Here is a 288,358-nt window from a genome sequence, read left to right as displayed (position 1 = left end):
CCGTGCTCTAGATGAAGTTCTGCAGGTGCTCCCTGAAGAGACTGCAGAAGGCAGGAGGATGTGCGCTCAGTTTCCTGTGATGTGGTGGGGGCGGGTGGAGCTTCAGTGCCCAGAGGCTGGAGGGAGCTCCTTAGGTGGCCCAGCTGATGCAGGAGCCTGGGCTTTCACTCAGTTTCAGACAGAGAGAGACAACCTAGAAAACTTTATTTTAACCCTGGGAGTGGCTGAGTGCCTTGTTCTTGGCTATGTTCCTGCATGATCTACACATAGCTACCCAGTATATCTGTCTGTCTTCATTTTTGTTCCTTCAGAAGCCAACCCTGAAATAACATCCTAGTGCAGGCAGCAAATTTGGGAAGTTATTTCCAGGAGCACTGTCTCTACAGACAGGACAGGGAAGGTGACAATAAAACTAGCTGCTCCCGTGGACAACTAGAGCCTACTCCCTCTTGGAAACTCCAGGTCCCAGTTCCATGAGGGGAGGTAGCTGAAGTGTGTGAGCCACACCCATAGACCCTGGTGGAATACTGCTGGGTGCAGGTAGGGCATTATTTCTCTGGCATTCCAACCTGCTGAATCTTTGGGAAAATCAGGTTCTAATGGCCAGAAAAGATGCTGGAGGGTGCCAGTTTAAAGGAGCGCACCTTCTCAGTAGTAGGGTGGGGCTAGGAGCTGAAGGGCTTGCGCACAGCACTTGCTACAATATCCAAGATTTTATTTTCAAGGAGTGCTTTCTGAAAGCTTAGAGTTGAGCCTTATGTCATGGGAGATAGGAACAGAAAAACCCTGATTACAGTCAGAAGTTGTTTTCAAGGTTAATTCAAACGGTCACTTCTATTCATGTTCAAAATCCCAGCCGCGTGTATCTTTACACACAGTAGATGCTCAGATCAACCACCTAGGTATCCCAGGTATGTGGCCCCTCAGAGGCCTGTCCTTGAGACCAGTAAGTTACTGCCCTGTACATTACACCCGTATGATGCTGTCATTATTAATCACCTTCAACTATGTCATTTAGGTTGTATCAGGATGGTGCTGTAGATCATGCTGGCTGATTTTATTTTCCAAGGACAATGATGTCAGTATAAGCCATCCCACAAGCTCTCTATGTCGTGTGACGCTCACCTTCTCTCAAGAGGTGGGATCTATGTTCCCTCCTGTTATGGGCTAAACTGTGTTCCCCAAAAATGCGTATGTTGAAGCCCTAACCCCCAGTACCTCAGAATGTGACTGCCTTTGGAGACAGCATCTCTCAAGAGAAAATTAAGGCTAAATATGGTCCTTTAGGGTAGGCCCTAACCCAATATGACAGTGTCCTTATCACAAGAGGAGATCAGGATCAGAACACTGACAGACACGGAGGGATGACCACGTGAAGCCACAAGGAGAAGACATCATCTACAAGCCAAGGAGAGAGGCCTCAGGAGAAACCAAGCCTGTTGACAACTTTACCTCAGGCTTCTACCCTCAAAACTGTAAGAAAATAAATTTCTGTTGTATACGCCATCCTGTCGGTAGTACTTTGTCATGGCAGCCCTAGCAGACTATTATACCTCTCCCTTGTGCCTGGGCAGAACTTTGTAACTATCTTAACCAATAGAATGCAGTGGGGATGATACTGTATGATTTCCAAAGCAAATGGGGGGTTGTGGGAAAGCCACGGAGTTTACACCTGGCTTTCTGTCTCTCATGGGTGCTTGCTGGAACCCCAGCTAGCTGACATGGAGTGGCAGCATGGGGAAGAACTGAGGCCTTCCAGCCAACAGCCAGCTCCAATCACGACACATACATAAGTGAGGCTGCAGGATATGCCAGCCCCCGACCTCAGTGTCTTTCAGCTGAATTCCCATCTGAATTCCCAACCTACTGAATTTATGCACATAAAACACAGTTGTTGCATGCCACCATGTTTTTGGGTGATTTGTCATGCAGTTATAGTAACCGGAGCAGTCTTAGACAGGAAATAGTACACTCTTGAATTTTCCAATGAGAAAACTGAGACAAAGAGAAACTCAATGATCTTCCAAGGCTACACAACTAGAAAGTGGCAAAGCAAAAGTAATTTTTCTATAATGAATAATGATTAAATGCAAATTACAAGGAAGGTAACACACTAAGTCACTGGGAACATGAAGATGATCTTGGGGGAAGCCATCTGGCCTATACAACGATGATACCCACATGCCACAAGCCTTTCCTCCTAAGAACTATGTAAGTTCTTTTTGGATAAGTTCCAAAAAGTGATTTTTTTTAAACTTTTTTAGATAGTGTCTCATCTTCCTCCAAAGAGATGCCAATAATTTATACTCCACTCATAGCGTCTGTGAATGCTTGCTTCAGTAGAGAGTTGACAATGTTATGGGTTGTAGGTGTCTTTCCTTTCAGGTAATTGGAAAAGCTTTTCATTCTTTCACAAGTTTATATATTTATGTATTTATTTATTCATTTATTTATTTTGTGACGGGGTCTCTCTCTGTCATCCAGGCTGGAGTGCAGTGGTGCAATCTTGGCTCACTGCAACCTCTGCTTCCCAGGTTCAAGCAATTCTCCTGCTTCAGCCTCCCAAGAAGCTGGGATTACAAGCGTGTGCCATCCGCCTAGCTAATTTTTGTATTTCTGGTAGATACAGGGTTTCATCGTGTTGGCCAGGCTGGTCGCAAACTCCTGATCTCAAGTGATTCACCTGCCTCAGCCTCCCAAAGGGCTGGGATTACAGGCATGAGTATAAATGGAAGGGGCCCCGGGACTGGAGGTGGGGAGGGAGGTTTATACTCCCTGTAAACTCCACCCTACAGTTGGAACTTTTCATTTCCATGTTCAAGCATTTCTTCTTACACACAAAAAACCTAGTTAATATAAAAGGAGTTTCTTATAAAAACAAAAGTTTGAGCATCCCTGCTCTACACCCTTAGGCTTTTGCACAAAAATGGGTTCAGGATCCCTTCATCCAGAGCTTGAACTAGGCAACCCATAAAAAGACAGAGCTGTGCTCAGCATCACCAGGTGCGTTAGAAACTTCAGTCCGACAACCAGAGATAAATGGAAGCAGCTTAGGTCTGTAATGCAGTCTAGAGATGCCAGACAATGCTCCCATTCAGAACCCCTGGCAAGAATACCTGAAAGAACTGTGACCTTACAGGTCCCTGACTACTTAGTACCCTTTCCCTAAACCCTCTCTCCTCCTCCCTTCCCTCCAGCACCACTTCCCACCCCAGCTGCACCAGCTTATGCAGATCATGTCCACTTCTCCCGTCACCTGTCCTGGATCCTGGACAACAGAGGCGGGCCAAGAGCAAGCGGAAATCCTGCCTCTTCTTGCAGTGGGGATCTCAGTAGACTGTAAACATGGACAAGTTACTTTGACGGGTGCCACAGTTTCCTTTCTGCTTTTTGTGCTGTTCCTTCTCCTACAGCAAGAATGGCTTTGCTCAATGCTCTCCTGGGGAAAATCATTTAATTGTTTCAATTGTGCCAATTATCTACTTAAGGGTCAGTGTTTGCTTCCTATAAAATAGCAACTTAAATTAATTAAAAAGATTTACCTTGGGTAGAAAAGAGTCCGTATTTATGCAAATTACATGAAGCAATGACTTGCACACAGGGACGAGGTGTCCTGCCCTGCAAAGGCTTACAGAGGCTGGCAGGAGTCCAGGGTACCCTGACTGCACGTTACCACCCTCGGGGGTGTCTAGAACCCAAGGCAACCACAACAGAGCCTTGGGAGGTGGGGCAGGATGCCAGAATTTTCCACAGCTCCCCAGGGGACCCCAGCAAGTGGGGGGGGAGGCGAGACTAGAATATATGGCCTTTGGTTGGTAATCAGAGGCTTTTTTCTTCCCAAAGGGAATTTTCTAGAGGGAAATTTAGGCCAAATCAAACTCACACATGCCTTTCACTCACAGGTGCTAACAAATAGTAAAAAAATCAGAGGAAGAAAGAATCTTACTTGGGAAGAGCCCTCAAAAATATGCTTTTTTCTCCCTTACTGAAGTAGTCCTCAACTTTAACTATTTCTGGACTTGCCCTGGGAGCATGAAGAAATCAGCAGGTCTGGGACTCCACCCCAGAGGCCCTCATTTAAAGAGTTTAGGTGAGGCCTGGACCCTCTCAAATGATCTGTGCAGAACCACAGCTTCCATACCTTCACGCTGACCCACGGACACAGAGGCACGTCTGGGGGCTGAGCTGATTCTGATGGCCCCACTGCCCCTTGGACTATTAGGATGATCAAAGTGCCTGCATGTCCCTGTTATGATCTGACCTGATGGTAGGAACCACGTGTCACCTGGTGTCATCTCAGGCAGGGTCATGGACTCACTCAGCATGATTGCAGTTGCGGTTATCAGTGTGCCAGCCGAGCTCTTTGGGGTCTCCTGCCTCAGGTGACTGGGCTCTGCCCCGTTACTTCCCCTACCTCCTCCCTCATGGATGTCAATGCCTGAGTCTCTGTGTTGTTGGTAACCTATCACCACCACATGCATTTTAGGGTCTGAGGGTAGCTTGTCACTTGATTTGGCTGCCCATTGTTGGCCATTATCGGTTTTTGGTGTTGCTCTCTAGGTGCTCAGTTTTTCAGCGCGTGTGTGTCAGGGGAGCATCCTGGGCAGAGCAGATCCCACCTTGGAGAGAAACCTTCTCGGAGGAGTCCGCTCTGTGTTTCCCAGAGCCCACCCTGAGCCACAAGACTGGATGCTCATCACGCATCTCTTCTGGGAAAAAGTGCTAAGTCATTAAGAAAAAGGTCAAGTTGTTTTCAGAAAATGCTTTTTAAAAAGAGAAGAAAAGTATGATACGGTTTATAAACATTTGTTTCAAAACCGCTTAATTTCTAAATAAAATTTAACGCCACCTGGAACTTTAATGTATGCAGAACAACTCAGTCTTTGATAAATCTGTATAAATGTAGGTATGGAAGTATGCATGTGTCTCTGGCTTTCTGTAACTCAAATGCAGGGTTTAAGGTTTGGTTTTTTTGAGAATGTTGCAAACATACCTCAGAGATATTTCAGGTTTGGCTCTAGATAACTGCAATAAAGCAAATAGCAGAATATGGCTAGTTGCACTAATATTTTGGTTTTCCAATGCATACAAACATTATGTTTACACTGTACTATACTCTATTAAGCATGCAATAGTATTATGTCTAAAAAACATTGTACATACCTTAATTTAAAAATACTTTATTTCTTAAAAAAATGCTAACAATCATCTGAGCCTTCAGCAAGCCATAATCTCCATGTTGCTAACGAAGGGTCTTGCCTTGATGTTGATGATTGCTGAAGGCTGGGGTCGATGTGGCAATTTCTTAAAATAAGACAACAATGAAGTTTGCCACGCTGATTGACGTTTCCTTTCACAAAGCCTTCTGTATAGCACGTGATGCTGTTTGACAGCCTTTTACCTACCGTAGGGCTTCTTTCAAAATTGCAGTCAGTCCTCTCAAACCCTGCTGCTGCTTTATCAACTACATTTACATATTATTCTAAGTCCTTTCTTGTCATTTCCACAATGTTCACAGCATCTTCACCAGGAGTAGAATCCATTTCAAGAAACCATTTTCTTTGCTCATCCATAAGAAGCAACTCCTCATCCATTCAAATTTGATCATGAGATTTCAGCAATTCAGTCACCTCTTCAGGTTCCAATTCTCATTCTAGTTCTCCTGCTGTTTCCACCACATGTGCCGTGACTTCTTCCACTGAAGTATTAAACCTTTCAAAGTCATTTGTGAGGGTTGGAACCAACTTCTTCTACACTTTTGTGACTGTCAATATCTTGACTGCCTTTTATAAATCACAAATGTTCTTAATGGCATCTATAATGGTTGATCCCTTCCAGAAGGTTTTCAATTTACTTTGCCCAGACACATCAGAGGAATCACTAGCTATGACAGCTGTGGTCTTACCTAATGTATTTCTTAAACAATAAGGCTTGAAAGTTGAAATTATATTTTGATCCATGGGCTGCAGAATGGTGATTGTGCAAACTAGGTGTTGAAGAAATGTACATCAAAATAATATGGGCAAACATCATAAGAAAGAATGATGTTTGCAGCAAAAGAAGAGAGTAAACAGAAAACATACAAATTGAAATAAAAAATAATAACAGCCAACATTGTACTGAATGGGTGAAAGCTGGAAACATTCTTGTTGAGAACTGGAACAAGACAAGGATGTCCACTTTCACCATGCCTATTCAACATAGTACTGGAACTCCTAGCCTAAGCAATCAGGTAAGAGAAAGAAATAAAAGACATCTAAACAGGAAGAGAGAAAGTCCAACTATCTCTCTTTGGAGACAACATAATTCTATACCCAAAAACACCATCCTCTCTGTGCAAAGTCTCCTAAATCTGATTTTTAAAAAAACAAAAAAAAAAAACAAAAACAAAACTTCAGCAAAGTTTTAGGGTACAAAAACAGTGTCCAAACACCAGTAGCATTTATATATGCCAATAACATCCAAGCTGAGAGCTAAATCAAGGATACAATACAATTTACAGTAGCCACAAAAAGAATAAAATACCTAAGAATATAGCCTATCAGAGAGGTGAAAGATTTCTACAATGAGAATTACAAAACGCTGCTGCAAGAAATCAACGATGACACAAACAAATGGAAAAGTATTCCATGCTCATGGATAGAAACAATTAATATTGTTAAAATGGCCATACTACCTAAAGCAATCTGCCAATTCAATTCTATTCCTATCATACTACCAATGATTTTTTTTCACAGAATTAGAAAAAACTACTCTAAAACTAATTTAGAACCAAAAAAAGAGCTTGAATAGCCACACCAATCCTAAGCAAAAATAACAAAGCTGGAGGCATCACACTACTCAACTTCAAACTGTACTACAAGGCCGCAGTAACTAAAGCAGCATGGTACTGGTACAGAAACAGATACATAGACTGATGGAACAGGTTAGAGAGCCCAGAAAGAAAGCCCTGCAATTGCAACCATCTGATCTTCAACAAAAATGATAATAACAAGCACTGGAGAAAGGACGCCCTATTCAGTTAATAATGCTGGGATAACTGGTAAGCTATATGCAGAAGATCCCTACCTTTCACTATATAAGAAAATCAACTCACAATGGATTAAAGACTTAAATGTAAACCTGAAAACTATAAAAACCCTACTAGAAAGCCTATTAAATACCATTCTGGTCATCAACCCTGACAAAAACTTCATGATGAAGATTCTAAAAGCAATTGCAAAAATAACAACAAAAATTAACAAGTGGGGCCTAATTAAAGAGTTTCTGCACAGCAAAGGAAACCATTGACAGAGAAAACAGACAACCTACAGAATAAGGAAAAAGTATTTGCAAACTATGTATCCAACAAAGGTCTAATATCCAGAATCTATAAGGTACTTAAACAAATCAATAAGCAAATACGGGCAAAGGATATGAACAGACACTTCTCAAAAGAAAAATGCACATGGCCAAAAAGCATATGAAGAAAGCCCAATATCACTGATCATTAGGGAAATGCAAATCAAAACCAGAATGAGATACCATCTCATAGCAGTCAGAATGGCTATTACTAAAAGTCAAACAATAACAGATACCGGCATGGTTGTAGAAAAAAGGGAATACATACACTGTTGGTGGAATGTAAATTAGTTCAGCCACTGTGGAAAGCAGTATGGAGATCTCTCAAATAACTTAGAATTATCATTCAACCCAGCAATCCCATTACTGAATGTATACCCAAAGGAATATAGGTCATTCTGCCATAAAGCACATACACACATATGTTCATCACAGCATTATTTGCAATAGCAAAGACATGGAATTAACCCAGGTGCCCATCAATGGTGGAATGGATAAACAAAATGTGATACATATACACCATGGAATACTATGCAGCCATAAAAAAGAATAAAATCATATCTTTAGCAGCAACATGGATGTAGCTAGAGGCCATCATCCTAAGCAATTTAATGTAGGAACAGAAAACCAAATACCATGTGCTCTCACTTACAAGTGGGAGCTAAATATTGAGTACACATAGACACAAAGAAGGGACCAATAGACACCAGGGCCTACTTGAGGGTAGAGAGTGGGAGAAGGGTAAAGATTTTTAAACTATCTATTGGCTATTATGACAATTACCTGAGTGACAAAATTATCTGTACACCAAACCCCTGCGACATGCAATTTATCCATGTAATGAACCTGCACATGTACCCCTTGAACCTAAAAGCTGAAAAGGAAAAAAAATAGTGGTTGTATTAGCAGGCATGAAAACATTAATCTCCTTGTCACTCTCTGTGAGAGCTCTTGGGTGACTGGGTTCATTGTCAATGAGTGGTAATATTTTCAAAAAACTCTTTTTTTTTTTTCCTGAGCAGTAGGTCTAAACAGTGGTTTTAAAATATTCAACTAACCATGGTGTAAAACAGACATGCTGTCATCCAGATGTTGTTGTTCCATTTACAGAGGACAGGCAGAGTTGATTTACCATAGTTCTTAAGGACTCTGGGACTTTGAGAATGGTAAATGAGCATTGGCTTCAACTTAAAGTCACCACCTTCGCTAGTCCCTAACAAGAGAGTCAGCCTGTCCTTTGAAACTTTGAATCCATGCACTGAATTCTCCTTTCTAGCTAAGAAGATCCTAGATGGCATCTTCTTACAATGAAAGACTGTTTTGTCAACACTGAAAATCTGTTGCTTAGAACTGCCACCTTCATCAGTAATCCTAGCTAGATCTTCTGGATAATTTGCTGCAGCTTCTCCATCAGCACTTGCTACTTCACTTTGCACTTTTATGTTATGAAGATGGCTTTTTTCCTTAATCCTCATGAACTAACCTTTGCTAGCTTCCAACTTTTCTTCTGCAGTTTCCTCACCTCCTTCAGGCTTCTAACTCTACAATTAAAGAGAATCGGGGCCTTCCTCTGGATTAGGCTTTGGCTTAAGGGAATATTTTGCCTTGTTTGACCTTCTATCCAGATCACTAAAACTTTCTCCACATCAGCAATAAGACTGTTTCATTTTCTTATCATTTGTGTGTTCACTAAAGTAGCACTTTAAATTTCCTTCAAGAACTTTCCCTTTGCATTTACAATTTGGCTAACCATGTGGTGTAAGAGGCCTCACTTTCAGCCTATCTCGGTTTTAGACATGCCTTCCTCAGTAAGCATAATCATTTTTAGCTTTTGATTTAAAGTGAGAAATGTGGGACTCTTCCTTTTATTTGAGCACTTCGAGACTATTGTAGAATTATTAATTGGACTAATTTTACTATTCCTTTGTCTCAGGGAATAAGGAGTTCTGAGGAGAAGGAAAAAGATGGGGGAATGGCCAGTCTGTGAAACAACCTGAGCACACACAGCATATATTGATTAAGTTCGCTATCTCACATTGGTGCAGTTTATGGTGCCTCCAAAACAATCATAACAGCGAATTCAAAGATCACTTCTTACAGATCATCATAACAGATAGAATAATGAAAAGGCTTGAAATATTGTGAGAATTACCAAGTGTGACGCAAAATGAGCATACGCTGTCAGAAAAACGGTGCTGATCGATAAACCTGCTCGATGCAGGGTTGTCACAAAACAAGCCTTCAATGTATAAAAAATGCCATATCTACAAAGTGCAATAAAGCAGGATATCCCTGTACTTATCAAGTATTAAATTCTGTTGTGACTTCTTTCTTTCCTTGACTGTCAGTCAGGCCAGAGGCAGATTTTGGATTCATGTGTGTGCAGGCTGCTCAGTGTCCATGCTTGTCAGGGGTGTTGGCATTGGAACGAGAAGCAGCATCTGCTCTGTCCTAACTCACGGGCTTCCTCTGGTAGAGCACAGGGACCAGAGCTCCAGGTTAGGCTTCAGGTGAGGAGTGCGTTAGTTCAGAACAAAAGCAGGTACTGTGTTTCATTTTTGTTTTGTTTTGTTATGATTTCCTTGCTTCTCTTTCCTGGTGAGGCTGCATCTTACCTGTCCTTGGGCAGTCCCTTCCCAAACATTTCTGGCAATGAGCTTTGTTAGCTGAATTAAATAATGCCACATTCCCACAAAAGCTTTGTAAGTGAAAAGGGATTGACTCCAAGCATCTGGGAAAGGAGAATAAGACACGGCTCCAAAGCCCTCTGTGAAAAGGAAGGGGAAAAAGACTGCAGAGGAGGCACCAACAGCGCTGCGGGAAAGCCAAGCAAATGGTGTTCTGGAAGCCAAAGAAGGAAGAAGTGGCTGGTCATGAGGAGCCCCGCCTGGGACTGAGCAAGATAGAGGGTGGGAAACCCCACCGTTTTGACAGCATGAATCCGTGTGGCCTTATCAATGATGTGCCCAGCAGTCCAACTGGCGAAGGCTGTGGCAAGAACGGGAGTAGACAGAAAATGTACGCAGCAAGTGTAGATGGCTCTTGAGAGAAGTTGGCCTGATAATGGAGGGAGACGGGCAGCAACGGCAGGAGAACCCAGGTCGAGGGAGGATTCGTTGAGATGGGACAGAACTGAGCACATCTAAATGCTTACTGCAAGAATGCTACTGGAATGGAGAGCCGAATCCACAAAAGAGAGAAAATAATAAACGATGTGAAATCCGGGGAAGTGAGTGAGGTTGGGGTACAGACACCAGGAGAGGTGGGGAGGGACAATAGGGCAATTATAAGTAGAAATCAGTAAAATAGTACAATTGTGAGCTTGGCAGTGAGGAGTGGCCGTCTGTGTAAATGCTGCTGTCCATTTATGGGGGAAGTGGGATATAGACTTCTATGTGCTCAGAACCCAAAGGATATTAGATTCTGGGTCCCATGGTTCTACAAATGTTGTGAGGAAGGTGGATTGGGCCCAATATTTACAAAGCAAGAGCTGAAGGGGTATTCAGGATGTAAACAGGGTTACGTAGCACAGACCCGAGTCTGGCCGTGTTAGCCCTGAAGTCCCGTCTGCTGGGCTTGTAGACGAACAGCTGAACCGCCAGTGCACTTCTGCCATTTTGAGCCATGTGACCTTGGGCCAGTTAACTCAGCCTCTTGGAACTCAGTCTTCGCACCTCCCTGCTTCTTCAAATAGGGTTAATACGAAGAACCAATTACAGAATGCAACCTTGCGTGTGTTCACTTTAACAAACACTGATTTGTCTATTCACACTGTAAATACGTTCTGCCATGATTTGGATGCTTGTCCCCTCCAAATGTCACGTAGCAAATGATCCCCATTGTTAGAAGAGGGCCCAGTAGGAGGAGTTTGGGCCATGGGGCACATCCCTAGTGAAAAGATAAATGCCCTCTCTCCAGGTGTTAGTGACTTCTTACTCTGTTAGTTCCCACAAAAGATGATTGTTTAAGAAAAAAACAAAACAAAACTCTGGCATCTCCACCATCCCCCTGCCAGCCCCGCCTGCTTCCTCTCTCGCCACATGATCTCTGCACACAGGGGCTCCTCTTTGCCTTCCACCATGAGTGGAAGCAGCTCGAGGCCCACACCGGATGCAGATGCCCAATCTTGAACCTCTCAGCCATCAGAATGGTGACCTCAATAAACGTTTTCTCGTTATAAATCACCCAGCCTCAGGGATTACTTTAGAGCAACACAAACTAAGACATTTTCCAAGGGCTCCAAAAGCTGAGCCAAGGGTCTGACACAAAAGCACCCATCCCAGAAACCCAAAAAGCCCAGCCCCTGCCGCAAAGATTCTAGCTCAGTGAGGGACAGACACACATACACAACATGTGTTCCAGAAGGGGGTCGGTGGCTGAGGGCTGCCAAGGGTGTCTGGAGGCCAGAAAGGTCACCTGGCCGGCCAGGAGACTGGAGGAATAGGAAGGAGAATCTTTCAGTTAGCTACACACGCAGCAAAGCACGCCGACACGTAGTGGCTTAAATCAATGATGTATTTCTTCCACCAATGCTGATTGTGTTATTCTCATTGACTGTGCTCAGCTAAGTGGGTCTTGTTTGGGCCGCGCAGTTGCACCACGAGGAGGCTGAGGCTGGACTCATTCACAAGCCTCCCTCACTCATCTCTCTGTGGTCAATGCCTGCTGTTAAATGGGACAGCCACTGGGACAGTTACCCAGACCACCTCTTCACAGCTTCACCATGAGGCCTTGGCACCCTTGTGGCATGGTGCTGGACTCCAAGAGCACACATTGCAGGTGCCGTGGTTTCAATGTTTGCTCCTCCAAAATGCATGGTGAAATTTAATCGCCATTGTAACAGTATGAAGAGGTTGGCACTTTGAGAGGTGATTAGGTAATGAGAACTCCACCTTCATGGGTGGAATTGGTATTCTCTCTCTCTCTCTCTCTCTCTCTCTCTCTCTCCCTCCCTCCCTCAAAGCAAGAAGGCCCTCACAAAATGCCAGCATCCTGATATTGGACTTCTCAGCCTCTCTCTCTCTCTCTCTCTCTCTCTCTCTCTCTCTCTCTCTCTCTCTCTCTTTCTCCATATATACATATATATATAAAACCTGCCTGTTCCCAAGGTTCCCAGGAGGGTGACACACACACACAGTCTCAGGTATTCTACTATAGCAGCACAAAATGAACTAAGACAGGAGACAAGAAGTAGACTGTATCTTGGCAGCAACATAATGTCACTTTCAATGTCTCCATTTGGTGGCCAAGACTCAAGCGGACAGACACATACCTCACTATTTGAGGAGAGAAGGGTTAACATTATATTACAGGAAGAGCACTGGAATGGAATAGAGTGTGAAGGCCATTCTTGGAAGACACAATCTCCCACAGGTAGGATGGCAGATCAGGTGTCATGTTAGCCAGAAGATGGCCCTGGTAGGCAGTGGGGAATGAGTAGGCATCTCCATAAAGAGAGAACCACATGAGCACGGCCCGAGGGCAACTGGACAGCAGGTGTATTGAGGAAACCAAAGAGACCCCACATTGATGGAGTCCAAAGGGCTGGAAGCAAAGATTCAGAGATGCTTCTAGCCCGTAGACACTTTGCAAATCATCGATATTCATAGCGCTGGACCACATGCATGTCTGTGTATCACTCTCTGGGGACATGCATGATTAGCAGTAATGCCCATTGTTGCAAAGGAAGTGGAGTGCCAGCAGGAGAATGCACAAGTCATCCCATGTGTCCTCAATGCTATCTCACCTCGGGAGGCATTGAGGTGGCTCATGGCTGGCTTAAAATAGGGGTTCTGTCCCCTCTGTGACAGCGTGAAGACAGTTAGCTCTGCTGACCAGGGAGTCAACGGCTTTTGCAAATGCCCTCAGCCCCTCCCCTGTAGAAAGTGAGATGTCCTGTATGTCGTCAGCCCTTCACTACATACCTTCCGTTTTCTCGATCTTTCTCAATAGGTCCTAACACTTAAGCCCTGCAGTGCACAATATACAGCCACTAGCCACAGGTGGCTCGAGGCACTTGAAATGTGGCTGGTCAGAATTAAGATGTGTGCTACGTGTAAAATGCATATCAGAGTTGGAAGATTTTGTATGAAAAGAAAATGTAAAATATCTCATTAATAATCTTTTATATTGATAACATGTTAAAATGATATTCTGAATTCAGTTAAATATAATATTTAATAGTCATAAAAATTCCCTTCACCTGTTTCATCTTTTTGACACGTTTAGTGAAAACCTGTAAGGTATATATGTGGCTCACATTACACGTCCGCTCCCCACCGCTCTTGTGGCAGACTTGCCAGACACCAAGCTCTCTCCCCGCTCCCCACCCGCTCCCCTCCCCGTGTGTTTTAGGGACTATTTCCCGAGGGAATATTCTCCTCTACTCTCTGGCGCAGACAATTCTGCAGCTTCCCAAAAGTCCAGCCCAGTCTTCTCCACTCAAACCAAATTGAGTACTGCCAGCTTTGTTTTCTGATAACTCACTCACATCTGGGGACCAGTGTGTCTCCTAGATGTGACCCTGCCTCAGGTTTATAATAACATCGTTGAATCAGCCAAGATGAAGTTAAGACCCTTGGTTTCCGCTGGCCTCTTCCTCCAAAGAAATCAGATTCTGTGCAATGATAAACCAGGCAGCTGATAGGTACACAGCTTTGTGGCTTCTGCAGAGCCGTGTGCACTTGTAAACATTCATAATTCAAACCCTGGGAAATGTTAAAACAGCATCATATCACACAGTGCATTTCCCATTTCAAAGCATCTGAAAATGACAGGAAGATGGTTCCCAGAGTGCCCCGAATCCCCTCTCCCAGAGACCACAGCAACTGGTTACTAGAAAGAATACGGATTATGTTTCTCAGTTCCCACAGCTTATAACACCAGCACACAGATATCAGATGTGTAAAAGCCTGACCCACAACTTCCTTACAATATAAACACACCATCTCGATCCTATTTCTTTTCCTGGACTGGTGTCTGTTGCGGAGGACGTACCCTTCCACCACCAATAAAGAGGATTCGTTTTCTGCTCCTTTTTTTTTTTTTTTTTTGGTCTGTGATGTTACTTATTTCTTAAGTAGCATTTGTGTTGACATTTCTCTTGCTAGCTCAGAGCCTAGAAATGACTTATTTTGGGAAAACTTAAAAAGATATTCATTCAGCCTTTTTCCCCCAGTGGGAAATACGACAGAGGAGAAAGACAATTGGACGTACTTCACGCACTCAAAATTGTCAAGAATTCAAACCATCTCCACCAGGCATGGAAAGTACTCCACAGTAAGCGGCATGGTCAGGAAAAAACAGATCTAAATACATGTGACACAGTACAGAGGGGACGAGGGGTGTGTAAGGCAGATACACACAGATACTCAGTATAAATAGATTTAATAAATAAATAGACTTAAGCCTAAGTCGTTTAAATATATTTGGCCAACAGACACATGCGGGATTATGGGCACCACTATTTGAAATTCACAATGCACCAAGGCTGGCTAGACTACCATTTCTACCTTTCCCATCCAAGAGCTGCTTCAGGTGGAGAGAGGGAAGCCAGAGAAAACTGATGGTGATGGTACATCTGCTGCGGCCGGTGGTGCTTGTTATGAACACACCAACCCCCGTGCTAAGTGCCTGGCATTTGTTAAGGCTTCATTTAGCCCCACAATTCTTGTGAGTTGGGTGTGATGCCAGGTGGACAAATGAAGGTGGGAAGGTACAAAGGGGCTATGTAATGTGCCCAAGGTCAATGACAGGGCTGAGATCTAAACAGCTTCACGCAGCTCTCAGCATGTGTGCTGACCATGGAGTGCAGTCGGCCCGCCAGATCTGTGGGGTCAGCCTCCCTGGAGTCAACCAACTGGGATTCAGAAATACTACAAAGAAAAAATGGTTCCATCTGTACTGAACATGTATAGACCTTTTTCTTGCATGATTCCCTAAACAATGCAATACCACAAGTATTTATATAGTGTTAGGTAGTATAGATAGTCTAGAGCTGATTTAAAGTATAAGGGAGTATGTGCATATACTATATACGAATGGGACTTGAACATCTGTGGATTTTGGTATCCACTGAGTTGAGAATGGGAGGCCCAAGAACAATCCTCTATGGATACAGAGGGATGACTGTGTATTACCTTTCAAGGGAAAATCAAGAAGGAAATTCATTCATTCATTCATCGATTTCTTTTGCAAGTATTCATTGAATGTACAATGGTGGAGACTCCCTATTCATCCCTGATAAAATATTAACTGTAGAACCCTATGTAGGCCTTCTTGGAAAACAAAGTGGTCATTGAAGATTCCTACCCCCCGTCAATCCCGAACACACCTGGAGAATCTCAGAACCCTCCAGCCTCCTTTTCTTCTCTCTAGAATTAAAGAGCTGCCTGCTCCTGGGAAAGACTATTTACTGTCTGGACGGCAACAGGGCATTGGGGCAACCAAGGCAGGTTTTAATCAAGGCCAAAGCCAATTTTCTTCTGCAGAGAATAACACAAAACCTCCAAACTGTTGAGCAAGGATGTGCTAAAAACCTTAATAATAAGTACTGATATTTGTTGAAGATTTACTTTTTGTCAGGCTCTGAGCTGAGCACATTTAATTTTCAGAACCCCTCACAATAGGGACTGTCATCATTGCCTGTTTTAGAGCTGAGGAAATTAGGGCTTAGAGCGTTAACGTGCCTGGGTCACACAAACAAATGCCAGTGTTTGAACATAGGTCTTTCTGATTGAATCCACCCTCAGTGGCAATGCTAAACACTTTTCCAAAGTCTGAAGTGCTGCACAGACAGGCAGAAGCAATGATGGCCCCATGCAACACGAATCATGGCATGGCTCTATTATTTCTAAGCCACAGGCTATGACCCACTTACTTCAATGCATATTAAATGCCTGGAATATTTATAACCATCAAAAAAAAGTGCAAGATTTTCAGCCTATTAAGATTTATCTTAACAATGCGAAGCTAGAGTCCTCAACCAAAACTCATTTATGTTGTTTCCATAGTAAATATTACTTTCTGCTGCAGAAAAGCTCCGTAAGAAAAGAGAAGGCAGTCCGGACATGGTGGTTCATGCCTGTAATCCCAGCACTTTGGGAGGCCGAGGTGGGTGGATGGCCTGAGATCAGGAGTTCGAGACCAGTCTGGCCAACATGGTGAAACCCCGGCTCTACTAAAAAGACAAAAAAAATTAGCCAGGCCTGGTGGCGGGCACCTGTAATCCCAGCTACTCAGGAGGCTGAGGCAGGAGAATTGCTTGAACCTGGGAGGCAGAGGTTGCAGTGCCATTGCACTCCAGCCTGGGCAAGAAGGGCGAGACTTTGTCTCAAAAAAAAAAAAAAAAAAAAAAAAAAAAAAAAAAAAAAAAAGAATCGTTTTTAAAAAAAAAGAAAGAAAAGGCACATAGTCATGTCAACATCCTCCCCTGAAGCAGTGGCTCACCTCCTGGATCCATTCCAGAAAACTGAAGTGTCACTTCCTGGGTGGTCCAGGTTTTGAAAGGAGAGGATGGGGAGGGGGACTCAGGCTGGGGTTAAATCCTGAGGTGGCACCAAGAGAGACTGAATTTCAAATGTCACCTGCAGGAGATGTCCCCAGTTAGAGAAAGGGGTGTGTGTGAGGCTGGTGTCTGCATCTTTTCACTCGTGCAATATCTAAATGCATTTGATGAAAAGAGCTTTTGAGAAAATGCTTCAGTTGATGATTTTGTAGAATGTGCCCCTGACACTGTCTGTAAAGCTTTGAGGACAGAGATAGGCAAGAAGGAAACGCTCAAAAACATTAGCTGTGGCTGCTGCTTGCTGTTTTTCAGCTGGCGAAGAAACACACTTTGGCTGTGTGCCCGGTGGACCAGCCCCTGGGATACTAGTTTGGAGTGTCAATTCTTGGAAACCCTGCTCCAAAAAGCCACGAGTTCGATAGGAACTTTGCTCACCCTTCACCCTGAAGCCAGGCTCTTCTAGGCGTGGAATGAATTTGTCTCTCACTCAGTCCTGGGCAGCCAGGATTAATCTCCTGGGTGATAGAAAATACATTTAGGAGAGGAGTTGAAGAGGGAGACAGTGTGGAGGGAACCAAGGTATGGAAGGACAGCTTATGACGATGTCGCTTCTTCATCAGTAGGAGACTAGGGACTGCAGGTGAGACCACAAGGGATAAGGAAAGCCTGATTTCCCTAATGAGCGCATTCTGTGCACCCTGCCTTCCCATTCTGTGCTTCCCACCCATTGAGGATGTGTGCTCAGAAAACTGAAGACTCGGGAAGAGAAGTGTCTGAGTCCGTCTGTGCTGCTGTAATAAAATACCTGAGACAGGTAATGTATGAAGAACTCGAGTCTCTTTCTCACACTTCTGGAGGCTGGGAAACCCAAGACCCAGGCGCTGCAGGCTCCCTGTCTGGAAGTCTGCTTCCCGGGGCCCTCCAACCTGTGTCCTTGCAGGTGGGAGGTGAAACAGTAATGGGGCGAACACCATGGGAAGCCTCTATGAAGGCCTTCCTCCCATTCACCAGGGCTTGCGCTTAGGACTCAATCACCCCTAAGGGTCCACTTTTTTATTTATTTATTTATTTATTTATTTATTTATTTTGAGACAGGGTTTCATTTTGTCGCCCAGGCTGGAATGCAGTGGTGCCAACACAGCTCACTGCAGCCTCGACCCCCCGGGCGCAAGTGATCCTCCCATCTCAGTCCCCAATATAACTGGGACTATAGGTGCCGACACCATGCCTAGCCAATTTTTGTATTTTTGTGAGACAGGATCTCACAAAGTTGCCCAGGCTGGTCTCAAACTCTTGAGGTCAAATGATCCTCCTGCCCCGGCTCCCCCTACAGTGCTGAGTCTTAATACTACTCATTTGCGAGTAAGTTTCAACGTCAACGTACGATCTGAGGGGACAGTGAGACGGTAGCAAGAGGCGAAGCCTACCCCGCTGGTCTGCACCGTGAGCCGCCCGCCCCTTCCCCTGCGTGTGCGGGGAAGCCCCTCTGGCCGCGGCCTGCGGTGCGCGCGGAGAATGTGAGCGGCAGGGAGGCGCGTTCACCCATCCAAGCGGCATTTACCGCCAGCACCAAGAAGCCGGGGCCCGGGCCGCTGCTGGAAGGGGCTCCTGCCTCCCGGGGGACGCGCTCAGGACAACCCTGCCGGGGTGCTCGCCATGCGAGTGTCGGGCTGGGCCGGGGCCAACCGGGCAGGAGGAGCAGGGCTCCCGGCCGCACCCCCGCGAGCTCCCCCTGCCCCGGCAGCCATCCTGCCATCCTCCCTGCGAGCCAGAGCCTTTCCTCTGCCATGCGGCCCATCTGTCGTGGGTCTAACGGGCCCAGTCCCCGGTGAAACACCCCCAACCGAAGACACGACGGCGAAGGCGCCAGCCTCCACCCAGCTCGGTTTGCTCATCTGGTGCCCGGGCGCCTGCCTCGTGTTTGGATGAGAGGAAGGTCGTTTAGTCATTTTACCGTAACTCTCTGAGGTTCCCAAGGGTCCTCCTCGCCTCTCAGAGGGCACGGCATTGCTCTGCTTAGCCCGACATACCGTCTGCCCTTTCCAAAAGGCCGCTAAAAATGGCCTGCGAGTGTGGACGGCTCTGACGTTGCAAAACCGCTCAGGAAACAAGGGCCGCAGGTGGTGTCGAGGGGGACCGAGACCCTCCCCACCCAGAGCGGGCAGCCGGGCAAGGGCTGTTGCTTCTTATTTAAATTCTTGTTTTTTTTTTTTATCCTATTTCGAGGTCCTCTCTGGGATTTTAGGAATGCGGAGACGTGCCAGGAGTGACACCGAGCCAGGAGCGGGTCAGGCTGGCCGGAGGCGAAGTGCTCAGGGACACGTCCCCACGGGGGGCGCGCCTGGGGACTTGGAACAGAGGCTGGGAGGGGTGAGGGCGGGGTAGGGTGGCTGGGAGATGGCTGGCTCCGGGCTGTTCAGGGAACGTTCTTGAGACTCCGGAGCAACTTTAGAATGCAGGGGAAAGTCAGCCTTTTAAATGAGGTTAAGTACCCCGAGAGTGATGGTAAATAGAACAGGCAGCTCTTTAAGTGGAAATAAAGTGCTTTCGGTACCGTCATAAAGCTGCAAAATGCAGCTTAGCTGGGAGAAGTGGATTTCATGTGGGAGAGAGAGCAAATTAGAATGCAGGCTCAAGAGTGATGAAAGAGGGCCCCTTCAACCAGGAAAAGAAAGGGAGAGGGAGAAGGGAGGGAGGAGAGAGAGAGAGAGAGAGAGAGAGAGAGAGAGAGAGAGAGAGAGAGAGGCTGATTGATTGATTATGGCCAACTGTGAGAAGCAGAATTCCACATTGAGGTCTGGCAGCACCCTAGCATTCGCTTCTGCACTCCCCCACAATTTGCCCACCCCACCTCTTGCAGCCGAGCAATGCAACATCAATAGAAAAACAGTCTGACTTCAGCGCAATTTCACGGCTAAGGATTTTCCACACATTTAAAGATGCTTTGCATATTTTTTCTGAAATTCCCCATGAGGCTCTGCAGTATGTTCCTAAATTCTTTTTAACCTCTTAACTTATCAAAAGAGCATTTCAAACTCTAGATCTCAGGGGGCGCTGCCAGGCATTTTCAAGTTTGATTTTTGGGGGAAGACATCAACAAGTTGAAACTGAATTGAGCAACAAAGTAAGTGTCATTTGTGTTTTCTTGGGTTAAGGCAGACAATGAAGCCTGGCTTGATATGTTAACAACATTCCCAGTTTACTTGGTCAGGACCCAAACCCCAAAGAGGCTGAATTGAAGTTACATCGCATCTCCGGCTGCAGGAGGTGACGCGCGTTATCAGTTTTGTCTTCCATGTCTGCTTCATCCTGCTGTTTGCTCCAGGGCTCTTGACACGATGGAGACGAGGGAAGAGCTTCCACATCCACATTCAGATAGTCTGCCAGAACTCCCTCGGGCAAGTAAGAGATAGTTTCTCTTCAAGAGATTTGCATGTTGATGAGACAATGAGTCAGGAAGAGATTGGATTGAACTTGCTTGAATATAAATGTGATTTTCAAATTGGAGTCTGGTACTCTTTCTATGGAAAAAGTCACTGGCTTGTGACTACTCAGAGCATGAATTTCCATGTTACTAGAGTTTCTTTGATCTTTAGAGAGAAAGTGTGAAATAGTTAAAGGCTTAAAAGTGGCCAGAAAATTCATAAACATGCATTTAAAAATACTTTCATTCCATTCGAAAATTAGAAATGGAAAAAGTCAAGGGAATCAAAACAAGTTGTTAAAATCAGTATTCACATTGGATCAAATCTTCGTTTGTTTCAAATTCATTTTATCGATTGTTGAAAAGCCCTGGGAAGAGGTGGCTCATACTATTCCCCCGGAACATGGTGGCAAACCGTGTCCCTGAGAAAGGATGACTCTCCCAAAACATAGGGCATGTAGCGGAGAAGGGGCCCGGGCCTCAGAGCCTTGTCCCTTGTCAGAATGCAAACTTAGATTCTGGGAACGTAAATTGTCTGGATGATGATATCATGCTTTGGCTGTTGGGAGAAAAAGCATTCAGGAAACGTGCCTCAGGCATATTTAGTTTGTTGAAAAACTAAGAATGTCACATATACAATTTGGCCACCTACTTCACGGTGGTAACTTAATATAGCATTGTTGTTTTTCTATACAACCAGAATGCTAAATTTGATAGTTGAACAGTTACTGGATTTGTTTTGGAAGGAAACATTTAGATTCTATGCTGAGCAGCTCTGTAAAGAAACAACAGAAACAGAATATTTTTCTAGAAGGCATAGAATTTGGCTAGGGCACTTTAAAAGTCTATTAATAGTTCATTATGCCAGAGATTCAATAACATATTAGTGTCCTGAGCAAATTGTACAAGGCATTGTGCCTGGCCCACCCTTCTGCCCCACTGGGCCTGGGTTAACAGCCCAGCATGTATAGGCTGGGCACTGGTGTGTCTAGATGCACTGACTTTTTTCTTATGGAAACACACTTACATTTTACATGTACACGGTCTTCTTTGTGCTGCCTTCACTTAGCCGTGGATCTGAGTGTTTGCTATATTTGATAGCTATCTTTTTCCTTAAATGGACGGAATACAATTATTTAACATATCTTTTTCCTTAAGTAGATGGAATGCAATTTATTTAACAACTTTTTAAATTGTTTCTAATCCAATGGCCAAAAACACAAACAAATGAGCCCTGGTTTGAATTTGCAATTTCCTGAGACACAGACATTTTTATATATGTTTATTAGCCATCTATATTTCATTTTCTGTAAATAGCCTATTTATTTTGTCAATTTTCTCTTTCACTGTTTGCATCGTTCTTATGGTTTTATAGATGCTCATTATACATTCTGGATACTATTTATTTGTTTGCTAAAATCTCTGTCTCTGTTACTTGTCTTCTCCAAACGTTTCAGAGCAGCTATTCTTGTGCGCTTTCCTTTGCATATAAACTTGACATTCAGTCTGACAATTCCAACTGAAAAAAAGAAGTCTTATTTGGATTTTTATTGTGATTGAAATGAGTTTATATTATTTGGGAAGAATTGAAATCTTTATGATATTAGGACATCCTTTCAGGAAAATGATAGGTCCATTTGTTCAAAATTATATATGTTCTTTAAAGTTCAACTGTAGCTTTCCAATAGATGGCCTCTATTAGGTTGAGGAAATACTCTCTATTAATAAGTGAATAAGGATTTTTTTTCTTAATTAGGAAAAAATATTGAATGTTTTAAAATACTTTTATATCCATTGAGAGAATATGTAGTTTTTCTCCTTTGTCCATGAAGGGGATAAATTATGTCAATAGATTTTCTGATATTAAACCATTCTTACATTCGAGATGTAAGTCCTGATTGTTTGTAATGTTTTACTTCTTTAATATAAAACTAAAATCAGTGAGCTAAAATGTGCTTAGGATTTTCATATTTATGTTCACAAATTATATGAGTCTGTGATTTTTTTTTTTTTCTTGTACTCTTAGCTAGTTTGGGATAAGGATTATATGAACTTTATACAAAGAGTTGAGTTGGGACATGTTGCTATGGTTTGGCTGTGTCCCCAGCCAAATCTCATCTTGAATTTTAGCTCTCATAATCCCCAGGTGCCCTGGAAGGGACATGGTGGGAGGTAATTGAATCATAGGGGTGAGTCTTTCCTGTGCTGTTCTTGTGATAGCGAATAAGTCTCACAAGATCTGACAGTTTGATAAAGCGGAGTCCCCAGCACACATCCTTTTTCTGCTGCCATGTAAGACATCCCTTTGCTCTTCCTTTGTCTTCTGCCATGATTATGAGGCCTCCCCAGCCATGTGGAACTGTGAGTCCATTAAACCTCTTTCCTTTATAAAAGACCCAGTCTTGGGTCTGTCTTTATTAGCGGCATGAGAACAGACAACTACATGTCTTAATCCATTTCCTTTTGCTATAATAGAATACCAAAGACTGGGTAATTTATAAAGTAAATTTATTTGGCTCATGGTTCTGAAGGCTGGTAAGTCCAGGAGCGTGATGTTAGCCTCCAGCAAGGGTTATTCCATGGCAGAGGATAGAAGCAAGCTGGGTGGGTGGGGGGGGGGCAGTCCACGATATCCACTCCTGAGATAACAGCATCAACCCACTCATGGAACCCCCATGACACAGTTAATTCTCAAAGGCCCCACTTCTTAATACTTTTACAATGGTAATGAAATTTCATTATGAATTTCAAAGGGCTCAAACATTCAAATCATAGCAGAACACATGTCTCATTTTTACTTACTGAAAAAACATACATAAGATCAGGAATACTTACTCCTTGAAAATTTGGTAAAACCTACCTATACCCTCTGAGTCTGGGGCTTTTTCAGGGACAAGATAAAGTGCTTTTGAAGGGAGGATTCTCACAACACGCTGGATACTTTGGTAGGCCTATAGGTTGCTTTCTGCTGTAATTCTACCCTCTGCTTCCATGATTTAAGGTGAAGGCTTACCAGCTTTCATCTGTGTTTGCTCTCAAATCTATTTATAAGTGTACCTGTTATAATTAGTTAATTTAATTTAATACTATATAGACCAATGGAATAAATGCCAAAAAAAAGAGTTTTCATTTTCACAAAGACTAAGTTGAATACTTTATGAGGACTAGTTAGAATTGAGTCACTTAGATAAATGATTTATACTTAAATGTTCTAATACAACTGAAAACCATGGGTGAAGGCAGAAATTTATATCCCTGTTACTCAAAGTGTGCCCCATGCACCAATATCGCCTGGAAGCCTGTTAGAAATGCCGAATTTCAGAACTCCATCCACAGCTACTGAGTCAGACTCTGCATTTTAACAAGATCCCCAAAACATTTGTGTACACGTTAAAGTTTGAGAAGCTCTGATTTTCAGGAATTCTACAATCAGATTCCAATAGTCTCTCCCTTTACCTGACGTTTCCCCTTCCTCAGTTTCCGTTACCTAAAGTCAACCATGGTCCAAAAATATTAAATGGAAAATTCCAGAAGTAAAAAATTTATAAATTTTAAATTGCAGACTGTTCTAAGTAGTGTGATGAATTCTCTTGCTGTCCCACTCTATCCTGCCCATGATTTAAATCATCTTTTATCCAGCTGTAAACACTCCACACCTGTTGGTCACCTAGCAGCCATCTTGGTTAGCAGATTGACTGTCATGGTATCAGTATCACAGTACCCTGTGTTTAAGTCACTCTTATTTTAACAGTGACCCCAAAGGGCAAAAGTAGTGATACTGACAACTCAAATATGCCAAACAGACCAAGTGTGGTGGCTCACGCCTGTAATCCCAGCACTTTGGGAGGCTGAGGTGGGCAGATTACAAAGTCAAGAGATCGAGACCATCCTGGCCAACATGGTGAAACCCCGTCTCTACTAAAAATACAAAAAACTTTGCGGGGTGTGGTGGCACCGCCTGTTGTCCCAGCTACTCGAGAGGCTGAGGCAAGAGAATCGCTTGAACCTGGGAGGCGGAGGTTTCAGTGAGCCGAGGTCTTGCCACTGCACTCCAGCCTGGAGCCTGGTGATGGAGTGAGACTCTGTCTCAAAAAAAAAAAAATATATATATATATATATATATATATATATATATACACGTATATATACGTATATATACGTATATATGTATATATATATGTATATACGTATATATACGTATATATATATGTGTATATATATATATATATATATGCCAAATAGAAGCCATAAAGTGCTTCTTTTAAGTGAAAAGGTGAAAGTTCTCGACTTCATGAGGGGAACAAATATTATGCTTATGTTGCTAAGATCTATGGTAAGAATGAACCTGCTATCTATAAAATCGTAAAGAGGGAAAAATAAATTTGTGCTAGTTTTGCTGTCATACCTCCAGCTGCAAAAGTTACGGCCACACTGTTGATAAGTATTTAGTTAAGATAGTTGTGGACGGAAGACTTAACCAAAAACATGTTCCGATTGACAGCAATCATGTTTGGTATCTGTGGTTTCAGGCATCCACTAGAGGTCCTAAAACATATCCCACATGGGTATAGGGGGATTACTGAACAGTGTATGTCTTAAAATTTTCCTTCTGTTTCAAAAATCAAAATTGTCAAAAAGTGACTGTAAGTGTTTATGTAAGAAAAATAACATAGAAATCCAATCATCAGTCTCCTTTTAAAGAGAGGGCATTAACCCTGCATAAAACATTGGTGAGTGAATATATGTTTTTATGGTTTAAATTAAAGTAAATGTTTAAGATCCACAATAACATTTCGTTTTATAATTCTTCACTTTAAAAACTTTTTTCACTTAACCGACTGACTATAGTCCTGGACTGTTTTGGATAAGAGGGATTCTACTATAATTTATATTTTCCTGGATTAGTATTACTTTCATCTAAAGTCCCAAAATTATTGACATAAAATTGTATTCAGTTCTAATCTTTTTTTTTTTTTTTTTTTTTTTTTTTTTGAGACAAAGTTTCCCTCTTGTTGCCGGGGCTGGAGTGCAATGGGGCCATCTTGGTTCATGGCAGCCTCCGCCTCCTGGGTTCAAGTGATTCTCCTGCCTCAGTTTCCTTAGTAGCTGAGATTACAAGCATGCGCCACCATGCCTGGCTAATTTTGTACTTTTAGAAAAGACAGGGTTTCTTCATGTTGGTCAGGCTGATCTCAAACTCCCAACTTCAGGTGATCGCCCACCTCCGCCTCCCAAAGTGCTGGGATTACAGGTGTAAGCAACCTAACCCGGCCTCCAATCTTTTTATAACTTCAGTCTTTGGACACTTTTTCACTTCGAATGCTTTCGTTTATGCCTGGCTGCTGCTTACTGTTTTTGTTTTTTTACTTGCTCAGAATGACCAGAAATCTATTTAAATTATTTTTTTATTTTCAAAGCACTACCATTCTGTTTGTTTATACTCTCTTCCATTGATGTTTACTTTTATTGTTTTAATTTTCTTACTTTCACTATCTTTGTGTTTATTTTGTTTTTTCTCCTTCTCTTGTTTTCTAGCACCAGGATTGAAAGTTACAAATTTTCCTCTGATGACTGCTTTGTCCATGTCACTCATGACGTGGTACTCTTGTGGACATTCATTTCTCAAGCCATAACTAACTCTAGTTATTTAGGTTGTTTTTTTTTTCTTTTTTATCATAAAGGGTGTTTTAAAATCTTAAAATAGAACCATCTTGCCAGGCTTTTGTTATTAATGCTTACTTTTTCTGCAGTCTGTTCAGAAAAATGTGGCTCATCTGATTTTTTCATTTTGGAATTTCTTAAGATGTTCTCTGTGTTCTACCTTAGCAATAATTTTTGTGGATATTCTGTTTGTGTTTGAAAAGAGGGTATGGTCTTTGTTGGCATAAGAGAAATGTGTCTGTGTGTACAGACTTTTATACATTTATAGTTAAGCTTGTTAATTATGCTATTTCACTCTTCTACATCCCTTTTTTTTTTTTGTTTTCGTCTCCCGTGTCAAACTGCTCACCCAGCAGTTACTCCACTCCATTTCTATTTGCCCATATGCCCTGATTTTTTTTTCCAGGGAAGCAGTATGCCTATGCTAGCAGACAAATGATGATGAAATCTAAGTCAGCATTTCTTAACAGACGCCTTGCTGACATTTTGCTCCTGCATAGGATGCTGATATAAGAGCATAAGGTCTAGATCTATGGCAGCCATCTTGCAATCACTAGGCATGTTTACTCATTTTCAAATTTATTTGCTCACCACTTCCGATGTAGCCTTCATGTTTTCTTTGTATTTATTTTTGTTTTGCGCATATCTTTTTTTTTTAGATGGAGTTTCACTCTGTCACCTAGACTGGAGTGCAGTGGTGTGATTTCGGTTCACTGAAACCTCCATCTCCTGGGTTCGAGCAATTCTCCTGTCTCAGCCTCCCAAGTAGCTGGGATTACAGACGCCCGCCACCACGCCCAACTAATTTTTGTATTTTTAGTAGATACGGGGTTTCACCATGTTGGCCAGGCTGGTCTCAAACTCCTGACCTCATGTGATCCAGCCAACTTCAGCCTCCCAAAGTGTCGGGATTACAAGTTTGAGCCACCACACCTGGCCTGCACATTTCTTTTTAAAAAAAATCCGTCATAGGCAGTCCAGCAGTGATACCTTTTCTGAGTCCTTGGTGCCTAACGATGTCTCGTTTTCTGCTATAGTTTTGCATTTCACTGAAACTGGAAATGCCTCCATCTCCTGCCTCGCGGTGTCTTCTCCTGTATTCATTTTACTCTGGCTTTGTTTTTTATGGGAGCTGATCAGAAACTGTTCAAGATCTTCTTACCCCATGACATTCTTACTTTCCTGCATCACTAAGGATTTTATTCTTTTAAAATTTTCTTTTCTTGTCATTTTTGTGGGAATTGAGGCTGAAATGATGGTAGATACATGAGTTCAGTCAATCATCACAATTCCATGTAAAACTTTTTCTAACAGAAAAATCAATAATTCACTCTTTAGTAACGTATAGCGCAGTAACAGCTTTCAAGTGATTCCATCTGGGCTTAAGAATAGGCTGATTCCTGTTCTGTGAGTTTTTTCTCCCCTGGCTATGTTTTATGTTCTCTGTTGGACCCTTTTCTGGTACCGTTTAAAATATGCACTTTCTTCTAAGCAGATTCCCAGCCTAAACGGAGGGCAAAGCACAAATATACATCACATTGGAGACAGGCCAGGCTTGGCATCCAGTAGCCCTTCAATTTAGGTTTGCCATGCTATCCAAAGAGGGTACCCATAAGACCCGGCACAGTGGCTCATGCCTGTAATTCCAACACTTTGGGAAGCCAAGATTACCTGAGGCCAGGAGTTAAAGAGGCCAGCCTGGCCAACATGGTGAAATCCCATCTCTACTAAAATATAAAACTTAGCTGAGAGTGGTGACGTGCACCTATCGTCTCAGCTACTTGGGAGGCTGAGGCAAGAGAATCACTTGAACCTGGGAGGTGGAGGTTGTAATTAGCCTGGATTGTGCCACTGCATACAGCCTGGGCGACAGAGCCAGACTTTGTCTGAAAACAAATGAACAAAAAAACACCACAGAACATACACAAAGCAGTCACCCTTTATTCCACTGAATGACCTTGCCCCAATTTCCAGGTAATATTTTCCTCAAGTAAAAATGTGGTCTCCCAGGTACATCCCAGGCAGCTCTTGTTTAGAGAACTTACCAAAGTAAATGATAGAACCAGAGGCCCTTGTTCCTGTGGCTCAGGCCCCGTGGGAACTGAAGCCTGTTTATGGGCTTTAAGCAGAAAGCCCCAGGTTCTAAGGGGTGGGGGTACCAAGGTGGCCTGGATAAGTGGATTGGGAGTTCAGAGCCAATGTCCACTCTCCATGTGTAACCCAGGGCAAACTATTGAGACGCTGCAGACTGCATGTCCTTCACCATGAGTTCGTGAAGTAGCCACGTCTGCTTTGTGGTTCCGTTGTAACAAGTAAATCACATGTGTGGTGCTCAGGGCTGGGACTGGCACTCCGTGAACACTCTGCGGGCTGCAGCCACTGCACTCACTGCAACCCCTGAGGTGCCCACCCTCAACTGCCAGCCACACATTCCAGGGTAGAGTTTGGATGCTTCCATCATCAGGAGTCACAGGGAAAAGCCTGAGTACTGAAATAAACATAAATCTTAAAATGCTGCTGTCTACAGATACAACAAATACAGGCACCCAGGTCAGACCAGGCAATGTGGTGGGTGTGCTCATGCTTTACATGTGTGGAGTCATGTGCTGCATAGTGACGGCTGGGTCAACACTGGACCACATAGACACCAGTGGTCCCTTAGGTTATAGTGCAGCTGAAAAATTCCTATCATCGAGTGACCAATGCATTGCTCACACAAATCTGTAATGAGAAGAACAAACCATTCATCTTGGACATGTTTCTGAAAAGCATGGCGTCTCCTCAAGAAGAACCTCAGGCAGGTCCTGAAGGAGGGATTCCAGAAGAAGACATTGTTACCACAGGTGACAGCGCCATGCATGTTCCTGCCCCTGAAGACCTTCCAGTGGGACAAGATGTGGACATGGAAGACAGTGATACGGATGATCTTGACCCTGTGGAGGCCTCAGCTAATGTATGTTTGTGTCTTGTCTTTTGTTTTTACAAAACAATTCCAAAAGTTTTAAAAATTAAACATTTTAAAATAGAAAAAATGTTATAGAATTAAGGATAAAAAGAAAATATTTTTTGTCCAGCTATACAGTGTGTTTGTGTTATAAGCAAAGTATTGTCACGAAAGAGCAACAATTTTTTTTTTAATTTAGGTTTATACAGTAAAAATGTTATAGTCAGCTAATGATAATTTATTATTGAAGAAAGAAATGTTTTAATAAACTTAGTGTCGTCTAAGTGTACAATATTTTTGACGTCTACTTTAGTGTACAGTCATTACACGCTTGTAACCCCAGCACGTTGGGAGGCTGAAGTGGGTGGATCACATAAGATCAGGAGTTTGAGACCAGCCTGGCCAACAGGGTGAAACCCCATCTCTACTAAAAAAAAAATACAAAAATTAGCCGGGCGTGGTAGAGGGCATCTGTAATGACCTAGGCCTTCACATTCACTCACCACTCACTGACTCACCCAGAGCAACTTCCAGTCCTGCCAGCTTCGTTCATGGTGAGTGTCCTATAAAGGGGTACCATTTTTTATTTTTTCTACTGTATTTTTACTGTACCTTTTCTATGTTTACATAGTTTCCATATAGAAATACTTGCCATTGTATTACATTTGCCGACAATTTTCAATACAGTTACATGCTGAACAGGTTTACACTCTATGAGCAATAGGCTGTAACAGGCAACCTAGGTGTGTAGGCAGCTAGGTTTGTGTGGGTACACGATGATGTTCGCACAAGGACACCATCACCTAATGATGCATTTCTTAAGCAGATCCACATCATTAAGGATGTGACTATATATATGTGTGTGTGCATGTACATGTTTGTGGGTATATATCTGTATGTATTTAAGTGTGGACGTATATACATCTGCACATTCATGTATTACATGTCTATATGCGTGTGTGTATGCATACATGAATTGTGTATGTCTTTGTTTATGTAAGGGTGTATGCAAATGTGCATAATTGTGTGTGTTTATATATGTTTTGGGGGATAACACATGATGTCAGAGAGTAGATCTATGCATCTCATTCCTTCAGCCCTACCCAGGTCTCACAAAGTTTCTCGGTTTATAAAAATCACTGCCAAGTACAGCTATGCTGATACTCATTCACACAGTGTACAAAGGGATGTTCCAACTGTCTTTATGACATTTGCATTAGCATAAATATTACATTAGTGGGACCGTTTAGAATGGGCTTCTCTCTCAAGAGACTCTGCAGCACGATTCTTAAAACACTCAAGTCTGACAACTGTGGATCACATTTAAATAAAATATTGAGATAACTCAGTTAAGTGATGGACAGCCGGAGGGAGAGCAAGGCACAGATAATAATTTCTTTTTAAAGAAAAATTTTATTACTAAAATATTTGTGGATCTGTTTCTTAAATTACTTTGTAATCTATAGAGGCAATTGCCCTTTAAACAACTTCCATAATATTTATGTCCTTTTAAAGCGATAATCAACTTTCTTTCATGTATTTCATTCATTTTCCAGGTTGGCATGAGTTATGGACTCTTCCCTGAGCTCTTGTTTCCTCCAAAATTATTGTAAAATCCAATTATGACCTAATATTCAGTACTCTCTGGAACTGGAGAATCTGCCTATGGAAAGTCAGACAGAAATTTGAGTACTACACTGATTATCTGTTTAGTGACATGATTTCATCAGCAAAGGAGGCATATTTTCATTGTAAATGGAAACAAGATCATCATCCAAAATAAGCAGGTCCACCTGCAACGCCATTGTCTTGTCGGTATTTTAATGTAACTGTACACCTCGTATGCAGATATGTAGTTAATGCCAATAGAAGGTTTCAAGTCCATCGTGGCCTGTCTGTGCTCACTTGCAAAGTACAGAACTCACTCGAGCCACTCAAGTCAGCAAGGATGTATGACAGGGTATTAAAAGCTTGACAGGGCTCAGAAGCAAGCTGTGTAACTATGCCTGCCAGGGAAGTAATGCTTCTCCCCACCCTCTGCCATGAAGCAAGTGCCCAGACGAGGTGACTCTCACCAGTATTGCCATCGAAAACCAAACTCTTCTATGCCAGCCACAAAAACTACAGCCTACCTCACTCACTCTGCCTTCCAGATGCTGCCAGAGAGCCTCTGGAAACCCAGGTGCCTGGGCACGGAGGCAGTGTGTGTGTGTCAGCCTCCTAACACCACCCAGCGGGGTGCATGACGAAAGTTGGTTGGCTGGAGGTCACAGAATGATCACATCAGCAGAGACTGCCCATTGGGAGACCACACACTCCTATGTGGATGCTGGTGTGACTTATAAGAGGTCATGTTCATTTGAGGTAATCTAAAATCATGGTGTTAAATATGGTAGCCACAAGCCACATGTGGCTACTGTTCACTTGAATTGGAGAAAGTCTAAATTAAAATGTGTTCTAGGTATAAAATACACATCGGACTCCACGTGCTTAGTCTGAACAAAGAACATAGAACATTTCATTAATAATTTTTACACTGATTACATGTTAAAATTATAAGATGTGAAGTTTATGAGATTAAATACAATATATTATTAAAATCGATTTCATATCAACAGAAGACCGAATAAAACAAAATGTGGTATATACATCCATTGGAATATTATTCAGCCTTAAAAAGGAAGGAAAATCCGCCACGTGCTGCAGCATGGGTGAACCTTGAGGGTGTTATACTAAGTGGAATCAGCCAGTCATAAAAAGATAAATGTAATGTATGATTCCACCCATGTGAAGTACCTAGAGTATCCCAGGAGCTTATGGTCACATAGGGCAGATATGTGCATATATGCATGTATGCCTGTGATATTAAATGTTCATGAACAAACTAGAGTTAACAATATAAAACATCAAATAGCAGGTGTCTGCCTCACTGGGCAGGGGACACCCTGAGAGAAGAGACTCACCTTGCATCCCTCCACCAGCCCCAGCATGGGCTCCAACACCTGAGAGATGCTCCACCCATGTGTGTGTGCAGGGAAGGCCAGAGGAGTGCCCCAGGTGGATGGGCTCAGTAAACATGGGAGGAGAGAAGACATCAGGAAGAAGAGAACTCCATCAGCCAGGTGGCAATAATGATCCTAGCAGAATTAGCAGCTACTGGCACTGGGCACCAGCCATGTGCCAGGAGCTCTTGTAAGTACCTTGTAGGCAACAATGCCCATTCAGTCTCACGACACCCCAGGCAGTAGATCATACTGTGCTTCCCATCTTACAGAGGAGGAAGTCAAGGCACCAGGGGAGAGGCACTCACCAGCTTGACCCCAGAACTCACCTGCGAACTAGGACCCAGGACCACAGCACAGGGCGGTGAGCAGGGCCAAGCTCGCTTTTCACTTTGTCTGTGTTCCCAGTTATTTTCCGCTCAGAAAGTGCCTTCCAAACCCACTTGTTCCTTTCAGGGCTTTCCGAATCCCCCCAGCATCAAGTCCAGTTATGCATTTACTTTCCCGTGACCTCAGATCTTTTAGGTTAATGGGATATAATCATATATGTTAAAATACCCCCGTTATGATATGGAGTTTCTCACAATTTTAAAGCTATTTTGATTTTGAAAGTAAGTTCTGCATTTTCATCACAATGAGATGTGTCACTATAAAACCTTACAAAAATGCCATTTACATATTCTGTCTCCTACACACACACACACACACACACACACACACACACACACACAATTGAAGATAGTCCATAAATCTTTTACTTAAACTTGTCACAAGATGTCTTTGTCACATAGAAAAAAATAAGTCTCTTGAGTCCATATGAATAGAATAAATAACAGAATAAAATGGGCAAATAATGGGGGTGGAGAGAGAGGTCACACAGAAGAAGAATTATACTAACAAATGCAGAAAGAAAAAGGAAAATACAAAATCATCATTAGGCGAACAGCACAGCAATGATGGTTGCAGGGAAGATCTGCCAAATGTGTGTGGATAAAAGGGGTATTTACCTAGTGCCAAAGTATCTCCCCCAACATGTCTATTACTCAGAGTGAAAAGTACAGATGTCTGTTACTACAAAGGGAAAAATTCATGCAAAAGGAAAACTAGTTCTTATCTATGTTTACTTTATACTTTCTTATTGTATTTCTTATGTCTTACATTTCTTACTGGTATTCACTACTTGTGAACTAAACAATCAAGCAGACACTTAACCCAATGGTCAAGGCTAACAAAACCAGCAATGACACGTACGACACCACGTGCCCCTGCTGCAATGCACTGACAGAGGCACTTCTGAGGTCTTCTTCCCTAAAATTCATACTCTCCATCAAATCATAAGAAAACATCAGACAAACCCAGATTGAGAGACATTCTTCAAAGTAACTGACCAGTGCCTTTCAAAAGTGTCAAGGGCAAGAGAAACAAGGAAATACTGAGAAGCCAACCCAGATTGGAGGACATTGAGGAGCAAGAGCTCAGTGCCATGTGGGCTCTGGATTGGATCCTGGGACAGACAGATGATGTTGCAGGAACATGGGAAAATCTAAACGAAGTCTATAGTCAATAGCATTACACCAATATTGCCCCCTGATTTTGACAGATGGAGGTTATATAGTCACTCTGATATTTTTTGGCAACCTTTCTGTGAGTCTAAAAGTATACCAAAATTAAAAGTTACTACAGAAAAAGACATCTGGGTCAGGCAAGCTCAGGTATGCTCTCTCATCACCAGGACAGAACCGGAATCTTCCTTCTCCACATTCCCCCTGAACAATCCCCCAGGCTCTTTCCCAGTGCCAGCAGAGTCGGAGAACATTAAACCACTTCAGTCCCACTCTTGGAAGAACACAGGCTTTTTATTTGTTTGGAGGGCTTTGCAGAGAAGCTGTTGCCGGATTTTATGAAATGATGAAAGTAGTACGTGCTCATTGTAACAAATCAAAGGAAGAACATGTATAAAAGAAACAGCAATAAATGACTCATCCTGCCGCAGCTCATCCCCTCCCCACTGACTGCACTGGCACACTCACCACGCGCACACAGGCCACGGAGGGCTGTGGTTCTCTCTCCTACACATACAGAGAAATGGAAGCAGATCACAAATACTAGTCGTATTCTGAAACTTGCTTTTTCATTTAACAATTCATCATGGGTATTTCTTAGATACAGAGATGTGTAATTCTACCTAATGTTTAGAGAGCTGCATTCTATCTCAATATTCTATAGCATGATTGTATTCTGGTTTAGTCAATCTTTTTTTGATGAATATTTGTCTCATTTCCACTTTTTGCCATTATAAGCAATAACTATATTTTTACCTATTGGCATTTTTGTTCCTGAAGAGCAGGCCCTAAAGGGAAAGGATTGCTATAATGGAGAGAAACATTCTTATTTTAATAAATACTCTCATATTACTTTCTGTAACTATTTTAACAATCACATTCCCACTGGTAATGCATGGAGAGCCTTTTTTTCCCTCAAACTCTCACAAGCTTTCATTCATTCAGCAAGAGTTTTTTGCAAAGTCCACGGTGTCCAGGCTTTTATTCATTCAGCAAGGTTTTTTTTTGTTTTGTTTTGTTTTGTTTTTGCAAAGCCCACAGTATCCCATCCAATTAAAATATTGATTTTAATATATGTTAAATTTCTGGCCAGGTGAAGCAACTCAAACTTGTAATCCCAGCACTTTGGGAAGCCAAGGCGGGTGGATCACCTGAGGCCAGGAGTTCAAGACCAGCCTGGCCAACATCGCAAAACCCCATCTCTACTGAAAATATAAAAATTAGCCAGGCATGGTGGCGTGCACCTGTAGTCCCTGCTACTCAGGAGGCTGAGGCACAGAAAAACTTGAACCCAGGAGGCGGGAGTTGCAGTGTGCCGAGATTACACCACTGCGCTCCAGCTTGGTTGATAGAGTGAAAGTGTGTCAAGAAAAGAAAGGAAGGAAGGAGGAGTGAGGAAGGAAGGAAAGAAGGAGAGGGAGGGAGGAGAAGGGAAAAGGGAAGAAAAAGAGAAGAAGGGAAGGAAATGGAAGGAAGGAAGGAAAAAGAAAAAAGGAAAGAAAAGAAGAGAGGGAAGGAGGGAGGGAGGGAGGGAGGGAGGAAGGGAGGAAGATACATTAAATTCCTGTATATAGTTGGACCTACTGACCTATTTCTAGTCTATGGATCACTTTCATTTTTTTCCTACCCATTCTACTCTGTCTGATTAAGTAGCTTTAGATTATAATAAGTTTCACTATTACGTAGAGTAGGCTGCCTAACACCACGTTTCTTTTCTAAAGTTTTCTTGGAAATTGTTATCATTTATTTTTCTTTAGAAAATCTAAAATACTTTCTGTTCGATTCAAATACATTTTATTGGCATTATGTTTCAAACTGTATCATGTATAAAATAAATATACATAATTTACTAATGTTTTCAGCATGTTAAATATCTTAAAAATGTATAAATACAAACTTTAGTTTTATATTATATATATATATATATATATATATATATACACACACACATATATTTTTCAACAATTCACATTTTTAAGATTTAAATATTCCTCTCCAAACGTATGAAATTGCTCTTCATCTATTCAAAAATTGATCTACATTCTACAAATAGATTTATACTTTTCTCTGAGTATGTTTTGAACCTTTGTGGTAAAATTTATTTTCTAGGGATTTTAGGTTTGGGGAGATGTTTTAATCTCATTCCCATGAGAAAACTAGTTGCTACTAAAAAAGAGAAGATACTGTTGATTTTCTTTCCAGCTACCTCTTAAAACATTCCAATTCTATTATTTATTTTGGCAAAAGCTTTTAGGTTTTCTAAATATGTAATCACATCATCTACAAGTAGAAAATCAAATTTTCTGTTATTTCTGATGTTTGGTTCTCTACATATAGGGCTTCATAAAGGGAAAATTTTTTGTTTGGTTTTTCAATATTATATCTTAAGCTTAGCACAGAGTGATATGGTTTGGCTGTGTCCCCACCCGAATCTCATCTTGAATTGTAGCTCCCATAATTCCTACACGTTGTGGAAGGGACCCAGTGGCAGATAATTAAATCATGTGAGCAGCTTTCCCCCATACTGTTCTCCTGGTAGTGAATAAGTCTCACAAGATCTGATGGTTTTTATAAGGGGTTTCCCTTTCACTTAGTTCTCATTCTCTCTTACCTGCCACCATGTAAGACGTGTCTTTTGCCTTCTGCCGTGATTGTAAGGCCTCTCCAGCCACATGGAACTGACAGTCCATTAAACTTCTTTTTCTTTATAAATTACCCAGTCATGAGTATGTCATTTTCAGCAGCATGAAGATGGACTAATACACACAGTAAACTCTCAGTAAGTATTTGTAATACTCAGTAAGTATTATTCATAAGGGAGGGAACAAGGGAGGGAAGGAGGGAGGAAGGATTTTTTTGCCAAATGTAACACTTGCTATTGGGTTTTAACAAATTGTCTTAATCACATATAGATAGTTTATTATGGAGCCATCTCTGCTTCATGACCTTTGACATCTAACCTGGATTAAAGAGCTTCATGACTGCCTGTGGCATCTGGGCCATTTCTTTTTAACAAAATAGGTTTCTGCCTGTCAGTTCCCAGGCCTGCATCTCTTCTACTCTGGAATAAGATAGAAAAAGAGCTAGCATTTGCAGAGTGCCTGCTCTGTGCCAAGTGCTGTGCTAGGTGAATTTTCTGAAACTTTCATTCTAGTCTCCTAAAAGCCCCTGAGGGAGATGTTATTCTGGTTCTTAAGTCTTTCTTACTCTTGCCTCTGGTGAACATTCGTATTGGAATTATTAGTCCCTACAGAGTAAATATTGCTCACTTAACTGGAAGTACTTCACACACAAAAAAAGTAAATCTCACATTTAGGTGTTTGCCACAGATCAACTCTTAAAGTCACCCTCTACATTATTCACCAAATTTGCTTTTGAATGACAATTTTATTGTTTTAAAAAGAAAAATTGTCAGTCTCTAAATGACAAAAATTTCTCCTCTTGTGCGTAGTCAAAAGAAAATACTACCTGCTCTGAGCATGTTTTTTAAAGTCGCATTTTAAAGCTGTGTGAACATTTCTCAAAACATTAAACATAGAATTCTCATATGATCCAGCAATGCTACTTCTGGGTGTATTTCCCAAAAATTGAAAGCAGAACTTGAGCTGATATTTCTACACCAATGTTCACAGCAGCATTATTCACAAGAAGCAAAATGTGGAACAAACAAAAGAGTTCATCAATGGACGAATGGACACACAAAATGTGGTGTGTGTGTGTGTGTGTGTGTATGTGTACATACAATATATACATTGTGTATTTATGTTTATATATATATTATGGAATTTTACTCAGCCTTAAAAAGGAATGAAGTGCGGACACATGCTATAACATGCCCTGAGGACATGATGTTAACTGAAATAAGCCAGTCGCAGTAGGACAAGTGCTGTATGAGCCCACTTATATAAAATCCCTACAGTAGTTAGACTCACAGAGACATAAAGTAGAGAGGGCTTGCCAGAGGCTGGGAGAGGGTGAGGAGTTAGTGTTTAATGGGGACAGAGTTTCAATTTGAGAAGATGAAAAGTTGTGGAGCTGGATGATGGCAGATAGTTACACAACAGTGTGAATGTACTTAATGCCACCGATTAGTACACTTAAAATTATTAAAATCGGAGAGGATGTGAAGAAATAGGAACACTTTTACACTGTTGTTGGGAGTGTAAATTAGTTCCAACATTGTGGAGGACAGTGTGGCGATTCCTCAAGGACCTAGAAATAGAGATTCCATTTGACCCAGCAGTCCCATTACTGGGTATATATCCAAAGGATTATAAATCGTTCTACTATAAGGACATGTGCACACGAATGTTCATTACAACACTGTTTACAATAGCAAAGACCTGGAACCAACCCAAATGCCCATCAATGATAGACTGGACAGGGAAAATGTGGCACATATACACCATGGAATATTATGCAGCCATCAAAAATGATGAGTTCATGTCCTTTGTAGGGACATCGATGAACCTGGAAACCATCATTCTTGGCAAACTGACACAAGAGCAGAAAATCAAACACTGCACGTTCTCACTCATAGGCGGGTGTCAAACAATGAGAACACACTGACACAGAGAGGGGAGCATCACACACTGGGGTCTGTTGGAGGGAAATAGGGAAGGGACAGTGGGGAGTGGGGAATTGGGGAGAGATAGCATTGGGAGAAATGCAAGACTTAGGTGAAGGGGAGGAAGGCAGCAAATCATGTTGCCATGTGTGTACCTATGCAACAATCTTGCATGTTCTTCACATGTACCCCAAAACCTAAAATGCAATTTAAAAAATTTGAAAATTTTTTTTAAAATTATTAAAATCATAGGTGTCAGGTTAGGTATATTTTACCACAATGAGAAAAGGTGTTTAACTCTTTGAGTGGGAGCACTGTGCTTTTCCTCTCACCATGCTGCCTGCAGGTGGGTATTAGTTTATTGGAAAATATGTAACAACAACATAGAGTGTGGAGTCAGACAGACGGGCTTCCAGGTCTGGCTCTGTGGTGTCTCAGCTGTGGGACCTGAGGGCAGTCACCTCACCCTGAGCCCTGGGTGATTATGTGGAATTTATACATCAGGTTTATCACCCATGCACAGCACAGAGCCTGCCCCATGGAGGCTGCTGGTATGAAAACACAGACAGTAACCCACTTGTGTTAGTTTATTTTCACAGTGCTGATAAAGACATACCTGAGACTAGACAATTTACAGAAGAAACAGGTTTAATTGGACTTACAGTTCCACGTAGCTGGGGAACCCTCACAAACATGGCAGAAGGCAAGAAGGAGCAAGTCACATTTTACATGGATAACGGCAGGCAAAGAGAGAGAGCTTGTGCAGGGAAACTCCTCTTTTTACAACCATCGATCTCGTGAGACTTATTCACTATCCCAAGAACAGCACAAAAAAGACTGGCCCCATGATTCAATCACTTCCCTCCAGATCCCTCCCACGACATGTGGGAATTCAAGATGAGAGTTGAGCAGGGACACAGCCAAACCATATCACCACTGAATCTCAAATCCTTGGGAATTATTGCTGCTTAATTCTCTAAATGTAAGAAACATGCTCATTTGATTGTTCCATATCTTTTTTTTTTAAACTATAGCCAAAACTTCAATCACCAAAACAAATCTTTGACAGTTCATAACTTAGTAAAACAAACTAACCAAGAAAGCATGTGCTGGCATAAAGATAGTGATATCATTTAGCAGAACAGAATCGAGAGTCCAGAAATGAACCCTACATTTATGGTCAATTGGTTTTCAACAAGGGCATCAAGACAACTCAATGGGGGAAAGAATAGTCTTTTCAACAAATGGTGCTGAAACAACTAGGTAACCCCATTGAAAAGAATGAAGTTGGACTTTCTACTTCACAACACTTATAAAAATTAACTCAAAATGGATCATGGACACAAATGTAAGTGCTAAACCATAAGACTCTAAAGAAAATATAGGAGTAAGTCTTCTGGACCTTGGGTTAGGTAGTAGTTTCTTAGATATGACACCAAAAGTAAAGATAAATTGAACTTAATCTATTAACAACTTTTGTGCTGCAAGCAATACTATCAAGGAAATAAAAAGACAACCCACAACCCACAGAATGGGACATGATCCTATATTGGAGAAACACATATAATTTGTATCTAGAATATATGTATATAAAAAAACCTACAACTCAACAATAAACAAAACATCCAATGTAAAAATGAGCAAAAGATTTGGGTAGATGTTTGTCTAAAGAAGGTATATAAATGTCCAATAAACTCATGAAAAGATGCTTAACATCATTAGTCATTGGGGAAATGCAATTCAGAAACACAATGAAATACCACTTCCCACCCACTAGGATGGCTGTAACAAAAATAACAAATGTTGGCAAGGGTGTGAAGAACTTAGAATCTTCATCTATTGCTCGGAGGAATGTAAAATGGTGCAGCCCCATTGGAAAATCACTTGGCAGTTCCTCCAAATGTTAATTGTAGAGTTGCTGTATGACCTAGACATTTTACTCCTAGGTATCTACTCAAGAGAAAAACAAATATATGTCTACACAGAAACTTGTAAGCAAATGTCCATGGCAGTGTATCCATAATAGCTAAAAAGTAGAAACAATTCAAATCTCCAACTGGTAGGTTCTTAAAATGTGATATATCCATTCAATGAGTATTACTTGGTAATAAAATGAAGTATTGACACATGCTAAACACGAACGTACTTTGAAAACAGACGCTAAATGAAAAAGTCAGACACAGAGGGCACATGCTGTATGATTTGTCTCTATGAACTGCCCAGAAGACAAATTTATAGAGCCAAAAATCCACACTAGCAGTTGCATAGGCCTTGGGGTGAGATGGAAAATGCTAATGAAACAGATAGGAAGTTTCTTTCCGAAGGGAAAAAAAAACGTAAGTTAGATTGTAGTAATGGTTGCACCAGCTTGTGAATATACTGAAAAAACAATGAATTGTACACTTTAAGCAGGTAAACTGGATGGTATGTTAACTGTATCGCAATAAAGCTGTTTAAAATGATAAGACACATAGTAGAAAAAATCTTTGAGCTGCAAATTCTTCAAAATGTTTCACATAGTTTCTATGCTCTTAAAGAGGATACTCCCTGCTGAATCTCCGCCTCGCGGCTCCCCTGCCTTTGTCTTGCTCGGGTCCTTGATGGGGTCTTCTCACCCCTGCACCACCCTTTGTTATTTATCCTCTGAGAGGTTTCCTTTTCTTTGCCGCCTTTGTCTCTGTCCCTTCCTGCCATGTTCTCAGTACGGCCAAGGATAGAACACAGACGTTAGTGACGCTGACTTGGTGGCTCAAAAAGCCTTTTTGGATTCCTGCTCACTTTGGGATAATTAATTTTTATTTCTGAGTCAATCCTGGGCAAGTGAATCATGTGTTTGCTTCACCAGCAATGGTGAACGGTCCCATTGTAGACGTGAAGTTCTGCACTTGCTTTTACGGCTAGTGTGAACTCATTTGCCTTTTAAACCTGTCAGCACGTGCCCTTCTAGTAAAGCTCTTGAAACTCTCCGCCCAAGTCGTGCGCGCGTGTGCGTGAGCACACCACTTCTGACCCTCCAGCTGGAGCACTCTGTTGCTCTTGATTAATTGTTACCAAGTCCCAGATATTTTTTTCAAGGAGTTGTTTTTTCCCTACATATTTACATAGTTTTTACTTTAAAATTACCAAGCCCTGGAAAAATCATTCCCCAGATGATTTTTCCAGTGCTTGGTAATTTTAAAGTAAAAACTATGCCAGTGGAGTTAGGACAGCCTCTCCATTTTTTTTTAAGTTATAAAAACATGCTGCAGTCATAGCTCCCAAGTCATAGCTCTGCCCTAATTTTGCTTTCTGCAGTGTGTAACATGTGGAATTTGCTTTTGCAACATTCATCTACAATGGTCAGATCCTCATTTATGTCAGACTATTAGGAAGTTTAAACTAATGAATAACCTTTCCCCAAAAGAAAAGATTCATGGCTGGGTGCTGTGGCTCAGGCCTATAATCCCAGCACTCTGGGAGGCCAAGGCAGGCAGACACCTGAGGTCAGGAGTTTGAGACCAGCCTGGCAAACATGGTGAAACCCTGTCTCTACTAAAAATATACAAAAGAAAGTTAGCTAGAGGCGGTGGTGCACACCACTAGGCTGTACCCCTAAGTGCAGGGACAGCTTCGTGTTGTCCCTCCTGCTGAGATCCTCAGGATGTCCTGTTTCACCTGCACCAGTGCCCCTCAAGTGTGCCTGAGCTCATAGCACTTTGCTGCCATGAGCCCACCCCAAATCCACATGGAGAGCCTGTCCTAACTCCAAATCCTGGGGTGGGGGGGTCTCCCTGTCCATAAGAGCCCTGGCTCCCTTTTACATCTCAATAGCATCTGCCTAGGCCCAGGCACCAGCTCAAGGCTGGGAAAGGAGGCAGCTTTGACAACCTCACTACAGAAAAAACAAAAACAAACAAAAGAAGCCTGAGTATTCCCTAAACTCAGGCAAAGTGGCCTCCAGAGCATCCGTTCACATCGCCACAAGGAAGGCTTAGCTGCTTCTTTGCAACTGCCTTTCTGGGTTCGTTCTGGTTGTTTTAAATCTCAATGAGCATTTATGAGGAATTAACCACAGTCCTGTGCTCTATCAGTTGAGCTATTGGAGGGACATCATTGAACTTTTAAATGATCCGTAAGAAAGTTTTGAAGAAATTGAAGAGCAGCACATAAACTTACATACTGGCCAACATGTAAATGCAGTGGAAATGAGAACAAGCAATTGGGGAACATACTTCAGCAACCCTTCTACCAGGTACAGAATTGCTCACCACGCAAAAGATGAATCATTAAGAATCAGATACTATCCCTTACAGTTTTCCGTTAAACTTTCTTGCACTCTCTGCACTCTGCGAAGGTAAATGTTTTCAAGTTTACATGTGAAAGCATTCACGGGGTATCTGGGATGTTTCAGTAAAATAGCAAAAATCTGCTCTCTCTGTCTCTGTCTCTCTCTCTCTCTCTCTCTCTCTCTCTCTCTCTCTCTCTCTCTTCTTGGGTTCATTCAGGAAGGAACAATTGAAACAACTAAAAGAAACTAAGGAAGGCTTCCTGGAGAAAGAGGCATTTAGGTTGAGATTTGGAGAATCATCTTCAAATGGGGAAAGGTTTTGAGTAAACATGAGAAGATAGGAAGGCTCAAGACTTTTTTGGGAAGACTGAAGAGTCCGGGGGGAATTACAGAGTACGGTCTTGAGTCGTGTGTGCTGGTTGGGTAGGAAGGTGATGAAGCTGGAATAGAGATGATGCTTCCATCTGCAGGGAGTGAGGAGGAACAGGAGGAGCAGCTGAGGGTTTTCCCAAAAGGCGGTAACATGATCCAGTGTACTATAGAAACAGTCAGGTTTGTGGCTGGCACTAAGGTGGGAGAACCTGAGTTTGGGAAGTCAAGGCTTGTAAAACAATGCAGATCACAGCAAAGGGGCCCTTCCTTGCCAGGGGAAGATCCTTATTTATGAGGAGGGCCCCTGCCTGTGCCTGAAGCCCCTCAGCCCTTTAAACGCTGTCCCCAGGGGTACCCCTTTACCAGAGAAGTGGCTTAGAACACCTGGAGAACAGAGAAGGGAACCAGCACACACAGAAAATAAGGTCCCCATATGACCCCAGCAAAACATGGTGTCAGAAAGACCATTGCATCTGAGAGTAATTGTCTTGGAGCATTTCTGTTTCCTGTATCCAGGCACAAAAGTAATGAATGAGGGGAAGCAGGCAAAGGAGACGAGTGTTCCCACCACTAAATCCTTGCACTTCAGTACTTTTGTTAACCTTGGTTGGAGTAGTGCTCAACAAAAAATAACACAACTCATCTATTTTTACTTTAGTAGCTATAACATTTTCATTTCAAACAATAAATTCTGCTCTTTGGTTTAAACACAAGGATTGCATACACTAATGTTTCCTTAAAATCAAATACCAAAGAGTGACATTACATCTCTCGCTCCCCTGGGGTATGTGTCTCCAAAGATGGTCCCAAGAACCCCAAATCCTTGTAACTGCCCTTCTGCAGTAATCTGAAGGGAGTCAGAGCATGCCACAGCAAAATATACCACTTTGACATGAGGATTATTTTGAGCTGAAGGCAAATGAGAAACCGCAGAAGAGGAAAATCTCTCTATTCTCTCTCATCTGTATAAAGAAGGCTGTAAATCTCCCTCTGTGAAGAGGTCCCTCCTCTGCCAGGAAGAGGAGACAATACTTATCCCCTGACATGGGACTAGGTTCAATCTACATAAACAAACTAACTAAATAACCCTTACCCTCTATTAGTTTTTCCCACGTATTTGACATTCCGCGGTTTATCACTGCTAGAATCCCAAATCCTTTTCCTTTTTCTTGCCATTTTGTCACAAATTTATAGTCGTTGTTAAAATGGTATATGAGTTCTCAACCAAAACTCTTTCTTTGGGTTTTCACTTTCTGCAAGATACCTGTATACATGTAAAAATTTAAATTAAAAAAATTTTTTTTTTGATACAGATTCTTGCTATTTCGCCCAGGCTTGGAGCGCAGTGGGTGAGATCTTGGCTCACTGCAACCTTCACCTCCTGGGTTCAAGTGATTCTCCTCTCTCAGCCTCCTGAGTAGCTGGGTTTACAGGCGTGCACCACCATAACCAGCTAATTTTTATATTTTCAGTAGATACAGGGTTACACCATGTTGCCCAGGTTGATCTCAAACTCCTGGCCTTAAGTGATCTGTTCACCTTGGCTTCCCAAAGTGCTGGGATTGAGCCACCATGCCCAGCCCCAAAATTAAGATATTAACAATTTGTATACATTTTCTCCTGTCAGTCTGTCCTTCATTAGTTTAATTTGCAAGCCATAGACACTAAACCAAAGAGGGCAGAAGAAGCATTCTTTCTTTGCTGCTTTCCAACATTGTGCCTGGGACCCACTTTAGTCCACAGTGTAGCAGGCAACTCTGTGCCTGTTCTGGGCCTAACTTGTAGAGCTTGGCAATGTTTGTTCTTGTGCTCTTGGGAGTCCTGAACTACTATGTAAGACAGGAGTTGGCAAACTATGACCCATGGGTCAAATCCAGCCCACTGTCTATTTTGTAAATAAAGTTTATTGTGTCAGAGCCATGCTCATCTGTTTATGGACATTTATGGCTACCTTTGCATTACAATGGTAGAGTTGAGTACTTGTGACATAGACTACATGGTCAAAGAGCCTGTGTGGTCATGTACAGAAAAGTTTACTAGCCCCTGATTTTAAAAGACCATCTACCTGCTGGAGAGACTACATGGAGAAGTCCTGAGACCACAGGGAGACAGAGAGAGGCTGAGCTGTCCCATGTTCCATTTCCTAGTCCCAGGGCCAGGTGATTCAGCCCCATTACCATTCATTGCCAACAGAAGAGATTCCAAGGGAGACCAGCAGAAGAACCATCCTGCTGATCCCAGGCAATCTGAAGAACTGGAATAATAAAATAGTAGCTCTATGCCACTACATTTTGGATAGCTTACTACACAGCAGCAGATATGTGGAAGCCACTGCCTCCCCACCTTCAAAAAAAAATTATTGGGCTGTGACTGTGAAAATGGACCAAAAACAAACAAACAAACAAAAAACAAGCACCATTGAAGATGAGATACAAAACCATGGCTGAATTAGTTCCCAAAGCTGTCTAACAGCACAACATAACTGCTTGCAGAGTTTTTCTGAAGAAATATCATAACTCATCACGAAACCAGCTATTAAACCACAAGACTTCTGTTTCCTTCACCTTGTACGTCACCCCTACTCTCTGCAACAGTTTGACCACATTTTAGTTTGTGGGTTTTTGCCTTTTAAATGAATCTTATCATTACGAACACTGAGAACCCAAATAGTCCTCCAGGGCAGGAACTTCTCATCTCCCTTAACACACAATGTCCACTGTGTATTCTTTCAGATGCAGGGTCTTCTTGCCGTGAATTTCTCAAATGTATTCATAAAGAAACATACTTGTCATTTCAAAGTATCTCAGTTTTTTGAGAGACAAGGAGCACTATGAATCCAGCTCATGGTGTTAATGGCTTTCTCATCATAAGTCCATCAGATATATTAGTTCTTTAGAGAAAGTAAAAATCAGAACAAGTTCTATTTGTCACATTTCCTTAACCACATCTGGCAAGAAGGTTCAAGTGAGTAAATCCAACATATTATTGTGATTTTGGAAGCACTATTGTTTCTGTTTTCATGAAGTTGTCTCTAAGAAATTATTTAAAGAATGAGTTAATTCTTTCAGGAAAAAAAAAAAATAGTGCCCCTCCCACCCCACGCCTGGGTCTGCACACCCACTACTCCTGGAAATGTTGCCTGCCCATATTTTTACCAGCTCACCAAGCTATTCCCTATTCTAGAAGTTTCCACTCTCCCTTGAGCATAAAAGCTTCAACACTGGTTCAGTGGGTGGTAGCTGCACCATGGTCTGGGGAAATCAGCACTTTTCTGTGGGTGTTGCTGCCCAGGGACCAAAAGGGACTTCAGAATAAGCAAGCCAGCTCTGCAAGTCTCCAACCACACAAAGGGGCTGAGCCCCCACCACACCCCTCAACCTCCCACTACCATCCTGCTCTCCACTCCCTTCTTCCCACGCAGCTCAGCTGCCCTTTGCTGCCCCTTGCAGTCCTCAGCAAGCCTCCTCCATCCACTCCACTGCCTCTTCTCCCTCCTTTCCTCCCCTCTGCCACCCCAAGAGCTCAGGCAAAGCACAGGACAACACGGAGTGAGGAAAGGGAGGTACTCACCTGGCTAACCATCCCTGCCCACCACATGTGAACTAGACATGCTTCTCCAGACACAGAGCTAACAGAGTATGTACACAGGAAGAAATTTATTTGAGGAATTGGCTCACACAATTATGGAGGCTGACAAGTCCTGAGATCTGCCATCTACAAACTGGAGAACCAAGAAAGCCAGTGTTATAATTCACTCTCATCCCAACAGCCTGAGAACCAGCAGGGCAGATGATGTAAATCCCAATCCCAGGGCAGAGGAAGAAGAAATGAAATGTCCCCGCTCAAGCAGGGAAGTAAGGAGGGAAGAGTCCCTCTTTCTGTGCCTTTTGTTTTGTGCAGGCCTTCAAGGAGTTGGATGAGGCCCATCTACATTGAGAAGAGAATCTGATTCACTCATTCTGTTGGCTCAAATGCTAATCCCATCAGAAAACCTTCATAGACACACCCAAAATAATGTTTCATCTGGGCACCTCGTGGTCCACTCAAATTGACTCATAAAATAAGCCATCACATGGGTGAAAACACTCCCTGGATGGCAAGTTTTCTGTCTCCCTAACTTGCATGCGCAAAGAGCTGTCTGGGTAGATCTGATTCCTGTCTTTCACCTACAAACATTTGCCCACAGCCTTGCCCAAAAAACACTGAGCTCCAGGCTGTATGTGCATTATTTCTAATCTTTACAATGGCTGCAAGGAGTTCCTGAGTCCTGGAGGAAACTGAGGTAAAAGTGTGATCACCTGATGGGTTCTTCCTTCACACTGCACAAAATCCATCCCCTGAGACCAGAGCATTGCAACAGAGAAAGAGTTTAACTGAAGTAAGGCTGGCCCATGCAGGAGAACTGAAGTTATCACTCAAATATTTGGTGGGCCTGGGGACTAGGGAATGGGTGCTGCCGATTGGTCAGGGATGAAATCATAAAGGTGTGGAAAACAATCCTTGTGCACTCAGTCTACCTCTGGGTGGAACCACAGGACCAGCTGAGTCATGAGTTAGGAATCCAGGTAAAGTCAGTCTGAAAAAAATTCAGGTAAAACTAATCTTAGGTTCTATAATAGTGATATATCTATAGAAGCAATTAGGGAAGTCACAAATCTTGTCACCTCACATGATCCCTGAGCAGTAAGGGATTATAGAAATTATACCACCAATTAGGCACAATTCAGGCCCCTTCCACAATTCTAATCTTGTGGTCTTTCATGAGTCTTACAAAGGCAGTTTTTGGTCCCTGAGCAAGGAGGGGGTTAGTTTTAGGGAGAGACTTACTTTTACCCTTGCTTTTAAGTTAAACTATAAACTATATTCCTCCTAATGTTACCTTGGCCCATGCTTCCTTGATCAAGGACAGCTTGGAGGTCAGAAGCAATATGGAATCAGCTATGTCAGATTTCTCTCACTGTCATAATTTTGCAAATGCAATTTCAGAGGGAGTGAGTAGGGAGAGCTGGAGGGCCCCTTGTAGGTTATTTGCTGAAGACCACAAAGCTAATGGGTGCAGTCAACACAGGCTTTATTTTTTAAAAACTCTTTTACTTTATTTACCAATACATAATCATGAAAACAAATCAACCCACACAATAAAGCACCAACAGGAAAGACAAATTAATCACTAAAATTGTAGTACCTCAAAGCACAGTCGACCCTGGACCAATGCAGGGGTTAGGGGCACCAACTCCCATGCAGTCAAAAATCCTCGTATAACTTCTGACTCCACCCCAAAACTTAACAGTAATAGCTTACTGTTGACCAGAGGCCTTGCCAAGAACATAAAAAGCCAATTAACACATGTTTTGTACATTATATATGTCATATATTGTATTCTTAAAGTAAGCTAGAGAGAAGAAAATGTAATTAAGGAAATCATTAAAGAGAAAATATACTTATATTCATCAAATGGGGATGGATCATCATAGAGGTCTTCATCCTTGACTTCAAGTGGAGTAGGTTGAGAAGGACGAAGAAGGATTGGTCTCACTGTCCCAGGGATGGCACAGGCAAAAGAAAAGCTGCATTTAAGTGGACCCTTACAGTTCAAACCTATGTTGTTAAAGGGCCCACTGTGCATCCAGTCCTTGTGTCAAACTGAAGGCTCAGCTTTGTTCTAATGCTATTGTCTCTAAGATATTCCCTTACATACTCACATCACCGCTCCACTGCAGTGCACTGCTAAGATGTCTATACCTTGTCTCTGGGGGCTATGTCACCGAGCCCTCCTAGTTAAGGAGTTTACCAATGACCGAAGCCCTGGCCCCGGGATGCTCTCATGGGTGCTAGTGACTCCCAGCATCCTCTCTTGGGCATAGTGTGAGGTCTAGAGATCCATTCTGCCTAACAGTGGCTGTCAGATAAGGTCTGTTTGGCAGATGCCTGCAGAGCTGGGTGCCTGCCAACAGAAGTCCTCTGGCTTCCGTTCCAACCTTCCCACTGTGAGGAGTCAGTGGTGGTGTTTAGCTGACCACAAGGAACGAGGCAGAAAAGTCCCCTAAGGCTACTGCACCTCTGGGGTGTGGCTGGGCGGGATGTGCCGCAGGTGTTTGGTGGGGAGGGAAGGTGGACACCCTGAAGGCCCCTGATCCTACCCGAGGCCAAGGGTGAGTGAAAAAGTGTAGCATGAATGGTAGCTGGGGGAGCACAGAGCCCAGGGTCTACCCTGACTTCAGGGGGCCTCAGCCAGTCAGACTTTGAACAACACCGGTTACACTAGGGTCCCAATTTCCATGGCCCGCTGCCATGACTAACAAGGCCCGTCAGTCAGGATGAACCAGATCTGACACAGGAACAAGTAGCCCACCAAACTCAGGGGCTCTGCCCAATCACAGTCACTTAGCACTGAGGCATCTCAGTACTTCTCCACATGTGGGCTCGTTGGGCTTCCTTAAAGCATGGTGGCCATGCCCAACCAGGGCAGTCAGACTGCTTCCATGGTGACCCAGAAGTATTCCATAGAGCCAGCGGGAAGCTGTCACCTTTCATGACTTGGCCTTGAAAGTTGTATAGCATCACTCTACCATAACTACGGTGGACAGGGCACTAAGGCAGGCCCAGAATCAAGGGAACCAACATTGACTCCACTTCTCGGTGGGTAGAGCTGTAAAGCCACCTCATAGGAGCGTCATGTTATTTATGAGCTAATGTCTGTAAAGTGCTGAGCACTATTCCTCACAAGAAAACATTTTATACACGTGTTTCTTTCTTTCTTTCTTTCTTTCTTTTTGACAAGAATGAGACTTTTATCAGTTTTAAGTGGACTTTATAACACTAAGAGATAAAGGGTTGTTAACAAACACAATAACAAATGGACATCTGATTGGTATAAGGCATTATCTTGTGTACACCATATTGGTATTTTTGTGTATCCTCAGTGCATAGCATTTACACACAGAGCCACTGCTGCACAGCACGAGAGTATCTGAAAAGGCTGAATCAGAACAAGGCTGTTTAACAGACTGAGATTTTTTAGTATATATATTCTATATGAAAACAGGTTGAACTTTTGAACTGGCAGGTAGAAGGCAACTCTGCCAAACGCTACAGTTAAAGCCCCCACGTTAGCGCACAGTTCCACCCCTTCCATCTGCATGCATGACACATTAACAGTACTTAAAGGTGAACGAGGCTCTTTGTGGCAACCACAGCCATCGTTATGAAAATATTGCACAAAATTTCTAGAACTAAACATTTAACTTGTACCCTACTTTTATTTTTTAAAAGCTGAAACATTTGATGCTGCCAGTAAACTCCACTTAAGTTTATAACCTGTGCCACAGCAAAGAATGGTGATGCTATTTATTCAACTATCCTTTCAAAAGTATGGCAAGCATGTTCAAGAGGAGCTACAAAGGACCTGGCATGGTACAGGGCCCAACTGTAAGCTTTCTTAAAAGTGATGCCTTCAAGTAACTTCAGATATGTAAGCTGCTACACATCCAAAAAGTCTGAGAAAACATTCCAGAAACTTAGAGATTACCTACAGCATGCATAAACACGTGTTTCTTAAAGAAAGCATACTGCTCATGGGTTTGAAAATCATGTCTCAATAAGCCAGCTCTCTGTTTGATATCCAGAACATTCCTACATCCCCCAGGGGGGGAAGCACCAAACCCTGCTGCTCTTTCACTGCCGTGCAAGCTTCTGGCCACAGGAACTGGAGTCAGAATCCATCTCACACCTTCTGGAGGTTCAGAGAATCCAGAGAGGACTCAATCTCTACCCTCCCAAGCAGAGAGAACAAAACAGTGGGCTTCAGCAGCCTGACTCGGGAACAAAATCCAGGATGACTCTACCTGGGCCATGAAACACTGGGGCTCATGGCTGTGACACTCAGAGCAAAAACAAGGCCAGTGTGGCCTGAGGCTCTCACCCTCCGGGGTCACCACCTGGAGACTCTCAGATGGCTCCATGCCTGGCCTTGAAGCCCATCCCTGAAGTGGGATCTGGGCTTCAGAATTCTGAAACCTCCCGAGTGATTTCAAGACACACTGAAGCCTGAAAGCAACTGAAGAGTGATCTTTCCGATGTTTCTGTTCTTATGAGTTGCTTGGGGACCCTGTTAAGATACAGACTCTGACTCAACGGGGCAGGCTGAAATTCTGCATCGCTGGCAAGCTCCTGGCAATGTCAATGCCTGTGGTCTGTGGACCATGCTTTAAGTAGCAGAAAAATAGAGCGCATTTTTCAGTCTTGTCTTGTGTTTTCAACTCTATGCTTCCCACTGATTAACATACAAATCCCATGCCTTCTTTTAATGTTATTTGAAAACTGCAGAGTAAATTAAATATTGCAACTAAAACCAAGTGTCAATTTGAGGGGACGAAATTCTGCAATGTTTACACAACTGACTGCTGGGCCTTCTCATCCCACCGACACCCACAATCTGGGAAAACACCCTGGTGAAAAACAAGCGGGGGCAGCACCCAGAGACCAAGGTTTCCACTGGCTCCTTCACCCAGCACCTAAAGGACCCACCACCCACCCCCTACCGGGGTCTTGCTTCACCCATTCACAAGCAAGATAATGTCAGGTGGCCTCAAAGGGTCTTTCCAACGTCACTGGGGACTTTTGATCTTAAATCATCTGTTAATCTTTTCCATCCCCAGGATCCTCAGCCTCCTTTGTGACTTCCCGGAAAGAAGCAGGCCTACAACAGCATTTTCTACCATGGGCACTTGTGCCGAGGGACTTTCCTGACAAGGACATGAACAGGCACATCAGGGTTGGGGACCACACCATAAGATGCTGGCAGGAACAAGGCCTAAGGCCAGAGGTTGAGCAAACTGTCTATAAGGGCTGGATGGTCTCTCAGGCTCTGCTGCCATGAGCTTCCGCTCACAGCTCTTCAGCTCCACCCTGAAGCACAAACAGCCACGGATGGTATGTGAACAAAGGGTGTGACTGCGTTCCAGTAAAACTCACTTCACAAAAACAAGCGTTGGGCTGGATGGGCTGTAGTTAGCGGAGAGCAGTGCTTCTCAAACTTTAATGGCACAGAGATCACTTGGGATCTTGTTAAAAATGCAGATTCTGAGAATGTGGATTTGTGTGCAGCACTGTCCAAAGAAATATAATGGGGCCAGGTAAGGTGGCTCATGCCTATAATCCCAACACTTTGGGCAGCTAAGGCAGGAGGATCGATTGAGCCCAGGAGTTCAAGACCACTTGAAGCAATATGGTGAGACACCATCTCCTAAAAAAAAAAAAAAAAAAAAAAATTAAATTTAAATTTTGCCAAGGCGGTGGATCACCTAAAGTCAAGAGTTCAAGACCAGCCTGGCCAACATGATGAAATCCTGTCTCTACTAAAAATACGAAAATTAGCCGGGCATGATGGCACGTGCCTGTAATCCCAGCTACTCGGGAGGCTGAGATGGGAGAATTGCTTGAGTTAAGGAGGTGGAGGTTGCAGTGAGCCAAGATCACACCACTGTACTCCAGCATGAGCAGCTAAACGAGACTCCATCTCAAAAAAAAAAAAAATTTAACTGGTACCACAGTCCTGAAGTCCCAGCTACTCAGGAGGCTAAGGTGGGAGGATCACTGGAGCCCAGGAGATCAAAGCTGCCGTGAGCTAAGACGGGAAGATCCTGGAGCCCAAGAGGTCAAGGCTGCTAAGGTTTGCACCATTGCATTCCAGCCTGAGTGACAGAACAAGACCCTGTCTCAAAAAAGAAAGAAATGTAATGGAAGTCACATATGAAGTTTAAAATTTCCCGGTGCAGACTTTCAGTTTTAAAAAAGTGAAATTAATATTAATAAGAGATTTTATTTAACCAAATCATACCCAAAAGCATATGATTTCATCATGTGGCACTAACCGCATTTCAAGCACTCAGCAGCCACGCGTGGCCAGTTCTCATAGTCACGGGTGCACAGGAGCAGGCCTGAGAGCCTGCATTTCAAACAAGCTCCCAGGTGACAAGAATGCTGCCAGCCCGGGGGCCTCACTTTATAGCAAGGGCCCAGAGAATGCTATCTTCTACCTGGACTGGTGAGACAGTTGTACAGCTTCTACACAATTTTCTACAGGAAACTTGGCAAACTGAGTATGTATCCTAAGACAGGAATGCTTGAAGCCACATCTTAGGGAACAGTCAGCTCATTGAGACCATCCTTGTGCGTGATTATCAAGTAACATTTCTCAAACCCTCTCCCCTGGTGTTTCACCCAAAACCCAGTAAATGGAGGCCCCGTCTCCTCCATATCACATAAAGGAAATGACATGCATGGATACAAAATGACGGGACACGTGTGTGCTGGCAACATCCCATGGCCTTTATATGGGCATCTCCAAGAAGTTCACAGTCCTATGAGCGAGGCTTGGGAATTCCCATTTCACGGGGGAGGAACCAACGTCCAATCTTAAGAAGCTGCAGCTAGAAATGGGCAACCCTGTGCCTGAGGCCCAAGTCCATCCATTTCCAAAGGCAAGGCTCATAACCCAAGGAGGCCACGAAAAAGATGCTGCCAGGCATGCCTCCCAGGCATTTCTATTTCAACATTTTTAATAGAGCATCTCTAGCTTATCACACTCGTGATAGGTCACAGACAAAATTGCTCACATTGAGCTGAGGATTATTTTAGAGTCTGTTTACATTTTATTTATTTATTTTTTAAGCCAAGAACTTCCCGTTTTTATTTTATAACATTACTTAACAAGAAAAACATTCACCCATATTTTTTAAATTAGGTTTGATTAATTTACAATATACTAACCAACTTAAAATATCAGCCCTTTTCTTTTAAGCCAAGGATGCTATTTAAACAGCAGAATTGCACCATTGATACTTTTACCTATATTTGATGGCACAGATAAGTAAAAGTCATCTGACTTCCCCTGACACCCTCTCTTCCCTCCCAAGTAGCATTCAGATAATTTATCTTAGGTCAGTTGCAAGTTATGTTTAAGAAATTGTTAAGTGGCCTTGGACTGGTTGGTGGCCCGTGCCTGTAATCCCGGCACTTTGGGAGGCCTGGTTGGGGGGGTTGGGTGGGGGGAATTGCTTTGAGCCCAGGAGGTCAAGGCTGCAGTGAGCTATGATTGTCCCACTGTACTCCAGCCTGGGCACCAGTGCGAGACCCTCTCTATAAAAGGGAAAGGGAAGGGGCAGGGGCAGGGAGGGGAAGAAAGGAGAGAGAGAGAAAAGAGAAAGGGAAGGAGGAAGGGAGGGAGGGAAGAAGGAAGAAAGGGAAGGAGGGAAGGAAGGAAGGAAGGGAGAGAAGGAGAGAGGAGAGAGAGGAAAGAGAGGAGGGAGGGAAGGAAGGAGGGGAAGAGGGAGGGAGGGAAGGAGGGGAAGAGGGAGGGAGGGAAAGAGGAAGGGAAGAAGAAAGGGAGGAAGGGAGGAAGGAAGGGAGGGAGGGGAGAGAGGAAGGAGGGAAGGAGAGAGGAACAGAGGGAGGGAGGAGAAAGAGGAAAGAGGGAAAGAATGAAGGAGGGAGGGAAGGCAGGCAGGCAGGAAGGAAGTTAAGCAGTATAACCCTGTGGCAACATTTGTAGAAGACAGAAAACTCTTCTGTGAGAGGCTGGTGTCCCCAGCAATTGGCCAGGCCTGCTGAGAATCACAGGAGTAAGTGTCATGGTCACGCGGCCCCATTCTCTGGCTGAGCTCCGGATTTCCATAGCCGGATTGTCTGCTGGACGGTCCTCCCTGGCGCGTCTCACAGGTAACCCCTTCCAAAGTCCATTTTAGGGCCCCCCTCCCACTGCGCCCGGCCGCCCCCTGCTCTCCGGCCGCCCCCTGCTCTCCGGCCTCCGGAATGGTCCCCTCCCAGCCAGTTTCTGACACCAGCCGCTGTCCTGGGCCTCGCCCCGCCTTCCCACCCCGACCCAAACGCGTCCTCTCGCCCCGGCCCGCACCCGCCCTGCCTGGGCTCCTGCTCCATTGCTGCCCGCAGCCCACGTCCCTCACGACTGGACCCTGAGTCCGTCACGCGTCCGCGGCGCCCGGGAGGGGCCAAGCACCCCCGCCCCTCCCCAGGGTGCCGACCTGGCTTCCGCCGCCCGTCCCGCCGGGCCCATCCCACCCCCACCCTGCAGCGCCCCTTGGTCCTGCTTCCTGGTCCCCGGCCCCCACTTTACATCCGCCCCTGATTTGTAGCCCCCAGTGACTAACGCAGCCCCCACCTGCTGGCCTGTTCACGAGGGTCCGCAGGGGTGCGCTGACTGTGCGGGGATCCCCGCGGCCAACCTAGCCCCGGAAGCGCGGGGAGCACGCGGCATATGGTGGGGGAACAATCCCAAAGCCATTGCAGCAAGAGCGGGGCATCCAATCCCGTCCACCAGCCCCCAAAGGCCGCGGTCCCGCCTGGAGAACCGAGCAGAGCCAGGCAAGCTTCCGTGGTAAAGAAAAGTGTCTGACCCGCTCCAGCTCCATCCGAAGCTGCGGGTCTGGGCCAGAGGCCTGCGGGGTCGTGTCCGGGGCCACGGGGGTGAGGGGAGCACGTGCAGGCCCTGGAGCCCCTCAGAAGAGGCCTGCCCCGAGGCGCCTTGACTCTGCCCAGCTCTGCCCACGCCACCCCACCCCACTACACTGCACCCCATGGGCTTCTATCCTTCCTCTTCTTCCCCCGCACCCGCCCAAATCGCCCCCAGGGCTCTGCTGAGGCGTCCCTGCGGGGCTGGCAGGGGCTGTGGGTTCCGCAGGAGCAGGCCCTGAGATGCGCACGCGGGGCTGATACTGACGAGGGGGCTCCAGGGGATACTGAGGACGGCGGGTCAGAGCAGGGCCCAGAGGGGAGGGGCAGGCAGGGCACAATTTCCGGCCTGTTCCGAGGCGGGGCAGGTGGAACCTGACCCCTGGGGGAACTCGGAGCCTGCTTCCACTCTGGTCCTCGTGGCCCAGGGTATGACGAAGGGAAGATGGAGGTGGAGATCAAAACCCGTGGGTCCTTCCCGCCTCTGTGCCTGCCAGCAAAACTGCTCCATGAGTCCACGGGCAGCCCAAGGGCAGCTCAAGGGCAGGCCACGGAAGCCACGGGTCCTGGCCATGCAGCAAAAGCATACAGAAGCCAGGGCCGAGCAGACACAGCAGTGGGACAGAAGGGCCCGGCAGCGCACCAATGCCAGGGCTCTCTCAGGGCCCGCAATACGGTGTCCTGCGTGGACTGGGGTCTCGGTTAAATAACGAAGGGATATCTGACTCACGCGGGCTTTTCCCTGCAGTCCCTGCCCTTGGTGGCGCCTGCCCACCCCCCGTGCCCTCCTCCTGGCCTCACTCAGACCCCAGGAGCCATCATACACTCAGCATCCCCAGGCAGCCCCAGCACCAAAGCCCCTCATCCCACAGCCTCCTCCACCTCGCTCAGAGTGAGCTCCACTTATCTTCAAACATGTCTCCATCTCAGCAAAGGAATCGAAAACTCTCCTCCTGCCATCCAAGGGAATGCAGCTGTCACCAAAAGGAGGAGAAAACGTGGTGGGTGTGGGTGGGCACGGGTGGCCCCTGGCCAGGCTCTTTCCCTCAGTAGGGGGACAGAGGCTGGTTGGAAGAGCACCTCCTTCCCAAGGCTCCAGGACAGGGCTTTCCCTGACACCTGCGCCTGGGCTGGGCTTCTGCACCCTCAGCCTCAAGTAGCCTCGGACCACTGCAGCCGCTGTTGAGGGTTAGCCATTGAGTTTTTTCTGCACTTTGGGTCTCCTTCCCCATCTGCAGCAGGACTAGGGGTCTTGGGTTGCCAGGGAGGCTTCTGTGAAGTGAGCTGAAGGGGCTGAGGGCTCTTCCGTTCTCAGGGACCCTGCCACGTTTATAAGTGAATACCCACTGTGATGGGGATCCTTCTGCCATTCCCCAAGACCCCAGGATTGATGAGAGGCATTCAGAACTGCAAGAGGCGTGAGGGGGCTGCCGTGTCCTTGCCTGGGTAGCCTCCTAGGCTCAAATTGCTGCCCGAGAACAGGTGGCAGACCATTCCTGAATATTTAACCCTTGTCTCCCAAGAGTGCAGAGACGATAGTTCGTGACTAAGGAAAAGATCCCATGTCGCTCACACCTCACTTAGGACAACTTGTGTTTTACAGAAACTTAGTAATGTTAAAGAATGATGTGTGGTTTCTTTGTTCAAATACACGAAACTGACTTTTCTCAAAAACGAACCCTCCCTACAAATTTGCACCGTTGAGATTATTTCAGCAAACAAGAAAGTGATGGTTGCCCATCACACCACACTGCCTGCAACTCAGACATCACTCACAGGCAAAGAAGGGTGTTCTCCTTTCACTCTCAGTTACTAATTCTCTGTAAATGACCATTTGATGGCCTGGCCGGTGAGGATTCAGTTCAGGGATGACGTCACCATTGCCACAAGGTATGGTTCTGGGAAGGACAGCCCCAGGGCCGTGAAGGTTCAGGAAAAGTGTCTTCTCATTTGAAGTCCAGTATTTCCTTGGCCCCATTTTTCTATTAAAACAATCCCTTTTCCTTGGAGATTGCTGAAGCTTAGCTCCAGGGCCAGCCTAAGCTCCAGCAGAACGGGGAGTGTCTCTTGTATCTCCATAGCTCCGTTCCCTCCTGCTTTCCTACTGTGGAAGGAGAAACAGCGTGTAATTTCATTTCTTTTCTCCTCACTTGCCACTGTGTTCTCTGCCTGGGCCTGTGTCTCCTTGCAGAGGCTGTGGACGGGGCACTGAGAGCCACTTCCTGGAGCATGCTTCCCACCCCCGCAGCCTGTGGCTTTGGCCTGTGCTTCTGCAGGCAGCAGTAGAGGAAGTCAGAACTGTCCTGACCTGAACACCTACCTCCAAGTCCTCTGTCGCCACAGAGACCCAGCAGTGCAAGTGAGTCCTGTTTGACCTCGTCAACCATCGCAGACTGTAAAGGTGACTCTGATGCTCAAGAAACAAGCATGCCCAGAGTAGGCCCCAGACTTCCCACAGGCCCGGGTCCTCCTGGGTGCACAGAGCCCTACCAGGCAAAGGTCCGGCTGCAGTGGTGCTGCATTGGTGTTGTGAGATGCCTGTGTCAGAAGACACTGAGTTTCCCACTCACCTCCTATCACGCCAATGACCACAGGAGAAAGAGCAGGGCACATGTGCGCCAGTGTGCTGAAGGGAGGGCAAAACCCATGCTCAAAAACCACAGGCCCTGTTCTAGGAGCAGGAGCTATATTTAGCCAAGCAGGATCTTTCTGGTAAACCAACAATTTGCTGTAAATAAAATTTTGCAAACTCGGGACTTTAACTGAGGATTGCAGAAGCTTACTTTGCCTGCGTGGTGGCAAGAGAGCCATTTTCCCAATACAAGCTCACCATGACCCTCATTCAGAGATGCCCTTGACGCTGAGGGTGTGGGTGCCTTTCATTAAAAGGTGCTGTCAGGGGATTGAGTAGGAGCCTGAAGAGCTAGGGGTATCTTCTCCCTGCATGGACCAGCAGGCAGACCCTGTCCCTTCACACTACAGTGGCATGTGATGGGCCCCACTGCCCACCTGATTCTGGTGTCCAGGCTAAAGTCTTCTTGTGACACTCCAAACTGTTCTGGCAAGGAGGGGTCACAGGTTCTGACCCGGATTCTGAAACTGACCAGCAATGATCAGCTCTGCATGGACTTCAGCCGTCATTGCGTACATAAGAAATACGTAATGCACACAGGGTGCTTCTCTCCATCCACAGGTTTGCCTCTCTCCGACTTTTGCTGAAACAGGTTTCTACTCCATCAGTCCCACGTATGTGTGCACAGGCCCGGCACTGAGTGTGGTGCTGGGGAAGACATGTGCTTGGAGGCAGCCCTACGAGATGGCACAGCCTGGGGAGGAGCTGCGACGGGCAGGACCCCAGCCATGCATGACAGAGGAAGCGTGGCCACACAGGCTTTGCCGTCCCTGCCGCGGCGTGCCGCTGCTGTAAGTCTCCTCCTTCTGAGTCTGCGCGAACTTATGTGACCCATTAGACCCAACAGAAATGCAACATATGTGATGTGTGAAAGTTCCAGACCCGGCCACAGAGAGCTCCATGGCTTTGGCTGTATTTCCTAGAGCACTTGCTCCCAGGACACCCTCTGGCAGAGCCCAGGCACCGTGTCCTGAGAGAACCCCAGCCACAGAGACAAGCCAGGTGTAGGTGCTTTCATCAAAGCTCCGCCTGTGCTTCCAACCAGCAGTGCCAGGGCGCCACTCGGACAGGCAGCGCCAGCCTCCAGGGGAGGCTTCAGAGGACAGCATCAGGCAGCATCCACACAGGAGACCTGGACTGGAAAACGCCTAGCCAAGCACCGCCCAGATCCCTGGCCTGTGCAATTATGAGCACAGCAATTCAATGTGGGGTGGTTTTATGCTGCAATAGGTGGCCAAAGCGCTATGGAAGTGAGTATCAGGAGCCCCTCACTGGGGTGTCAGGAGAAGACATTCAAGGAAGGCTTCCTGGAAGAATTCGTACCTCCGTTGGTACAGGAGAAGGCGAGATGGAGAGAAAGCAGGCCCAATCTGCAGACCTAGAGGTGAGAGAGGGTCCCACTCCCCTGGGGATGTGTCTTCTGTGGTGGGGTGCAGCCCAGGTGAGCTGGAAGCAGAGGATGCTCGGACAAGCTGCACTCTGAATCCCGCTGCGGTGACCGCAGCACTTGCTGAAGAAGCCGCCTGGCCATGCCCGAGCCCTGCAGAGGGAAGGACTTTGAGGGCAGGGCTCAGAGGCCTCGGGCAGCCACAGTGCACATGCTTGTCTCTGACTCACTGAAACAATGTGGCCCGTGCTGCGGCAGCTGCTGGCAAGCCTCACACCCCATTCTCTCCGGAGGATTTTTTAAATACACAAAGCTGGGAGCGAGGGGGCATTTAATTCCCCTACAAATGCATGAAGAGCGCAGCTGGAGCAGCCAGCCCCGCTGCAGCTGGGAAGAGGCGCTGCCTCGAGGTGCAGGCACTGCTCACTGCCACCTGTGAGCACAGGTCCTGAGGACGAAAGGTCCCTGGTATCTGGCCAGAGTGTTAGGCTCTGAAGAGTAAGAAGTCCCCCACGTGGTATAGAAGGTCTAGCCAGGCTCCAGACTGGTTTCACAGAGGTAATGCTTTTTGGTTTGAAATCCACAAGAGCACGCTGCAATTTCACCGCAAGCTCGAACACTTGCTTCTCAAACTTTCATAAGCACCCAGATCATCAGGGGGCACGAGGCAGTGGGTTGCTTACTGAAATGAAGACTCTGCATCACGAGGTCTGAGATGGGGCCATGATTCTGTGTTTCTAACAGGTTCCTGGTGAGGCTGAAGCCACTGATCCATGGAGCACATTTTGAATAGCAAGAATGTGGAGGAACTGTCCCAAGATAAGGCGTGATTTATTTGAACTCTCACAGGGGTTTAGACAATGGACACCTTGTCCACAACTAAAAAATAAAAATAAAATCGAATCACACTCATTATTCCAGGAAACAGCAATAAAATTGGAAATAAATCAAAGAGTTTGTTACTGAGATTGTATTATCAGAATACATATTAGTTTTTTCCTTTTTCTTTCTTTTTTCTTTTTTTGAGACAGGGTTTCTCACTCTGTCACCCAGGCTGGAGCACAGTGGCATGGTCACAGCTCGCTGCAGCCTTTACTTTCTGGGCTCAGATGATCCTCCCATCTTAGCCTCCCAAGTAGCTGGGACTTGAAGCATGCACCACAACGCCCAGCTAATTTTTAGTACTTTTAGTAGAGATGAGTTCTTGCCATGTTGTCCAAGCTAGTCTCAAACTCCTAGGCTCAAGTGATTCTCCCACCTCAGTCTTACACCTCAGGAGTAAGCTATACCATCCCCTGCCTGCCGGTATATTCATTTTCTATAACTGTGTAGCAAATAATAAATTTCTATTCCCATATAACACACTTAACAGGTTAAAACCTCACCCATTCATGATCTCATAATTCTACAGGTCAGAAGTCCAGGCAGGTTCAGTGAGGTTTTCTACTTAGAGTCTTACAAGGTCAATGTCAAGGGCTCCTATCTGGAGGCTTGGGGGAAAAAATCTACCTCCAAACTCAATCCAGTTGTTGAGCAAATTCAGTTCTTTGCAGTCCCCTGAAATCCTCATTTTCTTGCTGGCCGTCAGCCAGGGGTTGCTCATAGTAACAGGGACCTTCTAGGGCCTTCTCCATCTCAAAGCCAGAAACAGAGAATCCACCCTGGGGTCAAATCTAGCTCCTGCTCTGCTACCAGCAAGAGAAAACTCTGCTTTTAAAGAACCTGGCCGGGCGAGGTGGCTCACACCTGTAATCCCAGCACTTTGGGAGGATGAGGCGGGTGGATCACCTGAGATCAAGACTTCAAGACCAGGCCGGCCAACATGGTGAAACCCCGTCTCTACTAAAAATTAGCCAGGCACAGTGGCAGGTACCCGTAATCCTAACTACTTAGGAGGCTGAGGCAGGAGAATTGCTTGAACCTGTGAGGCAGAGGTTGCAGCGAGCCGAGATTGTGCCACTGCTCTCCAGCCTTGGCAACAGAGGCAGACTCTGTCTCAAAGAAATAAATAAGAACTCATATTTAGCTTAGGCCCCACCCCAGATAATCTTCCAATTTTTAGATCAAACAGTTAGTGACCCTAATTATATCTGAAAGTGCCTTTTGCCATACAAGGTAACATGATTGTGCGAATAACACCAGGTGGCTCAGTACTGGCTCCCGGGCTACCTTAGACTTCTGCCCTCCAGAAGTGGGGAAATGGGTGCTTAGGCAAAAACTGCCCGATGAGAATGTAACAACCGTTAAACAACTAAAGCGGGTGATCTTCAGTGACGTAATCAGAAAAGAACCTGAGATCAATTTCTCACTCAACAGAATTTATGGAGAGAAGCCAACAAGTAGGGCCTCAGCTTAGCAAACTGAACTAAAAGCCAAGTTTACTTTGCATTCTTTAGAATGCCTGGGGTGGGTCAATCTCTCCCATTAGAGTGCCTGAGGTCACCCAGGTGTCTGTATCGTTAGACTGCCTGGGGTCCTCCAGAAGATTCCTAGAACACACTGGGCCATGCAAAACAACAACGACAACAACATTTCTAGAAACATTTATTTTATGTTCCCTGAAAATCCTTCATTTTAGCAGCAACTTCAATAAATTACTTAGTCTTTTGCACCTGAAGGCAAAATTTCATAAACAAACAGGTGGCATTTCTGAGAAAAAGAACCGTTTATAGTTAGCATTATTTTCTTTCTCTCGCACCAGTTTCCTAGAGGGTAAAGTTTACCTGCAAAGCTAGAAGGGGCTCAATGCCAACATTCCCTGATGCGCCCAGTGACAACGTGAAGAGATGTGGATTTCCTCTCCTTCCCTTATTAATTGGTTGGTGATATTTTGAGCAAATTTGATGCCTAAAACTCTAATTCAAAAGAAAATGAGTTTTTACTTTACCAAAAGGGTAGATCTTTTTGTGAAATTTCCAGGAATTATCCTCAGCCTAAAACAGCGACATACAGTGTATACGGTTTCTGTTTATTGAGGTTTGAAATGTACACACATCGTAGCACAGTGGGTGAAATGACTGATCTGCCCGTGTACAGACCCACGTGAGTGTCACTCAGCTTCCCCAGATTTCCTTGCTATCCATCCTCGTCTATAATTACCCCCAACCAGAGGCAAGGCAGCTAGTTGTAAACTTGATTGGGGGTATGATTTATATCCAGTAAACTGTGTGGTCCACTTCAAGTTTACAGTCCAGTGAGTTTGACTACGTGCACATTGGGGTCACAAACCAAGGTCCCGCAATCAGGAGGCAGCACACTTGCATAACCCACAAGGAATACCTTGGGCGCCTCTGTCTCCCCTCCCACCTCCCTGGACCCCAGGGCACCGCACATCTATTTTTTAAATCACTGTAGATTCATTTGGGTTGTTAAATTTGTGCGTAAGAGAAATCATGAAGGACACGCTCTTTCCCAGCTAGCCTTTCTCACTCGGCACAGTGATTTGGAGATTGCTTGATGCTGTAGTGAGTATAAAGAGTTCATTCCCTTTCATTGCTGAGTAGTATTTGATTGTACGGATATACAACAGTGATTCTCCATTCACCTGTTGATAGACATGTGGTATTTTTTCCAGTATGGGGCTACTGTGATTAAAGCTGGTGTGAGCATTCACCCACAGATCTTTGTGTGAACGTATGTTTTATTTATTCTGGGAAAATTCCCCAAAGTGGAAAAACTAGGTCATAGAAGAAGCATATGCTTAAGAAATTGTCCAACAGTTTTCTTTCTCTTTTTTTATTTATTTTTTTTTTTTTTTGAGACAAAGTCTCACTCTGTCACCTAGGCTGGAATACAGTGGAGCAATCTCAGCTCACTGCAAATCTCCGCCTCCCAGATTCAAGTGAGTCTCCTGCCTCAACCTCCTGAGTAGCTGGGACTACAAGTGTGTGCCATCATGCCCAACTAATATTTTGTACTTTTAGCAGAGACGGTGTTTCACTGTGTTAGCCAGGACTGTCTCCATCTCCTGACATTGTGATCCACCTGCCTTGGCCTCTCAAGGTGCTGGGATTACAGGAGTGAGCCACCATGCCCAGCCCTGTCCAACAGTTTTCTGAAGTGTTTGCATCACTTACACTCCCACCAAGACTGATTTGGTATTGTCATCCTGTAATTTTAGCACTCCCAGTAGACATGTAGTGTCTCTCATGGCAGTTTTGTTTGCAATTCCCAGACAATTGATGATGTTGAACATCTTTCCATGGTTTTTTTTTTTGCCCATTTATATATCTTATATTTGTTGGTTATCTACTTATCTGTTCAAATAATTTGCTCATGTATATATTGTAGTCTTGTCCTTTTACTATTTTTGATGTTATTTAATATTTATTTTATAATCATAAACTTAACTCTGCAATCCAGCTAGACCTGGAGGGGATATAAGGAAAATATGGAACCCAAAGAATGCATGGGCTGGGTGTGGTGGCTCACGCCTATAATCCCAGCACTTTGGAAGGCTGAGGCAGGTGGATCACGAGGTCAGGAGTTTGAGACCAACCTGACCAATATGGTGAAACCCTGTCACTATTAAAAATACAAAAAATAGCCAGGTATGGTGGCGTACACCTGTAGTCCCAGCTACTCAGGAGGCTGAGGCAGGAGAATTGCTTGAAGCCAGGAGGCAGACATTGCAGTGAGCCTGGATTGTGCTACCACACTCCAGCCCAGGCAATAGCGACTCCATCTCAAAAATAAAATAAAAACATCAATAGCAAAAGATGATAGGATGCTATGAGCAAATGGGGTGGAGGGGTGCTCTCCAGGCTACAGAAGGAGTACTCTGCTGGTTAAAATAAAGCATGAGTCAAATGTATTAGACTGGTCCAGAGTCAGCAGTGGTGATCTTGCTGGTCTTCTTATACCTGAACCCAAAGGGCTGCATGGCCTCCACGATATTCATGCTTTCTTTCACCTTGCCAAAGACCATGTTTGCCATCTAACCACTCAATCTTGGCAGGGCAGATGAAAAACTGGAAACAGTTTGTGGTGGGTCGGTGTTTGCCATGGTAAGATGCAGGACCTGTGTGCTTCGGGATGAAGTTTTCACCGTCAAATTTCTCTCCATGAATGGACTTGCCACCAGTGCCATTATGGCCTCTGAAGTCACCATCCTGCCACATAAACCCTGGAATAATTCTTGGAAAGCAGGAATCCTTATAACCAAATATTTTCTCTCAAATGCTCAGAGTGCAGTTTTCTGCTATTTTGGGCACTTTGTCTACAAACAACTCGAAGGAGACACAACCCAAGGGCTCACCATTATTGGTGATGTCCATCATGGCTGATGGCAGGGGGCCCTGGGTGGTGGCAGCATCTGCAAAAATGCCTGTCCTTTTACTATTTTGAGGTTCTTATTCTTTTTCTTTCCTGGAGACACAGTCTCACTCTGTTGCCCAAGCTGAAATACAATGGCGTGATTATAGCTCACTGCAGCCTTGAGCTCCTGGGTTTAAGTGATCCCCCTACCTTAGCCTCCTGAGTAGCTGAGACTACAGGCGTGCACCACCACTTCTGACTACATTTAAAATTTTTCTGTAGAGATGGGTTCTTGTTCTGTTGCCTAGGTTGGTCTCAAATCCCTGGGGTGATTTTTCCACCTTGGCTTCCCAGAGCACTGGGATTACAGATGTGAGTCACTATACCCAGCTTTAATATTGAGATTTAAGTACAACTTATGTACTTAAATATTAATATATATCCCAAAGCAATCCCAAGCAAAAAGAACAAAGCTGGAACCATCATATTATCTGACTTCAAATTATACTATAAGACTATAGTAACCAAAACAGCATGGAACTGGCATAAACACATAAATCAATGGAGCACAGTAGAGAACCCATAAATACAAGCATATATTTATAGCCAACTGATCTTTGATAAAGTCAGCAAGAACATACACTAGGGAAAGGACATTCTTTTCAGTAAACTGGGCTGGAAAAACTGAATTGTAATTTGTGATTACAAGTTATTCATCAGACATACGTATTATTAATATTTCCTCTTATTCTGTGACTTGCCTTTATTTATTAATGGTGCCTTTAAAGAGCAAAAGCTGTACATTTTGATAAGTCCAGTTTCTCAATCTTTATGTGTGTTTTTTGTACTTTATGTGAAAAGCATCTGCCACTCAAGGTGGCAAGGATTTTCTCCTATGTTTTCTTCTAGGAGTTTTATGTGTGTGGTCAGTTCAAGTGAATTTTGTATACAGAGCAAGTTGGTATTAATTTTTTCCTTATGCTTACACTCAGTTGTTGAAAAAAAATTCTTTCTCCATTGATTTGAGTGGGTACCTTTGTTGAAAATTGATTATCTATGGCTATCTTTGCTCATCTATGACTACCCCTCTTATGTTCAAGGGCTCTATATATGTATCCTTTCAGTATTACCATGCTACTTCGTTACAATAGTTTTGTAGGAAGTCTTAAAATCAGGTGGTGTCAGCCCCCCAACTTTTTAAAAATGTCTTTGACTAATGTCAATCCTTTACATTTTCAAGTAAATTTTAGAATTAGTTTCTCAACTTCTACAAAAAATTCTTTGCTAAAATTTTGATTAGGATTGCATTGAATCCATAGGTCAATGAGAACTGATGAAGTGGATTTTACCTGAGGAATGCAAGAATGGTTTAACATACATAAAGCAATGGATGTGATACATCACTTAACAGAATTGAGAACAAAAATTGTATGAACATCTCAACAGATACAGAAAAAGGATTTTATAAAATTCAGCATACCTTAAAAGATAAATTGATAACCTCAACAAACTAGGCACAGAAGGAACATACCTCAAAATAAAAAAGCCCATATTCATCAGCACCATACTAAATAGGGAAAAGTCTAAAGAATTCCCTGTAAGGACTGAAACAAGGCAAGGATGCCCACTTTTACCACCCATATTCAGCATAGTACTGGAGGTCCTAGTTAGAGTAATAAGGCAAAAGAAAAAAAATAAAAGGCATCCAAACTGGAAAAGAGTAAGTCAAATTATCCCTGTTCACTGATGATACACTCTTGCATCTAGAAAACCCTAAAGATTCCATCAAAAACTCTTCAATTCGATAAATAAATTTAGGAAAAGTTTAGGATACAAAATCAATCTACTAAAATTAGCAGCATTTTTATACATCAGTAATGATCTAGCTGAAACCAAATCAAGAAGGCAATCCCATCCACAATACCTACCAAAAAAATAAAACATCGAGGAATTTTAACCAAGAAGATGAAAGAACTCAATCAAGAAAGCTACAAAACACTGATGAAAGAAATTGTAGATAACACAAATGGAAAAACATTCCGTGCTAATTGACCAAAATTAATATTATTAAAGTGTTCATAGTGCCAAAAACAATTTATAAATTTAATGCAATCCCTACCAAAATACTAACATCATTTTTCACAGATTTAGAAAAAAAATAGTCTTAAAATTCATGTGGAACTAAAAAAGAGCCCAAATAGCCAAAGCAATCCAAAGCCAAAAGAACAAAGCTGGAGCCACCATATTATTTGACTTCAAATTATACTACAAGGCTACAGTAACCAAAACAGCATGGAACTGGTATAAACACATAAATCAATGGAGCAAAGTAGAGAATCCAAAAATATAAATAAAAAAGCACATATTTATAGCCAACTGATCTTTGATAAAGTCAACAAGAATGTACACTGAGGAAAGGACATGCTTTTCAGTAAGTTGTGCTGGGAAAACTGAATTGTCATCTGCAGAAGAACGAAACTAGACCCTACCCTCTCACCATATAAAAAATCAACTCAAGAAGAATTAAATGTAAGATCTGAAACTATAAAAATACTAAAAGAAAACCTAAGGAAAACTTCTCAACATTGGTCTAGGCAAAAAATTCATCACCGAGACCTCAAAAGCACAGGCAACAAAAACAAAAACAGACAAATGGGATTTAATTAAACTAAAAAGCTTCTGTACAGCAAAAGTAATAATCATCTGAGTGAGCAAACAACTAACAAAATGGAAGACAATATTTGCAAACTATGCATCTGATAGAGACTGACAATCAGAATTTATAAGAAACTCAAACAACTCAACAACAACAAAATAATCCCATTAAAAAGTGGGCAAAGAACATGAGTACACATTTTTCAAAAGAAGACATACAAATAGCCAACAAGCATAAGAAAGAATGCTCAAAATCATTAATCATCAGAGAAATGCAAATTAAAAACACAATGAGACATAATCTTACACCAGACAGAATGGCTATTACTAAAAAGACAAAAAAATAACAGATGTTAGCAAGGACGCAGAGAAAAGGGAATTGATATACTACTGGTGGGAAGGTGAATTAGTATGTGCTCTAAGAAAAATAGTATGGACATTTCTCAAAGAATGAAAAATAGAACTACCATTCAATCCAGTAATCCTAGTACTGGGATCTACTCAAAGGAAAAGAAATCATTATATCAAAAATACACCTGCAGTCACGTTTCTCTCAGCACTGTTCACAAAAGCAAAGATGTGGAATCAACCTAAGTGTCCATCGGTAGATGACTAGATAAAGAAAACTGTCATATATATGCGTATATATATGTATATATGTGAATACATATACGTATATATGTCATATATACACATACATACACACATATGTATATATGTCATACATACATACATATATACACACATATATGTGTGTAATATGTGTGTATATATCATATATCTATATATACATATATGTCATATATGTGACAGTTTTATATATATATACATATATATATGCAGCCTTGAGCTCCTGGGTTTGAGTGATCCTCCTACCTTAGCCTCCTGAGTAGCTGAGACTATAGGTGTACACCATCACTCCTGACTACATTTTAAATTTTTCTGTAGAGATGAGGTCTTGCTATAATTACATATATAATTACCTGTATTATATGTATATATAACTGAATACTATTCAGCCATAAAATAATGAAATCATATCTTTTCCAGCAACATTGATGGAGCTGGAGGCCATTACCTTAAATAAAATAAGTCAGACACAGACAAGTATCACATGTTCTCACTTACAAGTGAGAGCTAAATAATGTGCACACATGGACACAGAATGTGGAATGATAGACAACAAACTTGGAAGCGTGAGGGGGTGGGAGGGGATGGATGCGAAAAAATTACTTACTGGGTATAATGTATGTTATTTAGATGATAGATTCCCTAAAAGCTTTGACCTCACCACTTCACAATCTATGCATATAATAAAATTACACTTGTACCCCATAAATTTATTTTTAAAAGTTAATAATAAGGAGAATTGATAGCATTAATGAGTCTTCTTATCCAATTGAGATATACATATATATCTATTGGTTTTGTATCCTGTGGAATTATACTAGTGCTTCTATAGGTTGCTTGAGGTTTTCTGTGTAAAAAATCAGGCTGGGCACAGTGGCTAATGCCTGTAATCTCAGCACTTTGGGAGGCCAAGGCAGGTGGATCACGAGGTCAGGAGTTCAAGACCAGCCTGGCCAACATGGTGAAACCCCATCTCTGCTAAAAATACAAAAATTAGCTGGGTATGGTGGTGAGCTCCTGTAATCCCAGCTATCTGGGAGGCTGAGGCAGGAGAATTGCTTGAACCAGGACCCAGAAGGCAGAGACTGTAGTGAGCCGAAATTGCATCACTGCACTCCAGCCTGGGCTACAGAGCAAGACTCCGTCAAGAAAAAAAAAAAAAATCATGTCATGTTCAAATAGATACTTTTACTTATTTCCCATCAATATTTATGCCTTTACGTGTTTTTCTTGTTTCATTGCCATAGCTAGGTTCTCAGTGCAATTAACTAGAAGTAATGAGAGAAAGAGTGTGAGAGAGAGAGAGAAAGGGAGAGAGATAGAGCGAGAGAAAAAGAGAGAGAGCGAGAAAGAGAGAGAGAGAATGAATGTACTGAATTCCTTATCTTGCTCATCCTAGGGAGAAAATACTCAATATTTCAACAGCAAGTATTGTATTATGTTAGCGCCAGGTTTTTCACATATGCCCTTTATCAGGTAAAAGAAGTCCCTTTCTCTGCTTAGTTTGCTGGAGAAATAAACAATTCCACAATCATAGTAAGAGACTCAACACCTCTCTTTCATCGGCTTATTGATCAATTATAAAAATGTCAGTAAACTGTAGAGGAAGTGAACATTATCATCAGTTACCTTTACCTAATTGCTATTTCTTTATCATTACACATTCTTTTCAAGTACACACAGAAAATTCACTAAGACGAACTATATGCTGGGCCATAATACAAGTCCCCAAAATTTTAAAAATATTAGAAATAGCACAAAGTAGTTTCTCTGACCACAGCAGAATTAAATTAGAAACAATAGTAGATCTAGGAAACAGCCAATGTTTGGAAATTAACCTGTACGCTTCGAAATAATGCACGTTTAAAAAAAAAAATCCCAAAGAATTTTAAAAATATTTCTAATTGACTGATATGTAAAAATACAATAAATATATAAAAATGTATGGAATGCAGCTAAAGCAGTGTGAGGAGGAAAATGGACACTTTTAAAGGCTTATGTTAGAAAAGAGGAAACGTGAACTCAAGGACGGAACACTCTACCTCAAAAAGCTAAAAAAAGAAAAGCAAAATAAACTCAAAGAAGACGGAAAGAGTAGAAATCAACAAAAGAGAAAACAAATGTTAGAAAAAGACTACACAGCTTCCCTCGCTGTGATCTATTGAAAATCAGCCCTCAACACAGGAGTTTGTGAAGAAACAAAGTGAAAAATAAAATCTTTTTTAAAAAAGAAAAAGATTACAAAGTTAAATTGCAGTTCTTTAAATGCAACAAAATAGTCATAACTAGTTAATAAGAAAAAATTAGTAATACAGCACAAACGACAAATATTGTAAGTGAAACACTGGTTACCATTTCAGATATTAAAATAATCAGAAGCTGATTTTGTGAACAACTTTCTAGCAGTCAATTTGGCAACTTAATGAACTGAACAAATTTCTTGAGAAGTGCGATTTCCTGAGAAGTGCCAAAATTTACAAATATGAAAAGGAAAATACAAATAATCCTGTATCTATGAAAGAAATTGAATTTTCACCATTAACCTTCCCACCAAGGACGCCAGCCCAGATGGTTTCACAAGTGAATTTTATCAAACTTTGAAAGACTAGCATCAGCTATTATGAGACCAGCCTGGACAACATAGTGAAACCCCATCTCTATACAACTTAGCTGGGCATGGTGGCGCACGCCTGTAATCCCAGCTACTCAGGAGGCTGAGGCAGAATTGCTTGAACCCGAGAGGCAAAAGTTGCAGTGAGCGGAGATTGTGCCGCTGCACTCCAACCTGGGTGACAGAGCAAGACTCTGTCTCAAACAGAAAGAACATTAAGAAGGTTGTTCATGGCTGAAACAGGAATGCACAGAGAATCCGGGGTGTGGGGCTGCCAGCACTCTCCCAGGAGAGTCCATGGACCAGGTCACTTGTGAGCTGCTCTTCTCTACTCCATGAGGGGGTAACAGAGTGCAAGGGAGTAGACGCGTGCGGAACTCTCACAGGACTTTGACAGGACTGTGGCATCAAAGTGTGTGCCTGTGTTGCAATAATCCATGTCCTCTCTGTTTTACAAAAGCGTTGGCCCAAGACAAATTGGAGGAAAACTACAAAAAATTGCTCCTTCCCCGCAGACCGTTCCAGGACAGCAGCTCTGGTGAGTGGCTTGGCAATCGGTTCTGGGTGAAGCTGCAGGCAGTTAGCCACAGAGCCACAGATGATACTTAGGGTCTCAAACCTCGCAGTGTTGATGCTTAAAACATGTTAATGACTTCAGAGTTGTCCCTAAGCTTATCTGATTCACACCTTCTCATTTCTAGTGTGTTTTTAGGGGCAAAAGAAAGGGTTTTTGGTCAGTGTGCCAGGAGATCCAAAATCCAGGGCATCCCTGGGTAGCCTGACCTGCTGGGTCAATGAAAAGGTAGAGAAAGGACTCCAGGAAATGACCATGAGGAAGCAGGGCTCCCACAGCACACTGGATGTGATCTTGCTGCAGAACCAGGAGGCTCCTTGCAGCGATGAATGTGGTGGCAGTGCCTGGCAGGCCTGCTGAGGGCACAGGGATTCATCTCGCTTGGCTCAGTTCTTACAAGAGTTCTTGAAGCTTCGTCTTTCTGAGTCACCTCCTAGCTTCACTTAAACGCGGTTACTTACAGATGCAAACTGAAAACGAGGCACTGTTTCTTCTTTTGCAATTGCTACGGTGAGCAGGCAGGAGCTGCCAGCCAGAATCCTGTGGTCACACACCCACTGGTGGTCAGGTACATTTTCTGTTTCCCAGAAGGTTTTCTTTCACAAAATTAACAGACTGTGGCCTGCTTCCATCGCTCTGAGACACGCCAACTCCACTTTCCCCACCTTTGTGAGGATGATCAAAGACCCAGAGAAGTGCAGTGTGAGATTTGATTCATGATCAGCCCATCTTGTGGCAAGTTGAGTCTGGCTCTGGAAGCTGTGTTTGCCAGGAAACAAGCTGTGTATCATTTCTGTGGTTTGGCTGGGGAAACTCTGAGCTGGATGGATTTGGGAACGGGGGAAACATAGCTCAGGCCATGAGAAGTCTGGATGAACAGGAAAACAGAGTCCTGGGTATTGCACAGCTCACAGAGGCAATGCCCGTGTCAGCACTCAGCAGCCAACAGGAGCATGTTCAGCACTGGGGTCTGGCTGGAAACAGGACACTACCCACATGGCCCCAGTGCCAAGCCCTGAACCCCCATCCTCTCCAGCTCTGGGCTAAACACCCCCAGGATGGGAAGGGTTGGGCTGTCCAGGGCATGGAATGGGCAGAGGGGCACAGGGAGCCTGCCTATGAGGGCCTGTGTTGGTGAGGACCCACGTGGGAACATGCCCCACCTGACACCAGGACTTGCCTGTGAGCCTCCCTCATTCCCAGCAGCCCTTGCTGGGACTCCTGTTTGGGGCTCAGTCCCGCTGTGGGGACATTTCAAGAGAGGCAGGTGAGTTCCTGCTGCTCCCGGGGCCAGCCCAAGGGGACTTCATCTGTGACAGAGGATACCTCGTTTGTGACAGAGCCCAAGGCCTAGAGAGCAAGATGGGGTTGTGTCTGAGTTGCCTTGAAACCAGCATTTTGTATGTAAAGTTACTGAGGTTTGTCAAGTTGCACAGCGTGGAGTAAGCCAGAGTGGCGAACCGGAGGTCATTCTGTGGCTCCCGGGCATCTCATACTGCCTGGTGCCATCTGGAAACAACTGCCCTGAGTGTTCACCTGCAGTGGGAAGAGCTCGCCTCCCTGTCTCAAAGCAGCCGGCCCCTTCATCTGCCATCTGGAGGTGGCACAGGGCTATGGGGCTGCAGGGAGTCATCAGGGAGAGCAAATTGGTGCACTCATGCAGATGTGGGCCGAGCTGAGGAGGGGAAAGACCTCCCTGCAGATGACCATACAATGAGCAGGAAGGAAAGAGGATCGGAAGGCCTGGGCTGACCCCACAGCTGGCTGAGGAGCCGATGCACGTGTTTCAGGGGGATCCAGGGTTACGCTGGTGGCTCTTATGCTCCTAACGTCAGCTCCATTCGCCTGCGTCTCTGTTCATTCTGCCTCTACCGAGATCACCTGCACCCCCTCAGGCCATCCTCCCCATCCCCTATGCCCCTATGCCCCACAGCACCCCCACGCTGTGTGCCCAAGTTCTGCACAGTTAGGTGGGGACACCCTTGCAGCACACAGGTCAGCCTTCCCATCCCCACCATTGCTGCCTGCCCTGTGTCCCTGGCTCCTGCCAGCCTGGCGGGTTTGCATTTCCCTACAGGGACCTACACTGCCTGGAGAGAGCGGCCATGCTCGGACCTACCGAGGGCAGAGCTGGGCCAGGCTGGAAACAGGTCAGGGCTGACTCACTGGCCCAGAGAGGCCCACGGGTGCCAGGCACTGCTCTCTCTGCCTGTAACCCTCATCTTTGACACCCCTGCCCAGAGAAACATTCTGTGTCTCTCCACGAGACAGGATGATAGTGGCCCCCAAATATGCTCACAACCCTGATCCCCGGAACCCATGACTGTGACTGTACATGGCAAACAGGACTCCGCAGGGGTGGTGAAGCGCTCCCAGAATTACCCAGGGGAGGCAGGTGACGTAGTTACACGGCTCCTCCTGAGACAGTCCGACCAGGGAAGAGCAGGAGGTGACGCGCTGATGGACGCAGACGCTGCAGTGATGAGCTTTGAAGATGGAGGAAGGAGTCAAGAGCCGAGGAATGCAGGTGGCCCCTAGAAGCGGAAAGAACAGCAAAGAAATGGATTCTCCCCTAGGGCCTCCATAAAGAACCAGCCCTGCCCACCCTTGACTTTAGCCCAGTGAGATTGATCCTAGACGTCTAGCATCCAGAACAGTAAAAGAGCAAAGCTGTGTTGTTTTAAGCCACCAAATCAGTGGTGACTTGTTATTCAGACATCACCCATCAGCACCCTGGGGAGGTGTGCCTCGTTCTCCAGGATGGCCCTATGCCCATGTTGGGCCTGTGTCTGAAACCCCCTAGCTGCACAGCCCTGGTGCCAGGTCCATGAGGCTGGGGTGTCCTTATGGGGTGGCCCCATCACTCACTCAGCCCTGCAAATGGCCACTACACACTAGTGCTGTGGACACTCATGGTTTGGTTCCATTTCAGAGAAAAGCCCCTGAGGATTTGGGGAATGTTTTCCTCCCTCAGCCTTGCTGTTCCGCGACCCCACTGGTGACCTGTGTAGGCTGAGCCCCTGAATGTGCTAGCCCAGTGATAGCTGCCACTCCCCTTGGCCAGCTGCTTGGTCCAGAGGCAAGAGTCTCCGCCAAGGACGAAGCACCACAGTCCTTTCCTGGCATATTTCAAATAGGAACTGGAAATTAAGGGCCTGTCCCAGTAACTTGAGTAAGAGGCAGACACCAGCTGGCACAGAGCGGGTCCCACTGCCTGGGCCCTTCCTGCAGCTCCGCTCGCTGCTCTGCCCCAGCCCAGGCTCAGCAGGGACCGGCCTGGAGACCATCCCCAGAGCGGGACCTCAGTGTGTGGGTGCCAGGGAACAGTGGGGGTCTGACAGGGCTCCTCAGACCTTCCCTTGGAGGAAGGCAGGAAGCTGGGCTTCTCGGGCACCGTGGGCAGGCAGGTACCCTTGGGCTTCCTTTCTCCCATCTGTGTAAGGAACAGCTCCAGGGCCATGAGGCAGTCTCTGCTGATCCTGTCTCATGGCCCCAGAGACACTGTCTGCCCACCGGCCCTGTGTGGCCTTGGTCACAGCTGCAGCGGGACACCAAGTGGGTCCGTGGCCATTATGGACTCCCACACGCAGCGGCCACCATATGCCATGGGGTCCTCATCTCAGGTGTCCACATTCAGAAAGGATTTGGGATAGACCATGAATTCCACAAGGACAGGGATTTTTAAAAGTTTGTGTTTACTGATGCAACACATAATCCCCCAAACGGTATGAGCCTGACACAGACAGGTGCTCAGGAAACACTTTTTGAATGAATGACTAAATGCTGAATTATTTGCTTGGTAGGATGAGGATGTGCGCTTCCAACAACTGGAAACGGTGCTCTGCGTTCAGAATCTTCTTCACCTGATGGCGCTAATTCGGCACATTACCGGGCTGAGTGAACGTGGGTGGCCTGCACAGTAGCTGTTTGTAAAAAAGCTAGGAAACAAACTGTGCAGGCCAAGAACAGACTGACATTGCTCACGATGGTGCTTACAGGCTGCACAAGGTAAATTAGAAGGCTTCCCTAAATAATAATTACAGAAATGCAAATTAATAAGACAGCATTTCTCAATGATCAGATTGGTAGAGTCCAGCATCCACATGCACTCCTGACCAGGACGTGGAGAGAGTGTGCCGGGAAACAGTGGGGGCCTCACAGGGCTCCTTCAACCTTCCTTTGGAGGAAGGCAGGAAGGTGGGCTTCTCAGCAAAACGCAAAGTGGCATGGATTTGGGACAGCGATGTGACGGTATCTGAGAAAGTTAAAACTCTGCATCCCCCAGCCAGGTGTGGTGGCTCACGCCTGTAATCCCAACACTTTGGGAGGCTGAGGTGGGCAGATCACCTGAGGTCGGGAGTTCAAGACCAGCCTGACCAACACGGAGAAATTCCGTCTCTACTAAAAATACAAAAATAGCTGGGTGTGGTGGTGTGTGCCTGTAATCCCAGCTACTAGGGAGGCTGAGGCAGGAGAATTGCTTAAACTCGGGAGGCAGAGTTTGCAGTGAGCCAAGATCATGCCATCGCACTCCAGCCTGGGCAAAAAGCGTGAAACTCCGTCAAAGAAAAAACAAAACTCTGCCTTCCCAAAACACAGCAAGCCCTGCAGCAGTTAAGTCTGTCACAGTGAAGGCTCAGAGCAACGCCAATGTCCATCCAGGGACACTGGAGCAGCTAATAAGAATGGCACCCTTCCTGGAAAGTGTACAATTGCTGACTGGGAAAAATATCCATTACATGTCATCATGTGTTTGCAAGCCACAAACCTCTACAAGTATGTAGAGTATGTTATTGTTTGTGGGAAAAAAATGTGTGTGTTCATACTTATGTACATGTTAGTGTGTGTGCAAATGAGCACATGCAGGGACTTGTTGGAATGTGTGTGCACAGTGCGTGTGTTTGTGTTTGTGTCTGTGCATGTGTGTGTGAGCATGTGTCTTTCGTAAGTACAGGAAGAAGTCAGGAGTAGTCATGGTAGTGATGATAGCAGTATTGTGTCCTACCTGGTCCAGGCATGGCACCTTACAGATACTGTAGTCATGCATTTAAACCTCAAGTGGGTTACCACTGTTATCTCCATTTCACAGATCAGGAAACTGAGGCACGTGACCTACCTAAGTTGAATTCTGAAGTCAGGCAAATTGTATCCAGAGTCCACGACCAACACCTTTCTGTTCTGCAGTCATGCTCAAAATAAGAAAGGCCAGGTGAGGTGTGCTGTTAAGCATTTTTTAAGTGGTGGGCACTATGAGTGTTGTTTACTTTTTTTTCTTCTATTTTTATCTTTAAAGCTATTATTTTAAAATATGAAATAAATTGCATCTTTTCCTTAAGGGCAAGATGGTGCTGTGGGCATTCCTCTCTCCTGATGAGATGTGCGAATTGGCTCAATGGAGAAACGCCACTGGTGTAACAATGCAGTTATGCAACCCGGCGCATGACACATCAATTACAGCGCACCTGAGATCCTGATGAAATCCTGGGAGCCTGGAGCTGTCAAACATGGTTTTAAAAAATAAAGGGAATACACCCAGCCCACACCCTGACTTTACAACCTTTAATTAATTAGGGAGAAGAAAGAGAGATCTGTCTGGTTTCATGACTTCAACTTTCCACCTGGAATAGGAAGCTCCAAGAATTCCATTTAGCTGCTCTTCCCACCCCCTTTCTTCTCTCTCTCTCAGGTTTTTTTTTTTTTTTTTTCTATTTTCAGTTCTGTCACGAAAAAGAGATTGCAAATATATTCTGCATAATTCCTAGGCTATACTATAAATGTTGGAGTGCTACTACTTGTAACATAGTCACAAATGAACTCACGAGGGGGCACAGACCCCCGCTCTGCCTTCCTCCTGCTCCTGCACCAGCCAATAGTGTCTGAAGTCAGACCCACCCCATCTTCCTGTCCCGCTGTTTAGTCTCAAATTGTACATTTGTTTCATTAATAGAGCAGTCTACGACGTTTGTCTCATGTGCTGAACAAAGGGCATCTTTTTCTCTTGGGAGACTGGCTGGTTTGTGGGTGGAAAGGCAGGGCTGAGGGGTCGTTGGCGTTTAACTTAAGCCTCCTGCACTTTCACATTCTGGAACCCAGAACCTTTCTTGTCTATAGTTAGGTTTTTGAAAAGTGCTATCTGATTAAAATTGAAGGCCAGACACAATGGCTCACACATGTAATTCCAGCCCTTTAGGAAGCTGTGGTGGGCAGATCACCTGGGTGGGGAGTTCGAGACCAGCCTGACCAACATGGACAAAACTCATCTCGACTAAAAATACAAAATTAGCTGGACGTGGTGGCACATGTCTGTAATCTTAGCAGGAGGCTGATCTTGGGAGGCTGAGGCAGGAGAATCATTTGAACCTGGGAGGTGGAGGTTATGGTGAACCAATATCATACCATTGCACTCCAGCCTGGGCAACAAGAGCAAAACTCTATCTCAAAAAAAAAAAAAAAAATTAAACACACTTTCGTTCACTGACTCAACAATTCTTATCAGTCATGGTCAATAGCTGTATCATGACAATCACTTGGGGAGTTTAAAAAATACCCACACTTGGATCCGACACCTAGGACTGGTTGAAGTGGCCTGGATGGAGCTTTGGCAGAAGGATTTTCAGGTGATCGTAATATGTAGTCAGAGTTGAGGCTTTCTACACAAGGAGTTCCTTGAACAAACCTCCTGTCCCTTCAAAACTGCGTCTGACAGGCTGTTTCCTCCATCTCTGCACCAGGAGTATTAGCTAATGACTAAACGGGCACAACAATGCAAACAGCTATTATGTACAGGATATTTACTAATGCCAGACATATCCACACAGCAATATATTTAATTCCTATTCTGGTCCGTGAGGCCTAGAGTCTCCTTCCTCTCCTCTTTGGCTTATAGAACGTAACCTTCTGGACCTTTCAAGCTCAACATTCTCCCGATTAGAGCCTGGCCATCAAGCTGCAAGGAAGGCAAGCTAGACCCTTGGACAAGCCAAGGCCATCTGGAGGAGGCCCTGGAGGATGGAGGCCAGCTTGGATGTCCCAGCCAGCTCGAGCTCCCAGCTGAAAGCAGCCATAGGAGCAGCTGCAGCCCACACCAAGTAGATAGAGTAGAAGAGCTGCCCAGCTGAGCCCTGTCCAAATTCCCACCCACAGAATTATGAGAAAGAAAAAGCTGTGGGCTGGGTGTGGTGGCTCACACCTGTAATCTCAACACTTTGGAAGGCCAAGATTGGTGAATCACCTGAGGTCAGGAGTTCGAGACCAGCCTGGCCGATATGGCAAAACCCCATCTCTACCAAAAATACAAAAATTAGCTGGGCATGGTGGCATGTGCCTATAGTTTCAGCTACTTGGGAGGCTGAGGCAGGAGAATCACTTGAACCCAGAGGGTGGAGGATGCAGCAAGCCAAGATTGCACCACTGCACCCCAGCTGAGTGAGACTCCATCTAAAAAAAAGAAAAAAGAAAGAAAAAGTTGTATTGCTGGATGCATCATATTTAGGGATGTTGGGTTACACAGCAGTAACTGGAATGCCACGAGGTTCTTCTGTGTCTATAGGGGCTCTGCTGACCCTGGGCACCCAGAGAAACAGACACACATATCCATAACAGAGTGTTTCCAGTGGCTTCCACCCTGATGATAACAGTACACTCACATCACTAATGAGGTGCTCCTGGCAATGCCCCAGAGAGCTCAGGATGAGCGCACAAAGATGGCAGTTGAGGGGCAGCTTCTAGAGGGGTGGGCTGCTGGTCTTCATGACGAAATTACAGGAAACAAATCCTACCTCTTGATAAGACACTGAAGCTCAAAAACAATTTTGCTCAACTCAAACTAGGGTAGAAATAAAAATCCAGAGATATTTAGATAATCCAGAATTTTACAGATACCATTTCAAAAGTTCCTCAACAAAAAGCAAACCCCAAAATGCAATTCACAACGCCACTTTAAAAATACGATCACCTGCTGTCTTCAACGCCGCACACAGCAACCTTGGTTATACACAAGCCCCTGTGCCTGACGAGCGGCTGGTCCCTCGGTCTCGGCAGTCCTCATGCTGGCCAAAGCCCACAGCTCCCTCATGCTGGCCGAAGCCCACAGCTCCCTCGCTCTTCTGCCAGACATCCTAGATGCCCGGGAAGCCGCTTTGCTTATTACATTCACCATGCAAGTGCTAAAGATTCAGGTCACAGATGCCGGCAAAAGCCTTCCACCAAGAACAAAGTGTTGGCCCAGAGACGAGGCCCATCAGGCCCCTCTCAGAGCAAACACAGGTTTGCGCTTCTCCACCAACTGAGAGAAATGGCCACATGCCCAGCAAGCCAGAGAAAACAAAGCTCCTTGCTTCTTTGCCTAAAGCCCTCATCTGGTCCAGCAACTTCCTATTTATTAATAGTTATTTGATGTTTGCAAAGCCTGGAGTATCTCCAGGAAAAGTCATTCCTTCCCTGTAAAGAGAGGGCTTTCTATTATTAAGAGTTTGAAATGAATTTAGGAGCAGTCTTGCAACCCCACTCCCAGAGGAATCAAACAGGGAATAGTGTTCCACAGATTATGTGAGAAATGGGAAGACACAGCTTTGGCTGCAAAGATGACCCTGGCACATCGTCGATGTCCCAGCTCCTGCAGAGGAGCTCCGTACAGCCAAACACTGAACTTCGTTGCCTGAAACCCTTTAGATGACAAGCCCTTCAGCTGCCTTCACTGAGGTATCCACGAGGGAGGCAACAGGTGTCTGCTCCAGGTAAGAAGCCTGAGGACTAGACTCGGGTTCGGGGGAGAAGCCGGCTGGCCCTTGATGCTGGTTGTGCTGTTCTCTGCCTGCCCTGCCCCTTGACCCATTTTCTGTCTGGCCACCATAAGCTGATCACCTGGGCTCCCGTGCCCTCTGCCTCCAGCCAGGTCAGTGAGGGGATCAGCAGGAAACTGGTGGGGCAGGGGAGTTCCCTGTTTTGGCCGCACCATCCAGGGAGTGGCTACTTACTTAGGGGTGCTGGAAACCACCTAGGTTCTCCTTTGGGGACAAAGGATTTCTTCCCCAGGATGGGGAGGTTGTTAGCCTCCACTCAGATAAGCACGTGTCCCGTGACTGAGTCCTTCCTGGGAACCTTTGCCTCCAGTGACTGACTGATGTGGAGCCTGAAGCCCCTTGCCCCAGCTCAGGAATCCTCTGCAGGGCCATCCAGCTTGGAGTTCCCTGTGGGGTCAGCTAAGGCCACTGTTGTGACTGCACCCCAGCTCCCACTCCTTCCAGGAGGATGTGAGCCAGTTCCCATGCTCACTGCAGCCATGAATCATCTATGACCACCTTTTAAATTTGTAACAAATAAATCAAAATCCAGAGAGTCAAGAGACTAAGTCATCCACTGGCAAATGGGAGACGCAGGTTGAATTCCCATCTGCCCGACTGCACAGTCCACGTTATATCGTGCATATTTGACTGTAAAGAGAATCATGTGCCCTTCTTAGCTGTCAACTGGGGGGTAGAGTTGTAGATATTTGAGGTAAAGTTCATTTCTAAAACTTAGAGGAATTGGAAAATAATTGTAAAATCTTCCTTTCAACTTATTAGAAATGCATGTCTTCTCTCACGTGAGTAGGGGACACGGGAGGGATAAAAAGTGAACACAGTCTCTGGGAGGGCTGGAGAGATACAGTCCCTGGGAGGGTGCAGGGAGGGAAGAATGAAGCCCCCAGGGGAGTGCGGGGCACTGAGCTTTCTAGATCTTCCAAACTCAACTCGCCTTCCAGGAAAGATGGGTGCAGACAAAACCTTCCGCCCCAAATCTTACAAAGTACATATCCACAGAAGAGCAACAACAGAAAAACAAAATGCCAGCCGCACTCACAGTGAGAAAGGGGATCAGCCTAACACCATAAAGCTGGAGACAGCCAGTGAGAAGATCCCCAGGGCTCCTCCCTGAAGGACACGCCCTGCCCACCAGAAACAGAGGCCGCCTAGGAAGAGACTCCAACTCCGACCAAGAGTGGAAGGCCCCTTCTCTCCAGGGGCAGAACAACCGCCAGGACCCCTGCTTGACTGTCTTTGGTGGAAAGCATGGCTAGAGATGGCCACTCAAGGTTATTTACATTAAGCACAAAGAAATTTACCACAGGAGAAAGTAATCAATGCCCGAGCCCTGGGGACCAAGCTAAGCATCTTGTTCTGAGAGCCTCTTCTCCCACAGATGAGCCATTTCTGGGCTAACACCCATATGGTTTTGTCCTTTGCCTCCCAGAGGCTGGGAAGGAAGTGGGAGTGGTGGACAACCTCAACCCAGTCTGGAATACGGTTGGGCCTAGGGAATCCCAGACAGGGTCCTCGGCAGCATGACGGTATTACTTGTCGACGGCAACAATCTTAGTGGCTTAGAATGAGCGTTCTTCACAGAACTGTTGTGGGAAGAGGGCTCAATTATTCCTAGACTTCTTATCAGCAACATTTAATACCGGTAGAATAGATCTTCAGGATGATTGGAGGAGAAAAAATTGTGCCCAAGAATCTGATACCCAGGTAAGTCATAATTACTCTAGTCAAAGGCAATAGGACATGTATTTTCAAAATTGCCGGAATTCAAGAAATATAGAACACTTAAGAAAAACAAAAGTAAAATAAAATTGCCTAATTAATCAACAACATAGAAATGGAAAAGCTATGATATGAAATGAATGAGATTGGATGAATGTAAATTTAGAACTGATGCTGAGAATTATGGGAATTATGGTTACAGAAATAAACGTGAATATTAAAGCTGGAATGAAAATTGATCCAAAATGATTAGAGCTCTCTGGCTTTCCTAGCTCTTCCTGGCTAATTAAAATGAATACCTGTATATTGTTGTGGTAAGCAGAACACTGGCCACCAAAGACATCCATGCCTGTATTAGTCTGTTTTGCCTGCCATAAAGAAATACCTGAGGCTGGGTAATTTATAAAGAAAAGAGGGTTATTTGGCTCATAGTTCTGCAGGCTGTACAGGAAGCATGGCACCAGCATCTGCTCAACTTCTGGTGAGGCCTCAGGAAGCTTACAATCATGGCAGAAGGCAAAGGGGAGGCAGGTGTGTCACATGGCAAGAGAAAGAACAAGAGAGAGCGGGGAGGTCCCAGACTCTCAAACAACTCCATCTCACGTGAAATAACACAGCAAGAACTCACTCATTACTATGGGGAGGCACAAGTCCCTCATGAGGAGTCCTCCCACCAGACCCTCCCTCCCTTGGGGATCACATTTCAGCATGGATGTGGAGGGGACACATATTCGCACCACAGCAATGCCCTAATCCCTGGACCATGTGAATGTGAGGTTGTGTGGCACAGGGGAGTCAAGGTGGCAGACGGAATTCGGGTTGAAAATCAGCCGACCCTGAGGTAGGGAGAGAACCTTGGATCACCCAGGTGTGTCCCGTGTGACCACAGGGTCCTCAGCTGTGGATCAGGAGGCAGGCGGTCTGGCGTGGTGCGGGAAGAACTTGACCTCCTGCTGCTACTTGGAGGTAGAGCTGAGGACCATGAGACGGTGGCCGAGGGCAGCCGGAGGCATGAGGGGAGGATTCTCCCACAGCCTCTGCGAGGAACGCAGCCTGTCCACACTCACATTGGTCAGTGAGAACCATCTACTTCTGAACTACAGAACTGTTAATGATACATGCGTGTTGTTTGAAATCACTAAGTTAGTGGTAATTTGTTAAATAGGAGCAATAAAAAATGAACACAATGGTAGAAAAAATAGAATACATGCATGTATTATATTTATAACATGAAAATATGATTATACTGTGCCTACCAAACTGTAACCTGCTTTTTCTTTTCTTTTTCTTTTTTTCTTTCTTCTTCTTTTTTTTTTTTTTTTTTTGTATTTTTAGTAGAGACAAGGTTTCTCCATGTTGGTCAGGTTGGTCTCAAACTCTCAACCTCAGGTGATCTGCCCGCCTCGGCCTCCGAAAGTGCTGGGATTACAGGCATGAGCCACCGGCTCCCAGCCTGCTTTTTCAATATAACAGCATGTTGTAAATAAACATTTTCCTATGATAACGATACGGACACTCTCACAGCAGGATCCTCATTGCTGCATAGAGTGCATGGACTTTAATATATTTATCCCATCTTTCCAATTGGTGAAGGCTTCCCTAACTCCCAGATGAACATTCTCTACGTACATCCCGCGTTACACCAAATTCCTAGAATTTGAATTGCTTTGTCAAAACATAGATACTTTCTAGTAATGTATGACATTTGACATACAGCATAATTGACACATAACCCTTCCTGCAAAGGGCCAGGGGCTGATGTCTGGAATCCTCAGACACCGTCATCATCCCCATTCATTTCTTTTATGGATCTCAGCATGATTGTATCTTCTGAGACAGGTTCTTTTCCCATGCCTCTCTCCATTGCTGGGCACTTTCTTTCCAGAACCACACCCTAGTCCCCACACAGGTGGTGAGCTGGGGTGTGGGGCCACAGCGAGCAGCCCAAGGCTCAGCCTGTTCTGCCCCTGCCAAGACAGTCATTCTTTTAAGAGTTAAAAGACCACCAAAGCTTCATTGGTCTGTTCCATTTAATTTTTGAAGCATCATGTCTCCCCCCAGCCCTGCCTTTTTTCCCTTTTGAGACAAGGTCTCACTCTGTCACCCAGGTTGGAATGCAACAATGCCATCGTAACTCACTGAAGTCTCGACCTCCTGGGTTGAAGTCCTCCTGCCTCAACTTCCCAAGTAGCCAGGATAGCAGGCATGAGCCACTGTGCCCAGACACTGTGTATGTGCTTTTTATTCCTTTAAAAAATGTCATTTTCTCTTAAGATGATGCATATAGGAACTGGACTTATTGATGGCATCTTTTAAAATTATTTTGCCATATTTAAAAAAACTCTGATTCATTGATGTGCTTTTGGCCTGAAGAAGAGGCTGTGAGATTCATCTCGCTGAGTCAGAAACCCACGAGGCAGCTCCCCGCTGTCACCCCCAGTGTCACCCACTGGAAGCAGGTCTCCAGACCACACTGCAGCTTCCTCGGGAACCTGGGCTTTTCTTGGCAATAAGTAGTGGCATCTGCCTTTAAAAATAATGTGCATGGGCATGGGTTGGGGGGCGGGGGGGGCTTCACTCCCAAATCAGCACTTGAGAAAAGTAATGAACATAATTCCCCCCACCTCCCTGTCCCTTTTACAAACAGGTCACGTTAAGCTACTTTACCGGCTAACACAAGACCTGATGGCCAGGCGGTTTCCCATGGGACTGAAAAGGCGGGTGCTGCCAACACTTTGTCTAGGCCCCTCCGTGCCCCAGCGACATCTGCCCAGACCTCGCAGGCACCTCGGCTTCGTCCTTTTTGATGACGGGGGAGAGTTGGTGGTTCCTAGATCCCAAAGTGGCTGTAACCCTCTGAGATACTGATTGGCTCCGGAAGCCCTCCCATCCCCTGGGCAGCTCTCTTCTCCCTTTTTGTCCTCAGATATGTCACCATCCCCAACCCAGAAGAAATCACTCTTCTCCACACACACACACACATACACACACACACATCTGTGCCTGTTGGGAAGTAGAAACCAGGATTTGTTTCCATTCTTTTGAGACAGCATGGGAAGGTTAAAATACAGCAAATGCTGACTGAAGAAAGTTTCTATGCCCCAGAATCCCACATCCTATTGGTGGCCAGTCTGGTTTGTCGGGGCAAATTGTTTTAAAGAGCTGTTTAGAGTCGAGGCGTGCCTGCGAAATTAAACACGCAGCAGGTGAGAAAGGCTTTCTTGGGGCGGATCTGCAGGACTTGATTTTGCTGAGTTTAATGCCACTCATTTCACTTTGTTTCCCCTGCTTGAACGTATAGAACCTTGCTGGGGGCCAGGCGAGGTCTCTGGATGGGATGGGAAGCCCCCCGGGGCCAGTCTGGGCTTGCTCTGGTCTAGACTTTCGACCTCCCAGAGTCTAGGGACCGCTCTGCGCACTATCCTCCATCTAGAGAGGGGCCATTTCCATCCTCATTCAGTTTCCCATATTCAGGGGAACTCCTGTCCAAGATGAAACAAGGGCTCAGTTCCATTTCTGACTTTTCTCTAGGTCGGCATGTGTGATCATTTCACAGAAAAAATGGTGTGGTTGTGCCAGACTGGGGACAAAGGCCCTCTCTTCTCCCCATCACGTATAGTTTCCTGCCACAAAGGCTATACCAAGTACCTTCTAAAGAAGGCTGAACACGTAATGGATTTAATCAAAACCCAGCGCTCTGGGCTACTGTGACCCCAGTTACCAACAGGTGTTGAGACTCACCAGAGGCCCCACCAGAACTGGCTGGGCTTTCCTCTCCACCTCGGTGACACCTGTGTCTCCAAGCCCATGCTCCCCAGCATCTCTCAATCACTCCCCCTACAAGACCCCAGGGTATGGGTAACGGGGGGCTGCCAGGGCCTGGACCCGCCCACTACTGCCATGATATTGGAAACCAACGGGACTTATCCCCCCTCCAAAGCTAACATCCAAAGGGCAAATGATAGCACCCCCCGCCACCCCAGCAGTGAGCAGCACGCCAGTCTCACCAATTTGAGAGTCTCTAGAAAAACAGATGGTAATTTGTTGACACAAAGATTTAAGGGGACTCAATTACAGTCCCACTTAAAAAGCTCTCTCTAAAATAAGAAAGTATACGGATTCCTCAGCTCGCAGAAATTGCTGACAGCTTTGTTTTCAACCCTGCAGGAGTAAAAAGAAGCTGACAACTTATTTTTGCAGGTTATGCTCATTCAAGTCTATTTTTAGATCTTTTTCCTAAATAAGTACACCAGAATAGCACTCAGATTGAAAATCACCATCTGTTCAGAGCAACGAGCTTGGCCTCACTGGGCTGGGCATACCTGGTCACGGCAAAGTGGCAGTCCCCTTGTGGACTTAACCAAGGGGACAGTTTCAGGTGTTTCGAGAATGCACTAAAAACAGTCACAGGCAGTCGGCATTTTAAATGCCAGTTAAACAACTATTAATATACTTTATTTGTAAGCTGAGAACCACACACCACAAAAATGCCCTTGGCTTTTTAAAAAGAAGTTCAAATAATCCCTTGTATTTAAATAGATTTCTTATAAAAAGGCGATCCAGACTAAGTGGGGTAGTTAAGATAAAAATTAACCTATGGAAAAGAAAGCCAGCTCAGAACACTATAAAAAGGTCCCTTCCCCCACCTCTTTCTTCCGGTGTTTGGTGGCCCTTCCCTCCCTCTGCAGCCACTTGGTAGTGACTCACGCTTTTCTTTGGAAATGCAGTTGCTGCGCGAAACACAACGTGAGAATGGGAATCTGACATATGAGTAACCCGGCCGAGAGGCACCTCTTGGAAATGACACTGGGCCTTGGCTAGAATTACGCACAGACCCTGGGAGGGCTGCGGCTCGCAGGCCCGGAGTGGGGCAGGGTGAGGGCGGAGGTCCTGGGGCCCCCAGGCCTGACCCGCCAGCACCGCTGGGCTATTTTTAGCTTCCAGTAAACTTAGCCGACTCCACCCTCTTGAATAACCCAGATCTTAAATACTATTTTTCTCCAACAGGTCAAAAGAATTCTGCGAGTTAGAGCGTAGATTAAGTCGCCAGCGACTGGCACTGAAGGTTTTAGAACCGAGAAAAGGAGCCGGCGGCGGGGAGCGCGTTCTCAGCGGCCGGCCCGGCAGGGGGTTCGGGCACTCCGGGGCGCGCGGTGGTCGTGGCCGCGTCTCAGCGGGACCCCGTGCGCGGGAGAGCTCGGGGCCGCCAGGCGCGCAGCAAGGAGGCCTCTGGCTTGTCTATTTTTGGCCTCGGAACGTTTTCCAAAATAATTACCAAAAGGAAATACACACGCACACACGCACCAAACACACCAAACGTCCTTCTGCGGGAACTTCGGACTAGGAAAGAAACACAGATCCCAAGTGAAATGATGACGCAGGGTTTTGCAACCGCGCGCTTCTGAAACCCGAGCCCAGCGGCGGCTTCTTATCTGCGCCGCGTTCCGGGAAGCAGTCGGCGTTTCGGCCGCTCAGGGGCAGCTGCCGCACGTGGGCAGCGCCCCCCGGCCCGGGACCCGCTGGAACGCGAGGGGGCAGGCAGATCGCCGGAGGAGCAGGGGTCAGAAGTCGGCGTGAACCCACTCCCCGGTTTTCGGTGGAGCCGGAACGTGAACAGCGAGGCCGGGGCGGGGGCGTTGGGGTCGCACGCGCTGGCCCGAAGCCCCCGGGCTCAGCCGAGCGCGGGCACAGCCCTCTCCCTGCAGCGCAGAGTCGCGTGGCTTAGGGACGTACCCCGAATTTCGCCGCACCTGCCGCTGCGCCATTGACAACCCCCGCCCCGCCGCTGCTGTCACGAAGCGATCGAGAGTATCCAGAAAACAAGGTTGTCGCAAAGTCTGTTTGTTCTTCGAAGGAAAGAATTGGAATCGAGGCAGGAAGTTGGTCGGGCGCCGCTTCCTCCCTCCTGTTTAACTTCTCTCCAGAACGTGGGGCAGCGCCGCGGGTTAACTCACCTTACGTAACTTCGGGGTCGTGTTCGCGCTTCAGGAGAAAGAAAAACAAGCCTTGTCTTCTCTAGAAGCTGTATTTAGAAGCAGGTTTTGTTGTTCAGGACGGATCCACTTGTGTTACCTGATCACTTGCGGTAGAAAATTGTAGAACACCTCAAGCAACCTGAACCGGGGGCTCCCATACCTTCAAAATAGCTCGGGGGGGCCCAACATGAGAGCAACTGGACAAGTGTCTTCCTCTGAGAACACGAAGTGACAAATAACCAACATGAATCACATGATGATTTGGTATTTCATTAAACACGACTCTTAACAGCACTGGGAAGATAGTGGCCCATCTGTGCCATGCGTATTTACTCAGTTGGTGACAACAGGGATTTGGAGAATTTTGCAATAACTCAGTGGTTTGCTGGGGTCCACAGGCCACATGTCGGGTGTCTGGCCACCCTGCGTGTCCACAGGTGAACAAAGAAATGCGCTAATAACCTAGAGACACAAGGACAAGGACAGGCACAGCAATACCCATGTGGCCGCCTGCTGGGATTGAAAACCAGGTGTGGTGGGCGTCTACCACCCCCGCCACCCCCAGTCACGATGTCCTAATAAGGGCTACCAATTACTGCACCTCCCCACTGGCCTAGGGCCTACATCCTCTCAAACATCTCCAAGTAGAGTGGCCATTAAGAGCACCCTGCTGGCCGGGTGCAGTGGCTCACACCTGTGATCCCAGCACCTTGAGAGGCCAAGGCGGGTGAACTACCTGAGGTAGGGAGTTCAAGACCAGCCTGACCAACATGGAGAAACCCCATCTCTACTAAAAATGTAAGATTAGCCGGGTGTGGTGGCGCATGCCCGTAATCCCAGCTACTAGGGAGGCTGAGGCAGGAGAATCGCTTGAACCTGGGAAGGGAGGTTGTGGTGAGCCGAGATCGTGCCATTGCACTCCAGTCAGGGCAACAAGAAGAAAACTCAGTCTCAAAAAAAATATATATATCACCCTGCTCTGTGGTGGGGAGCCTGAGAGCTGCCAGGGACCATGTCCTCCTACCACAGGGGAAGCTGGATAGGCAGAGGAGAAGGCGAGACGGGAAAAGAAACACTGAGTTCCCAGAACCCGTCTTGGAAGCTGGCTGAGCAGAGGGAGTCCCTTTTCCTGACTCATTCAGTTTAAGCCGGGTCTGTTACTTGCCTCCAGAAGAGTTCTGACACAGGTGTCGGCACCTTCTCAATGCCCTGTGTCTGTGGTTGATCCACTTCCCTGACAGGGGCTTGAACTCCTCTCCTAATCTGGCTGGTCCAGGCCCTTGCTGGTGGGGGCCATGTGCTGGAGTAAACCAGAAGCCCCTTCTTGCAAGCCCTACTTCATGTGGCTCTGAAACAGATGCCATGCTGCTGACGTCTGGAGGGAGGGTGGAATCTCGGGGCATCCTGCTGAGACAGGCCTTTGATTCCACCCAGTGCAGACTCAAAAACTAACTTGACAAGAATCGTGTTGCTGGTTATTAGACTATGGGCGCCCTCCCCACATTAAATCTGTGTAAGGCCAAGTAAGGTTTAATGAGTCTGTTTTCTGTCCCTGACAACCTCCAGGCCTCTCTAAGACTGCACAAACAAAAATGAAGTAGTAAATGGACCAATGAGGTGCTAAGACCCCAGTGGAAAAATGTTCTCCAATATTCCTCTAGGAGAGTCCTAACAGCAAGAGCATTGGTCACCAGATTGGCCAAGGGATCAACTGATTGTCAGGAAAATGACAGTCCTTGTCTAGTCCCTTCCCATTATATGAAGTGCGGTGTGGGCTAGAGCCCTCGCATGCTTCGCCTCCATCTGTAGGTGGCTGCCTCTCGAACTGGGCACTGAGACCATAGGCCACTTTGTCCTGCAGAGGCAAGCCTGGCCTCACGAGGAATGGACATGATCTAGAGATCTGGACTCAAACTGGGCAGAACCCCGGGGTGGTGCTTACTGAGCAGGATGCCAGGTTTGTGGCTGTGTCTAAGAGCGGACTTGGGGCATGTAGGGGTCATCTCGGGGAGAGGATGGTTGAGTGAGTCAGATGGCTGCTTTGTTTTCGGGTCCAGGATAGCAGCCCTCTCTTCTGAAGAGATCCTCCTCCTCCAATCATAGTACCCCACTACCCTGGCCACAGGGAGGCCATATGATCTGAGCTAGGCCTATCTGAGGCCTCTCCTGGGAGTTCCTGAGTTGGAAGTGAGTGAAGAGCGTGCCCCTCTTTCCTTCTGGGGAGGCATGCAGCTGGGAGCTGCCATCGGGTGGAGCTGGTCTACGGGGACAGGCCCAAAGGATGGAGCTGCACACCAGAGACTGCAAGCACATGGTGGGGAGTGGAGTGTCCTGACAGCCCTGAGACCCCAGCTCCCCTGACCTTCCACAGGTTGGGGCTGAGAGCCAATGAAGTTTCCTTTCGCCTAAGCTACTTCAATTGACTTTTCTGCCACCACAATGAAGTCTTCATGCTCCCAGCATTTCAGACTGCCCTCAGCCAGTAAGATTCAAAGTTGAACAAAATGCACAATTTTAGTTACATGGACTCAAAAACAAGCATCACCGTAACTTTCCATTGTGTGTGGCAATATGAGAGTCATGTCTCTGTGGCTCCAGGAATGTTTCACAAAAGCCACTGGTATATTCAATATTTAGCTCATAAGACAGAACACTGTAAAATAGTTCTGACATCTTCAACAGCAAACTCGAGCAAAGGTAAAATTAAAATATGGTCTATAGAAGAGTGTTCATGCATGAACCAATCTTACATGAAACCCGACTCCTAAAGAACAGGCAACTCCCAAATAGGTGTCTCAGTTTCAATCCAGTGGCTTTAAAATCGTTGTTAATTGTGTACCCATTAAGAAGCCAAAACTCATTGTTATTTCTGAAGCGTATTATTTTGAAGTTCTGTTTAAATCTTCCACATTTGTGTGATGAAAGTTATGTCACCAAGTTAATCATTCCCAGGATGCTTACAGTAGGGAGAATGAAAAACTTCTTGTGCAAGCAGCCATTAATCAGCAGTGTAACATTGCATAACGTGCTCCGAAGCACGTGTCACAGGATCAGAATACACGGCTGGATAATGCAGGCCAGTGTTTGTGCCTCCTGCTGACCTTTTCCGATGCAGAACTGGAACCAGGTGATGCCTGCTTCTTGCCAAGTCACTTATTGCCAATGATTAAGTTGGATGATATGGAGAAACATAAATTTCTTTCTTTTTTCTTTTCTTTTTTTTTTTTTTTTTGGAGTTCTAAAAGGAAGACTCTTTGAAGTCCCTGGCTTCTGGCACAGTGTTGTTGCTGGCTTGGTTGCATTACTCTTGGTCATTATAAAAAACTCTCCATTAAAACTGAAATCAAATATTTTGCTCAAGTGGTTCCTGGCATCTGCATTAGAAACAATAGACATAGCCCCCACAAAAAGAAGAGTATTTTAGACATAAGCCATGCAAAAAGGTCAAAGAGGCTGGAAGCCAGGACATACATACATCAAATCCCAATCCGTCATGTTTGATGTTCTTGAGCAATAATGTTAGCGAGAAACTATTACTTAATCTTGCTAGTATTATCCAAAGAGAACACTTGCGAAACACTTAGGACAAACATGCTGTAATTATTACATGAATAAAGAGCTTGTGTAGCATAAACTGTTTTTGTAGCATCAACACAAATTCTGCTGGAGCAGGCTAATAATTAGCCATGGTAACAACAATGACCACTGTGTTTGAGAAGCTCTGAAAGGTAGCAGTGCTGGCTGAGGTGAGATGACTCACGAGTGTCTTCTACCCTCAAAGTGGCCTTGGTGTAGAGGGGCCGTTTTCAATAACATCTTAACCTAGAAAGTCTTCTGAAATTTCACCAAGGGCTCATTATACATTCTAGTACTAACTAGAATATATCTGGTTCCCTAACATACATTGGAAATGAAATTTCATCTTATCTTCACTTTTTTTTTTTTTTTTTTAAGGAGAGGACTCTTGGAAATTACTAGCAAACTCTTACTGTACATGAAATCCTGTTCAAGGTCTGAAAGCTCAAATTAATAAATGATATTGTCATCATCATCTAAATATTCAACAGTGGAATATGAATTTAACAGTGTGGAAGAAAAGTTGTCCTAAAACACCTATATATGCTGGGATTCCAATACTTTTTATTTTTACTACTTGAATGCTGCATGTATGCACTGCTTTTGCTTTGGTTTATGGCTGTTAGTTTAGCCGCTAAGGGCTGAATGAACACAGATCCCTCACAGATCATCCAATCTCATGACCAGGCAGGGGAGCCTCAGCCAGAGCAGCCCGTTTCTATTTCCTGGGCCTGGACGCAGAGCACACATTTAAAAGACAATACAGCAGCAAATCCTATCCTACCTTGACTACAACTAAACTTGATATTTGGGAAGTGAGGTATAGTCTAGTTGATAGTTCGAGCTGTAATAATAATTCAATAAATATCAGTTTTGATGTACCAGAAGTCAGAAAGCTACCTTGTATACCTTGCTAATAATGGCCTATGGTATACATGATTGCATTAGAATCAGCTGGGGATGGGAAAGGGCTGTCAGTGGGAATTAGTGCAGTAAGAACCTCCAAAAAATCTGCTCCTTCATATAAACAGTGAGAACATCAACAAAGATTGGGAAAAAAAACATTGTGAAAACTTTTTCAGAACCCCAGAAATTAGCCAAAAGCTTGCAATATTCTGAGAGGCATTTATTGAAGAAAAATGACTGAATCTCAGTAAGAACGAGCTTTGTGGCATTTTATTTGTTCTTTGTTTTTGAGATGGAGTTTCGCTCTTGTTGTCCAGGTTGGAGTGCAATGGCACAATCTTGGCTCACTACAACCTCCGCCCCCCGGGTTCAAGTGATTCTCCTGTCTCAGCCTCCTGAGCAGCTGGGATTACAGGAACCTGCCACAACGCCTGCCTTGTTTTTGGTATTTTTAGTAGAGACGGGATTTCACCATCTTGGCCAACCTGGTCTTAAACTTCTGACCTTGTGATCCACCTGCCTTGGCCTCCCAAAGTGTTAGGATTACAGGTGTAAGCCACTGTGCCTGGCCAAATCCATAGTTTTTTTTTTTTTTTTTTAAAGAGTTAATAAAGGTAACTATGTATGTAAGAGACAGTGTAGGTATATTTTTCATTTGTAACTTTCATTTCATTTGTAACTTTTTTTTCTCCGATTAAAAGACAGCTTCATAAGGCAATAATTATAAACTGTTCTGATGAACTCATAATGCATAAAGATTTCATATGTATGACAAAAGCACAGGAGATGGCGAAGACGCAATGCTGCACAGAAGCAAAGAATTCATATACTGTTGAAATTAACCTGGTATTACTCCATAATAGACTTTATAAGTCAAGATGGTAATTGTGATTTCTAGAAAAGCTATTAACAAGTCAAAAATGCATAGCAAAATAAATGACAAAGGAATTAAAATGGTAGTTGAGCACACAGGAAAATATCCATCAAGCACAAAGAAGGTAGCAATGGAGAAAGAGAGAAACAAAAAGACATGGCATGTAGAAAACAAACAGCAAAATGGCAAATAAAAACCCTACCTCATCAGTAGTTATATTAAACGTAAATGGTTAAACACTATAATCAAAAGGCAGAATGGCCCTTTACATTTAAAAACATGACTCAATGTTATGCAGGCTACAGGAGATAACTTTAGAGTCAAAGACCCAAATAGGCTGCAAGTAAAAATATGGGAAAATATACTATGCAAAAAGTGACCAAAAGAGAGCTGAAGTGTCTATACTAATATTAGACAAAATGGACTTTAAAATGATTACTACAGAAAAAGCATATTTCATAATAAAGCACTCAATCCATCAAGAAGACATAATAATTATAATCATATATGTGTCTAACAGCAAAGCCTCAAAATACATGAAGCAAATACTAATTACAGAGATAAATAATAAATGATTATGGCTGAATAATAAGTCAACAATAATATGCCTGCTTCAGTAGCCCACTTTAAAAAATGGATAGAACTAGACAGAAGATGAATGAGGAATGAAAGAATGAAACCACAAAACCAAGAAGACCTAACACACATCTATTGAGCACTCCAACAACAGCAGACTACGCGCTCTTCCCAAGTGCACATGGAACCTTCTCCAGGATGGACCATATGTTATGCCATAAAACAAGTCTCAATAAAATAAAAAAGGCTGAAGTTTACACAAAGTATGTTTGCCAACTGTAATGAAATGAAATTTGCAATCAGTGAAAAAGGAAATTTGGAAATTCACCAGTATGTGGATTAAAGAACACACTCCTAAAATAAGGGGAGTCAAAGAAAAAAAAATCACAAGGGAAATTTAAAAATACTTTAAGATGAATGAAAACAAAATCACATGTGTCAGAAGTTCAGTAATTTATTAGTTAGACTCACTAGCTATTATTTATTATAGCAAAAGAATACAAAGTAAAAACATCAAAGGGAAAAAATGCAGGGGTGAAGAGGGGGGAGACCTGTTGAAAGCTTCCAAGGGTCCTCTCCTAGTGGAGTCCCTAGGATATATTTAATTGTCCAGCAACAAATTATTAGTATAACAGCACATGAAATTTGTGAAATGTTGCCAATATCTCATTAGAGACTGAAAGCCCAGAGTTTTTGCTGGGGGTTAGCCATGTAGGCATACTCCACCTGGCAAATACCCAAATTCCGTCTTCCTAAAAAGAAAGCATGTGTTTCGTGTAAGTCATATGGTTTGTACAGTTTAGATATAACTCTTCTCAGGTCTAGAAATGCTGATAAGCTCCCCAAAGACAGCCAAGGACCAACCTTGTGATAGCCATTCAGGGCTGCTGCATTAACTCTTTTCTATATACAACATAACAAAACTTATAAGATGCTGCTAAAGCAGTCCTTAGAGGGAAATGTATAGCTACAAATGTCTATATTAAAAGGAATAAAGATCTCAAATCAGTAACTTAATGTCCCATGTTAAGAAATTAGAAAAATGAAAGCAAGCTAAACCTAAAGCAAGCAGAAGGAAGGATATAATAAAGTTTAAAATGCAAATAAATGAATTAGGGAATAAGAAAAAACATCAAGAAAAATCAATTATATAAGAAGTTGGTTTTTTTGAAAAGATCAATAAAATTGATAAACCTAGCTAGACTGACCAAGAAAAAAAGATGGAATACCGAAACATTAAAACCAGGAATGGAAAGTAGGGGTTGGGTGTGGTGGGGTGGGGGGGGGAATTATTATTGACCTTATAGAAATAGAAAAGTTTATAAAGGAATACTACAAATAAGTATATGTAAGCAAATTAGATAACCTAGATGAAATAGAAAAATTCTTAAAAATGCACAAACGAGTCAAAGTTTTTCAAAAAGAAATAAAACTAAGTATAGAGCTGTAACAAATAAAGAGACTGAGCTGGCAAGCAAAGCTTCCAATAAAGAAAAGATCTGTTCCACATGATTTCACTGGTGAATTCTATCAATTGTTTAAAATAGAATTAGCACAATCCTATACAAACTCTTCTAAAAATAGAGAAAAAAAACCACTTTCTAAATCATTCTGTGAGGTCAGTATTACCCAGAGACCCAACCCGTGATAAGCATCACTAGGAAACTGCAGTCTAATATTTCTTATGAAGATAGACAAAAAAATTCTGAACCAAATGCTAGCAAGCCACACCCAGCAACATAAGAAAGGACTGTACACCATGACCAACGGATTTATCTAAGAAATGCAAGTCAGTGCAATATCTGGAAATTAATCAATGTGATAACAATATCAACAGAAGACAAAACCACCACAACACGGTCATTTCAATAGATGCAGATAAGGCATTTTTACAAAATCCAACACCCATTCTTGATTAGAAAAAAAAAAAAAAAACAAAGTACAAAAAGAAAGGAATTTTCTCAACCTGATGGAGGGCCTCTATTAAAAAAATCCACCATTCACATCATAAGTAATAGTGAAAGACTGAAGGTCAGAAATAAGACAAGATGTCTGCTCTTGCCACTCCTATTCAACATTACACTGGAGGTTTTAGCCAGGGAAATAACACAAGAAAAAAATATAAAAGGCACCCAGATTGGAAAGAAAGAAATAAAACTATCTCTTTGCAAATGAGAGGATCCTATAGAAACTCCTATGGAACCTCCCACCCCCCCAAAAAAAGTAGAACTAATAAATTAGTTCAGAGCAAATAACTCTACTTCTGCCAGATATCAAGATATACAAATCTATTGTAATTCTATGAACTAGCAATGAACAATCAAACAATGAAATCAAGGGAACAATCCCATTTACAATAGCATCAAAAAGAATAAAATACTCTGGCCGGGCACAGTGGCTCATATCTCTAATCCCAGCACTTTGGGAGGTCACTTGAGGCCAGGAGTTCAAGACCAGTCTGGCCAACATGGTGAAACCCCATCTCTACTAAAAATACAAAAATTAGCTGGGTGTGGTAGCATGTGCCTGTAGTCCCAGTTGCTTGGGAGGCTGAGGCAGGAGAATTTCTTGAACCAGGGAGGCAGAGGTTACAGTGAACAGAGATTGTGCCACTGTACTTCAGCCTGGGTGACAGAGAGAGACTTTATCTCAAAAAAAAAAAAAATCCTCTGGAATAAATTTAACAAAAGAAGTTGAAGACATACATAGGCAACTACAAAACACAGATGAAAGAAATTAAATAGAAAAAAAATCTCACGTTCATAGATTAGAAGATAATATTGTTAAGGGTACATCTGTCCTCACATTGATCTACAGATTTAACACAATGCCTTTCAAAATCCTAGATGCCTTTTTGGAGGTATAAATTGACAAGTGAATCCTATAATTCATATGAAAATGCAAGGGAACCAGAATAGCCAAAATACTCTTGAAAAAGTTGACAGACTCTCACTTTCTAACTTCAGAACTTACTGCAAAGCTCTGGTAATCAAGATAGTGTGGTACTGGATTGCACAGACAGAAGATCAATGGAGTAAAATTGAGAGTTTGGAAATAAACCATTACATTTATAATTAACTTTTTTCTGATAAGGGTACCAAGACAATAAATGGGGAAAAACAGTCTTTTCAACAAATGGTGCTGGAATAGCTCAATAGCAATGTGCAGAAGAGTAAAGCTGGATGCTTTCCTCATACCATGTATAAAAATTAATCTGAAATTTATCAAAAACCTAAATGTAGAAGTTAAAATAGAAAAACTCTTTGATGAAAACATAACTTTTTATCACCTTGGATCAGGCACTGGTTTTTTAGGTACGACACCAAAAGTACAAGCAATGAAGGAAACAATAATCTGGACTCCACCAGAATTAAAAACTTTTATAAGAATACCAACAAGAACACGAAGAGACAACCTACAGAATAGAAAAGATTTGTAAATCATATATCTGTTAAGGGGCTTGTATACAGTATACATAAAGAACATTTACAACTCAATGTCTGTCTATTTTGCTCAATTAAAATGGGCAAAATAGACATATCTCTAAAAACCATACAAATGGCCAACAAGCATATGAACATCATTAGGGAATGGTTCGACATCATTAGAGAACTGCAAATCAAAACCAGAATCACAATAAGATACCAATTCACACTCACTAGTATGGCTGTAATTGAAAAGATCAATAACAAGTGTTGATGAAGATGTGGAGAAGTTAGAACCCTCATTCATTGCTGGTGAGATTAGAAAACGATTCAGCTGGTTAGTTTTGTAGTTTCTCAAAAAGTTAAACATAAAGTTGTCCTATGATCCAGTAGCTCAATTTGTAGCTATGATACCAAGAGAAATGATAACATATACCCACACAAATACTTGTACACACATGTTCATAACAGCATTATTTGTAACAGCCAAAGTGGAAACAAGTGTTCATTAACTGATGAGGAGATAACAGAATGTAACATACAGCGAAATATTTTCAGTGATAAAAAGGAAAGAAGTACTGAGACATGCTACACTGTGGACAGATCTTGAAAATTTTTATGCTAAATGAAGAAAACAGACATAAAAGGCTACATATTATATAATTCCCTTCATATGAATGTCTAGAATAGGCAAATCTAGAGAGATAGAAAGTAGATTAGTGGTTGTCAGGGGCTGGGGTGGGGGAGATGGGTAAGGGAGTAACTGCTAATGAGTATTAGGCTTGTCTGGAGGCAAAGAAAGTATTCTGAATTAGCTAGTGGTCATGGTTATGCAACTCTGAGTATACTGAAAAAAAAAAAAACACCCCACTGAATTGTACAATTTAAATGGTGACTTTTATGGTATGTGAATTATATCTAGAAAAATAAAATCACCAATATATCTCCTTCAACACTGATTCTAGAGTTCCAAACCCAGAATCCTGAAGGGAGATTATGGAATGGAGCTGAAGAATGCAACACCTCTTTCAGGTGCCAGCAGTTTTGGGAATCCCTGCTCTTGGGTCTAAGGAAAAGACAAGATGAGGTCCCACTCACAGACGTGGCCCTCACTCCACCTCTGATGCAGGTGACAGAGCAAGAGAGGTAGGGCTGGACCAGAGCCGAGACCAGTTTTCTCTGGTACCATAATCCTTATGCTGCTCATCATGTTTACATTCACAGACTAGTTTATCCCCAGAGGAAACTCAATACAATTTCAAATGTTAGGTATGTCAAGTTCTTCAGGACAGTCAGCATATATCTTCATATCTACACATGCAAGCCTTTTTAATACACATGAAACACATGTGGGTGTACATCAACTGCAAGTCTAGGGAACTAAAGCAAGCTCAGAGAGCCCGGAGTTTTGAGGTTACCGAGCCATTCTGAGCCTGGACTAATGAGATCACCCCATAATTGAACTCAGAAGTACCAGTGCCAGGAATGGTCTGGAATAAACACCCTCTGTCAGTCCTCTCAGAAGAGTGGTTTAGCAATCTCGACTCATACCACACCTTCCCACAAAGACCAGAGGAAAAGAAAGGAACTTTTCAATGTCATTTGCCTGCCAGTACTGGTCTAACACCAGCAAGCATATGACAGAGCCACCTGTAGGTATTAAGAACAAATATTCCAATCACATCTTCCAATAATTAGAGTTTCTTTCCACCAAGTTGGATGTGAGCTGTCATTTCCTGTCTCTGTGGCATGTGACACATTCCTTGTACTTATATTTTTAAAGAACTCAAATCACAGTGACTCTTACACAAGTTCTAGGCATCATAAAAAGCATGTTTCAGAAAAGTGATAATAGACAACTCAAAAGAAACATTACTCAGTGCAGCTGAGGCTAGCAGGAGTCTGAACTTCTCTCTCTTGCCAAACAGTTCTTCACTTTCCGTAAAGTGCACAAAGGTTTCATTCTACACAGTTTGGAGGCTGAAAGTGAAAGTGCCTCTATTTTCGGAAAGGTCAAGAGAGCGCCCTTGCCAATTTTCAAATTTCTCAAACCTTTCCCTGTGAACATCACCACCAAAGCTACATTGTCCCCGAGCTGCAACTTGATGATGTGAGGATTTTCCTGTTTCTCTCGGAAGGTTCAGGTCCACACTGTGCAGGGGGTTCATGGTGGACTTTGTTCAGACAGCACTTTACGCATCAGTCTGTTTAAATGCTTCAGGGGACCGAAACGTTTAAAGATATCTTGGCAGCAAAATGGGCGAATGAACTGAAGCCTAGGCAGGAAGCCTGGCCCACCCTTGGGCTGACCACAGCCCACTGCAGGGCTGGAGTCCCCCACTGTCTCCTGAGGTGGGGAGGCAGGTGGCTTCCCCATGAAAACCAACTGGATGATGAGAAAATGGGCTGATTTGCTCAGGGCAATCTTCCCACTCTGGCCCCCCAAATTGGTACCATAAACATGGCACTCAAACATGATAATGATTTCTTAAAATGTTAGAGGAACTAAAACTCCTTAAGCTGTAGATTACCTCAAGGGCCAACACAGTTAACCAGGCGCATCTTAGGCGGATACCTGTTTTCTCTGTCTCTCAAGGCCCTGCTCACTAGTGACCAATATTTGTCAAGAGAACCATCTTTCTCATCTGCTAAGTCAGCGCCAGTGTTAAGAGGCCTGCACCAGTTAGTCTGCGCCAGTGTTAGAGGCCCACAGTCCGCTCCCACTTCACAAAGACTGTCTTAAGTTGGAAGACCTGTCCTCTCGTGCCTCTTAACTCCCCACGGCCATGGCACTGCCTATGCCTGCCCGCTTTCTGCTCTAACACTCCAGAGGCAGGGGGGCAGCTTTTGGACCTAGGAGGGTGTTAAGTAGCTTCCCCACCTACACTTCAGGCCACATCTCTTGTCTCTGGACAAGCGCAGAGCAATGAGCAGAAGCAGGGAGGTGGGGAGACCTGCATGGCTTCCTCTCGCCCAGGAAGCATCTGAGGACCTGTTTCTCACTGCAGTTTACTGGAGCCAGCTACCAGGTTTCCCTAGACTTCTCTTTTCCTGAGTGAACAGCCCAGGTTCTTGTACATGCCCCCAAACCAGCCATGGTTGAGACCCACCTCCCATCCCAACTCATCTCTTCTGAAATATGAAACAAATAAAACACGACCACCACACAAAGCACTTTTATAGAGATCACATCCAATGTAACTGGGTCTGCGTAACCATCATGAACAACTACTCGATTCTTTTACAAACGAGGAAATGGGCTGAGGGGGGATGAGGCGCTTTGTTCGTGGTCTCATTGCTGGCTTCAGTGGAGCTGAAAGTTGGCCAAAGGGCTCCCACGTGCTTCACAGGAAACTACAGTCAATCTATGACCACCGGAAGTTGCAATGCTGAGTACTGAATACAACCCTCTAGGTGACTCTGACCAGAGCCAAACAGAGCGCCACACCTGTCACCCTTCTCTAAAGATGGCTGGGACACTCTTGACCCACAGAGAGCGTATCTTGCCCTCTTTTTGACAAGCATTGCTATCAAACCATGAGTCCTCACACCTACACTCCAGTAGCTGATGTGAGGGGGAACTGAGCTGTGAGGTCAGACACCAATCACTAGCATCCTGACAGATCCATGCATCACTCACGTCTACCAAGGCTGGCTCCATGCCCTTGATGGTGTAGCCATTAAACATTGGGGCCCAGAACACACAACGCCCAGCATGAATCCTCCTTCCTCAGTTTCTTAAACTATAAATTAGGAAACCCACTTCATGAGGTTTTGCTATCAGGTGTGAAAATTCACAGAAAGTCCCTGGTGACGAGGTGCTGAGTGTGCATTGCCTCTAATTGTTACATTACTTGCCTGTGCCATCAGATCAGGTGATAAGCACACTTTTGGTATCTTTGCAAGTCATGAGAAAATTGTAGACCAAATCAGAGCAAAGGACACTACTCCCTCTAGGTTGACAAAAACACACCTATCAGCAGTCTTAAAGTGTTCAGCTGCTTTCAAGCTCAACAGTGACAAAAGGGCCAGTCGCCCTGGGTGTAATTCCTGACTCCAGCATGCACCTGCCATAGGGCTGTGGCTAAGTGATCCCTCTATGGTTTATGAGTCTCTTCCTCTGTGCCACAGGAATGATCAAAGTGCCTGTCCTTTTGGGGATGTAGTGTCTGCAAAGCACCTGGTACGTATTAATGGCTTCATAAATGTTACTGATTTTTACCATAATACCAGCTCTTATTCACTCATTTTAGAGGTTATTTTCAGTGATCTTGTCAAAATGTTTTTCCTTTAATCAAAACACCACACAGTACTGTGTTCCTAGATCAGGTCTTTAAAAAGAAACTTACATGTTGGTTCCTAGGAGCTCACTTTGGGGCCCAAGGGAACTGTCAGCTCCCAGAGGAGGGGCCGTCTCCACCTCTCGCCACACTGGCGCATCTCCAGGGCTGCTCCTGAGCCACGCGAGGTACATGTCCTGGTCTGTCCTTGACATCCTTTATTTTCCCCACCAGGTCTCCCATTCTCTCATGCTGCCCTGAGAAGTATTTTGGAAAACAAACTGTGCACACCAAGTTGCTTATTAGGTGCTATCCCTCTAAGGAGTGGCTGAATTTTTGGAGGTCCCAAAGAAGACTGTGAAAATCCAAGGGCCAGCATTTGGAACAGAGGTATTTTTTGGAGCCTGAAACACCAATATATTTGAACAGAGGATCTGAGCACCTTCCACCTCCCCAAATACCCCAAATCACAATCTGTATCCTGCTTCACGTACGTAGAAAAGTACTTCTTATATTGTGTTACCAAAATTTTTTTTTCCAGCTTCAATATTTCCAGCTGACGTGTTACCAGAATATTAACTACTAACTTTAAAATGTTTTTTTTGTGAAAAATGTGGACAGTTATTAACATACTATGAGAAAATATCTTCTATTGCTATTCTGATAAAGTTCAATACATACTGACATATGTATTAGTTAATATTTTACTAGATCAGTAGACAAATAATAGCATGATTTACTATTTCTGAATGTCTGTGTGCCAGGATCTTTGAGAGTCCAAATAAGAGCAAATGTGGGTTATATTACCAGAGGTAGAAGTTCAGGTCAAGTGAGGAAAAGGGCCAATGGCTGGCCGGCCACCCATCATGTGCAAGTATGCACTTTTTCTAAGTGCTGATCCACGAATTGACACTCTATTAAATAGTTTGGCCCATTCACAAAGCACTTAGAAAACTGCTACCAGAAAAGTAGCACTTGGTGACGAACCAATTTTTGATTGCTAGAACAACAACAAAAAGATGACTTGATTGACAGGAAAACCAGATCCATTATTACTGAGAACAAACCAAACTTGAAAAGATCCCTTAAGTTACAAAAATCAAGCTCAGAAAATCTCTTATTTTGGCCATTACTGGAAGTTTTCTCTTGCCTCAGAACATCAGAAATTTGAGACCCATTTTCCTTTCCTCTCCTTTCACAGACAAGTTAGAAATTAACCAGCACTAACTTACTTCAAAACCAGTAGGCCTCGTGCTCCGAGACAACGGAAATTTTTTCTTTATTTGGCTTTCATCCTCTGAATTCTCTCTGTGCTTGATCACGCATCCTCCTTTTCTGAGAGCCTTCTCTAACCTAGTGTGAATACATGGATATGTCTATTGCATTTCCAGCTGTGTGCACCAACAGGCGGTGTGCCGGAGAGAGGAACAGCCCATGCACGGGGCCTTCCCCAGCTAGCACGGCTCCGCCCAGAGTCCCCTGAGCTTGACCTGAGGGAGGATCAGGACTACTTAGCAGCAAGACCAATACTGAAAGGAAAAATCAAGAGAAAGGCAAACATTTATTCAGAGAATTGGACACTTTCCTCTGCTATAATACATGATGTCTGCAATATCTTAAGTCACTAAAGGACTTTGCTTTTAGATACATTCCAGTGACTTCATCAGAAATTGTTAGAAACTTAGATGGTGCTCGATCAGTGACAGGAGACTATGAATCCAAGTACAGAGAAATGAATTGGACAGCACACTTTTAATAATTTTTTCCTAATAATTATTTCTTGCTCAGTTAAACAGAAAGTGGTATTTAGCATGTTGCGGAGAGTATAAACTGGCTCTGAAACCTTTAAATGACTATGAAAACAGCAGCAGCATTTTAGGTGCAAATTATCATGCACAAAATGAATAGCTCAGCAAGTATAACAGTAAACAAGTATGCATGCCTCCCCGCCATACAACCACCAGAGAGAGCCATTATGTGAATTTTAACAAGCTCCCTTTATGATGATCAGCTGAGCAGTCATCATAAATCTGCAGAGCTGGACAGGCACGGTGGCTCACGCCTGTAATTCCAGCACTTCGGGAGGCCGAGGTGGGTGGATCACCTGAAGTCAGAAATTCGAGACCAGCCTGGGCAGCGTGGTGAAACCTCATCTCTACTAAAAATACAAAAATTAGCCGGGTGTGGCGGCATGTCCCTGTAATCCCAGCTACCTGGAAGGCTGAGGCAGGTGAATCGCTTCAACCTGGGAGGTGGAGATTGTGGTGAGCCGAAATTGCGCCACTGCACTCCAGCCTAGGCAAAACTCCGTCTCAAAAAACAAAAAATCTGCAGAGCTTCAGCACCTAAGGTGATAAGGAAAAACAGTGCTCACCTTAGCGTCCAATCATTAGTGAAGACACTGCCTGCCTTTGTCAGGACAGAACATCAGCAGATGGCCAGTCTACATTTGCCTCTTACAGGAATTTTATAATTAAGGTTTTTAAATTCCCAAGACAAAAAATATGTTTCAGGACTTACAAAATAAAGTCTACATGCTTTCAAACAGCAATGAAGTCGCCACAATGAGGAAGAAAATCCACAGTGAAATAGGTCATCTGGTATATAGAAACGTGAAAGGACACCTTAGGGACACAGCGGGCTGCACCACGGTGAAGCTTGCTGCAGTGTTCAGTGGGCAAGGGGCACTCCCAGGAAGGCAGTGTGGTTTAATCAGATGAATGACGTAGCGCTATCTTAAATTATTTAAGGGCATCAGAATGTTCTTCCTTTTTCCACAGTGAATTCTACCACACACCTCCTACCTATGCCTGGTCCCCAGGTGTGGCTACTCAGCCATGCACCCCGGAGGCCCTCCCTTTATAGCTTCTTGGCCTGGCCTGGGTAGGAAGGCATGATGTGTTTGTTAGAGAGGAGAAAAGGGTTCTTATGCTTACCTCTTTCCCTTACAGAAACTGGATGCAAACAGCTGAGGGTAAGGAAGCAGAGAATAGTCTCCACTTTAATCCGCGACCCCCTCATTTCCATGCTCCAATCCTGGCTGCCCCATTTTCTTCCCTCCTTTGTGTACAAACATGGCCTTTCCTAGGTCAGGTGGCCAGGCAGCCAGGCCACTTGCTGGGAGAAGGTCCTGGAAGTCCCACTGCACCAGGACTCCCGTCCGTTTCAGTTCTTTGGCTCCAGTCTTTGGATTAATTCTTCACCTTTGATACTAAATTACAGGACTGACTATGTAAAGAGGTTGCCTGATAGAAGCAGCGAGGAAGGGTTGTTTCTTTTAAAATCCAGCATGCAAATGATCTAATCAATTCAAAAAGAATGGGATAAGAGAAAAATTCCCACATTTTCTTTTCACTAGTTTTATTTATATTAGGTAGTTTTCACTCAGAATATCAATTCATTTTTCGGGTTTAGATGTATGTATATGTATCTGTTCATATGCATCAATCACTTAGAAACTTTATTTGGTATAACTTCACATTTTTGGTATATAGAAATAATTTTATTTTCTTAATGCAGCACAGTAGACATATAATCAATATTATTTCCTAGTGTGCAATATATAAATTATTCACATTAAAAAATTAGGAACACAAAGCCTCTTATGCAGGAAATATTTAAAAATGTAGATCTAACTTTGCCTGTTTTCTGACAATATACACTACCAGCTTTATAAATCTGAATGCATATGACATTTACATATTTGAATGAAGTACACGGATGGGTCCATTCCGGATGCTAATTACACTATATGAATAATTTGCTCTTCACTTTGGTCACTGAGATTCCATGTGCTCAGGCATATAGTGGATCCGAAAGACACTTCCAGAAGTACATTTATTACATTGGCATCTTAAGAATTTCTATTCCTTCTATTCTCCTTTATAGCGAGGGGGCCTTTTCTCTTTAAAAGCAAGAAGACCTTCAAGTCTGTCTTTCGTTGGAATGGTCTAAGAAAAACAAAACGTTAAATATATAAAAAATGTTCAAACAACTGTAAAAGTTTATCAAGCACTATCTGAGAAAACTACCTAGAACCACATTCTTAAATTTTGAAATCTATCAGTCACTTGAACAATTCTAATTATGTAACCAAACTCATAATTCTTATTCCAAGTGGTCCTCTACCCCATTTTGCTCTTCTTTTTGCTGTTTCCTAATAAGGTAGAAGGTTATTATTGAGTTATCTCTTTTCTCTTTTCTAATATATACATCCAATGCTATTTCTATCGCACGGCTTTCAATATATCCCACAAACTTCGAGAAGTTGTATTTTCACTTTAATTCAAAACATTTTATAATTCCTCAATACATCTTTGACATATAACATTATTTAGAAGGGTGTTGTTTAATTGCTCAATATTTTGGGCTTTTCCAGCTACCTTTCTTTTATTGATTTCCAGTTTAATTCTATTGTGGTCTAGAGAATACCCTGTATGATTTCTGGTTTCTGCATTTAGTAAGTTGTAATTTACGGCCAAATGTGTTTTCAAAATTTTTCTTTGGGCTCTGAGGCTGTCCATTTCTAAGATGTCTGTAATTCACTTTCCTCATGCACGCGCGCATCAATGACAGGTGGTGGCTGACCTACACAGGATGGGCACAGAGTCACACTCTAGATACTGTTTCTTTAACCGAGGGCTCATGCAGTTTCCAACTCTCAGGAAAGGCAGAACGAAACTTTTTTTTGCTATTTCAGATGCCCTAAAACAAAGTTCTATCTTTCAGAGAAAGACGAAAAAGGGAAAACATTTTTTCCCTCTAAAGGAAGACCTACTAATTTACATGCGGTCCTCCCTCAGTATCTGCAGGGGACTGGTTACAGGACCTCCTGCAGATACCAAAATCGGTAGATCCTCAAGTGCCTTATACATTAATCAAACGGCATAGTATCATATTACCTATGCATATCCTTCTGTATACTTCAAGTCATCTCTAGACTATTTATAATACCTAGTATAATGTAAATGCCATGTACACAGCTGTTACACTGTACTGTTTAGGGAATAATGATAAGGAGAAAAGTCAGTACATGCTCAGTACAGATGCAACCGTCCTTTTTTTTTTCCTGAATATTTTCAATTTACACTTGGTTGAATCCACAAACGCAAAACTTACAGATGAAAAGGGCTGAGGAAAAAATAAAACTATAATTTCATTAGTGAACCTTCAGTGGGCAGGACAGAAGGCTCAGAACTTCAGGAAAAGCCAAGGAGAATCACCCCCAGGTTGCATGGCAGGCACACGCTCATCGCCACTCTCCTCGACCTCTCTGCACTGGAGTGGGAGGCCAGGTCCACACCCGCGAAAGCAGGCATAAGCCTAAGAGACAGCTACTGCACACACAGGACTGATTCAGTTACTCTAAGAGTTTTCGAGATTATACAGGCAAGAGACATGCCTGTGGAACACAATCTATCAGAAGAGCTAGTAACAAACAGCAGAAACAACTAATTTCAACCCATTTGTATGACTTTGGAATGGGCACAAGGGTAATCTTGCTCAGTGAAATTCATTTGAATTTTACAGAAGGTAAATATTCTTTGTAAGGGTCATTCTCATTGAATTTGTGATTGTATTACATACCTGAGCATAACAAGCTTCTTCTATGGCTAACCCTGTTACTAAATCGACCTGAGAATAAAAACATAATCCATTTTAGCAGAAGTAACTTTGTAAAATATGGTATATTCAATACAAATTCAAACTGAATAACCCTATCCCCAAAGCACAGAATCCTTTGATATACTACAGCAGATCAGAGTGTGACCAACATGAGAGACACAGAACCAGGCTTCCTGGTTCATGCTGACTCCACCACTTGGAAGCTGAGTTACCTTGGGGAAGTTATTTAACCTCTCTGTGCTTCAAAGAAGCATGTCTGAACAAGGGGCTAATTGTAATGCTCACCAAATAGGGGTACTGTGAAGATTAAATGAGTTAATCCAGGCGAGGCCTTTATATAGGACCACACACACACAAACACACACACAAACTCACACACACGTGTGATAAGGGCCATATAAGTTATTTGTTATTAGTGTTGTTACCATTATGTTAAAATTTAAATAAACCAATCAAATACTTTTACAAATTTATGAAACCGTATTTACTGCTAACAAAGTCAATCTCTTTTTACTGCTACACAGCCTAGGAAGACCCAGTGGTTCCATAGTCTATAAGAAGGAAGCACTTCTCTTTAAAATACCCATAATTTAACCAGAATATAACAACTACCATGAAAAATCAAATAAACGGGTATGTGCAGCACCCCCTCCTCCCTGGCCTAGAGCCTCCCCTCCCTTGCAGTCATCTCCCTGGGGTACCCCGAGGACACACAATGGATCTGCCTTGCATTGTGTGTGTGTCCCTGCAGAGAGCACATTGAAGCTAAAGGTGGAGAGAGCCAGGAGTTCTCCTTGGAATGTTTTGCATAATATAAAACCGATGGTAACGATACACGGAATGCCCTGTTCTTTCGGTTTTCTATGAACTACTAGACAATAAATCTGTTAACTTGATGGCAAAAATAATGAGCATGTCGTAAGCTTCCGGGCACTGGTAAAATTACTGAATTCTGCGATTATGATATTGAAATTAGCAATAACTGTAAGAATGAAATCAATGACGTAGCTGCAAGGAACTTCAGTAGCTTTCAGTAACAGTAGCATTTAAACAACCATATTTTAGAACTTTAAAAAAAAATGTAGAAGTCTAAACATGATTCATTTAATTTAAATCTCTACTCTCCAAGCCAAAAACAAACTGAAGCATTAAGGAACTTACCTCCATCCCTTGATTAATTGCTAATTTTGCCACTCTCACTGCAACAGGTCCCTAAAATTCAAATTAAAGAAGCAGACTTTATTATTTATGCAAATTATGTTGTATATCTCAGTAAGATTCAGAAATTCCCACCACTGGATCCATGGCACAGCCAACAATGGCTGTCAGACACTAGATGGAAAACTGCCATCAGCACATTATTTAGATTTCACACTGTTCTGCTATGCTGCAAACTCCAGATCCTTAAAGGTCAGCAGGTAGTGCACGTCCAGCTGTGAGCTTGCTCTTCTTCAGCAACATTTCCTAGAAGTTAAGAAGAGGAAGGAAAAGAAGGCAAAGTCTTTTGCCTCAATACCGTAAGAGGTTTTGACAGAAGCTCAGGCTGGGGATGAGGCTGCTGCTATTGATTAAGGTAGGGCTCTGATATCATCTGTTTCAGACACTGGCTCTCTATCTTTCCTCCATTAGCTTGATAGCTAACAGCAATGACGGTAGATTAATCAAGAGTGTCCCCTAGGCAGTGTTCCCACAGCACAAATAAATTTGAAGTTTACATAAGTCTTTCAGGATGTAGAAGAGTCACAGAGGAATGAACTAGGTATCTGCTGTGAGAAGAAAAACATACCTGTGTCTTGCAGAAGCCTTCTCTTACCAAGCTAGCCTACAGAAAACCCAGAATCTCTCAGATGGAATTTTGTTATTTGATCACATTTTAAAGTCTTAAAATAATGTTTATGGGTGATGAATGTGAATTCATCACAAGGTAGGCCCTAAACAACAGGCACAGCAAAGGACTCTTGGATGTGACGTGGATGAGTGCATGAAAAGATATGTTTTCCTATCAAGGAGTTTCTATTATTAAATTTGACCTATCTAAATTTTCTTCCCCATCATGTTGACAGATCTTTTTCAAAGGCCACAATTTCCAAGGCTATAGTTGTTAGACAAGTATCTTATTGATAAGATATTCTTCCCATTGTGATGTGCATGTGTGGCAGACACCAACACCATTTTTTTCATGATCATCAGTCCATTTTATTAAACAGTGTGCTCCTCTAATTTTTCAATTTTCATCGCCTACTGACCAAGAAAAGGTGGCTGTCAAATCCTAGATGCACACAAATCCCTATCTCCGTTGTTAAAATGCAGATGTGGACTCTGTGGGTCTGAGACGGGCCTGAAATTCTGCAAATCTAACAAGCTGCCAGGAGATGCCCACACTGCTGGTCCACACACCACACTTTGGGAAGTAAGACTTAGAAAACCATGAGAAAAACAGGAAAATTCAAATGCTATTAGAGATAGTATTTGATTTAATTTGTTTCCCCTTTAAAACATAAAACCAGTGCCTTTTCTTCTTTACAAGCCTTTTCTTCTCAGATAAATGGAAGTAATATATAATACAGATATCACCTAGAAATACTAACTTTACAGACGCTTTCAGTTACTTGGAAGACTAATCATTTGGCAACAAAGTAACAAACATAAAAAGAAAGATGATTCCACTCAAACTTCATTTGGTAACTTGCGCATACAATTTTGCTGTCACGTATTTTCTGAAGTAACTCAACATCTGCTTATACGTTTGTTTGACATGGGGTAAAATTAATTTTAACAATCAATGTTCTCAAGGTGACAGAGGCACACACACAGGGACCATGATGACAGCTGGGTGACCACACAATGGGATGCGGCTCGACATGCTGGAAGTGGAAGAAGGGAGCGGGGTGGAGGGAGCGCACAACAGTGCCCACATTCTTGGGCAGGGCGGTGTGTGAACAGTGGTGGCACTTGCTGCATGGTGCTCACAGGAGCATCAAGGTAGACAGAGCAAGTCAGGCCCTGAGGGCTAATAAGCTGCCTATGGGGAGTTCTGAAGCAGAGAGCTGAACGTCTGCATCAAGAGGCCAGGAGTGGGTGCTGCAGATCATCAGAACTGGAATTCTGCCATAACCTTTCTTAAACACACCCCTTTCTTTCAACTGAGATGTCTTGGTCATAAAGTTTTAAGCCAATGCAACTTATAACACCAATATTCAGTCAAATTACTACTCTCCTGATCCTTGGACCATAAATCTCTCTTTAGGTAGAGATTTCTCTAATATTTGGCGAGAATAAGTTTGTAGTGGGTCTTTCTTTTAAGGCAAAAATTTTTTTTTATTTGCTGTCCTGTCTCTCCATCAATCCAACAAATACTTATTGAGCATCTACTGAGTGTATAGGTCTCCATTACCTTTTATGGGAATAAATTATATAACGGTCCTTCTCTTAAAGAGCTAACAGCTACAAAGTTAATTAAGAAGGACCAGAAGCATCAACACCAGACAGTGTGGTTTTAAAAACTGATTCAGCAGGTGCATACCAGCAGAGTGGGGCCTGGTTTGTCAGCAAAGGCTCCTGTGCTGAATGCCAAGAACACTTTCTGAAATGGAATGCAAAACTCTGAACAAATGTGAGCATTCAAGCATTTTTCAAAAGAGATCTCACAGCATTCCCAAAAAGATCCACAGTCCACAAAAACGTTATGAATCCTATTTGAGTTAAGCAATCCTGAGTTAGAGAGAAAATTATCTTGACTCTAGAAATGGTTAAGGGGTTATAAAACTTCACAGTTCACTAGAAATAAAGAAATGTCACTACTGTTTACAAAGCAAAATAAGACTCTTTCACTTAATTTAAAGCCCTTTAATCTTGTGATTTCAGACCAAAGGCACATTTGAAAAATATATTTGAACAAGTGACAAAAAGAATCACTTAAAACAGGACTGTCAGTGCATGGCCACTGATAACACTCATGAGTCAGCCATACAAGACGTGTTCTAGATTTTGAAAGTATACTTGGGAGGAAGCACAAAGGAGTTATAACAATGCCTATACCACCATGAGCACACACGCAGAAAGACAACAGCTGCTGCTTTTCAAGCAGGCTTTTCACTTTTCAAGTGAAGCCACTGCAGCAAAAGCCCACTCTGGCACAACAGACTATAGTCCCTTACTAGAAAACAGCATATTTCAAGGTATTTTGATTTGGGGTGGCCCAGTGTGACAGCCAGCCTTATCACTCTTTCTCCATGGCCACGCCTTCCGTTAGAGCGCTCAGCTGGTGAGCAAATTAAAACACCTTGCTAGGAAGTCGTGTGCACGTGATAAGTGTTGTTCAAGGGATATTTTATCAAAGTGTGGCTACGGTAAGACCCTTGGAGCATCTTCAAAGCCTCACCCGAACTCCACAGGATCGTAATGTTTAGCTCGTGTTAACAGCTCTAGTTTCACAGAGCCCATGCGTCCCTTTACTTGGATGCAAGCCAGGGCTTCTTCGGTACGCAAGATGACTGCTGTTTTAGTCAAAGCGTTAGAAAGTTTCCTAAAATAAGACAAAATAAACTCTAATGAGAAATACCTGAGGTAAAAACTCTCTCGCCAGGTCCAGGGCCTTTCTGTAGGCAGCGTCTCCCTCCTGGTTCTGTTCCAGAACATGGCTGATTAAGCCCACTGCTTTGGCTTCCTGGCCATCGAGGACTCGCGCAGAGAATATGAGCTCCTTGGCCAGGGACATTCCAATGGCACGTGGCAATCGCTGTGTTCCCCCTGAAGGGTGAAGGAGAGAGAAAAGGCAATGATTTGATACCTTTCAGTTTGAACACTTTGGTGTTTCATAGCTTCATTTATAAAAATAGATCAGGGCCAGAAGTTTACCTGTTAAAATGAGTAGCTGGAAAACTACTTCAGAACAGAATCTAATTTCTTAATTCACTTGTAAAACTAATAACACCAAAAAAGGACTCGAGAGCCTTACATCCTTATTAAGTGATTTTGGCACTGCGTATAACCTGCAACCTTTCTGGCATACCCTGAGTCCAATCCACGGTCATCACTGTGTCAGTAACCATAGGGTGAACAGCAGTGGACAGGCAGTACCAGCCAGTAAGTCCACTGACCAGAAAGGCAGAGTTTCATCAAGCTCGGCATTCTTCTTTCAGCTTAAATAAAACTTAAATTCTGAGACATTCAACTCATATTCTTTTAAAGAATCCTTTATGGTAAATAAATTGTAAACACATTTTAATTTAAAAATAAAACCAGATAATTATTCATGAAAACAGGCTTTGCCCTGGTGGTAGTTATTTCTCAGTGCCAGTCCTGGTCATCTACTCTCCTGGATATGCTCTCTCCCACAAACCCACCCCTCTTCCAGCTGGTGAGAAAAATCCACTCTGTGTGGAGTAAGAGCCATGCCTTTGGTTTTGACATTACCACTTAGTACTTTAGGGACTTCGGGAGTTGATTAACTCTTCAACTCCAAGGGAACACAGTGGGTATATTAGCATGATTTAGGGTAAACGGGGTCAGAACAGTTCTGCAGCAAGAGATGCCTATTTTGTTGAAGATGGTCGAACTTCTAGATCCGTCTACATATTCACTACAGTATCTTCCAGTGATGAGGATGGGATCTCATCAAATACAAAGTTGGGCAAAAGCAGGTAACACAGGTCTAGCCTCAATGTCTACCAAGAAGAATACAAAAACAGCTGCAACATCAGTGTTCGCCTAAGTCTCACCCTTACAATGTCTGTGCCAGGAGGCAGAGGAGCCGCTGAGTGCCCCCTTTCAGAGCAGGAAAAGCAAACTGACACTCACCATCTTACACAAGCTCACTGGGTTTCACTTGGCGCACAAAATATAAAACTTGTTCTTTCTGCATTAGCTACCAACGTTTAGAACTAGATGGGTGATTGTATCTTAAATACCAATTTCCACCCGTATCAACTGCAGCTGTGCCTTTTAGACACAATGTTCCTTTCATGTGCTGGTCTCCACTACTCTCCGTTACTGCAATACCCCATAAAGGATTACACCAGTTCTTTTCTTTAAAGGAAAGCAAAATAATTTTTATTCACATCTCTATGAAAAGTAGAAAAAATTAAAGACCACAAAAGGCACATGTTTAACAAAGTATGCCTCAATTGGAAGAACAGAGCTTAAGATGCCTTATTAAGCAAACTGCATTAAGAACCATTAACTAACATTTAGAAAACAGATCATATTTAGAAAAAGAAACCCTGAATGAACTGTAAAAGGACTAATATTTTCAATACAGATTGTTTTCAAACAAATACAATGATAATGCTACTGCAAAATGCAGTTATTACATGTTAAAGCTGCCCAAGCAGTTACAGACTGCGAGTTTATGCAAGTGTTGACTCGATACGGCGGAAAATATGTGTCTGAAGACAATGAAGCACTGACAAATTTAAATGTAACTGTTGACAATGATGTTGCTCAATGTAGTAAAGATAGGTCTGAGAACTTATGGGATATGCTGCATGGAAAAGACAAGCTATTTATGGTGCTTCCAACAGCAGCTGATTAGAACACAGATATAAATATAACTCAGATAACTATATTTACTCACGGAGTTGATGAGAATTTTGATGAGACTGAAGAACTTAACGAATATATTATTCATGATAGGCACATTAGGAAATGGTTCTTTTTTGTGTTCTGTGAAAAGTTTAATGTAGACTGGTCAAAATTAACTAATGTGACCCACATTGTTAATGTTGCACTTTTTATTCAACAGAAACAACACTTTGCAAGTCCCTGAAGCTCACATTCATTCATCACATTGTTCCATTTATATTATAACTCTCCAGGTATGAGGATTTTTGCAGAAACTTAACAAAGTAACGGTCATTTAGGTGGTAACTAATACTATGAAAAGACTCAATCCCTTAAGCTGAGGGGGCACACAGCAGGATACTTTGTTCCATAAGTTGGATGCACAACACAATAGACTGCTGGCAGGCCTGCCGTGGAGGCTACAGGTATGGTGCCCAAGAGAGCTAACTTTCTGACCCACAGAAAACAATGAATCACAGGAACCACGGGAAAACCCATGGTGGCTCACCCACCAACACTGCATCTAGGACTTGACCTTTTTGGATGACATTACAAGTCATCTACTTTAGTGCCTCATATAAATGGAATCATTCAGTATTGCCTTTTTGTGATTCACCTGTTTCACTTAGCATAATATCCTCAAGATTCACCTGTGTTGTAGCATGTGTCAGATATCCATTCCTTTTTAAGGCTAAATAACATTCCATTGTATGTATATACCACATTTTGCTTACCCATTCATCCATGGAAGGCTACCTGGGTTACTCTACCTTTTAGCTATTGTGAATAATGCTGTTATGAACATGGATACACAAATATCTCTTCAAGACTATGCTTTCAATTCTGCTTTCAATATACACAGAACGGGACTGCTGGATCGTACAGAAATTTTAGTTTAATTTTCTGAGAAATTGCCATAATGTTTTCCAGAGTCACCAAGCCATTTTACATTCCTACCAACAGAAAACAAAAATTCCAGTTTCTCTCCACTGTCACCAACACTTAAATATTTTTGGTTTTTTTTGATAGTAGCCATCCTAATGGGTGTGCAGTAGCATTTTGACACCTGCCCAGTAGTCCCATAGACAGTTCTTTTGGATAAACACAGAAATTGACCCTTCTGCTGTTAAGCTTGAAACCTTTATCTGTTTTGAGTTTCTTTCTCAGAAAAGGACCTTCAGGCCTTCCAAAAAAAGTATCAAAGGACTTTGATCACACCAGATGACTCCTTGCCCCTGCCTAGTTGTTGATTTCTTATACAGTTGCATTTCTTCCCTGCTTTATAAACCTCTAGTTTTAGTGGGTCAGGGAGATGAATTTGATGCTGAGCTCCCATCTCAGCAGCAGCAACCCATTAAAGCCTTCTTTCTTGGCAAAACTTGTCGTGACAGTGATTGGCTTTCTGTGCAGTGAGCAAGAGGACCTAGACTGAACCCCTGGTGTTTTGGTAACAATTTCATTGTGACTAGAGATGCTGAGAGTCTCTTCCCTAATGACTAGTGACAAAGAGCAAGTTTTCACGTGCTTACTGGCCAACCACATATTTTCTTTGGAGAAATGTCTATTTAAAGTCCTTTGCCTATTTTTAATTTGCGTCTTGAGTTGTTTTATTTGTTGAGTTATAGGAATTCTTTATATATTCTGGATATTAATCCTTTATCAGACATAGATTTGCAAATTATTTTCTCCCATCCCATGGGTTGCCTTTTCACTCTGTTGATAGTGTCTGATGCATAAAATTTTTAATTTTGGTGAAGTCCAATTTACCTCTTTATTCTCTTGTTACCTGTGTTACTGGTGTCATATCCAAGAAATTACTGCCAAATCCAATGTCATAAAGCTTTTTCTTCACGCTTTCTTCTAAGAGTTGTACACGTTTAGCTCTCATGCTACGGTCTTTGATCAATTTTGTGTGAATTTTTGCATAGGGTATAAAGTATTCCCAACACTACTTCTTAAAAGGGACATTTTTAAATGATTACACAAATACATGATTTCAGTCACTCATTCCTAATGAAATTTTAACTTTTAGAACATTTGTTTGGCAAGAAAGTATCTTAGTTTGCAGAAATCTAAGACTGATGGCCTGAACTATATTTTTACATGTGTGCAACTGAAAGCAACATGTCCCCTCCACCCATTAGGCATACAAAATTCATGATGTAAGATTTTTAAAAATACTATAACCTGTTCAGTTTGCCTTTCTTAATTACTAATGATACTATGAGCAAACAAATGGAAGTTTCAGTGCAATACTGGACAACTAAACATGACAGATATGGAATCTAAGATTTTTACAAATACCTCAGGAATACTTACCCCAAATGACAAAACTTTTTATGCCAACATTCATTTCCAGCTCTAAAGTACTTAAATTTATTAAAAGGCGTTTTCTATAATTAAACTAAATGAAACTCAGTACTCTTGCTAGTTAAGGAAGTCAAGGTTTATTGCAAAACTACGTCTCAATCCACAAGCTGAGATATGGCACTGAAATCTCGGTGCAATTATAGCTCACTGTAGCATCCACCTCCTAGGCTCAAATGATTCTTCTATCTCAGCCTCCTTGGTTAGCATGCCATGCCTGCCAGCAGACAGTAAACTCCAAATATAAAGAGAAAAACTAGAAAAAAAAGTACTTCAATCCACGTTTTCTTAATTCTGAATGTCAAACTCCAATATTAATTTAGAGTTAGGTAAGAGGGAAGGTAGTGTATCCTATTTCTGTCAGTTGATTGTTTCACACAAGGTTTGCTTTACTAGATTAGATCATATAATCTGCTAGTTCCCTTAGGAATCTGAATTCAGGATTCCTAAAGTGCCATTTCTAAACAGTCTTAGTGATTGATGAAATTAAGCAGTGGAATTAAAAAATAGAATTTTCCTTGGTGAAATTACAATAGTTTCAGTCTGACAAGCAGCCCTAATGCATTTAAGATGACATTTAAGCAGTCTACAAAACTATTCAAACTCACATTGTCCATCCCAACTGCTTGCAATGCAGAGCCCTGACTCCTGGCCAGGATCTGCTCTGAGGCTCCCTGGGCTGTAGCCATATACTCAGGGATTAAGACATCAGCAAGTAACACATTCTCAGGACACTCCTGCAAGTACTCCATTGTATGAGGAGAAATGTGAAGCTAAGCTGGTAATTCCAGGATAACTCACAAGGTTTTCACTAAAGAACAAAAAACTCACAGCAATCACAGTTAATAATAGTATGTACTGTATGATTTTTGAACATTCTCACCAGATGAAAAAAAGATAAGTTGGTGAAGCAGTGGATATGCTAATTAGTGTGACTGACTCTTTCCACAATGTTTACATAGATCAATACACCATGGTTAGGTGCAGTGGTGGCTCACACCTGTAATCCCAGCACTTTGGGAGTCTGGGGCAGGGGGATAGCTTGAGCCCAGTAGTTTGAGACCAGCCTGGCCAACATAACAAGACTCTGTCTCTACCATACACAGAGATATAAAATCAGCAAGGCATGGTATGCTAACCAGGGAGGCTGAGGCAGGAGGATCATTTGAGCCTAGCGGGTGGATGATCTATGAGCTATGATGTCACCAATGCAGTCCAGCCTGGGTGACAGAGCAAGATCTATCTCTAAAAATATAAAAACAAAAAGAATTTATCACATTGTGCCCATAAATATACAATTATTTGTCAGTTAAAAATAAATTTTAAGAAACAAGTGCCTCAAACCTTCCTAGGGGTGGTGAATTTACTGTACTTTTCCTTCTACAGAAAAGCAACTGTAATATTTGTCATTTCAACACCCCGCCAGCGAAAGGTACTATGCGAAGTTAGGTGTACCTACATGATAGTACGTCCAGATCGGCAAGTGGAACCTGAGTTCCAAAGTTGCATTATGATGCTATGAAGAACGCAGGTGCGTTGGCCAATGCCCTTCCCTTTCTAATGTGTGAATTCTTAGAAAACACAAGGGGATTTCTAAGGCTTTCTGCCTTGGCTGTGTCAACTTGGGAGATTCTGATTCAGTGGGTCTGAGGTGAACCTAAGGTTCTGCATTTCTAACAGGCTCCAACGTTCAGCTCAAAGAGGCAGCAGGATCTACTAACCCACTGCTCTAAAACAGGAGGTGGGGAGATAATTCTCTTCAATTAAAGCAACAGAACTTACATAACCAAATAAGTAATTGCAATGATCACCTCACATGCTGTCTACTTGTTGTTTAGGACCATTTTGGAATTCCTCCTTTAAAACTAATTTCACAGATGACAACCCATTTGTTCACTCACTGAAGCCTCACTATGGAGGGACCCTGTTCTAGGTACATGGATACATCCATGAACAAAACAAAGCTCCTGGTCCCTGGTGTTCAATACTCTTATGGGAAGCCCTGCAATAAGTATACAGACAGTAAGAGAGCAGGTGGAGATGGAGTCGGGGTGGGCACAGTTACGACAGGATGGACAGGGAAGGGGCTCTGAGCAGGCGACACTGGAGCTGAGGCAGGATGAAGCAAGGATTCCCACCCAGGTCTGGGGAATGCATCTCCAGGAGGAACATGTGGGGCACAGGTCTTGTAGGAATTGCAACTGATTCACTTGTGGAGCACAAGGAGGTCCAGTGTGGCTGAAGTGCATAGCAGAGCCAGATCCTGTGGGTCCTGTGGGTCCTAAAGGACCTGGAGTTTACTGTTTACTCTGAGGGGGACTAGAAGCCACTGGGCATCTGAGAGCATCTTCTGGAAAGTGGTATAGGACTGTCATTCTCTAATGAAGATTTGAGCTTGTCAACCAAAATAAAAAACAGAGGGAGGGTCCCTGAAAGAAATCTGGGAATAAAGCATTGCAATGGGAATACGTATGCCGTGGCAAACTATGTGCATATTCAGGGAGATAAAGGAAGACAAAGGTTTTCAAAGAAAAAAATGAGGAAGATTACATAACTGTTTTGAAATAATTATCTTTGGCTACAAAGATCAATAACAAGTGACACCAGCCTGAGATTGGACAGGCAGTTGAACAGACATCCTTGCAGAAGTGTCTTTTGTGTAAGGTTGCAATGGCTTTTATGTAAGGTTCTGGTTTTTTCAGAGTGTTCTGTGATGGCATGAGAACCCTCTTTTCACAGCCTTCTCAGTTGTATTTGTCAGGGTAATTATTATTTTTAACACCAGTGACTCCATTTTGATTCCTCCCAGATTTGAGGGAGAATTACGGTCATGAACTAAGAAGATGAAGGAGGTAGGTAGATGTTTGTACTATTTGTGGTGGAACTCCAAGCTCAGAGAGAACCTTCAAAACAAGTTCCCCAAATGCTTTCAGTGTTGGCCATGCTTTGGCTGCTCGACATCCACTGCCTCTGTTAAAATCCTGGTCTTGCTTTTGGAGACCCCTTTGGCCACTCCTCTCCCCACTGTATCAGCCTTGGTCAGTAAAGGAGCCCTGCAACTTAAGCCCAGGAGCCAGAGCTGCCTTCTCTGCCCCAACACAGTTGGACAAGCATCTACATCAGGTCTGGCCTGCTGGATGCTGTTTCCCAGGACTGAAAGTCTGAATGGGCAACCTCATGGCATGGAGACTGGCCAAGCTCACAAAGATCGCAGAGTAGTGATGTGCAGACCTGCCACCGTGTAGACTGTCTAGCTCTGGGGCTCTTGGATTCCGGTTTGTGCTCTAGGCTTCAATATCTATCCATCTATTGATTTCAGAAGTCTTACAATAAATTGCTTTTTCACTTCAGGTAGCCAGAGCCAATTTCCATTACTTACGCTCCAAAAAGATGAATGATGCAGTAACAGTGCTACTAGTTTTCTCTTTTAAAAAGTCAGATGAAACTGGGAGTTTATCTATTTTACTCTTTGCAAATAAAACTTAAGTAAATTCAATAAATAAAGTATTGATTGAGTAACCTAACAAGTGCTAGGCACTGTCCTAGGTGCTGAACCCACAGGCTGAGCAAGATAGACCATCTCTGACATAAACTTAATCATTCTGCAGGAGGGGAGCAAAGACAAATGCCAAGAAGCAAGCACGCAGGCCAGAGAGAAGCGACTGTGACGAGTGTTACAGACAGAATTTCAGGCAGGGAGAAGACTTCTGAGACAGCACACTAGATGACTAATTTAGATTGGGTGATTGGAGACGGCCTGCTTGATAAAGGTGAGGCCAATGTCTGGATGATAACCACACATCCAAATGAAGATCAGAAAGAACACCCAGTGATGAGCTTAGCTGGTACAAAGAGGCAAAGGTAAGGCAGCATATGGCTCGCTGAAGAGGAAGGAGACTACTGTGGCTCAGAGGAAAGGATATGAGGAGTAGCAAGACAGGAGCTTGGGTAGGCAGAGTAGAAGTTTACATTTCATCCTAGGCAAAGTGACACAAAGGCACTGGTGGGTTTTGAGCAGCAAGTGGCATAATTTGATCTGCACTTTAAAAAGATCATTTATAAGACTGGGGGAGAAGAGATAATAGGGGCAAAATCAGAGCAAGGTGCCGAGTAGGCAGCCACTGCTGTCACCCAAGTGTAACAGGATGGCAGTTTGGAATGAGATAGGGCAATGGAGGGAGGACTTGGAATAAGCATTGTCTGGAACTGCTAGTGAAATGGATGTCAGGGGATAGGAAAATCAATTTAATGGTAGATTTTTAGCCAGAGTGTGTGAGTGTCGCATATTATGAACACTGACAAGAATGGAGGGGAGGGAGAAGCTGAGCTCTGGCCATGGTAAGGATAAGGTATATCTTTTACACGTAAGAGTGGAGACTGTTTAGACAAACGTCAGCAAGACCTGGACAGGTGCTCAATGAGGCTCAGCTTCTCAGCTGCAGCCAACCACGTTTTATAAGCCACTTTTCCTATCACCATTCACCCTACCCATCCTTCAATAAAGCTGCCTGCCAGGAGTCATCTAGGAAAGGTATTTTTCACTGAAATAAAGACATTCAGTAATCCACAGGTCTTCTTCCAGGATGCTGTCACCTCTACATGTGATACTTGGAGCTATGGAAGCCACCGTGATGGAAGGTGGCAAGGGCAAAGTCTCCAAACTAAAGATGGCACAGCAGAAAGATAGCACTAGGCTGCTGACCTTACCACTCCTCAAGATGTCTTACTTTGTGACTGCTTGTGATAATACAGGTCTTATGGTTTAAGCCAGCTGAAATAGGATTTCCTGTTATCTGTACCAAGAACATCAGGAAGTACGGATGAATGGAGGAAAGTGATTTGAACACACATTTCAGAAAGTGGAAAAGCAAATATTCTAGGGAAGTATGGCAGTGTTGCTGGGCAAAATTAACTACAAATTTGAGACATGTGATCAGGAGATGAGTTAGCATGATTATCTTCCATCCTCAGCAACTTCTAGCTACTTGGTGGTGGGGTAGGAGGAGAGAGACTGGAACTTTGTCAGACAAGTACAAGAAGACAGGAGAGAACTAAGTAATACCAACAGCTGACACTGCTAAACAGATACTACATGATAACACTATGTAAACCCTCCCAAGTACTCCAAGAGTATTCACTCATTTAATCCTTACAATTCCCTATGAGGTTAGTGGGAAGGTAGCTAAGGTCATTTGTAAGAAAGTGATTATCACAAAGAACCAGGAAATCTAAGCTGTGTAAGGAGAAAAGAGAGGAAAAGAGGATAATGATAGAGAGTGAAAGTGTTCCCAGACCTGAAGTCTTAGTGAGATCTGGGCAGAACTGGAAGGTTAGGATGCTGCAGAGTGAGAGGCAGGAAATCGAGATTCAGAACAGAGCAGGTGTGCATGATTGGAGGTCATGGGGTGACTGGGCTGAATGGGAAGGAGAAAGAGATCCCTGCAGGTGCAGTCACAGACGTAAAATTCAGTTCGTGGACAGTATGAGACAATGTATAGAAAATGCTCGTCATGGTTTCTGGAATAAATTTTCTGTGTTTTAAAAGCCACTGAAAAGCAAATATTTGAATATTGAGAACCTATCATTTTTAAATGGGAAAAATAATAATTTACTCTTAGCTAGCTCATCCAAAAGCTGCAACCAATTTCCCCACAAATTAATAAAATGGCTGGGAAAAATCATAAACTGCTATGTAACAGTCTACCACAATTTCTATGTAAATATTTAGCATTTTAAATGCCGATTACCTACTTATTGAATGCTTAATGAATTCTTTCAGGGATATGTTATATGTGGAGAAAATAGTATCAGGTATGTATGTTTCCTTCTTTGTGGCATTAAACAGATAATGTGATGAAAACAAACAATAAGCTATATTATAGGTAAATGATGAATGTCAATAATGCTTAGAAAAATTAACAAAGAATTTCAAAACGGTCTACTTATCTAGTAAAAAGTCTGGTGGTGCAGGAGGGGGAGAGAGAGGCAAGAGTCACTGTTGCTCCTGTGTGCTGTGGTAAAGCTGCGTGCCAGGGCACGAGTGAGAACTGTAAATATTTGTACTCTGTTCGCATTCAAACCAATTTCTTTCTTTGGTACTCAAGATTCTGGAAGTGGATGCCTTTGACTCACTGTCTGAAGCCACAGACAAAATAAGAGGATGAAAACACTCAAAATGGATATCTTTCGTTGGCTTGTGATCTGTAAATAATATAAAAATGAGTTTCTAGTTTATAAGTGATTGATTCTTTTCATTTATTCACTAGATTTCAAAATCACAAGGTGGTTGCCTAGCATCCTCTAACACTGAACAGTAAGTTTTTAATCTTTGAAAATCATAATTAACTTAGAGATTTTTACCTAGTCGATGCACGACAACCCACTGAAATTAAGATCTTTATTGATGCTCAAATGACCCCATCTTTGACCAGTGAGGACTTGCTTAGATTGGCTCTGAAGTCCTTCTGACGTGACCTAAAATAGTCATTGATAACTTCCTGTTATCTGGTGTCACAAAATGTTCCAAGCTCATTGTGTACATTTCCTCCTTAGACTTCAATTCCTTTTAGTGGAGCTACATTTTAAAATGTAATGCTTTTGCTCATATCATGATCAAGTTTATTTACAATAGCAATGATTTCATATGATATGTTCTGAATTCTTTTAAAAAGAAAATGTGGCAGATATACACCATGGAATACTACGCAGCCATAAAAAATGATAAGTTCATGTTCTTTGTAGGGACTTGGATGAATCTGGAAACCATCATTCTCAGCAAACTGACACAAGAACAGAAAACCAAACACCACATGTTCTCACTCACAGGCGGGTGCTGGACAATGAGAACATGGGGACTCAGGGAGAGAAGCATCACACACTGGGGGCAGCTGGGAGGAGGCTAGGGGAGGGACAGTGCGGGGTGGGAAGGGTGGGGAGGGATAACATGGGGAGAAATGCCAGCTATAGTATGCACCTATGCAACAACCCTGCATGACCTGCACATGTACCCCAGAACCTAAAGTAAAATAAAAATAAAAATAAAAAAAGATTTTGCATTGAGGTTCAAGGCTTCTCTTTTCTAACAAATGATGAGCACTAAGTATGAGCATTACCAAGTGAATGTGGGGAATGAGTTTTTTGGTAGTCAGTACTTTACTACATGATGCTACTGGATCACCAGCCTTTTCAGTGTACACTTTATACTAATTTTATTGCTTTGATTTAACTACTTCCTTGAAAGCTTGGAAGTCGACAATAACATTTTGGAAACAGTTTTTTCAGGGTTGCATAAAGATCACAAGTGATCACTGTCAGAAACCACGTTCCCTCAGTGTTTCTCACTGGCTGCCTTCAGGTTACACCTTCTATCCTTCAGATTACCTCATGGTCCAAAAAGGCAGCAAAAGATTGCTGCCTTGCAATCAGGTCTGCAAACCAAATAATAGGAAGGGGAAAAGGGGGAATGGGAAGAGGGTGCTCCATTTTCAAAGCCACTGATTAAGTACTGGATAACAGTATCCGTTGACATCTTACTGGCTAGAGCTTGGCTGTGTGTAGCTGGAGGAGGCTGGGAAATGTACATTCCTGGCTGAGTGCTTTGCCATAGCATAGAGAATAAAATTAGGGCTCCTTCACTAAAAGAAAATAAAAATGGGCAGGCAATTAGCAGACACTACTACAAGTGGCAAAACTGTTTTCATCATGCAACAAAATGTCTTCACGATTATCTATCACTTGGATAGAATAAATATATACCGAAATGTAATATTACTGTTTATAACTTTTCATCATTTAATCTTTTTGAGAAAACATCAAGCATTTTTCTCCCTAGGTAATAATATCCTGAGATTATACTACTTAAAACACAACTTACTTTGAAGTAGCAACCTGTATTAGCAGAAGCTTAAAGCGCAGCAAGCTTTTGCCAAAGAAGGCAAGAAGTAAAATGTTTAAAATAACTGGTTATCTCCTGTATTCCCTGCTGCCTCTTGGGAGCCATGAGAACCCTCAATGCCACGGGAAGACGCTGGCAGCAATCTGAGACGACTGTCCCCTTTCCTCCAAGACCAAAAAACCTAAATTCAAAGTACAAAATAATACAAAATACAGATGTTACTCCTCCCTTTTTATATTTACAGGTATTAAAATAATCAAAAGCAAGCTTTATTTGACATTTCACAATCAATTACAATGTAATGTGTAAAGTACTGACCGTACCTTATGATTTGGATTATAAAGTATGTTTTAGTAACATTTAACAGTGGAAAATCCAAGATTTTTGTTCCTTTTTTTTTTGTCTTCATCTTTTCCCTTCTCAAGACTGCACAAAGAAAGAAGTCATACTGATGAAGGGGGATGCTCATAACAAATACTTCCAAGTTAAAAGTTATGTGGGTACTGAATTGAGGGCATTTACTGATATGATTAGAAGCGATCTCTGACTTGTGGGCGGAAACACTGCAGTACAATGCTAGCTTTGGATTACAAAGCCCACTGCAAATTGATTCCTGTGGAACTCTGTGTCACACAGCTTAGGCAAGAGATTTCTTCATATATCAGGGCTTGATGCTTACAAAATTGACTTCCTCTCACTTTACAATGAAAGCATCGGCACCAGGGTCAGAGAGGATTGGGCTATGTGAACAAACATGGCATGTTTACTAATCTGAGATTGTGTCACAATCATACAGAAACCATAAAAATACTTAACTTTCTATTTATGACCAATGTTTGAAGTGTTGTAACACTTCCTATTCCCTGAGGCCTGTTGCAAAGCAATAAAAACACACATGCACACGCACAACAAGACAGAGGGATATGTAAGGAGAAAAAGCGAATTGGCTCAACTCCAGCAGACCTGGCCTGAAGTATATTAGTTTGGGCTCTTTGTGGATTACGGTAAAGAAGCTGTAGCAATCAGGACTGGGATGGGGAAGGAAGGCTGGACATCAGAAATGTTTTGCCAGAGCAAATTAAGCAAACTGGCCACAATTAAACACCTTTGTGATACAGCTTTCGTTAATATTTATTACAGAAAGCTTTTTCAACTATTATTATGAGAAACAAACTAAAGTCTTATTCATTAAAAACAAAATTATGCTTATTTTTCCATGTTTACATGCACATTTAAAAACAACTATTTGCTAATACATTGTGCAATATTTTCTTAAAAAATCTTTTGAAAGATATATTGTTACCTACCAGAGGAACACAAAATCTTGCTTTCAAATCTTTTTTAAAGACTGCCATGGTGTGCATGTATCCATTCTTACCCAGCTCCCACTAACAGCACCGTGCACCCCTCTGCCCTTGAGTGCTGTCTTGAGGCTGTGAACTCAGGTGCTTGTCCTAGTGGCTCTGAGGGTCCTCTGGAGGCTTCTCCTGTCCAACCCTCTCTCACACCCAATATGGCCAAGATGTGATCACATGACTTAAGCCAGACCAATCAACTCTCTCTCCTTTTCAGTGTGCATCGAACAGAGCAATGGAAACAATGGCTGGGTTGGTAAATTGGAGTGAAGGCCTCTAGGTAAGGCTATCTGGAGGTGTACTTCCAGGGAGAAGTTTCTGTGATGGTGGAAAGGGTTTGAATCTGTACTATATAATACAGAAGTCACTAGCCACATGTGGCTACTGAACAGTTGAAATGTGACTAGAATGACTCAAGTTCCACATTTCTAATTTTTAGTTCATTCTGATCAATTTAAATTTAAATTGTCACATGTGGTTAGTGGCTACAGTACTAGACAGCACAGGTGTAGAGTCTCCCACCACTGAGAGAGTCTCTGGTGGCCCTTTAGCCTCCCATGAGCTCCCTTTTGGTGGCAACATTGGTTTCTGTTCAAAACCAAAGAAACTTGGTATGACCTACAGTTCATTTCAACATGCCCAATGTCTTAGTCAATGATACAACTGAGTTAAGAAGGTCTACACAACATCCCTACAAGTCCATGGCCAGGGTAGGAGGATGCAGTACAGCACAAAGTGGGAAAACAGCCAGCTGATGCCTAGTAATAAGTGTGCTTTGTGGTCTAGACAACCTGGGTCACGTGAAAGTGACCCAAGATGGAAGGCATTCATAATCTAAATGATATTCTTATAATATAGCTGCCCATCATATAAAAGAGAAGTGGTATTGGCCAAACTGAGATCTTCCCAACAGCCTTCTCAACATAACATCTACCCCGGGGGTACACGAAAACTGTCCAGAGAAATGAAACTAATAGAAAGAAGGGATCCAATGGACTCTTCTGTAGCAGCAGACATGTATCAGATCACTCACTAGGGCTGCAGTAAGAAATCTACCTACCTACAGTAAAAATATCATGCCATAACATGCCTCAACAACTGTGTCTTACATGTGTCACACTTTTTCATTCTAATCCCTAGTTATTTATATAGACAATATGCAATATATTATATATAAGCATATGCAATTGATTTAAAATCATATTCATTCAAGGGTGGATAGCTTTTCCTTTTTGAGATTTTGTGGTAGGTTTTCCTTTATTAGGTTTTGTAGTAGGTATATAATATGTATTACGTATGTATAATACATATATACTTGTGTCAAATGAACATGAATACATAAACCAGCCCTAAAGTCTTGATTGTATTACTTTGATACAGTAATATTTTCCAGAGATATGTTTCATATTTACCTTACTAGACAAATCATGTAACTATTGAGATGAAATATCAAAATTAATACCTCGATAATCTACAGATTCTACCCCTTAAGGGTTATATTTAACATTCTATACTTAAAAAAAAAAAATCAAACTCTCTTAAATGGTAAAAGCAAATCAGTTATGTATTATTTCCCAGGCCAACTGGACACTGAACATGGTAAAGCATAAACCATGTAATTTGTTTAACAAGGAAAGTAGTGTCATCATGTCTAATAATTTAAAAATAATGAGAACGACAGTATTTATTGTGCACTACAAATTACTCTAAAGCTTAATGGTTTAAAACACACACTTATTCTTCATAGGTTCTAAGGGGTCAGGAACCCAGGAAGAGCTTGGCTGGCTCTCCTGCTCCCAGGCTCCCTTCCCCATGGCTGGCAGGCCTTCTTGGTCCTGCACACGTAAGCCACATGGCAGGGCATTGCCAGGGCGAGTGACTCAAGGAAACCATAGTCTTTTTACAATCTGTCTGAGAGGTGACATCCCATTGCTTTCCAGTCAACACGGTCAGCCTCACTCCACAGGCGACATTACACTGTGTGAACACCAGGCAGACAAGTTAGAGGCTGCCTACCACAAGGACAAAGATTGATCAAGCAGCACACACTGTAAGGAGCATCTTTTCTTCTACCCATCTTTCTTTTACCAAAAAACAGTATTTTTCTAGACAACATTCAGAGGATATTTCCCAAAAGTTTGAAATCGTCCCTCATTCTTTCCAAATCAAGGAGGACATAAAAAGAACATGAGAACCACTTATCTGTAAAAAATAAGTCGGGCGCAGTGGCTCATGCCTGTGATCCCAGCACTTTGGGAGGCCGATGGGAGTGGATCACCTAAGGTCAGGAATTTGAGACCAGCCTGGCCAACATGGTGAAACCCTGTCTCTACTAAAATTAAAAAAAAAATTAGTCAGACGTGGTGGCTCATGCCCGTAATCCCAGCTACTCGGGAGGCTGAGGCAGGAGAATCACTTGAATCTGGGAGGCAGAGGTTGCAGTGAGCTGAGACCTCACCATTGCACTCCAGCCTGGACCACAAGAACAAAACTCTGTCTCCTAAAATAATTAATTAATTAAATAACAGAGGAGGAAAAGTAGGGAGAGAATACTATGGAAAACATTCCTTCTGGAAAGCTCGACACATGAAAAACACACCATACTTGCCAACTACAGTCAGAAGTGAAGAAAGTGACACCCTCGCATCAACTGTTTTTCTTGCCTTTCTGAACTAACTGTAATAACTGTAACAATAAAGAGTGAACACTCCATTTCATAAAAACTGGACTTCCACGTTTTCATTAAATGAGGGTTCTAAAAAAAGACTTAAGATGTAAGTGGGAAATCCTTACTATCTGCCTGTTAGACAAAACACAAAACATCTGGCTAAGTTTACCAGGTATCAGACAGATAGTAAAATATCAGGAATAAAAGAAATAATATGTAAAAATATTTAATGTTACATAGAAATGACCAAAGAATGGAGTGGACATGAAGACAAGAATGTTTCCGATATTCTTTATCAAAAGTAGGGCACACGATGAAAATTTAAAGATTCTGGGCATAGCAACACCATTATTAGCAGATTAAATAACTACTAATTATTGAGAACTTATTACGTACTATGTAACATGTAATAGAATACATTATTCCTATAATGTTTGAAAGAATCCTATGAGGTCACTATCATTATTATCTTCATTTGACAAATCTGCAAACTGAAGGCTCAGAGCGGTAAGGTGGCCACCTCATCCATGTGCACTCGTAAATCAGTGGTGGATTAGCCATGTCTCATTCTGTGGGTCACCTGCTTTTCCCAAAGGCCAGCTACCTTTAGGAGACCAGAGACCAGAAACCTGAGACCCATGGCTCCTTATAGCTACCCTTGACAGGGCTGAGCCTCAGCAAGACTTAATCAGCATAAGAATACAACTGGGCAAGTAGAACAAAAGGAAAAATGAATTATTACCTATCTCATCTGGTATCAGAGGCAGTGACAATGGCAGAAAGCTTCAAAACAAAATCACACAGCGGTCAGCTCCCATTGGGCAAGGGTTGCTGGAGAGAAATGAACTACACGGCAAGGCCCACGTGATGGAAAAGTGCGAAACGCTCTGCCTCACTGACACTCTGCTGCAGATCTTCCTTTTCACACTCTGCTCTCTGTGCTGGCCCATCTCAACCCAATCTTATCTTACGGTTTTTGGGGCTAGTGAGACATGAAAGATGTGGAACTGACCACAAGGCACAGAACCTGGGTAGAGGGGCCTGAGGCCATGTGTCATGTGTCCCACCCTGTACTTTCTGGGGTCTCCTTCGGGAGATCGGCCAGGGTGGAGCAGCCTCCCCGCTACCTTTTTTTTTTTTCTTTGTAGCTTTTAACAGAAGACAAGCAGCAAAATGAGCGAATTCAACCAAGCAGAATATCTGACTGTAATTAAAGCTATAAAGGTGAACTAGATGGCCTTAGTTATAGTCAGATATTCTGCTGGTGATGGAGTGAGACTCTGTCTCAAAAAAAAAAAAAAATTATTTAAACACTGAAAACAAAATATGCATTGACTACAAATTTAAATTTAAAATACATACTACAGATTTTTCTATTTAGCTAGCTCATAATTAAAAGAGTGTCTAGGGACGCTCTTTTTGAACTCAGAAAAAGCAACAACAGTTAGTTGAATAACCAGTGAGGCAAGGGATGAGAGATGGGGATGAAAGAGCAATGAAAGAGGAAGTGGCACACTCACACCACGTAAGCGTGACGTCCAGGACTGGGAGCACACGCGAGAGATTTCAAGTGTGGGCCCAGCAGGTGGGAACTGGAACCATGGCCCTGCCCTGGAGTCCCAATGGGGAAGCATGGCCCACCCCAGGCACAGAGTTGGCAAATGGGCAGAATTGTGAAAAGTATGGGACTATCACATCCTCTTCCCATGGGAAGACAAAAGGGTGTGATGGCAGCCAACGAAAAGTTTAAAAATCAGAACATTTTTGAGAAACAAGGCCCCACTTCCAGCAGGAAGCCCCACAGCAGACAGCCATTTTGGTTTTTACTTGATAAGAGGAAAGCTCGGGAAAGAAGAAAAATATCAAAATCACCTAATCACTAATCACCTCCAACAATTAAGAAAGGGTTTAGTAAAAAGTAAGGCAAAAGTGAAAATAAATCAAAGATCAGTGGGACCAAGAAAACTGAGTAGGAAGTGAGTAAGAAGTCTATGAGGAATCAATGACTAGAGCTGACATATGCTGAGAGCAGCAAACTGGTGCCAAGTGACTTATGGGCATTATGCACTCATGGACTGTGCCCATCCTTCTTGTCTAAAGCTGGCAAGATATGAGGGGGATGGGGACAGGACCAGAGCCCGTAAACACCAGAGACCTACTGTCCTAAAATTCCAGACCCCTGTCTTGAGCTGGAAAAGCAGGTCAAGCAAAGGGTGTGTCTCACAGCAAACAGATACGAGCAGATTCGGTGGAGGGAGCCCTGGGGAAGAGGCATTTACAAAGCTGAATAATGGCCTCCTGCCCTGCTGGGTGAGTCCTGCCTACTCTCCTCCCATTCTCACAGACAACCAGGAAAAGCAAGCAAGCAAACAAACAAAAAAGCAATAATTCCGAGCCCTCAACCCGAATCAACCCGAAGCCCACTCACTGTGTAACAGAAGAACAATCCTGATAGAGGTACACCCCAAAGACAGTATGTGGGAGATTAACAAAAGACATGGCATAGTAACTGGACATGCCATGCCAGCCTCCACACTCCTCAAAGCAAACCAAACCAAACAAGGCCTTACGGAGGACAGCAAAAGCACACATACGGCATCCTAAAGCCACAGTCCTTTATTTAACAAAGTTCCCAGAAGTGCTTACTATGAAGTAATTTAGAGATGACATAAAATCAATGTATGAGACTCAAAGAGGCAATGATAAATGAACACACTGAAATGAAAAACAAGATTTCAGAGCCAGTCAAAACACCAGGGACCAAAATAACATAAATACAGAGCTAATAAATGAATTAGAAATAGCATGCTAGAAGAAATAAGGCTAAAGTCAGAAATCATGCCAAAGGCGAACACTTGTTTAAAAGGCGGTATGTGCACACAACGAAGTTAGTTACAGTTAGAAGGTGAGCAAATAAACAGAAGACAGTAGGCATAAAGGATTAATGACTATTTAACAAGGAAAGCTGTGTTTCTAAAGTACCAAATCCTAGAGCTAGGAACTGAAGACAAGGCTATGGCTGAAAAGCCACATGAAGAGGACAGCGAAACAGCAAGCTGGAAAATCTGGTAGTTCCCATCATCCCTAAGCAGTGGAGCCAGGCCAGCAATGCCTTCCCCAGACTTCTTATGAAAAGACACCAAGGCCTTGGTAAGCCACAGTCCGCTGAGTCTTCTGCTACCTGCCTCCTCTCCCCAACAATCCTTCAGCCTAATCACACTCACTTCCCTTCCATCCAGCCTCCTCCCACTGCCGCAACAGCTCAGCCATTCTTCACGGTGAAACTTTCCTCTTGCACCGTACATGGCTGGCAAACTCTCCTCTGTATAGTCCATCACCCTTTTAACCTTTTCTGAGCCTACATCTGGACAGAGCAACACTGCTGCAGAAAACCACCAACTTCATCAGATAGCGCTACTCTGCAAGAGGGTAAGGGGGGCAGCTAACTCTCGCTCCCCATAAAGGTGGTTCCCACAGTACCACTCCCCTTCCCTGCCTCAGCCCTCAGCCAGTCACACTCATGCAGACCAACTCTCCTGTCTCCCCATCCCTCACTGGTTTATTTGTCTCACTCTCACAGCTGTGTGCCTGCAATATCTCAATTCCCAGCCTCTCCGTTTCCTTGGATCAGATCTCATCCTGTGTGCTTCCTCCTCCCTGACACCTGGGGCTCTGGTAGGAGGAGTATCTTATCCTATTTAAAACAAATCCCATTGTATCCTCTAGGACTGAAATCCTTCAGCCACCAGACCGTTAGTATTCTCTCTGTATCAGTGACCAATAATGCTAGCATTAGTCAAAGTTCCAAATGCTCTACATCCTTGCCAACATTTATGACAGTCTTTATTTTAGTCATTGTGTAGGTGTTCAGTATTGCCTCATTGTGGCTGTAATCTGTATTTCCCTAAAGACTACTGATGTTGAGCATTTTTTACGTGCATATTTGCCATGCTTATATTTTCTTTAGTGAAGCGTCTGCTCAAATCTCTTGACCATGTTTTAATTAAGTTGCTTTGTTTACTTACTATTGAGTTTAGAGAATTCTCTACAAATTTTGGATACAAGTTCTTTATCAAAAATATGATTTACACATATCTTCTTCTATTCTGGAGCTTTTATTTCCATTCTTTAACAGTATCTTCACAGAAGACATTCTTAACTTAAGCCTGGTATTTCTTTTTTTTCTCATGTGGATCATGTTCTTAGTGTCTTATCTAAGAAACCTTAGATTTCTAACTCGAAATGGGAAAGACATTTTACCCAAAATTTTTTGTAGGCATTTCTGTTTTTAGGTTTTAGATTTTAAGTCTGTGATCCATTTTTATCAATTTTTACATATTGTGACGACTATTGATTGAAGTTCATTCTTTTGCATATGGACAACCAGTAGGTGAAAAGCCTGTTCCTTCCTTGATGAACTAACTGCCTTTGCACCAGGCTTTACATTTAAATGTTCAAGTCTGTATTATATATTATTTTTGTCTCTAAGGAGTCTACTAGAAACATCTCAAGATGAAGGACATAACTTTTCCCTAAAAATTCCCACAACTGTTAGAATTATAAAGAAGAAAAATAAGAGCGTAAGTTCCTGACAACATTGGCTTTTGGACAAAGAAAGCACAACCTAAAAGGCGTGATACAAAGGAAGCCTGAGGGAAGCGGGAGTGCCCCCAGGGGTAGTAGGAAGCCAGTGGGAAGCAGGAGTGCCCCCAGGGATAGCAGGAAGCCTGTGGGAATCGGGAGTACCCCAGGAATGTGGCCGAGGTACACAGATGAGCTCTGACGTGGGACACAGAAACTTCAATAACTGGCAAGTAAATCTTGAACTTATAATACCAGTTTCTGTCCTCACTGTTTCACATAAAAATGTACTTATATATGTACAGTAAGTCCTCACATAACAGTGTTGGTTCCTGGAAACTGGGATTTCAAGTGAAACAACATATAACAAAAGCAACAACGTTATAAAACAACAATGTTGAACAAAAGGGTGTGATTTCAGGAACTGCTGTACATCATTTTGCTTAATGTTGCAGTTTCCAAGAACCTATGTCGATATTAAACAAGGATTTACTGTTACTATTAGCAGGCTAGCACAATGGCATTTTTGGATCACAGTTGCTCATGGTCACTGTGACACTGTGACTAGGCTTCTATGTTTCCAGTGGATACCTCCATGTAAGTTATGAAAAACAGAAATGAATAAAGAATACAACATTTCTGGGCCAGGCACAGTGGCTTACACCTATTATGCCAGCACTTTGGGAAGCTGAGGTGGGCAGATCACTTGAGTCCAAGAGTTTGAGACAAGCCTGGGAAACATGGCAAAACCCTTGGGTGGCTAAGGCAGGAGGATCGCCTGAGCAGGGAAGGTAAGGCTGCAGCGAGCCGTGATTGCACCACTGCACTCTTGCCTAGGCAACAGACTCTGTCTCAAAAGGAAAAAAAAAAAAAGAACATGATTTTTCTGAACAGTGACCTGGAATTCTGTAACAAAACACTAGAGCCACGTGGCTCTATGACATACCAAAGAAACAGTATCTCACGCTTCATCTTGTACAGTCCGCTTTTCCTATAACCTCACCCTTGTGGCTGTTCTTTGAGTTGATTACACAAAAGTTGTTAGTTTGGTAGATTTTTTTTTTTTTTGGCAGCACTAACATATAATCAGCAGTATGAGAGATACTTTAAAAGTATACTTCTCAAATATCTTCTATACCTTTGTTCACGATTATGAATATAACAGGTAAAAGTACACTTAAAGACCATGTTCAAAAAGGTATTCATCAACGATTGTGTTCATTTTAAACAAAAATTAGGGGTTCCAGTTGTATTCTCTACTAAACTCTTCTTTTGGAAAGAAGGGGAAAAATGAAAAACTTATAAATTATCTCCAGGCAGGAGGACAGAGGAGCTGTCAAGAACCTGACCCCACCTGCCAGGGCAGGCCTGGAGTCTGGGAGCTCTGAGGCTGCACCTGCTGCCCAGCACACAGTGACCCACCCAGTGCACACCCACCTCACCCACTCCTCACAACTTACCCATTCCAGCTTGTCATGGTGTGCAAGTTTACCACAGCCATAACAAACCACTCTGTAAAGGGCCCTAAAGGCCACTGCATCACTCAGTAAACACAATGTTTATTTACTACATGTTCTTATTCTCTGCATGTCCTAAGTGAGGATCAGTTACAGCAGGAGAACCTGCCTTTTAAACACAGGGAGGCAGGTGAGTCTCTTGAATCCCCAGGGAGCTGTCAGATGTCTGACCTATTAGCTTAAGCAGTATTTTTGCAAGTATATGATTCTAAATCACTACAGAGTATTTTTCATCACTACTACATATCTGCAGCAACTATGTAATCTGCATATCCATACTTTATTGCTCAAGCAACTAAAAACCTAAGAAAATGTCGAGGACATACTCATTATATTTTCTTCTCTCTGGAATACAGTACCCATCATTTAAAGCTCAGTCAACAGAAACCTCAAGTTTCCAGTATTCAATGAATAGCTGATGTCCTCTGTCTTTTGATGGCAGAGTCACCCCCAAGCGAAGCCTCTATCCGACTGTGGATGACCAAGTGTGAGCTCCTTGTTTCCTTCAACTTAGAGAGGGATACAGAATTCTGCTCTAGGGAACTTCTATTATTAAACATCAGCACATCCCCTGGGGGTTGTAGAGGTAAGTAAGTACCTGATAAAGAGAAGAAATCACTCGTGGGTGGAGTGGCAACTTCCCTTAGCACATGGGTGAGCTGTGAGTCCACCACATGCTGCTGCAGCAGAAGAGAAAGGGCAGCAGCATAAGGGTGCAGACAAGGGGTTACTAGGGTACCACAGAGATGCATTTTACCTTTGGGAATCTTATTTCTATCACCTCTTAGGCAAGGTAGACAGGATGGGCTTGCCATTACGAACATTCTGGGAGATCACCATGTCCTCTCCTTGCAGGTCCCTCTAGGTGCAGCAGCAGTGCTCCAAGGCCCCACAACACTGACATGGTTGAGGTGCTGGGCTCTTATTAAGACATGAAAATGAGTTCTTCTCTCCTAAGCTGAAACTAATCTTTCTCCAGTAAAGACGTCTCAGCTCCTCTCACCCAGGGTGGAGTGCAGTGGCGAGACCTTGGCTCACTGCAACCTCTGTCTCCCAGATGCAAGTGATTCTCTTGCCTCAGCGTCCCAGGTAGCTGGACTACAGGCATGCGCCACCAAGCCCAGCTAATTTTTTGGTATTTTAGTAGAGATGGGGTTTCACCACGTTAGCCAGGATGGTCTTGATCTCCTGATCTCATGATTTGTCCGCCTCTGACTCCCAAAGTGCTGGGATTACAGGCATGAGCCACTGTGCCCAGTAGGTCTTTCTATAATGCAGAGGCTACCAAGGTGAAACTTATGCCTGTGCTGTGTGTTTTCAGAGTGTGAATACTCATAGGAGAATTACTCATGATGGGTCTTTACTACTTACAAAGTAGCTGGATTTCTGAGAGGAGTCACTGGAAATACAAGTCAATCACTGGCTGATCATGTATTCATTATAAAAGCCAGAAGCTGTGGTTTCCACTGATATAAGCTCCCAAAGAGCCTGTAAAAGAAAAAGGGAAAGGGAGCCAAATGTCGAGTGAATGCCAGGACAGAGTAAACTTTCCATTTACTCCTGCTGCTCCTGAGCATTCTCTTTTTTTCCCTCATAACCCAAGAGCCCTCACATATTCTAGCAACTCTTCAGACAAATTCTCATACTGATCAAACAAAGAATAATTCACACTGTCCCTCTAAGTGCTGTGATGACGTAATTATAATGCGGTAAGAGGTTGAGAAGTATTTCCTGCAATCCAGTACCTTCAGTCTACTCTACTGTTGAAACGTCCAAGTCTAACTGAGCTCCCCATGCTGCTGAGAAAATCTATCCATCTACTGGTCAATCTTTTTATTTTTTTTAACCTCTTTTTACCTTTCAGGAAAAAAGTAGTAGGCATTTAAAAATTAAAACTTTTACATACAGTCAAGGAAGAGCTATATGTTAATATGATGCCTTGGAAAAAAGCATCAAATAGCAGCAGGGTACACGTATCTAGTGCTTATTATGTGCCAGACCCTGTCCTAGTCACTTTATCAACTTTTGATTTTCACATCAATTCTCTGAGGTGGTGTCATCACCCCCATTTTGCGGAACCCCCAAGAGGCTATCACTGGCAATGTGACCACATCCATCACTACGGCACCTCTTCTGTCTCTCATGACAACACAGAGTTGTGTGTGGCTATCTTCACCGACTCCCAACTCTACCTGGCTGGAGTAGCACAAAAGGCAGGGTGCAACTGGATTACCAAGGAGGCAAGATATTAGAAATAGACAGCAAAAGAATACATGAAGTGCAACACTATTAAGGTATCAGTGGATGTGGATATAATACATATTTTGACAAAACTGGATTAAAATCTATCATAAAAGCCTTAAGACAAAGAAACAAAGGCAGTAACATTGACCTTTTGACATGGAGGTACCAAAACAATCTCTTAATTTTTACATTTTTACTGCTGGACCATAATCACATATGATATAGCTGTATATGTAATGAGAACAGGCAAACTTTTTGCTTCTACAATAGTTGTTATTACCAGTGGTTTTTTGTTTGTTTTTATCTTTTTCTTTACATCCAATGTATAGTTTAAAATTCTTCAAAGTACAGTAGGGTCTATTATGCTTCAGAGAATAATCTATTATATAATTTCTTAAAGAAATTTCTTTCATAATTTGAAATGATTAAGTTTACCAAGATTCTACAGCAATCTTTCATAACTACAGAATGAAAAGTAAGTTTGTACCTAATAAACATTTCAACCTCAGACTACATATGATAAATTACTTGTTACTCAAGGGAAATCTGAAAAAAATTAATTTAGTAGTTACCATTCGAATGCTTAACAGATGCACAGATTAGGGCTTTCTCTATGGTATAATATGAAGTGAGCAAATAACTGGAACTCTGGGAATTTATCAGATATTCTGATTTCAGAGACTCGTATTTATGAGAAAATCATGACTTAGAGCCTAAAAACTAAACCTGTAAATAATATTTTTCTTTGTATTATGTTATTATAAAACATCCTACCAAAACTCTGTGAAAGCAGAAAATAAATTATGGGGTATAATTTAAAGAAACTCAAGAAGAGGTAAACCTACAGTATTATTTAATGGGCCTAAAGCTGTAATGCATGCTTTTCAGAGTAAGCCTCCTAGCCTCCTAGCTTCCTGTGCTTGTCAAGCGTAGTAAGGAGCTGACTTTTAGGGTTTGTGGCTCTTCTCTGATCCCTTATCTTGGTATCTAGAGAGCTAAGGAGGACTGCAGTCATCAATAGCCCTGCAATCAGCTCACTGAAGCAGTTTGGCTCTGTGTGAATTAACACCCAGCACCTCCTTTCATATTAGTCTGTCAAGGTTATCTAAATATATCACTATGTGGTGGATAATCTTTGTATACTGCAAACTGTTAATACAAGTAATTCTTCTCTATACAAACTGTATTTTAATGGTATGAAATATAGCACAATTTAAGGAAAAAAATGTAAGAAAAAAATTAATGTAAGTCAAGTAAATAAGCTAAGTACAGAGCGAAAATAATTATATTTCCAACTAAATAAAATGGGAATAAAACCAATGTCCTTTCTACCATACTTAAAGATCCATCCATAAGCAAATTGGCAGAAAGAATGTTAACAAAGTAAATCTGAATTGTCTTCAGTGCACAGGCCTCTACCAGAAAGCAGACAGAGCAAAAGACTGCGCATCTGTGAAGAAGGTATCTCTGGACGGTGTGCACAAACTTCCTTGGCTGATCTGAATTTCTCAGACTTTGTGACTTGGGTACTCTAAGAGAAGTAAGTGAAGGGTTATGGGAGGAAGCTGGGCAGTCTTCCCTGAGCACTGGGGACAAGAAGGCCTCCCTCAACAATAGCAGGGGCCTCAAATAGCTGAGACGGGGCACAGATGGGATGGGAAGGGCAAGGCTGAGAAACAAAAATAAAGTCTTCAATGCCAGGATGAGCTTATGCTTTCTTGAGTAAGCAATGTGAACCACTGGTTTTGATGTAAAGCTCATTTAGCAATCATGGACATAAACATATGAAGGACAGTATTCCAGAGTCTAATTGTAAAATGCTAGATTAGCTCTGAGGGCAGGTAACAGAAGTCTAAATTAAGAGGGTGATAGTAGAAACGAATTCTAAACATAAGAGATGGGTAATCTAAAATAGCAAGCTGTCTATATTTCTTCAGTTAATAAAACAAGTCAAGAACTGCCTATATTGGCAACCATTTGTATGACATCAATGCAATAATATGTTTACACTGAAGATTTTTTTCCCTAATATCACAGCACATCTCTTAATTAACAAAATCCTAAATAGCAGAATGGGGCAATCAATGTATCCTTAATTACCTATGTAACCTCAGAAAAGGTTATAAGACTCAGTTTCCATATTTTTGACATGAGAGTCACCTACCTTTTACGCTTGACATAAAAATAAGAGACAATGGAATAGTTCCTACCCCAGGACTTGATTATATAGCACAAACTCAAAGGAAAACTGAATCTGGATTTATGGCCTTGAACTGAAAATGTTTCAAACTGTCACGTCGAAGCTGGAATAAAGTGTAAGTTTAGATTTATAAAAGGGTTTATATATTTTAAAAGTTCCCATTTGGGCCAGAGGTTTGGAATTGTAGATTCCTAATAAGCTTATAAAGTCATTAAATATATACACTAGTATGTATATATTACTCAGTATCAGAGCAAACTAATTAAATGTTGGCACTATATTAACCATTAGATGAGTAAATAGATGAGTCACAGTTAAACCCAGCATAAGAAGTTTCATGTTCAAAAACTCTAAGAGCGACTATCCATACACTGACTATATCTTTTGTTAACATTTTTTAAAACGTGTAATGCTTTCATTTTGTATTGTCCTGAAAGCGTGGTTTCTGTTACACTATCATGAAATGTAGTGACATCAAGTATTTCATCTAATTCTACTGTTTACGTGCTTTTAATCTGCTGTCCAAGTGTGTAACGTGAGTGATGGCAGCACTACAAAAGAATGGAGTTTTTAAAAGAAAAAACTTTGTCCAGCTGCTTGTAATAAAATAACCAAACCTCACAGCAAGGGCTGATTACGATAAAGATAAATATAGTAACAAATGCATACATCTGAAATAGATCTGAGAAAAACTGTTACAGGAGGATATTTCAATGGCTCTCCTGATAAGCAATTTTTAGTGATTAAATATGCCTGTGCATATATATTTTTTCATATAAAAGTTACTTAGAATGCCTCCTTACAAATTAATAGTCATAAAATCATTTTCATTTTCGACTATCAAGTGCTAACTTGGTACAGAGTTAGGTTATCATTTAGAAATGACATTTATTATTTAAAATTAAAAGTATAATGTGAATTAACTTGGAAACTCATCTTTTTTCTTTCTTTCATTTTCAAAAAACAAGCTAGTTGCTCATGAATTGAGCAGCTCTTTAAGTTATGCAGCTCTATTTTAAAAATAGATAATTAAAAAATAAGCTCTAAGTTCTGGCATTTTATCTTGCATTTTATAGGAATTAAATATAATTAAATTTAAATAATATCATTTTATTTCAGTTTCATCTTATCTTAGAAACAACAAAGATTGATCATTTGCAATAAATGGAAGTATTTAAAATTGCTTTTGGCTACTCTATTAAATCAGTTAGTGAGGCTTATACTGTAAAACAAATATGTTTCTACCCAGACTATAGCAATTAAGCTTATGATTTATTTAGTGGCATAAAATAACAGTTCATGAAATCTGTCCTAAAATAACATTTGTTAATAAAACCATCAACAAGATTATTCTGAAATATGACATCTTGTAATGAGATAAGAAGTGGGACTGCCCTGCTACCCACAACCTGGAGACTGAGATCCAACCTGAGGGCAAAGACTATCGAGAACCCCAGAATTCTAAAGACAGTGACAAACTTGAGACTGCCCCTCCTTTGGTGTACATGAAGAGCACCTGGCATGGCACCAGCATGGCTACTGGCATCACCACCCAGCCACTTCCAGCTAAGCATTATGGATGGGGAGAAGCGAAGTCATTGTAGTCTTAACAAGAAGGGCTGGGACTTTGCCTCTCTTTGCTCCTTCCCCACCTTTGTGGGTCCGGAGAGTCCAAGGGAGGAGGTCGAAGAGACTGGGGTGCCTGCAAGAACAGGAGATCAGCACTGCAGTGACAGCTGTCCCTGTGCTCAGGCGGCAGACTTACTGCACAGCCCCTCCTTCTACTGAACCAATGAAAAGAAAAGTAGGTGAGAGGGTAGGGAGGAGAACATTGGTGGCAATCTGCACACCTGCTGTCTGGTGTGGTGAGGATATGACAGTCTCTTCTTAACACCGTGGAAGGTACTGGGGCCATAGCTACCTTGCCAGACCCTTACACAGGGAGACAGCCTATGAGCCAAAGACATGAGTTACAATTATTCAGCTGACAAAATAACACTGGCTTTAAAAAGACCAAAGCTTCTCTCTCCTTTAAAAATATCCCAAACTTGTAGGCATTCTTGGGTTATCTCCTGTGTTGTTCTGCCACCCCCTGGGTGTGATCCCCTCTGTGAGGCTGATGAGAATGTTCTCTAGTTCACACTGCAGCCATCTATGTTTCTTATAAGGCCATCTCCAAGGTATATGAGAGGTTAAAATGGTTATGTAGAGCTAAAATGGTTATGTTGAGCTAGCTGGATCTGAACCAGGGTAGCAGTACTATTACTAAAAGGAAAAAAGAAAGATCCATCTGTTATTTGGAAACAGCTAGCAGTCTCTGACACAGAGGGCCAGAGCGCACTGGCAGTGCAAGACAGGGATCTGTAGTCAGACCTCCTACCTCAGGAGCAGTGGCATTAAGAGAAACCACAGGAGAGCCAGCACTGGACACATGCTACCCAGGGAACAGGAGCAGCAGCAGTGCGAGGAGCCTCTTGATCCAGCCTCCTCTCAGCCCCAACACAGAGAAGGAGTTAAGATCTAGAATGGGGGTGAGGTGGGTCCTGGGATGGACTGCCACTCCCCCAAAAGTGAAGGAGCAGAGTAACAAACAAATTTTGCCCCCAATGGGTCCCTCATCATATATGTGCAGGTCTATTCCTGGAATTTCTATTTTGTTCCATGGTTCTGTTATGTCTGTTCTCACACCAGTATCTGGTATATTGATTTCTGTACCTTTATATAGTAAGTCTTGAAATCAGGCAGTGTTTAATCTATCAACTTCAGTTCTTTGCATTTCCAACAAAATTTTAGAACCACGTTGCCTATGCATACAAAAAAAAAAAAGCTATATTATCTACATTGAATCTACACATTAGTTCAAAGAGAAAGGTATCTTCAAAATATTTCATCTTCTGATCCATGAACATGTTATATCTCCAATTATTTAAGTCTTCTTTCATTTTTGTTCAACCATGTTTGGTAGTTTTGAGTGTACAGATCTTGCATATGTTGTGTTAAATTTATTCTAAATACTTCATGGTTTTTAATGCTATTGTAAATGTTAGTGATTTCTGAAAATTTACTTGGCAATGACCGTTGCTAGTACATACAAATACAATTAATTTTATATTCTGAACTTGTGTCCAATGACCCTGCTCAATTCACTTACTAATTTTAACAGTGTTTTTAGTAGACTCTTTAAAAATTTTATCTGAACGTATCATGACACGTGTGAAGAGACTGTTTTAATTCCTCTTTCCATTCTGTATGTCTTTTTTTTTTTTTTGAGATGGAGTTTTGCTCTTCTGCTCTTGTAGCTCAGCATGGAGTGCAATGGCACCATCTCAGCTCACTGCAACTTCTGCCTTCTGGGTTAACTGATTCTCCTGCCTCACCCTCCTGAGTAGCTGGTATTACGGGCACGCACCACTATACCTGGCTAATTTTGGTATCCGTAGTAGAGATGGGGTTTCACCATGTTAGCCAGGCTGGTCTCGAACTCCTGACATCAGGTGATCCACCCATCCTGGCCTCCCAAAGTGCTGAGATTACAGGTGTCAGCCACCGTGCCCAGCCTCTGTCTTTTTATTTCTTTTGCTCACGTATTGCACTGGTAAGAATCTACAGGACAATGTTGGACCAGAGTGATAACAGTGGACAGGCTTGCTTTGTTTCCCCTTTCAACAGAAAAGCGCATGGTTTTTCGACGCTAAATATGCTAACTGTGAATGTTTTGCAAAGGCCCTTTTTCAGATTCAGGAAGTGTCCTTCTGTTTCTATTTTATGAAATTTTTAATAAATCATGAGTCCATATTAAATTCCATCCATGGAATTTACAGCTTTTTCTCTGAACACTGAGATGACTACATAATTCCTTGTTGTTTCTGTTAAAATTGTGAATTGTATTAATTTATAAATGAGATAAATCCTGCCTGGTTATGATGTATTATCTTTTTAGGAATTACTGAATTTTATATGCTAAAATTCTGTTAGGACCTTTACACCTGTTTCCATGAGGGATGTTTGTCTGTATATATCTTTCATTAAATATTTTTGTGTTTGGTAGGAAGGTAATGGTGGCCTCAAAACATGAGTCTGGAAGCTATTTTCTGAAAGAGCTGGAGTAGAAATGATAATATTTCTTCCTTAAATGGCTGACTGAACTCACTAGTGAAGCCATCTGGGTTCAGAGATTTCTTTGTGGAAAAACTATTAACTACAAATTCAATTTCTTAAAAAAGTACAGAGGTATTCAAATTCCCTATTCTCATGTCATGCTTTGGTAACTGTCTTGCAAGTTGGTGAACGTGCTTGCATAATGTTGCTCATAATATTCTATTGTTTAAATGTCTGCAGAATTTGCAGTGATGACCCGAGCTTTCAATCCTGACTTTGGTCATTTGTGACCTCTCTCCTTCAGACCTCACCTCCAACCTACCACCTTTCATTTTTTTCATCAGGTTGGTTAGCAGTGTCACACTTTATTTTTTTTTTTTAAACATTTTCAAAGAATCAACTTTGGTTTTACTGATTGTTCTCTACTTAGGTATAATCTGTATCACTAGTTTTCACTTTTAAGGTAAAAGTTTAGATAACTGATTTTAGACCTTTCTTTTTTCCTAACGTAAGATTTTAAAGTTACAATTTCCTTCAAGCATTGTTTGAGCTATATTCCACAAAATTTAATATTTTTATTTTCACTAAATTCAAAATATATTCGAATTTCTCTTTTGATTTCTTATTTGACTCATGGACTACTTAAAGATATATGCTCTTATTTTCCAATTATCTGGGGATTTTAAATGTTATTTATTTCTAATTTAATTCTACTGGGGTCAGATAATATATTCGTATTTCAGTTTTTAAATTTGAGGTTTGTCTTATGGTCCATCATTTTATTCTGATAAATATTCCATGTGCATCTTGAATGTGAATTCTGTTCTACGGAGTTCTCTGAAAATGCTAGGTCAAGTTGTTTCCTAATAGAGCTAAAGTTTCCTATATTCTCACTGATTTTCTTTTTACTTGCTCTATCAATTATAGAATCTCCAACCAAAGCAGTGGATTTATTTTTCCTTTTAGTTCTGGCAATTTTCACTTTATGTATTTTGAAGTTCTGTTATTATGAAACATCCCTCCTTAACTTAGGTAATATTTCTTGTCTTGAAGCCTAGTTTGTCTGGTGCTAACGAAACTGCTCCAGTTTTCTGTTCTATTGTTAACATGGCATATCTCCTTCTATCCTTTTAGTTTTTAATTTATACTATATCTTTATAGTTGAAGTTTGTCTTTTACAAAAAGCAAGTTAATCTACTTGTTTAATCTGACAATCTCTTCCCTCTAACTGTACTGTTTATAAAACTTACATTTAATGTAACTATCCCCATGGTTGAGTTTAAAGTTACCATCTTGGTATTTGTTTTCCATTTTTATCACCTGTTCTGTTACTTGCTCTTTCTTTGTCTGTCTTCCTTGGAATGAGTGTTTTTAGTATTCCATGCTATCTTCACTACTGGCTTACTAGTTAATTTCTTTCCATTTTTAATGGTTGATCAACAGTAGCCTTTTTCAGCTAGGGTTTTATGAGAGAATACAGCTAAAAGGAAATAATATGAATGAGTACTTTAAAATATCCCAATAATGGTACATATACCTCTTAGAGACACAGGATGGAAGTTAATTCATTATGTACAATAGATGTCTTGAAGCAGGAAAAAATAATTTTGACTGAATTTGGGGAAGTTTTGGCCATTACTCCTACTGTTACTGTTGGAACTCCAATTATATCCATTAGACCACTTGATATGTGTATACACAACAGACCCAGGTCACTGAGGCTCTGTTCATTACAGTTTTTAGGCCTTTTTTGTGTAATCTGGTTTTCACGGTGTCTATTTCTGTCTTCGGATTCACTAACCTTTTCTTCGGCTGTACCTAATCTGCTATTACTTCCAAAATTTACAATTTCTGCAATGAAATAAATGCAACAAAATTTTTACTTCAGAGATTGTAAATTTTACCCCTAGACATCCCACAGAGCTGTTTTATATCCTCCATTTCTCTTACTAGTTTTTTTTTTTTCTTTTAAATCCTTGCGTATAAATCTAGTCATGGCTTTGAAGTCCTTTTCTGCCAATTACATCATCTCTGTTTCTACTGACTGCTTTTTCTCCTGGCTCATATTTTCCTGCTTCATCATATCTACTACTTTTTTATTGGTTGCTAGACACTATGTGATTTTGTTGTATGCTGGATTATGCTGTGTTCCTTAAAAGCATACTGAACATTGTACCAAAGACAGTTAAATTCTTTGCCAAGCAGGTAGATCCTTTTGGGGCTTGTTTTTAAGCTTTGTTAAGACAGGCCTAGAGAATTCTTCATTTTAAGGATAGTTTGGCCCTACCAAAGCATAGTGCTTTTGGGTTTCTATTTTCTTCAGCGTGCCTTACAAAGCCTCTTTAATCTGCTATTCAGAATTTTAAATTTTTCCAGTTCACTTCCGTGTGAACTCTGGGAATTAGTCTGCTTACAGTTCTCTTTCTCTGGTAGTTCCTTGAGTGGCTTTGTTGAGTTTTGTCATATGAAAGCACATCTTGGCATTCTCCAACAAACTCAAGGTCACCCTTGTGCAAATTTCTGTTCTTCTGTGTACCTACTTCCTATCCTGTGTTGTATCCCACATATTAATCCACTTCAGCCTCCTTAGAATTCCTAGATGCCTCTTTCTTTCACTGTAAACTGGAAAATGCCTCTAGGCAGAAAGCAGCAATGATTTCAGGACTTCCCTTAGATTATTTTCTCTCAGGATCATGGATCTGGGCCGTCTGTAATCCAATGTACGAAAACGGCTGTTTCATATATTTGCCCAATTCTCCAGTGGTTTAAGGTAAAAAGACAAATTTGGTCTCTGTTACTGTTACTTTCTATTTCTCTAGAAATAGAAAAAGGTACACTTTTAAATTTGAGATTGAAGTTTCAAACTGAGCCAAACTAGGCAGGCATCTTTCTCTTGAATAACCAAAAATGACTAGAAAGTTACTCAGTCAACAACACACAAACCAATGGGAAATAAAGATTTTTAAAAGTTCAGTTGAAGGTGATAACTGGGGAAAAAAACAAGCATTTCCTACTTATATTCCACTTAGTTCGTATTGTTCAACAAACTGTTTTGTTCTTTAAATATCATTTTTGAAAAACGCCATCAAGATAAATTAGAGTTAGCTAACAACATTAAAGAGCAGTTCATACACCCATTACTTGCCAACCTTAAAATTTACATCAGTTAGATTTACATCAATTATGTTTCCGTAAAACTTAGTGTACCTGAGATAATTTTGAATTAAATCTGCTTTCTAATAGAATATTTTTATGTAGTGTTGCATTCCTAACATGAAAAGGTTATCCAAGGATGACAGAATCATCTGCAAGAGGTAGCAAAGACCCGGATCAGCTGCTATGGTCTCTCCTCTCCACTCCAACACAGTTAATCAGACATCGTCATTTCCACTGAACATGAATATGCCCCCAAACACTCTGACCAGGCTGAGTCAGCATATGAGAGTAAACTTAGCCATTTGTATCCTACTTCAATAATAGCTTTACAAAACTTAAAAGAGTAGTTGCTATGAGGCTATGGGGCAGGCACTATTCTCAAGCAGTTTATATACGCCATTCAATCCTCACAAAACTCTATGGCATTGACATATCCATTATCTTCATACTGAAGGTTAGAAAACTAAGTCCCACAATTGGAATGGGGTGGGGATGGGGGATGGGGACAATATTCATGCCTAGGTGATCTAGTTCAAAACTCCCTAAGTACTCCATTAAAGGCTGGCAAACTATGGGCATTGAACCAGCTGCCTGTTTTGTGAATAAGAAGTTGTTTCTGCCAGATTGGAAAGTCATAGAACTTTTAGATACAGTCATATAATAGAAATTTGCTTGGCGAGGGATAAATATAAATTATCGATCTCATTTAAAGGCCACAAAAGTTATGAGTGGCCATGGCAACAGGTTCCCTTCTTGAGTGTTGGAGACACTTTTGTTTTGCTGCAGTTACTGCAGTGTTTCTGTGTTCTGAGACAGTACTTAACATATTCTCCCTAGGTCACTCTAACATAGAAATAGTTCTATTCAAGAAATTGTTCTATTCAAGTAGAAATAGAACAGTACCAAGAATGTAAACTAGATCTTCATTTTTGAGTCAACTCCAAATGACCAAATGTCTACCTGATGCTTGGAATACAGTAAGCCCCAGCCTCCCTTCTACAATGTGATTTGTCACAGGGTAACACTTGTGTCATTAATGACTTAGTCTACCAGATTCAGGGTTGAATTTCACACTTACTAAAAGTGAGCTGCATTCACTTTAGTACAAAAGCACAAATGCTTTCAGGAAAAAGTGTTAGGTTTAATAATGGGAAAAACCATTGTCATGTGACTTTTTGTTGTTGTTATCCAAAATAACTGAGTTTTAAAAGCCAAGTGTAAAGAAAAAGTTTTCATATTATTTTATTTCTTAAGGCTAGTATCAAAGAGTTCAGACAATTATTTGAACTAACTCTTTAACAAAACTTCATTAAAGGTCTAGATCAGTGAAACACTAAATTAGAAAATATTTTAAGTGTTATGTTTTCTCAAAATATGTAAATGTAGAATAAATCTAATTAAACTAGAGAATTCGTGTTTCCACGCTCCCTCCCTACACCATGACCCATTCCTCAGGATAAATTTTCTGACTATTCGTTATTTTTCATTCTTCTGGTAGTCATCTCGACATCCCCAAGTAGTAAACTTGTATCTAGGTCTCTGAACTTAATAATTTTACATAATGTCTACTGATTCTCCTAAATTTAAAAATTAGAATTTAGCTCATCTACACTATCTTCAACTACCTCTCCCAATGTTTAGCCCTTCTACTAGCTGTGATTATAAGTATTATAATATAATCACATTCCCTGTTTCACCAAGGCCACCACATATAGTAATTTCTCACTGATACTGGAGCCACAATACATTTTTTCTCTGAGCTACCACAACCCGCTTTAGGTAAGCTTCACTTTTCCTATAATATCAAGATTATAACCACTAATAAGACTTTTTATCACAGACTAGTTCTAAGTGTTAAAAATCAATAATCAGTGTCTATAGCATTATATATATACACACATAATTGTGTTGTGTGTGTGTGTGTATATATGTGTGTATGTCTACCTGATGTGTATACACACACACACACACACACACACACACAAAATTTAATGCCAGGCCAAGAAGTATACTAAAATTATATTTCATTCTTTACAAATCTAATGTCATAATCTGACCACTCCAAGAAATTTTTAAAAATTAGTTTTTAGATTAAATGGACCCACTTTTCTTTTTCTTTCTTTCTTTTTTTTAAATTGTATTTGGGCTCTGAGGTACATGTGAATGTCCTGCATCCTGCAGGACATGCTGCATAAGTACATACATGCCATGGTGGTTTGCTGTCTCCATCCCCCCCAAACCCTGTTGCCTATATCAGGCATTTCTCCTGATGTTATCCCTCCCCGACCCCCTACTGCTGTCCTCCGTCCGCTCCCCTCCACCCCCCCACCTAGCCCTGTGAGTGTTGTTCCCTTCCCTGTGCCCAGTGTTCTCATTGTTCATCACCCGCCTATGAGTGAGAACATGCGGTGTTTGATTTTCTGTTCTTGTGTCAGTTTGCTGAGAATGATGGTTTCCAGGTTCATCCATGTCTCTACAAAGGACACAAACTCAACATTTTTTATGGCTGCATAGTATTCCATGGTGTGTATGTGCCACATTTTTTTGTGTGTGTCCAGTCTATAATCAATGGGCATTTAGGTTGGTTCCAGTTCTTTGCTATCGTAAACAGTGCCGCAATGAACCTACGTGTGCATGTATCTTTATGACAGAACGATTTATAATCCTCTGGGTATATACCCAGTAATGGGATTGCTGGGAAATGGACCCGCTTTTCTTGCTGATTGCTTAAAAGCCTGGCCTTCCCCTACAAACTGAGGCATGTGTGGAGGTTTTCCTAGGGTTTGTAATTGTTTTTTTTCTGGAGGCATAAGGTTGAATTGGAGACAGATATTATCCCCAGGTTGTCAACCACTGTTTTGCTTTAAGAGTCCTTTGTACTCCTGTTCCAATTTGGAATGGCTGTTTTCTGGACTATTTTATAGCCATTATTACCTCAAAGACCTGCTTTGACTGTGCAATTATGTTGGTTCCTCTGAAGGCCAAGTCTTTCTTGATTATTACTTTCTTTTACTGGAGTAGATACTCAACTATCTTTCTGACAAATATATTTGGGAGGCTAGGCACGATGGTTTACGACTGTAATCTTGGGAAAACTGGTTGAGCCCAGGAGTTTGAGACTGAGACCAGCTTGGGCAACATAGTGGGACCCTGTTTCTAAAAAACAAAAGGAGGTATTTCGGAAGCTAACTTCTACGCCTTGCACATCTGAAAACGTCTTGTCTTTGCTATCTTATATATATCTATATACACCTCAGGTACAGAATTCTAGGTTAAAAAGTGTATTTACCTATAGTATCCACGTTGCTGATGAAACAAGCGATGCCAGCTTAACACTTCTTCACACACAGGCAACTTGTTTTTCTTCCTCTCTGAAATCTTTTATGATCTTCTCTTAATCCTCGGAGCACTGAAATTTCACAAATACACACCCACAGTGACTCTTTTTCATTAATTGTTTTGGCTTTCAGTGGGCCTTTTTTAATATAAAGATATGTGTCTTTTCCATCTCTGGGAATTATCCTCCCTCATTATTTTGGTAATTTCCTCTCCTCTCTCCTTTTCTCTAGTTTCATTAAGTCAAATGTCAAACCTCATAGGTTAATTCCCCACATATTTGCTCTTGCATTTTTTTGGTCTTTGCTCTACATTTTAGAAGGTTACTTCAACTTTATTTTCTCACATTTCAACTCAAATTTTCATTTCAGCAATCCTTTTTAAAAAAATAAGCCTAATCGCTCCTTTTTGTAATGTCATTGTTTCTGTATCAGCTGTTTCCTTAAGGCTCAGTTTTTTTCTTTCCCACTGTCAATTCTCCTCATGTACCCCATGACCTCCTGGTCACATGTTCATTAAAATGGTAATACCAGGAGAGCAAGAACTATTCTCCTCCACTCTTGTGTCAGTTGGTGTATTTTGGGGAGGTCCTCCTCCCTTAAGTGGGAATTCTGAACTCTGCTTGCCCCAATAGGGAGGCTTTCTTTGATATGAACAGAAAACAGTCTGACTATTGAGCAGTAGACTCCACAGAATGAGGAGGATTTTATGCTGTGGCATCAAAATCTGTATCAGATGTCTCAGATTTCTGAATTTAGTTTCGTGTCTAAAGAAGTCAGTTTTTCTGAAGACTTGCACATCTTCAGAAACTTCTTTGCAGTACATTTAGGCTAGGGCTTTCCAACCCTCTGATCTGTAAAATCAATCCTCTCCTCCAGAAGAGTTTTCTATCTCATTTGTTGATGACTTCTTTCCCATTTTCTCTGGTATTCATGTTTGTAATTATACCTTTTTTCTCTTTTATGATTTCTGTTTTCATTTTGGTGAAGCCTAAAATAAGGAGAAGGCAGATGACAATACTCAGTAACTAGTCTGCCTTCTTGACCCAGAGCCTTAATTATTTTTAAGCTTATAAAGGAAAGTTATAATCACACACAAAAGTAGAGTGAAGACCATAATGAGAGGTCATGTACTAGATGGCTAACCTTCAAAAATATTGTTAAGCAAATAAATTGTTAATTTGTGGCCTCTACAATAATAAACCCTGAGCAAGTCCTCTAAGACTGGCTCATAAGGGCAAGGATTACACAGTGTCTAGAAACCAGTTCAAAAAAATGAGTGTCATATAATTTGATTTTGTAACCAGGTCAAGAATTCTTTGCAATATCTGCTACATAGGTTCACAGAATAATTGTCCAGAAAGGGACACCAGGCCTCACAGAGTCCAGTAGTCTTCTTTAACAAGTACTAAAAATTCAAGAGTTGGATGTACATGTCCCTATGATTAGGGCACATAAAGAAACAAGCTCAGGCAATCTTAATCATAGGTAACTTAGAGGTATGTATAGTTTAACATAAACATATTATATGGGTTAGATAGCAAATTTTACCAAAAATTATTAAACTGACATTTTAGACAAAGGGTACCCGTGTGGTAGGCTGCTACTACATTCTTTGTGTGTATGTTTTATTTTGGTGGGAAGTTTGAGAAGCACAAAGCTACTCAGGAGCAAAATCAGATCTCCAGTACTATAATCCGGGTCTTCTGATTACCAATCCAGATGGCAGAAAGGGAAGTGTCCGCTTAACCTACTGATGGATGCATCACTGAAACTTAGAACTAGCAATACATGCCCAAGAAAGGTGCCCCAGCTACCAACGTAAAACACCATGGGATAACTAACATGTGTATGGTGCTTTACAGTTTATAAAGCCATTCTTAAGAGGTAACATATATAATAAACCTTAAAAAAAAAGACTTTGCAATACCGATACTATCATCACCTTCATTTTAGAGAAAGAAACAATCAGAAACCTAAGTACCATGCCATAATTAGTAGCCTGTCACATAGTTAGTTAATGGTTTAAACCCTGTCTCCTTAACTCTAAACCTTTACAATGTGGGATAAGGCCCATATTTTTCATTTTCACCATTCACCTGCTCCCTTCTCATGGTGTCTTGCTCTTTTTTAATGGTTCTAACAGCCAAGTAGATTAGCTCAAGGTTTTCAAGCGTATGTCTTCAGTTGCCTACATTTTGATTCCTTTGGGCCTCATCTGCTTGCCCCTCAGAGTCTTCCACAAGTGGAAAGCAAGTATGAAGCTACTACCGGGAGTACACACCATTCTCCCTTGGTAGTGGTTGCGACTGAGGTAAAAGCACTCCACTGAAATGCCCCATCCTTGCCGTTAGTGGTTTAAGGGAGCCTCGGTCTACCAATCACGAACATTTGGTTGCTTCTCTCAGGTACTGAGTGCTCCAGGCAGGCAGGGCAGAAAGGTGATGAAGGGAGCTCATTTCCCCTTTCCTGGTCCTTTTCTCTACTCTGTAAATGCATTCCTTCATCTAACGCTACTACTACCTTTTCCATATGAGTTCTTGGAAGACAAAGAACAGCGTGGATTTGCTAGTTCCAGCCCCTCCATCCACAGATACTGCACTCCTGCCCAGAACCCCTAGTTCTGAACTCAGATCTATCCTCGTAACTTCCAACTTCAGCTAAGGGCTGCTCTGGTCTTCATATATTACCTCCAGATGACCAGGAGGATGTTCTCAAGGTAGGAAAAATGAAGACCAGACTAAAACCCCACAGAGTCAACCTCCACTCAAGGACCAAAAATCGTCAAACATCTTTCCAAATTCAGTTGCTTTTTACCATTAAATCTTTATTCACACAGAAACAGTTTTCTTTTATACATGAAAGCACTAAGTGCTCCACTAAACATTGGGTTAAATTAGGCTTTAGCAGTATTCCATGGGTCTCCATATCCTATGTAACATTTCCATAATGAGAACATACTCTGGTTTAAAATAAACTCATTCAAACGTAACTCATGTCTATGTTGGGAGGGCACAAAATTTAAAGTGTTTGCAAGCCGTATGAATGTGCAAAGACCACACACACACACTGAGAAAAACATAACACTTCACAGGCTTTTTTTTTTTTTTTTAAGAGACAGAGTCTCACTCTGTCACCCAGGCTGGAGTGCAGTGGCATGATCTCAGCTCACTGCAGCCTTTGCCGCCTAGGATCTAGCAATTCTCCTGCCCCAGCCTCCTGAGTAGATGGGATTACAGGCGCATGCTGCCACACCTGGCTAATTTTTTGTATTTTAGTAGAGATGGGATTTCACTGTGTTGCCCAGGCTGGTCTCAAACTGCTGAGCTCAGGCAATCCACCTGCCTCAGCCTCCCGAAGTGCTAGGATTTATAGGAGTGAACCACTGTATCCAGCCCACAGACGTGTATTTTAAAACCCGTAACAATTCTAGTTTATGGCAGTATGCCAGTTGCAACTGTTTCCTGGTCTTCTTTTGAGGTAAATCCATACATATTCAATTGTGACGCTTCTAAATATATTCAAAGATATGCATAATACAATATTTAAGCATGTGTTTAGTAGGCAAGAATATAAAACAAGACGCTGGTGTGACTACTCTTCTATCAAGGTCTATCCTACTGAGGTGATATGATTCAGATAATTAACAGTTTCTTTTTTTTGAGATGGAGTCTTGCTCTGTTGCCCAGGTTGGAGCCCAGTGGCACAATCTCGGCTCACTGCAGTCTCTGCCTCCCAGATTCAAGCAATTCTTCTTCCTTGCCTCCCAAGTAGCTGGGACTACAGGCGTGTGCCACCATCCCTGGCTAATTTCTGTATTTTTAGTAGAGATGGGGTTTCATTATATTGACCAGGCTGGTCTCGAACTCCTGACCTTGTAATCTGCCCTCTTCAGCCTCCCAAAGTGCTGGGATTACAGGTGTGAGCCACAATGCTCAGCCAGATAATTAACATTTTCTACGTATCTAAGAAACCAGTCTTCATGAACTCTCTCATAAAAGATGGATTAATTCACAGAAACACTTATGTGTCTGGAAGGCCTACAGTGAAAATATGATAGAGACAGACAATGGTCTAATACAAAAACTATGTAGTGACAGATCTAAATATAAATGTTTAAATTTTCTATTTCATTAGTTCATACTTAGATTGAAAGATAAACATTTAAATTCTTTTCAATATATGATTCTGCCAATAATATTCTAACTTCAATAGAAAACAAGTGCCTTCAATGAGAAAAGTACATTTTATTCTGTATTAATAAAATTTCCAAAGGCAATGTTTCAAGTTTAGCCATCTTATACTTCTAACCCTAACACTGTCTCTTTCAAATTACAAGAAAGAAAAGAAGGACATATTTTGTTCATTTTAATAAAACTGTATGATACAAAATGCAGTTGAAGAAATGTTTGAGTTCAGCTACCCCTGTATAACACACAGCATCCAGTCACCAATGATGGCTTTAAACACTTGCGCTCTGGGAATGATTCCTAAAAGTTTAAGTATAATTCCACAAAACAAACAAACAAAAATGCCAAATCCCTTTATGTCATGATACCCAGATCTTTACAGACCTTATTCTTCAAAACCTGACTACAAAAAGAAACAGTGCTTACCTGGCTGTGTCTACTGGGCTATTGTAAGAGATGTCGCCCAGCAATGGAGTTTAAACTGGCATCAAATTATATCAAGTGAGCCAGCAGAACACTTTTACTAAAATTAAGATTCCACTTTAGAAAGGATATGCTTCTTAAGCCAAATAAAGTTCCTGTGAAGGTTGTAAGCAACTAAAATTGACTCTGGTTAGCATAAGGAAACGGATTTTTGGAAGACTCTCAGAGACCATCAAAGGGAGGCTCCACAAGATAACAGACAGAGACCAGAGACACCAACTGGCAAGGGAAAGGGTCGCAGGGAAAGGGTGAGCACATCGCCATGGAGACTTCAGGGCTGCAGCACTCCACCCTCCACACTGGAAAGTCCTGTGGAAGAGCCCCAGGCTGCAGAAACTCAAAGTTCCACACCCAAAGAGAAAAGAGGTAGTGGGGGCTTTAGTTCCCTTCCCTAGTGGGAAAGGGCCTGTGCTTTCCTCATAGAAACTGGGGTGTTCTCAGGAAAGAGAATAGATTCTCGACAGCCAAAAAGCAACCAATGTCTACTGCAGATTCTCAATAGGCCAGTGATGACAAAATACTCCTCAGTATAAGTCTTTAGATGAATTTAGGTCATATTCACACTGTTTTGCCTCCAGTAAGACTCAAAATAGATGCCCCTTGTAAAGCAATAAGGGAATAAACACCTTCTGCTTGTCCTCTACCTAGAATCGTTTGACAGACTCTGGTGCAGCCTACCTGGTGCCATAGGTGGTACCTATCAAACCAAACACTGTAGCAGTGCACCCACCAAAATACACTTGTACACAATCCAAATAAATTTGCACACTGGTATTCATCATTTTGATATAAAGAATAAGATTGTTTCAATTCTTTTAAAAATACCTCCATTTTATGAAAATTAATTATTCCTAGAAAAATTTCAGTTGGAGGTTGCTACTGTTCAATTAAAAAGAATGAAAAAAAATAACTGTCTTAATATGATCAAACTACCTTATAAAAATACTAATGCATAAACTGAATTTCATATAGAGTCAGGTATTAATAGTCCAAATAGGGAAGATACATAAATCTTTATTAGAAACATGTTTCAAAACACTTCATTAAAATAATAATTTACGTTTCCCTTCTCCAAATGGTCAGTGTTACAAATTTGAAAATATCCCTTATATAGATGTACTCAAGATTTAGCTAAAAGAAGAATTCGTTTGTTTGCTAGAAATGAAGCAGAAGAACTTAGAGCAGCGTTCATCAAAACACAATCAGAAAATGCTTTACAACAAATTAAATAGAAAGGAGCATGCTTCCAAATGGTAATGGTGGTATGTGCATTTGCTTACAGAGGCAATTAATGCATGCAGCTGGTGTCAACCTTCAGTAAATTTCAATCAAAGCTTGACAGCTACCAGTTATATTTCACACAGAGTAATTATAGCAAATGGCATTCAGGCTTAATGTTCTGCCATTTCTTTTCTTCTTTTTTTTTTTTTGAAATGTAATCAACAAGATATTAAGACTGCTTCTGCTTAGTTTTCATTAATATTCACAGTGACAAAAATAAATATTCAGTCTAAGGCATTCAGTACAAAGTATAGATGAGGAAAGAAGACTCTATGCTCAGTAGGGTTTTTCCAAATGTATGTAGCCTTTCTGCATAATATCATATTAGTCCTTTTATAGTGCAATACAAAAACTTCAATATGCTTCTTTTTGTTGTTGTCACTGGTGTTTTTGAGAAGTTGTTTCACTTTTGTTGCCTAGGCTGGAATGCAATGGTGTGATGTCAGCTAACTGTAACCTCCATCATCCAGGTTCAAGCGATTCTCCTGCCTCAACCTCCCAAGTAGCTGGGGTTACAAGTGCCTGCCACCACACCTGGCTAATATTTTGTATCTTTAGTAGAGATGGGGTTTCACCATGTTGGCCAGGCTGGTCCCGACTTCCTGATCTCAGGTGATCCATCCGCCTCGGCCTCCCAAAGTGCTGGGATTATAGGCATAAGCCATGGCATCCAACCTAAATATGCTTCTAATTTTCTATAATTGCAAGACTTTTCTATACACATATTGCACAAGCATGTGAGTATCAGGCATCAAATGCTTTTGTATGTTAAATAAGGAAACACAACAGCAGCTCCCCTGGAATTGTGTTATTCTAAAAGCTGGTGCTCCTACACATTCTTCGTGTGGTGTCACAACTAAAATAGACATTAGGATAACGAACATATGGTCCAGACTTAATAAGCCATGTGCTTCAATTTTCATAGTAAAGTATTTAAAATGTCAATTCTTATATCCAAATGTACTTTGAATCTTCATTCTCCAATAATTGCCTATTTAATCCCACTATACCTGTGCCTGCTGAAGTACACTTAAGCTGCTCTCGTGCTCCCCAGCTCCCTTCTTTTTTAAAATGCTGCTTTCTACACATCCCATCAGTGTTCTGGGCCAATCAGCACATCTCAGGAGTCAAACGAAATCCGGAAGCCCAGAGCATTCTGGGTTCACCTTGCTCCTCCCTGGGTCTCCATTCCAGCCCAGCAGAAATGGAGCAGTGCCTAGTACTCTCCCATCTCTGTCTTAAGACCATCAGAGTTCGTCTCAAAACCTGATACCCATTCTAATAACATTCCCATTCACATTATTTCTCCCATCTTCTGCTTAATTTTTCCATCACATTTACCATGGTCTAACATAGTATATATTTTATTTATCCATCTGCTTCCTCAAATGTAAGCTCAATGAAGGCCGGGGGGTTGTCTCCTTTGTTTACTACTGTACTTCCAGCCATTACAACAAGTATCTGGTATATAAGCAGTACTCAATAAAATAATTATAGATGAATATATCTCACAAACTTACAAACCAAAAAAAAAGTTCACTGTAAAACCTCATAGGCATAGAACATACTTTAGAGAAACAGGCAAGCTAAATCCTAACTACATAACATTTGTACTTTAGCTTGTACTTTAGCATCAATATACTTCACTGACTGGGATTTAGGAGGACACAACAGTACACAGAGCTGTGTTAGTCAAGTTTCCTGGCAGCTAGCAATGGATACCAACTTTGGCTGATTTATATAGAAGAATAATTTGCTGAAAGGTTTTTAGGTGACTACCAAAAAGGCCGAAGAATTATGACCAACATGGAGAAACCCCATCTCTACTAAAAATACAAAATTAGCTGGGTGTGGTGGTGCATGCCTGTAATCCCAGCTACTCTTGAGGCTGAGGCAGGAGAATTGCTTGGGAGGCGGAGGTTGTAGTCATCTGAGACTGCGCCACTGCACTCCAGCCTGGGCAACAAGAGCGAAACTCCATCTCAAAAAACAAACAAACAAAAACTACAACAACAAATGAAATAGAAACAAAATACAAATGTGCAGAACATACTTATTTTTAGCAGAGAGAAATAAAAAAATATATATAAGCCTATTTTCTGGGTATGCCTCCTAAAAATCCCAGAAAAAAACCCCAATCCTTTATGATTTCACAATACAGTATTTATTTTTTGCTGAATTACCAGCAGTAGTTGTAAGCCTTATGAATAATTAGCAAAAAATGTATAACTGCAAAGTCCAGTGTATAAAAATTGAGAAAGTTAAGTATCAGACTGGTAACTCAATTTATATTTCTGAATAATAGAGGACTTTATCCACTTTAAATAAATATTTTTAGGTTAGCCCCAACAAGATGGAAGCGAACTTCAGATAAGGAAGACAAGTATCTACTAAACAGTCAAATAAATGAAATTAAAGCATAGAAAAGGCCCCAAATCCATAAACCTGGCTAACCAAACTTCACCTAAGTTTCCTGTTCAATCTTGCTATTTAAAGTAACCTATCTGACCAATCCTAAGAGAATTACATTTCCTTAGTAGTTCAAAGTGATGCTATACCTAAAACTTGCTCTCTTGGGGAAATTAAACTGAACTAGTTGCTCCTAAACACACAGAAGAGAGTAACAATTAGGCAAGGAAGGAGCTGGGATAGGCAAAGAGAAAAAAAGGACATCAGTAAGTACGAAAACACATTAAACTCCAGTACCAATGATGACGAGTACAACGCACGCTGGGTGGTGATTTACCAAAACCTTTTCAAAGGCAGTGTCATCGTCCCAATACCATTGGAAAATACGCGTGACTACTCTTGCACTTAGGGATTAGGAGACAGAAACGTAGAGAGGCAAGTCACTTTCCCAAAAGGCTACAGAGCAAAGGTTCAGATCCAGGCAGCCCTGCTCCAGGATCCCAGTCACCACGTACAAACAGGTGAGGCTAATGGTTTTGTAACAGTTCATATTTTCTCAATCTCTTTCTGAAACACTGATATGATACATGACTGATTTCAAAGTAGCTCATTTTAAATATTAGGTATTATTGGACCTGTAAAAAATTAATCTTAAAGGAGCCCTATGGTTATTTCTCATTTTTCAAGCACTTGCCTCTGGCTGGAAACAGAATGGGGAACTTCCCTAAGCATGTTTAAAGTTGGCCATAGGAAAATGTAATGCAAAAGGACAGTTAGACAATTAGATGAGTGTTCTCAACCATTTGACAGAGCCAATCCTAACATGGCATCAGGTAGAAGTTTGCTCCTTTGTTTTCATAAAATGTCAACCACCTCAACAGGCCAAATCTCCAAGCTGAACAGAAATCCCATAACTTATTACCCAAAAGGATGACGATTTCCAGAGACTTTCTCTGCCACTGAAATGCTAGTGACCAAGTGTAATTATTAACAGGTCAAGTAATAAATTGATTCCAGGGCAGTGGAAATTATGTTGATGAAATGAAAAGTAGCCTTGCTGACAATGCATTACCATTTCTAGACAGCACATTTGAACATCAAATCTCACATCAGGAGATGTGCCAAATGCCAGTGACCTAGTTTCACTAGGATGGGAAAGATATACCAATCTATCTTTTGAGACTAGAACAAAAATATAGCTTCATACATTAAAGGTTTTAAATAATTGTCCATGGAAGGCCAAAAATAATAACCAGAGCCAATAGCAAATACAAATATCTTTTATGTACCCCATAAGTTAACGGGGTACATATTATCTATATTTCAAATTTGAAAAAAAAAAGTTAGGAACAGGTCGGGCACAGTGCCCAGCATAGGATCCCAGCACTTTGGAAGGTCGAGGCAGGCAGATCCCTTGAAGCCAGGAGTTTGAGACCACCCTGGCCAACATGGTGAAATCCCGTCTTACCTAAAAATGCAAAAAAATAATTAGCCGGGTGTGGTAGTGGACATCTGTAATCTCAGCTACCTTGAGAGGCTGAGGCACAAGAATCCATTGAACCCCAGAAGCGGAGGTTGCAGTGAGCCAAGATCACAGATGACAGAGTAAGACCTTGTCTCAAAAAAAAAAAAAAGATATTGCATATATAAAATTGTTATTAATGTGAATTCTCAAAAATAGGGCCTATCCCTATCTACAGAGTAATGTGACTTTAATAAAATTATTTTGAACTTTTTCCAAACAATAACAAACAAGAACAAAACACTGTAACCATTCATTATTTTTTAGAAACTCAACAAAGATTACTAACTCACTCTGCAGTGCCACATCTAAAGAAAAATGCAAGTAATAAAACATGAAACTTTTTTTTAAAAAGGATCTTTATGTTACATGCACAGAAAAACATAGAACTTGGCAACATAGCGCCATGAAAACAAAATCTATCACTTTATATACTGGCAAGAGTGAAAAACAATAGCTTATAGAACATACAGGACAAGAAACAAGTTTAGAAGACACTGGGTTTACAAAATATGTTTGCCACGTGGTTTTCTTCTTCAAGTAAATAATGTGAAAACAGGATAAAACCACCTCTTAGAAGAAATGTATTCTATAACACCTGTAATGCCAGCACTTTGGGAAGCTGAGGCAGGAAAATCATTTGAGCCCAGGAGCTTGAGACCAGTCTGGGCAATATAGCAAGACACTCATCTACACAAATTTTTTTTTAAAAAGCCAGCCAGGTATGGTAGTGCTTGCCTGTAGTCCCAGCTACTTGGGAGGCCAAGGTGGGAAAATCAGTTGAGCCCAGGAGTTCCAGGTTACAGTGAGCAATAATCATGCTACTGCACTCCAGACTGGATGACAGAGCAAGACCCTGTCTCTGAAAATTAATATTAAGATTTCCAAATACCTTTTAAGATATTAATGTTCAGGGCTAATAATCTCATCTATAAAAATGGATGCATAAAATACCATTCCAATATAGGCATACAGAATCCAGAATTACAATTTAGCAAGAAAAAACAATATACCATTACCATCTTCAGTTCATTCCAGAAAAGCTAGAGTCTTTCAACAATGGAAAATCTATCTAAATAATTCCAGTATCAAGAAATTTAGTATTAACAATGTGTCAAGATAGTTTCTTAACATGATTAAGGAAGTATATCTCAAACTAAAAGCCAGGAGAAGGCTTTATGGTAAAACAGAAGTTTTTTCATAAGAATTGAAAGTGAAAGGGAAGATATCTAAAATATAATATTAAATCAAAATTGCAAGCTGCAGAAGAGAATGTATGAAATAATCATTTTTAGGGAAAAAAATCTATGTATGTATGTATGTACGAATATATCAGTTCAAAACTTTTTAAATGACAGGCATCAAATAATTAACAATAATTACTTATTGGGGCTGTTTTCCCCATTGTTTGAATCAAAATCAAGTGACACGAGACAACACAGACAACTACTTTTAAGAAACCCTCAGTTACTAAAAGATGAAAATTTGAAATTCCCCAAAATTATTTCCAACTATTATTCTGATTTCCTAATCAAACATTATTGTGTTTATGTATTTTTCTTTTTTAAAAAAGGTAGCAATATTACTTTCGTCTTTGAATGCTCTGGGAGTTAAATTTGAAAGTAATGTAATTCCTGTCTTATTAACTGAGATTATAACAGCTTGGTACAGAAGATTCCCCATCAAGGAGACACAGGCTCTGAGGGTAGGGTGCTCAAGGTTTCCCCACTGGAGGAGGCATGGTAGAGGCAGCAGGTGAGTTTTAATGATGTGTCAGGAAAGAGAGAACAGAAGGTAGAAGACAAGGGGAAGAAACTGCAGGAAAAGAAAACAGGCGAGTGCTGGCAACACGCTACGTGCAGTAAGTTCACACAATAGCACTGCTACAAAAGGGTGCCATGCCTAGCAACCATAGGGTCCAGAAATAGATTCACAAAGACCCACTTTAAAATGGAAGAATAATAGGGAAATCAAGATACACAAACATAAAAACACATTCTAGTTTCACAGTGTAATCTTACAAGCAGCAAAAATATTTTTTATAAAAGCCAATTTTACATATATAGTAAAGACAAGAAACCTGAACACTGAGGACTTTTTTTTCTCATCTCTTCCACAATCTTGACAGATGGTGCTCACTTCTGAGTGACAAGTAACTATAAAAACCAGCAAGTCTATTTCAAAGGAAAAGTGGTCCTTTAAACTACTCATGCCAAATGCCTTTTAAGATTATCACTGTTAAGTCTGATTTCACCTTCATAGGTAACAAATCTTGGAAGTAGTTTGGTGAGATTTCAATAAATGGAAAAATAGCAACAGTCTGGATATACAGTAAGAGAACTTTTCTGATTAAGTGGTCGGTCATTTCACAAAAATAATGCAACTGAAGGACGGTGCATTTATTAATTTAATGGATCATATAGCCCTTCCTCTCCCAGCCAAGATAGGGTAGCAAAGGCTGGATTTACCTTCCTGCCTGAAAAACTCGAAAACAGTTTTCAAGACACGGGACATGAGGCAACAAAGGACAGTAACTGCTGAAACAAGCGACATGAGCCCCGAGACTGCCCGACCTAACTTGGATGAGTATCAAAATAATTCTGCTCAGTAAAAGAACTCAAGCAGAGAAAAGATTGCATAGGGGTTAAGAACATTTATGTCAAATTTTGGAAAACAAAAGCTAATCTACAGTGACAGAAAATAGCTCAGTGGTAGCATGAAAAAACTATTAAGAGTAATAGATAATATTCATTATCTTGGTGTGGCTGTGATTTTACGGGTGTATATATGCCAAAATTTATCAAATTGTATGCTAAAATATGTGTATGTTATTGTACATCAATTATAACTTAATAAAGCCGTGAAATATATTAAAAATGAAGAAACATTATAGCAAACAACCATTAGGTAAGAATAAAGTGTTAGTTCTTACAATGTGTCAGGTAATGTCATAAACGCTTTGCATGCATTATCCTACTTAATTCTCACAACCTATGGTATAGGAATTACTATCTTTATTGTACAAAAGAAACTGAGCTATATAACCATTATTTCAAAGGAGAGTTCTTGTTATCACCAGACTTGACATTGAAGTTTGTCAGATGGCATGCTGACTTGACAGGTACACACTGAAATATCCCTCTGATGGTAAGTCTGAACACTTTACACATCCTGTTTTACACATTACAGGCGCTAGAGTCAAAAACGCAGTCACCAAACTGGATGATTTGTAGAAAGTGAATTCAGTTTTATTTTTAAAAGATAAGGGAAATGAACTGCTGCTCTTCTTAATTTATACGCACAACTAATTTACCTTCCTTGATTAACTTTCTACATATTCTACTTAATGACTGAGAAAAAGGTAGGTCTTTGAACATCTGCTTTCTAGACTGCTTCAAGTGATTCCTGAGACCATTTATTTAACTTGATACATAAAATAAACACTATAGAATATGAAAATGTAAATAAGGCCACCTTGATTACAGCTGGATAATAAGAAAGTAACATGCCACTCATAAAATGAATAACCTGTTTTTTTCAGATATCAAGTTACTAGTGATTTTTAAAAATGAGAGCAATAAACAGTGACATAAATCTAAGGTCACAAGGAGGAAATTAAAATACTTAGAATCAAAGTCACCAGTTAATTAATTTCATTACTTATATAATTTGAACACATAAAACAATAAATAAAGCTAATTTTACTGAAGAAAAAAAGGCAGTTAAAGTAAACATATTCTTATGGTATTAATCCTCCTATCTATTCTGTACTGTATAACTATCCTTTGAAGTTAATCTCATTCTCTTCTCTCCAGGAGCAGTGATTCACACATTCAAATATACAGACTGAGGACTTACCAGTAGGCTAGACTCCTTGGTCTTATACTCTGAACAATGACAGAAAGAAGCTTCAAAAATTTATTTTACATTTATTATCTATTTGAGCTAATTTTTACACAAATTGTGAGGTTTACATCAAGGTTCTGTTTTATTATTTTTTTGCATATGGAAGTCCAATTACTCCTAACCACACTTTCTCCATTGAATTGCCTGTGCATTTTCCTCTGACTTTCAGGATTTTTTTTTAAAGTCTTGAATGTTAGGCAGTTTATTTATGGTGTGTCTGATCATGGATTTCTCTGGGCTTGTTTAGATTCACTCAGCTTCTTAAATTCTTGTGTATCTTTCACCAAATTAGGAAAGTTTTCAACCATTATTTCTTCAAATTTTTTTCTCTGAAACACACTTTCTCCTCTCCTGGTACACTTGAGACACAAATGTTAAAGCTTTGAGTATCGTCTCACAGGTTCCTATGGTTTGGTTCATTTATTTAAGCACAATGATTTTTTTTCTCAGTTGTTCAGACTGAATAATAATTTCTATTGCTCTCTCTTCAGATTCACTCACTCTCTCTTTTGTTCATCTTTGTTCTGCAATTCAGTCCATCCAGTTTGTTTTTTATTTTGGCAATTTTATTTTTTAATCCTAAGATTTTTATTTGTTGGAGTTACTCTCCTGGAGTTCTGTCTGTACCAATGTCCACTTCTGTGTTTCAGGATGCCTTTAGAACAGGTCACTGGATGGCAGGAAAAAAATGAATCCCAGTTTTTTATTTTCAGCCCAGGCCGCTCTTGAAAACTCCACATGTATGTACCAGTCTACTTAAAATTGTACTTGATATTTAATGATCATTTTGAAACAAACATGTCCAAAACAATATTCTTGATTGTCACGTCTCAACTTGCTTTTTGAATAGCTTTCCACATCTCATTAGAAGGCAACCTCTCTTTTCAGTTACTGTTGCCAGAATCCTTGGAATCATTCTTTACATCTGTTTCTTCCCAGATGTCTGACAAGACATTCTCTTGGTTCCATCTTTAAAAGATACCCAGAATCTAAACCATACCCCACTACTTTTGCCATTCCTGTCCCAGTCCAAGCCCCCATCACACTCCACCTCAACCACAGTAACAGGCTCCTGGCAGGAATAGGCCTCTTGCTTCTAACCCAGCCCAACTATTGTCTGCTCCTAACACAGTGATGACAATGAACCTTCAAATATCTAAGAGCAGATCAAAGCAAGTCACACCACTGCACTCAGGGTAAACGTTCAAGTCCTGACAGCGGCTATAAGACCTCTAGATCGGCCGGGCGCGGTGGCTCAAGCCTGTAATCCCAGCACTTTGGGAGGCCGAGGCGGGTGGATCACGAGGTCGAAAGATCGAGACCATCCTGGTCAACATGGTGAAACCCCGTCTCTACTAAAAATACAATAAAACTAGCTGGGCATGGTGGCGCGTGCCTGTAATCCCAGATACTTAGGAGGCTGAGGCAGGAGAATTGCCTGAGCCCAGGAGGCGGAGGTTGCGGTGAGCCGAGATCGTGCCATTGCACTCCAGCCTGGGTAACAAGAGCGAAACACCGTCTCAAAAAAAAAAAAAAAAAAAAAAAAAGACCTCTAGATCTGACTCCTCTATTGCCTCTCTGACAGTATCTCCTATCACTCTCTTCCTCCTCCTCTCTGCTATGGTTGTGGTGAGGTGGTGAATGCTCCAAGCACACGCCCATCTAAGGCCTTTTTACTAGTTGATACTTTTGTCTGATATGCTCTTCCTCATATCTGTATAACTAATTTACTCAATTCCTTTTAAGTATTTCAATGTTACCTTCTAAATGGGGTTTGCTCTGACCTCTTGGTTTTCAACTACAAACCCACCCTCTCCTCAGACCCCTTCCCCTATTTTTTTTTTTCTATAACACCTTCCAATTCTGCTATAATATGTAACTTATCATTTGTCATGTCTACTGTTTCTATGCCAGAAGGTACCTGCTTGGTGGCAGGGGTCTTTCTCTGATTGTTCATGGCCGTATCCCTAGTGTCTACACCACTGCATGACTCAACAAATGTCTGCCAAGGCAAGCATGTAAATATGCCTGGAAAATGGCGTGTGAGCAAGGGGAGCCGTGGCAAGGAGCTGAGGTCAGAGAAGTAGCCAGGGACCCACCTTGTAAGACTTATCATCTATTAAACCTTGGTGATGGCTGACAGAAGTCACACTGTTTTTATGAACTCATGACTCCCAGCTTTATATTGCCTTATTCCTTCTTGATTGCAATGATTGCATTATAAAGGATGTTATGATGCTTGTACACGTTTAATCTCTCCTAACAAATTTTAGATGATCAATTCCAAGGCAGCATTGCTGGGTCCTACATTAACCTGTTTATTCCACAGCAACTAACAAAAAGACCTGTACACAGTGCAAAGTCGGACAATAACTCCCAAACCACCCTAATTATACAAAAAGAACCAGTCACTGAATTATACTTTAATGTATAAAAAGATGAGACTTTGTAGTGTGTACTCGTGTACATGCAAGGTATGTCAATAAATACACTGGACTTCAGAGGGCTGAATGAGCTTGAGCTTTAAGGAAGTCACCTGGGGAAGTACTACACTAAACCCAACTACGCTGTTCTTTCTTCACATCAGTAAAATGTTGACATTATATAAGCCTCTTTAAAAAAAAAAAAAAGTTCTTACTTTTGTTATACTTTTTTTCTTCCTGAAATAGTATGACCTTAATCGTATTTGGCACAGAATGATCTTTTGATATTTATGAAAATAAAACTTACCCTCACAGGATAAAAATGAGTCACTGCTGAGGATATTTAAAAGAATAAGCTCAGATTCTGACGAAACTTCTAAAAGGATCTCAACAAAGGTTATCAACAAAGCCTTTCAAAATGACTACTGTATTCAGGACTACATACACTCACAGGATTTAAAAATCCATCCTTAGCCTAAAATCAAGTTCCCGGAAAACAGGTCAAAATACTGCCTTACTGCTGAACACAACCAACACTGATGTACAATAATGTCCCAGATCCCTCACCCAGAGAGGGGAAAACAAGACAAAATTAGGGTCAGCCTCTTTTTCTGGTTCCATAAAACCTCTGTGCTCTAATATTCCTTCTTCCTTTCTTTTTAAATTTGGAAATAGTTGGCCAATAGTAATTACTATAGGTTCTTTTCCTGAAAAGTTTCTAAGATCATCCTAAAAATATGCCCACATTTGTCACCACCCCAACCAAATGATCAAAGATATTATCACCCAAAGCGGGATAACCTAACATCAGGAATCACATAATAAACACAAAATGAAATATGCAGCATTAACAATTTAATGTTCTTGGCAAAATGTCTTAACCTAATCATGAGGAAACATTGAGTGAAATCTAGAATGGGCAAGCCTCAGTAAGACAATTGCCTGAATTCTCTGTAAAAAAAAAAAAAAAGAAAAAAGAAAAAAAATATATATATATACACAGTGTTTGGGTGGGGACAATGAGGAGATGTTAATCAAAGTACACAAGAGTTAGACGTGAGGAATAAGTTCAAAAGATCTACTATACGTCCTGGTGACCACAGGTAATGATAACATATTATATATCTAAAAATTGCTGAGAGTAGATCTTATATGTTCTCACCCCATATACACACACACAAATGAGTATATGAGGCAATACATGACAATTAGCTTAATTTAATCACTTCACAATATGTGTGCAAATATATACCAAAACATTACACACAGAATTTTTACTTGTGAATTAGAAAAATAAAAGACTTAATCCCTTAAAAAATTGGTGAATATCATGTTTCAGGTTAAAAGAAAAGTTGCCACCGCCAATCATGAGACACAGGGACATCATGCAACCCCAATAGGATGCCCTGAATCCAGCATCACTTTTGTGGAATTTGTGCCCAAAATGAATAATCTTCATTTATTCATCAGGAAACATTAGTCAAACCCAAAAATAAAGACATTCCATAAAATTACAGACTGACATTCTTCAAAATTGTCAAGGTGATTAAATGCAAATGTGTACATTGAGCAACTCTCTCAGATCATAAGAGACAAAGGAGACACAGAAACTAAATGCAACATGGGGTCCTAAACTACGTTTTCGACCAGAGAAAGGACACTTGTGAGAAAAGTGACAGCATTTGAATAAGGTCTACAGATTAGTCAGTCATAATGTATCAGTGTTAACGGTCTAATTTTGATAATTGTGGTATAGTTATATAACATGTTGTGCCAGGCGTGGTGGCTCAAGCCTGTAATCCCAGCACTTTGGGAGGCCGAGGCGGGTGGATCACGAGGTCAAGAGATCAAGACCATCCTGGTCAACATGGTGAAACCCCGTCTCTACTAAATATACAAAAAAATTAGCTGGACATGGTGGCGTGTGCCCGTAATCCCAGCTACTCAGGAGGCTGAGGCAGGAGAATTGCCTGAGCCCAGGAGGCGGAGGTTGCGATGAGCCGAGATCGCGCCATTGCACTCCAGCCTGGGTAACAAGAGCGAAACTCCGTCTCAAAAAAAAAAAAAAAGTTAATATTTGAGGAAGCTGGGCAAAGCATACATAAGAATGATTTATACTATCTTTGTAACTATTCTGTAAGTCTGAAATTACTGCAAAATGAAAAGTTAAAAAATAAAGGCTATCAACAAAAGAAATAAGTGTTACAGAAAACAAAAAACATGAATGGCGTACTCTTCTAGATTTGAAAAAACCACAGATTTAACCAAATGAAAAATGGATCTTGCCCTGGAAAAACAAAACACAAAATGACAGCCACACAACTGGAGAAATTCAATTATGAATCACATATTAAATGATATTACTTACTAAATTACTGTTAATATTCTTGGTTGTGATAGTAGTGCTGGTTATGTAAGAGACCATTCTTGGTTCTTAGAAAATATATGCTGAAATATTTAAAGGCCCATCTATATTTTGAAATGTTTCTATGAGAAAGAAGGATTTGGGGAATGGAAGGAGAAAGAAAATAGGATAGATCTTGGTAAAGGGTATAAAAATATGTGTTTTACTGCCTTTCAAATTTCCTATTTGAATATGCCTCTCCTCAAAAGCTGGGGAAATAAAAAATGAATTCACAGAGCAGTGGAAAGACAAAGCATCTCAATCCCAGTGGTGTACACCCAAGCAAAAAGCCTTAACAAATTATCTTAGTTATAATAAGGTTTCCTGACACAGACCCCAAAACCTCCAGTAGAAGAGGTAAGAACAAAGACCAGGAATTAGAAAATCTGCCACTATTTTCTCTGTAAATTTAAAGAGATTTTCAATACTGTCAAATAAAAGGATCTTAATCCTCTGAACTTGTATTTCATCCTTGTAAATGCATTAAAGGAAAGTACTATTTTAGAAACTATTTATAAAAGAGAATTTTATTTTATAATATTTGCATATTCTCCCAGTTGGGAGAGGATAGGAAATGTAAATGCTTTCTTAAAGGTGAGAATGTTGGAGATGAAACTAGGGCTATATATTGTACAAAAATCCCCAGTAAAATTATAGCGAAGTTCTGGGTAACCATTTTAATTATTTTTAAATCGGCTATTGCTTCAAATCAATAGTATTTCATTTTGTGCTTAATATCTGTAATCAAAAACATATATACACATATATATTACAAATAAAAGCACTGGTTCAAGTATTTGATAGTCAATTACATCCCATATTTTAATTACATCTGATATAACTATTTAAGGAGGTTCGATTTTGCTTTAATGTTTCTACATTCCTTCACGTCTTTCTTTTTATTGCACTATATACTTTTAACAGTCATTTGATACTGAACAATATTCTTTCTAATAAAAACTGAAATTGAGCCTTCTAATTTAAAAACTACGTGATAGCAATGGAACATTAATATTGTTCATTAGAAATATTACCATCTATTCAAAATAATTATTTTATAACATAATTTTTTAAATTTATAAAACATACCTTAAAAATCAATATATTACCAGGCAGGTCCACACTTCCAGTAAAGAAAACAAAACAAAATACTATTTTTTGACAAATTGCTTTCCTGTAAACTGCTATCCAAAAGGACAGAAGTGATGATAGGACAATCAATAGCATCATGTTAACTCTCTTGTTTTTATCAAATGTACAGTAAATTCAAACAAGGAGGTACAATTTCATTTGGATTAACTTACAAATGTTGCCCTGTATGAAACCACGGACATGTAAAAACTTAGGGGAACATCATTTGTCAGATTTTCAACATCTATTTCCTAGAGTGGCTGCAATTAATGTATTTTACCCAAAGATACTTGCTTTCTCCATAATATTAAAAAGATAATAATAAGCATCTATTTTTCCCACAATATTTTCCCCATATGTGAATTCTCCCAACTTATTTTCTGTCTATCTTTCAGCTGTCAGCATCTGCTCATCTGGAAAAGAGGAAGAACCGAGGCAGGTAACAGTGGAGCAAGGCTCACTGGCAATGGCCAAGCCTTCCCTGGAGATCACACCCCTAGCTGTTCATACAAGCTTCTATAATAGGAGGCAGGTGACGCATTTTCTTTCAACCAAAAGAGATTTACCAAGAAGGCAGAAAAAAATTAAGTACAGTCTACTGTGTCTATTACAGAAAGCTCTTTATAACAGTTAACAGAAATGTTTATAGCCAAAAGGACGATATCACAGAGATCACTTTAGGCATGGCAAAATTCACCAATATAAAAACACAGTTTTTGAAAAAAAGCAGTCTTTTCTTATCATCTATAACAAAGGAAAGAGGACAAAAGAGATGACAAAAATATCTATGGATAAAAAATCTTCTGTAGCTAGAGCAGAAGAGGATTTTTTTCTACATAAAAATTTCAGAATAGCTTCTTTAGGTAATAAACACAAAAGCCTATTTTTTAAAAAAAATCTCTTCTGTTTCAAAAACACAACCTTCACCCAGGGCACTTTAAGAACTATAATATTAACTTAAAAGTAGACCAAAAATTCTGTGGATCTCTTATCTAAATGTGAATACATAGCCTCATGTTATGTAGCCTCACTGAAACTTTTATTAATAATGAAAATGAGTCTGATTTTCATTTTTATTAAAAAATTCAAAGCTACGTAACATTTTATGAGCTACGAACCTGAACATTTCATAGTATTAAAAGAGGAACTAAAATATATCCCTCCAATTCACTTAGGAAAAAAGAGGTCGGGGCAGTGGCTCACACCTGTAATCCCAAAACTTTGGGAGGCCAAGGCAGGAGGATTGCTTGAGGCCAGAAGTTCGAGGCCAGAGTTCAAGGCCATCCTGGGCAACACAGTGAGATCCTGTCTCTACAAAAAGAAAAGAAAATTAGCCAAGTGCAGTGGCGTGCACCTGGAGTCCCAGCTACTCCAGAGGCTGAGGTGGGAGCACCTCGAGCCCAGGAGTTCGAGGCTGCAGTGAGCTACCGTTATCTCGTTATATCACTCTTCTCCAGCCTGGGTGACCAAGCAAGACCCTGCCTCCTTTAAAAAAAAAAAAAAAAAAAAAAAGAAAAAGAGAAAGAAAAAAAAGAAAAGAGAAAAAGAAAAGGAAAAAGAGAAAGAGAAAGACAACCATCCTTTATAAGTACATGGGAAAATGTCAAAGTATTCTTTTATGACAAATTTATTTAATGAAAACTAGAAAAATAATTCTATTCATCAGAATATATAGTCCAAATTCAATCAAATCTACAAAAAAAAAAAAAACCCACATGGATTCTAATTAATACGTCCACTGTTGAAGAGGACCCTAAAGAACTTAAGTATGTTGGAAAAAAATTCTAGTTTCTAGACCTCATATGGTATGACACTGTGCGTTTACAAGAGAATATGGAAGAGGCTTTTATCTATAATCTGTTTTCATCTAATCAAAACAAACATCGCTCTGTACCTTCTGGTAGTTGTAACATAAAACTTTTCATGATCAAGACACAGAAAATATCCAAATTACCAAGTTCACCTTGCTCCCACCCCAAATTTCTGCCACCTACTAATCCCCAACTGTCCTCCCAAATTATGTAAACATTATCAAAAAGTTGCTGTACTCATTGCTATAACAAATTTCCACAAACCTGTTACCTTCAAACAACTGAAATTTATTCTTTCTCAGTTTTGGAGACTAGAAACTCAAAATCAAGGTGTCTGCAGTATTGGTTTCTCCGAGAGGCTCTGAGAGAAAATCTGTTCTGTGCCCCTCTTCCTTGGCTTCCCGTGGCTGCCAACAACCCTTGGGACATTCCTTGGCTTGTAGATGTATTACTTCACTCTGTTTCTGTCTTCACATCACCTTCTCCTCTTCTGTGTCTTCTTCTTTCTTAAAAGGACCCCTTGTCTTTGGATATAAACCTCTCTCAGATAATCCAGAATAACCTCATCTTGAGATCCTTAATTACACGTGCAAAGACCCTTTTCCTTCCAGGCTGACATCTCTTGGTATGTGTTAAGGCGGGGTGAGGCGTAAAGGGAGCAGGCCATTCAACCCACTATAGTCACTATCTTTCTGTCTTCTAGGATTAGTTATATCCTTATTACTAATTAATGCTTACTTCTCAAAAAAATTCCAGAAACATGTCACATCACCCTTTTTCTAAATTTTGCTTTATTTTATATAGTTCTCAGGGAATTCTTTTTAAATGGATCCATTTTCTTATAATTCCCTCTAGTGTTTTTATTAGTCATAGTGAAAAAGTCACACATAAGAGAATAAATATATATTAAATGCTTTTGGCCTACAACAGTAACACTTTCACGACTTGCCAAAGTAGAAAACATAGAGAGTCTTACACACTGATCTTGGCAGTCTTCAATTTCACTGTAACCTGCTTTTAATTTCTACCTATATACCATAATCAGAATAAACACTCTTATAATGATAAGGTTAACCATACAATTTTAACCAATTCATATGCAAACACGCCTGCCATGTTCAACACTGACTTTAATATTTACACTGTTACTGTTGTTTCATTCATATTCTAAGCATCTTTTAGGATACATAAAAGATACCATGAGCCAAGATCGTGACAGTGCAGTCCAGCCTGGGCAACAGAGTGAGACTCCATGTTAAAAAAAGACTAAGGTTCCAAGGAAGGTTACTATCACATGCATATCCTTAAACAAAGTCTACTTTTTGAAAGAATGACTTCACAAAATGGGAATGCCTCCAAATTCTCTGAATCAAAAGACCAACAATTTCAGACTGATTGGGAGATGTAAGATTTCACAATCAATTGTGGAAAGATGTTTTCTTAAATGGCTCTTTCAAGAACAGATGCTCATCTATTGTTTTCATAGAAGAAATGACACCTCCTCAGCTCTAAGTTCAGGCTACCCACGAACCCCAACTTTTGTCCCACTGCAAAGAAACACGAGAAGGAAGGTGGTACAAAGCCTGGAAACCCTCTCTTCCTTTTTTTTTTTTTTTTTTTTTTGGAGACAGAGTCTGCTCTGTCACCTGTCACCTAGGCTGCTGGAGTGTGGCACAACTTCGGCTCACTGCAACTTCCACCTTCCGAATTCAAGCAATTCTCCTGCCTCAGCCTCCCAAGTATCTGGGATTACAGGTTCACACCACAACACCTAACTAACTTTTGTATTTTTAGTAGAGACAGGGTTTTGTCATGTTGGCCAGGCTGGTTTCAAACTCCTAACTTCAAGTGATCCAGTGCCTCAGCCTCCCAGAATGCTGGGATTACAGGCATGAGCCAAGGCACCCGGCCACCTCTCTTCTTCTTCCTCTTGGGGTTTCACCGTCTGCATGAAGCTGTTGATGAGGACACACACATTTAAATGCACTTATAAGGCTGGGCATAGTGGCTCACACCTGTAATCCTGGCACTCTGGGAGGCCAAGGTGGGTGGATCACAAGGTCAAGAATTCACAACCAGCCTGGTCAATATGGTGAAACCCCATCTCTATTAAAAATACTAAAAAGTAGCTAGTTATGGTGGCACGTGCCTGTAATCCCAGCTACTCGGGAGGCTGAAGCAGGACAATCGCCTGAACCCAGGAGGTGGAGACTGCAGTGAGCCGAGATGGCGCCACTGCACTCCAGCCTAGGTGACAGAGTGAGACTTCGTCTCAAAAAATAATAATAAATTTTTTAAAAGGTACTCATAAAAGCTTCAGAATGTTTGTGTAATCCTTTAGGAAAACAGATCCAAACGGTGACAACAGTAATTTAGCACAGTAATTTAAAACTTAAGAACCACCATCTTCACTGCCTACAAAAGCTAAAAATAGGGCACAGAGGCATACCTCATTTGATTGTGCTTCCCTTTACTGTATTTCACAAAAACTGCATTTTTACAATTAATGGTAACCCTGTATCAAGCAAGACTACTGGCACCATTTTTTCCCAAATCATGTGCTTACTTCATGTCTGAGCCACATTTCGGTAATGCTTACAATATTTCAAACCTTTTCATTATTATATCTCTTATGGTAACCTATGAACATTAATCTTTGATGATACTACTGTAATTGTTTTGGGGGACCATGAACCATGCCCACAGAAGATGGCAAACTTAACCAATAAATGTATGTATTCTGACTGTTCAACCAACTGGCTGTTCCCCCACCTCTCTCCCTTTCCTTGGGAGTCTCTATTCCCTTAAGACACAACAGTATTGAAATTAGGCCAATGAATAACCCTCCAGTGGCTTCTGCAGTGTTTAAGTAGAGCAAAGATCCACACATCTCTCACCAGAAATCAAAAGCTAGAAATGATTAAGTTTAGTAAGGAAGGCATGTCAAAAGCTGAGATCAGCCAAAAGCTAGGCCTCCTGCACCAGTTAGCTAAGTTGGCAATGCAAAGCAAAATTTCTTGAAGGTAGTTAGAAGTGCTACTCCCATGAACACAGGAATAACAAGAGAGCAAAATAGCCTTATTGCTGATACGGAGAAAGTTTTAAGGTAAGTGAAGAACATCAAACAGGTTACAACATTCCCTTAAGCCAAAGCCTAATCCAGAGCAAGGCCCTAACTCTCTTTAACTCTAGAGTTAAGGCTGAGAGAGGTGAGGAAGCTGCAGAAGAAAGGCTGGAAGCTAGAAGACGCTGGTTCATGAGGTTTAAGGAAAGAAGCCATCTCCCATGGCATAAAAGTACAAGGTGAAGCAGCACGTGCTGATGTAGAAGCTGCAGCTAATTATCCAGAAGAGCTAGCTAAGATCAATGATGAAGGTGGCTACACTGAACAGACAAAACAGCCTACTTCTGGAAGAAGATGTTATCTAGGACTCTCATAGCTACAGAAGAGAAGCCAATGCCTGACTTGAAAGCTTCAAAGGACAGACTGACTCTCTTGCTAGGGACTAATGCAGCTGGTGGCTTTTAGTTAAAGCTACTGCTCATTTATCATGTTCAAACTTCTAGGGACCTTAAGAACTACACTAAGTTAACTCTGCTTGTGCCCTATAAATGGAAAAATAAAACCTGGATCATAGCACATGTGGTTTACAGCATGGTTTGCTGAATATTTTAAGCCCACTGCTAAGACCTACTGCTCAAGAAAAAGAGTTCTTTCAAAATATTATGGCTCAGTGACAGTATCCTGATTACCCAAGAGCTCTGACAGAGATGGACAAGGAGATGAATGTTGTTTTCACGCCTGATAACATAACAACCATTCCACAGCCCATGGATCAGTCTACTTTCAAGTCTTATATTTTAAGAGACACATTTCAGGCCAGTCGCAGTGGCTCATGCCTATAATCTCAGCACTTTAGGAGGCCAAGGCGATCTCTTGATCATGAGGTCAAGTGATCGAGACCATCTTGGCCTACATGTTGAAACCCTGCATCTACTAAAAATACAAAAATTAGCTGAGCGTGGTGACACACACCTGTAGTCCCAACTACTCAGGAGGCTGAGACAAAAGAATTGCTTGAACCTGGGAGGTGGAGGTTGCAGTGAGCTGAGATCATGCCATTGCACTCCAGCCTGGCGACAGAGCAAGACTCCGTCTTGGGGAAAAAAAAAAAAACCCACACATTTCATAAGGCTATAGCTGTCATACATAGTGATTCCTCTTAGGGATCTGGGCAAATTAAATTGAAAACCTTATGGAAAGGATGTGCCATTCCAGATGCCTTTAAGAACGTTCATGATTCATGGAAAGAGGCCAGAATATCAGTATTAACAGGAGTTTGGATGAAGACGATTCCAATCTTCATGGATGACTTGGAGGGATTCAAGACTTCGGTGAAGGAAGTCACTGCAGATGTGGTGGAAATAAGAAAAATGGAATTAGACGAGCAGCCTGAAGACGTGCCTTAATTGCCGTAGTCTCATGATAAAACCGGAATGCATGGAGAGTTGCTTCTTGTGGATTGGTACGGTTTGGCTGTGTTGCCACCCAAATCTCATCTTGAATTGTAGCTCCCATAATTCTCACGTGTTTTGGGAGGGAAATGGTGAGAGATAACTGAATCATGATGGGGGTTTCCCCCATACTATTCTTGTGGTAGTGAACAAGTCTCAGGAAAGCTCATGGTTTTATAAGGGATTCCTCCTTTCACTTGACTTTCATTCTCTCTGACCTGCCTCCACATAAGACATGCCTTTGCTCTTCCTTTGCCTTCTGTCATGACTGTGATGCCTCCGCAGCCATGAAGAACCGTGAGTCCATTAAATCTCTTTCCTCTATAAATTACTCAGTGTCACATGTCTTTATTAGCTGCATGAGAACGGACTAATACATGGATGAATTAGGAAAACAGTTTCCTGAGATGGAATCTACTCCTGATAAAGATGCTATGAATATTGCAGAAATGACAACAAAGGATTTAGAGTACTACATAAACTTACTTGATAAATCAGTGGCAGGGTTTGAGGATGGATTCTGATTTTGAAAGAATTATGGATAAAATGCTACCAAACAGCAGTGCATGCTACAGAGAAATCTTTTTTGAAAGGAAGAGTCAACTGATGTGGCAAACTTCACTGCTGTCCTTGGAAATTGCCACAGCACCTCCACCCTCTAGCAACTGCCACTGTAATCAGTCAGCAGTCTCAACATCAAGGCAAGACCCTCTACCAGCAAAAAGATTAAGATTCCTTGAAAGCTCAGACGACCATTAAAAATGCTTAGTAATAAAGTATTTTTAAATGAAGATATGTACATTGTATTTTTAGACATAATGGTACTGCATGCTTAACAGACTGAAGACAGTGTAAACATAACTTTTACGTGCACTGGGAAACCAAAAAAATTGTGTGGCTTGCTTTATTGCAATATCTGTTTCATCGCAGTGGGAAAAATTTCTTAGGTATGCCTGTAATTTGAATGGGGACTTCGCTGGAGATGCAAACAATATACCCTTAGTCTCTTTACCCAAAATGTTGCCTTTCCAATTAACATGATTTTGTCTTATGCCCCGTTTCTAGGAACACATCAAGGATTTGAGAAATAGGCGTGAGCAACTCATACCTCCACCAGGAATAATTGCCAATTTTGTTTCAACCAGGCCCATTTTTGCAGAGGAAGCTAAAATGAAAGAAAAAAAATTAAGTATCATCCATATCATCACATGCAAATATGACTACTTGAAAAAGTTATGAGATACACTAAAAATATTATCTACTAAACTGATATCACAAATTCTCAAAAAATCACTTCTAAAGCATTGTTATGGAAATAAGTAAACACTCTAAATGACATATAATAGGAGAGTCACACAATACTTTGTGAAAAACTGCTTGGCAGTGCATTAATTTTTGATGCATAAGACCAGGGCTGTAACTCTATTATTAGACCTGATATTGCCAAGTCATATTTAGAGACTTAGATCCATTAATTATTCAGGATCGACAGACTTGTTAGTATCTGACAAGTCTAAATTCTTCAGCTGCCTGAATATAGTCACCCACACCAAAGAGCTTAATAGGTTTTATCAGATACGGCAACTTTTCAAGACCAAGTCTTTAGTTACCCTCTGACAAACAGTTTTACTATTCTGACAGCTGGACAGGGTTCCTCTTTTCATGTCTGTTTTCACAGCTACTTTAAAACATGTTAATTACTTCTTTATTTGCATATCAAAATGTACTTAGACCACTTTCCATATTCTAGTTTCCAAAACGTGTATTCCTTCAGAAATGGATTAGATGTACCTTAGCTTTTCAAGTTAAAATCCAGTGATTTCATTACAAGAAAATAGGGTCCTAAAATAAAGTAAAAAGGAGAAAAAAGTACACATGGACGGACTAGCAACCAGAAATCCCAAGAGACTGAATTATGTTAACTCTACATTTTTCTAAAAATCTTTTGTAAAGATGAGGTTTCATTATGCTGCCCAGGCTAGTCTCGAACCCCTGGCCTCAATCAATCCTTCTGCCTTGGCAGCTCTGCTTTTAACACGAAGCCACATCAGCAGTAAAAATGGAAAGCCAGAGCAGAACAGTGACTACATTGTGCTGTTTTGCCCAGTTCTCAGCCTCAGAGCCCAAGGACACAGGCAGAGCTGAGTCTCTATGGAATAGCGTGTCCACAACTACAGACATGGGAGATCAGTCTATGTTGCTCTCATGAAGCAACAGGGGTCTGGGCTGTGGCCAAATAGTCTGGGTTCGAATCTCAGTTCAGTCACTTCTTTGGAGCTTGCAGCTTCCCCTCTCTCTTCTCCAGTTCCCTCCAATGCTCCAAAGCGCCTGCTCTCAGGGCTGTTAGGCAGACAGAGTGAGTGAACGCATGTCAAGCGCTAGGGTAACACTGGGAGACTGGACTGCACACAGTCAGAGGTTATCACTGTTTCCACTATTTTCCTACTCACTCCATAAGGCCCTCAGAAAACCATTCAGAAGAAAGTGGACTTCAAAGAGATTAAGTTATTGCTACTGTAGCTAATGGTGCTTTAGTGCTTGGGCCAACATCCATAGATTAATTGCTTAATCTTCACAGCAGCGACAGTCATTTCCCCTATTTCCTGAGGAAGATACTGGCCGAAAAAAGAGAGGACCTCAGATTCTTTTCCTTTTTTTCTTTTAAAAATTTTTTTTAAAACAGGTTCTCCGCCTGCCACCCAGGCTAGAGTGCAATGACATGATCACGGCTCAATATAGCCTCAAAATCCCAAGCTCAAGGGATCCGCTCACCTCAGCCTCCCACAAAGCTGGGATTAGAGAAGTGTGAGCCACGCGCCTGGTTCGGGACCTAAGGTTCAAACTCAGTTCTGCCTGACCCAGATCCTGGCAAGAAACAACAAAAGACTTTTTTCAAGCGGGAATTTTGAAAACACCATTAAACCCAACGGGTCACTTTTTGGAAATGTTCTACTCAACAACAGGAAGTAGAATAAAATATTTGAAATTACCTGAAGAGTAAACACAAACTTCACTTTTAAAAAATTATGCTTTTAACAGTATTAATTCTCACCTGCTACTCGTATATCACAAGCTAAAGCCAGTTCAAGACCACCACCTAAAGCGAGTCCATCTATTGCTGCAATCGTTGGCACTGGAAGATTAGCTGAAATTGAAAGAAAAATTTTATGCTTCCTTAATCAGATCATTATCTCACTCTATAATTCATTTTAAATTTTTTTCTGTGAATTTATGTTTTAAATGGGAAATCATATACAGACTTTTGCATCTCTTTTACCTTTAACGAAATACAACCATTTCCTTCATTATTCTTCAAAAACTTTATATAATTACTGTATGGTGTTCCATCATATGAATGTGCAATATCTTTAAATCTTCCCATATTATTGAATTACTTTCATAAATGTTTTTTGTGGAATTAACAGAATCACAGTTCTATGATTTCTTAATCTTAGAGCCAGAAGTCTTTCACAAGATGTTTGGTTCAAAGAAAGTTCAAACTAATAAATGACTTACACATAATTGTGAAATTTATGATCCTTTACGGGCTACTTGAGTGCTAAGAATGACACAGTCTCATTCAAAGAAGTGACATCTGCTCAAACAAGAAAGAAACTGTCCAAGTATTTGCTGTGGCATTGGCCCATGAGCTGTCATTTAGTGAGGAGCCCTAACACTGTGACTGGAAGCTGGAAAGCAATCAGGCTCTTCCACTTCAGAGGCAAGATGCCCTGAGAGTCTGCTCACGAGCATGCCTGGAAAAAGGTCAGCCAGTCACAGAACTAAAAACTGAACTTTCTTGAGTCTAGAAACTATTACTTTAATACAATTTTTGTAAATTATGACATACAGATTTCATTTTCATAACCAGTTCAACAAGTGACTGGTTTTATTAGTTATTCTGTAAAGCGGAATTCTTTCTATTAATTTTATTTCTGACTATGGGAATGTGACCCTAGGCTGACCAACGTTAATATGTAACAGAAAGTGGATTTTAAAAAGATAACTATCCCTCAAAATCTCTTTCTTCCATAGGTATTCTGATATGTGAAATCTCCCCAACAGAGACTCACTCCTTGACTCCTTCTAAAATATACAAATTTGCTGAAGTACACTGAGTCTTATTCATTCACAAATAAAGGAATTCATCAGAGTTATTCGAAATCAAGCCTGAAAAGGCCAAGAAGGAGCACATATACACAGCTGCCATCTGAAGAACTTCTGGAAGAGCAGTTGCGGAAGGGGCTTTTGCACAGGCAGTATTTCACTATCTGTACCTGTTTGAACATTTAGGGGTTAGGGGTGGGGAGGGATTTGAAAGGACAGAACAAATTCAAAATGTGCTTTCCAGGACACTTCGTGAAAAAAAAAATAACAGCTATGTCAGTGTTTCAGTCTGGAAATGAGTTTAATGTGCAAACAATATCTAGTGAATTTTATCTGGGGGAAAAAAAAAGGTAAAGTAAAATCAATAAAAATATAAAACAAGAAGTTATTCTGAGTGCTTCCCAAGGTCATCCTGAGCTACTACAAGTAGACTGTTATGACTTCAGTTATCCACTCTCATCTCCTCTTCCTTCCTAAAAACCTGCCTAGAGATCATCTATTTCTAGACCTCCTCAATCTACTATCTCTACAACCTCAAGTCTCACCCATCAGAAGCCTTCCTTAGGCCTTGCTAAGAACCTCCAGCTCACCCCCTCTACAGACTAGCTTCTGAGAGTAGAGTAAATCCATGTCACTCACACCCATTCACCTCCAAACCACCAAGACCATTCTTGCTCCAGTTACCAATGACATTATAAGACTGTCCTAAATATAATGGACAATATTCAGTATCTATTAAATGTACTGCCTCAGAATATCAGAGACATCCACCCTGGACACTCTCTCCTTGAATTCCTTCCTTCACCACCTGCTGGGTCCCTCATTTTTCCTGCCTTTCCATCTGCCTCGTGATTTCTCAGCCTTCTTCCCCTCTCAATAGAAACTCTACCCAGGAGATCTCAGTCTCATCCACAATTTTTACCATCTATACTATCAAAGATTTCCAGATCTCTACCTCAAACCCAAACAGCCCCCTGCTTGTTGGACATACCCACCTAAATACTTTATGGTGTCCAAACCATGTCTTCGCAATTCTTCTTCTAGGTTGTATTTCAGTTAGTAGCACCTCCAATCACCAAGTCATTCAAGACACTCATCCCAGATGTCCTCTTTTCCAATGCCCTTTTCCACTACCTAAGTTCTGAGTCCCATCATCTCTCACCAGCAGGAAGTACTGAATTAATCTCCTTCACCTGCAATCTGCTACCCTTCTATGCATCTTCTACACTTCCTGTAAGGTAATCTTTCTCAAATGTAAACATAGTCATGCTATTCCCCTATTTAAAACCATAAAATGATTTATTCAAGCTTCAGGATAGAAATGGTGTAAACATTAAGCATGGCACAAGGAAGTACCCAGAACTAGGTTCTGCACACCTGTCTAATCTCTTCTGTAACCTCAGACAGATATTCTCTTCCAGTCCCAACTCCTTAAAACACTTCCAAAAGTCTCCATTCAAGACTCAATACCTGTATACAAGGTGCAGCTCTGCCTAGAATGCCTAGCTAGCCCTGCTTGTCTCTCAAGCCTCAAATGTCCCTTCCTTATGCCTCCACGGCACTCTGTGAATACTTTTCTATCAGAGGATTCATTACCCTACTCCCCATATGAGACAAAAATTAACATTACATCAACGCTACTCAATAATGTCCTTACTAATCTGGGACAGAACTCAAGGTTTTTTACTGCCTCTTCCCCCTCTATTATATGAAATCCAGTATTTTGCCCAATTTTCTTTTCTCATTATTATTAACCTCTTTTGTTTAATACTTAAAAAAAATAAAAGAAACATGCAGTCCTATGGAACTAAAGAAAAGAAAAACTACAAAGAGTTCTAAGCTGGAGAAGAAGAGCAGAAGCAGAGAAAGAGTGGGTGCTCTCTTCCTGCTACATGAGTGCTGAAGTCATTTACCAAGTAGCTGCTGGGGGCCGTGATATTATGAAATACATATTTGGTCTTCATCCCTGTTTCCAGACATATAGCTCTTAAAACCCTTAGAATCTCTGGAGAGATAAATGTATCTTTCTTACTTCTCCAGTATGTTTTATACTTTTTGGAATTAATGAAAATTATTTTTAAGTCTGATAGTTAAGAATTGGAGCCAGGTACAGTAACTCATGCCTGTAATCCCAGCATTCTGGGAGGCCAAGGCTGGAGGACTGCCTGAACCCAGGAATTCAAGACTAGCCTGGGCAACATGGTGAGACCTCATCTTGATTTTTAAAGAAAACATTTGAGAAATTAAGTTTCTAAAGGGGATGCAAATTGTATCCCCTTGAGAAGCTTAGCAATTCCAGCGCTTGTTTCCTTTTGTGCAGGCTCATGCCAAGGTCACTGCAAAAGGAGCCAGTCTGGGTACCACGAGACACACCAGAGGTGAGGACCAGGGGCCTGCAGATAGGAGACAGGAGCACCAAGAGCAAGAAGTCTCAGGCACCACATGCCTTACCACTTATAAGAAATATGTAACACAAAATTACAAGAAATTTGGGTTCCATATACAAAAAGAACAAGAAAAATGGGATACTAATATTTTCAAATCATTAAATAGGTTAAACACTGGTACTTTAAATTATTAATTAACATAAATTAGGACTGTAGAAAGCTGTCTACAAAATATTTCCAACTAAATAACTGAGTAAAACAGCTTCATTAGTATTCAGCAGGTAATTAAAATTAGCCATTTTATAATATTATAAACTCTAAAGTTATACATCATCCTAATTATTCCCTAAAAGATGTCTGTAGTAGTAAATTTTATCCAGAAAAATATGCATCATCTCAAAGCACATGCTAGTCTCACAGTTACCTGACATTTTTTTTTTTAACATCGAGTATTTCTTCTACTTGGTAGCAATTCATAATCAAAGAGGGGCTGGGCACAGTGGCTCAGCCTCTAATCTCAGCACTTTAAGAGGCCGAGGCAGGTGGACCCTTAGAGCTCAGGAGTTCATGACCAACCTGGCCAACATGGTGAAACCCCATCTCTACTAAAAATACAAAAATTAGCCAGGAGTGGTGTTACGCGCCTGTAATCCCAGCTACTGGGGAGGCTGAAGCAGCGGAATTGCTTGAACCCTGGAGGCAGAGGTTATAATGAGTAGAAAGTGCACCACCGCACTCCAGCCTGGGCAACAGTTCGAGACTCCATCTCCCCCAAAAAGATAAAAACAATACTAGTAATCATAGTAGGAACACAATAAAACACAATTTTAGAAAGTAAATTATGAATTTCAAAGATCTAAAGGAATAGCAAAATGACAGTTGTATATAAGCACAAATAAATGAAACAGGAACTGCAAATCCAATGAGCAATGGCTATTCCCAACAGCAAGAGGAAGAAATTATGACTCAGTATGTTATGCAACCAATAGGATCAGATACTATTTTGAGTTTCGTACCAGGAAATGAGCCAGGTATGACAAAGAAGATAATAATCCTTTGAAATGCTCCTAAAAATATAATTAAAGCAAACAATTGAACAGTTTGCTATTTTAAGAGGAAAAAAAGCAGCTGTAAGGAAGGCCTCTGGTGCACTTGAGCAGTCTGCAGGGTCTGTGGCCTACAATAACCAGAGTCGAGGGACTATCAAAGTGGGGTAAATTGAAGTATCTACTCTCAGCTCTCAAATAAATACAACACACAATGTAGGTTATTTGTATGCTTCTAGAAACATAGAAACAATTTGACTATTAAAGAAAAATGTTAGTGTCAGATGCATGATTTCTAAATTTGCTTTTGCTTAAAGAACAGTGTTCCTACAGAAAGCAGTGAAATCAAGTATTTCAATGGAAAGGCCCTATGTAGTACTATGTTAGCAGTCTGAATATTAAAATATTACAAGAAACATAGAAATAAAATCAAAGTTAACTGAAAATTACAATGAATTACCTTTCATGTCAGCTAAAACTTTACCTTCATCCTAATATATACTCTCCCATTCCTATCACTGAATTTAAAAAAAAAAAATCACAATAACAGAACAAGCCCTGAGTGAAGCCTGCAGGCTGGCTGGGCCTTGGCTCTCCCGGAGGCCCACACCAGGGTCGTGGCTGCAAACATACCAGGGGTGGGAGATGGGAGTTCAAAGAGTGTGAAGTCTCAGCCACCACAGGCCTTAAAAGGAGCATATATCCAAAAGCCAAAGGTAACAGTATTCTAAATATGAAATTTGGATTCTGGCACTAGGTTAAAATCTAAATAAAATGGAAAAACTCTACAAGTTGTTGTGTAGAAAAACTAACAGACAAAGAGCAGCAACATTCCTTACCGAAGGGGTCATTACACCCCGAACAAATTGCGGAAGGCTAGCATTCTCTCTCACAAGCTTTTTTATACAGGGCCAGCATAGCAATTTCAGGCTGTAGGAATTCACACTAAAAAGAGGATTATATTTGCTTTTTTAGTAGGAAAAAAAAGAGAAAAATTGCCTACAAACAGTATAAAAGAAGTAATCAATCCCCGCTTTAACTAAAACCAAAGGCACGTGGGCAACTTGGAATGGGGTCCAACTCCTTCCTAACACTGCGAGTGGTGCAGAAAGACCACAAGCTCCAACAGCAAGAGGACAGCCTCACTGCAGGGCTGCAGACTTTACATGCGATGATGAAGGCAGAAAATTATCTTCCTTAATTCTTAACAGCACCTGTACCTAAAGCTTTTAAGTAATACATAACACAAAATGATGAGAAATTTGGGTTCCGCATTCAAAAAGAACAAGAAAAATGGGATACCAATATTCTCAAATCATCGAATAGGTTAAGCACTTGTACTTTAAATTATTAATAAACATAAATTAGCATTGTAGAAAGCTGCCTTCAAAATGTTTCTAACTAAAGAGTAAAACGCTTAATGATGTAAAAAAGCCAACAAAAAAGAAAGTACAATGGTTTCCTGAGCTTTCAAAAACAAGGGCTGATGAAGTGATATAATTGAAAACTTGTACACCAAGTAACAAAGGTATGAGTAAATTGAAAATTATAGTAGTCTCCCCTATTGTGCGGTTTCACTTTTTGAGGTTTCAGTTACACATGGTCAACCGCAGTTTGAAAAGATTACATAGAAAAATTCGGAAAATTTCCCCAATGCATTATTCATTTGGAAAAATTCAGCAATACATTATTTTAATGCACCACCAGGATATTATTTCCTTTAGCATCTTAAAACAACATGATAGAATGTCTATAAAACAATCTGATATGATATAAATCAGATGGTGACTTCCTTAGTCAATTAGAAGAGAACACCTATAATTTCTTCAAAAAGCAATTCATATGTACCTATGTCCATGAAAAGTTTAAAAGAAAGCAATTCAGTTATTAAAACAGACCTATTCTTTAATATAACGGAAGGTCAATAATATAACTACATATAAGCTTATTCACTGCTTTATTACTAACACAACCCAAGCCAGAACATCACACACATAGTCTAGTGAGTTCGGGGATGTTAAATTGGTATACTATGCTCATGCTGACATTTCACATTTCAACAAATTAGTAAAGTGGTAAAGTCCTAAATTCAGTCACTGCTTCATCAAATATATGCCAGATACCATGCTGAATGATTTAAAGGAAGCTACAGAATACAACTGTGAAGAGTTCAAATGTCAAATCCTGGCTCAAATCCACCCCTATCACCACTGTGAGACCTGTGAAAAGTTGCTTAATTTTTCCAAGCCGATCATTTCCCCATGTGCCTTCCTACCTTTCTACATAAATGCTTATGTATCTAGCAAATATTATAAAGTTTTTACTATGTATGGCCACCGTCCTAAGAATCTTACAAATGTTACTTAAACATCCTATCAGCCTTACGATATAAGAACTCATGACTTTCAATCTATAGATGAGAACACACTAAGGCACAAAGGAGTTGCTGTTACATGCCTGGTACAGTTTGAGCACAAGCTATCTGGTTCCAAGGTCTTGCTCTTAACCATTACTGCCTATTACTAGTTCTCATACCCCAGATCCTCAACACTGTAAGCCCTCCTCCCATCATTCCCCTAAGGACTTCTGACCATGTACCTGAAAAAAAGAGATATGCTAAAACTCAGTAGGAAGCCCAACAACACACTGGCTCTGTGCGCCACTAATTCCTTGAGACTCACAGCAACACCACAGTTCACTGGGTTCAACCCGGGAAACCTTGGGAACTAGATGCAAAGCACCAGTCAGTTGACTGGAATCGAGTTCTGACTGCAGTTTTCTCTGGAAACCCCCAAACCCACAGTGTGGCAGTGCCCCCCAATACATGACTCTATAGGCTATTAAACTAAAAAGAGCTAACCCCAGAATATCTCCTTCCTACCAAAATTCCAAATCAAATAAACCCTCCCTAAGGGAAAAGCATAGATGACCAGCTGGCAGGGAGGTACACGTCCACTGAGCAATCTTATCTGGAAGGTTACAATTATTAGTAGAACTGAGTAATGTTGATTACTGTTCCACATATAACAAAACTCTTGGCATTTAAAATGCTGCTTAACATGGTAAATGCAGTCACTTCTGTTTCTGATAAAAAGATAGCATACTATAAGTAGTTTACTTTTACTTGGCAGGAAAGAAAACCTCACTACTGCCTTGCTTCATTAAATCTCAGGCTCTGTAACCTTGCTATTTAAAGTATGGTTTGTAGAACAGCAGGATTAGCATAGTCTGTAAGGTTTTCAGAAAGTTAGAATCCCAGGTCCTATCCCAGACCCACTGAAGCAGGATCTACATTTTTAACAATGTACATTTTAACTCAGTTGATTTATACACACAATATCGTTTGAGGAGCTCTGGATACGTAAGCTAACCCACAGGGAACTTGACAATCTCACCATCCATAGTACAAATATGCTGATCCACTACATTGAAAATGCTACTGAGAAAGCAATGGACATAACTTGATCCATACACGTATGGGTAGTGAAGACTTAACACACAAATGTCTGTAGTAGTTTTATGTGTAACAGCCAAAACTGAACACAATCCAAATGTCTTTCATGTAGTACCCCTGGGCAATGGAATATTACTCAGCAACTAGAAAGAACTACTGATTTAAAAAAAAAAAAAAAAAAGCTAATGGAATACATATAAAAATTAATACCTACTGTCGCATTTTCATGAAATTCAAAAATATGGAAATTGTGGTGATACAAAGCAAGTGCCTGAGGATAGGTTGAGGGTAGCAAGGAGGAGCAAGAGAAAGAGATTAGCAAAGGGCCATGAGGAAATTTCTGGAGGTCATGGACATATTCATTATCTTGATTATGGTGCTGTTTTCACAAGTCAAAAGTTACCAAATTGTACACTTTAATACGGGCAATTTATTTTATGTCGTTATACCTTGATAAAGCTATTTTAAAGAATTATATCATCTAATTGATTGGAAAATCATAAAGCCAAAAAAAGAAAGTACACTGGTTTCTTGAGCTTTCATAAACAAGGGCTGATGGAGAGATATAATTTAAAACTTGTACACCAAGTAACAGGTATGAGTAAATTTAAAATTATAGTAGTCTCCCGTTATGTGCGGCTTCACTTTTTGAGGTTTTAGATACCCATGGTCAACTGCAGTTTGAAAATATCACATGGAAAAGTCCAAAAATAACATATACATTTTAAATGACACACCATTCTGAGTAGCATGACAAAATCTCATACCATCCTGCTCCATCCCTTCTTCAACACAAGGGTAAGTACAGTGCAGTGACATATTTTGAAGGAGAGACTACATTCATAAAATGTTTACTACAGAATATTGTTATAAATTGGTCTATTTTATTATTAATTATTGTTGTTAATATCTTACTATCCCTAGTTTACAAATTAAATTTTATCATAGGTGTGTACTTTATCATTTGGTATTATCTGTGGTTTCAGACATCCACTAGGAGTTTTGGAGTGCATCCCCTAATAATAAGGGGCGTATTACTATATAAAGAAAACACTAAAAAAAAAAAGTGGGTGAAGAGAAAGGTGGGAGGGAAGAATTTAAATCAGAAAATATATAAATTCTGTCATCACTCATAGTAGAAAGTCAATAGAACTTTCTACAGAAACAGTGGATCCAGTACACTACATAAGTGTAATAACGGCAACAAGGTAGTACCACAATACAAACTTCAACATTATTAGAGTAAACCCACACAGAGAACAAACCAGAGAAACACCTAACATAGTTAAGATTATTTTTAAAAAGTAAAATCGCCAAAATCAGAAGGCACAGACAAGCATAATGACTGGCCTAATAGCAAACATATCAATATATTTAAAGAACCTGCATCCACCCACTAGGAAAAAGATTAACCAGGAATGGCAGCATGCACCTACAGTCCTATCTACTCAGGAGGCTGAGCCAGGAGGATCATGTGAGCCCAGGAGTTCAAGGCTACAGTGAGCTATGACTGTGCCACTGCACTCCAGCCTGGGCAAGAGAGCGAGACACTGCCCCTAAAAACAAGAAAACTATATACTGAACTATGATTCAAAAGGAGAGGGATGTTAACAATTCATAAGAGAAAAGAATTGACTCCCAGATGCTTGTTTTCCTTCCCTATCATTCTTGGCAAGAGGATAAAGAAAACTAAAATTAAGATCTGTAAGTCACTGTGCAGAAAACAAAGACAGCAAAATGTTCTACCAACTAATCTTTCACACACCGTAATTCAGCACTTCCAATTTCTAATAATTACATCAAATTAGGAAAATAAAAAGTAAAATATATGCTGGATTGAATCTAACAAACTACATTAATTACATATTTTTAGAAATCTCTTCGACCCTCAAACAAACGAAAAAGACACAGTGAACATAAACAAACAATTTAGGTCAAATTGGCCAAAATTTGGCCAAAAAAATTCTGCAAACTGAAGATATTCTTTATTAAGCAATTCTTTATTTTGAAACAGCGTTTCGCTGTTGTTGCCCAGGCTGGAGTGCAAATGGCACATTATCAGCTCACTGCAACCTCTGCCTCCCAGGTTCAAGCGATTCTCCTGCCTCAGTCTCCTGAGTATCTGGCATTACAGGTGCCTGCCACCATGCCCCACTAATTTTTTGTACTTTTAACAGAGATAAGGTTTCACCCTGTTGGCCAGGCTGGTCTTGAACTCCTAACCTCAGGTGATCTAACCACCTCAGCCTCCCAAAGTGCTGCTCCCTGCCTGAACTGTTATCTTAGATGTGTTACTTTAGAATTGCTGGCTGGGCACAGTGGCTCATGCCTGTAATCCCAGCACTTTGGGAGGCAGAGGCAAGTGGATCACCTGAGGTGAGGAGCACCAAGCCATGAGGGATCCACTCCCATGATTCCAACACATCCCACCAGGCCCCACCTCCAACACTGGGGATTACAATTCAACATGAGATTTGAGTGGTGCCAAATATCCAAACTGTATCAAAGACCTAGTAGTCAATTCTTACTGTTCATCTTATTTGGCCTGTTAGTAACATTTTATCACACTCTCCTTCTTGAAATACCTTCTTCACTTGGCTTTTGGAATACTGTTTTCTTCCTAATGTGGTATATATACACCATGTAATACTATGCTGCCATAATAAAAGAATGAAATATGTCTTTTGCTGCACCATGGAGCCGGAGGTCATTATCCTTAGTGAAATAACTCAGAAAATCAAATGTTCTCACTTCTAAGTGGGAGCAAAACAATGGGTACACGTGAACATAAAGATATAAATAACAGACACTGGGGACTCCACAGGGGAGGACGGTGATGAAGGGGGTGAGAGGCGAAAAATTACTGATTGTATACAACATGCACTATTTGAGTGACAGGTTCACTAGAAGCCCAAACCTCACCATTACACAATACAGTATATGCATGTAACAAACCTGCACATGTACCCCCTGGATCTAATATAAAATAAACACACAAAACAGTAAGAATATTGTTTTCTTCCTACCTCCCTACCCTGGCTGACCTTTCTCTAGCTACCTCTTTCACTTTAGCCTCTATTTTTTTTCTCTCTACAGTAACCCGCTAAGCGCCTCACCCAGTAGTCATGGCTTCACACAGCATCAACATTCTGACTCCCAAGTTCACCTGGGTCAACTTGGCTCAACTCCAAATTCATCTGCACTTGGATGTCCACTAAGCATCACTACCTTTACATATCAAACTTGAACTCCTGAGCATGACTTCCCATTCCAATCTAGCAAAGGGTCAGCTGTCACCATAGACAGTCCAACAACTGCTCCACTCATGTTCATTCTATCATTCTCAGTCACATCCTAAGACAGCAGGAGTTTGGATAGAAAAGACAGAGGATCACAGAATCAAACTCTGCAAGTTGAGCAGGATTCTTGGAATTTTAGGTAGAGGCAGACAGAAAGAGATTGCAGGAGAAAGTTCAACCTGAAGATAAGATGAAATAACTACAGTATGGCTAACATGTTTACACCAGTAAGATATAAGCCAATTTGCCCTTTCAACCGGGTAGCTACCATGTGCCCATTACTAGATACTAGGTACAAGTGAAGAAAAAAACAACTCATGATTCTTGCAATGGGGAGATATGGAAAGTACCAGATGGTAGAGAGAATCCGTATCTTCTGACTCCACATCAAGAGATCAAGATCCGTATGCTTCAATAATAAACTTACACCAAAATAATTCAAGAGTTCATCACATTTTAATAATGTATAAAATTTACACTTTCTACAACAAAATAAACATCATCCTATGGCAATATCTTTGGGATATTTGAGAAAATGTTAAACTGGGCAGATCTTGTGACATTCTAAGAGAATCATTACATTCTGAAACACAATGGAAACTTCAAGCTTAAGATAAAGATGACAGAAAGATAGACCATGTAGTTACCAAAACATTAAAGAACACTCATTTATACAAAGATAGCTAGGCTAGGACAGGAAGAGTTTGATTCCAATATTAAACCTCTGCAGAAGAGAGGTCAAGAAAAAAGTCTGACATGTATGTGCATCTACTATACTGTACTGGGTTTGTTAATTATTAGTGACTTGTTTTGTGTTACTTTGAACCTTTCAATAATAAAATTCAAATGTATCCCAATTCTCAAATTGAAAAACATACTAACAAAAACAAAATCAGAAGCACTGCTTAAAAAGAGGTTTATACCACAAAACTTACATCGGATTTTTCCTTATTTTATATTTTTTGAGACAGAGTTTCACTCTTATTGCCCAGGCTGGAGTACAATGGCATGATCTCGGCTCACCAGAACCTCCACCTCCCGGTTCAAGCAATTCTTCTGCCTCAGCCTTCCAAGTAGCTGGGATTACAGGCATGTGCCACCATGCCCAGCTAATTTTGTATTTTTAGTAGAGATGGCATTTCTCCACGTTAGTCAGGCTGGTCTCGAACTCCTGACCTCAGGTGATCCACCCACCTTGGCTTCCTAAAGTACTGGGATTACAGGCATGAGCCACCATGCCAGGCCTACATCAGATTTTTCATTCAGTTATATGAAGATATTCTTTGTATTTTACAGAGACAGCTTTTTTCATGGAAAAAAAAGCACATGGACAGTAGATTTTCAATCACATGAAGAGCAGATAACCAGATTAAAATTTTCCAAAATTAAATTATTTCTTTCTATAAAACCTTATGACAAAATGTAAGAAAAAAGATTTGTTAAATAGATGAATTTTGTAAGCTGCATCTTTTAACATAATTACCTGCATTTCAATTCAGCTTTGCATTTACACAGTTAAACTAAAGCTTTTGCAATTTTATTTTATCAAAGAAAAAGGAAGTTATGAATGCTGGCATTTAAAAAAATTACTGTGGAAGATCATTTACAAGAACAACATTGCCTCATACTAAATTCTGTAATCTAAAATTCTAATGAAAATCTATTTTAAATATTTCTTTATCATTAGGTAACAATTCTTTGATGTCTCAACTTGAGAAAACTAGGTCTATCCCTTCAGAGTTTCTACTTAAAGAATTCTAAAAATATTTTCTATCTCATCATGAAATACCATCTAATTTAAATGCTACTAAAGGCAAGAATGGCCCTCAGTGATGTAATTAACATGTCCACTGCACATATCCTATAGTCCTAATGTACACAATGTGGGTCCCAATAGTGATGTAAACACTGTCACCAAGAACCACTGGAAGAAAGATGCACACCAGGAAGCCCTAGAAGGAAGAGTAAGTTAAGAAACAACAGCTGTTAATAGATCCTGATCATTTCATGGCTGTGTAGCCTTGCTGATGCCTAATATTTCAAAATAATCAGTTTATCGCTTCTAACCCAGGCAATCTAAATTCAGAGAGGGAAAGGGATTTGTAACAATGATTAACATATTAGAAATCTAAAAATTCACCATTTCCTTTTAATGAAACATCTGAAAAAGTCATATTACTTTTTTTTTAAAGAACAAAAGAATTAAATTTTATTCTAGGATTTGAGTTACTCTTTAAGAACACGCTTTCTAAGATACTAAGAACAATAAAGTAAATTTAGTGACTCTGAAAGACAGACCTGCTTTCTGATCTTTATTTTAATAAAACAGAAGAGCTTTCAAATAAGTCTTGTCTTTAAGTTTCCTAATGAAAGAACTTGCTTTCATTAAAAACACAGAGTACAGGAAACCACCATGGCCAAAAACAAAGAACATTTGCTTTCAGATCCCAGCAATTCTCCAGTTGTAGAAAACAAATACAGCAGGAGGAAAGAGGGAAAAGTGGTACCCAACAGACAGGGGTGAACCCTGATTTGTATCAGTACTAATACAGCCAGCTCACAAAATTTCTGAAAATTAAGCTGAGAGTCATGGCTCATGCCTATAATCCTAGCGCTCTGGAAGGCCAAGGTATGGGGGGATCAGTTGAGGCCAGGAGTTGGAGACCACCCTGGCCAACGTGGCAAAACCGTGTCTCCACCAAAAAAATACAAACTTTCCAGGCGTGATGGCACACGCTTGTAGCTCCAGCTACTCAGGAGGCTGAGGTAGGAGAATCACTTGAACCCAGGAGGTGGAGGTTGTAGTGAGCCAAGATTATGCCACTGTACTCCAGCCTGAGTGACAGAGTGAGATCCTGTCTTTTTCTTTCTTTCTTTTTTTTTTTTTTTTGGAGATGGAGTCTCGCTCTGTGATCCAGGCTGGAGTGCAGTGGCGTGATCTCAGCTCACTACAACCTCTGCCTCCCGGGTCCCAGTTCAAGCAATTCTCCTACCTCAGCCTCCCAAGTAGCTGGGATTACGAACATAAACCACCACACCCAGCTAATTTTTTTTTGTATTTTTTAGTAGGGACGGGGTTTCACCCTGTTGGCCAGTCTGGTCTTTAACTCCTGACCTTGTGATACATCTGCCTTGGCTGAGTGCTAGGATTACAGGCATGAGCCACTGCGCCCGGCTGAGACCCTGTCTTTAAAAAAAAAAAATCTGAAAATTTAACAATCACCTGGAGTCAGTGTGAGCAGGCTCCAGCACACCACTGCCAAGGCATTTAATTATCGGAAGGTTTGTATATGAAGCAGCCCCATAAGTACTGTCAAAGACAAAAACCTAACAAACTGAGTTATAGATCTAATTGGCTTTTATTTGTGGTTCATGAATCAGGGCAGCCTCCATTCTACAAAACGGAATAAAAGCTCCCCCAAGGCAATGGCAGAACAGTGAGTTTTGTAAGGCAGAAACAAAAAAACAGGACAAGAGGTGAAAAAAAAAAACCTGATTGGTTAACAGGTTACTTCAGGCTTTGGTGGCAGCGGGGTGGAGGGGATGGTTGTTCTTTTGGCAAGGGTAAAAGCAGAGTAGACTTTCTTATTAAGCTGACTCAGGTAGACTGGAATCTCCTGTTTCCAGGAAAAATTGGTCTGTTTTGGAATCCGTCTGCTTCCCTGAAGTTTCAATGTGATTATGTTACATTTTGCAGGAGTGACTCTATATCAGTTTAATCTGGTCTGCTGGGTATTTGAGCAGGAGCTCAGTCTGAAACAACGGCCTCCCATAATATTAAGTACAATGCAGGATCCTCCACCATCAGTTTCCACGAACATCCACTGACCAAGTCACTTTTTCCCAAGGAAAAAATAAGCCTACAAGCTCTCCTCTCAGAAAATGAACAAACTTTATGAGAAGAACTAGTGAAAAGGGGTCCAGAAAGAAAGATGAAGGCCTCTGTGCAATATCTGGTCCATAAACACTTTTTTTTTTTTTGAGATGGAGTTTTGTTCTTCTCACCCAGACTGGAGTGCAATGGCACGATCTTGGCTCACTGCAAAGTCCGCCTCCTGAGTTCAAGTGATGCTCATGCTTCAGCCTCCCAAGCAGCTAGGATTACAGGTGCACGCCACCATGCCCAGCTAATTTTTGTATTTTGAGTAGAGACCGGGTTTCACCATTTGGTTAGGCTGATATCGAACTCCTGACCTCACGTGATCCACCTGCCTCGGCCTCACAAAGTGCTGGGATTATAGGTATGAGCCACTGCACGCAGTGATAAACGCACTTTGTTAGACATGTAGAAGGATTTTTCTCTCCCATCATAAAGAAAAAGTTTTAAGAAAAATGTTAAGGTCAAAAACCTTAAAACTAGGGAACTAGGAACAGAGGCTCATACCTGTAATCCCAGCACTTCAAGAGGCTGAGACGAGACGATCACTTGAGTACAGTTCGAAACCAGTCTGGGAAACACGATGAAACAAAAAACACAAAACTTAGCTGGGCATGCTGACACCTGTCCCTGCTACTCAGGAGGCTGAGGTGAGAGGATCACTTGAGCCCTGGAGGTTGAGGCTGCAGTGAGACGAGATCGCACCAGCCTCGGGGACACAGGAAGACTCTGTCTCAAAGGAAAAAAAAAAAAAAAAAAAAAAAAAAAAACTTAAAAAAAAAGAGCCCAAGAGCTATTTTTCTAGAAATGTAAAATCTTGGTTTTCCTTAAATTTAATGAGGAATTTTAGAAAATTCTAACCCCTCAACCAACTGAACTGACCTTCTTTTGGCCAAGGGGACCCCAGATAAACCTCAGAGACTGAGTTCCTGGCTATGATGTGATGGGAGGTCCAACACACCTGGTTATACCACCTCCCGCAATAGCCACCATTAGGCTTTCTCCCCAAGGGCTAAAGAAAAACCAGCCTTTGCAAGACACCACTGCTGATTTCAACCAACAGCCTGACTACTGCCCTGACCTGCAGTTCCATCCAAACAACCAACCAGCATTTCTTCCTGATAAGAGACCACCAACCACAGGGTGGTTCTGGCCAGATTACAGAGGAGGCGCAATGAGGGTCTTCATGTCCTCTGCTTCATCTTTTCTTTTTTCTTTTTTTGGGGGACGAGAAGGAAGAGGTAACTTATTCAGCCAGGAGCAAGGTGGCATAGCTACCTAACAGCCAAGCTCATCTAACAAAGGAAACCATCTTTTTTTTCTTTTATGTTTTTTTGAGATAGAGTCTTGCTCTGTCATCCAGACTGGAGTGCAGTGGCATGATTTCGGCTCACTGCAACCGCTGCCTCCCAGGTTCAAGCAATTCTAATGCCTCAGTCTCCCGGGTGGTAGGCACCACAGGCTAGGATTACAGGTGTGCATTACCACATCCACTAATTTTTTTGTATTTTTTTCATAGAGACAGGGTTTCACTATGTTGGCCAGGTTGGTCCTGAGCTCCTGGCCTGGTGATTTGCCCGCCTCAGCCTCCCAAAGTGCTGGGATTACAGGAGTGAGCCACTGTGCCCTGCCCTCTTCTTCATCTTTTGACATCAGAAGGCCCAAGACTCCACCCTCTAGCTATTATTTGTTAAACACAGGTCCCCCGGAAAGGCCTGAAGCTCAAATGCGCATGTGCCAGTTTCTCCTTTCATAAATACTCATGATTCCTCCTATAACTGACTATGTATACCTGGCCACCCTGCTGAGCATACATTCCTGTTCCCTTTGCCCCACCTTCAAAGTACCAGTTTCTGGATTCCGGCCAGAGACTGTGCTTTCCAGCCTGTTGGAATGGCTACCTGGCACACTGTAACCCTTTATGAGACATAAAGCACTCCTTTCCAAAGTTATGAACCTTGTCATTCTTCGACCGACAGTAAGAAAAAAATATTCAGTAAATAACATAAGAAATGTCTGCAGGTCTCAAGATAAATCTTTTAAAAATTGATCTTATGTGACGCATATAAAGAATATATTCATATATATAGGCAATAAAGCATAATCATAACAAACTCCAATACAATCACACTCAAAGCTGATCTAGGTCAGAATTAACACCTGTCTGCCACTGAGCTCTTCAACTATCCTTTCACCCAAATTCCAAACCACCCTTGTATATACATGATTTCATTACACACATATACATCCCAAAACACAAACTGTTTAGCTTTGAATGCCATTATTTTTATAAAAAATAAGTCATACTTTTAAATCATGTTTCCAAGATTTGTCCACATTGGTACATGTGTGTATTGTTCATTTATGTACACTGCTCTTTACTGTCTGATTGCCTAAATACACCAAAACATTTATCCATTCTCCTGTCATACAAACTTGGTTGTTTTTCAGCTTTTTCTATTAACGATGTAAGTTTCCCTAGGACACATGTGCAAAATGTCTGCAGAATAATGTAGTTTCAAATCCAAGTACCAACCCATTCATAAGCTAGTCAAGATGAGGAATTTTTAAAAATGACATAGGGTAGTATCAAACTGGAATGTACAGACAAAAGAACCATAACCTTTGATATTTTCCCACCACTATGTGTTTACTGGGCCAGAGTGTAGATATATTTCTTACTATGAGTCCAATAAAAACAGTCTTTAAGTCACCCTTCTATGTAAATACCTCCTTAAAAAATGAACTACTGAGTGTTATGGAATGTGGATATTCAAATTTGAAAGACAGTATCAAATACTTTTCCTAAGCAGTTATACCAGTTCAACTCTCATTAGAAGTATAAATCTTCCTGCCTGGTAATCCACTTAACTCACTAACTCTTAGTAAGACCTCCTAGCTTAAGAATTTTTGACTAATCTGGTGGATACAAAATAGCATCCCACTCTGGTCTTAATTGTACGTCTATGACTACTACTGTGGCTGACCATCTTTTCCTACGTCACCCTCACTCCTCTACGTCTGTGTGAATGTTTTTTCTATCATGTCCTCTTGCTGACTTCAAGGCTGTGCATATGTATGCATGTACTGATTCTGTGTGCACTTACCAATGCATACATGAATCCTGGGGCAATTATGTTTCAAGTACTTTCTCCCAGTCTGTCTTTTCTTTCTACTATATTTACAGTATCTTTTCATGAATAGATGTTCTTAAGTTTAATTTAGTAAAATTGATCACCGTTTCCTTTTATGTGTCACATTTTATGTTTTAAGAAACTCTTCACTGTTAAGATCATTAAAGTTTTAGTTTCTATTTCTAAACGTTAAGTCTTTGCCATTCCCCAGTGATCTGCAATGCCACCTCTGTCACGTATCAGCTTCCCCACTTGGGAGGTCTGTTTGGGGGTTCTATATTCCAACTCACTGTCATACTGGTCTATCTCAAAGCCAGTAATACACCGTCTTCATTTCTATGTCATTATAATAAATCTTGAATGCTGAAATGGCAAGATGCTTCATTTTCTTCCTTTTTATGAGTCTGGCTATTTGGGGGTCTCTTTTTGCTCATCAAGTTCCTCACAAATTCAATACTGAGAGTCTAGGTGTAATTACAATGAATTACACCATTTTTGAGAATCATCTTTTTAATACTAAATCTTCCTATGCAAGAGGATAACTTGTCTGCATTTATTTTTTCAAACATCTTACGTTAAAGTTTTGTAATTTTTCTATATATGCTACATGTATTCCTAAGACCCATTTTTGTTCCTACTGTCCAGGGCATCCTTACTTGACATTTTTTGTCTGTTGCTGATATAAAGAAAGGCAATCAATTATTTTTAACATGGGTATTATTTCCAGCCATCTTGTGGCACTCTTATTTCTAATAATGCATTGTTTCTTTTAGCTTTTTGATGGAGACAATCATGCCACATGAGAAGGACTCTGTTACTTCTTCTTTTTTCAGTCCTTACTGTTTTTTCCTGCCTAATACACAAACCAGAATTTACAGAACAATATAGAATAGAGGTGGTGACAGTGGGTCCGCCTGTCTTGTTCCTGATTTTAGGAGATGACTTTTGATCTTTTATTATTACAAAAGAGATACCTTTCATCAGGCTAAGGAAGTTTCCTTCTACTCCTAGTTTGCTGAGAACATTTTCCATGAATACATATTGATATTCCTCAAATACGTTTTCCTCAATCCACTGAGATACACATACAATTTTATTCTAATTGGCTAGCCAATTAGAGTTAGCCAATTTTCCAGTGCCTTCCAAACCACCACTGCCTTCCTGGGAAAGCCCAATTTGGTCTTTTGTTGCAACCGGCTGGATTTCACGTATGCACACAAGTGAGACTGGTTCCTCCTATTCCTTTCTTCCATTGTTTCTGTTGGATTTAGGTATAAAAACTTCACTAGTCTGAAATTATGAGTTAGAGGTAAACTCTCACTTTACTATCTTGTGGAACTGTTTGTGTAAGATATTAAGAATCTGTTCCTTATGCATTGGATAAAACATTTGAAAAGTAAATCTCTAACTTGGTCTGGTGCTTTCTCTGTGAAAAAGTTTATTGTAACAACTGGTTTGATCACTTCGGGATTATATGACAGTAACCGAGCAGCTTAGCTTCAAACTGCATTTTCTAACTTTTTTTCCTTTCCTCTTTTTCTCCCAGTCTCAAAACATAGCTTTGAGAAAAACTACAGATGTATTTTCTTTTGTTTTTAAATACAGTCTCGGAATGTACTTTAAAACTCCACTCCCCTCCCTTTCTCACCTTATACTTTCATGCCTGAGGCACATGTATTTACCTGGATGCTTGTTAAGCTCACATCATGCTCACTTATCTGGTCATATGTTTCCTTGAGAGCTTCAGGGGCCAAATCCTGATACAAACCAGGCACCTTGGAGTTCTCTCCCCAGCAGGAGATTACTTTAAGGCCAGAGTTACTCCCAGCGAGAGACTGACAGCAAGATTGACTGCGACTGATTTGTAACCTGGTTGGGCCCAAGATGGTGCTGGTCCCTTCACCAGATGAAACAATAATTCAAGATAAGCCATAGAAGCAAGTCATGCCACTGGGCACCTCCCAGCCCCCTTGCCGCTCCTGCATTCCAAGCCCTTCCCCTTAAACCCCTGCACTCTCTCCAGAAATTGGAAAATGGCAGTTTTTGAAAAGGCTTCTGGCCACTTTCCCCCTTGCTAGCAACGACTAATAAAATTAACATTTTTTTTTTTTAAATCAGACCTCACTCTTGTTATTTTGGCTTCTTTACATAAGTGGCAAGAAGCTGGACTCTCTTTTGGCTACATGACTACTCCAGCTCATGATTTCTTCTTGAGACAGAAATTTCATATTTACTGGCATAAAGTTTTTTTCCTAGTATTTTCTTATCTTTATGATCTCTCCTGTATCTATAATCACACCTTTTTTTCATTTGTAATATATATTGTTAAACACTTTTTGCTCCATTGTAAAGGAAATGGCCTTGTGTTGACCCTATGTACTGCATCTCTGTCTTCCATTTTACTCATTTCTGATCCTTGTATTGTTGCTTCAGTTCAACATGCTTTGAACTTAAAACTTTTTAAAATCTTTTCAAGGTAATGCTTAGCTATTTACTGTCAGTGACATCTCCTTGCTAACTTATGGATATAATGTTGTAAATTCTCCTCAAGGACTGTTACAGCAGATAGCTAGTCAGACACAAGAAGAGCTGGAGAGAACTCCCTGCTGGCAAAAACACACACACACACACACACACACACACACACACACACCAGGAATGTTAGGTGACCATACGATGGTCAAGTGGTTAACTGTCTCTCTAAAATAATTGGTCACAGCCAGCACCAAAGAAAGGCAGTCTCCTAGCAGATAGAAATATCTGAAACTGGTGATCAGCAGCTTCCCATTAGGGTCTCAGGAGCTGGGCAAGTGCACTTGAGCACATGCATTGAGAGGCGAAATGGCGGAAGACCCTCTAGGAACACTGGACTGTAAAGCAGGAAAGCGTCTCAAGTAGGCAGGCGAACAACTTCAGTAAACACACTGCACACGCAGCCCCTCCCAAGGGCTGTCAGGCCACTGCGCAGGCAGAGAGCCCACCCGAAAGGAGGAATCACAGGAGGATTAGTAGAAGACCCCAGAAGAATGCCAACATTGGCAACATTGGCAATTCTAATAAACTTTCACTCCTGCTCTAAAACTTGCCTCAGTCTCTCCTTTCGCCTTAAGCCCTTCAGTTGAATTCTTTCTTCTGAGGAAGGAAGAACTGAGGTTGCTACAGACCTGTACAGATCGAGTGATGTGAACATACTGTGGTGTTGCACAACACGGATACATCACAGCTAAGTACCACTTTAATCAAATCTCATATATTTGGACAGATGGTAATTTTACAAACATTCAGTTTTAGTATTCTTTTCCATTACAGTTTCTTCTTTGACCCATGAGCTGTTCAGTATTATTATTATTATTTTTTTTTTTTTCAGGCGGAGTTTCACTCTAGTTACCCAGGCTGGAGTGCAATGGCGCGATCTCGGCTCACCGCAACCTCTGCCTCCTGGGTTCAGGCAATTCTCCTGCCTCAGCCTCCTGAGTAGCTGGGATTACAGGCACGCGCCACCATGCCCAGTTAATTTTTTGTATTTTTAGTAGAGACGGGGTTTCACCTTGTTGACCAGAATGGTCTCCATCTCTTGACCTCGTGATCCACCCACCTCGGCCTCCCAAAGTGCTGGGATTACAGGCTTGAGCCATCGCGCCCGGCCCAGTATTATTTTTAAGTTTACAAATATAAGGTTTTAAAATCTGTATGTATGGGTATCTTGTTTCTAACCAGATTCAGTTTTCTAAAGAAACTAAATTATTTATTCAAATCTGAATAGCTGCCTTTTCTAAAGAAAACAAACAGGGCCTGAGAAGGACTCTGTACTTCTATATTTGAGTCCCAGTATATGAACTGCAACCTAACTTAATAGGTAGACAAGACAGAAAACCTAATTTAGGAGTATACCCTTGTTACAGTAGCTGAGTCTTGGCCAATCCCAGCCGTCATACTTCAACCATTCATACACTGCCCAGGGTTCAAACTGTGTTCAAATAAGGCAAATGCCGAGCTATAACCAGTCCAGTTGTTTCTGTACCTCACTTCTAATTTCTGCATATCACATTCCTTTTTTTTTCGTCTGTAAATTTGTTCTGACTACTAGGCATCCCTAGACTCTGAATGTGCTGTGATTCTCGGGGCTGCCAGATTCACAAATCGTTCATTGCTCTATTAAACTCTAAATTTAATTTGGTTGAAGCTTTTCTTTTAACATAACTCCCCTGTGGATAGAAAATATTGTCTCTATACATTAATTTTCTGAAATTTAACACATACTTTAGGGTCCTGCACGTGAACCATATTTTTAAACATTTCTCGTGTGCCTGAGAATATGTAAGTTGGGGTTAAGAGTCTATTAAACCAAACTTGGTAATTATATTGTTCCTATCATTGAACAACTTTTATCACCTTTTTTGTCTTTTTGACCTCATGGTAAATTGAGGGAGATGGGTTATTAAATTACCAGTTTATCTGTATCATTTTATTTGTATATTTTGAGACTTTTGTTTTTAGGTGCCTACAAGTTTAGGGGCATGTTTCTTGAAAATTTAAACCTTTTATCACATGCAGCAACTCTCTCTCTAGTAATGCATTTTATCTTGAAATGTATTTTGACCAATATCAATATTGATGTATCTTTCTTTTGGCTAGTAATCTTCTGGTACAAAAAGAGGTACAGAGGTGGCTATAATTAACAATATTCTGCTGATGCCAATTATTTATTCAAACCTGAATATCTGTCTTTAAATAGCAAGTTTAATCAACTGACATTAATAGTGACTACTGGACTTATTTTAACATCTTGCTATTTAATATGTTCTAAATTTATGCTATTTTTTCCCTTTACATTTTTTTTAAGATTGGATAAACTTATCTTTCGTTTTTGTTAAGTTTTTTCTTACTACTCCTTCCACCACCTCCCTATTCATTTGCAAATTTTATGGTGCATTCTTATCCCCCAAATTTTACCAAGAATACAAAACCCCAAGATACAGTATTTCAAATTCCCTATCAAAGCAAAGACCTTAAAATTAAAACCATTAAGTCTCCAAGCAGCAAAACCCAATGAAAAAGACATGAGCCAAGCACGCATCAAGTTGTTCAAATTAGAACTGAAGTGAAATTTCTTAAACAAATAAAAAGAAGAGAAGAATTAATTCCAAGCAACAGGGAAAATGAAGATAGAAGACACATGAAATTCAAAGAAAAATCAGGCCCACTGCCTGTTTTAGTACAACCTGTGAGCTAAGAATGGTTTTCACATTTTTAAATGGCTGGAGAAAAATAAAATAAAAATAAAAATATTGTTTCATAATGCATAAAAATCAAATGAAATTCAACTTTTGGTATGCATAAATAAAGCAGTACTGAAACAGAGCCACACACATTTGCTGATACATCATCTATGGTTGCTTTCATACTATAAAGTCAGAACTGTATAGCTGCAACAGAGTACCACATGGCCCCACAAAAACCTACAATATTTACTATATGGCCTTCAAGATAAAGTCTGCCTGTCTGTGATTTTTAACATATTAAATGAATGGATTCTATTAAGATACTTAGTTTCCACATGCCCTTCAAAATCTCAAGGAATCATCACAAAAGATAGTTTGAAATTTTAAAGTCTACTGTAATGTTATAATAAAAAGTATCATTAATAAATATCAAGAGAGCTGACAAGAAAAAATGGAGATAAGAACTAGCCCAGAAAAGAAAAGCTACAGCTACGATCACATAAAAGAAAATGCTGCTGCAAAGACAGAAAGAGTTCCAGAAAATTCCCAATTTCAGAATCCATTAAACAGAAAGACACTCTGGAACAAATATCAAGGTAATTTTAACAATGAAACCAATCTTAGCTAACCACTTCCACATATAGAAACTTCCAGGCAGCATCAACTTATACTTCTAAAATCAAGCTCTCTGACTAACCTCTAAACAATGTTCAAATGCTCTGTGTCAAAAGGTACCTAAACACGAGGCTGAAGCTGGAGAGACACACAGGGCCGAAGACAATACCAGCCCAGAACGAGAAGAGGCACAACAGGCAGCTAAGCCAAAAGCCATTATAGAAATCAAAACATGTATTTTTAAAATTTTAATTCTAAGAAAGTGAGAAAACAATGACAAAACCATACAAGATGCAAAAAGGTGTTAAATGGTCAAATTCTACAGTTCTTTCAAGTAACATTACTTGTTCTCTGTGTAGCACAGAAAAACATGGAAAGCTTTTCACCTCATTCTATGAAGGCAAATAACCTTGACACCAAACCAAACACATACACACACACACACAAAACAAAATAAAGAGCTCAATCTCCTTTATGATACCACCCCTAACCACAATGACCAGGTAGGGCTTATTCAAGTAATGTATGGCCAGTGCAACATAAGCAAACCTATTAATACAACTCAGTATAATAAAGGCTAAAGAAGGCAAATGCTAACATATATCAATTATAATCCTGACACATATTTTAAAAGCATTTGACAAACTTTAACACTTATTCTTGATTAAAAAACAGAAGCACCCAGCACTTTGGGAGGCTGAGGCAGGTGGATCACGAGGTCAAGAGATCAAGACTATCCTAGTCAACATGGTGAAACCCCGTCTCTACTAAAATACAAAAATTAGCTGGACATGGTGGCGCGTGCCTGTAGTCCCAGCTACTCAGGAGGCTGAGGCAGGAGAATTGCTTGAACCCGGGAGCCGGAAGTTATGGTGAGCAGAGATCGTGCCACTGCACTCCAGCCTGGGTAACAAGAGTGAAACTCCGTCTCAAAAAAAACAGAAGCAATCTCCTAACACGCTGAAATAAAAGAGAACTGCCTGAATATCATAATTACTAGCAAAATATTAAAGGCACCCATCAAAGTCAAAGAAAGATAAGGATGATCATGCTCACCTTAACAAATGAACGTTCTATGAGGGCCTGAGGCCAATATGAAAAAATATGAGTATGTAAGGTTAAAATGTTGCAGGGGAGATAAAAATTACATTAATCGCAGGTAATTATCTATATAGATACTATACTTTTAAACTGAAAGCACAAGAAAATTAACAATAACTACCACAAATAATTATAGAGCTCACAAGATATGAAATAAGCACATAAAAGTTAATAAGTTTTGGCCGGGCACAGTGGCTCACGCCTGTAATCCCATCACTTTGGGAGGCCGAGGCGGGCAAATCATGAAACCAAGAAATCGACCATTCTGGCTAACATGGTGAAGCCCCATCTCTAATAAAAATACAAAACTTAGCTGGGTGTGGTGGTATGCACCTCTAGTCCCAGCTACTCAGGAGGCTGAGGCAGGAGAATCGCTTGAACCCAGGACACGGAAGCTGCAGTGAGCCAAGATGGCGCCACTGCACTCCAGCCTGGCGAAAAGAGTAAGACTCCTCAAAAAAAGTTAATAACTCTCCTACAGACTAAAATAACAAGACTACAACAGAAACAACGAGAAGGTCTCATTCAAAGGAATAAACGCTATAAACAGCTAGGAATATATTTCAGGGGGAAAAAAGATATAAGACCAAGACCAATGTACAGAAAAGTACAAAATTTCCTTGAAAGACATTAAAAAAAGAATGACCCTCAAAAATAGAAACCAAGCACACCATGGATAGATTTCCTATCATAAAAATGTCAAAATTGTATTAAAAAATTAATAAAATTCCAATCACAACTGCAATTTAGACATATTTAGACATTTGTTCCCTTTTGCTTTAAAAAATAATTCTAAATTCATTTAGAAAAACTGATGTGTGAGACTCAACAGAGAAAACCTTCAAGGAAAAAGAATAATAAAGAGAATCTAGCATCATCTAAATATTAAAAGTTTTAAATTTAAAGATACTGGAATCAAATTAAGCACATTAGAGGAATGTCTGTAACATTTAAAACCAAGAATATAAAAATGTCTTTTAAATAAACAAGTAATTATTAAATAATTCTGTAAAAGGAGGATGAAGGACGTGAAAAGGCAATTTACAAATGAAGAAAAGGCTGAGCAATGCAGCTCACACGTGTAATCCCCGCACTGTGGGAAGACAGGAGGATCGCTTGAGGCAGGAGTTCAAGATCAGCCACGGCAACATGGTGAGACCCCGTCCCCCATCTCTACAAGAAAATTAAAAATCAGCCAGGCCTCGTGGTACACACCGGTAGTCCTAACTACTTAGGAGGCTGAGGCAGGAGAATCTCTTGAGCCCAGGAGCTGGAGGCTACAGTGAACTATTATCATGCCACTGCATTCCAGCCTGGGTGATAAAGTGAGACCTTGTCTCTGGAAAAAATTAGAAACAGCAACATTAAATGCTGGCAGGAATATGAGGAAACAGATACTGTCTTTAACTGATGGGAATATAAATTATCTTTTTATGGAATGTAATTTTGTAGAATTTATTAATATTAAAATATTAAATGAACAAATGATAACTGGAACAGTGATGCCCTGTTTAGGAATCTATGCTTATGTACAAAGGTATTCACTACCTTATAAATAACATAAACAGAGGAAAAAAAACTAAATGCTCATTAATGAAGAAATAACTTAAAATTTGGGGTAAGACTGGATTAATATACAGCAGTAAATTAAAAATAAAAATAATAAAATAATAGTTACTATAATTCTAAAAAAGTATAATCCCATACATATATATATATATATATATATATATATATATATAAAACAAAGGAATCCCTAACCTATGTTTACACATATAGTTAAGAAATACAGACACTGTAAGTCCAAGGCTTATGCCAAATTATTGTCTAACAAATACCTTCATATGCTATCACACATAAAAGACATTTGTAATTATTAAATATTTTACATAACTTTTGAAATTAACTAGATTAAGTGCCATTTTAAAATGAACAGCTATAGGTAATGATTAGATAATTATATAAATATTTAACCAATACTTACATACATATATATATATAGTGTGTAACTTTTAAAACCTGACGTTTAAGATCACCTTCCGCATGCTGAAAGAATTGAATAGTGCTTACCAATATCATTAATCACTGCTCTTATTTTGGAGACAAAAGGACCAACTTCACCGGAACTCATTTTGGCTCTTTCCTTAAGGTCAGCACCTGCAAAGTATTTTATTTACAAATATAATCTAGTTGTAAACAAAATTTTAAGGCAAATAATTGAAAATTTACTTAAGATTAATATATACTTCAGGATCAACCTAATTCATCTTTAATAGAATGACATTACTTAAGTTTTCCTTCCCAATGGCCATATCAGCAAGAATAAAGTATTTGTCCATTCATATGTCTACCATGTGTTTAAAGCAGTGCTTCTCCAGGTTTCTGGTCTCAGACCCCTTCACGCTCTTCAAGGAAGACACTATGGTTGGCATCTACTGATCTATAGTTACTCTATTAGAAATCAAAACTAAGAAATTGTTTCAGTGTTTATTCATTTAAAAATACAAATGAACCCATTAATGTTAATATAAATAACAACAAATTGGTGATACAACCTTACTTCTGGCAAAGCCCTGTCAGTTTACCTACCACCGTTTCTGCAGTGTATTAGCACAAATGCCAACCCAGAAAAAGGGCAGATCACACTTCGGTCAGTCCCTCTGACTTCATGGATGCCTGCCTTGGGGACTGTCAACCACATGGGAGAAGCGTAGATTTAAAGTATTAACAAAATGACAATTTCATAATTATGACTACCACAGAATCGTAACTTCGGAACAGAGAAAAATAAATACATGGAATTCCTTAAGGGATCATTAAGTCTGAGATCAAAGATGAGATGGGTCCCCAATTAAACAGACAAACAACAAAGTAAAATTCCAGTATAGAAGGCATATACTTAGCCATTTACCCCATTAGTCTATTATAAATTAATCATGATGATATATAGTATCCTAAGGGCTGGAGCAGGGGCATTATGATGTAACACACTTTTAGGGAGAGTGAGAACCAGAGTTGACAAAGCACATATCCTAGCGTCCATCAGGTCTTAGATAAGTATATCCTAGAAAATCTTTCACATATACAAGAAAATACATATACTTACATTCAAGCGAGCATATAAAGACTAGTAAAAAAATAGATATAACCTAAATATCCATCCACAGGATATGTGGAGAATTAATAAAATAAGGACATAATTTAAACAGAATGTTACCTGGGTAGCATGAATATGAAAGAATTACAGTAAATACAGATAAATCTAATGAATAATATTAGTGAAAAAGTATAATTACAAAAAGATACACACGATGATGAACATAAATGTTTAAAACATAATGCTGTGCTGGGCGCGGTGGCTCAAGCCTGTAATCCCAGCACTTTGGGAGGCCGAGGCGGGTAGATCACGAGGTCAAGAGATCGAGACCATCCTGGTCAACATGGTGAAACCCCGTCTCTCCTAAAAATACAAAAAATTAGCTGGGCATGGTGGCACGTGCCTGTAATCCCAGCTACTCAGGAGGCTGAGGCAGGAGAATTGCCTGAACCCAGGAGGCAGAGGTTGCGGTGAGCCGAGATCGCGCCATTGCACTCCAGCCTGGGTAACAAGAGCGAAACTCCGTCTCAAAAAAAAAAAAAAAAGAAACAACTGGTAAACCTGACATCATTAATGTAAAACCCCCATTCAACCAGTGACAATAGAAATAAAATGAAAATAGAGTTCAAAGAGTGAAAAAAGATACTCAAATGCACATCAGAGGATATAAAGAATATATTAAAAACATCTGCAAACCAATGAAATCAGGATATAACACTCAGAAAAAAACCCTAAATGATATGAGTAAAGAATCTACAGGAGAAGAAATAAAAATATTGCATAATTGTGTGTAAAACCACTCAGACTCTCAAGTAGCTGAAATTACAGGTGCCACCACCACTCCTGGTTAATTTTTATGTTTTAGTAGAGATGGTGTTTTACCATTTTGGCCAGGCTGCTCTCGAACTCCTGACCTCAAGTGATTCAACTGCCTCAGCCTCCAAAAGTCCTGGGATAACAGGTGTGAACCACTGTGCCTCGCCTGTTTCCATGTTTCAAATGTGGATAATTTTGAGAACCAAACCACTGATAAGATAGATTCCACTGAATTCATTGAAAATGACATATGAATTTTGTTTAAAAATGCCAGTGCTTGGGCCAGGCATGGTGGCTTATGCCTGTAATCCCAGCACTTTGGGAGGCCGAGGCGGGTAGATCACGAGGTCAAGAGATCAAGACCATCCTGGTCAACATGGTGAAACCCCGTCTCTCCTAAAAACACAAAAAATTAGCTGGGTATGGTGGCGTGTGCCTGTAATCCCAGCTACTCAGGAGGCTGAGGCAGGAGAATTGCCTGAACCCAGGAGGCGGAAGTTGCGATGAGCTGAGATCGCACCATTGCACTCCAGCCTGGGTAACAAGAGCGAAAATCCATCTCAAAAAAAAAAAAAAAAAAAAAAAAAGCCAGTGTTCACAGTGCACTGAAATCTTTGAAACTACTTAAACTTACGATGAAAAATTTTAAATCTCAGCATAAAAATGTTCAAAGGACCACACATACATTCAAAATTCTTTTAGCAGTAATAGGAATGAAAAGGTTGAAGATCAGTGACTTAAAGCATTAGATCCCAAGTGGGAGGTTAACACTCACTGTGAAGCCTTTTGGAATTTTAGGGACATTTTTGGCTGTTGAGGAGCTTTACTGACATATGGGGTTAGTGGGGGCCAAGGAAGCTAGATATCATGTAGTACATAACAGAGAATAGTGTGTTTTCCTATAACTTCTCTAAAGTTCACTGGAGTAGTCTACTGCAAATATAAGTATCGAAAATTAATACATATTAATCTTAAAGAATATTTAAAATAAGGAATTGATTAAAACAAACTGAAATTTTAGGAGAGGACAATTATAATGGGTGATATTTAAAATATGTTTTCTGAAAATTGTTAAAGAATATATCAGTTTCATGCATTCATGCATTGTCTACTCAGTCTATTATACATTTCCAACTATATATTTAGATGAAAAGTTTACAATAGATAATGCAAAAGCAATATAAGTTATTGTAAATATGTAATAGAGGAGATACGAAATTCATTTAAAATGACTGATAACCTGGTATTAAATTATTAGGAACATTTGAAATACAAGGAACATATGAAATCTTACTGAATCTTCTTATACTTTTTTACAATAATCTCTCCTCATATCAACCTCCTTGGCTATGGTACTGCCAATCACAAAGCTTATTATACATTTTCAACTAGATTAGTATTTGTGACATTACTGAATATTGTTACATGGTAACCACCTTTAATACCCCTGTGTACTATCTCTACCTTTTTCTCCAAAACATGTAATCCCCTTCTAAGTAAATTACTTACTTGTTATGTTTATTTTTCCCTCTGTCTTTTGGTCTCCCTTGCTTGGAGACAGTTTAGGAGGAGAGCCTGGAGGGCAGGTCTTTTGAAAAGTTTGGCATAAAAAGGAGGAAGAAATTGGTAGCTGAAGGGGTAGGGCATACGGAATCAGGAAACTTACAACTGAAGTTTTTAATGGAAGTATTTTAAATTTAATTTTTAGTGGAAGTATAATGCGAACATATAGAAAATTGCACACATCAAAAGCATATAATTCTGTAAATTTCTACAAAATGAAGTCAACTGTGCATCTACCACCTAAATCAAATGAACATTCCCAGCACACCACAGTCATCCCACATGTCCCTTCCTTATCATTACCCATCTCCCAAAACACATTGACATTTATCACCAAATACTACTAATATTGCCTATTTTCAAACTTCATGTAATTGGAATTATGCAGACTGACCTCTTCCACTGAACATATTTGTAGGATTCGGTCTGTACCATTCATCTAGGAGTAGTGCAGTCCTGTTCCTTGTAGAAATATTTCACAATTTATCTGTTCTACTGTTTGCTCATTGTTTGAGGTGTTCCCAGGTTTTAACTGTTACTAATAGTGCTGTCCTAACTACGCTTGTACATATTTTTTAGTAAACATATACATTTTTGTTGAGTGTATATATTTTGAGTGGAATTGCTTTCCAAAATGATTGCACTAGTTTTATTCCCAGCAGTCTTAAGTCAGAGTTCTCATTGCTTTACACCTTTGCTAATACTTTATACAGTATCTTGACTGTTGTTGGGACTTTGCATTTTCATCTTATTAATTTCCAGAAAAAATTGCCATTTTTATTGGAATAACATTTGATCTATTAGTTTGGAGAGAAGTTACATCTTTTAGTATGGACTATGCTAACACATGAACATAATGTGTTCTTCTTTTGTTTGGGGCTTCTTTATTTCTGTAAGATTTTCAGTTGTGTCAAGATCTCATGTGCCTCTTGTTAGATTTATTCTTTCACTTCTTGATTTTTGGATGTTTTGTAAGTGATATCTTTTTGAAATTTCACATTCAAGTTTCTTTTGCTAGTATATAGAAATACAGTTGATTTTTGTATATTGAGCTTATATCCAGCAACTTTACTCAATTTACTTATTTTCATGGTTTGAAAATTCTTTAGGCTATTCTTCGAGTGCAGTTAAATCATCTGCTAATAATGACAGTTTTATTATTATACCTTTCAATCCTTGTAAGTTTTAAATTGGTCTTACCACACTCGCTAGTACATCTACGACAGTTGTTTAAAAGTGTTAGGGAACAACCTTGTCTCTTTCTTGGTCGCTGGGAGGAAGCTTTTAGTAATTGACCATTATGTTAGCTATAGGTACTTTACAATTACTTTTTATTATAAAAATTAGCTTTTCTTCCTAGTTTGCTAAGATAATCAAGAATGAGCGTTGATTTTTAGATATTACAGGAAAAGCACAAGTGATAATAGAAAAAATTGATAATTTTGATTAATTGTAATCAAAATTAAAATTTGTGCTTCAAAAATCACCAAGAAAGTGAAAGCGAAGCCCCCAAAATGAAGAAAATGTTTGTAAAACTTGTATTTTAGAAAGGGCTCATATCTAAGATACAACTGTTAGAACTCAGTGAGAAGAAAACAAATTACATAGTTTAAAGAAAATGAGCAAGATTTGAATGGACATTTCACTAGAGCAGCTGTTTGAATGGCCAATAAGCACATGAAAAGTGTTTAACCTCATTAGTATTAGAGAAATGCAAATTAAAATCCTTATGGATGCCACTTCATACTCACTAGAATAGGCTTAATAAAAAAGACAGACAATTGTTCGTGACTAGGAAAACAGAGACCCTCATACATTGCTGGTAGAAATGTGAAATGGTGCAGCCAACCTAGGCAAACAGCTCAGCAGGATTTTTTTTTCTTTTCTCCACATTAAACGAAAATGTGCTATATGACCTAGCAATTCTACTTCTTTGTGTTTATCCAAGACAAATGAAGACATCTGTCCACACAAAAACTTGTAAGTGAATGTCCGTATCAGCATTAGTCATAGTAGCCCAAAAGTAGGAATGATATGAATATCTGTCATCTGTTGAAGGGATAAGCAAAACATCTGTATGTTCATACACTGGAAGACTTACTGTTTATGACATTTATGAACCTGAAAACCATGCCATATGAAAGAAAACAGAAAAGACCACATATTATATGAACTTATTTATAGGAAATGTCCAGAAAAGCCCAAGTTTTAGGAACATAGATTAGTGGTTACATCGTGCTGGGGTGGGAACAGGGAGCGACTTCCTATGGGCATGAGAGATTTTTTTTGTGATAATGGAAGTGTTCCAAAATTGGATTGAGATGATGATTGTACAACTCTATAAATTTAGTAAAAATCATTGAATTCTATACTTACAGTGACCGAACTCTATTTTATGTAAATTATTCCTCAGTGAAGATGTTAGGGAATGGATATTGAATTTTATCAAATTCTTTTTCTGCAACTAACGAAAAGGTATATGATTTTCACCTTTAATTAATTTGGTGAGTCCCTTTAGTGGGCTCTCTTGTTTGTAGTTCCTTCTTCTCCAGGATCTTGACTTCAAAGTTCTGGCTGAGCCAGTAGTCTTCACTGCTAGTGTTTGTCTCCGTAGTTCCAGGAGATTACAGAGATTTCTGAGCTGCTGCTTCCTGCTACGGCTCTTATACTCTCTTTCCCCAACCAGTTTATAACTCAGTGTATGTTTTGGGGGAAAAGCAGAGGCTTACCATAGTTTCCCTCTCTGGCTTTCCAGCCTTTTACATTCTGGCTGCCTCAGTTGCTCAAGCAGCTGCCTTACATATTTTCTCCAGTGTTTCATGGAAGAATTGGTCTGATGATAACCTGTTCCATTATAGCTAACAGTGGAAGTCTATGTGAGTTTTTTTTAAAGATGTCAGTATTACAGTATTGCTGTATGCTGATGGGAACAAACGTCTAAGGAGGGGTAATATTGGTGCCAGCCAAGGAGAGAGTTTAAGTGCTGGAGTGAGTGATGTCCCCAAGGAGATTAGAAGGGGTTGAATCTGGTGCACAATGGGATAGATTGGCCTCCCTCATGATGTTACAGGATTCCTTTGGTGCCACTTTGCCAGCCAGAAATCTCTGCTGCCACTGCCACCTCTCTGTCCAGGCCTCACTTGGGTCCCTGGGCTTGCCCCACCCACTTGGCCCGGCAGGTTGTGCTTGGCTTATGCTCACTTGAATCCTGTGCCTGCTCCGACTCCACGCTCAGCTTGAGACTGAACTGGGCATGCCACAAATGGCTTCCGTGTTTAGTGCTGGTGTCTAGACAAGGAGAATGTGGTGTCGCCCAAACACTCAAGAGATGCCAGCGGTCATGATGTCCCAAAGGGTGTTACAACTCTTGCTCGGGGAGTCCCGAAGTCTGGGCCCCCAGAAATGTTGCAGCTCTTCACCCCCATAGCTCAGTGAACGGGAATGTGTTATAGCTCTTTTTCCCCCGTAGTTTGGCTAGGAGGAGCATGGTACAGCTCTTTTATTCTTGTTGCTCACAGCTCAGTGAGCCGGCCAGGGGCGTGTCACAGTCCTTTCATTAATGTCACCCACAGCTCCGCGACTTCCAGGTTCTTGTCCCGTGACCAATAGAGAGGTGTGTGGACATCAGAGAATGAGTAAGGCAGAGAAAAATTTTATTGAGTGACAGAAAGCAAGCTCTCAGCTGTGAGAGGGGACCCAAAGTGGGTAATTGCCTGTGAGGCTGAGTCTGGGGTTTTTATGGGTTAGAATGAGGGAGTGTGTGCTGATTGGTCCCTGGGTGGGCCTGGAAAAAGCACTGTTTGATTGGTTAAAAGGTATCATCCTGAAGGAACCAATCAAGAGAGTGAAGGTAATATGGGGATAGAAGTTCTCTCTCTGTTTGTGGACTCTGCAACCAGAGGCTCAGTTTTTAGGCTTTAAACTGTCTTTGGCTTGAAGGATGAGTTTCACTGGGAATCCATCCCTTTCTGCCTAGGAATTTGTCTGTCTCCTGTCATTCTCAATGACTTAGTCCATTCATAGTAACAGGAGTCAGGGCAGAATGTATGCGTTGAAGTCCTGAGTGGATAGCTTTGGTGGTAGGTAGTAGTAGAATTTCTTTTCTGGCTTTTGGTAGGATTGATAGGAGGTTTTGAGATTTGTGGAGAGAGAAGTGGTGAAGTGGTCGAACTCAGGAAATACAGTAGGACTGCTGGGCAGCAGAATGGCCCACTTGAGATGAGTGGTCATAAATGTAAAAGATTTAAATTTAAGAAGTAATGGAACTGAGAAATACTGGGCCTTAAAGAAGAGTTTGACGCCAGGGTTTTGTCGGCATTTTTCTTTGTTACATTACTTCATGGAAAACTTAACTGTGAAGACACATATCAGGCATTCCAGAACACTTAAAGACTCACATGTTTAGCACTCACCACCCAACCTAAGCAATAGAGTATTACAAACAAAACTGAAGTCCTCTGTGTACTCACTGCCAGTCACACCCTAGCCCCCATAACCACCAACTGAATTTATATAATTTCCATGTGCTTTACATCCCTGAACAGCATTATGTTTTTGTTTTTGTTTTTGTTTTTTTGAGACGGAGTTTTGCTCTTGTTACCCAGGCTGGAGTGCAATGGCGCGATCTCGGCTCATCGCAACTTCCGCCTCCTGGGTTCAGGCAATTCTCCTGCCTCAGCCTCCTGAGTAGCTGGGATTACAGGCACGCGCCACCATGCCCAGCTAATTTTTTGTATTTTTAGGAGAGACGGGGTTTCACCATGTTGACCAGGATGGTCTTGATCTCTTGACCTCGTGATCTACCCGCCTCGGCCTCCCAAAGTGCTGGGATTACAGGCATAAGCCACCATCCCAGGCCCGAGCACTGGCATTTTTAAACAAAATTCATATGTCATTTTCAATGAATTCAGTGGAATCTATCTTATCAGTGGTTTGGTTCTCAAAATTATCCACATTTAAAACATGGAAACAGGCCAGGCACAGTGGCTCACACCTGTTATCCCAGGACTTTTGGAGGCTGAGGCAGTTGAATCGCTTGAGGTCAGGAGTTCGAGAGCAGCCTGGCCAAAATGGTAAAACACCATCTCTACTAAAACATAAAAATTAACCAGGAGTGGTGGTGGGCACCTGTAATTTCAGCTACTTGAGAGGCTGAGACAAGAGAATCACTTGAATATAGGAGGTAGAGGTTGCAGTGAGCTGAAATCACACCACTGCAGTCCAGCCTGGGCAACAGAGCAAGACTGTCTCAAAAAAATAAATAAGTAAATAAATAAAACACACAAACCCATTCTTAAAAATTATAAACTGAAGAATGAGGAAGTTCATAAATTAGGAAAAGAGAGCTTTATTCCTCATAAAAGGTTGCGGCTTGTAGGGCTAACATACTGACAGGCTGGGGAGCACATCCTCTGGCCAGAAGCCAGAAACAGACACTTCAAGGGCAAGGCAAAGGGAATGGGAATTTATGCTGAGTGAGGTGGCTGAATAAAAACTGTAAAAGTCATGAAAATTATAAAAAGAGAAATGTGCATGCACAACTGAGCTTCATGCCCTTTCATGGGCCACATGTACAAAAATGGGGGCACTGAGCATGGCCCACGGGCAAAGTTTTTAGCCCTCTGATGTCAAAGATGAAGCAGAGGACACAAAAACCCCCACTGTGCATCCTATGTAGACTTCCCAGAACCACTCTGCGGTTCTTGCTCTCTTCTCAGGAAGGAATGCTGGTGAGCAGTTAAAACTACGAAAGAAGGGGGCAGCACCAGGCAGTTGGTTGATACCAACAGTGGACCAAGTCTTTCCAAAGGGCTAGTTTGTTTAACTCTTAGGAAAGAAAGCCTAATGGCAGTTATCCAGGGAGATGGTATTACAAGAGATGTCTGAAGAATGAGGAGATCCCATCACGTCATGGCTGAGACCTCAGGTTTTCCTTGGCCAAAAGGGGTTACAGTTGTCTAAGTCAGTTGGCTTAGGATTTCATTTTTATTTCTCAATATAAAAAATGTGACATCATCTCCTTTCTGGTATTTTTGCTCCATTTTCCTTCCATTTTTTTCCTGGTATAAAGTATTCGTGCTTTAACATATTTTACTGGTCATTCTGTCACATTTCTTTGCAACAAAATACGTATGTAAACTAAATTAATTTTTATTCAATTCCCTATACTATAAAGCGCCAAGTTTAAACGTTTTCTTCTGGATTGAATTTTCATTGCAAGTATTATTAGCACAGAACTGACTAAAGCAAAAATATATTTCAAATCTGATAACTATTAAATACTAAATATAAACTTTTATTAGAAATTTATCACAATGAGATAGCTAGGACTATTTCCCTCCTCTCATTATTCCATATATCCATGAGTGAAAATTACTTACTAGAGTGAGGCCGGATTTACCATCAATATTACTCACGCTGAGAAAACCTTTTCACAAGGAAGATGTTTACTACAGCAATGTCATTCTTTTAGCACTCTGGTGAAAAATCACATTCTAATCAAGAAACATCTAACAATTCCCCAACAACTCTAGTAAACTGTCTTCAAACTATGCTGAAATCAAAGAACCAGAAACTGCCAGAGTAAGAATCCCAGCTGAAATTCTCAACATTAATTTTTAAAGGCCTCTTTTTTGGCAATTTACAGGCTTTTTTCCCATCCCTAGAGCAACAGAGCAAAGATCAGGAATGACTTTCTGTTGCAGAAGAGGCAACTATGACAGAGAAAGAGAACTGGAACCTCCGTTGAGACTGGAGTTTTATGACAGGGGACACATGTAAGTTGTGTATTAGACTGATCCTTTAAACCCATCTGTGTACCTCCTGAAGGCCTAGAAACATCCCAGCCCCAGCCAGGGAATCTCTGTTGTTAAGTTGTATTCATCAGAAGTCAGTTGCCAGGTCATATGGAATGCAAAGTGGCTCCACATCCACACACTGCCTCCACTACATGACATTGTCATACTTGCTGTGATGACTCACTTTATGTGTCTATTTGTCTGGGCCACAGGGTGCCCAGATAAAATAAGTCTCTTGGTGTGTCTGTGATGGTACTTCTGGATGACTAGCATTTTGAATTCATGAATGGCAGCCCTCCCAATGTGTGTAGCCATCATCCAATCCCCCAAGGGCCTGAACAGAACAAAAGGTGAAGGAAGGGGGAACTGGCCTCTATTTTCCACCTCACTGCTAGAGCTGGGACATCTCATCTCATCTTCTCCTGCCTTTGGACTAGATTTACATCACTGGCTCCCTTGAATCTCAGACCTTTGGACACAGACTGAATTACACCACCAACCTTGCTGGGACTCCAGCTTGCAGATATAGATTGTGGGACATCTCAGTTCCATAATCCTGTGAGCCAATTCCTCACAATAAATGTTTTATATTCTATTGATATGATTTCTCTGGAGAACCCTAATACACTTACTAAATTCTGACAATCTAGTGAATGAGAAATGGTAATTTTAAGTTGCATTTTTCTCAGTAGTAAAAGATGAAATGCTTCACAAAATTGTGGGGGGTTATTAAGCAGTGATTAAAGTCATAATTTCAATCATTCCAGTTTTTGTATATGTGCTGCTGATTCGAGCACGCTGGTCTCTTGATCCCACGCCAAACAGGCTTTTATTCTTTCCAATAAAGCCAAATAATCAGGTCAAGACAACCAATGATTTCCATGTGGCTAAATCCACTTCTTAATCTGCAAGCAGCCCTGGATAAAGTGGGGATTCTCCTGGCTCCTGGAATACCTCCATGTAGGACCAGGAAAACTAGTCTGTTTTCCTTTCCTGCTGCTCTTAGGTGGTGCTTGTATCAGGGATACCCTAGCTTCATAAAATGAGCTGGAAAAGACTCTCTTTTTCTATTTTCTCAAAGAGTATATAAAAAGATTGGAATTATCTGTTGCATGAATGCTTAGTTATGACTTTCTTCTGAAGACATTGTGACTAGGTGCTTTCTGTGTGGAAAGATCTTTAACTGCTGCTTCAATCTCCACATTGCTCTGGTATAACTAAAGTTTTCTATTTCTTTTCAAAGTCGGTTTTGGTTAATTTTTATTTTCTAGTAGTTTATCTATTCCACCTAAAATCTTGAATTTATTGGCACAAAGTTGTTCTTAATATTATCTTACCAGTTTAATCTCTGTGGAATTTATATCGATGGCTCCCTTTTCCAATCTGAATATTATGTATTTCTTCCCTCACTCGTGATTAATCTTGCCAAAAGTTTGACTATTTGGCTTTTCAAAGAACCAGCTCTGGGCTTTATTATCCTTACTACTTACTGTGTTTTCCATGTCATTAGTTTGAGCTCATTGCATTTTCTTTCTTCTACCCTATGTGGGTTATTCTGTAGTTATTTTTGTCACTTAAGATACATGCTTAGTTTGTTCATTTTCAGCCGTTTTTCTTTCCTGAGGTTCAACCTTAGCTATATTATATAATTTTTTAATTTTTTTTTGTTAGCATTTAGTTCTGAATGCTTTCTAATTCCCATTAAGATTCATTTGTTGAGCTGTAAGTTATTCAGAAGTTATCTTAAATTTCCCAATGTAAGGGACTTTTTCTAATTACCTTTTTTGTAAATGACTTCTAACTTAACTGCCTGTGGTGACAGAATGTGCTCTGATGACAGCAGTCCTCTGAAATCTGTGGAGGTTTTATGGCCTAGCAGATGGCTAATTTTCATAAATAGTCCATGTATGCTTGAAACAAATGTCTAGTCATCAACCACTGTGGAAGATGATCCACACAGGCATAGTACATTAACCCTCAGTAGAATAGGAAAAGTAACCAACACTCTATCAGCTGGGCCAATGGATTCCTTAGATCTTTATTTCATATTTAGGTCAATTTACAAACAATTTAAAGAAAAATAAAATAGTGAAAAAACTTTATTAGAAATTTTAATAAAGATTTAAACATAACAAACCCATATTACTACTTTGTATTTTCCTGGTATATGCAGGTATGTGTGTATAACACACACGCCTATAAACACATACATATGTATAAATATACAAATATATACTCACATACACACACAAACACACCTGAAAAGGGCCATATCATTTAAATGAAATTGTTAATCAACAGACGGAAATGAACCTGATTGGCCGGGCATGGTGGCTGATACCTGTAATCCCAGCACTTTGGGAGGCCAAGGCGGGTGGATCACTTGTGGTCATGAGTTGGAGACCAGTTTGGCTAACAAGGCAAAACCCTGTTTCTACTAAAAATGCAAAAACAAGCTGGGTGCAGCGATGCACATGTGTAATCCTAGCTACTTGGGAGGCTGAGGCATGAGAATCGCTTGAACCCAGATGCAGAGGTTAGCCATGACTGAACCACTGCATTCCAGCCTGGATGACAGAGCAAGACTTGGTCTCAAAAAAAAAAAAAAAAAAAAAAAAAAAAGAGGCCGGGCGCGGTGGCTCAAGCCTGTAATCCTAGCACTTTGGGAGGCCAAGGCAGGTAGATCACGAGGTCAAGAGCTCGAGACCATCCTGGTCAACATGGTGAAACCCCGTCTCTACTAAAAATACAAAAAATTAGCTGGGCATGGTGGTACGTGCCTGTAATCCCAGCTACTCAGGAGGCTGAGGCAGGAGAATTGCCTGAACCCAGGAGGCGGAGGTTGCGGTGAGCCGAGATCGTGCCATTGCACTCCAGCCTGGGTAACAAGAGTGAAACTCTGCCTCAAAAAAAAAAAAAAAAGAACCTGGATGGCATAGGTTTATAAAACCTGAACCTAGGTTTCAAATACATCTCTAGCAGATCATCATTACTTCTGATTCTTCTTACACTTGCATTGTGGAAATGTAATGTTTTTGAAAATACTGATGGCTCTTAATTTTGTTGAAAAGAGGACAGCCACATTCTCTGCTCCCTAATTGCAATATACTTTCATTTTTAGATTTATAAACATCACTCAGAATGATCAAGCCAATGACTCGTTTTCATTTCTAGGCCATCTATTTCCTTCTTACGACCTTTGTATGCACGAGGGCCTTCAACACTTCATTTACAAGCTGTATCAAGTAAATGTTCACACATAAACATCCTATGAGATTCAACAATACTACTGCACATCTTCTTGGCAAAATGGGATGGTCCCTTCCCACTGTCTACGGAGGCTCCACACAGCAGAGATTATTTCTCTTATTTACTGCTATATCCTCAGATCCTAGAACAGTATCTGACACATGGCAGGCTCCCTCTAAAAAATATTAAATAAATGAATTGATGAATAAAATTCATGTGTTTTCTTTATAGTTGAGCCCTGATGAAGAGAGTTTACAGTAGAGATGCTTAAGACGTATGAATACTAACCATCTACCTTAACATCCTCTTCAACTTCCCTCCTCTTCCCACTTCCTGATGGCAGTCTTATTTTTGTTCTGGTGTCTGTCCTCCCAACTCCCTCCACTACTTTGGAAGACGATGAGCCTACGCCCATATCCAGGAGTGGACCCTGGTTAGCTTCGGCTAACCCGCATATTCCATTGCCCTCAGCAATCAAATCAAGGTCAACTGAAGGGCTCCAGCTTGGATTGCAGCGAGTATTCTCTTTCTTTCAACAGGATCATGCGTGGATATGGGGCCCAGAAATGAAATTTTAGGCTACCAAACCATATATAAAGCTGGCATAAAAACTAAAGGAATTTCAGAAAAATTCAAAACCACTGGATTCAGGCAATCCTAACCGGCTTGTAGTTTAAGTCAACTTGTGAAAATTCTTTGTTAGATGGAGCTGAGAGCTCATTATCTGCTAGATGATATATTAGAAATAATTACAAATTGGCTCTGCTTTAGTCCATATCTGTTCTCAAGGGAAGGAACTGATTGGTGGAGATACAGAGTTAGCGCTAATTATTACAGAAAATTTCTAGGTAAGGTTTGGAGAGGATCAAGTGAGATTAAGGAGCATGACCTTCTTGGTATAACACAACGACTGTCACAGCTTCTAGAGCACCCGATCCTCAGTAAGATTACCAGCTTGTAAGCGCTTTTACTTAACTCCTCATCCAGAACCTGCAGCCACCTTTTACTCCAATTAAATAAAAAGTTTCTATCTTAGAAACTCACCCAGTAAAATTTTACCTGCCCACTTGATAAAATGGACCATTCTGCCACAGGATTTCTATCAGAAGTCAAGGCTCTAATAAATCAGATTTCACTTTTCCTCAAAGTGAAGTATCCTTTCACCACAAAACCAAAACCCTCCATTTCTGTCCAGCAACTCAGCCCCTCTTGAAGACCTACTTCAAGGCTTCTTTCTGAAACATGATGACACCTCCCCTTCTTTCAACAGAATCAGATTAGTTTCACCAGCACGCAAACTATAGTAACAACACCTCCATCTTACAAACTATAGTAACATTTCCATCTTGAAAAAGTCAAATTGATCCTCATACACTTCCAGCCATCACTACATTTCTATGAACTAACAGAGACTGATTTCTAGAAGGTATTGTTAACTGCAAAAAATAAAGTGCAAGACTATATATACTAGTGTAAGAATGGAAATAAGTGAACAAACAGGTATATCCTTAATTTTGCAGAAAGAAATATGAAGGATAATCTAGAAACTAATGAGACTCACTAATGAGACTCACACCCTCAAGGGCAGAAACTGGAGGGAAGAATGAGAAGGAGGAAGTGGATACTGACACTTCTAGATTATAACTCTTTGTATAGTTAAGACTTCTGAAACCATATTAATATTTTACATGCCCAAAATAGGAGTGAGGAAACCTAACTTTACTCCTAATGAACACAACACAACCACAATAAAGGTGAATTAACCTAAGTAACTCTTCACACAATATGTTTAGTATTGTATATTACAGTATTACATACCTCAGTCCAAAGATATAAAGTACAGATACTCCTTGACTTGCGATGAGGTTACAACCCAATAAACTCATGGGAAGCTGAAAATATCACAACCGGAAAATGCATTTTACAGACGCTCCTCAACTTAAAATGGGGTTACAGTTTCTACTGAATGTGTATCACTTTTACACCACCACAAATTGAAAAATCACTAAGTCAAACCATTGTAAGTTGGGGACTGTACTGTCAATAGGTAATAAGCTCTGGATAAAAGGTATGTTTATCATAGCGGTGTGGATCACCAATTCTGAAACCACTTATCACAGGATTGAGCAAATGAGTCAATATACTGCAGATAATGTAAATATGGAAAGGAAGATAAAAATGAACCCTATGGTGATAAACTGGAAATAGAGGTAACAATATGAACTCATGGTTTTCAACAAGTACAGAAATTGTAAAAATGTGTGTGTGAATACGTAATATAATTTATCTACTTATTTCTTAGGTCTGTCTTGGGCAGCAAAGACACCCATACTGTACCGAGATCTTGGTTCTTCAATACCATTCCCCACTAATGGGAACTGGAAACTTGTACCTGTGGCCACAGTGGAGTAACTGGTACTGGATCCCTCCCTCAAAATATATGAAATGCCTCTTTCAGATACTAATAGATAGTAAAACACTACCATCTGAGATTCTGTGACTATATCTGTTTTCTTCCTGAAGACACTTTGTAAGACTGGTGCAAGGCAGGGGTACCCCAAAAAAGCACTGTGGTCTTGCTGATTTGAGATCAGAGTGCAGGGAGGCTGAGGTGGCTGAAACTTGCAGGGCAACTAAATGGAAAGAGAGGGCGCCTCTCAGAGAAAGAGCTCCAGTGATCTGCGCTAGGGTTCCCTTATTCTTACACTGAACAGTAAACTGCCGATTCATAAGAAATTATCAGAGAAAGAAAAAGAACCAGGGAGCTAAGAAATGAACAAATCCTGGAGATTACACTGAGTTGAAAGACATTCAAGCTATGAACAGCAGGAATAGAGAGAACCTGTGGACTGATCCTCCAGGACAGTAACTACCTTCTGCAGTAAAACCATGCTGAATAAGAAAGACATCTAATAGGCATGTGTCCTATCTGTCAAAAACAAAACCAATTTACAGATATTTCACATAATTCAAGAGAAAAAAAATCACCAAATGTTTATAGTCACGAAAAAATAACGAATATCCATTATTATAAAATTTAATGAGTAAATAATACTGGTATTTATTAATCATGTTGCCTTTTTCTTTAGAGAATGTAATGGTGAAACCCCGTCTCTACTAAAAATACAAAAAGAAAATTAGCTGGGCATGTTGGCGCATGCCTGTAATCCCAGCTACTCAGGAGGTTGAGGCAGGAGAATCGCCTGAACCCAGGAGGCGGAGGTTGCGGTGAGCCGAGATCGCGTCATTGCACTCCAGCCTGGGTAACAAGAGAGAAACTACATCTCAAAAAAAAATATATATATATATATATATACATATATATATATATATATATAGACTACCTCCATCTCTTTCAACCTTATTTTATCCAAAAAGCCCTATATTATTCAAATGAAACTTTAACTCAGGGAGTTTTCAAGAACCATAAACCTCAAGATCATCCTAATTGGTACTGGCCTTCAAATCCAGCATTCACCCAAATGACGCTATCATTGACCAAAATACTTCTCAAACTGAGATGTACAACTATTTTCAGATCACTCACCAAGAACACAAGAAAAATGAGCATTTTTACTTTTATGTCAAGAAAAACAGCCTCCATGGCCAAGCCTCTCCAGCTTCTTCCTAGGCAAAGCCCAGTGCAACTGAGCTCAGCTCTTCCAGCTGGAACAAACAGAAAAATGGAGTCTGAATGAGGAGATAGCAAAAAACAGCCTGCAGGCCAGTCTGCACCTAGCTTTTATATCTTTTCTAAGGGTTGTAAAAATAAAACAAAGAATACGTGACAAAAATTGTTAAGAGGTACACGAAGCCTAAAATATCTGGCCTTTTACACATAAAGTTTACTAACCTCAATCTAGACTAATGCCAGTTTCCAGAGAAAGCCCTGAGAAAGCAAACTACTACTGAGTAACAATTTCCAGAAGCACACTGACAAAAACCTAATTTTTAAAATATTTTTTCAAGTCTCCCTTTCTAACAGCTGGAGCTCTACTTAAGCTAACCAAAGTTCCAGAGCTGAATCGCACTCCCCTGGCCTCATGTAAGAGGGGTCTCCTGCAGAAAGGTCCCTTGCAGACTCCCACTGACCACAACGCCCACCTCACCACTTAACTGGGCACCCTTGGAGAAACAGGACTGAGCAAGAACAGCCTAGGCTCTCTGACCAACTGCCCACCCTCTAGGGGGACCATTCTCTTCTCACCCCAACAGAGGCAGCTCTGCTCCTTCTAGACATCCCTTGTAGCAGGTGGAACAGAGAACTTGAAGTCCACTTGGGAACGCATCAAAGTCATATCTTTGAAATAGGTTTTACGGTAAGACATACAGTTAATGTTTTAATCTCCACTGGTCAAATTTACTGGTCCCTAGATACAACCTTCTGTTTATAAAGATTGACAATATCTCAAGAACAAATCACTCGTCTTAACCACACAAGCCACCTACACATACTCTGTATCAAACCTTGTTTTATTTAACCATGACATTTTGCCAATGTTACTTCCTCAACAACCAAAATGGTTCACAGTCATCCCATCAACCATTTGCTAAGCATCTTCTATGGGCCAGGCACTGTTCTGGCAATAGGCCTCTGCCCCAATGCCACGGAAAGGAGCTTATCTGTGGGGGAGGCTGACTGATAATCGATAAGCATAAAATAAATTCAGGAACCAAAAAGTTCAGAGATGAAGCTAAAACGGAAAAATGTGATGGGGGCTAGGGAAGTAGGAAGACCTGCTTTGACTTAGTGAACTTAGTGATGAGGGAACAGCTATCTAAGATGACATCAGAGCAGAGGCCTTTCTGAACACAAAGAGGACACTGAGTACAATGAGGTGGAGAGAAGAATGAGCTTTGTCAAGCAGAGAGAGTAAGAAGGGACAGTGGTGGATGGGTGGGAGAGGGCAATGTGGCCAGAGTGGGCAAGACCTGACACACTTGATATCAGTTTCCTGATGCTGCTGGACAAATAACTACAAGCTTAGAGGGATTACCTGACAATTCTAGATCAGAAGTCTAAAATGGGTTGGCAAGGCTGCATTCCTTCTAGAGGCACTAGGGAAGATGAGCGCCCTTGCCTTTTCCGGTTTCTAGGGGCTGTCCACATTCCCTGGTTCACAGCCCATTCCTTGTATCTCTCCAGCTTCTGCTTCCTGTTGTCATTTCTCCTTCTCAGATTCCTCCTACCTCCCTCTTGTATGAACTCTTGTCTTTACATTGGGCCCACCGGATAACATCAGGAAAATCTCCCCATCGTAAGATCTTCACCTTCCTCACATCTGCGAAGTTCCTGTTTCCATGTAAGTTTCTAGTATTAGAATGTGGACAGCTTTGGGGGCCATTTCTCCCTCCCACACACTTTATGAGGAGTGTCTGAAACAGCAGAGTGATGTGATCCATTAACTTTCTTAAGATCACCTGGGCTGTTGCGTGGGGAAAGTACAAGAATGGAAGCAGGAGATGAGTCAGCAGGTTATTACTAATATACACTTTCTATTCCTTAAAAAGAAAATATCTACCAAGCCTAAAATATCATACAGGTAGGCTTTTTTAAAACTGGAATTAGAGTCAGAAATGAGTTAGCAACAGCCATTCAATCATTACTTACACAGAAAGGGCATGAGTACTCTGAGTCATTTTTAACGGCATCTCTGACGTCCTCAAATGAAAACATTAACATTTAAGTGCAGGTGACCTTTGAACAACATAGGTTTTAAACTGCACAGGTCTACTTGCACACAGATTTTCTTCCACCTCCTCCCACCCCTTTGGGACAGCAAGACACCCCTCCTCTTTCTCCTTAGCCTACTCAACATGAAGATGACAAGGATAACCTGTGTGATGTTCCACTTCCACTAAATGAATAGTAAATATATTTTCTCTTCCTTATGATTTTCTTAGTAACATTTTCTTTTCTCTAGCTTACTTTACTGTAAGAATATAGTATATACTATATATAACATTAAAACTGTGTTATTCAACCCTTTATGTTATTAGTGAGGCCTCCAGTCAACAGTAGACTATTCATAGTTAAGTTTTTGAGGAGTCAAGTTACAGGAGGATTTTCAACTGTGAGGGGTGGGGGCATGGGCGTGGGTGGAGGTGTCATCGCTCCTAACCTCCCAACTATAAGAAGGCCTCAAATCAATTATCTAAACTTCCACCTTAGGAAGCTAGAAAAAAAAGAGTAAATTAAACACAAGGTAAACAGAAAGAAGAAAATAATGAAGAAATCAATGAAACAGAAAGAAAAACAAAACAAAAAAAACAAAAGCTGTTTCTTTGAAAAGATGAACAAAGTGACTAATGTTTTGTTGGCATTTAAGAAAAAAGACAACTTATCAATATCAAAAATAAATAATCAGATATTGGCTGGGCGCAGTGGCTCACACCTGTAATCCCAACACTTTGGGAGGCCAAGGCAGGTGGCCTTGAGGCCAGGAGTTCAAGACCAGCCTGGCCAACATGGTGAAACCCCATCTCTATTAAAAATACAAAACTTGGCCGGGCGCGGTGGCTCAAGCCTGTAATCCCAGCACTTTGGGAGGCCGAGGGGGGTAGATCACAAGGTCAAGAGATCGAGACCATCTTGGTCAACAAGGTGAAACACCGTCTCTACTAAAAATACAAAAAATTAGCTGGGCATGGTGGTGCGTGCCTGTAATCCCAGCTACTCAGGATTCTGAGACAGGAGAACTGCCTGAACCCAGGAGGTGGAGGTTGCGGTGAGCCGAGATCGTGCCATTGCACTCCAGCCTGGGTAACAAGAGTGAAACTCTGTCTCAAAAAAAAAAAAAATAACAAAATAACAAAACTTAGCCAGGCATGGCAGCTTATGCCTCTAGTCCCAACTACTGGGGAGGCTGAGGCATGAGAATCGCTTGAACCCAGGAGGTGGAGATTGCAATGACCCGAGATCATGCCACTGCACTCCTGCCTGATTGACAGGGCAAGATTCTGTCACAAAATAAATAAATAAATAAATAATCAGCTATCATTATAGATTCAATGTAGTAAAAGAATAATAAGGAATAATATGAACAACTTTATGCCAATTAATTATTAAACTTAGATAAAACACAAATTACCAAAACTCACTCAACTTAAAAGACACAAATTATCAAAACTCACTCAAAAAGAAATGTAAACCAAAATTTGGAGCCCCCCAATTGACTAATGGACCCTCCTATCCACCAAGGGCAATCCAAAGTTAACTTGAGAAACTAGTTCAGGCCATTATGGAAAGCAGGGTGGGAGTGGGATACTTTTCATTATACCCTCCCTCCCTTCGGAATTCAGGCACAGCTGACCAGCATTAACATCAACACAGGGATCTGAAGACTGATAGAACAGAACCTCTAACAAGAAATATTCACAATCTATTTTTTCTGAAGCTAGCCACCTGAAGGCTTCATTTGCATAATAAGAACCTAAGACACTGCCTTCTATTGATTTCAGGTCTTTAGATAAATTCTTTCAACCAATCGCCCATCAGAGCTTCACCAAATCTACCTATAACCTGGAAGGCCTCCCACCCCTCACTGCTTCCAGATGTCCCACCTTTCCAGACTGAACCAACATACATCTTACATGTATTGATTGATGTCTTACGTCTCCCTAAAATGTATAAAACCAAGCTGCAGTCTGACCACCTTGGGCACACATTCTCATGATCTCCTGAGGCTATATAACAGGCCACTTGTCACTCATATCTGGCTCAGAATAAATCTCTTCAAATATGTTACAGAATTTGACTCTTCAAACAGAAGTGAGTAATTCAAGTCGCCCTGTATTTACTAAAGATATTAAATTCATAGTTAAAAATCTTCCCACCAAAAATTCCTAGACCAAACAACTTTGTTGGAGAATTTTACCAAACAATTAAGAAATAATGACAACTATGCAAACTTGATCAGGGAAACAGAAGGAAGGAACATTTCCCAATTGATTTTATGAGACCAGCACTAACCTGATACCAGAAATACAGACATTACAAGAAAAGAAGGCAAACCAATTTCCCTTGCGAAAGGATTTACAAAAGTCTTAAAAACTTTAGCAAATCAAATCCAGCAGTATATAAAAAGGATTAATGATCAAGAGATGTCTGTTCCAGGAATACACAATAAGTAATAATTGATAATCAATCATTCACCATATTAGCAGGCTGAAAAATAATATTATGAGCATCTTAATAGATGCCAAAAAGAGATGTGACAAAATTCAATACATGTTCAAAAAAACTTCAGCAAACTACAAATAAAAATAAACTGGCTGGGTGCAGTGGCTCACACCTGTAATCCAAGCACTTTGGAAGGCCAAGGCAGGCGAATCAGAAGGTCAGAAGTTCAAGACCAGCCTAGCCAATATGGTGAAACCCTATCTGTACTAAAAATACAAAAAATTAGCTGGGCGAAGTGGCGGATGCCTGTGATCCCAGCTACTCAGGAGGCTGAGGCCGGAGAATCACTTGAACCCAGGAAGCAGAGGTTGCAGTGAGCTGAGATCATAGCACTGCACTCCAACCAGGACAAGAGAGTGAGACTCTGTCTTGAAAAGAAAAGAAAGAGAGAGAAAAAGGAGAAACAGAGAGAGGGAAAAGAAAGAAAGAGAGAGAGAAAGAGAAAGAGAGAGAGAGAGAGAAAGAAAAAACAGAAAAGAAACAAAACTTTTCACCCTAATAAACTATATCTGTGAAAAAAACTACAGTTAATATGATACTCATTATTAAAAGACTGGATGCCTTCCCCAAAAGGTTAAGAAAAAGGAAAGGCGAACACTCTGATTTCTTCTAATTAACATTATGATGAAAACTGTAATGGATACAATAAGTAAAAAAGTAAAAGGCAAACATATGAAAGGAGGAAGTAAAATTATCTTTATTCACAAATGACTAACTTTGTAGAAAACTCCAAGGTATCTACAAAAAAAGAGTCCTAGGACTAAAAAGTGAAATTTAACAAGGTTGCAGGAAACAAAGACAATATACAAAAATCGATTGTATATGTGCTAGCAATAAAAAATTGGGAGTAAAATTAAGAAAAAATGCCACTTACAGTAACATCAAAAAACATGAAAAACTTATAAATAAATTTAACCAAACATGTCTAAAACCTGAACATGGTAACTGATGCAATATATATAAACATAGATAGACAGACAGATAGATATAGATAGATTAATGTAGCAGCACAGAGAACCCAGACATAACTTACATACATACTGTCAACTGATATTTTAGACAGGTCCCAAAATAATTTAATGGGGGGAAAGCTGGTCTTTTTGACATATGGTGCTGGGAGGATTGATAATGCAACAAAACAAAAATTAAAAAAAAAAAAAAAAAAAAAACTTCCGTATAATAAAAAAACACTTCGTCTTTATTCCAGGTTCCTGGAGCAAAGCTCTTAAAACCCTCAGAATTTCCTGAATGATAGAGTGTCTTCTGTTATTCATAACATGCCCTTCTAAGTTTATGCCAATGAGGTGACTCTTAGAAGGCCCCTAGATAGCTCCAGGATGGTGGTTGGTCACCAGAAATATCAAGCCACAATTAGAGGGTTAGAACTTTCGGCACCCACTCACATTCTGGGGGAGTGAGAGGAGCTGGAGACTGAGTTCACTCAGCAATGGCTCATGATATAATCAATCATTATCTATGTAATGAGGACTCCAAAAAATCCCTGAAACAGGGCTTAGGGAGCTCCCAGGTTAGTGAACACAGAGAGCTGGGTGAGTAGCACACCTGGAGAGGGTATGGAAGCTCTGCGACTCTCCACCCTAACTTTGCTGTAAGTACCTCTTCCACTTGGCTGTTCCTCAGTTTTATCTTTTATAATAAACTGGTAATAGTAAATAAAGCACTTTCCTGAGTTCTGTGAGATGCTCTAGCAAATCCCATTTCTGACACCAATTATGAAGTATTTTTTTCTAACACTACTGACACCAAATGTGTGAGAGTTTCCACACCAATTCTCCAACACCAAGTGGGTATCCAACAATTCAATTAAATTCTGACACCACCCAAAATTAGTGGGATACCACAAGTTAAGGAGTCCTACAAGACTGCCCTCACTTCACATGCAACTCACAAGTCCTGGGGCAACCCATACTTCTGAACCAATCAGCTATAGATTTGGGGGTTCCCCTAAACTCCTCAGGTTATTTAATTCAGTAGAATGACTGATAGAAAAAAAAAACTTTTTACTGCTTTACTATAAAGTATACAACTCAGGAACAGACCAATGGAAGAGATGCACAGGGCAAGGTATGGGGAGAGGGAGTACAGAGCTTCCATGTCCTCTCTAGGAGTGTCAACTTCCTAGAAAAATCAATGTGTTCACCAACCTAGAAGCTCCCTGAACCCCATTTTTTGTTGTTGTTGTTTTAGTTTTTTTGAGACAGGGTTTCATTTTGTCACCCACGCTGGAGTGCAGTGGCGCAATCACAGCTCAATGCAGCCTCAATATCCCAGGCTCCAGTGATCCTCACACCTCAGCCCCCTCAAGCAGCTGGGACTACAGGAATGCATCACCCATACCCAGCTAGAGTATTTTTTGTAGAGATGGGATTTTACCATGTTGCCCAGGCTAGTCTCAAACTCAAGCCATCCACCTGCCTCAGCCTCCCAAAGTGGCAGAATTACAGGCGTGAGCCACTATGCCTGCCTCTGAACCCCCGTTTAAGGGTGTTTATGGAGGTTTCATTACCTCCATAGGGAGGCATGAATGATTAAATCACTGGTCATTGGTAACTGAGCTCAGTCTCTGGCCCCTTTCCCCTCTGGGGGGAGAGGGTGCTGAAAGTCCTATCTCTCTAAACCCACAGTTGGTTTTTTGATTGGTTTTTCTCACAAGCCGGCCCCCCATCCTGAAGCTATCTAGGATCCCCTCCCTTAGGTCATTTCATTACCAATAAAAAGCACTTGTACCACTCAGGAAACTCCCAAGGTTTTAAAAGGGACTCCCTTGTTCTTCTGGAAAGAACAAAGATGAGATATATTTTTTATTCTCTTTCACAACATACATAAAAATTAACTCAGAATGCTTCATAGTCCTAAATGTAAGATATAAAAACTACAAAAGTCCTAGAAAACAGGAGAAAATCTTTGTGATTTTGGGGTAAAATAAAATTTCTAAAATTCACAAAAAGGTACAAACCATAAAAGGAAAAAAATAATAAATCAGTCTTCATATTTAAAAAAAAAGTCTGTTGTTCTTCAAAACACATTATAAAGCAGAAAAAAGGCAGGCCATTTCTTGGGAAAAGCTTACAAAATGTAACAGATAAAAGCATATTTTTTCTGTTATATTTATTGTATTGTATCCAGAATATCAAAAAAAAAAAAAAAAAACTCTTCCAACTCTAATAAAAACATTGGGAAAAAATTTAAATAAACAAGTCATCAAAAAGGATATACAGGTGAGTGACACATATGAAATATAAACTAAAACCACAATGAAATATGACTTCATATCATTAGGATGCCTAAAATTTAAATCTCATATTATCAAGTGTTGGTGAGGATGTAGAACACCTGAAACTCTCATACGTTGCTAGTGGGAATGCAAAATGAAACAGAAAACAGTTGGCAGTTTGTTACAAAATTAAACACACAGTTTGAATAAAACCCAGTAATTCTACTTCTATTTACCAGACAGAAATAAAACTATACATTGCCAAAAAGGTGTGAATGGTCATAGAAGTGTTATGCATAAAAGCCAAACAATGGAAAAACCCAAATGACCATCACCTAATGAATAGATAAGCAAATTGTGGCACAGTCATACAATAAATAGTGTTCTCAGCAATAAAATAAAATACACAGCAATAAAATGAAACTACTGAAACATGAACATGGGTGAACCTCAAACCATTATGTTAAACGAAAGAGGTCAGACACAAAAAACTACCCATGTATCAGTCAATTTATTTAAAAAATTACAGAACATGCTAAACTAGGAGTAGCAAGGAGATTAGTACTTTAAGAGGTCAAGGAAAGGGGGGGGCTTGACTACAAATGGACACAAGAAAACTTTTTAAGTAACTTTTTAGGTAATGAACATGTTCTGTATCATGATTCTGATCATAGTTTAAACACCTGTCAAAACTCAATTATACGTTTTAAATTGGTAAACTTTATTCCAAGTAATTCATACCTCAATAAAACATTTTTTATTCCAACAAACTACATACGACAACAACAAAAAACAAAACCCTACAAAGCTAAACTAGTACACACTTGTTAAACTACTACACACTGGTGGCAGCTGTCCCTTCACATTACTTACCAAACTCTCTGAAGGACTAATCTTTAAATACATAAATATGATAATCTAAGATTCTGAAACAATGGCCAGGCTACTCCATAGTCCAAGATGCCCACACATCTATCTAGACCGTGACACTTGTATCCATATGAACAATACACGCAACATTCAATAATGCATGTTGACAATTTTAGTCAGAAGTCAGTTTTTAGTCATAACATAATTTACTAGAATTCAAAAGCAGAAGCAAAACTACCTTTACTTTTTTATAAAACCCACACTGGTGTAATTTAGTGAAACACTCAATTTAGGGTTCCACATGTAGCAATCAATTACCAAGAATTTGTTTATCATATATTTTAGGAATTTCAAAAGAAAAAATCCTCAGTCTCAGTAACTTCTCACAAAATTTCATTTCACAAATGTTTTGGTAAAAACAATGCATGTACACTTTGTTACTTTGAATTAGAATATAAAAGAACAAAAATAAACAGATGACTATAATCTCACATCTACATCCAATGCAGCAGCCCAACCAGAAAGACTTTTTCATAATTACGTGATTTGCAAATATTAAAATTCTGACTACATAAACATTTTGAAATAGCAGAATTATTTTGGCTTCTCTGTGTGTGTGTGTGTACATGAGAGACAGAAAGACACATACACAGAGAGTGAGAGAGAGAAGAGGGAGAGAGAAAGGATAAACTAAAAGTGATTAAATAGTTTCTAGAATACGTAAGAAGGCAGCACACATTCAGGCCAATCTCATATAATCCATGTAAGCCAATGCTTCACAAGAAGCTTTGATTATCAAAATTATATTTCTTAGTATTCTAAGAGAAGTACAGGCAAGCCATGAACCCAGAAGTAGGTGTTCTGATCTACAAGAAAGAATATACAACAGTGATTCCCAACCTGAAGGGTATGACTATGATCACACATTTACATCCACTGCAGCAGGCCAATCAGAAAGACTTTTTCAGAATTTCACAGTCGGCAATGTATTAAAATTTTGAGAGTATGGCATACTATGTGAAAACACATTACGTACAGGAAACACTGTAGCTGTGACAACTATGACATATTTTTGTCTGTATTTATACATTACAGTGTTTAATAACAGAAACATTCATTTTAATATTACTATAACCATGACATTTTGACATTACATGTCTTCTTAATGCACGGCCACTAAAATGTCTAAGTGTATAAAATTTTAAGAACTTTAAAAGGAGACTTCATATGCCTTCTAGATTCTAAATTAGAAACCACAGTCTAAGAGAAAACTCTGTTGTAATTGTCAAGAGAAGCAATTTCAGCTAAGCCACCACCTTTAACCAGGTCTTTCACTTCACAGGGATTCTGTAAAATTAAATGGTCTAAATTATTCTATAGGAACTCTTTTAGTGTAAAATTTTTCTTCTCAAATGTTTTAAGAGGCCAGGCACAGTGACTCACGCCTGTAATCCCAGCACTTTGGGAGGCCGAGGCAGGTGGATCACTTGAGGTCAGGAGTTTGAGACCAGTTTGGCCAACCCTGTCTCTACTCAAAATACAAAAATTAGCGGGACATTTGTGGCAGGCACCTGTGATCCCAGCTACTCAGGAGGCTGAGGCAGGAGAATCACTTGAACCTGAAAGGGAGAAGGTGTAGTAAGCTGAGATCACACCACTGCATTCCAACCTCGGTGACAGAACAAGACCCCATCTCAAAAAAAAAAAAAAAAGTTGTAACAATCCAAGAAACTCAGTTAATATCCCAATTTTAGTTTCCAAAAAAGAAAAATATACTAATATACTTTGTACTTTTTTAAAATTATTTACTTTGATATTTGCTTGATATAATCTACTAAATATTTGCTTGACATAATCTACTAACATAATGAAAGTATTATTTCAGAAAGTTTGAAGACAGAAAGAAAATCACCCTTAATATGATCTTTTTTTTTTGAAACTGGGTCTCGCTCCATCACCCAGGCTAAAGTGCAGTGCCATAATCATGGCTTGCAGCCTTGATCCTGCAAGCTCAAGTGATTGTCACACCTAAGCCCCCCGTGTAGCTAGGAATACAGGCAAGTGCCACCATGCCTGGCTAAGACAGGGTTTTTGCCATGTTGTCCAGGCTGGTATTGAACTCCTAGGCTCAAACTGACTGCCTGCCTCAGCCTCCCAAAGTGCCAGAACTACAGCTGTGATCTTATTGCTAGATATAGTTTACACAGCTACAGTAATAATGGCCATAACATTTTATATACATCTCTCTCTAGGCTTATAACATGTATTTTCCACTCTTCGTGTATGTCACTTTATATGTATCATATTTATGTCTTTATATGTGTCACTTTAAATATCTACTTAACATTCTACGAGTGTATCTTATACGTAATGCATCACTTAAAAGAGTACATTCTAAGAAATGAGTCCTTAGGATATTTCACCCTTGTATAAATATCATAGAGTGTACTTACACAAACCTAGATGGTATAGGCCAAGGGTTCCCAATCCCCGAGCTGAGGAACAGTACTGGTCTGTGGCCTGTTAGCAACCAGGCAGCACAGCAGGAGGTGAGCGCAGGCAAGGGAGCATTACTGCCTGAGCTCCGCCTCCTGTCAGATCAGTGGCCACATTAGATTCTCATTGGAGCACAAAGCCTACTGTGAACTGTGCATGCAAGGGATCTAGGTTGTACTCCCCTTATGAGAATCTAACTAATGCCTGATGATCTGAGGTGGAACAGTTTCATCCTGAAACCATCCCCTACATAAATACGACATGTGGTATAACCTACTGCTCTTAGGCTACAAACCTGTACAGCATGTGACTGTACTGAATGCTGTAGGTAACTGTAACACAATACTAAGTATTTATATGTACCTAAACAGAAAAGGTACAGTAAAAATACAGTATTATAATTTTATGAGGTCAGGCACAGTGGCTCACACCTGTAATCCCAGCACTTGGGGAGGCTGAGGCAGGTGGGTCACCTGAGGTCAGGAATTCAAGACAGCCTAGGCAACATGGTAAAACCCCAACTCCACTAAAATCACAAAATTTAGCCAGACATGGTGACACACACCTGTATCCCAGCTACTCAGGAGGCCGAGGCATGAGAATCATTTGAACCCTGGAGGCAGAGGTTACAGTGAGACGATATCACACCATTACACTCCTGCCTGGGTGACAGAGTGAGACTCTGTCACAAAAATACAAAACAATATCATGGGACCAGCATTGTATAATGCAGGCCATTGTTAACCAAAATGTTGTTATGCAGCACATGACTCTATTTGTGTGAATGTGTACACATATATAATAAAATACTAGATGGATAAACATAGTAATTGTTATTTTTATTAGGGGATAAATAAAGTAGAGGAAGTAGGGTTAGAGAGAACTCTCTTTGTATACATTTTCACACATTTTGACCTACCATCCTACTTTTTAAAACTAAAAAATTTGATTAAAAAACTTAAAATGTAAGTACTTAACAATCCTAAATAGTAGGTGGATTTAAATGAGAAGTCAGAAATCACCTGCAAGACAATGTAAGAATCTCCTTTTTTTTTTTTGACAGGATCTGGCTCTGTCGACCAGGCTGGAGTGCCGTGGCATGGTCTCAGCTCACTGCAAGTTCCGCCTCCTGGGTTCAAGTAATTCTTGTGCTTCAGCATGCTGGGATTACAGGCATGCCCCGCTAATATTTTTCTTTTTTTTTCTGAGATGGATTTTCACTCAATCACCTAGGCTGGAGTGCAGTGGCATGATCTCAGCTCACTGCAACCTCGCCTTCTTTGCTCAAGCAATTCTGCTACCTCAGCCTCGCAGGTAGCTGGGATTACAGGGACACACCACCACACAGGCTAATTTTTTGTATTTTTAGTAGAGACAAGGTTTCACCATGTTGGCCAGACTAGTCTCAAACTCCTGACCTTGGGTGATCCGCCCACCTTGGCCTCCCAAAGTGCTAGGATTACAGGCGTGAGCCACCACACGTGGTCTTAGGAATCTCTTTAATATGTTTATCTGTTTTGCTAGCATTTTAGAAAAAAAGATCTTGTCAAACTTACTATCAGTAAATAGGAGAGTGCTATGAGACAATTCAGAGAAGCTGCTTATTATATCCCAACATTCCTGAAAAAAAATCAGTGAATTAAAGCACAGTTTAAAGGCTGATTAATTCCAGCAAATATATGCTGAGTCCCTACTGTGTGCTGTGTTCTGAGAATGCAAAAGATGATTCTCAAAGAATCAGAGATGTTCCTATGCTCAAGAAATTTGAGGCAAGACCATTTGCTAAGCTTTAAGTGTTTAGAAATGAACAAGGTATCACTGGGATACAGGTATTAATATATACAGAAAAACCTTTGTAGGGGCAGAGTAAGAAAAGGGAAAATGATGACTTTGAAGGGATGAAGAAGGGGCTGAAAGAATAATCAACAAATGGTACACTGTGTTTTTGATGTTTATTTTAATATTACTACTTTGGAATACAATTTAAAGCATTAATTATGTGAAAGACCGCACTCTTCAACAATAACTGATAAATGTGGCCTGATTAAAATGTTTATACTAAAATAGGCTTTAAGTTTAAATATTCTTTAAAACAATGTAAAGAGATTTTATTTACCTAGAATTTTATTTCGTATGTACATATTAAAAGACAGACCTACTGGTCAGCCTATAAATGTAAATATATGTAAGAAAGGGGTTGGGTGCAGTGGCTAATGCCCATAATCCCAGCACTTTGGGAGGCCAAGGTGGGTGGATCACCTGAGGTCAGGAGTTCAAGACCAGCCTGGCCAACGTGGTGAAACCCCATCTCTATTAAAATACAAAAAAAAAATGAGCCTGTCGTGGTGGCTTGTGCCCATAATCCCAGTTACTTAGCAGGCTGAGGCAGGATAATTGCTTGAACCTGGGAGGTGGAGGTTGCAGTGAGCCAAAATCATGGCATTGTACTCCATCCTTGGCAACAAGAGTGAAACTCCACCTCAAAAAAAAAAGAAAGAAAGAAAAATCTTTCACAGAAATCTGAAATAATAGTTCAATCATATACACTGAATTACTAAAAGAGATGACATGTCCCAATTTTTCTATAATTAAAACATTGATTTCTGTTGACAAAATACAGTCACAAATCTTATGAGTTAAAAGATTATCCTGATTGTACAAAAGTTTAAAAGCACATAAAGCAAAGTAAATAGATTAAATTAACTTGTTAAAAAGTACTCAAGACAGCTGAGCATGGTGGCTCATCCTGTAATCCCAGCACTTTGGAAGGCCGAGGCAGGCAGATCACCTGAGGTTGGGAGTTCGAGACCAGCGTGATCAACATGGAGAAACCCTATCCCTATTAAAAATACAAAATTAGCCAGGAGTGGTGGTACATGCCTGTAATCCCAGCTACTCAGGAGGCTGAGGCAGGAGAATTGCTTGAACCCAGGAGGCAGAGGTTGCAGTGAGCCCAGATAGCGCCACTGCACTCCAGCCTGGACAATAAGAGTGAAATTCCATCTCAAAAAAAAAAAAAAAGTACTCGAGGCTAACATGTTATTCTGATAAACAGCATATGCTATATTATTTGAGGACATTTTTGCATGTCCTCAAAAAGGCAATCTGTAACAGACAGCCACAAACTGTGCCAAAGCATCAAAGCCTTTTTCAAAGCATATTCCTAATGCAGAAATCCTAAACAAATGGGCTCCAAAAGAATAGGTAAAATAAAAAGAATTCCACCAGTAACTATAGTGTGATCATTATAAAACCTACTGCCAACAGAAAAACACTGCCAGGATGACCACTAACATTTATTTTTAAAATGTTAATCTGTCTTCACAACATCGTTGTCACTCCTCAGAGATTCATATAATTGGGCCTTCTTTAAAAACCCTAAAGCTACTCTACATCTCCCCAATAAGCCATCCAATGGCCCCTAGAGAACTTCTCAACCATTAGTCAGAGTGTTAGACTCCTTTATCTCCAGATCATATTCACGTGGTCCCTAAAACTAGACATAAGAATCCTAATTATCTTGGTATAAGTCTTATACATTGTTTTTAAAAAAAAGAACTCAAAATATATGTAAAACGCTTATAAGCACTCCTACTAAGCAGACAGTATTACTGGCACTTGACAAATGTAAAAATGGAAATCTACACTGCACAACATCATAACCCTGGCAGTGAGGATAATAAATCTACACTCTTTGATTACTCAACTAGAGTTAAAACTATTCTTTTAGATATCCTGCATTTTAAGAAATGTATTAAGGCAATAAAACCTTATCAAAAGCCAAAATATTTATATTGCATATTTCTAAATATCACACTACTCTGCAATATTTTAAGGCAGAAGTCACAGAGATTGAAGCTTAAAAAAACTGAGAACCCTTAAGAACGAAACGAGGAACCAGGCTCAGTGGCTCACCCCTGTAATCCCACCATTTTGGGAGGCCAAGGATGGTGGATCACTCGAGATCAGGAGTTAGAGACCAGCTTGGCGAACACGGTGAAACCCTGCCTCTATTCAAAATACAAAAATTAGGTCAAGGTGGTGGACACGTGAAATCCCAACTACTCAGGAGGCTGAGGCAGGATAATCGCTTGAACCCAGCAGGCAGAGGCTGTAGTGAGCTGAGATTATGCCACTGCACTCCAGCCTGGGTGACACAGCAAGACTCTATCTCAAAGAAAATGAATGAAACTAAAGAATATTGACCACAATTAAGACAAAACAAACAAACACTGTACATCACATACTACAAATAAGTATTTTAATGGCTCAAAGATTTTTTTTTCAACTTCTGAAACAATCTACATGTTGCAAAAGCTTCTTTCTAATGCTGACAGACTAAGCATTTTTTTTCTTGTAAATCAGTAAAACACAGACAAAGAGGAGTAATGGTGTTCAAACCATAGAACATTCTAATGGAAAACAAACCATTACTGAGAAAAAATCAGACAACAGTTTAATTTTATAATACAACATATTTACATACCAGCACAGAATATCCCTGGGACTTCACTCCTGATTATTATGGTCCGTACTTTCTTATCAGATTTCAAAGCATCCACAGCTTTTGACAGCTAAGCAGAAAGAGGAAGCATAGGAGGAAAAAGAGACAAAAAAAAAAAAGTTTTTATATTGATGATAATAAGGTATCTTAATATTAGAAGTAAACAGTTTAATCTTTACACTCACCATTTTTATAAGATTTTTACTGAGTGAATTTTTGCCATAAGCTCTGTTTATTCCAAGTACCACAATGCCTAGTTAAAGGAGAAAAAAAGAACATGCACTTGAGTGAGTGAGGCATTTAAAGAACACAGACTCTACATCACATCTAGCTAACAAATCAAAGAAATTCATGACATCATGTTCCCTTCAATTTATCTCTTCTTAAGCACCAAGGTAATTTGCAACGTCTTGGTAAATTTTACGTCACTAATTCAAACTAGAGGGGAGACCTCATTTATTAATGAAAATTTTAAGTTAAAGGATACTATTTAAAATGTGGTTTCATCATCTTCAAGCAGATACAGAAGTAACAGCTAATAAACCTTGTCACATGCAGGTATTACATCATCTGCTTTCTGCTAGGATGCCAGTTGTTAGTATCTCGATTTTTTTAGGTCAGACGCAGTAGCTCATGCCTGTAATCCCAGCACTTTGAGAGGCCGAGGCAGGTGGATCTCCTGAGATTGAGAGTTCAAGACCAGCCTGACCAACACGGAGAAACCCCCATCTCTCCTAAAAATACAAAATTAGCTGAGCATGGTGGTGCATGTCTGTAATCCCAGCTACTTGGGAGGCTGAGGCAGGAGAATCACTTGAACCTGGGAGGCAGAGGTTGCAGTGAGCCTAGATCATGCCATTGCACTCCAGCCTGGGCAACAAGAGTGAAACTCCGTCTCCAAAAAAAAAAAAAAAAATGTCAATTTTTTTTTTTTTTTTTGGTCATACTACATAGTTTTCAGTAATTCTAACCCAGGCTTCTTTCCCAATTTCTGTCTGATACACTTAACCTGAGGGTACTTCCATTTAGATGTCCAACAAGTACTTCCAACTCAATCTACAAAAAACAAAGTTCATTATGTATCCCACAACCCCAGCCATCACTCCTAACTGCACCATTTTTTAATCAAAGACCATCATCTAAACCCAGCCTCCCATTCCTTTCAGTTACCAATTTTCTAAAAACAATACTATGCAAAGATTCACTTAAAATCCTTTCATTATTTATTTCAAAATAGCTAACTTCAAATACCTTAATTTGATATGCAGAGTTCTATACAACCTCTACTAACTTTCTTGTTCCTGGAGTAAACAAATTTTCACTGTGTATCAGAAATACCTTCCACTGAGTCAGAGGTGGGTATGGTTCTTATTTGCAACTGAGTTAAACTGCAGACAACAAAATATAACATGCCTTCGCTGTGCAAGAAACTGTGCAGACCCATTTTTTAAGTATAAAGATGAACTTCTGCTCACAAAAGAGTAAGTTTGCAAGAATTCCAAATGCTCTCATTTGGAATGAGAAAAGCATAAAGGACTGGTATCTGACAAGCTCTGTATTAAACCTTGGGAATAACCTTGGGTAGATCCCAATACTACTGACAACAGCTACCACCAGCAGGCCTTAGGCACTACCCTAGGTGCTTTAAGTGAATTAACTCAAATAATCCCCACCACAACCCAAGAGGTTGGCACTATTTTTATCCTTAGTTAACAGATAAAGAAATGGAGACTTAGAGAGGTGAAGTAACTTCTTTCAGCTATTAAGTGGCGATCTAACTTTATACTTGAATAAAACTGTGTTATATCGTTCAATCTTCAGTTTCCTCAGGAAGAAAATCAAGCAGGTAAGACTAAATGTGTCCGTTCATTCAAACATACTGAGTAGTACTATGGTGATCAGCAGCCAAGGAACTAGAGTCCAGGAGGGAAATACAAACATTAATAATCATAAAAATTATTAATAATCAATTCAAAATGCTTTACAAGTTGTAAGTGGTGCTATAGTAACTTGAAACCCAAACTAACAATGGTCTAGGGCAAAAGGAGATGGTCAGGGAAAGCTGACCCAAGACAGTGGAGGGTGGAAGGATGAGTAACAGTTAAAGTGAGAGTGAAGGAGAGGTGCTGACTGCCAGACAGAGGAAACACAGGAAAAGCATAAACTAGTCACGGTCCCAACTGAACGACCTGTCACCTATCAGGGGGAGAAGAGCGTTACCGATGAAAGTAGAGAGGTCAGCACATACCGGCCAGAAATATCCTTACAGACCTGCTAAAAAGTCTGGACTTTATCCTAAGAACAAGGAGTAACCATTGAAGGAGTTTACATAGGTATAAACATACACACATGCACATATAAAACTGAGGGGAAATAGATTCTATACTTGGAGATCATACCAGAAAGAGATAAGGGTGGGAGTTTCAAGACACAATTTGAGTCCAATCAACAGAAAACAGGTTTGGCTGAGATTGGCAGCGGTAGAAATAAAGTGAAAGGACTCAAGAACTATTCAAAATTTTAAATGAGTTAATGATACCTAGACTGAGGACTGATTTAACTGGAAGAAAGTGTTAAGGATTATTTACCTCGTTTCTGGCTTCAGCAATTGGATGAAAGAAGATGACATTTAACGAGGCAAAATCATAAAAAACACCAAGGTGAAGGGGTAGAGGGGAGTAAAGCTCATGAGTTCTGTTCTGAATCAAAGCAAATCCGAAATGCCTTTCAGGCATCCAAGTTGATATCACCTACAAGGGCTAAGAATGCAGGCTCAGTTGTGGCTGCTGGGGATGGAATCCCAGGTTGCTACTTACTAGTTATTCGGCAAGTTACTTAACCTCTCCGATCCTCAGTTTCTTACTCTATTAAGATACTAACAGCTCCACGCTCCATGGGACTGTATTAGAATCAAACGAACATGAGCACCCACCCAATCATCCTCCCTTCTAGGATGAACGCTTCTCATGCAGTAAGTACTAAAGTTTTACCATAATTTCTGCTAGATATGATACTGCTGATATCATTACTGAAGTGTAAAATGCCATCAAAATGTTTCCATCACAGTTAATTCCAGCAGTTTTGGTCCCATATCTGAGACTTAATGTTTGGGGTACTTCAAGAAGCTAGAAATTAGTTCTGCAATCTGAAATAAATCATCTAGTATGCAACAACTGTACCATCAAATATATCTGTAGCCTTCTGGTACTCCAAAATGGAATAAAACCTTAGCTTTATTCAGGAGAGTCTAAAATTTTTGTTTTATAATTGTCTCACTTTAATTCACAATTCAATCACTTCTCAAGAATTCAATTATCATGCATCCTCCTCACATAACCTAGACAAGTTTATCAAACTCAGAAAAACTTAGGCATTTACATGCCAACCTTAAGTTCCTGTTTTAAACTTTCCCTAACTTTTCGCAAAACATACAAAAATATTCAGTGAATCTGTAATAAGGTCACATCACAGCATTAACCCTGCTCTATAAGGCTTACACAACTGAAAGATGAATGTAACAACTTTGCTGAGACTTAAAAAAAAGGAATACATTTTGCTTATACAAAATTGAAAAAATACACCCAAAGTGAAAGTCTTTCTTCCCTAGACCCACCTCATTCCCTTCCCCAGAGGAAGCCACAGGTATCACAGCTACATGTAACCTTCCAGAAAATGTTTACCACATTTACATACAGAAAGAGTTGTATATTACCATTTGGCTTGTGGTTGCTATTTTACATAAATGGATTGTATGTTCTGTTGGTGCTGTTCTACACAAAACAGGTTCATACAGCTTTTTTTTTTTTTTTTAAGAGACAGGGTCTTGTATCACCAAGGCTAGAGTGCAGTGGCTCCATCATAGCTCACTGCAGCGTCAAAGTCCTGGGCTCAAGCAATCCTCCCGTCTCAGCCTACTAAGTAGCTGGGACTACAGGCAGGTGCTCCCACGCCCAGCTGGTTTCACCTATTTTCTGAACTAAAGTTGAGTTAATTGACTAAAGTCAACTAAAGTTCTCAATGAACCACTACTCAAGGTCTCAATGGAGTTAGAGACCACTACTCTAAGTAATCCAGGAATGGAAAACCAAACACTGTAAGTCAGGCGTCCCCAAACTACGGCCCCCATGGGCCGCATGAGGCCCCCTGAGGCCATTTATCTGGCCCCCCGCCGCACTTCAGGAAGGGGCACCTCTTTCATTGGTGGTCAGTGAGAGGAGCACAGTATGTGGCAGCCCTCCAAAGGTCTGAGGGACAGTGAACTGGCCCCCTGTGTAAAAAGTATGGGGACGCCTGCTGTAAGTTCTCAATTAGAAGTGGGGGCTAAGGCCAGGCATGGTGGCTCACGCCTATATTCCCAGCACTTTGGGAGGCCAAGGTGAGCAGATCACCTGAGATTAGGAGTTTGAGACCAGCCTAACATGGTGAAACCCCGTCTCTACTAAAAATACAAATATTAGCTGGGCATAGTGGTGGTCACCTGTAATCCCAGCTACTTGGGAGGCTGAGGCAGGAGAATCATTTAAACCTGGGGTACAGAGGTTGCAGCGAGCCAAGATCATACTAGTACACCCCAGCATGGGCAGCCGAGCAAGACTCGGTCTCAAAAAAAAGAAGTGAAAGCTAAGCTAGCTGTAGGTACACAAAGGCAAAGCAGTGGTGTAACAGACATTGGAGACTCATAAAGGGGTAGGGGAAGAAGGTTGAGGGATACAAAACTACATACTGGGTATAATATACACTACTCCAGTGACAGGTACACTAAAATCTCAGGCTTGACCACTATACAATTCATCCACTTGTAACCAAAAGCCACTTGTACCCCAAAAGCTATTAAAATAAACAAGAGCATTACATAATAAAAAGGGGGTCATTTCTCCAGTAAGACATAATAATCCTAAATATGTATGCACCAAACAATAGAACATCAAACTATGTGAGGTAAAAACTGATAGTACTGCAAGGACAAACAGACAAATCTACTATTATAGTTGCATATTTTAACATACTTCTATCAGAAATTGACAGATCCAACAGGCAGAAAATCAGTAGGAGTATAGTTGAATTGACCACCACCATCAATCAACTAGATCTAACTGAACAGTAGAGCCAACTGAATAGAAAATTATTTGTTTGCAAAAGACACAGTCTTGTACATAGAAAATATTAAGAAATTCACTAAAAAAAACTATCAGGGACAAATTAACAAGTTCAGCAAAGTTGTGTGATACAAGCCAATATACAAAAATCAATTTATTTTGTAATTTCTATACAATGAGAAATCTGAAAATGAAATTAAGAAAAATTGTATTTACAACTCAATAAGAATACTTTGGGACAAATTTAACTAAAGCAGTGTAAAACCTGTATACTGTACACTGAAAACTACAAAACACCGTTGAATGGAAAAAAACTTCATGATCACAGATTGGAAGACCTAACACTGTTAAGAGGGCAATACTCCCCATATTAATCTACCTATTCAATGCGATCCCTATCAAAATCCCACAGTGGCTTTTTTTTTTTGGCAGAAATTCACAAGCTGATCCTAAAATTCACATGGTAATGCAACAGTCCCGTAATAGCCAACACTCCTTTAAAAGAACAAGGTTGGAGAACTCATGCTATCCAACTTCAAATTTTACTACAAAGCTACAGAAATCAGTTTGGTATTAGCATAAGGACAGATACTCAGATCAATGAAATAGACTTGAATATCCAGAAGTAACCCCTTACATTTACAGTCAATTAATTTTCAACAAGGGTACCAAGACAACTCAATAGTGAAAAACTCATCTTTCCCAAAAATGGTGCCAGGACAACTAGATATCCACAAGTAAAAGAATGAAGTTAGACCTCTTACTACCCACCATAAATAAAAATTAACTCAAAATTGGATTATAGTCACAAATAAACGTAACAGCAAAAATCATAAAACTCACTGAAGAAAACCTAAGTGTAAATCTTTGTAATTTGGGTTAGGCAATCGTTTCTTGGAAATAATCGAAAGCATGGTTCATATTATCCAAAAAATGGAAATAATCCAAATGTATATCAATAATGAATAGACTAACAAAATGTAATATATCCATACCTATTACTTGGCCATTAAAAAGAGAGAGACACTGGTACAAGCTACAACAAGGATGAGCCTTGAAAATACAATGCTATATGAAGGCAGGCACAAAAACACCACTTATTATACTATTCTTTTATATAAATGCCTGGAATAGACAAATCTATTGAGACAAAAAGTAGATCAATGTGGGTTTTTTAAGCGGGGAGGGATAAGCGGGGAAGTAGGGAGTAACTGCTAAAGACTACAGGGTTTATTTTTGATCTGATAAATGTTCTAAAATTGGCTTGAGTTGACAAAGCATAACTATGAATGTACTAAAAACAACTCTACATTTTGAATTTTATGGTATATGATTTACATCTCAATACAGACAAGATTAAATCTTCATTTTAAATATTTAAAAATACATACATACACATCAATATGCGTATATTTATTGATATAATTTACATACTATAAAATATATTAAAACATGTTTTAAACATTAAAAAAACATACAAAAAGAATCAACTTCTTAAATAAGAAAAGACAGTAGATAAAGAAAGACCTGCTACCTCTGCAGCAGTTCACTTGACAAGCTTGGACAAGGATGCTGTCAGTAAAGAAACACATGGAAAGATTTCAAACACAAGAAGACCTGATGACAATCTAGATGTGAAAAAGGAGGAAGGAGCAGGTATCAAGGACGATCTGCACTATGCAATGGCTTGTTTGCTCTATTTCTGCCAGAAGTTGTTCTGACACGGTTCAAAAAGATGATCTTTGAAAAGGGTCATAATTATGCCAAATTGCAGGAAGGTGGACAGGGGAAGGGGAGGAGTCATTTCAGAAAGTGGAAGCAAAAGCCTACGAAAAGAAAAGAACAGAAAAAGGCAGAGCTCAGGTCCAGTAGCAAGGAGATGGACTATGAGATGCCTGACAGTTAAGAAAGCCCTGCAGGCAACCGGACGGGGACGGTGGCAGAGGTTGCAGGGAGCCCAGATCACACCACTTCACTTCACTCCAGCCTGGGTGAAACAGCAAGACTCCGTCTCAAAAAAAAAAAAAAAGAAAAAAAGAAAATTTGGTTATAGAACTGTGTCTCCCAAAACAAATTACAAATATGGAGCTCAGATAACAGATTACAAATTACAAATATGGAACGCCATCCCACCTAAAGTGCTGCATGCTGTTTGGGGCTTCTATGACTAGGAGAGTTATCAATCATATTCCTTAGGGGCTGCTGAGAGCACCAAATTTTGACCAAGCTCTAAGAGAAACAAAGGCATCCAGGAAACTCCTTCATCTGTTAGACCTCACGTTTTTGTTTGCATTGCTTATTGCTGGTTCAACAGTAAAGCAAAGCAAAGCAGAAGCAATGTTAGCCAAGCCTGAATCCTCCGTCATTCTTGCCAATCCTCAAAAGAGGCGGGATCAACTTTAAGAAACCATGATGTTCTATCTTATCAGGCAATGAAGGCCAAAGAAAAAAAAGAAACCTTGACATTCAAAAAACATTTCATTTATTGTCTTTCATTATCTGATATTCTCTCTTTTGGTCCATTGAGATCATAACTCAACGTCTTGCCAGACATTTTGCATAAATGTATTTTCAATTTCATTCAAGTTATAAAGACCAAAAAAAAAAAAAGAAAAAAGAAAAATAGAATATGGTGCATATTAGTTAGCTGTACTTGCAATCCCTTTATATCTAACATATTGTTGGTACTCCTAATGGAAGTGAAGTCCCAGCATGACTAAGCTTACCCAAAAGACGGTGGCATTCAAGCTCTAATCACTCCAGTGCCAATCTACGCTTCCAGCTGAATTTCTTACTATTCTGTTTATGATGCCACACTTGCCTTATGTTACTTCCCAAATACACCATACATGTTCACATCTCCATGCTTTGACCATGTTCTCGTCTCTGTCTGGAATAACAAACAAGTAAGGAGTAAAGTAATTCACCACACTACTGAGCATCTACTACAGGCTAGATAGTGGCAATTTATATTAATCTCATCTCGTCTTCATAGCAAACCTATAAGGTTGGTGTTATTTTTCCTGTTTTACATGTGAGTTAGTTAAGAGAAGTCTGCCCAAGAACCCTCGCAAATGGCAAAATCCACTGCCTATTAAAGAATGCCTTGGACCACGCTTTCATATGACGAAACCCTGCAGATATTACAGCCCTTTCCTCTTAGCATGCCTTCAAAGTTCACACTGCCTACCAAAAACCAGGATCTGCTTCACTATACTAACAGCAATCATGGCTTACTTCCTTTTCATTTCTGCTTAACAGATTATAGGTGCTCAACAAAAGCATGTCAAAATTAAGACTAGTCCTCTGGCTTAAATCGGGTAAACTGCTGTTCCACCCTTCACGACCCTTTTACCTTTTCCCTTCACTGCCAGTGAAAGGAACTGAGCTTTAACAGTATTCCCTAGAAAAGACAACCTCCTTCAAAGCCTTCCATCCTCTGTATTGAACTGCTGCTAATGATGTCTCCTCCCACAGTAGATGCAAGATCAATACCATCCACATTCTTGTTCAGAGCGGAGCAAAATAATAAAGTGCTCAAAATTGTTTAAAAGAAGTGGAACAGTCCCTCAAGAAGACTAACTTTCTAAGATAAAATTAACAAGGCGAAAAACTCTTCCAGCTGAGCAGCTTCAAATTTAAAATTCTTCGTAATAATAAACCGCAGTTTCACTGCAGCTTTTACAACTCCACCACCAACAGCTGAGTTTACAGAAAGCCATTACACGGCAAGAATGAAGCCTGGTAGCAAGGATTAAATACCCAGGGTATATATTGACCTTGGCTTGCCTGGAGCGGAGGGCGTAAGCTGCACTTCTGTTTGCCGCGAGGAATGCGGTCACTTTACAGGTAAGCTGCTCCGGGGTACATGTTTAGGTATTAAAAGCAAGAAGATGCACAAGGAAACGGCCCACGCTGGGGTGAGTGGGGAGGTAAGGAAGGGGAGGGACCCAGGCTCCACGCGCCTGCCAAACCTCGACCCCACGTCCTACGGGCGGACGCTGCACCTTTTGCCCGTCCTGTGGGCGACCGCGCCTGCCCCGCGCTCGCACCTCACCTCGGTTCTCGTCCTCCAGGTGCCGCACCCGTAATTCGTCCTCCGTCTTCACCTCAGAGCTGTAGCCCCTTCTTGGGGCGGGACCCCCGGCCGCAGGCACCCAGTTCTGGGTCCAGATCGCCGGGCCGACCCGCCGGCCTGCCAATGAGCCGGGAAGCCTCAACCCCTGGCAGAGCCGCGCACTGCAAGCAGCCACCAGGCGGACGCCGCCAGCATGCAGGGATCCCAACGTCCCAGGGGCTGTCGCCACCGCGGCCGCCATGTTGTCTGTTTACGGCGTGGGCCTGCGACTGTCGCTCCGCCCCCGCCCGGCGCCGACCGGCCGCGCGCACGCGCACGGCGCCCCGACCCGCCGCTGCGGTCAGCCTCCGCAGCCTGACTCCAGCCTGGCCCCGCCCTCTGGAGCGTGTGCCCGCCCCTCACCGCCCCGCCCCGCCCCGCCCCGGCCCCGTGACCCGAGGCCTCGCCGCATTCTCCGCCGAGAAGTTTGATGGTTTGTCCAATACAGAAGGGAGGAAAGTTTTCCAAAGCTATGGAATAGTGCAGGAAAGGCTTTTCTGTAAGAAGTACCCGGAGGGAATTGTCTCTCTGGACTCCCTGGACCATGCTGCGGTCCTGTGTTAAGAAAGATGCAAAAACGAACAATGTTTTGTCTCCTCAAGTTGGCGGAGAGTGTGGCAGCCCGTCGTGGGACGCTGGGATACTCATGCATCTCACGTTGCGGTTTATCAGCGTGCCTGATAAGCATAAGTGATGTTTACCACGTGGCGTTCAGGAAGGGGATGAGAACAGCAAACAAGGAAAGGAGTTCTCCAGCCCACCCACTCACATGGGTAGGTGTACAATGGCTCTTCCGGGATGGAAGGAGTCCTACAGGGGTTCAAACAAGCCGCCGCCTGTGATAGGATTTAGCGTATGTAGCTCTTCCAGCAACTCAGGATGTCGATTTAGTGTGTAGGTACTCATCAAAGCACATTGTAGTAGAATTTTTGCTACCTAGCTTTTATCAGATCTCTAACGGGAAAGCTTGTATTCAAGGGATACTGTTTGAAAGGTGTGCTGCTATAAGCATATGCTAATGCCTGCCATACAAATTTCTTGTAATTTTTGGTCCTAAGCCAAACATTCTTCATTATGTCCTCACCTTTTACCCAACATAGAAAGAAAACAGACTGAATTCCGTTACTGTATCTGCTGTAGAATGATGTTGAAGGCATCATTTTCTTTCTTTCTTTCTTTCTTTTTTTTTTTTTTTTTTTTTTTTGAGACAAGTTCTGGCTCTGTTGCCCAGGCTGGAGTGCAGTTGTGTGACCTCATTTCACTGCACCCTCGGCATCTCACGCTCGAATTATCCTCCCACCTCAGCCTCCTGAGTAGCTGGGACCACAGGCACATGCCACCATGCCTGGCTAATTTTTTTTATTTTTAGTAGAGACGGGTGTCGCCATGATGGCCAGGCTGGTCTCGAATGCCTCACATCAAGTGATCCACCCACCTCGGCCTCCCAAAATGCTGGGATTAGAGGCGTGAGCCACCGTGGGCAGCCCACTTTTCATTCTATCTTTAGTAAAATTCCATGAAGGGAATTTTTCTTGAAGTTTACAGCAAGGAAAAACCGTGCTTCCTTTGTATCTTTCCTCTTTTCTGATGATGATGTTTACTGACTGCTGCGTGTTGTGATTTTTATTGTTTTGGTTTCTTTCTGATTTGGTCTTGTCTTCAGAGGGAGGGTAAATTTGGAGGTACTGCTCCAGACAGCCCGCCACTGCAGCAGGGAGGCATGGCGAGAGCTGCACCCTCTCTGGGGGGAGCCAGCCAGTGGAAAGGGAGCAAAAAAAGGTGATATCTGTGGAGCTAAAGCCTCTATTGGGGTCCAGGGTGTTACCCAAGCAGTTTCGCATGGGAGTTCTAATTGGTGGGTTTAGAGCAAGCAGGCAGAAGTTCCATGGAGTCACCCTGTCACTGTGAGGTAGTCACTGGAGCCCATCTACACAGTCCACGTGGGTTATGGAAGTCAACAGGTGAGTCAAGCAGGCTGCATTTACCTCTCCCATCGGGAGATGGTCACCAGAAGGCAGTTGCATTAGGCAGCTATCTGGATGGATCACACCGAAGAACTGGGAGGAAGCAGAGAACTGGAAACTGTGTCAAAGGTGATTGCCCTGCTTCTCATGTGAGAAAGTTAAACATATTGGAAATGGATGCCAAGACAAAATAAAATTAATGAGAATTCACTGCACTAGTGATGGCAGTGGCTGCTCTAGACGGCCTGCTGCTGCAGCAGGGAGGCATAGCCAGGGCTGCACCCTCTGTCGAGAGCCAGGGACAAGCGGCAGACCCACCCCTTCCGAGTTGGGGTGGGAGTTCCCCAGGTGCCTCTGCAGCACAGCTGCAGACCTGGGCCTCCTGCTCCACAGTGTAGGCAGAAGCCCCGCCCAAGTTGTGGCTGCGGATCTGAGCCTCTCTGTGCTCTTGGGGGACCAAGAATAGGAGACCTGCCCTCCTGGGGGCAGCTGCAGCCACCAAAACCACGGCTGCAGACCCAGGCATCCCTCCACTCATGGGGCCCAGGAAGGCCCCGCATGCTCCCACAGGCTCAGATGTGCCTGCTCCTGCTGCCTGGCTTCTCCCTGCTATTGGCTTCCATTCTTGGAGCAAAGTTGAGGGTGAGCCTGGGTGCCATGAATGGCAGTGGGAGGCAGATTCCTGGGCTTAAGAGGGTGGGTCCAAGGAGGCCTGAAGGCTAGAGGTTGGGCTGCCAGCCTCATGAACCAGAGTGGGAACTTGTGGTGCCTTTTCCAATCCCACCCACAGCCACCCATGGCTGCCATGGACCAATCAGAGGCAGGCACTTGCTCCCCTCTGAGGCCCATAAAATCCCCAGCTTAGCCAGAGCTGAGCAGATGATGGGATGACCAGCTGCAAAGAGGAGCTACCCTCTCTGCTGAGAGCTTCGGAGACTTGCAGAGATGTCAGAACTGCCAGCTGCAGAGAGGAGCGATCCACTCCAGGGCCTCCTCTCTCCTAGGAGCTGGGAAGATGGTAGGGTGACCTGCCTGCAGAGAGGAGCTACCCACTGCAGGTCTCCTCTGAGCTCTTAATAGTCAGTGATGCTCCTCTTCGTCTGTTCACCCACCACTTGTCTGTATACCTCATTCTTCCTTGATGAGGGACAAGAACTCTGGCAAAGGCATCACCGGCCACAGAGGTTTCTGGCCAGGAAGTTGATACCCCAAAGGTCCTGTAACACTAGGAAACTCAGAATTGTATTTATAGCTCAACCATTGCAATTATTGCAACTGTATAATTACTGTTCACTAGTATTTGTCTCTGTTTTGATATCTTTATGTTGGTTCATCAATAGATTGTAAATTTAAAGAAAGCAGTAAAAAAAACTGTTATACAGAGCTCCTGACAGTGCTGTTTAAAATAATATAACTTCAGATAATACTAATTGACTAGGACAACTGCAGAAAGATAATCATAGATTGTTTGGGTTATAGAAGAAAACAAAGGACCACCCATTGTTTCTAAGGGCATAGAGCCTGATGGAAAAAATGCAACATAGAGGACTAGCCCCTTCTCTAACATTTGGGGCTCTCATCCTTACTTACAATAGTCATGAAGGTATCTCATGTCTGTGACCAAAGTTGATGCTTAAAAATTAATGTAACTAATAAATATCACCACCACTATCACAACCTGTCAGGAATGACAACTAATAGCAAATTGCTAAATATCAGGAAGTTAATAAATTCCAAATCAAATAGACATGGCTTTGGATCCCTGCCCCATAATTGCTTCACTTTGAGACATGAGTGAGTTATTTAAATGCTTCATGCTTCCACTTCTTTATCTACAGTATAGCTAATATAATATCTATTTCACCTCATGAATTTTTTTTTTTTTTTTCAGATGGAGTCTGTCACCCAGGCTGGAGGGCAGTGGCATGATCTCACCTTCTGGGTTCATGTGATTCTGCTGCCTCAACCTCCTGAGTAGCTGGGACTATGGGCACATGCCACCATGCCCAGCTAATTTTTTTTTTTTTTTTTTTTTTTGTAGAAACGAAGTTTTGCCATGTTGGCCAGGCTTGTCTCAGACTCCTGACCTCAGGGGATCCACCTGCCTCAGCCTCCCAAAGTACTAGGATTACAGGCATGAGCCACTACACCCAGCCAAATTTTTTACTTTCAGTTCTTTCACCTATAAAATGAGAATAATTATGCCCACTTATTGGGCTGATAAGTATGTAAAACACTTGGCACCAGGAAAGAAATAAGAACAGAGTAGAAATATTAGCTACCATTTATCAACTTCCTTCTTAGTCTCTTTAAGATATCTTGTTTAAGGTTCAGAAAACCTTCAAGCTGGTATTACTATCCCTATTTTATAGATGAGGAAACTGAGATTTAGTTATTTACCAAAGCCTGCATCTGGGAATCCATAGAGCTGGAATTCAAATCCTGATCCATCCGACTCCAAAGCCCATGTTCTTTTTCTTTTTTTCTTAATCTTTTAATTTTAATTTTAATTTTTTTGCTAGAAACAGGGTCTCACTATGTTGCCCAGGCTGGTTTTGAACTTGGGCTCAAGCTGACCTTCCGCCTCAGCCTCCCAAAGTGCTGTATTATATGCATGAGCCACTGGGCCCAGCCAAAGCCTATATTCTTTATTACTAGTTAGAACAGCCTTTCAATAAGTGTTAAGGCACTCAATAAAATGTCATGCTCTCTGGTTCCTTTCTACTTTTCAATGAAAGTTTATCAAGTATGAAACAGGAATAGTGAGTGTCAGTTGGGAAAAGGTGGGTAGGGCTTGTTTTTTGAAATGGGAAGCGTACAGCCAGATGTGGTGGTATGCACTGGGAGGTTGAAGCAGGAGGATTGCTTGAGCCCAGGAGTTCAAGGCCAATCTGGCCAACATAGTGAGACTCTACCACTAAAAAAATTTTTTTAATGAAATAAAATAAAATGAAGAAATGATGAGAGTGAAAGAGTGGAAAAGCTGGGGTATTCAACCCTCTTTTCTTTAGAAACTACAGCCATCCTTTTATTGCAATGCAAAATCGACCAAGACAAAGACCAAATATCTCTTTCTTAGTGTATCATAATATCATAAGCCCCCATGGTGGCCTTTCACTCCAGAAGGTCTTTTCCCACCTAATCTTATCTCCAAAAGGAGGGATTGGATGTCAAATTCAGAAAATCCAATCTCTAGAGCCTTGAAGGGATCCAGTAAGCTTCACCCAAAGACACTACCCCCAGAGAAAAGGTATGTTTGAAAACACCTTCTCTCACTCTGCCCTGCAGAGACTCCTTGACCAGACACTGCAATCCACGCCCACCAAGGTTATTGTAAGTCTCATTTTAGGTAGCAGCCATGTGTGCCTGTGAGCTCCGTCACCTCTGGAGTAGAGTAGGCATCATACAGACAAGTAAAGAGAGACGTAAATTACTGCAAGTTACATAGCGAATAAGTTAGAAAGCTGGGACTCGAACACTCTACTCCAAAGACCTGAGTTCTTAATCACGACTTTTGTTTGTTTTTCCTAATTGTTTGTAAGGGCTTCATCTTCCCTGCCACTACTCTGACCCCTAGCAGTAGGGAGTTTTATCAGGCTCTTCTGTTATTTCATTTGGAAACTTCACCCTCTGCATTGGATCCTGCATGGTCATGATTTCCCAGATAGTGCTTCTTCCCCTGACAATTTCATAGTTGCTGATTATGTATACACGCAAATATACAAACACATGCACCATGCCCTGAAAATACAAACCTTAATTGTCTCAGGATGAGAGGGATGGGGAGTCTAGGGGATATCTAAAAGGTGCATAGAATCTTTGGGGGATGATAGGGATGTCCTAAGTCGATTGCATGGTGGTTACACAAACTCTCAGAATATACTGAAAACCATTTAGTTGTACATGTTAAGTGAGGGGATTACTTGGCATGTGAATTATACTTCAATAAAGCTGCTGCAAAAGTCGGGAGATGGAATTTAAGATCCTTGAAGAGGTGATTGATTCAGTGTCTGAGACAGAGAAAAACACTAGATGAGATCAGAGTGTCTCCTTGTGCCAAAAAACACTGAAGTGCTCCACAGTTGACAGAGATGTGAAAGGCCCCGGCTTGGAAGGGATTCTACTGGCCAAGCCTAGGACAATTAGAACATCAAAGAGACCCATGCTAGTAACTGATACAAACATTTAGCATTTTTTAAAGATATCAGTGAACAATTAAGTAAATGGATGGTAGATGATAGAAGCCAGTTTCTTCCTGTTGGTACAGGAGAAAACAAGCAAGGGAGGGAGGCCAGGATGATCTGTGTGATAAGGAGGGGTTAGCACTGGAAACATCAGTATGAACTCATGTTTAGCTTAATATAAATATAGATGGATACACACAGAAACATCTATAGGTAATTACACAAATGAGTATACACACATCTCCTTGCTCTGTCAGCTAAGATAAACTAGAAGCAATAACACACCAGAAGCAATGAGCACACCTAGTGTCAGATCTTGGTTTCTAATACCATCCACCAAAAAAAGAGAATTCTTCATTGATCCTTGGAGAAATGGGTGATTCTAGGACTGGGGCAGGAAGTATACAAGATGAGCCTGAAGGATGTTGTGGTGCCAGAAAATAAGTGTTCAAAATAACCCCAAAATGATGGGCATATGTCAAAGAGATGCAGGAACCAACTGAGAGAGTTCCCAGTGGCCACAGCTGAATCAAGATGAACAATAAAATAAGTAGTACAGCATGATATCCAAAAGCATAAATATCCATGAATCCATAATGATATGAATAAATGACTGAATAATTAGAAAGATAAAACCAATCTCCCAAGCAGAAGATGGCCTTTTCTCTGTGTGAGCTCATCCCTGGTATGTCTTCTCCTTATAGGACCATCTTTCCAACTTCCTTTTCAGCAAATGGTGCTAGGGAAACTGGCTAACCAAATGCAGAAGAATGACATGGGACCTCTATCTGTCACCATATACAAGGGAATTAACTCATGATGAAAAAAAAGACTTAAATGTAAGACCTCAAACTATAACAATCCGAGAAGAAAACCTAGGAAATACTCTCCTGAACATCCATCTACACAAGGAATTTATGGTTTAGTCCTTCAAAGCAATTGCAACAAAAGCAAAAATTGGTGAGTTAGACCTAATTAAATTACAGAGCTTCTGCTCAGCAAAAGAAACCATTAACAGAATATACAGACACCCTACAGAACAGAAGAAATATTTACAAACTATGCATCCAGCAAACCCTAATATCCAGAATCTATAAAGACCTTAAGCAAATCAACAAATAACCCCATTAAAAATTGGGCAGAGCTGCCAGGTGTGGTGGTTCATGCTTATAATCCCAGTACTTTGGGAGGCTGAGGCGGGCAAATCACTTGAGCTCAGGAGTTGGAGACCAGCCTGGACAACATGGCAAATCTCCATCTCTACCAAAAATATAAAAATTAGCCAGGCATAGTGACACACACCTGTAGTCCCAGCTACTGAGGTGGGGAGGCTGAAGTAGGAGGATTGTTTGAGCCTGGGAGGCAGAGTTTCCAGTGAGCTGAGATCATGCCACTGCCCTCCAGCCTGGCTGAGAGTGAGTTCCTGTCTCTAAAAAATAAAAAATGGGCAAAGGACATGAACAGACACTTCTCAAAAGAAGACATACAGTCAGCCAACATATGAAAAATACTCAGTATCACTAATTATCAAAGAAATGCAAATCAAAACCACAGTGACACGAGTCCCTGACCTTTTTTGGATCAGCATTGGGCATTATCGTTTTATACATAAGGAACACTCAACAGAGATCCCTTGCATGCAGAGTTCACAATAGAGTTTGGCTTCTCTGAGAATCTAATGCCACCGCTGATCTGACAGGAGGCAGGACTTGGATGGTAATGCTCCCCGGCCACCTCTCACCTCCTGTTGTATGGCCCAATTCCTAACAGGCTGCGGAGCAGTACCTGTCTGTGGCCCGAGAGCTAAGGACCCCTGCACAACAAGATACCATCTCACACCAGTCAGAACGGCTATTATTAAAAAGTCAAAAAAGAACAGATGTTGGCAAGGCTGCAGAGAAAAGGGAATGCTGATACACCTGCTGGTGAAAACGTAAATTAGTTCAGCCATGGTGGAAAGCAGTTTGGAGATTTCTTAAAGAACTAAAAATAGAACTACCATTCGACCCAGTAATCTCATTACTGGGTATATACCCAAAGGAAAATAAATACTTCTACCAAAAATGCACTCATATGCTTATCACAACACTATTCAGAATAGAAAAATGTGACACATACACACCACGGGATACTGTGTAGCCATAAAATAGAATGAAATCATGTCTTTTGCAGCATCATGGATGCAGCTGGAGGCCGTTATTCTAAGCAAACTTACACAGAAACAGAAAACTGAATACCGCATGCTCTCACTTACAAGTGAGAGCTAAATCTTGGGTATACAGGAACATAAAGATGGAAGCAATAGACACTGGGGACTCCAAAAGGAGGGATGGAAGGAGGTGAGCAAGAGCTGAAAAACTTCCTATTGGAAGTACCATGTTCACTATCGGGGTGATGGATCAATAGAAGCCAAAACCTCAACATCATGCTGTATAACCTCGTAACAAACCTGCACAGGTACCCCCTGAATCTAAATTTTAAATTTCAATTTTAAATAAAGGACACCTTTCCTGTCAGATCAGAGCTCCCCTCTTACGATCTCAATTAACCTTAATTGCCTCTTTAAAGGCCCTCTAGCCAAATACACTCAAAGTGGGGTTATAGCTTGCACATATGAATTGGAGGGGCACAGCTCAATCTGTAACAAAGGAACTCTTCTTCCTCAGTTTCCCATAGCCAGTTCTGTGAACCTACCTCTATATCCCTGAGCCTACCGAAATCTGTGGAAGCGTCCCTGGATAATAGTGTCAACAGCCCACATCTCCTCTTATGCCTACAAGCACTCTGTCTCACCCTGTGAAGGAAGGCAATTTGCCAAAGGTCACATAGCTAGTGAGCTGCAGAACCTTATGCAAATCCATGCAAGGTATTTTGTCATAACTTCCTGCCTCCCTGTTCATGTTTTCTTTTTTCTCCAGGACATCCAGTTATCCTCATTAAAGTCTTTGTCATGGTTAGAAACGAGGCACTGAAAGTCGAGGCACTGACAGAATAATGCTTCCTTTTGCTCAAAGAATAGGCATTAGCTAATCTACTGATCATTAGTGCTTTTAGCAGCTTCAGAAAAAAGCAACAGATGACAGTGCAGTTGGTTTGTCTCTGATTTGTGCCTATCCAGAAATTAATTTACACACAAAAAAAGAAAGCAGCAAAATATATTCTACTTCTTAAGATTTTGCAGAATTGTTCTTTTTGTTCCGCTCTATCAGGGTCGTAATTGTTTCTTCAAGTAGTTTTCCATTTGTATTGCAAAGAGAAAAATCACTTGGGCATTTGGGGGACTAGCCATCAAGGTTTGCAAAGGCCAGGTCTATAGTATGTTAGAAACTAACTCTCCCAGGTCAGGCATGGTGGCACACCTGTAATCCCAGCACTTTGGGAGGCTGAGGCCAGTAGGTCTCCTGAGTTCAGGAGTACGAGACCACCCTGGGCAACTTAATGAGACCTCATCTCAAAAAAAAGAAAAGAAAAAAATTCGCCAGGCATGGTGGTGTGCAGCTGTGGTCTCAGTTACTCAGGAGGCTCACTTGAGCCAGAAAGGTCCAGGCTGCACTGAGCTGTAATCAGGCCAGTGAACTCCAGCCGGGATGACGGGGCAGACTCTGTCTCCAAAAAAATAAACTAACTCTCCTACTATTAGAAAATGTTCTTTTTTTGGAGATAGAGTCTCACTCTGTTGCGTAAGCTAGAGTACAGGGGTGAAATCTTGGCTCACTGCAACCTTTGCCTCCCAGGTTCAAGCAATTCTTCTGCCTCAGACTCCAGAGCAGGTGGGATCACAGGCGCATGTCACCACACCCGGCTAATTTTTGTATATTTAGTAGAGATGGGGTTTTACCATGTTGGCCACGCTGGCCTTGAACTCCTGATCTCAAGTGCCAGCCTCAGCCTCCCAAAGTTCTGAGATTACAGGCGTGAACCACTGTTCCTGGCTGAAAAATGTTCTTGAATCACATTTGTTCTTGTTATTTTCATATGCTATTAGTATTTGAATACAAGTCTGTTACTAAAAAGATCAAGCTGAGTAAAGGTTTATAGTAGCAAAGTCGTACCTGATACATATACTTTGTATATTTACCTGGTGCCCTCATGAGATTATGTGTTTTTTAAGGAAATGATCAGTATGCCTTACTGTACAAACTTTAAAACATTAATATGTAAGCTCACCTTTTAGGATTATAAAGAATAAATGGGAAAGCATACATAAATATTTATTTAAAGTACAATATAAAACAATGGATTTTAATAGAATAGTATATGAAATACAGCAGAATACGATACAGTTTCAGATTACACATTGCAACTAACCCCTGTCTCTACTAAAAATGCAAAAAATTAGCCAGACGTGGTGGCACATGCCTGTAATCCCAGCTACTTGGGAGGCTGAGACAGGAGAATTGCTTCAACCCAGGAGGCGGAGGTTGCGGTGAGCCGAGAATGCACCATAAGAGCGAAACTCCATCTCAAAAAAAAAAAAAAGAAAAAAGAAAAAAAAATTACCAGTTGTCAAATTTTAGTGTAATATTAAAGAGTATTCATAATTATCAGTAAAGGTTATTACAATATATTACAATATTTCTATCTTTCCAACAATGTGAAGCCAGATTATCTTCATAACTTAAACCAGTGTCTTCCTGCTTTTCTTTTCTCTCCAGGGCCTTCAGATAGTTGTTTTTTATATTTTGCCCAGAGGTCATAACTGTCATCTGCAGGAGGTTTGGTCTGATATGAGACACTCTGTCATTACCAGAAACAGAACTACAAACATGAGGCAAATATAATTTAGCTGTACTTCTGAGAAAAAAAAAAAAATGCTTCCCATGTTTGGCATCACAGTATCTAGGATCTTTTGGCAAATTACTTTAAAAATTCCATTAGAAGAAAAGGGAGACTTTTCCTTTTCCTTTTGTACTTTTTTTTTAAAACTATTTTGATCTTTTCAACCACATTCATTTATTATCTGATAATTTTTCAAACGTAAAGGAAGTGAAGTTAAAAATATGTTGCAGAAACTAAGATCACTTTGGCAGAATGGTGATTATAAGCATGACCTCTGGATTCAAACCATGTAAATGTCAGCCTCAGTAAAACGATTTGTTAGTAGTGTGTCCTTGAGCAACTTTCATTTATAAAATGGGGGAAATAGTATTATTTGCTTTGCCCAGTTGTGCCTTTTTCTATTCAGGCTCTTCTAACAAAATGTTACAGTGGTGGCTTATAAACAACAGAAATTTATTTTTCAATGTTCCAGAGACTGGCATGTGCAAGACTTAGGTGCCAGCAGATTCGTTGCCTGCTGAGGGCCCACTTTGGTTTCATACCTGGCTCCTCCTAGCTGTGTCTTCATGTGGTAGAAGGGGCAGGGCATCTCTGTGGGGTCTCCTTTATGATTTTCTTTCTTGTTGTTTTTTGAGACAGGGTCTCTCTCTGTTGCCCAGGCTGGAGTGCAGTGGCAGGATCTGGGCTCACTGCAGCCTCGACCTCCTAAGCTCAAGCAATTCTCCTGCCTAAGCCTCCCGAGGAGCTAGGACTACAGGTGTGTGCCACCACACCCAGCTAATTTTTGTATTTTGGTAAAGATGGGGTTTCACCATATTGCCCAGGCTGGACTTGAACTCCTGAGCTCAAGTAATCCTCCTGCCTTGGCCTTCCAAAGTATCAGGATTACAGGCGTGAGCCACTGCTTCCAGCCTGGGATCTCTTTTATAAGGGCACTAAATCCCAATTCATAAGGGCTTCACTTTCCTGACCTATAACTTCCCGAAGGCCCCATATCCAAAACTACCACGTTAGTGATTAGATTTCAACACAGGAATTTTGGGGGGATGTAAACATTCAGACCACAGCAATTCATTTGAGAGTTTAATGAGATAATATATGTAAAGTACTCAGTATAGTACAGCATATTATATGTATTCAATAAATGTCAGTTGTTATTATGATTACCTTTAAGATAAAATAACTTTGGCATGATTAGTGATTCCAAGACAATACACCCTGGGATTTAAAAAAAAAAAAAAAGTTAGGATTTCTGCTTGTATTTTTACTTCTTCCTATTATTTGTATTTGTGTGTGTTTACACACATTCATACATATACATATGTGTATATCTACATATATGTATATATGTGTATATATAGGAATTATGTGCCTAAAAATGTTTTCATTGATGGAAGATGTGATTTTTAAAAATTGGCTCAGAGATTTAATGAAAGTCCAGAAACATGTATTTGTGCAGCATTTTCACCTGATCTTAGCCAAAAGGCCAAGAAGCATTATAGAATTTTCATTCTCAAGATAAGTCTCTTTCATAAAAACTACAAAATATTTTCAAATCTTTAATTATTTAAAGTTTGCCAACCTGTATCGTAGCATGTGAATATTCACATTTTGAATTAGGGCCAAGAAAGCCAGAACGATGTATTTCTTTCCAACCCCAGCAATTCGTGAAAATTTCGTTGTCAAATCACCAGATCAAGAGCAGTGTACTGCCTATGATGCTGGGTTTATTTTCAGCAACTGAATTTATAAATAATTCAGGAAATGAGTCAGGCCTTATTTTATCAGCAACATTACTATAGATATCCAGTAGAAACTCTCCATGTGTGTCATCTTATATGAAGTCACTTGATAATTATCTATCTCCAAACTAGAAAACCTAGTTAAATGAAGCTGGGGCTTGGGAGATGTGGAAGGAAGAACTCCTGATTTTCAATCTCTGTTAATCAGCAGCAGCGTGGGCGTCCTGTGCTGCTTGTACATTTCTCCCGTGCCACCTTCCTGAGTGGCTACCACCCAGGAGGTTGATACACAGCGGACCTACCATGTGGAAGCCTGACTTTTTCTTTTTTCTTTTCTTTTCTTTACTTTTTTTTTTTTTTTTTTTTTTGAGATGGTTTCACTCTTGTTGCCCAGGCTGGGATGCAATGGCATGATCTTGGCTCACTGCAGCCTCCGTCTCCCTAGTTCAAGCAGTTCTCCTGCCTCAGCCTCCTGAGTAGCTAGAATTACAGGTGCCTGCCACAACACCCAGCTAATCTTTTGTATTTTTAGTAGAGACGGGGTTTCACCACGTTGGCCGGGCTAGTCTTAAACTCCTGAACTTCAGATGATTTGCCCACCTTGGCCTCCAAAGTGCTGGGATTACAGATGTGAGCCACTGCACCTGGCCCTGACTTTTATTTTTCTAAGAAAAAGGTAGTATACAGTTGCAGTTCAAGGGAAAAGGGAGATTGTAAAAATTTTCCTTGAAATAATAACCACTTTGAAAGAGAAATGGAAGAGAAAAGGGGAGAAAAACCTAAGATCAAACCTATCAAACAAGTTATTTTTGGAAACAATAGAGGCGTTCCCTTCAAGTATTAAGCGTTTTGGGGTGTAGATCCCCAGGGAGAGGGGAGGACAGCTCAGAAATCCTTGTGACTTATTTCAACTCAGTCACTGTCAATCTGCTGTAACCCAGTGAATGCCCAGGAATATGTTGGCCTTTAGAGCCAAAAGGCCTATTTAGCCCAAAAGACAAAACTGACTTCATTTCCTATTAAATATAAAAGAAAGAGCATATATTTCTAACAGGCACATCACTGAGGTGCTAGTAGTAGTGAAAATTATGCCTAAGTCGGGGCATTTGGTATAATTTGAATCTTGCTTGGAAAAATACTTGTTGCTTTTTATAATTATTTATCAAAATGATGTCCGTTCCTGGGAAGTACGTATGTGATCTACTATAAGGGAAAGTATAATCTAGAGCCACCTGTTAAGTTGTAACATCTGGGGCTGAGTGCTCTTCTTTTTCAAGTCTGTAGGCCAGGATGGATTTCTCAATGCTGTTGAAGAATGTCTGTGGCTTTTATGTGTATTCTCAGAATTCACATCTAATTACTGCTACGTGATCAGAACCACAAGAACATTGGCTTTGTGCATCCTACATGTCATCATGTCCCCAGAGTCTACCAAAATGCCTGGCACAAATTAGATACTGTAAAACACTGCATTTTTTTAAACGTTTGCTGTAGGTTCAGAGGTAGATGTGCAGGTTTGTTACACAGGTCAGTTGCATGTCACGTGAGTTTGCTGTACAGATTATTATTATTCATCTATTTTTTAAGACGGAATCTTGCTCTGTTGCCCAGGCTGGAGTGCAGTGGTGCGATCTCAGCTCACTGCAATCTCCTCCTCCCAGGTTCAAGTGATTCTCCTGCCTCAGCCTCCTGAGTAGCTGGAATTACAGGCATCTGTCACCACGCCCTGGCTAATTTTATTATTATTATTAGTAGTAGTAGTAGTAGTAGTAGTAGTGGTAGTAGAGGTGGAGTTTCACCATGTCGGCCAGGCTGCTTTCGAACTCCTGACCTCAAGTGATCCGCCCGCCTCAGCCTCCCAAAGTGCTGGGATACGGGCGTGAGCCACCGCACCTGGCCCAGATTATTTCATCATCCAGATAATAATAAGCATAGTACTCAGCAAGAGTTTTCCTATCCTTGGTCTTCATCCACAACAGGTTCCAGTGCCTGTTGTTCCCTTCTTTGTGTCCATGTAAAACACTGCATTTGTTCATTCTATTAAAATAAAATGAAGATCTGTGGTTTTCCATGAGGTCAGTCAGAACTAGGACCAAACCCTCCAAAAATTACAACTTAATTTTAAAGACTTAGAATTTGGCCTTTAAATTAGAATTGTAGAGCAAGTGGTATTAATCTGTTACTGTTGTACCAATTCTGGTAGATTAGTTAAAATGTCATTTATTTAGTTGTATTTTTCTGAAACACGTCATTCTTCAATGGGTTCCATGAGTCAAATGACAACACTTAGTTAAAACATTCCTCTAAGTCTCCTTTTAGGAAAACAAAAATCTGTACAGCTGAATAATGACCTCAGACTCACTGGGGTAGAGCCCGGGTAGGTATCGGTTGCCTTGGTGCTATGTGGCATGTTTCTAAAGGCCCTCACAAAATAGGGAATGAAGACGTGATAAAATACAATTTCTGTTTTTAGAGTGGCCACTCTTGGGTATACACTGGAATCTCCTAGGAGGGCCAGACTCTTACAATTGCCCATACCACCCTCAGGGATTCTGATTGAATTGGTGTAGGCTGCAGCATGGGTATTAGTGTTTTGGGGGGTTGGTTTGTTTGTTTTTTCTTAAGAGATTGGGTTTTCCTCTGTCACTCTGGCTGGTGGTAGGATTATAGCTCACCACAGCCTCAAACTCCTGGACTCAAGTGATCCTCCTGCCTTGCTATATAGGTACACACCACCATGCCAGCTAATGTTTCTTTTAATTTTATGGAGATGGGGTCTCACTATGTTGTCCAGGTTGGTTTTAAACTCTGGGCCTCAGGTAAATTTCTCACCTTGGCCTCCCAAAGTGCTAGGATTACAGGCATGAGCCACTTTACCCAACTATACACTGTGATTTTTAAAAGCTCCCCAGATGATTCTAATGTACAGCCAAGGCTGACAACCATTGTGATGTGGTTTGGCCGTGTCCCCTCCCAAATCTCTTCGTGAATTGTAACTCCAACAATTCCCATGTGTCGTGGGAGGGACCTAATGGGAGATAATTGAATCATGGGATCAAGTCTTTCCTGTGCTGTTCTTGTGATAGTGAATTAGTCTCATGAGATCTGATGGTTTTTAAAAATGAGAGTTTTCCTGCACAAGCTCTCTCTTTGCCTGCTGCCATCCACATCAGATGTGACTTGCTTCTCCTTGCCTTTCACCTTCTGCCATGATTTTGAGGCCTCACCAGCAATGTGGAACTGTAAGTCCAATAAATCTCTTTCTTTTGTAAATTGCCCAGTTTCAGGTATGTCTTTATCAGCAGTGTGAAAACGTACTAATACACATTGTATTAAAGTGTTGTTAGGAGAGGCAGATTCTTCAGGCTTTATATATTATTTTATGTACAGTACATATAAGGATTTAAAAGCAATTGTTGGGCCGGGCGCGGTGGCTCAAGCCTGTAATCCCAGCACTTTGGGAGGCCGAGGCGGGTGGATCACGAGGTTGAGAGATCGAGACCATCCTGGTCAACATGGTGAAACCCCGTCTCTACTAAAAATACAAAAAATTAGCTGGGCATGGTGGCGCATGCCTGTAATCCCAGCTACTCAGGAGGCTGAGGCAGGAGAATTGCTTGAACCCAGGAGGCGGAGGTTGCGGTGAGCCGAGATCGCGCCATTGCACTCTAGCCTGGGTAACAAGAGCGAAACTCCATCTCAAAAAAAAAAAAAAAAAAAAAAAAAAAGCTATGTTACTAACTTGCATTCATCTAAGCTGTATTCTCTTTTTGAAGTACTTAAAAGATTATTTGAAATTTTACAGCTGGAAAATGCTTTTTGCCCATCAATGCGTATAGACAATAAGTGACTTTTGTCTTACGAACAATATTGCTGGTCATTTTCACGTTATGGTGCCCACAGAAATTGATGATATTTGTGCAGCATATTTAAGGTCCCTTGAAGGGCAGAAATGACTAATCCAATAGTTGCTGCAGCTCCAAGCACCCAAGGTATTAGTGTCTCAGCAAACAGGAAGAAAGGTTGCCTGAGAAGCTGTTTCCAACAACTAGGGCTCTTTTGGCCAAGAAATGCACAAAACTGCTATTCTGGGTCATTTTCTCTGAATTACTGAGCAAGAACAGCACTCTGGAACTTCATTTATTATCAGTAGCCAGGATAATGAAACACAAGCAGCATTCCAATGATAACATTTTATCTTGATTTCTATCTGCGCACTTAATAAAAGGAACCAGATGTTTCTCTTAAATCACTATCAGGCTCATTTCCTGGAGTTGATAAGAGGCCAGCCCATTTCATAGTAGATACCACTGAGGAAATATAGAAAACGAGAGGAGACAGTAGTGCATTGGTTATGTATTATTTAGATATTACGGGGTAACTCTGTTTATGAAGTTCTCCTCCCTGCTGCCCAGGGGAGCAAGACTACAACAAAAATAATTGAGTATGATTTATTTGAGAACATGTGAGATTCCTTTTCAAGATTTAATCCAACTAGCCAGATTATGAGTTCTTACACAAAGAAATAACAATGTAGATTAAAATTTTAAAAATTCTATAGTGTAACAGTTCTTATAGATAATAATCTATTATGTTTTATAGGAACACATAGATGGCTGAGAAATTGAGCCTTTCTTCGCATCATTTAATTTATATTTTTAGTTTTGCAAACTATTATGGCTGGGCCAAGCACAAATGTATGGTATAGTCAAGTTTCGAGTCCTATTCCAGTTTGGAAATCCTGACTATAGTAAAAAGGAGAAGAGGGTGATAGCAGATAGATGTATATTTTTCTCTTGCTTCCTCTCTTGTCTCTCAAAACGAGATTTAAATGGAATCAAGACAGAAGCTATGAAATGCAGGCTTCCAACCCAGTCCTGGTATTTTGACTACGATGTTGGCACACTCCCAGAGCCCAGGGTGACATTTTAAAGTAAATGAAGCAGGCTCTCTCTATATATCTTTAGAAAACCTGCCTCCTGCCTTTCTCCTCTCTCTGTTCTTAACTCATCAGGTCTTGTCATAATGTTCAAGAACTCTATGCTCAGAAGAGTACTGTGCAATTGTAAAATGAGTAAACAATATTGCTCTGAACAGATTCAATTATTTCCAAGATATATCGTTAAGTGAAAAAAAGCAAAGTAAAAATGTGTGTGTGTATATATATATATATATATATATATATATATATATATATATATACATACACATTTTGTGAGGGGTGGACAGAGTCTTGCTAGGCCACCCAGGCTAGAGTGCACTGGTGCACAATCTTGGCTCATGGCAACCTCCACCTCCCACCCCTCTCCCTCTCGCCCCTGGGTTCAAGTGATTCTCCTGCTTCAGTCTTCTGAGTAGCTGGGATTACAGGCATGTGCCACCATGCCCAGCTAATTTTTTGTATTTTTAGGAGAGACGAGTTTTCACCATGTTGGCCAGGCTGGTCAAACTGCTGACCTCAAGTGATCTGCCCACCTTGGCTTCCCAAAGTGCTGGGATTACAGGCATGAGCCACCGTGCTGGATCAACATGGGCATATATGGTATGCTACTTTTTATGTAACAAAGAAGAGGAAGAGGCCGGGTGTGGTGGCTCACGCCTGTAATCCTAGCACTTTGGGAGCCTGAAACAGGCAGATCACCTGAGGCTGGGAGTTCGAGACCAGCCTGATCAACATGAAGAAACCCCATCTCTAAAAAAAAAAAAAAGAAAGAAAGAAAGAAGAGGAAGAAAGAAGACATACACATATCTGCTTATGTTTACAAAAACAAAGAAAAAATGCAAGAAGGATAAGTCAAAAAAACACTGGGAGTGGTCACCTGTAAGTGAGGGATGTTGGGATGAAAGGGATACAGAAGATAATGACACTATTCCTTTTTGTATCATTTTGATTTTTAGAAGGATGTTAATGTTCTGTATCTTTAAAAAATAATGGTAATTTGGCCGGGCGCGGTGGCTCAAGCCTGTAATCCCAGCACTTTGGGAGGCCTAGGTGGGTGGATCACGAGGTCGAGAGATCGAGACCAACCTGGTCAACATGGTGAAACCCCGTCTCTACTAAAAATACAAAAAATTAGCTGGGCATGGTGGCGCGTGCCTGTAATCCCAGCTACTCAGGAGGCTGAGGCAGGAGAATTGCCTGAACCCAGGAGGCGGAGGTTGCGGTGAGCCGAGATCGCGCCATTGCACTCCAGCCTGGGTAACAAGGGTGAAACTCCGTCTCAAAAATAAATAAATAAATAAAAAATAATGGTAATTTATGAGAATGGGAAAGAAGAAAAAAAGCCTAAAACTGAAAGTAAACCTAAACTACCTGTATTTCATATGAATATTATACTCACACTGAAATCTCACACTAAAAGGGATTTCAGTGTGATTATAATATTCATAAAACAAGGAATACATCATTATTCTAAAATGATGTATTATAAAATAATACATCATTATTTTATTCTCTGGAATATGCTATTATGCAAGAAAGAGGGAAGTGCTACAAAAAATAATGGGCACATGTTGCATGAGCAGGCTTCAGGGGGATGCGAGTGGCCAAATCCGAGATAATTTGAACACCAAAATAACTAAGGATGGTAATAAATTATAAACCATTAAGAAAAAAGGGGGAAATGAGTCCATACTGAAGATTAATGACAATAGATAGACAGATATGGATGATGGATGGGTGGGTGGATGGTTGATGGCAGTGGGAAAGCATTTGCTTACAGTAGAATGCCAAATGCCAAGTGGTAAACATGGAGGAAATGCTGGAGTTGGAAATTCATATTACAACATCCTAAATAAATACTGATTCCATCAAGAAGCAGCAATGGAAAATAAACCGAGTTGATGAGCCATTATGACGAGGAGATGATCCTCCTCTTTTCCCACAGATCGCTTATTGTAATATAAGAGAGGAAATACTGTACAATGAAGAAGCTGGACACTAGCATGACTAGATGATCAAAATTAGCATCATCAATGAGTGACATCACTTACCACTAGATGTGAATCCTGAGAAGGACCCATAATCTGCACAGTATCCGAGTGACTTGACTCTACTCGTGGGAGGCATTAGATGACCCCAAATGAAGAACGTTCTTATATATATGTATATTCTTACATTCTTAGATGCCACAAAAGACAAAGCCTGAGGAACTATCCCAGATTTCATTTGTTAAATTATAGCAACCAACTGAAGTTATTGAGACAACTAAAATTCTTTATTACATTTTTGTGAGGAAATACTTCAAACATATAGAAAATCACATACAGAATAACAAAATGGCACCTATATACCCACAACCCAGTTCTTTCAAAGTCTAATATTTTGCCTCAGTTCAAATTATTTAAGGGTATTAGATAGGATGGAAACATTAAAGCTATTTCTGGCCGAGCGTGGTGGCTCACACCTGTAATCCTAGCATTTTGGGAGGCTGAGGTGGGTGGATCACCTGAGGTCAGGAGTTCAAAACCAGCCTGGCCATCATGGTGAAACCCCATCTTAAAAAAAAATAAATAAAGCTATTTCTGAAATCCTCTTGCTGCCTCTTCTTTCCCAGAGATGATCACTTTTGGAAATATTGTGTCTAGTCTTTTCAAACTCAGTGTGTGTGCTTTGAAACACAGTTTGATTTTGCAATATATCTTTTATGATACATGCAGCTCTGGCTCACTGTTTTGATTATTTGTGTTCAATTAAAGGAATACATCATTATTTTATTCTCTGTTGATGGCATTTACACTGTTTTCAAATTTTTTCACTATTATAGGCAACACTGCAGTGAACATTCTGTTATGTGTCTTCTTATACACACTTGCCAAAAAGTTACAAATATTGGACAAATCATGAAGCTGGTCAAAAGATATGCACAGCTGTAGCTTCATAAAATATTGAGAAATTATCCACCAAAGTAGTTGCATAGAGTTTATACTTCCATTATCAATGCAGAAGACTTTCTATTTCTCCAAAGATATTGACAACAAATAATATTTTTCCTACCTGATGGCTGTGAAATGGTTGATCTTTGTGGTTTAAATTTGCACTTCTTGGATTACTAGGGAGACTGAGTGGTTTTACACACAATTATGCAATATTTTTATTTCTTCTCCTGTAGATTCTTTACTCATATCATTTAGGTTTTTTTCTGAGTGGTATATCCTGATTTCATTGGTTTGCAGATGTTTTAAATGTATTCTTTATATCCTCTTATGTGCATTTGAGTATCTTTTTTCACTCTTTGAACTCTATTTTCATTTTATTTCTATTGTCACACTGGTTGAATGGGGGTTTTACATTAATGATGTCAGGTTTACCAGTTGTTTCTTATCAGATGTGCCTTTTCTATGTATTTTTCTATTTGAGAGTCTTAAAACATATTTTCCTGTTTCTTCTAAGATATTAAATATTTTATTTTTCTTGTTTATGTCCTTAATCTATCAGGAATTATTTCTGCATATGGTGTGACATAGTAATCTAATATTAATTTTTTGATACATGGATATCCAGTTGGCATAGCCTCAAAAGTCAAATATACTGATGAACTTGGGCTGAGCAGTCAGCTTCAATGAGGTCATTGCTCTCTAGACAGAAAAAGTCCTTTATTAACATAATTTTATCTTTTGGGAAGAGTCTGTTTCTATCTGGTACTGTCTTTTATCAGGGCTTTTTTGGGGAGGAGGCACTCTAGAAAACTCAGTTTCTGATTTACAGTTTATAAAACCACCTGCAGGAGACAAGATTGAATAGCTCTGATTAATCAATATTATTTAATCAGAATAGAGGAGAGTAGAATCCCCTATTTGGGTATTTAGCCAATGATCATATGAAGAGAAGGAACTATGATCAGGGAAGTCATTGACAAATGTCCAGAGTCTTTGATTTTGTTCATACGTTAGAATTGTACTAAATTACAAGGAGTTTTGGATCTAGGAGTAAACTAATTTGTTGACAGCTCTGCCTCAATCATTATACATAACCTAAGTATGTTCTATCCAACCTAACAAGCAAGTGATTATTGAAAGTTATATCAGTTACATTTTATCACTACATAATTAATTTCCTTTTGTTCCAGGTTTGTTGCAATTTGTGTACCCAGACTGGGGAAAGGAAACAGAAAAAAAGAATTGTCAAATATTTAATCACATCAGGATTTAAACATGGGATAATTTTCTGAAAACAAGAAATTCCTAAAGCCAGAAAAATAATATTTAAATTAGGCATACTAGTACCTAACTTTGACTTTTTAAAAATGACTTATTTAAAATGACTCAAGAAATCAGGGCAAAACTACAAAGCAGAGAATGACCTCTCAGAGGCTGACTTGTGAGAAGAGTTAACAGTGGGGTTCTGTTTTCAAGACAGAGAACAAAATTGTTTTCTCTTTTTTAAAGAGCAGATTGTATATTCAAGGGTCAAAATAATATTTATCTGAACTATTCACTTTCTGTCTTCATTATTCATAAGCTTTTTTCATTTAACACCTTTAATATACCTCTATACGCATTTTGATTAAATATACATATGTAGTTAAAGTTTTAAGTTCAGGTTTTTAAAATAAATGTTGGTAAACATCATTATATTATCTAAAGCAATATACTTCATATAAACTTATCATCTTAATTTGAGCTTTGCAAAGAATAAATATGTTATTATAGAGTGGTCTATCACTTCTGTATTTATGCCTTTTAGTCACCAAAAATTTCAGGTGACTTATAACCTTAATTGAATATTAGTCATAGGTCTTGAAGACAATTACAGATCTCAAAAATTATATTTAAAGTGTGATATAATCATTGTTGATTTTAAAAATCAAAGGGATAATATTTAAAAATCACATGCAGGGCTGGGCATAGTGGCTCCTGCCTGTAATCCCAGCACTTTGGGAGGCCGAGGCGGGCAGATCACCTGAGGTCAAGAGTTTGAGACCAGCCTGGCCAACATGGCAAAAACCCTCTTTCTACTAAAAATACAAAAATTAACTGAGTGTAGTGGCACATATTTCTAATCCCAGCTACTCGGGGGGCTGAGGTAGGAGAATCGCTTAAACCCGGGAGGTCAAGGTTGCAGTGAGCCAAGATCACACTACTGCACTCCAGCCAGACTCCATCTCAAAAAGAAAAAAAAAAAAAAAACGCATGCAGGTCTGGGCATGGTGGCTTGTGCCTATCTATGCCTGTAATCTCAGCAGTTTGGAAGGTCTAGGCAGGCGGATCCCTTGAGCTCAGAAGTTCAAGACCAGCCTGGGCAACACAGTGAGACCTTGTCTCTCAGAAAAAAAAAAAAAAATCATATGCAGATAGTAGAATTAAATTGTTTTATACGATTATTTCAGGTTTACAGCAATGAATCTTTTGATAAAACAGCAGTTGCTATTTAATTTACTTAAATACGTATATTTATATTTTTATGCCTTTACGTATTTTGTGTGAAGAGTGATAATTTATCTGACCCATGATCTCAACAGAGGAAATCTAGAAAGTATAAAGTAATAAGGTAAGAGAAAAGACAAATAGATGTTTTTGAATATACAGTGTTTTGATTATACTGCGTGTACTAATATACTGTGTTCAAGTATTCATGTTAAGTAGAAATATAACCCTTGAGGTTGCTTTTTCTTTTAAGAGTTGGGGTCTCACTGTCACCCAGGCTGGAGTGAGCAATCACGACTCACTGCAGCCTCAAACTCCTGGTCTCCAGTCCTCCTCCAACTTCAGTCTCCTGAATATCTGGGACTACAGGCAGGCACCACCATGCCCAGCTAGTTTATTCCTTTTTTTTTTTCTTTTAGACACAGGATCTCTCTATGTTGCCCAGACTGGTCTGAAACTCCAGGCCTTAAGCAATCCTCCCGCCTCTGCCTCCCAAAGTGTTGGGATTACAGGTATGAGCCACTGACCCCTGCCACCCCTGATGTTCTCCATACAGTTTGTAAACCTCTGCATTTACCAACCAAATGTTACAGTTTATTTAAATTGTACTTAATAGTACTGACGTTTTCGATTTTCTTCTTTTTTTTTTTTTTTTTGGCGTTTTGGTTTATCTGGTTATCTAGCTATTTAATCATGTTATGGACTCTGTTGGCCAGTTCCGTGAGACAAGGACTTATATAAAAAGACTATCACCCTTAAAACATTACAATTTATTTTGTCACCCACCCCAATTTTGTTCTTGCTTTTTCGTCTTTCCCCTCTGGCCTATATTAAATTGGTGCTTCTTAAAGTTCTACAGGCCAAATTAGTTAAGAGGAACTTCATCTAATTCTCAACTCAGAGTTCAAGGGGAGGTAAAAGCCCTACTTTCCAGGGCAGAGGGTACCTGTGCCCCTACCTGGACCGCCTGAGTTGTGAAGCAAGCTGGTCATTTTCTCCAGTCATTTTCTGCTTGTGAGCAGGTGTCATTTTTGGAGAGATGCTGGGACACCGCAGTAGTGGCCAGGAATTGCAGATCTGCCCAGACAGCAAATGCCAATGCCGAGTTTGTATCCTAGGTGGCGAGACAGTATTTCTCTGCTCCGTGACAGGAGTCTGGGTAATACCTTCCCGTAACCCATCTGCCATCTTCGGCTCAGTTTATCTCCTCGGATAAGTCAATCTCCCTGTTGACAGATGAAAGGTTGACTTCATCAGCATGGCATGGATCACATTGTAGGAGAGCTGTTAAAACAGCCTCGTTGTTTAAAGAAATGTACCTTTGTTCATTTCTTGTTATCAGAGAATTTGTTCCTGAGTGTCCTGAGTCTTCAGAAACACAATTTACTATTTTCTGTGGGATAATTTATGGGGAGTTTTGCTGGGGTTTTTGTTGTTGTTTTGTGTTTTTCTTTGCAACAGTATCACTTGCCAAGTTTTGTTTTTGTTTGATTCGTGTACAATAGTCTCCCTCATTCAGGGTTTCACTTTACATGGTTTCAGTTACCCACAGTCAACCACCTTCCAAAAACAGGTGAGTACAGTACAGTAAGATGTTTTGAGACAGAGACCACATTCACATAACTTTCATTTCAGTATATTCTTATAATTGTTCTATTTTTATTATTATTGTTTTAATCTCTTACTATGCCTAATTTATGGTTTTTTTTCCCACTGCTCCTTCTATACTACAGTCTTGTATATATTTTCTGAGTTACTTAGTCCATTGCCTCCTGTTTTATGGTTTCAGATTTTTTTTAAGGTGACGGTTGGGCTATGTGGCAATGTTTTTTGCTGTGTGTTTGTTTTGTTGGTTGGGTTTCTTTCTTTTTTTTTTTTTTTTAATCTTTAAACAATTTTTAGAGATAGGGTCTTTCTATGTTGCCCAGGCTGGAGTGCAATAACCCATTCACAGGCCTAGTCACAGCACACTGCAGCCTTGAATGCCTGGACTCCAATGACCTCTCACTTCAGCCTACTTAGTAGCTGAGACTACAGGCATGAAGAACGCCTGGCCTTTTCTTTCTCTCTCTCTCTCTTTTGTATGTTTATGATTTTTTTTGCTAGATTTTGCCACCCTTTGCCATCAAATTCCCATTTTGTAGTCTGTCAATGTGCTGCAGACCAACTAGTCTCACCACTTGGTATTGTCTAGGAGTCAGTGTAGAATGTGTCACCTATTATGTCTGAATAGCTTGTAATTCAACCAGTTTGATACATTTTCCCACCTTTGGCTGAGTTGTAGATAAAGAGCCTGGCCAGGCTCGACCCCTGGGAGGATCAGGAGACCATAACCAGGGTCTCAGGCACTGCCTTTGTGAGAGCTTTGAATAGGGAGGGCCCAAGTCTCCAGGAACTTCCCCCTCAAGGGTCTTCCCACTCCCCAACTCCTCAAGCTTTGTTAGACCCCAGCAGGCCCACAGCAAATGACACACCACAGGTTCCCCTTCCCTTCTGTGATGTCCCTCTTCATTTTACCTGAGTAGAAAGGCTGTATCCCCACTGTGTCTGGCTGGGGCTAAATCCAACCCATTGTACTTGTAGTGGTCAGTGTTGCTGGCTAGTTTCCAATTTGTTGTAATGCTCAATATACTATTACAGCGTGTGTGTGGTATCTGGTGAGTGCATTTATGTAAATCGATGTATCAATGTATTTGATTCAGACTGTCCAACCACCCACTTGTTGACGTCAGAGGCAAGAAAGCACAGTTATCCAAAATAGTGATTTCCAGGAAAAGGCATGGGGAAAATAGGAGGGAGGTAAGACCAGCTTGCTCAGGTGAGCCAAGGGCAAGCTGTTGTGAAAGTCTTCTCCCAATGTCCCAGGTCTTCCAGTTACTGCATAAAGAGGTTACCTGAGGTTACAATATATGTCTTCACTACCCACATGTCTCTCTGGGCCTCTGCTTAATCTTTTTGCCAGAGAGGAAGAGCTGTTATTTTTATTTTTTCTTTAGTACATCTGGTACTAAAGGCCTTCTTTGGGTAATGCCTAACAGTTTATTGCTATTTTGGCTGAATGGCTTCTTTTTCTCAGCTACATTCTCTTCTTTTTCTTTCAGGTATTTAATAAGTGACATATTTTTTTTCTTTTATGATGAATTAATCTTCAAAGTTTCTCAAAAAGAGATAGAGAAAAGAATAATGAGGAATCACTAGGCACCTATTGGAATGATTGCTCATAAAAAATACTGATGAGGCTGGGCGTGGTGGCTCATGCCTGTAATCCAAGCACTTTGGACGCCAAGGCAGACGGATCACCTGAGGTCGGGAGTTCAAGACCAGCCTGACCAACATGGTGAAACCCCATCTTTAAAAAAAAAAAATACTGATGATACCTCGTTTTGGGAAGGATAGGGAGCAGCCGGAAGCCTCATGCATTGCCAGGGGAATGCAAAACGTTGCAGTCACTTTGAAAAGGCTTTAACGGTTTCTCAGAGTTAAACACACACTTACATATGACCCAGAAACCACACCCCTGGGTTTTGACCCTAGATAAATGAAAACTTTTTTTTTTTTTGACGAGTTTAGCTCTTGTTGCCCAGACTGGAGTGCAGTGGTGCAATCTTGACTCGCCACAACCTCCGCCTCCTGGGTTCAAGCGATTCTCCTGCCTCAGCCTCCCAAGTAGCTGGAATTGCAGGTGTGTACCACCACGCCTAGCTACTTTTGTATTTTTAGTAGAGACAGGGTTTCTCCATGTTGGTCAGGCTGGTCTCAAACTCCCGACCTCAAATGATTCACCCTCCTTGGACTCCCAAAGTGCTGGGAATATAGGCGTGAGCCACTGCACCTGGCCTGAAAAGTTCTTTTCACACAAAACCTTGCACAAGCTTTACTTGTAATAGCCCCAAATTGGAAACAACCCAAATGTCTTTTAAAGAGTGAATGGCTAAGAGATGGTGGTCTAGCTGTACCATGGTATTCTACTCTGCAATAAAAAGGAGCCAACTATTGATATACACAATAGCTTGGATCATCTCAAAGGTACTGTGCTAAGTGAAAGAAGCCTGACTCAAAATGTTAAATGCCATGTGATTCCATTTATAAGACATTCTTGAAAAGACAAAGATAAACTATAATGATAGTGGTTCTGAGCAGAATTTTTCTTTGGAGTAATGATATCACTCTGTCACCCAGGCTGGAGTGTAGTCATGGGATCAGAGCACACTGTAACGTTGAACACCTCAAGAGATCCTGCCACCTTAGCCTACCAAGTAACTGGGACTCACAGGTTCACGCCACCACACTGGGTTATTTTATTTTTTATTAATATTTTTGTAGAGATGTGCTTTGTTGATTGGGCTGGTCTCAAACTCCTGGGTTCAAGCGACTCTTCCACCTTGGCCTCCCAAAGTGCTAGAATTATAAGTGTGACTACCACGCCTGGCCCAGAATGTTTTTAAGCCATTCTGCTAATTCATTGTGTTTCTTGAGATTTAGTTAAATTCTTCTATCATTTGGTTTTACTTATTTATTTTTGAAACAGAGTCTCACTCTGTCATCACTCAGGCTGGAGTACAGTGGTGCAATCTTGGCTGACTGCAACCTCCATCTCCCCGGTTCAAGCGATTCTCATGCCTCAGCACCAGATGTGCACCAGCATGTGTTTTTAGCAGAGACAGGTTTTCGTCATGTTGGCTGGGCTGGTCTCAAACTCTGGGCCTCAAGTGATCTGCCTACTTCAGCCTCCCAAAGTGCTGAGATTACAGGTGTGAGCCGCTGCACCTGGGTTTGTTTGTTTGTTTGTTTGTTTTTTGAGTAAGGCTCGCATTATGTCACTCAGGTTAGAGTGGTGCAGTGGTGTGATTATAGCACATGGTAACCTCGAACTTAAGCGATTCTCCCACCTTAGCCTACCAAGTAACTGGGACCATGGCTACATGCTGCTACACTGGTTATTTTATCTTTATTTATTTATTTAATTTGTAGAGATGTGCTTTGTTGTCCAGGCTGGTCTCAAACTCCTGGCTTCAAGTGACTCTTTCACCTTGGGCTCCCAAAGTGCTGGGATTACAAGTCTGACCACCATGCCCAGCCCAGAAGTGTTTTAATCTAGTCTGCTAATACATTATGTTTCTTGAGATTTTATTAAATTTTCCTATCATCTGTTTTAAGTCTGACCTAGTATAAGCCTCCATTTCTTTGATTTGAGCAAGAGGACCACAAGCAGTACTTCCTGGTTTGGAAGAATACGATCACTCTATTGGTTGATCGTAGTGACCCTCTTTGTATCCTCCAGGCAGAGGTGGGGGTGCTATCAAAAGACTCCCCAGGATCCGCTCCCAGAGGTGGGCAGTTGCTACTTTAGTCTGACTTCTGCTGTACCTTCTACCTACGCACATTATCAAAGCTCCCACTAACACCAAAGCCATCTCCTTGGGCTCTAGGTTTTTGCTTCTTGTTTCCACTCCTACAGATTTGGTTGGGCCTGCATTGAGTTTTAACCTGGATTTATTTCCTAAATTCTTCTTTAATGCCTTTTCTGCACTAGACCATGAGTCAGTTTTTCATAGTCTTCCTTGGCTGGAGGTTTCCTCTTAAGGATGGCTTTAATTTCAGAGAGTCTTTTCAAGTGTGACCTCGTTTTCCTGTTAATTTAGTTGGGACTCATCCCATACTCATCACCAACTTGACATTACCAGGCAAGTGGTTCCAGAGGTCACAGAACAGAAAGTCCCACTGGACAAGTTAAACTCTTTCAAGCAGTTAATGTATTCGGTCAATTAAAAACACACACAGAGACGCAAGGAAAAAGACATAGGGTTAGCTAGCAGACTTAGGGTAGGGTGTGAGCAAGATGAAGGGTCGTGCTCTCTGAATCCTGGTACATGACAGTGTTCACATGGTGTGTCTGTCATGTGTCTCTGCCTCATCAGCTGTCCCTGTAGATGATGCTGTAAGGACTAGTGTTGAGGTTTGAGCCAGGGTGCCCAATCAGAGGAGTTGCCTGGCACCAAGGGGGCAAGGATGGCTGGCCCCTTGACAGCTTGTCAATTAGCCTGTTGAGCAGCTAAGGGTTTTATTTGCTTTTCTTAGACAGAGGACAGGTAGGGCCAGAAAGGGTGTCACCAATGGGTGGTTGAATAAAAACCTCATGAATATGTGATGCCTCAAGTGCTTCTTGTATATTTAGAGTCATCTGCGTTGGGTATCTCTCAGTCCATTCTCTCATACTTTGCTTGCTTTTCTTTATCTAATGTATCTTGGGAATTTTGTGGATGCCTTCCAAGCTACATACTTACTAACTACTCATCTATACTTCTATCTTAAGTTTCCTCCTTTCGATTTGTTTTCTTTCCTTCCATGTCAGGATCGAATATTAACAAACACCACCGACACATGCACGTGATGCTATGCATTTTATACTCTATTACCCCAACCTGTCGAGCAAACGGGAGTAGAGAGGAAGGCAAAGCCAACATTCATTTCTGTGTCATCTCCGGTTCCCTTCTATTACTTTTATTACTAACATGGCTATCAGCAAACTTGGCTTTCCATCTGTAGGCCAAATGAGCCTGCCAATACCAGGTTCTAGAATAAGATCTACTTGCTCGGTCACTGATAGAACTGGACAATTGCTGTAGCTGATGTAACCTTTTGCTTCCTCATCTTTGTGGGCAGCTGGTGTCCTAAGACTCAAGGCACAGAGGAGCAGAGAATGCATGCTTCCCCAGAGGGAGATGGAGAGGAAAGGGGCTAACCACAAGGCACAGTGCCTTTCAATATTAGGAAAACGAAACAGAATAAAATAGTTGCAAGCATTTAATCACGTCAGAATACGAACATACGTGATAATTTTCTAAAGACAAGAAATTATTAAAGCCAGAAAAACAATATTTAAATTAAGCATAGCAGTAAGTAAATTTAGCTTCTTAAACATGAGAGACTTGTGCTTAAAGGAACTCAAGAAGTCAGTACACTCACACCTCTAATCGCGACACTTTGGGAGGCCAAGGCGGGTGGATCACCTGAGATCAGGAGTTCAAGACCAGCCTGGCCAACATGGTGAAGCCCCGTCTCTACTAAAAATACAAAAATTAGCTGGGTATAGTGGCAGGTTCCTATAATCCCAGCTACTTAGGAGGCTGAGGCAGGAGAATCACTTGAACTTAGGAGACAGAGGTTGCAGTGAGCCAAGATTGTGCCACTGCACTCCAGTCTGGGTGACAGACCAAGGCTCAATCTTAAAAAAAAAAAAAAATCAGCATAAAGCTATAAAAGAGAGGACAGCATCTCAGAGGTTGACTCTTGTGAGTTAGGAGTTCACTGTGGAGTTACATACAGTTACACACACACACACACACACACACACAGAGAGAGAGAGAGAGAGAGAGAGAGAGAGAGAGAGAGAGAGAGAGAAATTGATTTATCATAGGAATTGGCTCATATAATTATGAAGGTCCAAGGAGTCCCACAATTTACTGTCTGCAAGCTGGAGACTTGGGAAAGCCAGTGATGTAATTCAGTTTGAGTCTGAAGGCCTGAGAATCTGGAACAGTGAAGTGATGGTGTCAGTCTCGGAGTCCAAATGCCAGACAACCCAGAGTGCAGATGCCTGAGGCCAGGAGAAGGTGGATGTCCTAGCTCAGACGGAAGAGACTGAATTTGGCCTTCCTCTACTCTTTTGTTCTGTGTGGGCCCTTAACAAATTGGATGATGCCCACTCACAGTGGGAAGAGCTATCTTCTTTACTTAGTCTACCAGTTCAAATGGTAATCTTTTCCAGAAACATTCTTACAAACACACCCAGAAATAATGCCTTAGCAGCATCTGGGTGTCCTTTAAGTCCAGTCGAGTAGACACCTAAAATTAACCATCATGGTGGCCAACTGACTAAGTCTGCATGAGGAGGTAGTGGAGCACAGGACTCACCAGCAAGTGAGAGGCACATAGCTTGTCTCCTCCACCCCCATTGAAATGTGTTGATTATATGTAATTTTGAGCTGTTAAATGTAATTCCACTGCAATTACATCATGAAACTGAGATAGTATGATGGGTTACTGACAAAAGTAAAATGGGTGTGAAAATGCCTCCATATGGAGACTCCATATGTGCATATGCTTTTGTGTAGGTTTGCATATATAAGCATTTTTAATATGGAAAAATACATGCTAAACCACTTAACATTGGTCATCTTGTGGGGATCAGATTGGGGAAGGGGACCTTTAAAATTTTTCTTTCTATACATCTATATTACATTTCTTTTATATTTTTAAAAATATTGTAAAAACCTCCTTCTCCACTTGAGCCATGTTCGAATGAAATCCCGCTTACCAAGTCTGAACCGCCTTGGCGCACCATGATTAACTGAACGGTGCTTTGCATTTCTGAATGGCCTACTGTTGGAAAAAAAACTGGGAACCCTAACAACGAGCTGCATTTGAGGAATGGATAGACCAGGTAGGAGGTACCTTAGCTTTTTGACGTGACTCATTTCAGGAATTCCTCAAATGGCAAAAACACCACAAATACTATTGTGCAAAGTTAAATAAGTCACTATTAAGAGCTGAATTGTCTTCCTCAAAATTTGTAAGTTGAAATCCTAACACCTGGTACTTCAGAATGTGACTATATTTGGAGACATGGTGTTTAAAGAGGTAATTAAGTTAAATGAGGTCAGTAGGGTGGGCCCTAATCCAATCTGACAGGTGTCTTTGTAAAAAGAGAGAGTTAGAGGACCCAGCCAGGCACAGAAGACTACGTGAAGATGCAGGAAGAAGACATCAGCTATCTGCAAGCCAAGGAGACAGGCTTCAGAAGGAACCGGTCCTGCCAACGCCGTATCTTGAACTTCTAACCTCCAGAACTATAAGAAAATAGATTTTTGTTATTTAAGCCCTACAGCAGTCCTAGAAAACCGAAAGAGCCACAAACACTCATATACAGTATGTCTTCATTCTAATGGTATTAAAAACAAGATTACTGCCTCATATTGATGTCCAACCTTTTGTTTGATGTTTCTGCTTTTTAACTTTTAAAGATTCTTTCATAATTCCTTGCATTTGACCCTCAGAACAATCCAGTGCATTGAGGGAAATCAGGCATTCTTATTTTACAAATGAGGAAACTGAGGCACAGAAGGATTAAATGACGTGACCAAAGTCTTCTAGCAAGCAGTCTCCTGAACCAACAGCCTTCCCATGTACCAATGTTCCACCTATCAAATGGAGTGTTTCACAATAACTATCTCTGCTGGTGCTTATTTCCACATAGGTCACAATCATTCAGCAAACATATTGAGCAACTAGTTTGTGTCTCTCTTAGGAGCTGAGACAATGACGTAGAGAACATAGCCTCTGCTTTTGAGGAGCACACGACCTAGGTGTGTTGACAGATAAATGAATAACATTTCATATAATGTGAAAAACGCTATGATCACAGCATGAGTATGGCATTGTAGGGATACCACTGAGAATGTCTTTATAGATGTGGTAGAAACCGAGTGGGTCTTGAAGAATTCAAAGGAGTTTGTCAGACAGAGATGGAGATTCCCAACAAAAGAAGCTTCATGTGTGAAGGCCCAGAGTTGTGCAAGGTGGGAACAAGGACGCTGTGGATGGAGAGCAGATTGGAGGATGGGGCAGTGGGGGAGGGGGAGATTTCATACTTGTCTACTAAAAAAGTTAGATACCTTTAGCTTTATGACAAACTCACTGTGTTCTTCATTTTTCACTGATTTCACCAAGACAGACTTTGGGCGGCGCGGGGGGGCATTCCTATAGATCTTGCTTCTTAAATTTTAATGAGTATGGATATATATCACCTGGGGATTTTGTTAGAATGCAGATTCTAATTCTGGGAGGGGCCTGATATTCTGCATTTCTAGAAGATTCCATGTCAGAGTCTCACTGCTGGAGCCTGGACCATACTTTGAATAGCAAAACTTAGTCTATAAAGCAAGAAATCAGAAGACTGGTTTGATCACCCTTGTATTTTAAGAAGTTAAACCAGACAAACGTGTAAAATTGGTTGTAAATGACAACAAAAGTTCTGCAGATACATATCCTGTGGGTTATGACTCATTTCAGGAATTCCTCAAATGGCAAGAATACCTCAGAGACGCACAAAATATGCATTCTTTGAATGTCCTATGTATGTCTCCTGCTAATTTAATACTTTGGTCCTAGTATAGAAATGGAGTTTTAGTAGAATTTTTATCAGTAAGTATGTTTCAGTTACAGAGTATCTACCGCAAAAAATAAAATGACTTAAAAATAATATAAATAAAACCAGCAGTAGTTGACTTGGTGCCATCTTTTCTCAGGGACGTGAGTAATGCCTGAGTCCCATACATGGAGAACAGATTGCTCCATGCAAGGCCTATTAGAAGTTAACACCAAAGCAGCTGTTCATGAAGCTTCTGTTACCATTATAGATGCAAATCCAGACAAGCTGTTCTCATTTTATAGAAAAAAAAATATGTAATAATAAATTGCCATACTTACCTTAATGGCTTAATAAGAATTCATTAGTGAGCATTCATAAAAGAGGATAAGGAGTTTAAAAATGTACCGCTTAAAATAATTAATACTTTTATCACATCAGAAGCCTAAGACATAGAAAGCAATAGCAGATGGTAATTTTAATATCTTACAAATATTGTGAAGGCTGCTGGTAGAAAACTGCAAAATAGAATGACTTTGGGGTCAGCTGTAATTATAGAGAAGTTCAAAGATCAGAGAGCAGTTGGAACACCTCACAAGTTTAATCCAGAGGTGTTTCTCACAAAGAGTGTAATAGGTGACTGCTTCCTCTCAAAGCCTATTTGAACGCTAGCCTTGAAAGAATTGACAACTTTTAAAGAGGGAAGTTATATTCTTTGGCCTTATATTCTATAAGGAGCTATTTAGTACCTTGAATCAACACAATTCCTGATGGGTTCAAAGCCGAACTCTATGCAGTTTCCCACTGCCTCATGAAACTGCTCAGTGGTGGAAGCCTTTACCTGACCACCGGAAGAACATTAAAGCAGGTCCTTGCTCACTTTCAGGTAACAAACAAGTCTTAGGCATTTGATAAGACAAACGTAACCTCAATTTCAAAATATAGCGTAGGTGTCAAAAATAGTTCAGAACTAGAGACTATCTATAAGGCTCTCTTATCTATTAAAATCCAAGCTGGTGAGAAGATACAGGGAGAAGAAGAAATACAGATTGTGTATATTTTTAACATTTGGAAATATCTAAGAACTTTGAACTGAGATGCCAAAATGTGCCTTACTTTTTTTTTTTTTTTTTTTTTTTTTTTGGTAAAAACCCAATTAGCTGATCAAATATATGAAGAGCCACCATTCCTCTACCTCCAATCCCCTGATACAAAGCAGTGGTCTTTACTGAGGTCCAGGATGATGCCCAGGATGTTTACAGAATCATCCTCTATGATTCAAGGGCAATACTAGAATTCTTTTTTCATATTTATTTGTCTGAAAATAAGATACATTAAGCTTTAACAATATTTATTTTATTTATTCCTGTTTTTGAGACAGGGTCCCGCTATCACCTGGGCTGGAATGCAGTGGCTCAATGCAACCTCTGCCTCCTGGGTTACAGCAATTCCCATGCTTCAGCCGCCTGAGTAGCTGGGATTACAGGTGTGTGCTACCACATCCAGCTAATTTTTGTATTTTTAGTAGATACAGGGTTTCATCGTGTTGGTCAGGCTGATCTCAAACTCCTGGCCTCAAGTGATCTGGCCACCTTGGCCTCCCAAAGTGCTTAGGGTTACAGGCATGAGCCACTAATGTTTAATGTTTTAACTGACTTTAGTACCTGTAGTTTCTCTCTCATCAGATAGATGGATGGATGGATGGATGGATGGATAAAAAGATGGAGAGAGAGAGAGAGAGAGAGAGAGATGATATGTATGGGTAGATAGGTAAATAGATAACAGCTAGATGGATGAGTGAATGGGTGGATAGATAGATAATAGATGGATGATGGATAATGGATAGATAGGTAGGAAAGTAGATATATAGATGTACTTTCTTTCTTTCTTTCTTTCACTTTCTTTTTTTAGTAGCTAGGACTGTGGGATAAACTTTCTTTTTTTTAATAGCTAGGACTGTGGGATAAACAAAAGTTGGAAACCACTGGTCTAAAATGCCAGGACATTTTTGTTTTGCATTTCCAGAACCTGGCAAGGTACTACTTAATTTATTCAAGTTGTTTTCAATGGGTACAATTTAGGAGAACGAATTTTTGAATAGGAAGATCAGTAATGCCAGCAGTAGACAGATATTATCTAACCTATAAAATGATTGTCTGGAAAAGGTAGTCCTAATTTTCTTTCTTTCTTTTTTTTTTTTTTTGAGACAGAGTTTCACTCTTGTTACCCAGGCTGGAGTGCAATGGCGCGATCTCGGCTCACCACAACCTCTGCCTCCTGGGTTCGGGCAATTCTCCTGCCTCAGCCTCCTGAGTAGCTGGGATTACAGGCACGCGCCACCATGCCCAGCTCATGTTTTGTATTTTTAGTAGAGACAGGGTTTCACCATGTTGACCAGATGGTCTCGATCTCTTGACCTCATGATCCACCTGCCTCGGCCTCCCAAAGTGCTGGGATTACAGGCTTGAGCCACCACGCCCAGCAGGTAGTCGTCATTTTCTTGTATCAGAATTTATTTTGAATAATCCTACAGGACAAAAGCTGTATGATGGATGCCAGGGCAGGCTTGTACTGTACACTTGGAAGCAGGAGAGCACCCAGGATATGGGTGATGAAGAATGTTGTCACAGAGTAGGGAAGAGCAGAACCCTTTTACCAGGCAGAAGCCCAATCCTAAACACACACACACACACACACACAAAAGAGGAGCACTAATGAGAGGAGAACCGACCCTGAGACCTAGGCTTTCACGTCTCCTTCTTTTACCTCCCAGAGGCCGGTAAAGCCTCTCTGTGGGCTTCCTGGGCTCCGGGGAGAACAGTTCACATCAGTGGTATGGAATTGCGGCTTTCAAGACTTTGCTTCAGCAGAGACCTATCATAAGAGATGCATTTTGCATTGCGAATGGAAACATGTGAGAATGTGTGTTTCTTAAAACTGCAGCTGGACTTGCTACGTCGACGGCACTGCCGTGTCGTCTGTTCCTGAATCCGAAACACTGGCTAGCGTCCCTGGCACTAATGGCACAAGCCAGGGTGGCTGCAACCCACAGTCTGGAATTCACAGAGGATGGGGGGTATACCGGGAAAGGTTAGTATGGGATCAGTCAAAATGTTGAGGGCCTTAAATTTCAGACAAGGGGGTTCAGGCTCTGTTGTTTGTAACCAAGAAGGTCTCCTGAGGTTTTTAGAAGCTGGGTGATGTGGCCAGACACAGCGGCTCATGCCTATAATCCCAGTATTTTGGAAGGCCATGGTGGGAGGATTGCTTGAGCCCAGGAGTTCTAGACCAGCCGCAGCAACATCATGAAATCAAGTCTCTACAGAAAAATGTAAAAATTACGGTGGTGTGAACTTCAAATGTAAAATTTCAAAACTTTACATTTAAAACTTAAAAAAATGCTGGCACGAACCTGTAATCCCAGCTACTTGAAAGGCTGAGGTGGGATGATTGCGCAAGCCATGCTCCCAATCATCAAGGTCAAGGTCAAGGTCAAGGCTGCAGTGAGCCATGATCGTGCCACTGCACTCCAGCCTGGGTGACACAGTGAGACCCTGTCGCCCTCAATAAAGAAGGTGGACAATGTGTCTCCATGTGAGCTTTGGGGAAGTGGTCAGCCTGTAGCAGTGGGCACAGCGTGGTAGATGGTGCAGGGCTTGCCGGCAGTGGGGACTGTGGTGATGTAGCCCATAGACTACTTTAGGTTCTTGCAGCCTAAACTGAGGGGGTAAAATAGTTATTGAACTTCCCACCCTCTCCCCCATGATTTTTGCCTTGAAAAATGCTACCAGCTTAGACCTAAGGCAGTGTCACATAGCGATTAGGAGTGTGGCTCTCAAAGTCACCTCTTTGCTCCCCATTTACACACTCTGTGCACATGGCCAGGTGACTTAAATTTCCCTGCCAAGCTCTGTGAAAGGCTATTCCTGGGACACAGGAAGAGCTCTCAAAGTTCAGTGAATGGTAGTGGCATCGTGCAGAAGCCCAGAGGACCATACTTCCTTGGAGTTCGCATTCATGAAGTCTAGCTGTGCCAGCCATGGCCCCAGGGAAACAACTCCCCTCTGCACAGCCAAAATATTCCACGGAAGCAGCTTCCAAATTTGCTGTCACTTGCACCCTGGTTACCTAGTTCTTCAATCACAATTGTAGGAAGAATGGGCAAAGGAAATGCCACCAGGACTCTCGACTTAGCATTCACTGTGACTATGCATGCTTAAAGTACATTACAGGCATACTCAAAAATGACCTGTTGTTCATTGTTTATTATGCTTTCATCATAAATACGTGTCACTGCACGTTTAAGGCACCGTTTAATTTTTGGTACGCTATTCATAGTACTGAGGTGTAAGAGAACTTGGCAAAAATGTTAGGCAGGCACAAACAAAAGTAGCAGGCTCTAGCCATCACTTGTATTTTCCTCTGCTTAGCCATTTTTTTTATTGCTTTCCCAGTTATTTATTTATTACCCAATATGAAGCACAGAGAGGAAAAAAGAAGTTTGAATTTTTTTTTTCTTAAAGAGACAAGGTCTTGCCTTCACCCAGGGTGGAGTGCAATGGAGTTATCATAGCTCACTGAAGCCTCAAACTCCTGGGCTCAAGCAATCTTTCCAACTCAACCTCACAAGTAGCTAGGACTGCAGATGTCCACCACCATGCTCAGCTAATTTTAAAATGTTTTTTTTATAGAGACAGGGTTTTGCTGTGTTGCCCAGACTGGTCTCAAACTCCTGCCTCAAACGATCCTTCTGCCTTGTCCTTTCAAAGTGCTAGGGTTACAGGTGTGAGCCGCCACACCCTGGTGCTTTCAGCGGTTATTACACCATACTTTACTTTTTTTTTTTTTTTTTTTTTTTTTTTTGAGACAGGGTCTTGCTCTGTCACTGGGCTGGAGGGCAATGGTGTAATCTCAGCTCACTGCAACTTCTGTGCCTGCCAGGTTCAAGCGGTCTCTTGCCTCAGCCTTTCAAGTAGCTGGGACTACAGATGTGCACCACCACACCTGTATTTTTTGTATTTTTAGTAGAGACAGGGTTTCACCATGCTGGCCAGGCTGGTTTTGAACTCCTGACCTCAGGTGATCTGCCTGCCTTGGCCTCCCAAAGTGCTGGAATTACAGGTGTGAGCCACCATGCTCAGTCTATAGTACACTTTGCTCTATCCTTGAACTTTCTGGCCTGAGGTTAATTTACTCTCAAATTCAATGAATAGGAAGAATGACACTTCCCTCATTTCTGCCTTATTGCATGACTCTAAGGAGGTGCTAAGATGCTTCTTTCTACCTGAAGAAAATGAGTTTTTAAATGTGTTTTGCAAGCTTAAGCCCAATTTGCATGTTCAGAGCAAGGGAAGTGAAAAATACAGACAATTATTTTGATTTTTCTAGAAACACACTCATTTACAATTTCAAAAAATTCAGAAAACTTTCCCTTGGATTATCTCAGCAATTACCCCAGTTTTGTTCTGAACTGATGTTAGCATGATATTAGGTGCCACTCAGGGCATACAATACAAAAACAACTACAAATTGAAGAAGCGAAAAATAACATCATGATACTTATCATACTTTGCAGAAAATGAAGAATAGGGTCATTACAAACCACTGTCTTCAGTGACCCTGGCTCGGCTAGGGCGTCACTGTTGTTGAAGCGTTCGGGACATGCTAATGTACCCGGGGAAGGCACAGCACTTTGGCTTCTCCAGATCTTTTTCTTGATCCCTGCTCACCTGTTCTCCTGATTCTCCCACCTGGATTCACCTTGAGCTGATGCACCTGCTAAGCCTTTCAGCGGCAGTTACAAGGTTACGTTCCCTCCAGTCATTCCTAAGTGAATCAAGGGCATTTTCCTAAGCCTGGAATTCAAGGTCCTTTGGCATCTGGTTCTATGTTTATATTTGAATTCTGTTACTAATCCTCGGAATAAATTCTCTTCTGCAACAATGCAGAGTACTTCATCACCTTACCGCTCCCTGCCCCCAACAGTAGTAGTCGTGCCCAACCCTTCTTCCCTGCTCATCCAAGTTCTAAATTTCCCCTCTCATCCAGGTTCTTTCTTTTTTTGTTTTCTCTTTTTGTCTTTTTTTTTTTTTTTTTTTTTCCCTGAGACGGTGTCTGTTGCCCAGGCTGGAGTGCAGTGATACAATCAAGGCTCACTGCAGCCTTGACCTCCTGGGCTCAAGTGATTGTCCTATTTCAGCCCCTCGAGCAGCTGGGACAATAGGTGTGCACCACCACACTTGGTTAATTTTTTAATTTTTTGTAGAGATGGGGATTCCCCATGTTGCCCAGGCTGGTCTCGAACTCCTGAGCTCAAGCGATCCTCCTGCCTCAGTCTCCCAAAGTGCTGGGATTAGAGGTGTGACTACCACACCAGACTAATCTAGGTGCTTTCATTGCCCAAATGTCCTTTAGTTTCTGCCCAGTTCTGTTCACTCAGTTTCTTTGGTAGAGATAGTTCTTTCTACATAGTCTACCTCTTGATAGTGTACCCTATTGGCTCTACTACTTTTAGCATTTTGGTCTTTCCTTTACGAGTAGATTTAAAACTCTTCAAAAGGAGATCCTATCTCTTTTTGTTATGCTTCCTCTATAGCACGTTGCACAGAACTGGGTGTCCATTAGGCGATTCATAGTCATTGAAAATTAGCAGGTAGAGGTGCGCCCTAACCCTTGAGATCTGGATAAGATGATCTGCAGGTCTTAGTTGCATGGGTCGTCAAAGTCCAAGTCTCCTTCCAGATTCTGCAGGTTCCTCGGGTCAGCCTTCACGGTCATGTCCTTGGGCTCCTGCTTTCAGATAAGCTGCTCTGCAGAATGCTCACTCAGCTACAAAGTCCAGCAAACAAAAAACTCACTTGCAAAAAGCATCTCTGAGTCTAGTAGGACCCACTGAAAATCTAAAGAGGAACTATCTTGGCCTGATTCCATTCAGCAATGGAAACGACTTCAAATCAGATGGTGGCTCTCTGGTGTGGCTGCCCACCCACAGGGAGTCTGCACTGGCTCTTAGCCATGCAGGGTCCCCTCCCTTCTCTTTTCTCCTTCATCCTCTTTCTTTCAAAAGGAACCCTCCCCACTGCCCTGTAAAAGCACAAATCACCACCACCATCTGACTCACTTTCTCTGCAAAGCATCTCCCCTCTGTTTGTGCCAGGCCATTACGAGCATCGCTGTTTTTAGTGTTTTTGCTGGGACCCCAGCATTGTATTAAAGTTCTTTTCTCAGAAAGTTCCCTCTCTCACTAGAAATCTGACATAGCTGTTAGAACAACTTTCTTTTTTTAACCCTGTTCCACCGAACCACGTTTACTTCAGGGGTTGTTAATTTCGAGCTGCCTTCCTGCTCTTCACCTCCCTTTCGTTAGATTGCCGTGTTATTCTTTACCAACTGCCTTTTTCTCTCTCCTTTCCTACCGTGATTTCTTCCATGTGCTCTTTCAAAAGTGCTATATTCTTGACCTTCAGAACCTTGGACTTTAATAGGTATTTTCCCCAAAGTAACCTTTTCCTTCTGAAGTGGATCAGATTGACACAAGTGGGGTATAAAAAAATAGCCTTCATACCTGTCCGGGCTACTCAGCTGAAACAGTTTACTTTAGAAGGCTCTACACACGTACTTCTGTTTGCCTGTCTGTACGTAGCCTTATCAATACTCAGCAAACAGTAACCGTTCTTTGCCAGTCTCCAGCATGACTTAGCAGTGACAGTTTCTCTCCCTACTTTCTTAAGTAGTGCGTCTTCAGCACTTAGCGTCATCTGTTCTCTGGTGCTCTGCAATATTACCTCTGGTCTTATTTGCACTAGTTCTTGAGTTAACTTTTTCCTTACATCCACTAAAATCAGAATAAGCCACCTCTGGGAATTACTGCCAAACTTTTTTTTTCCCCCTGGAGATGGAATCTTGCTTTGTTGCTCAGGCTGGAGTTCAGTGGCATGATCTTGGCTTATTGCAATCTCTGCCTCCCGGTTTCAAGCAATTCTGCCTCAGTCTTTCAAGAAGCTAGGATTACAGGCACGCCCCACCATGCCTGGCTAATTTTTGTTATTTCTAGTAGAGATGGGATTTCACCATGTTGGCCAGGCTGGTCTTCAACTCCTGACCTCGTGATCCTCCACTCCTGACCTCGTGATCCTCCCGCCTTGGCCTCCAAAAGTTCTGGGATTATAGGCATGAGCCACCACACCTGGCCAACTCTTTAAACCAGTTGTATTTTGTATGACCTTCCAGAAGATACCCTCATGTACA

The 288,358-nt window shown here is 41.1% G+C and overlaps 1 protein-coding gene and 1 long non-coding RNA gene across 3 annotated transcripts; both read right to left on the bottom strand.

The window, feature by feature from the left end:
• Positions 1 to 59,943: 59,943 nt before the first annotated feature.
• On the bottom strand, positions 59,944 to 94,240 carry LOC141583795 (uncharacterized). The gene is made up of 3 exons (XR_012516691.1): positions 87,333 to 94,240; positions 73,241 to 73,392; positions 59,944 to 60,011 (listed from the first exon to the last, which is right to left on the bottom strand). It is a non-coding gene; the product is annotated as an uncharacterized LOC141583795 (long non-coding RNA).
• A 10,230-nt stretch (positions 94,241 to 104,470) lies between these two features.
• Positions 104,471 to 247,221, bottom strand: AUH (AU RNA binding methylglutaconyl-CoA hydratase). Of its 2 annotated transcripts, XM_003938192.3 has the most exons (10): positions 246,871 to 247,217; positions 237,903 to 237,970; positions 237,700 to 237,787; positions 204,979 to 205,065; positions 177,719 to 177,811; positions 175,775 to 175,831; positions 111,177 to 111,364; positions 107,777 to 107,827; positions 106,577 to 106,624; positions 104,471 to 104,940 (listed from the first exon to the last, which is right to left on the bottom strand). In XM_003938192.3, the coding sequence occupies exons 1-10, from the start codon at positions 247,130 to 247,132 to the stop codon at positions 104,863 to 104,865; spliced, it is 1,020 nt and encodes a 339-aa protein (XP_003938241.1). In that variant the 5' UTR covers positions 247,133 to 247,217; the 3' UTR covers positions 104,471 to 104,862. The 2 variants fall into 2 exon arrangements, with proteins under 2 accessions (XP_003938241.1, XP_003938242.1); XM_003938193.4 differs by lacking the exon at positions 204,979 to 205,065 and having other exon boundaries at positions 246,871 to 247,221.
• Between the last annotated feature and the right edge of the window lie 41,137 nt (positions 247,222 to 288,358).

Source organism: Saimiri boliviensis, chromosome 2 (genome assembly GCF_048565385.1).
Source record: "Saimiri boliviensis isolate mSaiBol1 chromosome 2, mSaiBol1.pri, whole genome shotgun sequence".
Lineage (NCBI taxonomy): Eukaryota > Metazoa > Chordata > Mammalia > Primates > Cebidae > Saimiri > Saimiri boliviensis.
The sequence above is the reverse complement of the archived record's forward strand: the minus strand, read 5'-3'. Positions and strand labels throughout refer to the sequence as shown.

What these genes read in the sequence shown, in the direction of transcription:
- AUH (XM_003938192.3), bottom strand. Translation starts at nt 247,132, where the DNA reads ATGGCGGCCGCGGTGGCGACAGCCCCTGGGACGTTGGGATCCCTGCAT. An exon ending in GTAAAAATCTTATAAAAATG is followed by an intron (nt 237,788 to 237,902) that starts GTGAGTGTAAAG and finishes CTTTCTGCTTAG; the next exon opens with CTGTCAAAAGCTGTGGATGC. An exon ending in CCCAGGGATATTCTGTGCTG is followed by an intron (nt 205,066 to 237,699) that starts GTATGTAAATAT and finishes AATACTTTGCAG; the next exon opens with GTGCTGACCTTAAGGAAAGA.